The sequence below is a fragment of the Peromyscus maniculatus genome, chromosome 6 (genome assembly GCF_049852395.1).
Source record: "Peromyscus maniculatus bairdii isolate BWxNUB_F1_BW_parent chromosome 6, HU_Pman_BW_mat_3.1, whole genome shotgun sequence".
NCBI classification, from domain to species: Eukaryota; Metazoa; Chordata; class Mammalia; order Rodentia; family Cricetidae; genus Peromyscus; species Peromyscus maniculatus.
In genome coordinates this window covers 76,655,508-76,940,119 of record NC_134857.1, presented here as the reverse complement: position 1 = coordinate 76,940,119, position 284,612 = coordinate 76,655,508, and the positions used below count along the sequence as shown (strand labels likewise).

The window sequence follows — 284,612 nt, the reverse complement described above, 5'->3', positions numbered from 1 at the left end:
TAAATAAACCTTAAAAAAATTATTTAAAAAATAAAGAAGTAGATGAATATGTTAATTGGCTTGATTAATAATTCCAGAATGCATAGATACATCAAAACATGATGTCATACTCTATAAATGTATATAATTATTGTTTGTCAATCAAGGAGTAATATTAATCAATATTTAAAAGAATTAATTTTAAAGAGAGAGAAATACAGGCAGGAACAGTGCCGCAGGTTTTACATAGAAGCAAACTTATGCTCACTCAGAGACTAACCCAAATCCAGACATGGATGATATTCAGTCTTTTGGTGAGCATTTCACATCTATAGAAGGGCCTTCATATCATACACACACACACACACACACACACACACCAGACAAGGTCAACTTTTCATTCCACGCATACTTATCACTCTGTGTATCTCCTAAAGAGATGATGATTTGTGTCTGAATGTTATTTCTTCAGTGACTGTCCACAGGAGGGCAGGGACAATGTTCAGCTCTTTGACCATTGTATTTCAAGCCGGTGCCTCCATAGAAAGGAAGCACTCAATAATATCTGTTGAATAAAAAGAAGGTATGGCATTTGTATACTCATCACTAATAAAATATTTTTAATAGATCTAAAAAGTGTAGCTGGAAAAATTAATCTACTGCCAAAACAAACATCATGGCACTTTCCAAAGCCCAAAGTAAATATTGTTTTAAATAATCCAGACAACTACTTTACAGATAGTCAGAAAAGGATCACGAACATCTCTAATACTCTTTGCTAATGGATCTACATCCCATTTAGGAAGTCAGCAGAATGTTTTCTTCCTGACTCCATGTTGCCAGGTTCACTTAGACAAATGTTGCACCACAAGCTTTGGTTCAAGTTGGAACCAAGACACTCTTCCCTGCTGAACAGCTTTCATGATGCCTAAAGGTGCGAGACAGGCTATCGGGAAAGAAAGTCAGCAGCGATGCCACATTACCACCCCGCCAGGTAAGATGTCCCCACTGGGGCAGTAGTGTCATGACTATTACGGGTGTAACCAGTCACTTTTTTTAAAGATTTATTTATTTATTATGTATACAGCATGTACGACAACAGGCCAGAAGAGGGCACCAGATCCCATTGCAGATGGTTGTGAGCCACCATGTGGGTGCTGGGAATTGAACTCAGGACCTCTGGAAGAGCAGCCAGTGCTCTTAACCTCTGAGCCATCTCTCCAGCCCTCCAGTCACTTTCTGCTCACATTTCAAACCCATTCCGCAGCTGGGAATTCCTGTCTGGTACGTAAGCCTGGCCAACATCCTGTGTCTGGGAAAGTCATAGATAGGTCCTACAAGGGGCAGGGCTCTGTTACTGTTCTTTTGCTAAATGGACATGTGCTCATCGCGTTACCTTCAGGACGTTTATGTTTGTAGCTATAGAGTATTCCTAACGTCATCTCTGGCCAAAGACCTTTCTCTTTATAGTAGGTAGCAATAAATGACTGTAGAATCCTCGGCCCCAGAGGGAACATTTGTATCACATACCCCACTCCACGGTTCGTGGAGCATCACAGAAGTGAAGGAAAGTTGAGTGGAGTGGTCTGGAACCCTGTCTTCCATCATGACATGCGCATTGCACTCATGAACGCACAGGCAACATTGGTCCTGCCAGCGTTCCCCTTTGGAAGGGGGAGGTGCTCATAAGTCTGCACCCCTTCCTGAGGATCTATAAGCAATGGGTGGTCGCTGGAGGAAGGAGACTCATTTTCTTCGCTGGTGTAGCACCTAGTAAGTCTCCCATGCTCCTGTGAATAACCCTCACCCATGCTTCTGTAAGCAAGCCGATTAAACCCATTGGGCCATGGGGGGAGGGGACACAAAATGTAAAGCGGTCTAGTTGGGGAGAAGCAGGGGATTAGTGAGAGTAGGAGGCGGTAAGCAAGAGTAACTGGAACTGAATGTGTTCGAAATGCATTATGTACATGTATGAATAATAACATATCCATTATTATGTATAATTAATTTATACATAATTGTTAACCATGATTGTTTCTCCAGATTAGTTTTCCTCACATTTCTAGAACTAACAGCCTGCTATCCTTATTCCAGTAATTTTATTCTTAATGCTTCTCCCAGAAGACAGACTTTTTCTTTCTTTTCTTATGTTTTTTTTTCTTCTTCAAATTTTCTTGGCAGTGACTCTAAAAATAAATAGTCAGAGATATGCAATGCAAACCCCCGAGATGGGTCTATTCCTGGCCTTACTCTAGATTCACTGCAGCTGTGCCCAAGGCATCCGACGGGGTCAAATGGCATGTCAACCCTACTGTCTATAAGCTGTCCTGTCAGGCAATGCCAACAGCTTCTTTGGTTCACTTCTCTTTTCAATGCGCTTCGCGTGTGGGCATAGAGCCTTTCCTTTGCATCCTGAGTGCAGGACGCAGACTCTGTCTCTTTCATCCCTTTCTACACTGAAAAACAATGTGGCAGTTGGATCTTTCTAGTTGGTATGCAGTAAAAGGTAAACCGCAGGACACTGTTGGAATGGCACCACACAAGCGCCTTACAATAATTTTGCTTTGAACTGTACAGCACCTCTTGTGTATCTATCAGGTATCTTTGGCCAAGGTTTGAGCCCCTGAACCCTGTATCAGCCGGTTGTCCAAACAACAAATACAGGTTCTTTAAGCGTTACAGCTCTGGAGGGAAAGGTATCCCGGCCACCGGGAGCAGGCATACCCCCAGCTCTGTTTCCCGGCACGGGTGTAGCAGTTCTGCTTCTCTCTGGGGAGACCCATTACAGCTCTGCTCTGCTCAGGGAGTTTCCTGTCCTCCTGACAAAGCAGCAAATATTCTTAACCACTGAGCTGTCCTTTCAGCCCCAGCTTAAATGAGATGCTGTGGATTGAGTCCCGAGCCCTGTGCACGAGAGGCACAGTCTTGACCACCAAACTGTCTCTCCAGACCCTAAGCTATATTTTATACACAAAGAAACTAAGGTACGTGGACCCCCTCAGTTCTCCTGGGGTTGTAACAAGAATGGCAAGGTGCAGATGGGACTCAGCCGGCTTAGCCTTTATCTTCACTGCGGTTTTCAAAGTCTCTCTGGGGCTGGAGAGCTGGCTCCGCAGTCGAGAGCACTTGCTACTCTTGCAGAGGACCCAGGTTCGGCTCCCAGCACCCACATGGTGCCTCACAACCATTCCTAACTCCAGTTACAGGGGATCTGACCCCTCTTCTGGCCTCCACAGGCACCAGGCATGCACATGGTACACATATGTACATGCAGGCAAAACACTCATACATAAAGTAAATTGCAAAAAAAAATTACAAATGTTTGGGTGTGGGTGGGTGTGTTCACATCCATGTGAGGTACGTGTGTGCAGGCACGTGTACGACACAGTACTCCCCTGGAAGTCAGATGAAGACAATCTCAAATATCAGTCCTCACTGTCTACATTGCTTGAGACAGGGTCTCTTTTTCTCTGCCTCCTACACCAGGTTAGCTGGCTTACAGACTCCCAAGGATTCCGTTTCCACTTCCCGTCTTGACTAAGGAGCACTGTGCTTACCTATCCAGCTTTACATGGGAGCCGAGGAGCCAAACCCAGGTCTCCACACTTACAGGCAAGCCCTCTACCCACTGGGTTATCTCCCCAGCCCCTACACTCACTGTATGTGGGGAAAGTGGCAGTCGCCATGTAAAAGCCAGTCAGGGAGCCAAATTCTTGACACAGATTATTTTCATCAAGTCCCCATAACAGTCAGCCTCCTCACCTCAAATGACAAAAACAGATTTCAAAGAATGAACTCGCCAAAATCCCCGTAGATAGTCAATGGGCTCTGAGCCTGCTGACGGAGACTTGGAATACAGAAAATACTAAAGCATGTCGGTTAAGCCACCCATGCACTCCAACCACGGTCTTCCACGAGGACTTTCATCATAAGGGCATGGAGATGTAGCTCCTAGACCCAAGACAAAGGTTCCTCAGGATTCTCCACTCTGTGGGATTTTGCAGATAGAGGAAGAGAAGAACAGACTCCTGCCCAGGAACCTGAAGTCTCTGCCCATTCGGCTCTCCTAACAGATAGTGCCCAGGAAGGGGGCTTTGGAGGGCAGGCCCAGCACGGACCGCTCGCAGGAGAGGAGGCCATTGCTTCCCACAGCCGTAGACTCCATCAGCCACGGCTACTGCAATCGGGGCTGTCCCAGCCAGGTCTGCCTCTGATTGCGGGTTTGTGAGCCAAGTCCACACAATCCCAGGTGTAACCCTGAGGATAGATTCTGACCGATGCTAACTAAAACATCCCAGAACGTTTGTCTCCTGCTGCCCAGTCCCAGGGTTTTCTCCCTTGCTTTTCTGTCATATGAACCTACCTACCCCGCCCCCTGAGTTTTCTTCTGCCCTGTCATGATTAACTGTCGTCCCTGGTACCGGCAGGGGCTCAGCAGAGGTGTGCAGGACCAGCAGAAGAGCGGGCACGTCTGCGAGAGGTATCGGACGTGGCGGAGAATCTTAGACTTGGATTTGATGAATTGGGACTTGCGGGGCCAATTCCAGGACCAAGATTCCAGTCATGAGAAGGGCTTTTGAGAGAGGAGGAGGAGGGGAGAAGAGGAAAAAGAAGAGGAGGAGGAAGAACAGCAACCCCTGTGAATCTTCTAACCCCAACAGTACAGTGAGGACATTGGCAGACCAGCCCAAGAATTTTGGCCATCGAACAAAAGGTTACCACCACCACCACTGCCACCTCCCACCACCACTGCCACCCCCCACACACACTACCACCATCACCACCACCACCACCCCACCCTGCCTTGCGCCGCCCCGCCCCGCCCCGCCCCGCCCCCTGCCCATTTTCCTGCCTTGCATCCCCTGTCCCCTCGGCTCCTCCTGTGAGCCCATGCCCATCTTCCTACCTTAAATTCCCTGTCCCCTCAGCCCCTCCCGTGAGTCCATGACCACTTATTCTGATGTGATTGGAGTCACCTACTGCTCTGAGGTTTCAAAGACTTCCTACAACTGTTGGAAGCAAAAGAGGAACAGCATCGCCCCCTAGTGGCCCAGGCTCATCACTGTGCCAGGCTGGCCCTCTGCAGGATCACCCAGGCAGGAGGCAATGGCGTGCTGTTGACGGCGAAATGATTTCCTCAGAATTTCTGGCTGTTAAATGACTTTTTTTTTTTTGTCAGAATGGTGAGGTCCAGATGGCATTGCCTCACTCCCTCTACCTTTTCAGCCAGTTTTACACACAGACAAGCTACAGTTGCTGGTTTTTAAAGATACATTCCTTTTTTTTTAATTTTATGCATGTGAGTGCTTTGCCTGCAAGCATGTAAGTGCACTGGGTACATGCTTGGTACTTGTGGAGGCGGGAAGAGGGCGCTGGGTCCCCTGCAACTGGAGTTACAGATGGCTGTAACTGTGAAGACTGGCAAATGCTCTTCAGGGATGACCTCTCTCCAGCCCGATACAATGCATTTTGAAGACAAATTGCCCCTGGGAGGATTTTGGGGGTTGTTTTTTTAATCCTCATGGTTTAGTAATTCAGTAGACCAGCACTGAAGAGGAAGAGAAAAATCTATCTTCGTTCCCATTTGGGGCCATTCAGCCAAGTTGAAGCAGGCTGATTTTCATTCATTTCAAACCCAAATAAATAAATAAACCTCTTAAATCAAGTCCCATCACATGCAAACCCCTAATGAATAATTAATTTGGCAGAAGAGAAAAAAGAACAGAAAATCACAGCCAGATTGGGGGAGGGGGGTCTGTGCTGACCAGGTAATACTGTTCAAGAGCCAACCCAGGAGAATGGAGCCCCTGTGGTCAAGTCAGGGCCATCCCCACCGAGCCCCCATGTGCTTTCCCTGTGTCTACGCAGGCAAATCACCATCCAGTAATTGTGTCTGGACTCCTGGAGTTTCACCGCCATGTAAGGTCACTGTCCCCAGAGTTCCTCCCCTGCCTCCATTAGGAGAAAGTAAGAAGCAGGTGGACACTCGAGAGTGGGCTGGGCACAGCCGCAGCCCCAACATCTGAGGGCAGGGCCTGAAGTCTAGACCTATCCTGGCCACCACAGAGGCAGGGAGTGAGACAGGCAAAAGCGAGCCAGGAGCCAGCCCGTTTCCATAGATACCGATTTCACTTGCATTTTATGACAGCTGTGCCAGGCTGCCTGGAGAGGCATTGTTTAGATGCCTGGGGACAGGCTCAGAAGAAAAATGCAGGAAGAGTGATTTCTTGCAAAAATCTTATGCTTTCCCTTCCCATCTCAGGCCAAGAGCACTCTTGATCTCTGCTGACCCTCTGGCAGGGGGCATCCCAGAAAGACCTTTGCCTTCACCTAAGCCGCTGTAGAGTCTCGACCTCAGACCCCATGAGGGTCAGTCAAAATGACCCTTAACAAGCAAGCCACTGTCCGGACCACTCGACCCTGAGCCCAGTGTGAGAGTGTCACTGGGGCTTAAGGTGAAGAATCTCACCCTGGCCTCCTGCAGGGACGAAGGGGAACCCTTGGAAAACTTCCCCTGTGCCCCGGTTCAAGCCATGGACTCCCAGAACCTCCACTGTCCTCACTCACTCTCCCATCTTTATCTCCCTAGATGGCCCTTCTCTCTACCGACCATACGCATCCTCGGGTTCCCTCCTCCGCTAGGGCTTCAGAAAACAGATTAAGATGCATCTCCCATGCTCAGCAATCTCATGACTAAGGGCGGAGACAGACGCGTAAATGAGCTATTAAAATCAAGACAACCCTAGGGTCAGAGGAGACTCTGGAGGAACTAGAGTTCAAACGAGGCCCCAGCAGACAAGTCAGAGCTGAGAGCTGGGAAATTCAACGTAGGGGGATGGCACAGGCAGAGGTTTGGGGGCCAGAAGGATGGTGGGAATGCGGGAATTGTGCCTTCAGTGGGATCACAGATGCTGAGAGGTGAGCACGAAGCTGCCAGTGGTAAGTGATGAGCAGGAGTTACAAACAGCTGTAAGACAGCAAGGGCCCTGTGCACCGTGCTACAGGCCCAAGCCTCTGCCTCCTGTAGTCCCTCACTGTAGCCTCCCAACAGTGACTTATTGATAGCAAGCCACAGAGAGGTTTGAGTATAGGAAGGACATGGCCAGACTTGTGTTTCAAAAGACCGTTCTGATTGCTAGACCTCACTTCCAGTCATTCCCGGGAGCAGTCTACTAGCCTGAGACAAGTTCAGACAGTAATAAAGTTTACATCAAAAGAAAAAGAAAAAGAAAAAGACTGACTCTAGGAGATACTCCCCTCCACACACTTGGGAAAGCTCCCCGCCACCCTCACCACGGGCATGGGAGAGCTGGCTCCACCCCTTACCTGAGAGGAGTGGTCCCAGCAGCCTCGATTGACAGACTCAGGTGCCACCCAAGCACACATCCAGGACTTTGGGTTGGCACACCCCAACATCTACCCCATCAATCACCTGCTGGACTGTGTGATGGAACTGATCCTGCTGAATCATAGCCACAGGATCTCCATCACCCAGGGCAACAGCAGGATATCAGAGAGGAATGTAAGCTGGGGTCCAGTAATGATGGTGTATCGAGTCAGGATGAGTATCAACAACTCGTTCCACAATGAACGTTTGCAAGTTAAGCTGTTTGGACAAAAGGGTGTGCTGTGTGATACATCACAGCTCCCTGTGCCACTAAGATGAATGAAGAGGAGATGGAGAGTCGGAGAGATGGACGAGCGAAGTGTTTTTGTTTGCTTTTGTTTGTTTTGTTTGGGTTTTTTTTTTCTTGCTTTTTTAAATTAATATTCTTATTTGTATTTGTATTTTATTTTTATTATTTCTTTTTAAGTTTTCCTTTGGGTGGATGCTACAAGGGTGAAGGGCAGATACTGAAGGACTGGGAAATGAGTGGGATTGAGGTACATGATATAAAATTCCCAAAGAATCAATAAAAAAAATGTTTAAAAAAATTTAAAAACAGGACATATCAGAGCCCTTGCCTGGATGTGTGAGAACCTGGGTTGATCCGTAGGAAAAGGAAACTTCCTTGGAACATCTACAGAACACTTCCCTCCATCCAGAGAGACCGCCCGCCCACCTTGGCTTCATAGCATCATTTATCCTCTGGCTGTGTTGATGGTGCCCTCTAGTGTTAGAACTGCGTCTTGACCTCAAGCTTGCTTCCAAAGAATTATCTAAAAGCTTGTATTAACTTATTTAAGCCCCCAAAACACTCAGTGACGGAGTATCTCAGTATTATTTCCATATGAAAGGCTAGAGTCCCGAGGAATAATACACTTTGCTTGGAGTCTCCTGGGGCTTAGTGACTACATTCAGTGATTCCCGTTATTCCCTCAAAGGTGAAGAAACTAAAGCCCTGATGATTGGCAGACTAACTAAATCTGACTAACTTCATAAGCACTGAAGTTTACCTGCATCCATTTTTCTTTCAAGGAAAATGTTGTCACATTCAAAACATGTATTTGAGTCAAAATGAAATGAATCAGTAAAGAGACAAACTTCTTTTCTTCTCTCTCTCTCTCTCTCTCTCTATATATATATATATATATATATATATATATATATATATATATTTCTCTCTCTAATTCAAGGCAACTGGCCCAGGTTGCAGTTATATTTATTGTCATGAATGTCAGCTAAAGTACAGCTGTAGGCTAGACTGGAGTATAATTATCAGAAGAATAATTGCAACCAAAATATCTGAGGCTGCATGAGCCTGACACCAAAGAGCAGTTAGTTAAACAAGTCAATTCTACAGATTGTGTGGCTGCTTTCTGCAGAAGAAAATGCTTCCTAGGATCAGAGAAAGATGTGGGGATTGTAGCCTGAGACTCACAAGCTGTGTGTCTACAGCGGTCGCATTTGTGGCAGGATTAGTTGTCAAGTTTATTATACGAGGCCCTGAATGCTGCTATAGTGGTCACTAACTCAGTAGCTCGAAACACTGGATATTGTTACCTCACAAATGTTTAGGTTAAGAATCTGAAGTAAAACTCTCACTGAGATTTTAAAAAAACCAAAGCCGCCGCCTCGGCCTTTGCTCCTGTCTGGAGGTTCAGGGGCCTCGCTTTTCCTGCCTCCCCCAGCTTCTGGAGCTGCTCACATCCTCTGATATCATCGCACCTTCACAATCCGCACGGCCACTCGCCTGCTTCTCTCTGTGTTCCCCTGATTCTCCAGATCTCCTCCTGTCTCTGTTTCTCCATCTAAGGACTTCTGGACGTCAGACCAGGCTCATCTATCCTATAAGAATAACGGCCTGGGACTGGGGAGATGGCTCAGTGGATAACATGCCTGCCCCCCAGTGTACCAGAGTTCAGATCCCCAACACCCATAGCAAGCTGGGTGTGCGGGCACATGTGTGTAAGCTGACGCTTGCTGGTCAGCCAGTCTAACCAAGTTCAGCGAGATTGTCTCAAAAGATGAAAGGTAGAGAGGGGTAATAGAATATACCTAATGTAGACTTCTAACCTTGAGCATGCCCACACATGTGCACGCCCATCTGTATTTGCATTCGTGTACAGAGTCACACACACACACACACACACACACACACACACACACACACGAGGAGGGGGGCAGAGAGAGAAGAATATAATCAGGGCTGAACTCAGGCAACAGCTCCATCAGTCAAGTGTTTCCTTTGCAAGCATAAGAACCTGAGTTTGATCCCCAAGCACAGGGTGGTGTCTACTGTAATCCCAGCTCCAGAAGGCAAAGACAGGAGGATCCCAAGACTTGTTGACGTGGCTTAATCAGAAAGCCCCAGGTCAAGTGACAGACCCTGGCTCAATAAACATGGTAACAGCTGCTGAGGAACACCACCCTGTCTGACATCCACATGAATGTGCACACCCGTGGACATTCCCCTCCATGCTCACACCTGTACACACACATAAGTGCACAAAAGAATACTAGCCTCGGGTCAAGGTCAGCTGGGTGGCGGGATACGTACGCACACTCACAGGTTCCGGGGGGTCAGAGTGTGGACCTCTCTGGGGTCCACTCTTCTGCCATCCATGTACACTCGACATAAGAGACCGAGTACATGTAAAGAGGGTCAGCACAAGTCACGTATGGCGGTGCACACTTGGGGGGCGGCGGCAAGGGGGGTTAGACATTCGAGGTCATCCTCAGCTACATAGTAAGTTGAAAACCAACTACAAAAAAAAGAAAAAAAAAGCCAAGGGTAGTGGTGCAGGCCTTTAATTCCAGCACTGGGGCAGTAGAGACAGTTGGATTTCTGAGACCAGCCTGGCCTACGTAGCCAGTTTCAGACCAGTCAGGGATACATAGAGACCCTGTCCAAAAGGAAAAAGACGTTCAACCTAGATGCTTAGCTGAGCAGTGGAAAGCACGGTGTTGCTCCTCCGTGAGAAACTACGGGTTCGATGACCCATCTAGAGAGACTGAGGCAATTTTAAAGTGAAAAGAGGCAGAAAAAAAAAAAATCCTGAAAAGCTCCCTCTTTGTAGAAAGTGTAGGAAATATGCCTTCAAAGAAGAAAACAGCGGTGCCCTCCTCTGGGAAACAAGTGTCACTCAAACATCTGGAGTCCCAGGGACGAATATCACAAGCATCAGGGCGCCCAGGTTCAGTGTTCTGATCTGCAAGCAGGAAAGGCCGATGCAAGAGGTGCTGATGCTGGGATCTGCCGCCAAGTGAGGTGAGAAGGTGAATAAAACATGCAGCCCCGTTGAAAAGGGAGGCTGGGATCTAAAGGGAGGGGCACTCGGGACGACTCTAAAGCGTCCGGTTGTTTTGTTTTGTTTTTTTAAGACCCAGGCTGACCCGTTGGAAAGGAGTTATTCCAACAAGTCTCCTAACTCGACTTCCTGAATTTTAATGACATACGGGGGCCTTTCTAAGCCAGGCACAAAGTCAAGAAACCATAAATTTTTAAAAGATGGATTTGACTTGATAAAAATATAAATTCTCTGCACAGCAAAAAACACACTAAAAGCAAAGTTACAAGATGAGTCATCAGTTGGAAGTTTTAGAACACGTGTAAAGAGGAAAAGTAGCCATGGTCCATAAAAAGGGTGTATAAATCAACAAGGAAAAAAAACAAATACCCCCCAACACACACACACACACACACACACACACACACACACACACACACACACACACACACACACAAAAGCCAAGAGTAAACAATTCCAAGGAAAAGAAATAGAAATAACTAACAAACATTCTGGAATGTTCATTTCTCAAGTAATTAGGAAAAATGCAGTTAGCAGGCTCCTCCCTGCCCGCCTATTGGATCACTGAGATGGACAGTAGCAGTGACAGTCCGAACACAGGCTGACGGTCCCTCCTGAGAGCTGCCCTGTCGTCTGGGAGTCTGTTTGAAGAGCAATTGTTGTTGTACTCAGCCACGTTTCAATTCCATCTCTTCTAGAAAGTGAATTCTGCCTTGAGAAGTTTTCCTCCATTTGCTCAAAATAGATTCACACACACACACAAAAAAAAATGTTATTTCAAAAGTTTGTAACAGAAAAGAAAATGTGGGTGTGCAAAGTGAAATAGACTGCAGTACTTAGAAAATGTTCACAGTGGTGTTGGTTTTTTTAGAAGAATAAGCAAAAAAAGAGGAGGGGGGATAAAAGGAAGAAGAGGATGAAGAGGTGGAGGTGTTGCGGGGGACGCAATCCTAAACAGCCTTCGGAACAGGCTGAATGAATTCCTAAGATGGACCTTATCCTGGAATAGTAGTTGGAGCATTCGCCAAATGAGGTAGATTTGTATGTACTGCAAAGATCACCAGGATGTCAGTGAAAAAAAGGCTAGCGACGCCATCATGTGCCACACACTGGTCCCATTCATATTTACCCGCATATGCACACACACAGAACTCGGGCTGGGGCACACACCACACCACTTTGGGCGGTCACAGTAGTGGTAGCTTTGGCTGGAGAGTCCCTCACTGTTGACTGATTTTGCCTGCATGTTTTCATTCCCCCAAGTGGATAATATTTGTACCTTAGGCTTGTCCATTAGAAACGATGGGTTTTCAGAGTGAAACTGTCTCTAGCTAGCACTTAGAAACTGTCTACAGTAATGTTGTTTTTTCAGAACAACAACATTTCAGTCCTTCAAATGTTAACCGACAATCACCAAGCTGGGAGACCCCAGAGAGCAGGAAAGGTCAGAGGCAGACTGTGTGATTGACGGAGACGACACGGACGGACAGACAGCCCAGAGCAAACACGGGCTTTGGCGTCAAGCAGCTCTGAGTCAGCCCGGGAACTGCCCTTTCTTCCTGTGCCTAGGACCTAGACTTGGCTGAGTCTTGATAAAGTAAAAAGAGAAGTGTGTGCCCTCAGTCTTGATGCACATGCATGTTCCCACTCCTCTCTGAGTAAGCGGTCAGTGTACATGTTAAGCACATGCTAAGTGTAGGGTGTTCTAATCAGCATCTGAGAAACTTCAGGGAAGTTGTCATAAGAACTTCTCCTCGTTTGGAAGAACCAAAAGGAAGAAGGGGCAGAAGAAAGTTTCCAGGGTTTATCTTGACAGCCAAGTGTCTAGACATGCAGGAGGTATGGGAGAAAGCTGGAAACGCAGATCCCTCCAGGAGCCTGGAAGTGGGCTGTGGCCAGCAGAGGATTCAGCATTTTACACGCTTTAGAGTCTTGTGAAGGGCTTCTAACGAGCCTGAAGGTTCCCACCTTGGATTTCTAATTCTGTGGGTCTCGGGCAGATCTAGGGGTCTCTCTCGGGTGACCCTGCAGGTGTAGCGACCACACTATGGCCTCTTTCTTTACCCTCTCTCTGAGACGCTGAGCTGGCATTCTCTCTACATGTCCCCAGGCACTGAGGACTCTGAGACATGCTGTGGTCCCCAGGTGACCAGTTACTGTCGCCTCGGCCACCTTTGCCCCAGGTGGTGACGGCGCCGCTGAGAGAGCCCAAGATTTTGAGTCTGGGATGATTCTGCAATGCTCAGGCCCAGCTCTGGGCTGAGTCCTGCCTATGTTACAATGCTCAGCACAAGGACAGGACGTGTGTCCCCCCTTCTGCCTAAGCAGATCGGGAAAGATAACTTTGTTAGCAACAGGCTGGGGTGAGGGGTCGTGCTCTATAGAATTGGCATGCTCTGCTCTCATGCATGAACTGCTCCGTTCAATAGAGGGCCCCGCCTTGCCCTGACGACTGTCTGGGCTGGAAATCCTCTCCAGAGTGAAAGAGCCCCCCTTCCCCCTCTAGCCCCCCCCCCCCCGTGTCCCTCGGGGGCACAGGAGCCCTTGAATTTCAGCCAAATGGTCTGGTAATGAAGAATCTGGCATCCGAACAAATAAGCCAGTGAGGAAGGACACCGAGGGCAAAGCTCGAAGCCTGGTCCTCTCCAGGCAGCACAACCTAGAAAAAGCAAGCCTTGAGCCCCACATCAAGCAAAGAACCCTTGATCTCCCTCCAGAGGTACCCTGGCCTTCCCCCTAGCAATGGCGATGGTAGCAGTTACCATTTCTCAGTGCTTGCCTGGTACTGGGCTCAGTTTTACACGCTGTTTTAATCACTGTGACTGTAAGGTGAGCTACGTTCCCTTAGGGTTAAGGAGGGGAAAGTCTCTTCTTCAAGATCAGGCGGCTGCTTGGTGCTGAGCTGAGACCACTCACTCCAGATGCTCACATCCACCAGTTTGCTGTTGAGTTTTCTGCAAAATGACAGGCAGGTCCGGGGCTCGGCACACACAGGGTTTTTCTACCTTTCCTGCTGCCCCTCCTCATTGCAGAGCAAACACGTGTGAGTCCCTGTGCACACTCCTGCATGTGCTATGTAGGCATCTCATCCATCTCGGCATTCCTGGCAAAGTGGCTGCTTCACAAAACCTGTGGGAGGAAGGAATGGACCTGTCACAGGCTGGGCCTGGTGTAGTATCTCATTGCTTGATGGTGATGGGCTTTGCAACGTATGCCAGTAAAAAACTGTGCATGGATTAAAAAAAAAATCAGGAAATTTAAAAATTACACTTTTCAACATTTTTGCACTTGCCACGCTGTCTCAGCCGCTCCAAACTCTTTCACCCTGGATTGCCCATGCCCTCACGGACCCAAATCTTGCCTTGTCGATGCCATCTATCTGAGCACCACCCTCCCACATCAACCCTCCCAATCCCACTCAACCTCAAGGGTGGGTCCTCAACAGACACTTGTCTGAGTGTCCAGACCCTGCTCACTAAGACACTAAGAAATATTCAGGGACCTGGTCCAATTTGCACACGGCCCTCTGTGGTGTTTCTCAGGGTTTCCTGCCCCCCTTGCTCACAGCTGAAGCTGACAGCTTGTTCATCTTCCATTCCTAGTCTCCAAAGGGACGGACTGAGGACAGTGGACTTGAGACTCACACAGGTTGCTATCACTCTCCTCACACTGCACCATTAAAATGTTCATGACCACAGGAAACAGAAGGAATAACAGAATGGAGGGGAGGTGGTGAGCACTCAGCTGTTAGGGAGCCTCTCTTACCCTAATTTGTGTTTAATTGAGCCATTGCGCATTGTTATTTCCTGAAAGAATCCAAATACCAACTATTTTTTGCCCCATTATTTCCATGAATAAATTGGTAAAATAAAATATCCCAAATTTTGGTTACAAATAATGGTGCATGCCTGTAATCCCAGCTACTTGAGAGGCTGAGGCAGGAGAACTGCGTATTTGAGGCCAGTCTGGACCACTGAGGTAAGGTGTGTCTCAAAAAACAAACAAACAAATAAAAAGAACCCTGTGGCAGCTCACACTGATCTTGCAGAGGCCTCAAAACGCATTCCCAGCACCCACATCAGGCAGCTCACAACCACCCATAACTACAGCTCCAGGGGCTCCTGCACCCTCTTCGGAACTCCACAGGCACCTGCTCTCACACATATGCACACCTACACACACACACACACACACACACACACACACACACACACACACACACAATTAAAAAGAAAATAAATTGTTTTAAACCTTTCATTGGGAAAACATTGTCAAAACAGCCACTTGTACAGTCAGTCCCGACAATGAAAGGGGTGTGGCTTTCAGAACATGTCCATGCCCTCTACGGTGGCTTCCCTTTATGAAAGTGTCATTCTTCATGGGACTACCGTGATACTTCACCCAAGACCCTCTGGATGAGCAAATCATCACATTGTCATTTACAGAAAGCCTATGACCCTGCATAACCCTTCGCTCACATACAGCTTCTCAGAGGTACTTGTAACTGTAGTGAGGAGGTGAGAAACGATGCCAAATTGACAAATGATCCCCAAGGCCTGCAGAGTCCAAAGCTGACTTCTTTATTCATTAACTTTGCTTTGAGATAATTAGACGTGTGTACACAACACGCACTGACCGCTCTAACCATGCCTCCCTACCATCTTCTCCCGTATCCCTCCTCCCCACAAATCTCTCCCTGGTGTTCATGGCTATTCCTTTCGTTTGGTGACCCACTGAGATGAACCAGGACTGTCTGGATGGCCATAGGTTTGGTGCTATCTGTTGGAGCCTGGCAGGCTCAGGTACACAACAGAGAGAATGGTTCCTCCTCTCTTAGAACCTATCAATAGCCAATAGTTCAGAGGTAAAGGGTGGAGCCTCATGAGCCCCTCCCCTTTCCTTGATTGACAATTGATAGGGACAGTCGTGTGTGCCAGCCCAGTGCTGGTAGTTAGAGATGTTGAGAGTTTAATAATGACAACAGTTATACTGAGTCTTTAAATAAGATAATTTAAGCTGGGCGGTGGTGGCGCACGCCTTTAATCCCAGTACTCGGGAGGCAGAGCCAGGCATATCTCTGTGAGTTCGAGGCCAGCCTGGGCTACCAAGTGAGTTCCAGGAAAGGCACAAAGCTACACAGAGAAACCCTATCTCGAGAAAAAAAAAAAAAAAAAGAAAAGGCAATGTATAGCCCTTAGCCTATCATCTGGTTCTCCATACTTCCAATCCTCTCTTTTCAATGTTCCCTAAGCCTTCAAGGGCGTGGTGTATCTGTCTTGTTTAGGCTGGGCCCACAACTGCTGCTTATTCTCAGCATCTTGGGATGCCATGGGTCTCTGTGTTCATCGATGTTCTTCACAGGAAGAGGCTTCTCTGGCATCAGCTCCATCTATGGGTAGAAGCATAGATATTTAGAAGGCAGTTTGCTCTGTCAATTTAGATAAATATCAGTAACAAGTTCCTCACTGGAGCCAGTAGTCTCCCCAGACCTCAGTTGTTAGCGGGGCTTAAAGTACCAGGAATGGATTATTCCCCCCGACCACCACACTCCAGTTAGGAGGCATTTGGTGTGTCCTCCCCACCCCCCAGCAGTCAAGACACTTTTGTACAGGTGAAGCAGGCCGATTTTGCCCAGCAAGTTAGATTCTGGTTTCACAGGGTACAGAGCTGGACTAGATCAACGGTTCCCTTTCTCCTACAGCATCCGGCTTTAGCACCCACTGTGGTTTGATTGCTAGCCAGCATGGAAGGCATTCTAGCTCAGTGCCTCCACGTTTCTCTCTCCCCTACAACCAATGTGCGTGGTGTCTTCCGCAGAGTGGTTTTAGCCTCTAGTTCTAGTGGGCAGCCGTGAGGAATGACCAAAGCCTGTGTTGCTTCGGGGGCTTCTGGGGCTTTCCTTGACTGACCCGGGGCACGCATCTCACACCTGGAACTGAGAGCTGTATTCAGCACCCCACTGTTCCTAGGAGCAGAGTCATCAGGGGGGCTGCGCACTCAAGGTGTTGAGTCACAAGGCCAAACCCCGAGGGAGGATTAAATGCCCTCCTTGAAAGGAACCAACCACTCTCATGCAGTCCGACTCAAGCAGAAGGCCGTACATGGGTCTCTTCTTACTCTCCCTACATCACTAAGAGTCTCCAAGATGATGGCTTCAAAGGCCTTGGAAAAACCCCTTCACACTTGTCCTCTGCAAGAAGCCGGAGGCGTAGAACGCCGGTCTACAGCTAAGAGAAACGTTCGGAGGCCTCAGAAGCTCCAGCTAACTTTCCCACGTCAGCTCCCCCCAACCCTCCTCCCCCGTGTGCCCAGCACAGCTCTCCCATTCTCTCCCTCCCATTGTTTCCCAAACATCCCTCCCTTCATAAAAGCTGTCTGGCTGGGAGCTTAAAATATTGCTGGACAGTAAAACCTACCCATCAGGACCGATCCAGTCATATCCTGCTCAGTCGTGCGGCACGTTTGGGGCGGGTTAGAGAAGTGGGAGGTGGGCTTTTAGGTGGCAAAGGAAAGACACCAAAGTTGCCATTTCACTGCCGAGCACCAGGAGAGAGAGAGACCGCGCCTGTTTCTCCGTGGGACCCTGCTCATACCGGCAAGTTTTCCTTGGGTGGCCTTAGGCCGTAACCTTCCCTTCGCTTCCTCTTTCCCAGCACGATCAGGGCCGTGCATAGTTTTCTCCAAGACGAAGACAGTTGCCATCGAGTTCTATCATTGGGTGGAGAGGGCTGCACTTCAAGTTCAACCTTGAGAACCCTCCGGGAGTTCCCCTGAGGGTTTGTGGAGGTTTGGAAGGGAGAGATAGTGCCGGGGTGCGGTGGGTGTGAAGAGCGATGTTCAAACTCCAGCTCTTGACTTCTTAAGGTCTTTTCATTTTCAGAGAGAACGAACGCACACCTCCAGGAATCCAGAGGGACATAAACAAGCAGTCCAGTTACCAATGCACTCCCCACCCCCCATTTTTTCACTAACAACTCTGAGATGGGAGGAAAAGCCACAATGGTTGTGTGCTGAGTGGAGGGGAAGCCACCCGCTCAGGGTTCGAAATGTTGAAGCCCTTCATGGAGCACAGGAAGGATACTGGCTAAGGACCCCAAAACTCTTCCTGGGGCGGATTCTGTTGTCTGTGGGTGAGAGCTGCTGCCTGGTGGCCCTACATACAAAGATGGAGGCACACTTACTTCCCACTGGCAGCCGGAGTGGTGTGTGCCCACTGACGTCTGAGAAACTTGTCAGCATGGAGTTTATGTGGTTCTGTGCCTCTTCAGGCCCCCGAGAAGGCCGCTCGGCCCGAGAAGTTCCCTTCGGTAGGGCAGACCAGGGCTCACATCTGAGCTCTACCCTCCCTAGCTGGGCCGCCTTAGGAGACTCATTTAACCTCTCAGCTTGTCTCTCCTGGTCAGAGTGCTGATAATTCTTTATTCTCCGAGTCTCAAACTGTAGATCTGGCCATTTTAGCTCAAGGCAAAATGTTGACTGCCTGTGACAAAATTTCAGCTGTAATGGAGGAAACAAGGAGGGGAATTTCTCACCAAGTTAAAGGTGTTCGATTTAAAGACTTGACTTTTATTCTGAAATTGTGTCCTCTCTAAGTTTTGTGGTCTTAAAGCCCCCCCCCCGCCCCCCGCCTTAATCAAGTGAGGGTGAAATCAGACTACATGACTCAGTGATCTAAAACATTTCTTATTTTTAAAATAAGGAGTTGGCAGCTGAATGCTATTTTCTTGTGCTTAGTGTGTTTGGCAGTCTGAAATCTCAATAGGAAAGTCACTTGCTTAGCTCATAGCCTGTCGTCAGGACTGACAGGGGGCATACCAATGTGCATCACCGTTAGGAAGAGGTGAGGGTTCTGGCATAAATTGTTGTTTCAGTTATCACCCTTACCCACAATTCTAGAGTGGGAAGTCACCAGGAATAATATGGAGGTCCTAGGGTTGAGGTTTGGAAAAAAAAATAATAACATCATTTAATTTCCATCTGTACTGGATTGGTCCACTCCATTTTCACAACAAAACACAATGGAGGAGGGCAGAAGTGAGGGGTTCTTTTGGTTCCGAGTTCTCCCTGCTCCAGCCTGCTGTTGTGTCTTTACTTCCTTAAATGATCCCTGTACGTGCAAGTTAAGACCAGAGCTGGGGGTGTAACTCAGTCATACAGCACTTGCCTGGCATGTTCAGTTCAATCTTTATCCATGGAGGAAAAAAAAAAAAAAACAACAATTCAAACACATAAACATTTAAAGTGTGTGTGTGGGGGGGGGGGGTTGACTAGAGAGATGGCTCTGTGGTTAAGAGCACATGCTGCCCTTCCAGGGGACCCGGCTTTAAATCCAGGACACATTTGGCAGCTCACAGTCATGTGTAGCTCCAATCCCAGGGGATCTGATGACCTCTTCCAGACTCTGCAGGCACCAGGCACACAGCGGGGCATAGACACACATGCAGACAAAACACTGTACACATTAAATAGATAAATATTGTTTTGCTTTTTCAAATAATTTATTTAAATTTAAAAGGAGAAAGGCAGCAAGAGAGTTCAGCAGGTTAAAGGTAAAGGCTCCCGTCGCCAAGCCTGACGACCTAAGTGTGATCCCAGAAAACCCACATGGTAGAAGAGAACTGACTCTCAAAAGTTGTTTTCTCTCTCTCTCTCTCTCTCTCTCTCTCTCTCTCTCTCTCTCTCTCTCTCTCTCTCTCTCTCTCTCTCACACACACACACACACACACACACACACACACACACAAACATATTTTAATAACCCAAACACTTCCCCCAGCTTCTCTAACTCCTCTCTCTGGACAGCAACAGTGACCTGTTTCACTGGCAGGCCAGTAGAAAGATTTTTGTCCTAAGTGACAGTTGCCTGTAATTTGGCACAAAACTCTTGAGTAAACATAAGGAAAATTTTCAAAATTCAAAACAATCCTAATGTAGCAGGATGGGCTACAAAGGACACAGCTTTGCTCAGGCTTTCATTTAGAAATTATTGGCATAGTTGTCAGGAAGGTCTTGGGCCAGGACCGTGTACCATGACGCTGTGAGTTAAGGTACTGGTCTACCCATTTATATCCCGATGTTTCCCAAAACAAATACCTTCTTCCCCAGTTGTGGGAAGGTTTATTTTGCCTTTGTTTTTGGTTCGAGAGAGCTAGTTTGCATGATCTTACTTTTTTCTTTTTTCTTTTTTTTCCCTGGTGTTTGCATTTATTTCCTTGAAAGCTCTCCTTTTTATTCTAAATTTTATAAACTTTATTATTTATTGTGAGTCCTTACTCTCATTTCCGCTATGTAGAAGAAGACTGGAAGTCCCTGAAATTTGGTCATAATTGTCTTTATGGGAGCCGAGAGTTTCAGATCTTAGAACCATCACCCTCAGCCCCATCCTCTGGCATCTATGGAGGACCCACGCTCTGAAGCATGTTGTTCTATGCTGTCATGGGTCACGGAAGAGAAAGCCAAAAGTGATTGAAGAATAGTCTATTCTAAGATCGTAAGATTATGTACACAGTAACAATAAGCTATCAGATTAGACAAAGCTAAAGCTTTGTCTTACAGGAGAAAACAGATTGAACTATTTGATAAGAAACTGACCTCCCTGGGTCTGTCTCGTGTGCAGACTTGATGCTCAGATGGATCACCCAATCGCGATGTTTCTCATTTATTTCTGATGATGGCCAGCAGAAACCCAGAGAAGGGCCCTCTAACAGGAGCTATTTCCTTGATCTAAGGGCAGACATGAGTGAGTTCCACAGCTCCAGAGAGGTTCAGCTTGGAGGGACAACTGACCTAAGTTGATGTGGGAGGTTTTGTTGGTTTTGTTTTTATCGTAGTCCTGAATGAGTAGCCTCCACGTGTACACACCCTCCCCATCAATTCAACCCTCTCCCCGTCAGCCCCTGGTACGCTGGAGACATTACATATCATTGTGTTTAATAGTATTTTTCCCTACAGATCAAACTTCTGTGTTTAAACAACCACCTGTAACTAACCCTGCAGCCCAGTCGTTTTGTGAAACACTGAACACGTCCTAGCGGACTTCCGGTAACACAACTCCTTCCTAAAGCACTCTCTCTGCTCTTGGAATTTAAAGGGGTAATAATAAAAATATACTGCCCTTGATTTGTAAAACTATTAAGAGGGGTTTCTAGCTCTCAACCTCAAGAAAAGAGAGCATAAATTAGGACTATAGAAGTCAGAGAAACGTGTAGCCCATGTAGCAGGCAGTATTTCTTAATGGTTTGAGACTCAAACCTTTGGGATCAGGTACGGAACTGCTAGTGTTTTTTGCTGTCTGATCTAAGACCATCTGCTTAGCCTCTGAAGCCCCTGTGTTTCTCGTTTGTTGAAAGCAAGTTGGTTTAGAAAACCCTCGTGTAAAGTCCCCTGTGCGGGCTGTGTGTGCTGGCATCCGCTACGCAGCAGTAAACGCAACAGGCACACCCACCACCCCAGAGCTTAACGTCTAACAAGATTCAGATAACAGAAACAGAGCAACATCAAAGGTCTGTCCAACTGAAAGTGTCCGACAATTGTTCATTCTCTTCCACTTCTTTTCATGTATGCGATCATTACACATTCCAAAATAGCCCAACATAAAGTGGCTACTTACAATTTCATTCACATAACAATGTTGTTGGGAGCCCAGGAACCCATAGTAGAGGGGATTGTTTTCAGTATTATGATTCATGAATCTTTCATCTCCGTGTGGTCTCGATTTAAATTCATGTAACCATAGCTTTCTACTTCTGGTCCATAGTAAATCACAGTAAATTCGGGGATGTATACAGATACTGGTTCGTGGATCCTTTCAAGCTACTTGTGAGGTGAATGAGAACAGATACTATTAGCAGCACTACTTTATAGATTAGTACTAAACCCACTTCAAGATCCCTTTGTCCCTTAGCCCTAGTCCACACAGACGAGGCACTCCATAGAGACTGTTTATCCCATGACGGTTCCATCGGCTCGGAAAGGAGGGCACTCCGAGAGCTGGGAAAGAGGTCATCCCCGGGGTTACACGGTGGCCACTTAGGTTTTGCCTTCTGCTTCCTAGGTGGTGAGCCATGGGCGACTGGAGTTTCCTGGGAAACATCTTGGAGGAGGTGAATGAACACTCCACCGTCATTGGCCGAGTTTGGCTCACGGTCCTCTTCATCTTCCGAATCCTCATCCTCGGCACGGCAGCTGAGTTTGTGTGGGGCGATGAGCAGTCTGATTTCGTATGCAACACCCAGCAGCCAGGTTGCGAGAACGTCTGCTACGACGAGGCCTTTCCCATCTCCCACATCCGCCTCTGGGTCCTGCAGATCATCTTCGTCTCCACTCCGTCGCTGATGTACGTGGGGCACGCGGTACATCACGTCCGCATGGAGGAGAAGCGGAAGGACCGTGAAGCTGAGGAGCTGTGTCAGCAGTCCCGCAGCAACGGGGGCGAGAGGGTACCAATCGCCCCGGACCAGGCCAGCATCAGGAAGAGCAGCAGCAGTAGCAAGGGCACCAAGAAGTTCCGGCTGGAGGGCACGCTGCTAAGGACCTATGTCTGCCACATCATCTTCAAGACCCTCTTCGAGGTGGGCTTCATCGTGGGCCACTACTTCCTGTACGGCTTCCGCATCCTGCCCCTGTACCGCTGCAGCCGATGGCCCTGCCCCAACGTGGTGGACTGCTTTGTGTCCCGGCCTACGGAGAAGACCATCTTCATCCTGTTCATGCTGTCCGTTGCTTTTGTGTCCCTCTTTCTGAACGTCATGGAGATGAGCCACCTGGGCATGAAGGGAATCCGGTCTGCCTTCAAGAGGCCCGTTGAGCAACCACTCGGGGAGATCCCTGAGAAGTCCCTCCATTCCATTGCGGTTTCCTCCATCCAGAAAGCCAAGGGCTACCAGCTCCTGGAAGAAGAGAAGATCGTATCCCACTACTTCCCTCTGACCGAAGTTGGAATGGTGGAGACCAGCCCACTTTCAGCCAAGCCCTTCAGTCAGTTCGAGGAGAAGATCGGCACGGGACCCCTGGCAGATATGTCACGGGGTTACCAAGAAACCCTGCCTTCTTACGCTCAGGTGGGGGCCCAGGAAGTGGAGGGGGAAGAGCAGCCGGTAGAGGAGGCTGTGGAGCCCGAAGTGGGAGAGAAGAAGCAGGAAGCCGAGAAGATGGCCCCAGAAGGGCAGGAGCCGGTTGCAGTGCCTGATGGGGAGAAAGCGGAGACCCCTGGAGTGGGGAAGGACGGCGGCGAGAAGGAAGAGCTGCAAGCTGAAAAGGTAGCCAAGCCAGGGCTGTCGGCCGAGAAGGTGCCTTCACTCTGTCCGGAGCTGACAACCGATGACAGCAGGCCCCTGAGCAGGCTGAGTAAAGCCAGCAGCAGGGCCAGGTCGGATGATCTCACCATATGAAGTGGTGCAGAAGAAAGACACCCGCCTCCCGCTAATACAGACCGAGATAAAAAAAAAAAAAAAAAAAAAAAGAGAGAGAAAAAAAAAAAAGCCAGCTGGTACCAATACACTTGGAGCCTTCCGTGTCCCGTGGGTCATCCCCGCCCCTAGTTGCTGTTCTAGAACAATGCATGCTGTACGGCTAGGAGACTGCCTTTCCCATTTGTATGGACGACCAAGGTAAACCCACTGTCCTAGTGACGTTTCCAGTTTCCTGTGCCTGCCCTGGTCTTCTGTCCCAACTGCTATGGGGGTGGGGGGGGCTTTGCTCTCCTCCTCACTTCTCTGTGGAAAACCATCAGGTCAGAATCGTGGTTACCTCATAACCTTTTACTAGAATTGCCTCAAGCTCGCTGACCCAGCACTTCCCTAGCAGAAGCCACCGATCCTACATGAGTGATCTCAAACCCAAAAGCCTACGGGATCCAGGCTGGTCATTTAAATAGCTAAAGTGGCCCTGCTCTCATATGCTATGATATAATATATAAAGAGAGGTAGGGCTATGAAGGCTGGACAGCGGGAGCAACATCTGGCTGCTTCCCGACAATAGTTTCCTGGATACTTGGACATCTGTGGGTGTTTGTTTTTTTGTTTTTGTTTTTGTTTTTTTTTTTAAGAGAAACCAGAAATTCAAACTATAATTGAAATTTCAGCAACATAATTTTAAATACAATATGTGGACCAAATGCAATGTATCCAAATTTAACCTGTTGGGGTATCAATCTGCAATATCAGTTTACATTAATGAGCCCAGATTTGCCTCACATTTTTTTTTATGGTCTTGGCCTATTTTTGTGGTTTCCCAACCTCATTTTATCAATTTGAAATGTTTTAAGTCATCAGTCCAGGAGATGCCCAGAGTTCTTGTTGGCCATTCTGATGGGTCACTGTGCTCCAGGTTTAAAGCCACAGAGCCTTTGTGTCTGCAAGAATTCTGCCCTGAGCACAGTAAGAGAAAGAGAGAGCTATCAAACCTCTCCCTGTAAAATGAAAAGGCTTTAGGCTTTCAAGCCCAACTGCAGTTCTCTTCCCTGAAGCAACAAAAATCCTTTTTAAAAATTCTCCTCTTCCGTCATCAGTATTCAGCCTAAAATCTGCATCTCCTTTTACCAGGACTGGGAGCAGAAACAGCTCCAAGCTGGGGGATGTCTGCCCACAGGCCTGTCCTGAGGGAGGCAGTTCACAAGCCTTGTTCAGGTGGAATGGGTACCAAAGGCTATCAGTGGGGATCTGACAGGGGAAGAAAGTACCTTACTCTGTTACCTACGAACTGGATACTCAGTCAGTATCCAGTCCACGCTGCATCACTAGGGACAGAGACTAAAGGGGAATCACATAGGTCTCATGCCCTATAAGCCTTAAACCAACCCACCTCAAACACTGAGTCCAATCAGGGAAAAATGTAAAGTACACATTCATATTTCACACAGGAAACAATTTTACTCAATTGATTTCCAGAACAGATGATAGATAGATAGATAGATAGATAGGTAGATAGATAGATAGATAGATAGATAGATAGATAGATAGATAATAGATAGATAGATAGATAGATAGATAGATAGATAGATAGATAGATAATAGATAGATAGATAATAGATAGATAGATAGATAGATAGATAGATAGATAGATAGATAGATAGATAGATAATGCAGATAAGATCAAGTAATGGTGACCTTAATACCTACCTATCTGATTCTTATAAAAAGAGGCAGAAATTCATCATGGGCTTTGCATCCCACCCAGGACAGCTATGAATGTAGCTCCACACACAACCATAAACTTACTGTCTTAGTTTGGGCTACTGTTGCTGTGATGAAACACCATGACCAAAAAGCAAGTTGGGAAGGAAGGGGTTTATTGGCTTACACTTCCACATTGTCATCCATCACTGAAGAAAGTCAGGACAGGAACTCAAACAGGACAGGAACCTGGAGGCAGGAACTGATACAGATGCCATGGAGGGGTGCTGCTTATTAGATTGCTTCTCATGGCTTGTCCAGCCTACTTTATTATAGAACCCAGGACCACAAGTCCATCATCATCATCTGGGAAAGTCCTTTTTCAACACTCTGGAAAGCACCCTCATTTCAATATATTTATTCTGGATAGCCTCCAAAAACTGTCCCGCCCTATGAAAGTTAACGTTCTTACTGCGTGGTGCCACGTTCTAAGCCAAAGCAGTTTCAAACATAAATTCACAAAAAGGTTTGTTTTCCTTTTTTATATGATTATGCCTAGGAAATCTGCATTTAAAAGAGAAAGATTAACTATATATTTATCTGGAAAACCAAAATAGCAAAAAAACTTTCAGTGGAGTAAATGTATCAGGAATAAACAGTTGAAGAGAAGGAAGAAGCATTTGCCTTCTCAACATGTGACTTTCTGGTTCCCGCTGAAATCTTACCGCTGCCAGGTAATAAAGTCCAGCACAGACCTTGTCATGCACGGTGAGAACAACAGCAAACATCCCAAGCCTGAGAACCCAGAGGAATCTTGACCCTCATAGGCCGCCCTATTGCCTCTACAGTTGTGCTGGGGGGGGGGGGGCTCAACTAGGACCTGATACAAGAGGGGTGTGGCTCAGTGGTCGAGTGCTTGCCTGGCAAGTGTAAGGCCTTGAGTTCAATCCTCAGTGCTTCAACTAAGACCAAATTAAAAAAGAAAAGAAGAAAGGAAGGAAAGAAGGAAGGGGGAAGGAGGGAGGGAGGGAGGGAGGGAGGGAGGGAGGAAGGAAGGAAGGAAGGAAGGAAGGAAGGAAGGAAGGAAGGAAGGAAGGAAGGAAGGCACTGGCAGTTCTGCTTGGAAGCAGCTGCTGAGATGCAGGGGAGGGCTGCTGGCCTCCTTGTCTGGGCTGGACGTCAGTGTACATGAAGTATTCCCTCAGACGAATAGTGCCTCGCGTCACTGCCCACACCTCATCCCTTTTGGCCTTCCCCACCAAAAGGCGTCTATGTTGGAAGAAACAGACACAGGCGCCCGACACCAGGGATTTTCTTCCTCTTTCTGCCAGTTAGTTTCTGCGTCATCACCGTCTGTTGTCCTCTCTATACCTCAGTTTTCCGTCTACAGGCAGACGATGGCACTCGCCGCCTGCCTACCTCCAGGGGTATCCTAAGGACCGAAGAGGGGCTGCCACACCCGGAGACTGCTTTATGGTGCCACTTCCTGAGAGGTTCCTCCAACAGCAGTAAGACAGAGTGGGGAACAGGTGGGTGGCTCCCATCTGCCCCCTCAGTTACGTGGTGAGAGTTCTTCAAGGCAGACAGTCTAGAAGCCAGTTTCCTCAGAAAAGACTTAACAAAAATTTGATTCCATATAGTGACCGTGGACAGATGGGCAATTACTTAAATGATTGGAATAAAGTTCCTCTTCAGCTGCCACAAAGCTCCTGTCAGGTCCCATGCTGAGGCACCTGTGTGTCTGTGTTCTTTGTGGTGCCTCCTGCTCTCTGTTTGGGGGCAAATAATCATGACTAACCCATGAGTATGATGCTTCTGGGTTCTATTAGGTCCAGCTTTACTTCCAAGTCATTAAATAAACCCCTAGAACACATGGTCCTACCAATAAAAGATGCCTTGACTAGCAAGATAACAGAAGCGTGGCTCCTTCCAGGGGAGAAGAGTTAATGACTTGAAAGCAGTCATAACATCACCATCGGGGGAGGCCTGCACCAGGAAGGCTAGAGTCACTCAAAGTTCAGTTAGAGGTTCAGGCTTGTCTGGGTAACCCCTGGCATCTGGGGCTTTGTCAAAAGAACTATCTGGCTTTCATGACTTCAGCCCTTGATGTTCAGGTGATGCATCCAACATAACATTGAACAAATATTCCTGAAGGTCAATATGGCTTGGAAACTCGTAAAAATCACTGACATTTGTGAGGTGTGGTGGCTGTTTCTGTTTAACTCTGGGGATGCCCACTGGTTATTCCTCTGCTCTCTATGACAGTTTTCTCTAGGTCAATAGGGAGTATAAGCCCCTCCTTCACAAGGTTTAATTCTTCTTCTCAAAAACTTACTAATGTGGAAATAAAAAGAAAAGAAAGAAGGCATTGTCCAAACCGTAAGATCATATTGTAAAGTACATCCTGAAGCAATGGTGCTCATCACTCCCGAATAGTGCACAGCTGGTTAAACCAAGAGACTGATAAGAAGTGAGACAATGAGTAAAACAAGGGGATGGTCCCGAAGTCCCACGAATCACGTTGCAGACAAAGAACATCTTGAATCACATGAGAATCCGTTGCTGCAAACGATGCCCAGGGGCTCATCTTACCAGAGCTCGTGTACAGAGAAGGAGGGAGGTGTCGGCCTTTGAGACTGACTCAAGGCAGAAGAAAGAGGCGCATGCATACAGGAACTGCTCAGCTGAAGCCACACAGAAGACAAAGGAGAGGACCAGTGCAGACCGCCGCTCCTCTTCAGTTCCTGAGGGGGCGATGGGCACGTGTGGGCTAAGAATGAGCCCAGGACCCCAACAGCACCTCCCATCCCAACCTCCTCCTGTCTGCCTCTGACTCCAAACTAGCCCTTTAAGATATCATGTGCAAATGATCACCCAGCAAGAGTTAGCACAGTCTAGATAAAAAAGTGTAGGGACAGGTTGGATGGAAAACTCCTCTGAGTATACATATGTTCTGTAAGATGTAGTAGTGTGTGCCTAGAAATTATGATGGAAGAGACAGGGAGCTTTCCCTTTCTTGAAATTATTGTAGTTATAACTAAATATGTCTTTGGGGAGGGGAGGTAATACAGGAAAGGTATCTCTGGATCCAGCAATTAAGTCAGAAGAGAGAAGCCGTCTGAAATACAACTCGGTCTCCACCGCTTTTGACACTGCCTCTCCCAGAACCTGGGAGAGGATGCCACTGGACTCCGGCGGTGGCCACCAGGTGGAAGTGGACAGGCTAGAGTCTCCAGTCTCACCGCCTTCAGGAGATTTCCAGGGCAAAGAACCAATTCTAGAAGAATTCAGAAATTTGCCTGGAGAGAAAAGGAAACAGCTCTGTTGCCTTCTCTGTGTGCTTTCTTGTCCATCTGGGAAACAGGAATAAAGAATGAGCCAAGAGATGCAGTCAGACTTCACTCCACTGGGAAATGGCTCCTGAGTGGCATCATGGGGATGGATGGGGATCCTGTTCTTTCCAACCTTCCCCATTCTTGTGTCAGAACTACTAACTACATGTTAGATTGTTAACAAAACAAATAAAACTAACTTGACTTTTAACCACCTTTGTTTTTTTCTCTTGACCTATAACTATCAAGTAAAAAGAATGCCTCAGTTTCTAATTGTTATTCTTGGAGTTGGGGTCCCGGGAAAGGAAGGGAACGTGATATGCTAGTGAATGATTGTAACTTTCTTAGAGGTAAAGAAGCCCTAGCTTGTGGGTTTTTCTTACTTGATTTGTGTAAATTTACTCACCATTATCAATTTTGAGCCACCAGTATGCTATCACTGGCAGAGTCATGAGATGTCCGTAGCACATTATGAAGTTTCTCTTCCATACAATGTATATGCAACATTACGTAGATACAGATAACCTCAGTGCTACCGTTTGAATGCCCTCAACAGTCGATGTGATAGGAGGCTTGATCCCCAGGGTGATGGTCCCCAAGCAGCTGGTGGAATGTTTAATAGGTGGGACCTAGTAGGAAGTCCTGAGGTCATTGGTGAATGAAGTCATTCTCACATGATCCCATGGAGGTTCCCATCTGACCCCTTCATATAGTTTTAATGTGACCTCCTGATAGTTCTTCAAAAGAGAGGGGTGACAAAAGGAAACACCCTGGACCTCCCAGATATCTCTATTTCCTAGCTTGAGATATGACTGCTCACTCCAGCATACGCTTTTACCATCTGCCATCTGCCGTCTGCCACAGAGCCCTCAGCAGATCTGAGCTGACACAGTCTTATGCCAATGAACCTCTCAGACCGCGAGCTAAACAGCACTGCTTTCCTTTACTCATACCGTGTCCAGTTCCTTGTTGAAGTGGTGTAAAGCTGGCCCGTGTACTAAAAACTAATAGCAAAATAAATAGGAGGCTTTGAGTATACGCTACCTTCATTCCATGTTTAGGTTTATGCCATCTAATTGTTAATAGTGAGTGAACTGAAGAGCTGGCTTACAAAATTCCTGAAAATTCAGCGAACGACTCGCTCGACAGCTTCAGACTGCTCCTAGGTGAAATGAAGGAGAATATGGTTCCGTCAGCGCAGAAGAACTCTCCCAGGCAGCTGAGATTCGCTCAGTACGTGTCCTCTCCTACTCTAGCAGATCTTAGGGAAAAACAAAAGGCGCACCCAGTTAGCCCCTGGAGAGAAGCAAAAGGATAATGTGTGTTCTCGTTCTTGCCCTTGAGAATTTAAAGAAGAAATAAAATGGTTTGTTGAGTATGCAAATGAACTGATAGCCAGGTTAAATTAGTCAAAAGCTTCTGTCTGGGATTTATCATGTCTCTCTCTCTTGTCAAAACTCTTCAGTCATTCCTCGGTCCCTACCATGACTGTAGCTTGTGCCCAGTCAGAGAATAGCTCTCTTTTTACCTATTGATATTCTCTTCTTTTGTGACAGCTCAATTTACCCACAGGAAGCACCCTTCTGCGGTTGGATATAGAGGTGGTAGTCGTCCCCCCCCCCCTTTTTGTATGCGTGTGGGTGTTTTCCCTGCAGGTGTGTCTGTGCACCAATGCACACAGTGCCTGAGGAGGGCAGGGGAGGGCCTCGGATCCCCTGGGATTGTAAGTCACCATGTGGGCGCTAAGAATCGAACCCAGGTCCTCTGGAAGAGCAGCCAGTGATGTTAAGTGTTGAGCCATCTCTCCAGCCCCTCTTTATGGATTCTTAGTTGATTTCCTGGGTGGAGGTCAGCTTTGGGGATCTGCTGGGCCAATCAGACAGTCCCTAAAATGTCACTCGTGTGTGGAATAACAGAGAGTGAAAACTGGTTGGGATTCATTTATGATGGCACAAGCCCCTGAATATCCAGATTTCCAGGAAATACCTAGTTCTTCTTTATTCAGACTATGGTTTTTAACCTTCCTTCAATTTGTTAAGCGCCTCCAGAGTTCTCTCTCTCTCTCTCTCTCTCTCTCTCTCTCTCTCTCTCTCTCTCTCTCTCTCTCTCTCAATTTAACATAGCCCAGTCACTTGCATTGCTTGTCTGCAGCAATCCTGCATGGATGTACCACCTTGTAGCCTCATCCCACCTCCCTGTGCATGCATTTGCCTTAGTCTGATGGAACCAACATCTAGTCTCCAGTACAGATAGTTCTGGCACACAGAAACAAATAAATGCTGTACGTTTCAGATCCGTGTCTCTCTGTTTGTGAACTTCCTCACATTCTAAGAAAAAGTTAATTGCTACTTCGTTGCAGACCTTTGATAGCCAGGAACCATTCTGTTGTCCTTACTTACCAAAGTTTTTATTGGGGTTCGAGAGATGGCTCGATGATAAAGACACTTGCCACCAAGCATAAGGACCTGATTTTGTTCCCCAGGACCTCCGTGGTGGAAGGACAAGTTGTCCTCTGACTTCTACAAACATGCTGTGGTGTGTGTGCATGCTATATGTGTAGAAAGAGACAGAGACAGAGACAGAGAGGGGGGGAGGGAAGGAAAGAGAGAGAGAGAGAGAGAGAGAGAGAGAGAGAGAGAGAGAGAGAGAGAGAGAGAAGACACTAAATACATACATGTAAATTTTTTAAATGTGTTTTAATTTACTAGGTAAGGGATTTTACCCTAGTTATCACTACACTCGAGTACTTGCAACATAGTTACATTTGATGAATACTTAAATGAATAACTGAGACCACCCAGGGCAGGAATGAGATCACTGGCCAGGCTCTCCCCAGCAACAAAGCAGGCTGGCACCAACTAAGGCTGTATCTGAGAAAGTGGTTCCCTAACCGCCCCAGGGTTCCAGGCTTGAAAGCAAACAGGTTTCCTTCCTCATAAACAAAGGAAGAGATTTGCATACAAATTCCTGGATGTCATCAGAGAAACCTTGGTGGCCACATGCTGAAGATGTTATCCTTTTACTTAGCTCCATGGGCTAACCAGGTGCGCATTTTGTTTTGCCCTGAGATCTGCCAGAGAAGAGGAGGCATGCTGAGCATATCTCAGCTGACTGGGAGATTCCTTCTGCTCCTCCTTGAATCATATCCTCCCTCATTTCACCTAGGCAATCCCGGAGCTGTCAAGCAAGTCGTTTGCTGAATTTTTGATAATTACTAAATACACTTAAGCATATGGTGAATTAAATGTAATTGTGAGTATAGTTACAAGCTACAACTTATATATTAATAATTCTTACTAAATTTTTTTTTTTTTTTGGTTTTTCGAGACAAGGTTTTTCTGTGTAGCTTTGTGCCTTTCCTGGATCTCGCTCTGTAGACCAGGCAGGCTGGCCTTGAACTCACAAAGATCCGCCTGCCTCTGCCTCCTGAGTGCTGGGATTAAAGGCATGCGCCACCACCGCCCTCTTACTATACTTTTTAAAGGTGTGAAGTCCTAGATTATATGAACATAAATTTAGGAACTGTGAATGGAGGTAACTCTGGACACCATCTTAGGAAGATGTTATCCTTGGACAACTAGAGATCAGAGGGTCGCCATGCCTACCAATCCTCATTAGTTGAACTTCTAGACATTGCCTGAATAAAAAATTAAATCTTTCTGGATAAATCCACTGAAATGTCAAGATTTATGTTACAGTAGCTATCATGATATGTTTATAGAAACTGATACATTGAGATTAAGTTAGATCTGTAACAAAAATTCAAAACCCATAGTTTGCTGTAGTGAGTAGCAAAGAAACAAAATTCAAGGCTACACAATAGACTCCCAGATAATTCCACACAAATATGCAGTAAAAATATTACTTGTGATGATTTATATATTAGTTATATATTACTGTGTAATAATCATTCCAAAACATAGTGGATTCAAAGAAGAACACATCATCTCTCAGCCTTTCTGTGGATCAAGTCTGGAGCAGCCTGGAGATGTCTTGTGAGGCTACCTAATTTGATTCCTTAGTTTTTTCAGCATAAATGTATTGGTGGGGCGTGCTGTTCTCAAAGACTTGACTGCTATGGTAGGATCCATTCACTCAAGTGGTCACCTAAGAAGCAAGTTGATGCTACCAAATTGGTCCCCTCCACTCAGGCCTCTCCAGGAAGCTGCTTAAGTGTCCTAATGACCTGGTGACTGATTACCCTGGAACAAGTGACCCAAAAGATCATCTTTGGTGACCTAACCTTGAAAGTCATACACCATCTCCTCCACCGTATTCTATTGGTCATTCCCCTCAGACTGCTCCAAATACCAGGGGGAGAATAAACTAGAAATAACAAGATTAAGTTACCAGGAAAGGAGGAAATATCTGCTGACATCATCCTTCTTCATGGTCATATTAAATTTCAAGAAATAACCGGATGTCTATAGGACACTTGAGAATGAAAATAGAACCCAGGAACTCCAGATAGATAAAATTTCACTCAGGAGTCAGTGCAACTAAAAGGTACTCTCTGGCCAGCGAGATGGCTCAGTGGGTAAAGGCATTTGCCACCAAGTTTGATGACCTAAGTTCGATCCCCAGATCCACAGGGTGGAAGGAGACAGCTGACTCCTACAGGATGTCCTCTGACCTCCACAGGCACACTGTGACACTAGCACACACATGTGCACATACAAAATGAATGAACAAAGGAATTTTAAAATAAACAAGGAAACAAGAGACTCTAAACTGTACAAAAACATAAAATAACCACAAAACATCTTCAAAGAAAAAATTATCTCATTATTCACTCAGGTCAAAGATAAGTGTTAAAACAGGCAAAGTATACAGGAAGCAAATGATAATTACTAAATGCATTTAAGTGTATGGTGAATTAAATGTAATTTTTTTGTGAGTATAGCTATAAGCTACAACTTATATGTTAATAATTCTTAATATGCTTTTTTAAAGGTGTGAAGTCCTAGACTGAGGAACTGTGAATGGAGGGGTTAAGAGAGAAGGAGGAACATGAGAACGCAGAAGCACCTGATTCCCTTAACTCACAACAGCTTTGCTTCTGTTAGCAGATGGGAAACACAGGGTTATACGTGTTACTTTAAAGCAATCTCTTTGCCTTCTAAAGTTCTAAAATCAAGAAACACAGTGTCTGCACAACAAATAAACAAAAGACACAAAATAAGGAGACCAGACTCATCAAAACAAAAACAAATGTTAATTCTCATTGATGTAAAATATAATAGCCACAACGACATAGTGTGAATCATTTACGCTGAAAAAACTAAGGCATCGCGTTAGGAAGCCATCAGAAGTACGAACAGAAAGACAGTAGCTCTGAGACTTGACCACGCCCCTCGGTCTTGGGCAGTGTATAGAAGACAAAACTTCAGAAGCAATTGCTGGGGTGGACAGCAGGCTTCTCACCCACAGCTCATCAGCCACCCACTGCTCTGCTGTGGACGTCCACAGCCTCAACACCGCAGCCATAGGAACTAGCTGAAGGAGCTCAGTGTGTGCTCAGGGATTTGGGGACACACATACTTAAAGGTCCCTTGCCTAGAGAAAGTTGAAAGTTTAGATGTTCATGATATGTTTCTAGTTGAAAACTACATGACAAACTATTTAATTGCCTTATTTCAAGCTAATGTGACAAAATACCATAGATTGGGTGGCTTAAACAGCACACACTTATTGGCCACAGTTCTGGGAGGCTGCAAGTCCAGAATCAAGGTCCTAACATTGTCACTTCCTGGTGACAGTCCTCCTGCCTTTCAGTCAGCTGCCTTCTGGCTGTATCTTCACTTGACAGGATGGAAGGGGAGAGGGGTAAGGAAGGGAGAGGAGAGAGGGGAGGGAGAACATACATGTTCCAGTTTGCATACCTCCTAGTGGTGGCATTAATCATGAGAGTGTCATACCTGTGACTTAACCAAATTTAATTACCCCACAAAGGTCTGCTTCCAGATACCATCACATTAGGGCTTCAGCTTGAGAATTGAAGGGAGGCAAACATTCAGTCCACTGCACTCACTGGGGTCCATTTTGTGGGAAATGAAAAGGTGTATGGAATGGTTCTACATCAGGATAACAAATCACCGCTCTCTCAGACTTTGAGACAACACCAGCATTGCACCTCTTTCTGATTGTCTTGCCAAAGTCATGGCGCTAAATCACAAGCCATGATAAAGGTAGGTGCTTATCTAAAATGAGTGAATGCCTGCCGACATCAGGAACAGGAAGTACTAGCAGTAGGGAGAACATTCTGTCCCACCCAGGCACAGAGGACAGGTGACCAAATGTTCAGAACAGTCCCTTATTGTTTCTCTTACTTATCAATTTCAACTTACATACTCAATTTTAAATTTCATCTATGTGTGCTTCTTTTTGTTCACAAATTATATAGATCAAATTAATTAGGCATGATAGTTATAGAAGTAAGTTTTCCCAGTATTCTGCACTAGCCCACAGCTTTGAATGACAATTAAGTGCCATATTGTAGGTAGCTACCCTCTTCCCTGATAGATGGGGCCAGGAACACAAAGTTCTTTGTTTTAAGACACTCTTATGGTAAGGCAGTCTCCACAGTTCCCTGGCACTCTGGAACAGGGATTGGACTGTGTGCTGCTTAGTTTTATGTCAACTTGACACAAGCTAAAGTCATCTGAGAGGAGGGAGCCTCAACTGAGAAAATGCCTCCGTAAGACTGTGCTGTAAGCAAGCCTGTAGAGCATTTTCTTAATTAGTGATTGATAATAGAGGACCCAGCCCATGGTGGGTGGTGCCACCCCTGGGCTGGTAGTCTTGCCCCACCACACACACGGTTTCTTTGTGTAGCCTTGGCTATCCTAGAACTCGCTCTGTAGTCCAGGCTGGCCTCAAACTCACAGAGATCTTCCTGCCTCTGCCTCCCAGTGCTGAGATCAAAGGTTTGTGCCACCACAGCCAGCTGGACTGGTAGGCTTGGGCTATACGAAAGCAGATTGAGGAAGCCAGTAAGCTGTACCACGTGACAGCCTCTGCATTAGCTCTCATCATTGTTTTGGGGGTCATGGTGTTTCATCACAGCAATTGTAACCCTAACTAGAACAGACCGCTTGGTAGAACAGACTGCAGATCAGAGAAAGGTAGATCTCTTTACATGCAGCAACCTGAGGGAGTGCTCTCATTTTTTCATATTGTAGTAATCTGGGCAGGCAGAGTCTAGATACTAGCGTTCCCCACAACACACACACACACACACACACACCCCTGCCAGGTCTTGACTGCAGCCTTGACTACAGCCACTCCTCCCCAGGGTTGTTTGGAGCTGGAGCCAGTTTCCTGGACTAGGAGGCCACAGTGGTTATAAAAACTACCTCGTGTTCTGGTGGGAAAAGAATAAGCCCGATGGCGGAACATGAAACAAGGATCCTTCCTGAAATGAGGATCCAGTGTGTGTGTGTGTGTGTGTGTGTGTGTGTGTGTGTGTGTGTGTGTGTGTGTAGGAGGGGGGGGGATGTGAGTCACTTTGTATTTAAGCCACAGCCACACAGTCTGTTGTGAAGGAGGAAACTACTTTCTAACAATAACCCACCTTCAGACTCCTAAATAATTATTCTTTATTTTGAATTAAAATCTGCCTTCATGTAGCTTCCAGTCCTTTGCCCTACACACACCCCTTGGGGCTGTATCAGTGTTGCCCATTCTTTCTCTTATTCCCGAGCCTTCAATTCCCTCTTCCTGTCCTTTCAAGGCATCGCCTTTGATCATGTTCCAATACTTTGCGCACCCCGCTCCGCGCCCTAGTTGTGGGTCTCACTCACGCCTAGTACTTCACAACCCAAAGCGCTGAACTATTACCGGAGGTCTGGTTAGAGTCCAGTGAGCGCACACTCACTAGGGCGGTGTACTTTTGTGGTCATCATATCAGACATTTACACGGTTAACTATGTCTGATTAAAACCTTACCTGCCTGTCCACCGTCCCTTCACCTGTAGATGTGACACTGTTTTTAAACCAAGTAAAAGCGGCCACATTTACAACACATGGGTTGATTTAAAGCCTAACTCATTACATTAACTTATTTTTATTATTTGCAGTGCTGGGGGATGTAACTCAGTGGCTCGCACAGCTCCCAGCCCAGGAATTGCTAACTCCGTGCTTTTAGCCATGAGCAGCATATCGGATGGCAGTACTACTTAAAACAAGAAGTTACCTAGGCGCCTTCCGCCTACTAAAGAGACCGGCACTTGCTCCCGGCTTTACAGCCTGCGCAGCCGCTGTCAGCGGGCGGGACCGAGCGCCGCCTCAGCCCCGCCCACCCTCACCTGCTGTGCAAACAGGGGAGGCGGCCGCCGATTGGCTGGCTGGGGCGCAGCTTGATGGCGTCAGCACGCGCCCGGCCAGCCCGGATGGCTCGGGGTGCAGGCCGCCTACTGCAGCAGGTGGACTGTCTTCCCTTGCGGCTTCCCTGAGGTGTAGACAGCTGGGCATGGGCCTCCCGAGGCTTCGCCATGAGCTTCCTGATCGACTCCAGCATCATGATCACCTCCCAGGTGAGTCGCCGCCCGCCCGATGGCGCCCGGGAGAACCCGGATTTGCTCAGCCGGGTGCCTAGTCCGGGTGGTTAGGGCTGCCTTGTGGCCCTGTCACTCACCTAGCGGGCATCCTCCCTCCCCCGCCAGACGCTGTGGGTCCGCTCTGGGGAGGGAGCAGCTCGGGGGCCCGTGCCACGGGGTGAGGCGTGGGGGGCAGTGCCCATGGCGCCTCCAGGCTTCCGGGCTGCGCCGCGGAGCGCGGGAGTCCGGAGAAGTGTGGCAAGTGTGGCTCCCGGCGGGCCGCGTGCCCCCTGGAGCTGAGTGCTGGGACCTGTGTGGACTTCGCCGGATCCGGTGCCGACGCGGTCCAAGTCTGACGTTTCCTTTGTGCAGTGATACTTCATCCTTCGTTTGCTTGCTGTTCACTCTTTGCTGATCGCGGTCAGAACCTCGTTTCTTCTCAGTTGGCCACCTCCATTCTTCTGTACAGTCGACATCTACTCGTACACAAAACTGAGCGAGTGTAAACCACTGACCAGTCCTGCTCCGCTGTGCTTCATCTAGTGAGCCTCTTGCCTTCCCTAGCATTCGTGTTTCGAGAGGGTTCCCCCGCCTCGCTCCCCGCCAATGTTTATCACGGTGTTGACGTCATGTACGTTTTTATGTGAATGGCTGTGTACTCACCCCCAAATGCAAGCACTCACTAAATAACGGTTGACTACCAGAAGCTCCTTCCGATTATTGCTCTTAACCCCTCTTTCCAGTAAAAGATTTTCTCTTCATCGCATCCGAACGGCAAGTGAAACAGTTCCCTTCAGGAACCTAAAGTAAGGTACATTCTTGGGTGTAGGCCCTACAGACATTTAGGGTTGTGCTGCTGAGTGCTAATGCTTCCCACTGCGGAGAATTGCCCTTGCCGCTTGAAAACCTCGGTAACAACACTTGAGAAAATATGAAACAAGAAAAAGCTACTCCGTTCCACCACTCTCATACAACAACTATTTTTCCTTTTTCAAAATTAATACCTTTCAAGTACATTTGATTGTATCTGTCGCCAGCATAGTTTTCAAATGTGTAAATACCCCAAATTCTGGACACACGGCCTTGCCTTTCTGCTTAGAACCTCTCTACACCTCTCTGTTGTCCTTGGTAACAACACAGAATGGTTTTTAGCTTTAGTATCGAGGCAAGAAAAATAACAATAGTTAAGTTTTAAGTGTTAGCGTTTTTTTCATGGAAAAATATAAATGTCGAAGGACTGAGGTTGTGACTCAGTGGTATAGCTCTTGACTAGAGTGGCAAACCCAGTCCTTTGCCAGCACCTTAAGAATACAAAAATAAAAGTGTAAGTAGAAAATTGCCATGCACCTTTGCCTGAGAGAGTAACATGAATATAATTCAAAAGCTAACCCAAGAACGTGGCTTTCTAATCTTTTATGCCTTAAATTCATAACCTTTAACTTTTACAGATATATCCACATGAAATATTAAATTTAGCTGACCAAACTGCTGAGATCTCAAACTCAAACAATCCTTTGTATTAAGTGTTCCTTGCCCATATGTATACGTGGCTACTTGATCATCATTGAGGTAGTAATGAAAATAAAAGTGTCACCTCAGGGAGGCTTTACTTGCCCCTTGTCAATAACCAAAGTGGCCTTTTATTCCAGCCACTTTCTTTCATTTCTGTTTTATTTTTCTTCTTCATGAAATCCAAGGTAGTGTCTTTCTCAGTCTGTCGTGTATTCCCTAGCATCTGACCCAGTTGCTGGCAGAGTAGAGGCCTAGGAAGTCTTGGTTTACTAGAAAGCACCTCCCTAGGGAATGTGGTTAACTGGAAAGCAGCACATACACCATGTTTCCCGTTTTGTTTGAACTGAAAGGTTTATTTGAAATAAAATGGGAGGCTTCATATCAAACCTATCACCTCAGGCCGGTGGGACAGCTAAGCGGTGCAGGCCCTCCAGCACAAGCCTGAGGACCCCAGTTAGGTTCCTGCTGCTCACACTGGAAGGAGAGAACCAGCTCCCAAAGTTGTCCTCGCGCTTCTGCATGTGCATGGGGCACGCACTGACATGCTTGTGCATGTGCACACACACACACACACACACACACATAAAATTACATTTTATAAAACTCGTTACCCTGACATTTTGTTCATCGTGCCACAGAATAAGAACAAAGCCCTCAGTGTGTCTTGCACGCCTCCACCTTTAGACGCTGACTTTAGCTCTTTAGCCTTGGCTCTCACTCGCCATGTCCATTTTATACTTATAGGCTTCCTAGGCTGCTTTTAGTTTCTTAACTTGACTGTGCCATTGGGCCTCCAAATTTCCAGAGTCTCCTCTCTTTTTTTTTTTCTCCCTCATCCCTTTCCCTCTTTCTCCGGGACAACTGCTGTTCAGCCTTCAGGTCTCAGCCTGGATATCCAAGTACTTCTCCTCCCAGACCAGGTTAGACTGATGTTTCTGTTCACCTCGCCACGGTACCCTTGACTTCCCCATGGCTGCCATACTGTCTTGTAATTACTTGTTATCCCCTTCGTAGGTGATCAATAAACCCTTTGAGAGCAGCATTTTTGCTTTCTCAGTCACTGTACTATCTCTGGCACCTGGCATATACTAATTGCTAATAAATATTGGCTTGTGAATGGAAGCATACTTGAATAAATATCCAAGAAAGGTGTCTTTCCCAGGTAATTCTTGAGAACGGTTCTGCTAATCATTGTCTTTTTAAAAAAAAAAAAAATCTATCCTACTTTCCAAACTTGAAGTCATTTCATAAAAGTGACTGTCACCTATCTTGTGTTGAGCCATTAATTGAGCTGTTCAGACTTATCAGTTCCAGAGTACTCTTGTAAGTCCCAGGAGTACACTGTAAACCAAGGTCAAGGGTCAACTTTACACAATTCTAAGACTTTTTTTTTTTTTAAATAAGCCATGCAGGTTCCAGTTTATTTGAAAAAAAAAAAATTTGAAGTTGTTTTTTCCCTCTGTATATCTTGCCAGAATTCATAGTTATCCTGGATATAATAAATCCTCCAATTCCTTTCTTTCTTTCTTTCTTTTTTTTTCTTTTTCTTTTTTTTTTTTTTTTTCCAAGACAGGGTTTCTCTGTGTAGCTTTGTGCCTTTCCTGGAGCTCACTTGGTAGCCCAGGTTGGCCTCGAACTCACAGAGATCCACCTGGCTCTGCCTCCCGAGTGCTGGGATTAAAGGTGTGTGCCACCATCGCCCAGCTCTTTCTTTTTTTAAGACAGGGTCTCACTGTGTTGCCCAAACCTAACCTCAAACTTCTGGGCTCAGGGGAGCCTCCAGCTTCGCTCTCTGGGCAGCCACAGTCCAGGCCTGGGCAGCCACACCAGCTGCAACTGCTCATTCATGTGCCTGGAATTTAAGTCTTTTCAGGCTTTGTCAGTGGAGCACATGATAACACATCAAAGCTAGATATCTGTCTCTCTTCCCATTCTATAGCTATCTCATTATAAAACATAATTTTTATTTGGTTTTCTTGTCTGGGGTCCCGTCTTTTTTATCTTGGTTTTTGTTTTTGGTTTGGGTTGGGTTGGGTTTTATTTTTTTTGTTTTTTGTTTTGTTTTGTTTGTTGTTTGTTGTTTGTTTGTTTTGCTTTTCTGGATTGTTTTAGTTGTTGCTGCAGATTTTGTTCCTTAAGTTACCCACCTGACCATACAGACCTCCATCTGACAGTACAGACCTCTCCCATTCCTAGCTGCCCAACTTGACGTAGGTTCATGTCATATGAGCGCCTGATAACTCATTAAAGCACGCTCTCTCTCTGTCTTTCTCTGTGTCTCTCTCTTCCCATTCCCTATCTCATCATAGTTTCTCTTGCCGAAGGTCCCATGTCTGCTTGATCTTGTCATCCTTGACACCTCCTGCTGATGTTACCTTCTAAAATAGTTCTCAAGTCTGTGGCCTCCTCTTCTGTGACCAGTGTTAGTTAACTCAGGGCTCTGTCACCCTCGTTTGAGGTCCTCCAACAACCTCCTATAATGTTTTCCTTCCCGGAGTTGTTTCCTTCAAACAGACCCCTAGAGGCTTCCGTAGTCACTATATGAAACAAAGCCCGCCATGCCGTTTCCTGCCTCAGTGACTCTCATCTTTCCAGAATAGTTAAAGTTCCTCAGGTAGCATGTTGGGCTTTTCCTCCCTATTCGTATTTAATAGACATCTTCTGGCACCACCTAGCTGTGTAGTGCCAGCACCACGTACCTGCTTTGTTCCTGATCTTTGCTGTCTAGAAAGCCCCATCTGCCTGTCCCACCACCCCACCACCTTTGCCTTTTACTTGCCTGATTTTGTTTGTTTGTTTGTTTGTTTGTTTGTTTGTTTTTCCAGACAGGATTCCTCTGTGTAACAGCCCTGGCTATCCTGGAACTCACTTTGTAGGCCAGGCTGGCCTCAAACTCTCAGAGATCCACCTGCCTCTGCCTCCGAGTGCTAGGACTAAAAGTGTACACCACAACTGCCCATCAAGAATGGTTTTTAATGTTTTAATGATTTAATGACCTGGGAACCTCTGTAGAAAAATGCAATACTCCCCAAATTTGCACATAGTAAGGTTTTACCTCAAATTGCAACCTTCTTCGATATCACCTCCAGAAAACCTAATAACCCTATAGAGATCGATTTGGTCCCTCCGTTGTATGTTTTACAGTATCAGGCTCATGTCCCTTCACTGCTCATCCACATTACATCTTTTAGTGTCTTCACCACTGTACTGTAAGCTCTTTGAAGATGATGACTGCCTTACTCATCTTTGAATTTCTAGTGGCTAGCATCACACATGGAAATACTACAGACATTTTTACAGGGAGTATTTACAAAGAACAACCAACCAAACATAGTCCTTATTGTGACAGCTCTTAATTCCTAACATTTCATCAAGTATTACAAAGCTGTGTGATCAGTGCCTTCATAAGGAAAATAGAATAGGATCATACAAAAGTATTTTTTTTTTCTGTAGTTGGGCGGCTAGAGAAGGTCTTCCAGAGGGAGCAGTGTATTCACTAAGACTGTGGGGTTGGGAGCAGAGAGGGTTGGAGAGAGTTCCTGTCAAGGACCACAGAAGTCTTGGTATGAAAGAACATGTGTCTACAGAGCCAGGGGAAGTTGTGTCTAAGTAAAATGTTTGCTTGGCGGAAGGGCACAAGAGGCTGGAATAGTTTATGCTGACCTGCTCGTGAATTTAGACTCCTGCTCCAGTCAATAGGAAGGGCATAAAAGAATGTTATTCATAAAATTCCCAGCCAATACAAGAAGGAAAGAGGAGTTTTTGAGGAAGGGATGTGTGTGTGTGTGTGTGTGTGTGTGTGTGTGTGTGTGTGTGTGTGTGTGTGTGTGTGTGTGTACCTTAGGGATGAAGCTTTCAGATCAGATCCAGCTCAAATCCAAGTTCTGTGTCCAAAGTGCATGGTTCTTCAGTGATGGGGATTTACCTCCAGCCTCTGAGTGGGGTTACCAAGGGCAACAACAGTAGCCTCTATTGTTTGGGAGTCCTTTGGACTTTCCTGACCAACAGCTTGAAAGAGATTTCTTATCCTTGGTGCCAGGTTTCTATTAGATGGTCTATGGCTTTTGTGGAGAACATTGTCAGCCCAAGTGGCAAAACTTCATTTTAATTTATTTTATTTTATGTGCATTGGTGTTTTGCCTGCATGCATGTCTATGTGAAGGTGTTAGGTCCTCTGGAACTGGAGTTACACACAGTTGTGAGCTGCCATGTAGGTGCTGGAAATTGCTATCCTTCTCTCCAGTACCTTTTTACTTTCCTGGTTTCTGTGATTCCTCCAGGTTATATATTCACATCTGAAGATTTGGAGCTAGGAGCCAAAAGATGAGAGAGAACATGTTTTGTTTTTCTTGGTCTGGTTTCCTCACTCAGTATGGTGTTTTCTGGCTCCATCCATTTACCTGCAGTTTTCATGAGTTCACTTTTCTTTACAGCTGGATGGTATTCCACTGTCTGTATGTACCACATTTTCATTATCCACTCGTCAGTTAAAGAACATTTATGTTGTCTCCACTTCCTGGCCAATATGAATAGAGTGGCAATGAACCTGGCTGAGCAAGTGTCTGTGGAGTAAGATTCTGAATCTTTTGGAAGTATGTCACCGAGTGGTGTAGCTGGATCATAAGGTAGATTTATTTTTAGCTTTTTGAGAATTTTCCATATTGACTTCCATAAATATCTGCTCCAATTTGCCATCCCACTGACAGTGAATGAGGGTTCCCCTTTCACTACATCATCCTTCAGCCTTTGTTATTGTTTGTTTTGTGATCTTAGCCTTTCTGATTGGGGAAGATGGAATTTCAAAGTTGCCTTGATTTGCATTGCTAAGAATGATGAACATTTTTTGAGATATTTCTTAGCTGTTTTTGTTTCTTCTTTTGAGAACTCTGTATAGATCTGTTTTTAGAACAGCTTTATTTTGGAGATTTTTTTTTTTAGTATATTTATAGTTTTATATATTCCGGATATTAATCCTCTGTCAGATACCTAGCTGACAGATTCTCTCCACACCGGGACTTCCTCTCTGCCTGGTTGTTTCCTTAGTTGTACAGAAACGTTTTACTTCTCTGAAGTCCCACTGTTCAGTGTCTTCCTCGATCCCTGGGCAGGAGGAGTCCTATTCAGACAGTCCTGTCCTACCCCTGTATCTTACAGGATACACCCTACGTTTTCTTCTAGCAGTTCCCATGTTTCAGGGTTTACACTGAGGTCTTTTACCCATTGTACAAAGTGATAGATATGGGTCTAATTTTATTCTTCTGTATGTGGACATCCAGTTTTCCCAGCACCATTTGGTGAAGATGCTATTGTTTCTTCCGTGTATGTTTTGGTATCTTTTGGTTCGTGGTCCCAGAATCAGGATTTCACAGAGACTTTCGCTGCCTGGGGGACCAGCCTCTAGCAGTACAAGACTCAAAGGGAATCCATGGAGTCGGCAGCTCGTACTATGACTCCTTTATCTGAGGGGATTAGGGAAAAGACACTCACACACTCTCTTGATGGTTTCCTTCAGACCTTTTCTTTATTCTTTTTTTGCATTCTCTATTCTTTATTTTCCTGGTGATTTCCTTCTCTCATTCTTGATATTCTCCTTCTAACTCCTTCTAACTCTCTTAATGTTTTCCTCCTAATTCTCTCATTCTTTATCTTTTCCTTCTAACTCTCATTCCTGATGTTTTCCTTCTAACTCTCATTCTTGATCTTTTCCTTTTAAAAAATTTTAACTCTATCTTTATTCTTTCCCTTACAGCTTATATACCCCAGCAAAATCTTTCAGGCAATATAAAAATTACCATGTGATTACATTCTGTTTTTCAAGTGAATGATTACAATGAATACAAGTAAAAAAAAAAAAAAAGTGTTTTCCATATCCCTTACATGATTAAACATTTTATGTATTACAGATGGAAAAACAAATTATCCTGAGAACCAACCTACATTCATACCCAAGCAATTTGTTGTAGATTAACCGTGTGTAAGCAAGCAAGATATTCTTTTACTGGCGGGCTGCATTTTTGCAGTTACAAAGAAAGGGACCAATCACTTTATTATTTATCTTGAAAGGTAATCTTATAAGGAACCTTAAAGGAATCACAAACCTAAACTTTTATATATGAAAAAGAATCAGTCAGCTCTACTTTAGATCTTTGGGGTGCATACCCACTCAATAGTTTCTTATATCAGGAGATTGAGGGCAGAAATGGGTACAAGGAATTAGTCATCACCTTTGGTCATCAACCAATCCTAGCAAGAAAGGCACGTCAGCCGATGATAACTGGGCTGCTTTGTTCTTGTTCCCTGACTTTAATGAGTTTCCCATTCAACTACATGCCTTTCTAAAACTTTAGATTATCTTCTTGGGTTTTTTAACCTCAAAGCTATTTAACACAAACATCTTAGTCTAACTTTATTTTCAAAGCTTTGTTTCAGCTTTGATGCACTCTGAAACCTGTGTACATAACTCCCAACATTAAGATTAGAAGAATTTAAACTAGCTGGGCTACTGGGACCCAATTGTTATTCTTAATCATTAATCTAAGCCTTAATAGAGGAAACTCATGTGTTCTAGCTGTGTGACACTTCCTTGTTTTATTTTTTTATCATCAAAATTCTATTTGAACTAATGTTATTATTATCAATTAGACAGTACAGTTTAAGAAGAAATCATCTTCATAATAATCCACAGGTAAAAAATGCCCAGTAGAATGGGGTGTTTCCATGAGATAAACACACTACATCACAGGCAGTGGGGATCTCCCCACACCCATTCACATCATGCCAGATACCAGAGAAAGATGGCAGCAGCAAACATGTAAAGGCACAGCAGAAGCAAAAGATATTCTGGAGTCTGTGGTCTTGGGGCCTTGCCTATCTGAGATTCATCCATCAGGGATTCACCTCCTGGTGGGCTGACACCTCACAATTGCCACCTGCTGCTCCTCTGATAAGGCCACTGCCAAGAGACCCTGCCTCAGGCTAGTTATTGTTCTGTCTGGGGCTGCAGCAGCCACCATTGCTGTCAGTATTGGCTTCGCTGGTCCCCTGCTCACTTAAAAACTGGCTCCACAGTGAGCTCTTCTCCTGCTGTGGACTTCCGGGACACTGTGGCAATACTTCAGAGAGACTTCTTAGCGATAGCTAATGAGAAGTCAGTCTGTTGTGAAGCATCTGCCAGAAGTACATTTGTTTCTTTTCTATTTGATAATTTTTTCATACAGAATGTTTTGATCGTATTCTTTCCCCTCCCCCAACTCTTCCCAGAGCTTCCTCACCTCCCTACTCACCCTACAGCATGTTCTCTCAAAACAAGAAAGTCAGTAAGCCCAAAAAACCAGCAAAACCAGGCCTGGAGTCTGTTCTGTGTTGGCCCGCTGTTCCTGAGCATGGGCCCTGCGGTGTGGCTGACATACCATTACCTCCATTGGAGAAAATTCTTTTCTCTTTGCCAGCAGGCATCAGTTGCAAACAGCTTCATGGCTGGGGGTGGGACTCTATGTCCAGTTCCCTCCTCAGCTAGGACTTGGTCTGGTTTGAACCCATGTAGGTCCTGTGTGTGCTGTCACAGTCTGTGTGTGCTGTCACGGTCTGTGTGTGCTGTCACAGTCCTGTGTGTGCTGTCACGGTCCTGTGTGTGCTGTCACACGGTCCTGTGTGTGCTGTCACACGGTCCTGTGTGTGCTGTCACGGTCTGTGTGTGCTGTCACGGTCTGTGTGTACTGTCACGGTCTGTGTGTGCCGTCACACGGTCTGTGTGTGCCGTCACGGTCTGTGTGTGCCGTCACGGTCTGTGTGTGCTGTCACACGGTCTGTGTGTGCTGTCACGGTCTGTGTGTGTGTGCCGTCACGGTCTGTGTGTGTGTGCCGTCACGGTCTGTGTGTGTGTGCCGTCACGGTCTGTGTGTGTGTGCCGTCACGGTCTGTGTGTGTGTGCCGTCACGGTCTGTGTGTGTGTGCCGTCACGGTCTGTGTGTGTGTGCCGTCACGGTCTGTGTGTGTGTGCCGTCACGGTCTGTGTGTGTGTGCCGTCACGGTCTGTGTGTGTGTGCCGTCACGGTCTGTGTGTGTGTGCCGTCACGGTCTGTGTGTGTGTACCGTCACGGTCTGTCTGTGTGTGCCGTCACGGTATGTGTGTGCCGTCACGGTCTGTGTGTGCCGTCACGGTCTGTGTGTGCCGTCACGGTCTGTGTGTGCTGTCACAGTCCTGTGTGTTCATGTACAACATGCAGAGGCACAGTTTGTGATTGGCTGGCAGGACCTGCTGCTGCATTTGCTTCTTTCTCAGTAGCAGTGTTCTTCACCTGTGGCCTTTTGATTGTTTGGTTGTTGTTGTTTGGGTTTTGTTTGATTTTTGGGGTTTTTTTGTTTTGTTTTGTTTTTTTGGAAACAGGGTTTCTCTGTGTAGTTTTGGTTCCTGTCCTGGATCTCTGTAGACCAGGCAGGCCTCAAACTCACAGAGATCCTCCTGGCCCTGTATTATGGGGATTTATTAAGGCAACTCCACATAATTTAAAGGAGGTTTATTTTGGGGTAACTTACAGCCAATAGAGGAGTTGGTTACAGGATCCAGGAGAAGTGAAGTGCCGTCCAGCTGTGTTCTCTGGAGAACTCTGCTTGGTGTACCATCCAGCATCCAGATCACAAAGAACCTAGAGAGCCAGCACATCCGGATCTCGGGTTTTAAGGGCTCCCGTCTCAGCCCTGCCCCAGGGGCAAGTCATAGGTAGGCATGGCAGTCACTGGAAGCATCACTAGAGGTAGTACTTCCAGGTCAAAGCTGGAACGGCTACCCACAACAGCCCGGCCTTTTGGTTTTTATATGTTATTTTAAGAGCTGTGGGCCAGGTGGTGATGGCACACATCTTTAATGCCAGCACTTGAGAGGCAGAAGCAGGCAAATCTCTGTGATTTCAAGGCCAGTCTGATCTACGGAGTGAGTTCCAGAACAGCTAGGGCTGCATAGTGAAACCCTGTCTCGGGGAAAAAAAAACAAACAGAAAAACCAAAACTGTCGTTTTGGTACTGGCCCTCTGTTACTGTTCCTGCTTTGATGGCAGAATGGTAAGACCTGCCCTGGACACTCAGTGCATTTTATAGTTAGAGCTTTTACAGTATTTGTAAGTCTGGGAGGTGTTGGAGTAAGGGGTAGGAAAAGAATGATGGAAACCCATTACTTGGGTGCTGGCATCAGAGGATAATAGATAATAGGTGGACTCTGCGGAAACAGGAGGCTGAGCAGATATCATGGGGTAGGCAAGGTATGGTTGAGTAGGGCTTGGACTGGGCTATTGTCAGCAATTATCATTGCTATATAAAGGTGACTGCCAATTGGCTGGGTTTTCCTGAGCGTGTGGGTAACAGGTAATCAGTCAAGTGGGAATTGGAATTGATCCTATACCAGAAACGCTTCATGATCATTTGGGAGAGCTGTAAGGAGCATAAATGCACCAGGATTCTTTTTCTGGGAAATACATAGCTCTATTTCTGTGAAAGCTTGACATTCTGCTTGGTTAGCATATGGCCCTTGGCACCAGCCTGATGCTGAGTAGAGCCCTTGTTGGTTTGCTTCTCTAGCTTATAAACTGGTTTTATAGCATTATGGAAAAATATATGTATTTCCCTTTTTTGTCTTTTTTTTTTTTTTTTTTTTGAGACAGGGTTTCTCTGTGTAGCTTTGCGCCTTTCCTGGAACTCACTTGGTAGCCCAGGCTGGCCTCGAACTCACAGAGATCCACCTGGCTCTGCCTCCCGAGTGCTGGGATTAAAGGCGTGTGCCACCACCGCCCGGCATTGTCTTAAAACTCATTCTATACAATGAATGATTTAAAAATTCTAGGAGCGAGCCGGGCGTGGTGGCGCACGCCTTTAATCCCAGCACTCGGGAGGCAGAGACAGGCGGATCTCTGTGAGTTCGAGGCCAGCCTGGGCTACCAAGTGAGCTCCAGGAAAGGCACAAAGCTACACAGAGAAACCCTGTCTCGAAAAACCAAAAAAAAAAAAAAAAAAAAATTCTAGAAGCTTCTAAGTGTCTCTTTCCAATGTTATAAATGGATCTCATTTTTAATCTCTAAAAATAACTGTCTAGTTAGCAGACATTTTATCATAAAATAATTTCTATGGGGCATTTGTCAAAAGAAGATGTAACTTGACATTTTGTCTTTTTCTCCCCTAGATACTGTTTTTCGGATTTGGATGGCTTTTCTTCATGCGCCAGTTGTTTAAGGACTATGAGGTGAGAAGAAACCATTTTATGCTTTAGTGTGTTTAGAACAGAAGAAGAAAAATGATTCCATTAAAAAATAAAAATTGCCAAGCAGTGACGGTGCATGCCTTTAATCCCTGCACTCAGGAGGCAGAGGCAGGTGGATCTCTGTGAGTTCAAGACCAGCCTGGTCTACAGAGTGAGTTCTAGGACAGCCAGGGCTATACAGAGAAACCCTGTCTTTAAAACAAAACAAAACAAATAAAAAGATTGCATTCACTTCCTCAGATAGAAAACCTGTGCCAAACAAGCATGTGCAATTATGAAACTACATATTATGATCAGGCTTCGCTAATAGATTGATTTACCTATCACTTACTAACTTACCTATATTGGTGAAATTATTAAGGCCATTCTGTGTAGTTAAAAGGAGATTTATTTAATGGCGTAACTTACAAATGAAGGGATAGGTAGGTTAAGGGTTCTGGCAGTGTTCTCTGGAGAGCTCTGTCGGTCCACCTCTAGCATCTGGGAACCCAGCACCTCCCGATCTCGGGTCTCCAGGGCCCTCCCTTCACCCCGCCTTGTAGGCGTGAAAGTTACCGAAGCCTCAATGGGGGTTGGAACTTTCAGATCAAAACTGGAATGGCTACCCACTACATCTCCCCCTTTTTGTCTAAATAAAAAGGTTCTAACTTAATACAAGACTATATACAAAGGAATGGTTATCAAATATTGTCCAGGAGTAATGAGGGATAATGACCTAGATAAGTTGGAACTACAATCAATGCGAACAATATCAAGCAAGAAACACATACTAAAATCCAGAGACGTCTAGAGCGTAGGTAAATGGTATGTTACAAAGATCATTCCAAAAGGTGTCCTATCCTAAAGAACCTAAATCTAATACTTAATATGTTCTATCTAAGATATATATATATATACTAATTTGTAACTATAACTGCTAGTCTTCAATCAAAGACCTGGGAAGGAATATAATGGTACCTGAGAAATGGTAGATGGATGTAAGCAACTTTCGGGAATCTTGCAAGAGTAGACCGAGACAGCTGGCAGCCTGGACAGTCACCTAATGTTTCTCAGCATTGTTGGTGCATTCAAATTGGCTACAGGCCTAGAGTATCTGACAGACTATTTTCAGAAGCAGGAATTCTGAGAGACCATCTTACCCTGTCTTGGCAGAGTACAGTGGTCACTTTTCCTTGTGTCCCACTTGTCCAGAAAGGACAGCATTGCATTTGTACTGTCAGCCGTCAAGGCAAGGGCAGTTCTTTGCCCAGTAGGCCATTTTGTGCCAAGAAGACAAACTTCCAAATGGAAATGTCTTAGAATCCCAACATTCTCTCGGGATCAAATTGTGCTGCCAGAAGCAATTGTGTCTCACATCAACAGAATTCTAAGTTATTTAGATGCCATATTCTCTAGGTCTGTGAAGTGTTTGAAGATTACCTGTCCATCTGACCTATGTATCTGTAAATCTGGATAACCTAACTAACATAACTATAGAGATGACAAGCATAGGTGACTATAAATCTATAAGTCTTATCTACTGAAATAACCTAAGGACTACGGCTTCATGTAAAAAAGGTAAACAGTCTATAAGCAAATGTATGGTAAAGGAGGATGACTTCAAAATTGTGACAGTGCACAAGATATTTATAACAGAGGTAGGAATATATAGTGCGATATGCAATATGACAATAATCTTAAATATATATCAATATACCGAATACCCTAAACAGAAGTAGAACATAATACAGTATGACAGATATAAATTTACATTTATATCAATATACAAATATTTCAAATAAGAGTAGAAATATATGTACATTATAACAAATATAGTTTCTGTATTTGTATCAATATACAAATTATCTTAAACAGGAATATAAAAATAGTTTACATTTTATAAAAATCCATAACAGTGCAAATTATAGTGTAAATTATTTAAGGCTGCTATTTTACTAAATTTGTTTACTAGTATATACAATAATCTACCATAATATCTTATACCTATCCATTCCATTTCTTCTTTTCCCTTTTTTTTTTTTTTTTGGTTTGGAGAATACTGAGTCTAATATTTTCTTCCACCCCCAACCCTATAACCATCATCCATAACCCTGAGAAATATGAAACCTTAGGGAGAAGGGGAATCATTTTTTTAGAATTATTTCCTGCTGTTTAGGGGGTGATGGTATCTCTGTTGGGTACTGTGCGAAAACTCAGATAGTTAAATCTCAGTTAGACTAACTGGCTACCCACTACATACCTATCAAAGACTTTTGAGACAAGGTCTTGCTGTGTTACTCAGGCTGGCCTGCGACTCCCTATATAGCTCAGGTTGACCGGTAACTCATAACAATCCTCCTGCTTCAACCTCCCAAGTGGTGGAATACAGGCATGTACCACCAGGCCCTATGGGTTTAGGTGATTTAAAAGCAGAAAGAAAAAAGAAAAAGAAAAAAAAAAAAACACTGAAGAACAAGGAAGCCCATTCCTTAGTCATGATAGGACCATAGACACCAAAAGCAGATGTGTATTTTAAGGAGGAAGTTCCCCTTTCTCAGTCTACAATTGCCAGCCTTCAAGTTAATACCCAAATCCCAAAACTACTCTGGTTCTTATTTTAAGCCTTGGATTCAAAAAAGAACTGTATTGTGTGCTGGACATTTTCTAATATAATTTTTACTTCTTAGTTATCTGGACATTTCAGGGGGCATTTTGAAGACATTTGATAGTAAGCCTCCTGAGGAGTTTTGGGAACCATCTGGAAGAGCCCAGGAATTCTAGAGAATCTGTATATTATAAGGCCTCCCAGGAAAGTTCCAGAGCTGATGTAGTGTTGAGGAACTCCTTTTAACACTAAACATGTACACACAGATCTTTTTCTTTTTGTCATTGACATCGAGAATCTAAATGCTGCTTGTGGCCCCGTCATTTCCTCCTCCTGTGCTTTCAATTCCCAACCGGAAGATTCCGGTAGGAGTAGCCATGATTCCCAAGTGCTGCCCACTTTGATCGTTTAACCCGAGTTCCTGCTTCAAACCCTGGAGAATTGAGCACAGGTTTTCAGACTTGTCATGGGAAGATTACCAGTTCGGGATGCAGGTAAGGGAATGACTGGCTTCTGCGTCTGCCTTTCAACAGGTGCGTCAGTATGTCGTGCAGGTGATCTTCTCCGTGACTTTTGCCTTTTCCTGCACCATGTTTGAGCTTATCATCTTTGAAATCTTGGGAGTTCTGAACAGCAGGTGAGTGCCAGTCCTACAGCCTCTCCCCAGAAGTGTGTGGCCTTTATTTACAGTAGACATGTCACCTGGATCTTATGGCAGAGAGGATCTACCATGGCTATAGGCTAGTCCCAGGAGCCGCTGTGATCACTAAAAGCACAGCCACTTAGTAACAGGTTCAGCACAGAAGTCTCCAGGGGAACGGCCCTGACCATCAGCTCTGCAGAACCCACTGCAGAGCGTGAGGCTACAAGGAGCCTCTGTCCTGGGCTTCCCTCCTAGCAGCCTTCTGCTTCTCCGACTCTGACTGGGTGCTAGCTGTGCCTCCCAACTTGACCACTACTTGAAAAGATCAAAATTCCTCAGCTGTTTGAGGACTTCAAGGAAGACTGATCTCTGGTTCTTAGCTACCTTAGTTACTTTTACACATAGTCAGGTGGATTGAACGAAGAATTTTTTGAAAATGTCTTCTTAAAGTAATTCCTGGGCTTGGTGTTAGAGCCCTACTTCCAGACTTGTTCTGTAATAATCCAGACCTTGTCTGGATGAGCTATGGAGAATGGACAGGTAATTTTTATGCTATTTGCTAAATTGCATTATCACAAGATAGATGTTTTTCTACTCTCTGAGTAGAATTTAGCAAACTTTTCTACTACGAAGGACCAGATAGTAAGTATTTCAGACTTTGTAAGCCATGGGGTGTCTACCATAATCCTCAGATCTGCCATTATAAAGCAGAAGCAGCCACAGGCAGTATGTAAACAAACAGTCCAGCCCTGCCCCAATGAAACATCCTGTGAAAATTGCTAGGTGCGGGGTCCTAGTTTGCTGACCCTAGATCTGAGCAGTAGTTGTGAGAACATGCCTGCTGTCTGTAGTACACTGTGCCCCTCAACCTAGAACTCCTCATTAGTCCTGGACAGTTAGAAGCAGTCTTCCTTTGGTGTGCATTTCTCATATTCTTTAGTTTACTGTAGAGTGCAGGAATGAGCGCCCCTAAAGTCTGGTTCTGCTTTGGGTTCATTTTTCAGGCTGGATTTGTTGAGGCTGAAACATTTCTGCACTTTTACCTGTTTCTTTACACCAGCATTTGGCCCAGCTGTGGACAGATATGTGGACCTTGATCACGTGGTCTATCTTGCATTCACTAGATTCAGAATAGCTTTCAAAAGAGAGTTTTGCCTCTGAATATGAGTTTTCCTGTGACTTACCTCTAAATAGAGGGTGTATGGCATCCTATTCAAATGCAGAGTATTGTTTGGATCCTTTTTTTTTTTTTTTTTCCAAAAGAACATCACTTTATTTTCTGCTCAAAAGACCAGCTAAAACATATGACAGGCTTTCCTTATGTGTATAAGTGTTTTACCTCCATGCACGTTAAGTGTACCATGTGTATTCCTGGTACCCAGGTTAGCTAGAAGAGGGCATCAGATCCTCTGGCACTGGAGTTACAGGTGGTTTGCGAGCTACCATGTGGGTGCTGGAAACTGAACCCGTGTCCTCTGCAAGAACAGTAAGCACAGGGCTGGAGAGTAAGCCATACTCAGTGGCTCAGCGGTTAAGAGCACTGGCTGCTCTTCCAGAGGTCCTGAGTTCAATTCCCAGCACCCACATGGTGGCTTACAACTATCCGTAATGAGATCTGATGCCCTCTTCTGGCATGTAGGCAGAACACTGTATACATAATAAATAAATAAATCTTTAAAAAAACAAAACAAAACAAAACAAAAAGAACAGTAAGCACTCTTAATCACTGCGCATCTCTCTGGCCCTGTGGTCCTGTGGTTGACTTTTGATTGGCAGTACAAATAACACTTAAGATTTCAAATCTGCTGCCTCCTAGCATGTTCCAGAAGCCAGCTGAAGTACCATGTAGGTCACCTACAGGATATACAGCTCCTTTGCCTCTCTAGATATTCTAGCTGGGTTGATTCAGAGAGCAAACAAACACACCTACACTAAATGACCTTCCCTGTAGGCTCACTGTCACGTACAGGTTCTTTGTTCCTGATGCCTGCCATTTATAAGGGAAAATGGTAAGGACAGCCCTCCATAACCTATGGAAGTCTCTTTGGGAAGGGTATGACTCAGGACATTGTTAAGTGAAATCCTATGAAATCTGCGGGGACCTTTTGCCTACTTTTATATTTTGTTCCCCTCTTTCCCTTGCGGCACTGGGGATTGAACCTGGGCCTCATCATGCTAGGTGACTCCTCTGCCATGGAACGGTGTTTTCTGCCGGTTGTATACTTAATTAACTGCGCTACGTTTACTACTGAGTTATAAGAGCTCTTCATGCATCTCAGAAAGAAAGTCCTATTTAGATAGGTGATTTGAAATAATTTTCTCCTGTTCTTGGGAAGGCTATTCATTTTCAGTAGTGTCCTACTGAGACCAGGCTAGCCTCAAGCTCACAAAGATTCTCTTGTGTCTGCTTCCCAAGTGCTGGAGTCCAGGTACCCAGCTGTGTAAGAGCCTAATTGGCTGAGTAGATGGGGCGTATTCAGTATGGGCTCCCAGAGCAGGGGCTCTTTGGACTACTAACAGAATGAGGGTAGCGGCCTTCCCTGCAAATGACTCTGATGTTGGTTTCAGCTCCCGTTATTTCCACTGGAAAATGAACCTGTGTGTAATTCTGCTCATCCTGGTTTTCATGGTACCTTTCTACATTGGTTATTTTATCGTGAGTAACATCCAACTGTGTGAGTATTTGCCTTCTCTGTCAGCACATAGATTGGGATGCATGCTGTTGTGAGGGATTACAGACAGCTTCATTCCTGGATCTCTTGTTCACTGGTATCTGGGGACAGCACATAGATTGGGATGCATGCTGTTGTAATGGATTACAGATAGCTTCATTCCTGGATCTCTTGTACACTGGTATCTGGGGACAGCACATAGATTGGGATGCATGCTGTTGTGAGGGATTACAGACAGCTTCATTCCTGGATCTCTTGTACACGGTATTTGGGGACAGCACAGCATCTTAAAGTAGTGTAAAATAAGTTCTGTCTGGAAAGTCGATTGTGTCTCCTGCCAGACTATGAAATTTTCAAAGAATAAATGAAAACAATATTTATAAAAAACTGAGTAAGAGAAGAAATTCTTAACTAAAATATAAAATTCCCTAATTACACACAAAAAAAGATTTTCTAGTGGTGGTAAGAATGCTTTTGCAAAGAATTGTATAGTTCCATCATTTGCATGCTAATTACATAACTCATATTTGTAATAAGCTGTTTAGTAACTGCCCTCCCTAACAGTCTCGTTTCCCATCTTAGTACACAAACAGCGCCTGCTCTTTTCCTGTCTCTTATGGCTGACCTTTATGTACTTCTTCTGGAAGCTGGGAGATCCATTTCCCATACTCAGTCCAAAGCATGGTGAGTAGAGTGGGAATGGGTAGAAGGGTTTGATTTTCTAATTTAAAAAAAAAAAAAAAAAAAAAAAAAAAAAAAAACCTTTTAAACTTTGATTGTGGGAAATAGAGCAAGTTATTTCTCTCAAAAATATTTGACTTGAAAATAAAATTTTTCCTTCTTTCTAAGGGCATCGAATGCTAGTTTGGCTACATAGGAATTGTAGAGCAGACATGACTGCCAGTCAACTTTCTGTTCCTGTAACAAGAGTTAATCAGCTTAAGACGCAGAAAGCTTTGTTTTGGCTCACAGTATTAGAGGTCAATCATTGGTCAGTTGGCCTGTTGCTTTGGGTCTGTTGAGAGCACGTGGCAGAGGAAGCGTCCTTCATGACGCCAGGAGATACAGAAAAGGGAGAGGGGGTGCCTGGGTGTCACTGTTCTCCAAAAGAGCATGCCTTCCTGATAGGCCCTACCTTTTTTATTTGTCTTGACACTTGTGGGTGGGTTTGCACATGCCAGGGTACTCACGTGGAGGTCAGAGGACATCTTTCGAGCGTCAGTTCTCTCCCTCTACCTTATGGCTCCCAGGGATCAACTCAGTGGTTAGGCCTGGCAGCAAGTGCCCAGCCAGCCAGCCGCTCATCACCCCTCCACTGTTCATGTCTCACATGGGCATGCCAGTTTGGTGAAACCTGCAAACATTTGAGCCTTAGTTTCAAGAAAGTCTGGGAATGCAAGAGCTTTGTGCTCTCCGGATGCCGCAGTACAGGAGGGAAAGCTAGAACAGGATTGGAATGGATGCCAGTGAGCCAGTGTGTGCCCAGCACCCGGGAGCTTGGATCTGGGGAAGAAACTTTTTCCTTCATTTGGTCAGAGGAAACATGTGGTCTCTAAAAGCACATGGCCATTTGGTGAGATGGCTTAGTGGGCACAGGCATCTGCTGCCGAGCCTGATGACCTGAGTTCTGTCTCTGGGACTCACATGTCCCTAACCACATGTGTGCTGTGGTACAGGTGCATGCAAACAGATAAGGAAATCAACAAAGTAATGGAAGCATATGTAGCGGAACTAATTATATTTAAAAATAAGTAGCAATATCTGTTGTGACATTTCAAATAATAAGGAAAGGCAAAATTCAGCAGCCTGTCATTAATCATTAAAAACATGCTCATCAGCTGGAGCTCCATCTGAGAGGTTGGAAGCATTCGCTGCTCCTGCAGAGGGCCTGGATTTGGTTCTCAGCAGCCATGTGATGACTCACAACCATCCATAACTCCAGTTCCAGGGGATTCAGTGCTCTTCTGACCTCTGCAGGCACCAGGCCTACACAAGGGTGAAATACACATAATTATTAAATGAATCTAAAGCACACGTTGTGCTAGGCTTGTATAAGCTGCAGATACTGGCCAATGTTTTAAGTAATGTTGGCTTTTGCGGCGCAGCTGGACGCCTCTCTGTGTGGATTGCCTGCCTTGATGTGTTTTCATGTCTTTAGGGATCTTGTCCATAGAACAGCTCATCAGCCGGGTGGGCGTGATCGGGGTGACGCTCATGGCTCTGCTGTCTGGATTTGGTGCTGTCAACTGCCCGTACACATACATGTCCTACTTCCTTAGGTAATGTACACTTTGTTCTTTTCTTTTTCACTGTTACTGGAATATGTGTGTCATGCCACATCTTTAAATTTAATATTCACATATTAGATCTAGGACTGCTTTTGTATTCTCCTCTTCCTCTGTGTCCGTGGGTGTTTATCAGAAGCCTTTCCAACCAGTCACTTTCTTTCCTTATTTCTTTTGAAAAAGCAACTTAGTAAATAGCCCAAATTGGCCTTAAATTAGATTATCCAACTTCAATCCCCTGGACCCTGGGATTCAGGCATGTGCCATCACATCTGGCTCCTTTATTAAGTAACAAATTTGATGCCCTTTCCTGATGCTATTTAAATGCACATTTCCAGTGGACAACAGTGTCAACTTCTCCCAACTTCAGTAAACTGGTTCCTCTTTAACATCAAATAGTAGAAGACATGCCAATTTAAACATATTTTTAAAAAAATTTTTTGTATATGAGTGCTAGTGTGTATGTATGTGCATTGTATGTACACCTGGTGCCCACAAAGAGTCTAGGATGCTGCTCCGGAGCTGGAGTTACAGTTTGAGCCTCCATGTAGGTGATAGGAACCCAGGTCCTCTGTAGTAGTGGCCAGTACTCTTTTTTTTTTTAAATCTCCTCAGGTTTGTTTGTTCATTTTCCAGGTTTTGTTTTGGTGTTGGTGTTATTTTTCAAGACAGGGTTTCTCTGGGTAGCCTTGACTGTTCTGGAACTCACTCTGTAGACCAGGCTGGCCTTGAACTCACAGAGATCCGCCTGCCTGTGCCTTTCAAGTGCTGGGATTAAAGTGTGTGCCACCACTGCCTGGCCAGTACTCTTAACCCCAGGCCATCTCTATAGCCATTAAACGTATTTTAAATGTGTCTGGGTCAAAGCTAAGAAAAACTGTGAGGGCTTGGGGTCCCCTCTACTGCTTAGGACAACAGGAAATTTAGCTGTAAGAAGCGACGGTACAAGCGTTTTAGCCCAGTGGAGCCATTTTAATGTTTTCTGGAAAACGGGCCCTGGAGCTGTTAAGTAACGGTTGGGGTTCGCGTTTCGCCGGATGGTTTGTTTGCGTGGTGCCCACGGGTGCGACCCCAGAGCATCGCTAAGGTCTTGCTCGTTGCAGGAACGTGACTGACACGGATATCCTGGCGCTGGAGCGGCGGCTGCTGCAGACCATGGACATGATCATAAGCAAAAAGAAAAGGTGAGGCGGGCCCACGTGGTCACGGTGAAGAGCTGCAGAGGGTGTGTGTCTTTTTACTCGTTTTCATTTTGGGGTCGTGCACCACCGAAGACGTGACCTCACCTTAGATAAAGAAAATTCTCAAGTTCTGCTTTCTGAATTTCAACATTTCCCTTCGGATCAATTGTTAGAGTAATGTTTGGTATCTGGAGGATTTTTTATTGTTTTCAGTCCTTTATTTAGTGTCACTGTGCAGAGGACGAGGACGGGCACTTTAAGGCTGTTGTCCTACAGTTTTGCAAACCTTCCCTTGCTTGACTTGGATTTTTTTTTTTTTTTGCTTATTTTTCTCCAACTCCTCTAAGTTTTCTAGCCATTGTTGTTTTTGTTTCTGTTACAATGTTTCCCCTGTACCCAGATAGAGAAGGCGGTATGTTTTCTTGTGTACCCCATAGAGAAGGCGGTATGTTTTCCCATGTACCCCGATAGAGAAGAAGGCGGTATGTTTCCCGTGTACCCCATAGAGAAGGCGTATGTTTCCCATGTACCCCATAGAGAAGGAGGTATGTTTCCCATGTACCCCATAGAGAAGGCGGTATGTTTCCCATGTACCCCATAGAGAAGGCGGTATGTTTTCCCATGTACCCCGATAGAGAAGGAGGTATGTTTTCCCGTGTACCCCATAGAGAAGGTGGTATGTTTCCGTGTACCCGATAGAGAAGGCAGTGACAGAGCAGAGGAGTCCACCCACACCAGCCTAGGGAGCCTGGGGGTTCACTGAGATCACTCACAGGAGCAGGAGTGACTCAGGCAGTTACGTCACTGAGAAGCCCGCCCAGTGTGGGTGACACCTCATGAAGTTCTAACACTGGACCCCAGTCCTGCAGCCTCAAGGCACTTCTCTGCCAAAGAGCATCCTACCTTTATGACCCTGTAGGAATTCAAGCCTGGTGACCTGGCTGGAGGAGGAGGATTGCTATTGCTTGGGTTTATAACTAGATTCCTGAGAGACTTAGAACTGAGAGAATAAGGAGACTGAGAGGAGGAGAGAGAGAGGAAAAAAGAGAACAGAAGAACTAGATGGCTAAGAACTGGAGAGGAACGAACTATATGGGAAACTAGATTAAGGGCTAGAAAAGAGTACTAGAGGAACAAGATGGAAGATGAGGAAGAGCCAGATGGAGAAGAACAAGGTGAGGAAGAAGGAGATGGGAGAGGAGCTACAATGGGAAGAATCTAGATGGATGAGATCCTAGATGGGGCAGAACTAAGATGAGAGAATTAAGATAGTACTTCGAGGGCAGCAGATAAATGTAGAGAGAAATCAGGCAAGCAAGAAGCTAGGCATGAGAGCAGAATAGAAGCTGTATAGAGAGAGAACTGACTCAGAAGAATAAAGTATATGGACTGAGGAGTTTTGTGTACATAGATTCATTTCCTATCCTCAAAGATTAATTATCAGCCGGTTGTAGATTCTTCCCGGACCCTGGAAGAGGACTATCAAGGGGCTGGGCCCCCGTAGTCCCCGATACCTAGGTGAGCTAGCTATCTGCCAGTACCCTCTATAGTACTGGGGGAAAGATCCCACAGTCACACATATCTGCCAGAGCAGGTCTCCATCCAAAACTCTCCACTCAGCTGTGAAGAAATGAGACTGTGAGCATTTCAGCAGACAAAATAGACAATGGAAACTAACCCCAAATGGGTCCAGAAGATGAAAATTAAGCCAAGGCTTGCACACAGTTAGCTTGGATTCATTCAAAGGAAGGAAGGAAAGCATGATATTAACTAGTGAAAGAAATAGGGAGTTACTACAAAAATGCAGATTCAAAAAAAGTTCAGTGGAGACAGGTAATTTACCAAATGATTCTGAAACAAATCCATGGACCTTTCCCTCCTCTGAAAAAATCCAAATCTGAGTTTCACAATATACAGAAAAGTGAGTTCAAAACAGACCTTGAACTTAGATGTAAAATATAAAACTACAAAACATTTGGGGGAAAAAATCCCTGAGATCTAGAGCAAGGCAAAAATTCTTTTATCCCCTAAAATACAATCCATTCAACAAAGACAGGACGTTTAAAGAGGGAGGAAAGACAAGTTTCAGGCAGGGAGAAAGTGTTTGAGAAAAGACTTTACAAAAGGAAAGACTTCCAGAGTTCACATTAAAAACAGTGGCACAATCAGAATGTGGGCAAACATCTGGATGGCACAGGGCTCGTGGGAAGACACTCACCCGGGTGGCAGTGACGTGGCAGTAGCTGCTGTGGACATCAGGTAAAGCCACAGTAAGGTTACTGCAGTTAGGATGACTCAAATGAAAACTTGGGGACAGTGGGCTGGAGATCCTGGGATTACATAGAACCAGTATGTAATCCCATATGCCCAGTTCCCATCACCTCCTCAGACAGCTTATAACCATACACCTCCAGCTCCAGCTCCAGGGGATCTGACACCTTCTGGACCACAGATCCACTCACATGCACAGACACACACATACAGATCCACTCACATGCACAGACACACACACATACAGATCCACTCACATGCACAGACACACACACATACAGATCCACTCACATGCACAGACACACACATACAGATCCACTCACATGCACAGACACAAACATACATATCCACTCACATGCACAGACACACACATACAGATCCACTCACATGCACACACACACACATACAGATCCACTCACATGCACAGACACACACACATACATATCCACTCACATGCACAGACACACACATACAGATCCACTCACATGCACAGACACAAACATACATATCCACTCACATGCACAGACACACACATACAGATCCACTCACATGCACACACACACACATACAGATCCACTCACATGCACACACACACACATACAGATCCACTCACATGCACAGACACACACATACAGATCCACTCACATGCACACACACACACATACAGATCCACTCACATGCACACACACACACATACAGATCCACTCACATGCACACACACACACATACAGATCCACTCACATGCACAGACACACACATACAGATCCACTCACATGCACACACACACACATACAGATCCACTCACATGCACACACACACACATACAGATCCACTCACATGCACAGACACACACGTGTTTTTGATGGTGATAACACAACATGCTAGTTGTCAAGGATGTAGTAAACAGGACTTATGTAAGTCACTGGTGCAAACGTACTGTGGTAGAGTAACTAGGATACAGTATAGCTCTCCTATAAAAACTAAATATTCCAGTGTCCAAGTCCAGAAATTGCACCAGGTGTTCATGAGAAGAAATAAAACATCGTGCTCACACAAAGTGAGTACAGCAGTGTTTTTAGCGGTTTCATTCATAGAAGTCCCAAACTAGAGATAACTTTTCACGGATGGATGGTTGAGAACACTGCTTCAGCCATACTGCGGAATGCTACTTAGAAATAAAAATGAACAAACTGCTAATGCACAGCAACCTGAGCAAACATACAGAACCTTTTGCTTAATGGGAAGCAGGCCATTCACCACTTAGGGATAAACACTGATCCTAATCATGCACATTCTGGAAATGACGGAACCAAAGAACTAGAGGACAAACTACCAGAGGTGGAGGGAAGGGTGGGTGAGTTGTGAGCTACCCAAGGGCCAAATGAAGTCCTTTTAGTGATGCAGATAGTGTATTCAGAAGTGTTTGCATGTCAGTGTCCTGTTGCAGGAGAGTGGAAATCTGGGTAGAGTACATGGACTCTATTCTTTTTTTTTAAGATTTATTTATTTATATATACTGTGTTCTATCTGCATGTATACCTGCAGGCCAGAAGAGGGCACCAGATCTCATTACAGATGGTTGTGAGCCACCAGGTGGTTGCTGGGAATCGAACCCAGGATCTCTGGAAGAACAGTCAGTGCTCTTAACCTCTGAGCCATCTCTCCAGCCCAAACTCTCTATTCTTAAAGCCATATACGAGTTACATTATCTCTAAAATTCAGAGTTCTAATGGGCCGCTGAGATGGTTCAGCAAGTAAACCTGGTGATGGGAGTTCCATCCTCATATGCACATGCTTCGAGGACACACGGAGACACACACACACGGACACGGACACACAAATAATACTTTTTTTTAGATAAAGTAATGGCTGAACTAGAAATGGGAACCATCAGACAGTAGGGCACCATGTTTAAAGTAGGGTGGAGGCTTACATCGGCACTGTGTGTGCTAAGATGGGCTGGGACAGATTAGCATGGCCCTGCACAGATAACATGACATTTCGTGAAGTGTTTCATGTCCTTTAAGAGCAGAGTCCACATTTTCAGACTCTTCTCGTTCATGCGTCCGCCAGACCGCAGCCACCTGCTTGTGGTTTTGTATTAAGAATTTTTAAACAGCAGCCAGCCAATAGCAAATAGCTTTCTTCTTGTTCCAAGATGGCCTTAGGAAGAAGAGGCAGGAGGAAAGCGGAAGGTAGAAATGGCCACAGTGCTCTGTGCTTGTTTGGATACATTGTAAAAGTGCATCTCAGAAAGTTTGATACTGTTCATCTTTTTTTCTTAAATACATGTTTATTTTTGTCTGCAACTTATTTGCCAAGAGCAAAACTGGGTTAGAATTGGGTGATTAAAATCAAAAGTGAAAGTGGACTGTCTAAAACTGGGGCACTTGTCTGTGTACAGCCAGCTTAGTAGAAATGGCATCTGCGCTCCCTTTCAACCCCCCCCCCCCCCCCCCCCCCGCCATAATCCCAGGTGTGGAGCCCAAGGAAACTGTGGACCGCATAGCAGAGCGTCTCATCATGTGCTTGTCCCAGGTTCCCATTAGTGACTGACCGAGTCGTGGACCTGAGCCCGTTCTTGGTCCCTTTTCATGCCTTCCCAACATGCCGAGTTACAGGGAATATGTCAGGAAAGGCGGAAGCTCAAGCCTGGGGCCGTTTCGTTCCTCCAGTATCCAGCCAGAGCTCACTGAGGAAGAAACTGTTTCAGCAGCCATTGTTGTGAATGACCTTCTAACTGGTGCTTTAAAAATTCAGCCCACAGAAGTGCCACCTAGTCCTTGGTCCCCTGGTTGACTGTTAGTGATTCCTCTTCACCACCATCCAGAGTGAGGAAGTAAACTGGAGGACTCTCGGCTTTCAAGTGGCAAAGCCAGTGCTCAGATTTATTGCCTAGTCCACACTCTGTGCCCCCGACCAGGCCACGTCACCTCTGGGAGTGTCTTCTCCCTCCTAACTCCTGAACAGTGTTGACACCGCAGTGACTCGGGAAGGTGGAGGGATGAGGCTGAGGCCCACTTCTTCGCTCAGGCTTCTGTTTTCTTTATCTCAGGATGGCCGTGGCTCGGAGAACCATGTTCCAGAGAGGGGAGGTGCAGAACAAGCCGTCGGGACTCTGGGGCGTGCTGAAGAGCGTGACCGCGTCATCTGCAGGAAGTGAAAGTATCCTTTATCCCGTACCCTGGACCAGGGGCAGGAAAAAAGCAGTGCTTGGTTAGTCCCTCTAGGGTGCCCTGACTGCCGGGGTCCAGACTGGCCGCACTGGGCGTAGGAAGTACAGTGGGTACATCATCTTCCTGCACCTGAGCTGGAGGAACCTGTGAGGTCATCCTTTCCACTTAGCAGATGAGAGACTAGGCCCAAAGGTGCAGTCACCCGTGGTTTGTGGCAAATGCAGGAGCAGAGCTGTGGCCTGGGCTTCATAACCTCTTCCACTCCGCCGCTCTTTGTCTCGGTGCTGCGAGACCACGGAGCGTGGCGGCTCCTCCACAGTGGGTGGTTCACGAGTGGCGGCAGGGCCATTTCTAACCCAGTCAGTGCCCACACAGAGCTAAGTAGTGCCGCCTCCTCCTTAAACGCCAGGGTGGCTGCGTTAATAGACTGATCCTGGCCCTGCTGGTTTGGAGGTTCACCAGTTCCCATACGAGGATAACCACATTGTGTGTGACCCCCATGGGCTGTTAGTCACCCTGGGGGCTGACAGGAGGTGACATACTCCTGCTTCCCTCTCACCCGGATAAGGTGGCCGGAGAAGGACACAGACCACTGTGACAGGCCATGCCCACCATTCTGATGGCTGCAGATAAGACAGAGAAAGCCAGGGCACTGTGGCAGGAAAAGGAAAACGAGTCGTTGGGTCTGGAGAGGTGGCTCCCATGGCTGAGCGTGCACTGCACCCGATCGGTGACCCATAGCCACCTGTACCGCTGTTTCTGGGGAGACCTGCGCTCATATGCATACCCCACCACACACACACACACAAAACACTACTAAAAGTAAAAGCAATCTTTTTAAAAAAGAAAAACAAGTAATCCCGAAGCATTTGTTCTGTGTCTCCTATTTCCAGGCAGCGCTAGGTGATAGTCGATGAGTCGAACCTCAAGGCGCTCACTCCCTGCTCAAGGGAGACAGACCTAGGACTCTTCACCCTGACGCTGAGTGCCATAGCCTTGCTGATAGCCACTGTGGAGGGGAAGCACTGAAGTGCACTTGTTGATTTCACAAAGGAAGGAAGATGGGAATTACTGGGGCTGTCTTCATATCTTTATTACTCTAAAACTCATAAAAATAAAGCGTAGGCTGAGAAATCCATCAGCAAGTGTATCAGGTGATGGCAGCTCTCGGAGCGCCTGTGTCTTTCATGGGGGAAGAGCGGCCCTCCTCACTGAGGTATGAAGAGAAAGAGAGAGCAGGCCCATGGGCAGGCAGACGGCACTGTGCATCCACGCCTAGGTGTATGACGTGGAGCAAGTTATTTAACTCTCTGAGCCTCTTTCCTCATCTGAGAAGTGGGTGCAGCTGTCTTGTGGGGCTGGGGGAGAGTGAATGAAGAACTGAAGGAGGCGGTGACTAAATCCTGGAGGCTCGGTGACCACTGTGCTCTGCATTCCCAGCACAGGTTACTCCGCTGGCGTGGAGCGGCGGTATTGTAGGTCTCGGTGCTGTACGCCATTTGAGGCCCCGGAGATTGAATTTGACAGATAAAAAGTAGAAACCAAGCACAGGGAAGCATCTGTCTGAGAAACCAGTTGTCTGCGGGGTGCCCCTTCAGCCCTGTCTGGCCGGAGCACTACCCGGGAGCCTGCTGGCTGAGGTGGGAAATTCAGGATACAGGCGGTCCCAGCATCTGCCCTGTAGCCCGCAAGTCTTCCTTCCCGCCGTCTCTGAAATGTCTGTGATTTCAACCTTGATGCCCACTTCTGCCAGATCTGACTGTCATTCAGCAGGAAGTAGATGCTTTGGAAGAGCTAAGCAGGCAGCTTTTTCTGGAAACAGCTGATCTGTATGCTACTAAGGTACAGAGCAAGGAGACGGCTATGGTTTTCCCACGGCTGGAGAGAGGGTAAGACCTCCTGGCCTGTCAGAGTCCTCTGTGACCAGGCGGTGCTCCTGTGTAAGCTGAGTGGCTTCTGCTTCGGGAATCTCTCCTGTGACTGTAAAATCCCTCCCGGAACCCTCTCTACAAGAGAACTGGAGGGGTAGAAGGAGACGCCAGCACCCGGGAGGCTGGTGCAGCCACTTCCTACTTCTGGCCGGGGATAACGATGGTCACCCCTAGTTCTTCTTACTGCCTCACAGATGAACCCCATCACAAGAGTGATGGGTCCCTACCTCACTTACCTAACCTCCCAAGGCACACCTAAAATGCAGTATGACTGAAATACACAAACCTAAAGCTGCAAACGACCCTCGCCTTTTCTGAGGGCAACTTCCAGGGTGGGTTATAAAGGGTAGAGGGTTGCCAGCATGTGCTTTGGAAACAGGGCTGAGCCAGTCACCACCTGATCCTGAACAAGTTGTTTAACCTCTAAGACTCAGTTTCTCATCTGTAAGATGAAGGTTCTAGAACACACCTCATGGGGTTGTGGAGATTGGACGCTCACGGGAATAGACTGTCTTGTCTCTGGCTGAGAGTCGGCGCTCAGCGCAGGTTGCCTCAGCAGTGAGTGGTAGGCATGGCAATGCTTCTGTTGAAAATGTTGGCCTTTTGCTAAAAACCATGTTTTGTGTTTGGTTTTCTTTAGGAAAGAATTGAATACTCTAAAACTTTCAAGGGGAAGTATTTCAATTTCCTGGGTTACTTCTTCTCTATTTACTGTGTCTGGAAAATTTTCATGGTACGTATGTTACAGGATTTTTTGTTTATTGTTGTTGTTGTTGTAGTAATATTTGCTATGTATTGTTTCTGTTATTGTTGTTTGTTAGTGTTTATTAGTAATAACAAGTTTATGTGTGAGTGCGGGTTCACATGCAGAGGCCAGAGGACAGCTCAGGGGTTAGTTCTCCTTCCGCTTTGCTGGGGCAGAGTCTCCTGTACCAGCTGAGGTCCTCCGGCTAGCTGGCCCACGAGCTTCAGGCAGTTCCGGGTCCACCTGCTGTCTTGGCAGGGGAATGCAAGGCTTACAGGTTCAGGCTGTCGTGTCCAGCTTTGCTGGGGAGGGGGTCTGGGCTCACACTCCTCAGACGTGCGAGTGGCAGACGCTTTCCCCCTGTGCCGTCTCAGCAGCCATGTTTTCAATGGTCAGAGTTCAGTGGCCTTTTCCGGGGGTGGCAGATGTTAGACAGATGGACTTGACTGGTGACCTTGAGTCGCTTGCACATCTGGAGTCAGCAGAGAGCGTCTCTTCTTTCCCTCTCCTTTGGGGGACTTAGAAGGGGGGTTGTGAGTTCTTGTTTTACACTTTTCCATAACGCCTGTGAGCACCCGACTCTCACCTCCGCTCCAACTTTCAACTCAAAATAGAACCCCCCCGCCATTTTTGATAATGTGCACCCTCAAACTTACGTCCAAAATCGGCTCTAGACTGTGCTCCTGTGGGTCACACTTGTTTTCTGCCCTCGCCACTCTGCTTGTCCCTCGGTGATTTGATTTCTCCGTCGTGGATTTATTTCTCTGCTTCTGACCCGGCTGTGGTGTCCGGAGTGTCCTGTGGTTAACCGTAGGGAAAGGGCTGATTTGATGTTCTAGTTGGTGAGTTTCCCGCTGGAGCTGTTTGCACAAAGAACAGCTTGTCGGCTCGTTGGCTAGTTTTGATCAGTGTCGTAGTGGGGGCTTTGGATCAGCGGCTAACAGCTAACTCAGTAGCACTCAGGTGACGTCGTCGTAAAACCTGACTCCTCCCTCCCGTGAGAACAGACGGAGGTGCTGTGTTCCTGTCTGTGCTGAGCTGCAGCCTCTTGGGGCGTGTCTCCTGTTCACCAGCTGCCTTCGGGTGTAACTGACAGGTACTAAGCTGCATGTGTTTTAAACGCAGTTGTGCCACAGCTGCTGTTACTCAGTTCAGACAGAGAAAACCCCTCGTGGCCAGATTTCCGTGCACCCCTTAGATTGCCTCCCTCACACCCCAGTCCTGAGGCGGCGCTCGCTTTCTCTCTGTCCCCGTGCATTAGTTTATGTTTTCAGGATGTGTATGTGAATGTCGTCGGACAGTGTGCATACTTTCTCTGCCTCGCTTGTGTTTGCCTTGTTTTCTGTCTTCAGCGTGGTTGTGGAAGTATGTCCGTGTTACTGTGTGTTCCTTCTGAGTAGGATTCTGGTGTGGCTGGGCCACAGTTTGCAAATCATTCACCAGTCGTGGACATCTGGTTGTTTCCAGTTTGGGGATGTTGCATGTGGTGCCGTGAACACACACGCACAAGTCTGCGTGTAAATGTATGCTCTCTTTTCTCTTGGGCAAACACTTCAGTGTGGGGCACCTGACTGATGTGCCAGACAGACAGACGCATGCTTCACCTTTCAACTTCATTACTAAGGGATTGTGCGCCCAGGAGCCCTGGGAGGTCAGAGGGCAGCTCTGGAGGCTGTTCTCCCTCCCACCTGGTGTGGGTCTGGGGATTGAACACAGGTTGTCGCCTGAGAAGCAAGTGTACCCAGTAGTTGTTGGTGTTTTCACAGTTGTGCAACTATCAACATTGTTATCAAACCATTACCTCAGGGGAGTACTGAGCATTTTATTAAACCCAAAGAAATCCCGACGTCACCAGCAGTTACACGGCATGTCCCGTGCTCCAGGCTCAGGCAAGCACTGTGTCTGGGTTCCCCTCTGCTGCTGTTTGGTGGCCGGAATCACCCAGTTAAGGCTTCGATTTAGCAGGAGGCTTCTAAGGTCCGTCCGTTCTGGACCACCCTCATCCTCTCACTGGCTGAATGGTGCTGGTCCGTAAGGGTGGTACCACGTTCAGTTTATCACTTACTGGATGACGAGCATTTGGCATGTGTCCGCTCTAGAGCCTTATCACTAATGCAGTTGTGAACAGCCACGTGTACGTTTTTCAGTGACCATGCTCTGATTTCTCTCACATGTGCCTAAAAGTGTCACTGTGTCATATGTTAATGGTGTGTCAACCTTCTGCAGACCTGGCAGTTGCCCTTAGCGGTAACACCAGGTTACGTCCTGCCAGCAGCCCGTGAGGAGTCTGGCTTCTCTAAACGCTTCTACTCCTCCTCTGTCCTCTCTCTCACTCGCTCTCTCTCTCCCCCCCTTCCCTCTCCTCTCCTCCCTCCCTCCCTCTCTCCCTCCCTCTCTGTCTCCCTCCCTCTTTCTCTCCCCCCTTTGTGCGTGTGTGTGTGTGTGTGTGTGTGTGTGTGTGTACGTGTGTACATGCATGTACTGACGCACGTGAAGAAGTAAGGACTGTGGTGGTATAATGTTGTGAACATGCCCCTTACGTTCTAAGAGACTGGAACTTGCTCTGGACCTCACAGACATTTAATGATACACCTTGAGGTCCTTAAGACTGCTAACCTACTGATTGTTTGACCAGCTTTTAAGAGGACGACAGTGTGGCAGCTACCCTTACCTGCCTTGGGTTTCCCAGCTTTTACAGACTAAGCTAATGCATGCCTGTGATCTTAGGTTGTGTGTTCTTCCATCCCCCAGACTCGGAGAGCAGTGCATGTGTGTTTGTATGTGGCATGATCATCATTTGCTAAAAGCAACAGAGAGGCGAAAAGCAACCTTCTGAAATGAATATCTGCCATGCATGTTGGAAGCAGCGTACTGATACTGCTAGACAGCATTGGTGTGTTTGTGTCCATCGGGGTCGTTGGAGTAAAGTGCAATCCTTCATACAACTCAGTTAAAGTTTCCGTGGAGTGTCCCTAACTCCTTCCCCATGTGCTGTTCAGTAAATACAGAGCAAAGCCCTTTGTTAGGGACACATTAGAAGCAGACAGGCAGGTACAAATTCAGACTCATACAGCAGATTGCAGGCAGATCGAAAATCACAACCTACAGAGAGATGGAAGGCACGGGCAGTGAAGTGGAGAATTCAAATTCGGACTCTCTCCAGCTTAAAGTACTCCAAGGGGAAGTGCTTTGGCATCTTTCCTTAATGCGACATCATCGACAAATATCGGTGACTCTGAGTTTCTCACTGATGCATTTACCCAATGCGGAGGACAGCTTTTGTAAGTCTGTTCCCCGTACTGGGACAGAGCCTCGTTTCTGGTGATGTGTGTATCCAGGCGTCCTGCGCACTCTCGGGCCACACATCTCTGCTCCCGTCCTGCAGGACTGTTGGGGTTGCAGTTGTCACCACTGTACCCAGCTTTTTATGCGGGTTCTAGGGTCGGAGCTCTGATGGTCAGGCTTGTACAGCCAAGGGCTTTACAGCTGAGCCGTCACGCTGGCGTTTCTTTGTCATAGCCCTCCTGGTGGCTGTGAGGCTCAGTCTCTCTCGGTCTGGACATTGGTAACCTGTAGCTTTCCTCTCTTTTTCTTATTGGATCCATAGAGTTGTGTTGCTCTTTATAAGTCAGCTAAGCCAGAATAGTGAATGTTCAGCATGCCCTGAGTAGAAGGTGTAGTCTCCTCGTCTTGCCTGGTATGTTCATAAATGTTCATCCATGGTGTCATTAAGGTTCTCTATAGTCCTGCCGGTTTCTGGGTTACTGTTTTTGTTTATGTGTGTGAGTAGTTGGCTCGCATGCATGTCTGTGCACCACAAGCATGCCTGGTGCCCATGGAGGCCGGAAGAGGGATGGATCCCTGAACTGGAGCTGTAGGAGCCTGTGAGCTGCCTGATGTGGGTGCTGGAGCAGAACTTAGTCCTCTGCAAGACAGCGAGTGCTCTCCACTGCTAAGCCATCTCTCCAGCTCCCGGCTCCTTATTTATCAATTATTAAGAGAAAAAAGCCTAGTCCTTTAGATTTAGACATTTTTCTTTTTTCTATCAGTATTTGCTTATTGTATTTTTAAGCTCTATTTTTATTACTTTTAGGGGTGTGTGTGTGTGTGTGTGTGTGTGTGTGTGTGTGTGTGTGTGTGTGTAGGTGCCTGTGGTGCCGAGGGACATTGGACTCCTGTGGAGCTGGAGTTACAGGTGATTGTGAGGCACTTGATGTAGGTGCTGGGGACCACACTTGGCTTCTCCACAAGAGCAGCAGGGTCTCTTCACCTCTGAGCTCTCTCCAGCTCCCTGCTTCATCTATTTTGAGGCTTTGTTGTTGTTTATTTTTTGACCCCCACTTACTGGATTTTGTTCTGAGAGAAAGTCTCACAGTGTAGCCTTGGCATATTTAAAGTGAGTTTCTTGTGAACAACGTGGTCAGGTTTTGATTTTTTTAATTCAGTTGACAGTCTGCCACGTCAGTGGTGGGTTTAAAGCAGAGATGAACAGTCTGTGGTCCACAGGAGAACCAGCCGCACTTTGCCTTTGTACAGAAGGTTTCGTTGGCAAATAATAAATAAATAGCCAAGCTATTCCTTTATTGTCGTGGCTGCTGTCCCACTACAGAGGCTGGGTTTGCTGACCTGTGGTTTACTCTACATTTAGTGTTGTTGGTGACGGCCAGGTTCGAAGCTCCCGTGCAGCTGTTGGCGCGGCGTTGGTCAGACCTCTCCTCCCCTCCTGTCTTTTAGGCCGCCACCCCTGGGCTGAGTTGTGTCTTTCATTCCCTGCGCTCTGTCTGGTTAGCTCAGCAGCTTGAGCTGTGTCCTTTGGTCATAGAGCGCTCACCATCACACAGGAAATGACCCTGGCTCTTCTCGGTTCTTACTCTACCTTCCTTTACCAGATGCTAGCTTCCTGACCTCGGAATCACAGCACGCAAACGCTTTATGCGCGTGACCCTTTTTTTTTTTTTTTTTGGTTTTTTCGAGACAGGGTTTCTCTGTGTAGCTTTGCGCCTTTTTCCTGGAGCTCACTTGGTAGCCCAGGCTGGCCTCGAACTCACAAAGATCCGCCTGCCTCTGCCTCCCAAGTGCTGGGATTAAAGGCGTGCGCCACCACGCCCGGCTGCGCGTGACTCTTTACAGAAATAAATATGGGATAGAAACTCGTTTGCCTGTGTGTGAATGGACAAAATAGATTTTCTATTCATGTTTTAGATTGGGGGTAGAATTAAAATGTATTGTAGGAAATGTCAGCTCTAAGATATGTTCATTAATTCATGTGGAATCATTATTTTATTAAAAACTTTAAATTACGTGTGTGTGTGTGTGTGTGTGTGTGTGTGTGTGTGTCCAGGTACATGTGACATGTGGCATGTGTGGTGGTGTGGGGCGTTTACCCACTACCCCCACAGCTTCCCAGAGTTTTCTTGAGTGCGAGCAGCAGGAAATATTAGATAGAAGGATTTATAGTGGAGAATCTTGCGGAGATAAACAGATAGAAAATAAAGGATAGCCTCGAGAGGGCCTGGAACCTATTCCAATGGGCCCGGACTGTCTCTGGTCCAGGGTTTTTATAGAGACGCCAAGGGGTGGAGCAAAAGACCTCCTCCCCCAGCACAGCCAAGTGCAGGCCATCTCAGACACCTGCACTCAGGCCCGTGGTCCTGATCATCCTCTATTCGGACCTGCTGGGTAAAGCCACGAGGAACCCCAGAACGGGCTCCCACATGGTGGTCAGAGGAAAACTTGCAGGGGTCAATTCTTGCCTTCCACCATGTGAATCCCAGGGATCAAATCTGAGTGGTCAGCCTTGAGGGCAGGTGCCTTTGTCCCCAAGCTGTTGGGGGGGTGTCACTCTGAGACAGTGATAAAAGGTGTGCTAACACAAAGCTCCATCTCTGCAGGCGACCATCAATATTGTTCTTGATCGAGTTGGGAAGACTGACCCTGTCACCAGAGGCATTGAGATCACTGTGAATTACCTGGGGATCCAGTTCGATGTAAGAGCCACTCTACATCCTAGTTTGCTTCCTTCAGGTCCAGTCGCCCTAGCTCGACCCTCAGCTTTTAATCCTGAACTTCAGGTCCAGTCGCCCCAGCTCAACCCTCGGCTTTTAACCCTGAACTTCAGGTCCAGTCGCCACAGCTCGACCCTCGGGTTTTAACCCCTGAACTTCAGGTCCATTGTCCTCTGTGTGTTGACAGCTCCCATGGCCCATCTGTAAACATCAGGTTTAGCTTTCTTATTGTAAAGCCATAAGCAGTGACAGGATGCTACCTGCTGCTGCGGGTCCTCCTCAGCCTGTCCTCAGCCAGCCCACAGCATGCCCACAGCCAGCTACCACTGGCCAGTTTCTTTCCACCAAGTATTCAGATCTTCCTCTGTGATACTCAGTGAACTCTTCAAACTCACAATTCACCTTTGATCTCCTGGTAGAAAATTAACAACTAATTAGTGTTCTGAAATAGTTTCACTATAAGAAACGACCTTTGTCGGTCGAGTAAGGTGGACCTTGGACTGAAGTTGAATTGTCATCTATGCACAAAGTTGATTTGTTTTTGTTTTTTTAATCATTTCTCCCTATTTCATAAAACCAGGCATAAACAAGCCTTATCTCAAGTTCAGTGGTTTTCCTAGTGTAACGTGGTTTTCAGATCACGTCATTCAGGCCGATGGACACTCTGGTAGTAACACCGGTGTCACATTCTTTGTCCTTGGTGGAGCCTAGATGAGGGTATGTGTCACCCTTGGTCTCCATCTCAGCGTAGCCTGTCTCCCATCTCCGGGGCAGCTAAGATAAAATGCGCAAGCCAACTGAGCCGCAGGCCCGCAGGAGCAGCGCCGGGCACGCTTTGGTTCTTCTCACTGCATAGCACAGGTGCCTCCAGTCCGCAGTCCTCACTGTGCAAAAGAGGAGGGTGCTGTGGATGATCCTCCCTTCACCCTGTTTCTTAATGAGGGTCTCTCGCTGAACTTGGGACTTGACATTTCAGCCTCACAGACTCTGCCTGGCCCTAGCTCCCAATGCTGTTGATATGGGCACACCTAGCCTTGCCCAGCTTTTACATGAGTGCTTGGAATTTCAGCTCAAGACCTGTGGCTTTTACAGCTTTCTTACCACTGAGCCATCTCCCCAACCATGAAAGTACATATTTTTAATGATAGGTCAACAGTGTATTCTTTCTACAAGTGATGGATCAAGGCATCTTTCTTCAGGTCATGTGGAATTCCAGTGGTCCATGTGCTTTATTGTTGATGCCTCTGTGGTTTTCTCATTTAAATATCACTCGACTTTCTGGGCTTCCTGGGAGTGGTGGCACTCAGGAGGCAGAGGTAGGGAATCTCTGAATTCAAGGCAGCCTGGACTGTAGAGCAAGTTCCAGGCTAGGCAGGACTACACAGTGAAATCCATCTCAAAAACAAATGTTTTCTTTACTGCACTACACTTTTAGAAGTGAGCGCTCTGAGGCTGCTCACTTTTATCTGTTCCTGCCTGATTCATCTCCTTCCTCCATGTTCACACTTCTGAATAAATAACAAGCCTTTTAGATGTTGGTAAAGCCTTGGCATCACGTACCTGAGAACAGAGTCAAGCACAGGTTCCCAAAACTGCTTCACCCTGTCAGGCAGTACTGGAGGAAAGAGCTCCATTGTGTGGTTCAAGTGAACTTCACCAAGAATCCCCGTGTAGTCATACTGTGATGTCGTTGTCCTTTTCTCCTCATCCACAGCATTGAAAACAATCAGGGTGCACTGAGTTCACCTTAGTCCCTCATTCTCATCCTCACAGTGGGGCCATCTCATCAGCTGTGGGTTTCCTCACAGTGGGGCCATCTCATCAGCAATGGGTTTTCTCACAGTAGGACCATGTCATCAGCTGTGGGTTTCCTCACAGTAGGACCATCTCATCAGCTGTGGGTTTCCTCACAGTAGGACCATGTCATCAGCTGTGGGTTTTCTCACAGTAGGACCATCTCATCAGCTGTGGGTTTCCTCACAGTAGGACCATGTCATCAGCTGTGGGTTTTCTCACAGTAGGACCATCTCATCAGCTGTGGGTTTTCTCACAGTAGGACCATGTCATCAGCTGTGGGTTTCCTCACAGTGGGGCCATCTCATCAGCTGTGGGTTTCCTCACAGTGGGGCCATCTCATCAGCTGTGGGTTTTCTCATTAGTGTTTGTTTTTTTTCCCCCTCACTTCTCTGTACTTGCTTTCTTTGACCCTTAAGACTTAAGTCTGCTCATTAAGGGATCCAATGTAGTCTTCCCATAGGTATCTACCACCTATAGGTATTTGTTTCAAAACTGACCAGGAAGAACCTAATGAAATTCCTTCTCCTGGTCACAGAAGTCATCAGCAATCACATTAGCTCTCTGCTCTGCCTGGAAATGTAATGGCCTGTTCTTCCTGTTCTGATGGCAGGTGAAGTTCTGGTCTCAACATATTTCTTTCATTCTGGTTGGAATAATCATTGTCACATCCATCAGAGGACTGCTGATCACTCTTACCAAGGTATGTCGCACTACAGTGTTTAAAAGGCCTTATTTAATTATGTGACTTCTGAATTAGATCCTACACAATAGTGTGAACAACTCAGAGGACATCCAGAAAAATGGAAAGACTGTTAAGCTTCTCTGTAAATTGTGGGTAAGACATCGTCTACCAGCCACAGATCATTCCAAAGGTAATAGAGACAAGGGATCCATTCTGTCCGTTGAGCTGTCATACTGTCTATAGCCAAACTTGGCACGTGGTATTCAGCAGCTACTTAGAAAAACCAAAACGACAGGCCGACGTTCAAGGCTGGAATGATTGTAAGTCACGTGTGAGGGAGATCAGAACACTCAGCAAGACCACGTGGTGGTGAGAAGTGGATCCTCTCTGGTAGAGGAGACAAACACTGAGAAGAGAAATTAGGAGGAAGGGACTCCCGACATCTAGCACAATCTGGGAAGAAAGAGTTCAGGAGCCCCTGACAGCTGCAGGTGTGGCCCAGAATTGCTGTTTAGTGTTGTGTGGTGATGTGGAATCATAGTTCTGGAGTTTAACAGCAGGGTTACTTTGTGTCACACGTAAAACCACCAACCATCTGGGGGCGGGGAGGCTGGTGGTTCTTATATTTTAAATCCCTCTCTGGGGATTTAAATGTCTGAACTTGCTACACTTTTTGTGCCATGAAAGAGATGCTATTAAGGGCTAATCATGTGGTGTGGTGTTCATGACAAGATCTGCCTGTACCCCTGAGTTCCTCTCCTCTCTCCACAGTTCTTCTATGCCATATCCAGCAGTAAGTCCTCCAATGTCATTGTCCTGCTCCTAGCACAGATAATGGTAAGTGTAACGATCTGCCGTTGTGTCTACAGCTGTAAAATGCCAAAAAACGGGGTTCTGTCGGGGAGGGGTTTCGTTGTTTGAGACAAGGTCTTGTAGTCCATGCTGGCCTCAAGTTTTCTATGTAGTGAAGGGTGGCCTTGAACTCCTGAGCTGTTTCTGCTTCCCAAGTGCTGGGATTTCAGGCATGCAGCCCCACACCTAGCTTGGAAATGTTTGCGGGGAGGGGGGCACATGTGTTTGTGTATACACACGAGTCTAGTTGCCCCTGGAGTTGAAGTCACAGGCAGTTGTAAGCCACCCAGTGTCTGCTGGGAACCAAACTTGGGTTATCTGCAAAGGCAGTGCGTGCACAGATAACCACTGAGCCATCCCTCCAGCTCAGAAATATTTGTTTCAGTTGGGCCAGTATGTATGGTGGTTGCTTCCAGGCCTGATGACCTAAGTTCAGTACCCAGACCCACCTGGTAGGAGAAGCAACTCCGGCAAGTTGTCCTCTGATTACATGCACACCCACACACCCATGTGCACAAATAATTTAGGAATTTTCATTCGTGTGTATGGGTGTTTTACCTACATGTGTGTGCCTGGTACCCACAGAGGCCAGAAGAGGATGTTCAGCAACCTGGAACTCGAGGTACAGATGGCTGTGAGCCACCATGGGGGTGCTAGGAATCAAGCCAGGGTCCTCTGAAAAGGCAGCCAGTCTTAACCACTGTACTCTCCAGCCCCAATAAATAATTTTAAAATAATATAACGTTTGCTCTGGCCTGCCCCTGGAAACACTCGGGGTAGCGTCTGGATGAACCGGCTCCCCTTTGCAGGGCATGTACTTCGTCTCTTCTGTGCTGCTGATCCGAATGAGCATGCCCCCCGAGTACCGGACCATCATCACGGAAGTCCTTGGGGAGCTTCAGTTCAACTTCTACCACCGCTGGTTTGACGTCATCTTCCTCGTCAGTGCCCTCTCCAGCATCCTCTTCCTCTACCTGGCTCACAAGCAGGCACCAGAGAAGCATATGGCACCCTGACTTAGACCTCTGCAGACTGAGGAAGGAGACACAGCGGGCCCACCTGGGCCTTCAATTCTGTGAGCAGAGGAGCTGCCGGGGCGGTTTATTCTGCACCCGGCACTGGCCTTCCTCCTCCTGCGGCAGTGCCGGAGTCAGAAGGCGCTCCCACGGAGGCACGGGAGGGAGAGAGCCCGCAGCCTTCTGCAGGGAGCATGCGTGGGCCTGAGGCCGTGCACGCGTGGAGGGTGAGGGTCGGGCATGAGGATACCCTGTGCTCCTCAGGTGGCTTCCCTCCAAAAATTGAGTAAAATCAGAGTTTGTGACACTGTGGCCTTGAGTTCACTTATCAAGCCTGGCGTGGCGTGCTAGGTTATTGTGGTCTAACATCAAATGCATCCCTCTTCACCCAACTTTACCCCATAAAAATAACCAAAAGGTCGTTTGTTCTTTTTGGGAAAGGGATGATAGACAACTGAAACAGATTTTACCAAAAGATTTTAGGTATGCCTTTTTTTAAATTTCCTTTTAAATTAGTGAAGAGTGGATGCCTTACACTAACCCAGTGGTGGAGTTTCAGGCTGTCTTTCCCTCTGCCTCCTCTCGCGTTGTGTGGGGAGACAGTGAGTAGCTGTTAGCTGCAACAGCCCTCTCCTGTCCTAGAATACACGCTCTCTGACCGTAAAAGGAAGGCGATGTTTTTTAATACTCAAATGCAATATAAGAAAATTCTGCAATGTATTGCCTGGAAGTCTCCTTTTCTTACTAAGGTCATAGTGTGTACTTTGTCATGTTGGGCTTCTAGAAATGAAATATGCAAATGAAAAGCATGAACTGTTCATACAGAACACTATTCAAATCCAGATCCCCTTAGCCAACTCCCAAAGCACTTGAATAATGCTCTTAGCTGCAGCATTACTACAGAAGCACACCTCCGACAGGATGTCTGCTTGAAACTTTTATTAGCCACACTCACACATACACAAATGAATCATCTCTGGTGCTCAAGATGCGTACAGAAGAGGTTTCATCAGCAAAAATGGAAAGTTGTACTTGGGCAGATATCACATAGAAAGAACCTGGCCACTCCCTCCAGCTAAATTGAGCAGCCCTTACAAAGGCAGACCGACCGACCGACACGTGGAATGAGTGATTCTAGAGGTCTAATGAGGCCAGCAGGGAGCGCCTTCCTTGGAAAGGCAGCTCCTGGACATGTAAGAGGAATTCAGTAGCCAAAACCAACGTTAGTTCTCATCACATCTCTGTGTCTTCAGAGTTGGAAGAAGAATGTGAGGCTGTGCTGTGAGTCTGTGGAAAAGAAAAATGGGCAGAGTGTGAGCAGCAGGAGAGCCTGGCCTGCGTCAGGGAGGAGAGCCGTGCACTCCTAGAAGACATGGTCTGACATCGCTGCTTGGCTTCCTACTTAACGCAAAATGAAGTTCTCGTCTATATATATATGACTGTATATGTGTATATATGTAATCCGTTTTCTATAAGACCACTAAGCACCATAATTGACATTACTAATCTATCAGTAGAATTAATACAGTGGAAAGGAAAAGTGTAGTGAGACTTTTCATCAGAAACCTGACTCCGGTAAATTTCCTTTTATGAACTTGGCCATCAATTCATTTTTGAATCTCAAGTTCATCTATGAAGAAAAAGTTGACTAGAAAAAATATTGTCCTAACTGTCTCTGTGTGTTTACTCACTGTGAGCCAGGCACTGTTCAAATACTTTTATTCTGAAAACGGTTGTACACATCATCCCTGTTTTATAGGTAGGCAAGCTAAAGCACAGAGCCAGGAAATCCGCTGATAGGCGGCAGAACCAAGCTGGTTCTTCTGATGGTCTCCATCATGATTCTGATAAAATCTTCATTTACTGATTGCCAGCCGCGTGCTAAGAAAATAACCTCATGAGCCACAATCCCAGCACTCAGGAGGCTGAGACAAGAGGGTGGCGAGTTCTAGATCAGCCTGGGCTCCACACTGAGGCCACATTTCTAAGAAGACAATAAATTTGTCCTCATCCTACCTCCTCTCCTCCCAAACCCTGACAGGTTGGTCGCCCTGTGTTCCGACTCCCGAGAAGCAGGTCACCACTTACTCGTTCTCTTGCCGTATGGGGGTCAAGCTCTGACTCTGCTGACATTCCTCCTCTGTCCTCAGAACAGGCGTCCAGGGGGTCAGCCATGGAGGAAAAGATGGGGATTTTCTTAGCTTGGAAGTAGTTGTAGGCCTTCTTTCCACAGACCAGGAGAGTGACGTGCTCCCCGCTGCTCTTGATCCTGTCCACCACTTTCTCGTAGGGTTCCTCCTGCACGCTCTCCCCGTTCACTTCAATGATGACGTCCTCGTCCTCCAGCCCAGCCTTGTCCGCAGGGCCACCCTCCTGTACCTGTGAGCACAAGTTCTGAGTGTCAGAGTTCCAAACATGGGTGAGAGTGTGCCCGGCAGCTTCCCTCCTGAAAACATAACCACACCTTTCTCCTTGAGGGGCCACACCCCCTCTACCCCACACACTGGCCAAGCACCATACTGAACATCTTTGGGCTGGAGGCATCTGGCCCCCATCTTGTGATCCCAACTTGAGAGCGGCAGAGGTCTCACTGGCTGTCCCTACAGGGTACAGGCACTGTGACATGCACAAAAGCGGACGGTAGCATTTCTGGAGGTGGGGCATGTGACTGACTAGTCCTCCAACTCCCGGCTGCTGGGAGCAGTTCCCATACAGACCTCTTTGACATAGGAGCCTGGCTGACCCCGAATGGCATTCAGGTGGAAACCATAGCTGTCGTCGACTTTAATCAGTCTACAGAGCTTGGGTTTATGGTCCCCCGCATCCTCCACAGTGTCTGGACTTGTGGCCTCCAGAGGAGCAGCCACAGGAGCTGCAGCTTCCCCGACAGAACCATTGGGCAGTTCTTGACTTTGGCAGTAGAGAAGTGGAGAAAAACGAGCCTGTTGAAAACAAAGGGGAAAAAATACATGTATGAGCAGTTACACTTCATTAAACATGATGACTTAATACACAGGGTGCCATACATGTCTGATTGTAGACTCTGAAGTTTCTCTGCCACAGCCAGAGAAGGCAGAAATATGTATCCACACACATACAAGTGCATAAGATAGAATAGCATAGAGTTCTGTACCAAACCCCAAAGCTAGCTAACGAAATACTAGCTTAGCTCCACAAAAGCAGGCAGATCACTGAACATGGCCTACACTCCTCCGTGGGGAACACTTCTAAGGGGCTAAGCCAAGTCCTGCTGTCCCCTGCCTTTCAGTACAATTGTCTTCAAGCACATTATATAAACTAAAAGACAGCTGGGCAGTGGTAGAGCACACCTTTAATCCCAGCACTCGGGAGGCAGAGGCAGGTGGATCTCTGTGAGTTCCAGGCCAGCCTGGTCTACAGTTCTAGTTCCAGGACAGCCAGGGCTACACAGAGAAACCCTGTCTTAAAAAACCAAGAGACAAACCATTTTTGTGACTAACAGAAGACTCAAAGACATCAGAAAAGACCGACTCCACACACTAAAAACGGGAGAGGTGACCACATGCAGCAGCAACGGTGAATTCCGTCCCTCAGCTGCTCGGCATCTCTAGGGCTGGCATCAGTAATGCCAACTTACTTGGCTGTTTACTGGAATTATCTTAGCTCTTCTCTCAAGCCACGCTTCCTCCCGTCTGTAAATACTCGGGTGCCTCTCACTTGCATGGCCACGAAGAAAGCAATAGCCATGGTCTCGAATAGAGAGAACAGGAAACGAACTGTTTTCTTTATTCTGATGCCTTTGTGTAGTTATCCTAGGAACACCTCTAACTCTGAGGCAGCCCCACTGGCCTGAAGCTCACCCAGGGGTTTAGCCTGGCCTGCCAAGCACGCCCCAGGGGACTGTCTTTGCCTCCCCAGCACTGACAGTTTTGTGTCACCAGGCTTGGCATTTGAGTACAGGTCCTGGGGGTCAAACTCAAGTCCTCACTCTTTCAAGGTAAGCACTTCATCAATTGAGCTAAATCCCCATCCCCGATTTTTTTAAAAATTTGTATTTTAATAGAGTTCACTTAGCTGGCTGAGGATTTTGCCCGAGCTGGGGGCTAGATTTGGGTGTGCTCTGGACCTGCTCAGCAGTTAAATTGAGGTCAGCAGGTGTCCAGACATTTGTTAGAAGGCGGAGGCCATCAAGCAATGAGGAACACTGTCCACCTCGTCACTGTGGATGCTCAGCAAGTGTGAAATGTGGGGTTCGTCTGCCTTCCTGCCTGCCTGGCAGCTCAGCCCCATGCAGCCCCAGAGATGTGTTTACAAATGCTCCACTGCAGAGGCTAGAAGATGTGGGAACTCACCGGTGACTCATCACTCACCCAAGTCCCCCTGAGCTCTCCCCTGAGCTCTCCCAGCACGCAGAGCAGCTCTGCCTGCCTGGGGACGAACCCCTGGCTTCAGAGTGCCCAGCATGGAAGAAGAAACAGGACGGCTTTTATCCCTCTCTGGAGCACTCGGGAATCTAGCCCCGTCAGGAATCGTTAAAGGTGTTTGACTTACTACTGTATCTCAGATCCGTCCCACCCCCATGCCAGCCCGTGAAGCCCACCTTGCAGAGTGGGCAGACTCCCCTCAAGTTAACCGAAACTGGGAAGATTTCGCTGACATCATTCTATCACAGATTTTGTTCCTCAGGAGTTACAACAAAACCCTCAGAGTGCAGCATCAATGTACAACATCAAACAGGCCTTGCGGAAGTCAAGTTGTCCCCATTTCTAACAGCTACAGAAATAGCTCCCTGGAGCTTCAGTATGGGAACAGCCTTTCAAATTATTTTCTTGAAAAAAGGTGAGCAAGCATGCACTCAGCTGGGCAGTAATGAGGATTCACTGCCTGCCAACCTTTTACATTCTCAAGGCTGCTCCTCTCCTCGGAAGCCTGTCCTGCTTCAGGGTGGCACCCAGTGTTGTCCCATCCCCTCCGTCACCACCTTTTTGGTTGCAGGACTTTGTCAGAATAGGTTCTCAGAACTGGACACAATATGAATTCAGTGGTCATACATGGGAGACATCCACATGTTCAATGGTCATACACGGGAGACATCCACATGTTCAATGACCATACACGGGAAACATCCACATGTTCAATGGTCATACACGGGAGACATCCACATGTTCAATGGTCATTCATGGGAGACATCCATATGTTCAATGGTCATTCATGGGAGACATCCACATGTTCAATGGTCATTCATGGGAGACATCCACATGTTCAATGGTCATACACGGGAGACATCCACATGTTCAATGGTCATTCATGGGAGACATCCACATGTTCAATGGTCATACATGGGAGACATCCACATGTTCATTGACCATACATGGGAGACATCCACATGTTCAATGGTCATTCATGGGAGACATCCACATGTTCAATGGTCATACACGGGAGACATCCACATGTTCATTGACCATACATGGGAGACATCCACATGTTCAATGGTCATTCATGGGAGACATCCACATGTTCAATGGTCATACACGGGAGACATCCACATGTTCAATGGTCATACACGGGAGACATCCACATGTTCAATGGTCATACACGGGAGACATCCACATGTTCATTGACCATACATGGGAGACATCCACATGTTCAATGGTCATTCATGGGAGACATCCACATGTGCTAAATGTTAACTAAATTAGTCCTTTCCCTGCCCCTCATGCTACCTTACAACCAAAAAAGCTGGAGCTCAGGACCGCTTACCCATGATTCCATTACTAGTGCTTCCATGGCTGGTCTGACCGACTACCTCTAGAAGTCAATTAATGTAACCTTAAATTGTTTTGTTTTGTTTGGGGGGGCAGCTTTTTGGAGTACCAAATATGTTCTCGACATTTCATATTCAGTTTACTTTCAAGTTAGACTAGTACTTAAAAGCATCTCTAGTTCGTCTTGTTCATTTTTATTCCTCCTAATCTGATTAGGAGGGTGTGTGACAGCTATCAACCCAGCCCCTGGCTAGATATTTTGAATGTTAATCACATCCTCCTGTCAATTACTCACCATTCCTTTAAATCCTCTGAAAATACATTAAACATGTCTCCATCCCAATGTAATAAATCAGGATGGGAACAAGTAGTGTGTGTGTGTGTGTGTGTGTGTGTGTGTGTGTGTGTGTGTGTGTGTGTGTACACACCATTAGAGACTTCTGTCCAGGTTGACATTATCCCAATACCAGAGATTCTCTAGGTATGATTATTCAACTAGCTAACAAATCCATTCTTTTTCTCCATCCGATTAATTATTTAATCTTGTTTACAAAGGTATCTTGAAAAATCTAATCAAGATTTAGGAGAACATGTGTGGTCTGATGAATTGAATCGGAGAACTTGAGTTCAAATACTCTGCTAAGTCATTCAGTGTCCAAGTTTAGTTTCCAAGCTATAAGAAGAGGCCAGTGTTACCACCCATACTCTTCCTCCCTCTGCCATGCCCCAAGGTGCTTCCATTACTGCGTAACACACAGAAGACCATTACCTATCCCTGTGGCCAACATTCAGCAAGGCAGATGGCCCCCAGACATCTGCTAAACTGGACTGGACCCCAGCTCTCGTGATAAAGCATTATCAAATGTTGGGAGCAGAGTTGCTCAGTGGTTAGGACCACATGCCCCTCTTGCAAAGGACCCGTTTGGTTCCCAGCACTCACATCAAACAGTTTACTGTTGCCTGTAACTCCAGCTCCAGGGGACCCAGCACCCTCCTCTGGACCCTGTGAGTACCTGCTCTTGTGTACACATGCCCACACACAACCACACACATACACGGTTTAAAAGTAATAGCATCTTTTCTAAAAAGCCTTAACACACGCGAACAGCTATTACAACAAGAAGAGGGAGTGTGGCTCTTGGTGATGTTTCCACTGTGTTCACTGAGGACAACGTGAAGGAGAATTCCAGGACTGTGGCCAGGTGGGAATGCTGCAGGTCCAGCAGTTCCTCTAGGGCGAACTGTAGCCTAACGAGGGATTCCTTCTCATTTCGGACATTCTGATAAACAAGTTGGAATATATTAGCAAAATCTGTTCTTCATCAACCAAAGGGCTACATGCTGTCGCACAGCATCTGAGGCCCTGAACTCACTGTAACCTGCCTGTTTCCACAAGTGTATTTTTTAGGCCTTGATTTATACCTTTCTTTCTTCTGTTACTATAAAAACCCCATTGAACTGCCTCCACGTTGGAACATGGTGGGACCTAGGATAACCTAAATCTGTGTTCTCAGACCATGGTCCCTCAAATTTAACTCCAAATAAATTCTTCTTCCTTCTGAGGTGAGAGCTGTGATTCTGCATCATCGACAGCAATAAACTAATCAACTTTTCCAGATCTTTACTCAAGACTGAGGAAGCCTGCTGACCAGCAACAGTGTCACATCCGCTCTCGGGGCTGGAGAAATGGCTCAGAGGTTAAGAGCGCTCACCTCTTGCAGAGGACCCAAGTTCGGTTCCCAGTACTCACAACAGGCGGCTCACAACCTCCCGTAACTCCAGCCCCAGGAGATCTGATGCCCGCTTCTGACCCCGGCATGTACACGCACATACATAATGCAGACTCGCACGTACATACATGCCGACTCGCACATAAAAATGAATCTAAAACCAAATAAATCCATCTACGCCTGTGCCAGCTCTGAGAAGTCCGGGCCGCCTCTGTCCAGTTTGAGATTCCTATTCTTCATAGCTTATCCCAGATCAGCAAGAGTCATTCTTCAGCTGATTTACAAATTCAAAGTTTTTAGTCCAGGAATTTCTAACTCATTTAACACTCTCCTGTCACTACCAGTTTGAGCCACAGCCTGGCCTTAATGGTTGTTATGCCCCTTCCAGGCTGAAGGACAAAGGACTCAGCTCCTAGTCAGAGGGCGTGAGTGAAGGAGCCCCGCCCTAGTGCATGAATATGTGCGTGAATATACATCCTTATATGGAATACATGCATTCCAGAAATTACTTACCAGTCCATAGATGCTGTCCGCCTCTTTGTCCACCACCAGCAGTGTGGTCTGCTCTCCGCCCTCCTTGATCATTTCCACTACACTGTCGTGATCGAGGCCTTCCACGGACACGCCATTGACAGCGACCACCAAGTCGTTGTTCTTCAAGCCAGCTGCCTCGGCTGGACTTCCAGGTTCTATGTCCTTGGTGATCTGACCTACCCTCCCCACACAAAGCAAAGTCACCAGGAAAGCCCCCGAGCAAATACGAGCTGGGGTCTCTGCTGGATCCCTGGGCCTGAAGAAATCGGTATCAAGGCATGCTGAATCCTACTCCCCCAGTCTCTCTGCACCCCAGGGCCCCTACAGATCTACTCTCTAGCCTGTTCCTGGAGCAAACCCAGCCTCAAACCATGAGAGGGTCTTAAAAGACTGGGAACCTGGTGTTTACTAAAAGCGTCTGATGGTTACTTTCGACAAAGTGGCGGGCTAAGAAGTTCCTAGGAAGTCCGTGGGCATCCTTGCAGCCACAAATCGTACCCAGCAGGTAAGCCACAGAAGGGAAAGGGGCCAGCACCAGGGAAGTGGAAGCCGGAGGGCCCCAAGTTCAAGGTCAGTCTGTACACGGGGAGACCCTGAGGCAAGAGGCAGGAAGGGGTGCAGAGCACAAAGCCTCCCAGCCTTCGAAGCCAGGCTGGCACTGCCCTATTTGGGGGTCCCCACCTGTGCCCCAACAAGCAAAGTTCAGCCACTAGTCCTCCATAAGCTGATCCAAACTAATAGCAGGAAGGCGAGAATTACTCAAGATAGCCACCTTGGTAAGGGCAAAGGGATCTAGTGACCCCTTCAAGTCTATCTTCAGGGTTTTGAAGTGAGGTTAAGGCTCCACGCACCACCAGCCCATCCTGCCCTCTTCCGAAAGGAGGTCTGATAAGTTGTGAGTCCCTTCTGGATGCCTGCCCCCTTTCCCCACCAAATATTTAGGCTTTCTCTTTTCCCAGCATGAGATTCCTGAGGAAATTTCCAGAGGCTTGCAATGTGCTCAACCTTGTGTTCAAGGCCATTACGTTGGCAACATAAAGTCAGGAAAAGTTGGGGTATTCACATCACAGAAATCAGCAAATGCTCCAAATTCAGATTTCTTTCAGAGAGCCGAGTTAGTCCCGCCGCCTGTCTATCCAGACCCTAAATTCTGCCTGACCACTCCGTTGTGGAAACTGAGACTCCAGCATCAGGCCGCCCAGGGCAATGTGAGCCGCTCTGCCTCCTACTCCCCCAGAGTTCCCTGGCGGGGCTGGAGCTTGGTGAGCCTGCACCATGGATGAGGGACTCGAGGTCTGCAGGCTGGTGCCTCACCTTTCTGTCCAGAGCCTGCCCTCAGGTAGAACCCGTAGCCATTGCTTCCCTTCCTGATCTCCACCACCCGGGGCTGGTGGGGCAGCAGTTTCAGACTGGCCGTTTCCCTCTTGAACTGTGTCTTCTGTTCATCATGGCGCTTGGCAGTCTCCTTGTCCACAAGGAGGAACACGATACGGCTCCCCGCCTTCTTCACCTGCAGCAAGACACACAGATGAGGGCCGGGGGCCTCCACAGAGGACCCTGGGAGGAAGGCTGCCATGCGGCGCAGGCGCAGAAGGCTCGGGTCCGGGGCCTGAGCATGAGCTCTTGCATGCTTCCCCCGGCCTGACTGGTATTTATCCAGCTACTTTGAGGGAAAACAGCCAACCACACAGATGTTAACTGAACTCAAGTGGGAGCCCAAATTCTTAAAGAGCAGAAAGATGTGCGGATGAGAAGGGCCGAATGGGATTTTAGAAAAGAGAGTAAGGGTCAACTTTGGGAGACCATTCTACAGGACAAGAGGTCGGTCGGTGTCCAAGGCTCCATCTGACCCCAACAAGAGAGCCTTTTTACGGTGTCAGCATGCTGGGGGGCCTTCCAACATCCGGCAGGAATGGTTTGTTACCCATGGCCGTCCGGAGTGTGGAAATACTAAATGGACTTGAGGCGTTACCTATAAACTTAATGCTGTATTCTGTTTTGAGTAGTGATGAAATCCATCCCTTGCCGCCCACACCTCCATCCAGAAGGTATCTAGCGTCCTCATCCTTGTGCCCGACACCTGTCAGTCACTGAACGCAGCAGCCACCCGCAGACGGCAAGCAGTAATAAGCCCCGTCTGTGCGCTCTCCTCCTCCCACACACGCCTACAGTAGTTTAATTTACAAGTCGGACACAGTGACTAACAAATAATCAATTACAACAGTGTATTGTAGGAACAGTTGTTTAAACTTATGAACTATCTGTTTCTTCTGGAAGTTTCCATTGCTTTCAGATGGGGTTGACTACAAGTAAACGTGGAAATGGAAACTGAAAGGGGGAGGGGCCGGAGCCCTGTTAGCCCCGCCCATGCCACCAGTGACTGTGCGCTCTCGATACAAACACCTAGAAGATGCTCTCCCGTCACACGCTCATCCAGGCAGGCAGGCGCTGCCACCCACCTCCATCACTTCCGACGGAGTGGACGGGAGGAGAGGGGAGAAAAGCGCCCTTTGAGGATTACCTTCGCCACCACTTCCTCGTGATTGGCGTTCTCTACGTTTTCTCCGTTCACTTCAACCAAGAGATCGTCGGCCAGGACCCCAGCCCTCATGGCCACTCCCTGAGGTGTGATGTCAGTCAGGTACACGCCCTTTTTGCCTGGAAGAAGAGTGGAGAGAGATCCGGAGACCTTCAGAGCTGACTCAGATTGCCCTCTGCCTCGGCTCTCAACTCAGCTACAGCTCCTAGCACGAAGCTGGGCCCTGCTGTTACTCAGCACGGGTCTGTTGGTCTGAAGAGAAAGTCTCAGTCTGACTGAAGGAAAGGCGAGAGTCTCTGTGACAAGCCGGTGAGATGGCTCAGAGGATAAGGCCACCTGATGTCATGTCTGATGACCTGGGTTCAATTCCCAGGTCCACATAGTGGAAGAACAGAACTGTAAGTTGTCCCCTGACCCCACACATTCAGCATGGCACGCATGAACACACACACACACACACACACACACACACACACACACACACGCATGAGCACATGCACACATACACACATCAATGGAAATTTAAAAATAAATGTCTGGCGTTGGCCTCTTGAACCAGTAGTACTGATCCATACCCACGCAGCATCCATCTCTGCAGCTGTACAATTAGAAGTCAATGCTTCTGTTCCTTCCCCTAACATCACATACCACTGGCGTCCACAGACCTCTGCTGCAGCCCAGCAAGGCCGGAGAGAGGAGGAAGAGGAGAAGGAGCACATGTGTGTGGTGTGGTTTAGGTGTGCTAGTAATTCTTTCTAGACGCTAACATTTCCATCTATTCTGAGGGCAGCTTTATACGGCCATCTACAGTACTTGTAAGGAGGAGGAGGACCACCACCAGCTCCTTGAACACTAACAGTTCTCCTGTTGCCTGTTAGAACACAAGGATGGCGCCTTTAAGGTCTCCCTGTGGCTCTCTGGAACAGAGTTAAAAGAACCCGTGATGGGACTTGCCAGCTCTTGACTGGCATCCTCCATGCTCCTGGCCACACATGGCTGTGTTGAACTCAATTCCGTGATGGGAAACTCCTCACCACCCCTAGGAGGTGATAAAAAGCCAGACCTCTCCTTTGTTCTGGGCTCAGAGAAAGCTCGGAGAGCTGACCTCTGAAGAGGCTCCTCTAGCCTCCCCAGTCGTCCTTTTCATGTGGTTAGCTTGTTCATTCACTCTTTCATCCATTTTCTCTCTCTCCTGGCTTCCAAGGGAAGCCTGCCCTTCCCTTTAAGATCCCACCATGTTTGACTCTCCATACATCGCATTGTCTAATGCACCCCACACACACACACACAACCCCATCATGGCCTCGAGACCCTCTCTCATTCTAATAAACCTTATTCCTGGCGGGACTATGTGTCAGCTTCCTCTCCAAGCCAACTGCTGCTTGGCTTCTTATACATTCACCATTATCTTGCAGTTTGTCATTAATAAAACATTCTCTCCATAAAGCTAACAAACCACTCACTGCATGCATCAGCACAAGAGCCCAGTGAGGAGATGGTGAATTTGGACTTTTTAATGTTAATTTGTGTGTGTGGACATACGCACACGCACACTTACATGCACACACACATGATAACATGCATATGGAGGTCAGAGTTGGTTCTCTCCCCCTACCTACCAAGTGGGGCTCTGGGGATTGAACCCAGGTCATCAGGCTTGGCAGCCAGCACCTCTACCCAGTGAGCCAGCTCACCAGCCCTTGTCTTTTGTTTAACACTATTTTACCATTAATAGATTTCTAAAAATACCAAGGTTCTTTGGCCCTCAACACCACTGTGTTTAATAATACAGATGTTTAATAATACTATCTCTCATGGTTTTAATTTCTATCTCTTGCGTAGAAACCTCTGAAAACCATGTTAAATTGTCAAATAGCCTTCTCCTTTGTCTTCCACCAAACACAGCCCACCATCAGTCCTCTCCAGGACCAGAGAGAATGTGGACAGGGGCAACACTAGTGTTCGGTGATGAGCTAGCACTCACCTCATGGCCCTTTCTCGTACTAAAGCTGATTTCTGAAAAGATGTGTCAGCATCTTTCCTGATCCTACCAACCTCCTCTTCTCTGTTTAATAATTAGAGATGGAGCCAACAAGCTGGCCGGTTTCCTAGGAGAAACACTAAAGAATTCCAGTGGACAGTGCAGCATGGTGCATTCCTCTGAAACCACAGAAACAGGGCCTCTAAGACTTTCCAAGGGTCGGGGATTCTCAAGTATGTCCTTCGTGGCATAGGTCAGGGACACATCTTAGGACAAGTGAGACTAGGCTTCAACTTAGAGTATTATAATGTCATAGGAGGGCAGGGTTTATACAGCTACTCCGGGGTTGTAACGTGGTAACAGATGCTAAAAATTTGAATTTTTGGCTTCTCTTGGTCATGAAAAGAGATGTCAGTCTCACTCAACATAGCTATCATGAAGAACCTCCTCCCCTCCATCTTGGGAGCTAGAAAAGAACAATGAAACCAGGCGGTGGCGGTGCACGCCTTTAATCCCAGCACTCAGGAGGCAGAGGCAGGTGGATCTCTGTGAGTTCGAGACCAACCTGGTCTACAGAGTGAGTTCCAGGACAGCCAGGGCTACACAGAGAAACCCTGTCTTGAAAAATCAAGGGAATACAAAACAATGAAGAGGCATCAGCCCTTGAACCCCTGACCTCAAAGGGCCAGCCTGACACATACTAGGGAAAGAGAGCCTGGGACCCTACTCCACTCAGCCCTTGCTGATGTCCAAAGTCCGGATCTCTCTTTGGACAACTGCAGAGAAAGATTTGGATTGGAGAGGAAGGAAGAGAGAGTGGCATTGCTGTGGGCATTCCTAACGACTGCAGAGAATGTCATTAACAACCTCGGCCCTCCGGAGGCCATTGCTCACCCCGCCCCCAGCTCACCTTGGATGGTTTTCAGAGAGAAGCCGAAGCTGCTGCCCTCCTTCACCAGGTAGCAGAGCCGTGGCTGGGCGCACGTCTCCACTGCCCCATTCATCACAGGACCTGGTTTCTTATCATTCAAAGCTGGCTCCCTCTGGCTCAGATCCAATTCTTTCAAGTCCACCTTTTTTTTTATAGCCTTCTCGTAGGAGTCTCCATCCAGAACCAGCAGAGTCACTGAATTCCCGCTCTTTCTGACCAGATCCACCACCTTTAAAGAAAGGAGAAACGTTAAAAGGCTACCGTGTCCTGATAACCACCTCCCCCCCCCCACCAGCTGCAGGAGGAAGGTGTTCGTCACATGTTCCTACAGGTCTACCAGCTGACCTGACACCCATACCCTAAGCAGAGGGGTACCAGACACCTTCACCCCAATACTCCTAATACACAGGGGAGGATTAGACTGGGACCCTGGCCCTGTGGGGATCCAGGAAGCACTTACAAGGACTGGTCTTTCCCAAAAATGAATGCTCAAGACCAGTGGCTCTCGGCCTATGGGTCGTGACTCCTTGGGGATTGAATGACCCAACCCTTTCACAGAAGTCATGTATCAGATGCCCTGCACATCAGATATTTACAATTCATAACAGTAGCAAAATTACAGTTATGAAGTAGGAACGAAAATAATGTTATGGTCAGGGGTTCCTACAACATGAGGAACTGCATTAAAGGGCCGAAGCGTTAGGGAGGTTGAGAGAGCACAAGAGGGCTTCTCAGGTCTGGGGAGGCGGGGGGTGCATGGTGTAGAGAAAGGAGAATGATACCGAAGGGGTCAAGGCCCACCTCTCCCATATATCCACTGCATGAGTGTTAACAAGCTAAGTCACCCACACACGGCTGCCTCGTCTGTGCAGTCACACATGCCTCACAGGCTTGTGCTGCGAGCTCTAGCTTATTCAGATAAAATTGTCTAGCACACAGCAAATGGGCAATGCATGTTTGACCTGACACTGTTACAGTAGAACATTTTTTTAATTGATTGATTGATTGGTTCTATAATAGGGCACATGCCATGGCACATGCATGTGAACACTTAGGGAAATCAGTTCTCTCCTTCCACCATGTAAGTCCCAGGAATTGAACCCAGGTCATGAGGCTTGGCAGCAAGCACCTTTACCCACTGAGCCACATAGTACTTTTTACAATTCTCAGTTCATTATAGGCAATTAGACCGGCCAAACATAAAATATGAGAGATCCTTGTCAATGGCAGCCACAAGAGAACCAAGCTCCACAGACCCCCCCCTCCCAAAATCATAGTGGGCAGAGATGTGGAGGCTGAAGAGGTGCTAGAACCCCAAGTGTCTATTCACCTGTGTGTGCTCTTCCTTGTCAACAAAGACACTGTTGATCCTGAGAACTCTGTCCCCATCCAGGAGCCCTGCTTTCTCTGCGGGGCTCCCCTTCTCAATCACCCGGACCAGGTGGCCATCAGTGTCCTTCTCAATGCGCAGGAAGAAGCCATAGTTCTGGCCCTCTTGTTTGGACAATTTACACTCTCTGGGGCTGAAGGTGGAGGCCATTTCTGTGAGGAAAAACAAATGGATAAATCCTCAGGCAAGGAAATCTAGTTGGAGCATGCAAGCCTGGGAGCCTCCACACATAGCCTCTGTCTCTGCTTGCCCATTCTGCTGTGTATCAACGCTGGGGCACCAGGGAGCCTTTGCACAGACCATGCTCACGATCTCCAAATCTATTCCCCAAGAATGGCCTGTTTACCTGAGTTTCAGACCCATGTATTCAACTGCATACATAACACACGTGCCCTAACTTCAGTAGCTACAACAAACTCATCTCTGTCCCCTGCCCTAAAGAGGTTAAGTCTAAAAACACATGATCCACAGAGTTTAAGAGACCAAATCTACCTTCTTTAATTACCACACAAAATAAAAGGTTTCATTTGTGTGTGTGTGTGTGTGCTGGGGTTTTGTTGCTGTTGTGTGCATGTGTGCGTGCACATGTGTGTAGAAATCAGAGGTCATGTCAGGTGTCTTTCTCAATGCCTCTCCACCTTATTGAGACAGATTCTCTCAATGGACCTGGAGCTCACAGATCTGACTGGAGTAGCTGGCAAGCAGATCCAGCTGTCCTCCATCTCTGCCTCTTCAGCATCAGGACTGCAGACACACACCCCTACGCCCATCCTCTTACAGGGTCTCTGGGGATCCAAACCCCTGTCCCCGAGCTTGCAGAGTGAGCACTTTGAGGAACGGGTCTGTCTTCCCAGCCCCCGGAAGTTTCCTAAGACATTCTCACACGAGTGCTCTGCCCATGTCCACCTCCAGGAAGCACGCTTGCACTCAAATAGCTATGAGCCTTTCAGGTTCTAGATGTTGAGGATAAACCTGTGATGAATAAGAGAAGCTACACGCTACCTGTCTAACCTGGGAAAGTATTTTTTCATAATTATATTTTTAAAACAAAATGTGGTGTATGCCATACTGTGGAAGAACGGAGAGGTACAGGCTGACACACAGAAGGGTCTTTGGGAAGAGGGAATGGGCTGAGGAGAAATAAGACTTCTCCTTGGAGAAATGACTTTCAAGGAGTCAGGTGAGTCAGGACAGGGCAAGGCAGGCTTCAAACAACTGAGAGAAAGAGAGGGGGGGGGGGGAGGGAGGGAGGGAGGGAGGGAGGGAGGAAGGGAGGGAGGGAAGAAGGAAGGAAGGAAGGAAGGAAGGAAGGAAGGAAGGAAGGAAGGAAGGAAGGAAGGAAGGAAGGAAGGAAGGAAGAAAAGCTGAAACAAAGCCAGGCCTCAGAGCTGGCTGTCGTGTCAATAATTCAGTAGAAAAGATGGGCGCACCCCTGACTTGTACCAGCAACCTAAGAAAATGCAGTGGGGCCCACCACAAAAATATATGAGAGAGGGCTTGGGAAGTAGGGTTCAGCAGCACAGAACAGCAGGGTACATGGGAGACATGATCAAAACACGTGACATATACATAGGGAACAGAAACAATAAATGAGGGAGGGAAATGGCTGTAGGCGATACACAAGCTTCTAGTCAGAGCAAAGTAAGATGGCTCGTGGGTTAAGACTCTCCTTACCAAGGCCGCTTCTGTCCCCACCCAGCCTGCCCTCCGGCCACTACAGGAAGGGGGCTGGGAACCAGAGGAGAAAAGGAGTGTGTGAGCAACAGTTGGGGCCTTACTGCTGAGGGAGACTGCTAGGGGCTCCCAGCTCTGCACTGTGCCTTCCTGGGAGAGTGGGGGCCGCCCAGTCAAGGGAAGCAAAGGGCTGAGATGGCTGCAGCCAGCTCCTTCTCTGCGTTCTCCTCATCACTGCCCCCCTGCTTGTGAGCATGTCCCTTTGCTCCAGAAGGACAGGAAGATGTGGCTATAAAAAACAGAGGAGCAGAATGAAGAACAGGCAACAATATGCTGCAGGCTTCCTAGAAGCCTTGCTGTGGCGATTCAAGATGCCGCTGGTGCCCAGTGAGGGGCAGCACAAACAGGCAGGCAGATCTCCACTACCTGTGGCTCGGCCACCCCAAGGGTTCGCTCTCACTCTCTCTCTCTGCAAAGATGAGTGTGAAAATATGTGGTTAAAAAACAAAACACCTCAGCCGGGCGGTGGTGGCGCACGCCTTTAATCCCAGCACTCGGGAGGCAGAGCCAGGCGGATCTCTGTGAGTTCGAGGCCAGCCTGGGCTACCAAGTGAGTCCCAGGAAAGGCGCAAAGCTACACAGAGAAACCCTGTCTCGAAAAACCAAAAAAAAAAAAAAAAAAAAAAAAACACAAAACACCTCAAGCAACGGGCCCCATCAGACACCAAGAGGAGAGAAAAGCGAAGCCTTGCACGCCAGTGGCCATCACCTACACCTTGGGAGAGCGCAGCAGCTCTCCCACATCAAAAGGCTCAACCCGGAAGGGGCCCCATGGGGAGGAAGGGGCCAAGTGCAGGCATCACCAGCCAGCTCTCCTCACTTGCAGGCACCGCTTCCAGTCTGTTCTGACGTGGACTTTGGGAACTGCTCTTTCTGCCCAGCCTGCACACATCACGTCAGTTTCCCACTGCATCCAAGCTCCTCTCTAGACCCTCATCAGTTCTCAGCTCCCCGGGGCTGAAAGGCCTTGAAGCAATCCCTTGAAGGGATTGGTCAAAGCCTCTTTGATCCTTCAGGGGACCTTGGGCAACCTCATCCACATGCTTGCAATTCAGAACGCGCCTTTACAGCCAGAATAAAGGCTGCTGGATTCTGTGCGTTCATCAAAAGAAGAGGCTGTGTTTGTGGTCAACAGATGGATGTTTATTCTTAAGGCACCCACCTTAAAACTCAGCTGTCTCACGCCCTAGGGTAGCCACCACAGGATCCCACCCCCCACCCCCACCCCCGTCTCTTCCTCTGCAGGCCAAAGATGAAAAGTGAAATCCTCCCCTAGAGGAGGCTGCACTGGGGGATGTGTTCCCATCTCACTGGAGACCCAAAAGCCCAACATGCCAAAAAGACACGAGTTCACTTTCTTGGCAACAATCTCAGGCTGTGTCTTGTTTGGGTAGCCGCTCAAAGTTTCTAAAGAGCCAGACTGAGAACAGTGAGACCTGCACCCGAGGCTTTGAAGAGTCTCGGGTACATGAGGTCACCATTTCTTCCCACGGCTGTGCTTGAAGACAGGGTTGAGCCAGTCCCCAGCAGCAGCAATTCGGAAACGTCATCATCCCTACAAGGAGAAGTCGGTGCTGCCAGCTCTGTCCGTTTCCTGCCACTACCGGACTAACGCTCCATCCATCAGCAGGTGTCCCCCACATACATTAGATAGCGAACACCATCATCCCAACTAAGTCACCCAGAACTCCAAATGCCTGCTCTTACATGGGACCCCCTGGGGCACACAATTCTTTCTGCGACAGTATTGTAGAATGCCAGTTCACTCTGGCGTCTAAGGGGCCCTGCTCCATTCCATCTCCATTCCCGATTCCGTCTAGTCCACATCCTGGTTTTATGTGGCTCCTGCATCGGTCAGGGTCTGTCATTTTAGCACATCTGAGTCACTGCGGCATGAGATGTCTGGACTCTGAGCTCTGGCCTAACTAGGAGAACACTGTGCTTAAGGATCTGTTTCCTGCTTCTTCAACACCACCCCCCTAGCCCATCTACTTCTTGATGAGGAAATCTGAGGGCCAGGCCTTGATGGTGGGTGTGCAGGTAATTTGTGAAGACGTGGAGATTTCTAAAATATCCTCAAGTGGCTTCATTCCCAATTATCAAAATACCAGAGATGAAAGGAAGCCGTGACCCCTGAATTCTCTGAGCTGACATGGAAAAGTCAATTCTTGGCAGCAAAGTTACGTGTGTGGGAAAACAATAAAGGCTCTGGCCAGGCAGACAGGGAAGGACCAGGGCCCTGGCCAGGCAGACAGGGAAGGACCAGGGCCCTGGACAGGCAGACAGGGAAGGACCAGGGCCCTGGACAGGCAGACAGGGAAGGACCAGGGCCCTGGCCAGGCAGACAGGGAAGGACCAGGGCCCTGGACAGGCAGACAGGGAAGGACCAGGGCCCTGGACAGGCAGACAGGGAAGGACCAGGGCCCTGGACAGGCAGACAGGGAAGGACCAGGGCCCTGGACAGGCAGACAGGGAAGGACCAGGGCCCTGGACAGGCAGACAGGGATGGACCAGGGCCCTGGACAGGCAGACAGGGAAGGACCAGGGCCCTGGACAGGCAGACAGGGAAGGACCAGGGCCCTGGCCAGGCAGACAGGGAAGGACCAGGGCCCTGGACAGGCAGACAGGGAAGGACCAGGGCCCTGGCCAGGCAGACAGGGAAGGACCAGGGCCCTGGACAGGCAGACAGGGAAGGACCAGGGCCCTGGACAGGCAGACAGGGAAGGACCAGGGCCCTGGACAGGCAGACAGGGAAGGACCAGGGCCCTGGACAGGCAGACAGGGATGGACCAGGGCCCTGGACAGGCAGACAGGGAAGGACCAGGGCCCTGGACAGGCAGACAGGGATGGACCAGAGCCCTGGACAGGCAGACAGCAAAGGCTTAGAAGTGTTTGTCCATCACTCTTGATAACATTACTCTTTAGACTCCATTTGCTTCCCAAACAATTGGATTCTTCCTGTCCAGAAAGAATGATATACCTAGGTCCAGAAGAAAAGCTCAGAGCACTTTGCAAGTTAGGAAGATGGGGAAATGAACAGAGAGACATTAGGAGGCTCCTGTCAGGGGTCAGAGTAGAAAGGATTCAAACTGCTAGGCTTTTCCCACAGAAAAGAAATAGCTCACAGGCCCCGAAGACAGCTCCTAAGCCCAAGGCAGACCAGGGCTTCTCGGCTCCCACCCTCCCCACAGAGCCTTAGGTTAGTACTCTTCACTAGTCTCTACACAGCAAGCCGGAAGCCAGAGCTGGAAGCTGTGCCTAAAGAGGTCAAGACCACTGCGGCCCAAATAGCCAGCAGGGTCCAGCTCAGTTGCAAAGGCTAAAAGCTGGGTCTTGCTTTGGCCTCGGTGTGTGTGTCTAGGGGTGGAAGCCGTGGGGCTTTCCCCTGGAGGCTGTTTGGAGGAAGGGAAGACACTGTTTCCATTGCTCCTGCTCTGAGTGGGGCTTGTGGCAAGGCCTGCCTGTCCTATCAGACTGTCCCAGGCAAAACCCCATCTGAAGCCTCCGTTCCACGATAATGTTTCACGTAGGTGGAAATGTCCCAAGAAATGTCACAGGCATGAGTGCTCATGAGCCAAGCCAGACAGAAGCGGAGGAAGAGGTGTTTAAAGCCACTTAAATGTCAAGACCACAGACTGTGCTCTAGACAGAGGCATGACCATGGGATTCCCCGAAACATCTCATGCTCAAAAACACCAGAGCCAGGCATGGAGGCGCACACCCTTAATCCCAGCACTTCAGAGGCAGGTGGATCTGTGAGTTCAAGGCCAGCCTGGTCTACACAGCAAGAGCCAAGTCACATAAGGGCTCAGAGATGGGTGCTGGCTCTTGCCTTATAAGCATGAGGACCTGAGTTTGATCTCTGGTGTGATGGTTTGCATAAGCATGGACCCCAAAGACTCACGTATTTGCATGCTTGGTCCATAAGGAGTGGCGCTATTAGGAGGTGTGGCCTTGTTGGAGTGGGTGTGGCTTTACTGGAGGAAGTGTGTCCCTAGGGGGTGGGCTTTGAGGTTCACTCTTCCTGCTGCCTGCCAATCCAGATGTAGAACTCTCAGCTCCTTCTCCAGCACCACATCTGCCTGTGTGCCACCACGCTCCCCGCCATGATGATAATGGACTAAACCTCTGAACTGAAAGTCAGCCCCAATGAAATGTTTTCCTTTATAAGAATTGCTGTGGTCATGGTGCCTCTTCACAGCAATAGAAATCCTAAGACACCCAGGAACTGTTGGTATGGTAGCATATACTTGTAACTCCAGAGCTGGGAAGCCTGCTCCAGGCTAGTGAGAGGCACTCATCTCAAAAAAAAAAAAAAAAAAAATCACTGAGGGTTGACCCCATCTTTATACATACACACCTGTACATGTACACCTGTACACACCTGTACATGTGCACAAGCACATGCACTTAAATACCAAAAAATCTGGTTTTGTTTGTTTAATTCCTGTGAGCTTTCTACCCCCCGAGTGCTGGGATTAAAGGCATGCACCACCACTTACGGTCTTATTTTGGTTTTGTTTAGTTTGTTGTTTTGTGGTACTCAGGTTCAAACCCAAGGCCCATGCTCTACCAATGCATTTGCCCCAAGCAAATCCTTCTTCAAAGGAAGCAAAATAAATAGCAAGCCCTGGGTCAAAAGTCACAGCATCCTCTTCTCATCCCTGGGAGTTGTCCAGCCCTGCCCAAACCATGCCAGCTGGCTTCATCTGTGCGATAGACAGGCCAATCAAAACTGTATAAACCCGACAGCCATCATGTGTCACTAACAGCAATAAATCACACCTGTGAAATCTCAGTGCTGGGCTGGAGAGATGCCTCAGTGCTGAAGAACACTGGCTACTCTCCCAGAAGACCAGGGTTCAATTTCCAGCACCTACATGGCCGCTCACAACATCTGTAACTCCAGGTCCAGGGGATCTGTTGCCCTCTTCTGGCCTCCAAGGATATCAGGCACACTTGTGGTGCACATACATACATCCATGCAGGGGATACACACAGTTAAAATAAATAATTCAGTGACAGGTGAGGGATATCATCCCAATGCTCATGGTCGCCCACAAATTAGACCTCAATCCCAGAATCACCTGTACAGAGTCATAAAATATATACTTAGTCCCTGCCTCACAGCTTTTGGGCCCAGATTTTTAGGCATATGTAAAAAAAAAAAAACCACTAGACTTTGACATCACCCCACATCACTTGACTTCTTTCCCTTCAGGGACAGTTCTCCTGGGTCACAGAAGGATGTCATGGTTGGATGAACTATTAACAGTCACCCAGAGCTCACCTTTACTCCCTTAAGCAGCCCTGGTGGCAGTCTGGCTAGGAGAGGCCCCTGATGACCAACACCCTGAGGTCTGCCTAGTGTCGGACGTGGCGCCTGGACCAGGAATTCATGGCGATCTGAAGTCCATGCCTGCTTGTCCTCCTCTCCGCTCGACAGCGCCGAGCAGTTCTGAGCCAGGCAGCCATAGACTCAAACAGCTGAAAACTGCTTTTAACTTGGGGATTTTGAGAGAACTCTGATGCTTCCTGAAAGGAAGCTAGCCAGGCTTCCTAGTGAACACCTTTAATCCCAGCACTCAGGAGGCGGGGGCAGCCAGAGCGCGGAGTTGAAGGCCACCTGGTCCGTACAGGGCATTTCACACCATCCAGGGCTACATATTAACATCTGGGGGGCAAGGGTTGGGGGGCGGGCAGCTAATGCCACCCCTCCTCCCTCACCCAGCTGCACTCAAGTCTGAGAAACCCAGCCAGCCCTGACGAAAACTGACCCTCCTTCAGCTTCTTGCCACATCCCAGTCTCTTCCTTTGCCCCACATAACGCTCCTTCAATCAGCATGCTCAGGCAGGGTAGGTCTGTTTCGAACCACGAACATAACTCCTTCAGTTTTCCATTACAAGCCCACACCCCATTCATGTGTTTGCACCGAGTCTACCCTACACTAATGCATAAAGCTGCCCAGTGCTCCAGGGATTCGAAGTCAGGTTAGAGGGGAGGTCTGATAGAAAGCTAATTCCCACAGGCTGGAGAGATGACTCAGTAGTCAAGAGGGCTCACTGGCTACACTATCACAGGATCTGGGGTTCAATTCCCAGCACCCACATGATGGTAACTCCAGTTCCAGGGAATCTGACACCCTCTCCTGGTAGCCAACGGGCACCAGACATGCATGTAATACACAAACATATATGCAGGCAAAACACCCATACACAAAATAAAATACAAATTAAAAAAAAATTCACCACTACAAGCAGAATATAAATGCGTAAGAGCTGTGCCTTGGGACAAATGAAGGAATACTTCGTGAATTAATGAGGCTTTGACTCTGACAACAGATGGGCAGGATTTCGACAGCGGTAGGTAGGGGGAGGCTGTTTGGGACAGAGAATGGTATGGCTATAGGCCATGGGAAAGTCCTTGGGCGTGCTCAAGGAAGAGCTAAAAATCAAACCAAAGGGAGCCTGCCGGGAAGAACTTCGCGTCCAGCCCATGGTATCTGGCCGTGGTCTGGCGGCATGGGGAGTGGACTGGAGCAGACACCCTGGAGGCAGGCCAGCCAAGAGGCTGGTGCGGCGATCCGCACAGGTGATAAGGGCCTGCCGTGACCTGGAAACCCTGACCATAGAACGAAGGGCCGGGTGGAGGACCCACACAGCGCACTAAGCAATAGGTTGCATTCATCAACCCTGTCCCTTCAGATTTCTCCATGCTGAGATGGCGTCAGCCACAGCAGGTGTGGCAACACAGGCGTCCAGATGTGCAGGCTGCCAGGACCGGCTGGCGAGGAGGAGCTGCTGGAATGCAGCACACGGCATCTGGGCTGCACACTTCTCCTCTGGCCCCTGCTCGCTCCTACACTGGCCCTCTCCAGCCGTCCGCTTAGCCTGTCTGCTCCTCCATGAGGGTTGGTTTTTATAATTCGCCTTGAATTTCTTACCCTCCCCAGTGTACTCTACGAATCAGCTCTGATATCGGCTCCCACCTTGCAGCTGGCGGCTCCCTTTCTAGCATGGACTGAATGATGGCCCTGCCTGGGGCCATAATCTCCGATGGGACCACCTTTGGAGCTAGGGACTTTATAAAGTGGCAGTTCAAGTTAAATGAGGCCTGGAGGAGACCAAATCTAGCAGGACTGATGTCCCTTTCAAAAGAGGGCGAGAACCCGGGGATGTCCTTATGCTCTGAAAACAAGACCATGCCAAGACACAAGGAGAAGGCTGCCGTCAGGAACGCCGAGGACAGGGGCCTGAGAGGGCCCAACCTTAATGACACCTTTATCTTGTTCTTCTGGCCTCTAGACCTTCAAGAAAATGACACTCCGTAGAATTTGACCAGCCTGTAGAAGTCTATGGCAGCTGCCCTACCACCTTCTGCCTCCTCATGAGGTAGGACTCCAGTATGGCACAGCTTTCAACAGGCATGGCGACACACGCTTTTAATCCTCACATTTGGGGGGCTCATCAGGAAGGGCATGAGTATGTGGCCACAAACCTAGGGCTTAGTGCTCGGTGTGGGTCCTCCACCCGGCCCTTCATTCTATCATCGCAGTTTCCAGGCCAAGGCAGGCCCTTATCACTGCAACAGCCTCTTTGCTGGCTGCCCCCAGAGTGTCTGCTCTAGTCCACTCCCCGCGGCACCGGACCACAGACTGGGCTACATCGTGAGACCTTGTGTCATAGAAATACAGTGGTACAATTGAAGAATGGGGTGGCAACGTCAGCGTGTGGCGACTTTAATGCAGGAGGCACAGCAGAAGCTCCCTGGTAGCTCTGGGGACTTGAACCGGAGTCCTGCTCCAGGGCAGCCTGCATGGATGTGCCAAGCGAAGCCTGTGGGGAGAGTGTGACAGGAAGAGAGAGAAGCCTCAGGGAACGCCTAGCAAAAGGAAAAGAAAGCCCCGGCCACCGCCATCCAGAGAGGAATTCCAAGATAAAACATGTACACTGCTAAACGATGTCAAGAGAGGAACAAGAAAGAACAGGGAAGGCTGAGAAGACAGAGGCCCGGGGAAGCAAGAGGATACTGAACCACAGATGTGTCTCAGAGTGGAAAACAGCAGCTGGGAAAGAGCTGACACACGCTTCCTTTTTTGTTGATGGTGTTGTTTGAGACAAGGTCTCATGCAGCCTTGGCTAGCCTGGAACTCCCTACGTAGACCAGGCTGGCCTTGAATTCAAAGACCTGCTTGCCCTGCCTCCCAAGCACTGGGATTAAAGTCGCATCCCACCGTGCCCAGCCAGTTGCTCCCCTTTTTAACCTTCACAAAACTGCCAGCACGTGGAATATATGGAGAACACAGGAAGTGAGTGAGTTTTGATGGATAGAATACTCGACCAGTGGATCATGGAGAAATGAGGTGGCGGGCAGGGAATGGAATAACAGAATCCATTTCAATCTCTCCTGAATAGTAGCTGGAGATGTAGAAAATTAGGAACTTTAACAATGTGAAGCCAAAGTGTCACACCAAAATATACAGCGGGGTCGAACAGATAAGCCAGTGACAGCAGCTCAAGAAGACTATCGCTGGACAGCTGGGAACGCCCACAGGCGGGGGAACGCCCACAGGCGATGACACAGGAAGACATCACCAGCTAAGCCTACCCATCTCTCAGAGGAATCTGCAAGTCTAGATTTGTGTGAAATGCTCCCATATTTTAAAGAATTTGCACCCATTTCAAACTTTTAAGAACGAACATGCTGGGTGGTGGTGGCGGCGCCCATCTTTAATCCCAGCACTCAGAAGGCAGAGGCAGAAGGATCTCTGAGTTCGAGGCCAGCCTGGTCTACAGAGCAAGTTCCAGGACGGGTTCCAAAGCTACGCAGAGAAACCCTGACTCAAAACACTAGAGAGAAAAAGAAATAACATGTAAACCCAAACAAAACTGAGCCCATGGGTTGGCAGTTTGTGCAACCATGTCTGGAATATTACAAGTGATATTAATTCACTAGAGGGAATCAGGAAACTGAAAAAAAATCTGTAGGAAAACGGTTTAAATAATCGTGTATCTTTATAGAAAATGTAGTTCGGTCAGCATGACTTATCAGCAATTTCACCATAATGTACGGCAGGAGCAGGGAGGGCTGAGGACTGCAGGTCGGTCGGTGCTGTAGCGTGACCTTGGCATGCTGAGGTTCTTGGCCATGACCATCAGTGTAAAGAAAAAATGACAGAATAAAAGTAACTTTTACCCTAGCTGGGGTCTGACATTTAGAAACAGAAGGCTGGTTGGTGAGGATTTCTAGATTGATGATCAGCCCAGAGCAGGGTGGTAGACTACAGAACCAACGTCGACTAGAAGGAATGAGAAAGACCCAGAAAAGTCAGGACGGGAAGACAGGGTGTTTGCAGGAAGAAGGGCGACCTAAGGCAGGTATTCAAGACGTGAATTAAGGAGACGACGTCCAGGGCAAGTGACCGAATCCTCGCTAAGGTTTATGGAAACTGAAAAGCCAACCCCACTGTGCCCAAAAGCACTGAGACAATGAAAGCCAGGAAATGGATTCCCCTCGCCCAAGTCCCAGTACCATCAAGGAATCAACCTGCTGTTGGACATTTAAAGCGAGTCAACTCTCTCTTTTTGTTGATGGTTAGTGGGAGGAAAGGATTGAATGCATTTTCCATTCAACAAGGAACCTTTTCTGAGACACGACCTCACTGTGTAGTCTAGGCTGACCTTGGGCTTCGGGATTCACCTGTATGTACCTGCTTCACAGCGGCGGGGCTTAAAGATATGTACCACAACATGCAGCTTCAACAGGGAACTCTTAGTTTGTACCTGTTTTAGGAACCTAAGTAACAAGCCAGAAATGCCCAAACACAGACACCAAACTTGGGGTAGGAGAGGTGAAGAAGTCATGAAGGTTCCTTATAACGGAGTCTGAGAGTTACACTCTATAATGGGAGCCTATAGCCACAGCCATGTGGAGCTAATAATGTGTGGTTTTCTAACCACCTCCCCACAGCATTCTACTCTGGGTAAAATAACCAGAGTTAAACCGAGATCTATATAGCTCTGAACCCCAGAAAACCCCTTGCTGACGGTGAGGATGTAGGTAAGAATGGTGGTACCCTGGATGGAGACAGCGACACTCCAGACGGATGTTGAGATCTCCAGAACACAGAGTCTGGAGCATGGATGCTCACTCCACACGAGCCATTGGCCCTGACCTCTGGTGGGAGACCCGACACAGTGGCGTTCTTCTACAGCACCAGAGAAGTGCTCCGATTCTCTTTTTGCTGTGGGGGAAGAGTGGGGACTGGAGGAGATGCAGGCACCCTGGGTATCAGGCAAGGCCAGGTGTCATCCATCCACTCTCCCCCGATAGTCTCTGCAAAGCTAACCTTAGCCACTGGGAAGAGCGGATGCCTCTGTTCCCAGTGAGCCACTCAGAGAATGCGGACCCTCGCCCTGACCCCAGAGAATCCTGTCAGTCTGTGTATTCAGAGGCTCTAGCAGGGCCTCAAGGCTGAACTGAAGTTCTCAGCATGGTCCCAGCCAGAACACATGAACTCCAGGTGGAAGCCAGCAAGCAGGGACCTGAAGAACAGGTAAAGATGGAGAAGCTGGAGTGAGCACAAACACTACTTTATACATTGATATCCAGCCCTCGTATGGACCATGGTCACCAGGGGATACTTAGGGAATGGGTCCACTCAACTGGAAAGCATCATCGAATTTCTAAAAAATTTGGTAAAGGAAATAGGATAAACAGGGACTTTGCCTAGAGGTGGGAAATGGGGGCTATGGTCAGCAATGGCCTCAGCAATGACAGCCCAAGGGTTGTCTTCTTTGCCTGTGTGATGGTCTGGGTATAGTCAACTTTTACATAAGCATGGTCATCTACTACCATTAGTCATAAGGACCTAGGCTCACCGGCATCTTATCTAATAGTAATTAGAAATCAATCGTGTGTTCAGAATTACAGAGATAGCAGAGTCTCTCCCTGTCGGCTCCTATATAAACAGCTGCTCCAGGAAGCAGTTTTACTGAAAGATAACAGTTCACAGGTCAGCTAGTGAATAATGTTTAACCCAGTCCCTGAGCCTGTGGAAGGGTCCTCCATTATATAACCCAGGACAGAACCATGAGTGGACAAACTGTCTGCTCCACCAAGGCAGAAGTGGGGGGGGGGAGCGAAGCAGGGTCTATCTAAACCTGATTCACCTTCACTGCCCTCCATGCTTGTTATAAAACCTGAACACTTAAGCAAGAGGAGAGTCAACACTCCCAGAAGTTTAACCCAGTGCATCAGCCCACATGTACCTGAGAAGGTTACTCCTCCTGCATCCACACTCACCTGTGTGACCCAAAAGAACAGAATTTACTAGACCTCTGTGAGAAAAAAAAAAAAAACATTTATATATATATATATATATATATATATATATATATATATATATATATATATATATTTGGTGGAGAATGTGGAGGGTAAGTCCAAAATTGCAGACAGGCTGTGCATTCCCTCCTGTGGTCAACCCTGGCAAAGAGCTTCCCACCCAGACAACCACATCCCTCTCTATCAGAGCCCAGCACAGGCTGCTTCTGCTAAGGGCATTACAGAAATCACGCTGTGCAGCCGGAGAGACAGCTCAGCAGTTAACAGCACTGGCTGCTCTTGCAGAGGACCCAAGTTCGGTCCCAGATGCCCACGTGATGGCTCACAACCATCTGTAATTCAACTAATGTCTTCCTCTGAGCCCCGTGGGCACTGGGCACATACGCAGTGCATGTACATACATCCAGGCAAAGCACGCATACACACAACATAAACAGACTTTAAAACAGAAAGAAAGAAGCCACACTGTAGCTCAGCTGATACTGACAATCTCTGGCAAACCACACAAAGGCACTTTGATTTCATCCTTCAAAGATAATTTACCTAGAGCGCATCTTATCATTTTGATGCAGGTGGCTGAGCTTAGGCCACTAGGGCCTTTGAAAAGCAACATCTGTGGGAACTCAACCAGCCAAGTGTATTTATGTGACTAATACCAAAACAGAAGGAAAAGCAAGGCCCCAAAATACAGATTTGCTAACTGTACCGCCCACTGTGACAGTCTTAGCTGGGGATAGATTTAAAATGCAGGGGACTCATGGAGGCATTCCACTGAGAATTATCTAGACAATAGTGATGACAGGCCCAGTGAGTAATTTTTATTTCTCTTTCATGATAAAGAATAAAATTTCTTCTACCAAAGGTCATTTGATCCGCTGGTACCTCGAATCCTCCCTACCGCAGGCTCCATAAATGATATTTTGTGCTATAATTACAGCAGGACTCCGGTCTGGGAGTTCAATGCCCTCCACATTTTGATTGCTTACCTAAGAGCTTCAGGGGCTGGGGGGAGAGAGATGGAGTCAAAATTGTGTGAGAACCTTGAGAGAAGACACCCTCACACTGTTGATGGAACCAGTGCCCCAAACAGCTAAAGCCTCCTGGGGGTCAGCCCCCAAAACCAGCACGGCACTTGTTCTTTACTTTTGTTTTGTTTTGTTTTGTCTTTGCAGAGGATCTCACATAGCCCAGGCTTCAGACTTCCACTTCAGATTCTCTTGCTTCTACCTGAGTAACGATCGCAGGTGTGCACCATCACACCTGGTTTGCATGTGCTAGGGGGTCAGACCCGGGGGCTTGTGCACGCTGGGTTAGCACACTCCCCAGTCCCTAAACTTGCATTTCTACCCACTTACGTTTTCCATACGCCTGGTCTAATGGCGGAGTCCTCCTGCCTCTAAATCAACTTTCCGACCAGCCAGCGTTTACCAGTCAGTCTCCAAAACATAACCAAAAAAACAAAAGCCTAGATTCCTGCTCAGGCATCAAGCCCGTGCCGCTCTTTCAGAGGACTCAGGTGCTATTTACCTCATTACCTCTGTTGCTCCTGAGGAAATACAAAGCTGGTCTCTGCATGACCACCCACACCCAGCCTGCCCTTTGTTCGTGCCACATGCTCTGCCTGGGTTGCCTTCCCTGGTGCTGACGACTCATTCATTGGAGGTGCCAAGTAAACATTTTTTCCACGTGAATGAATTTAAGACCTTGCCAGGTCCAAGTCAGCATTCAAATCCTGCGTGACTAGCACACTCTGTAGGTTATCACTCCTCTGAAAGCATCCTTTTTATGTTCACCAAGGTACATTTTAGTACCTACAATGAGGCAGGTGTCAGGCTCAATCCAGATTAGGCAAGGCACTGTCCTGTCTCCGGAGAACACAGAATCCAGCGGAGAGACTTACAAAACACACCTACTAGCACCTACCCAGCTCTTATTAAAGTAAACATGTACTGTCGAGGCTACCTGCCGTTTATGGGTACTGAATGAACTCTAGTGAGTCATTTTAAGTGGGGGTGGGGGGGAGACTCCAGATGGCTGAGTGGGTTTCACCTAGTTAGATATGCAGAGCCTAGTCTCAAATGTGAGGTCTGGGTTCCTGCTGCTTCCCAGCCTCAAGGGGTACACTGTGCTGTGGGATCTTGTAGGTAGAGTGGGAGGAACAAGCCGTCCCCAGGCAGAGGAGAACACACCTCTTCATGGAGAGTGAACGATACAGAATCACCTCAGTGCACACAAGGATGAAAGAAAGAAAATGGGTCGGCTTAGGCAGTGAAGCACCTTGGACTCGGGCCCAAAGATTACAGGTGACATGTCAGTTGTTTGCATCAGTGTCCCCATCAAGATGGGCTGCCTATGGAGTAGGCGGAGCTCCTTGGGGTATTTTCACACCCCGTAAGTGTTCTGTAGAGCTGGTGGGAATCCCATGATTCCTGTTCGGGTTGGGAGGAGGTCGTTTTTGGTTTTTTAACTTTTTGTGTTTCCTTGGTCCCACCCAGCTTCATAAATAGTTATGTTTCTGGCCAGGTTCAGGTGGTGGCTGTTTCAAACCTAGAGCAAAGCTCACAGCAGCCATCGGGTAGCCAGGACGCCATCCTTCCTACGACAAACCTCGGTCACCGCCGGGAGTCCTGTGTTCTCAGAGTCATACACAAGGGAACTAAAGACCATCGTGATGTGGCACGTGAGATGCATGAGCATTTAACTTTCCCAGCACTGGGTCCCAGAGGCTCTGACAGTAATACACACATGGCACCTGGAGCACAGACTTCCAAGTCCCAATGCCTGTGGCTCTTCACCCCAACCCCAACCCCAGACAAGGGTTTCTCTGTGCAGCCCTGACTGTCCCGGAACTCACTCTGTAGACCAGGCTGGCCCCGAACTCAGAGATCTGCCTGTCTCTGTGCTGTGATTAAATCCCCCATGCTGTGATTAAAGGTGTGCGCCACCAGCAGCGGGCCATGCTCTTAACCGCTTGTCTGGGACGCCAACCAGGCAGGAAGATTAAGGAGAGCTGGTGGGTCTCTCCTGAAGAGCCAAGGAAAGGAGTTGCCGAGAGCTGGCGAGAAGCCTGCCTGTCTCCGTCTCACTGCTGTCCCCATCTTCCACACCAAACTACGGAGTCAGCTAACCAAGATGTGAGCGGAGAAGCCCGTTTCCACGTTCAGACAGCCTGACAAGGGACCCAGGTTCCTCAGCCTCCTCTCCCAAGGAGTAGTGACCCAAACAACCCATGTCCCAGCTCCCTTCCCTCCCCTTCGGTCCCCCCAAACATGTAAGCATCTGTTCTGAGCCAGGAACGGTCTTAAGATCTGGAACCACAGCGGGCAGCAAAGGCAAGAGCTCTGCTCTCTGGAAGCTTAACCTCTGACTAAGTCAACAACGATTTCTGACGACAGAGCCTACGGAGTCATATAAGATGGAGGGAGGCTTTATTTAGGAAGTCCCTTTTGGAAGGTAACGTTTGAATGCACCCTCAAATCACAGGAACCCACCTTCACAGCACAGATCCCCCTTATACAGGAAAGGGCCTTCGTGAACATCAAGTGCCGACTCTTTTTAGTTGTAGGTGAGACAATAAAGGTTCAATTACACAGGAAGACGCATAGACCAGGTCTCCAGTTGCATCCGGCTACTCCACAGCACAGCTGGATGCACTCATCTGAAGTACTTTCAATTCCCTCAAACACGTTGTTACTTTCAGAACAACCCTTGGGCAAGGGATGTCTGACTTTCCTCCAACAAATAACAAAATCGAGGTGAGGAACGTATCTACTGACTTGTCATAAATGATCTAAGACCTCAGGTATTGTTTTCCCAGACCTGTGCCCTCTCCCTCAGGGGAGCAGCCGCTGCCCACCGAGTGGTCTAGGAACACACAACAGCATCAACAAGTTGATACAGCAGAGACCATACAAGAGTCAAAGACGAGAACAATTGCTCAGCCATAACCCACAAGTCAAAGTCCCCCGCCCTGAGTTGTTTGGACATGAAAGAATATATATGACTCTGAGTAGACGACTGTGGCCTGAGGCAGTCAGGGCCCTGTGACTGATGGATACAGGGTGGTGGCTTTCTACAAAGCCACCCTGAGCGTCTCCGTAACTATAAACAACCCAGATCAGCAGTCTTCAGAGCTAGCCGGCCCTTAGGTAAAGGTCCTGATACTTAGGAAATGAGATCCTCCCAAACATCCCCCCCAACAGAGAGGCATCTGTGGGAACTTCAGAGTAACACAGACATGACATGGAGATTGAGAGAGACCCCAAAGGGAGACTGGAGGACCTGGATTTCCACTCAGCCCTCCCAGGAACCCCTGGCGTTCCTCCTGGCTAAGCTCTTGCCAGGAGGCAGAGGGGCGGCGCTTGTTTTGTCTAGCTGGTCGGGAGCTGGGTTCGGCTTTATGCCTAAGGGCTGGCTGGCACTGGAAGTCTTCCCTTCCACCCAAAATGCTGGGGTAGCAACGTCTCTGGAGAAACATCCTGGCGGCCTGTGAGGTTTGTGGCCTCTCTGTTGGTTGTGCCTCAGATCTCCACACAACACCCTCCCCCCAACGTCCACCACGCCATCTCATACAATCCAAAGGCCGTGAGCAACTCACCAACGCCTTCATGAAGTAGAGCCCAAGTGGCCCTCACATCCCCAGCAGGAAGAACTACTGAACCCAGGAGACAGTCCACATCCCCCTTAACCTGCCCTCCCTGCCACCACCAAAGGCCCCCACCCCTGCCCACAGCCACTAGCAAAAGGGAAAGGGAAAGAGTGTCTCCCGGCCAGGTGGCAGGTTACAGAAGCCATTTCTTACCTATGGGAGAAGGAGCCACCCGGCCACTAGGAATTCTCTCTGCTGTTAACACTACTAGTCTTGGAACTTGCTGGACTTTGGACAAAGATTGATTTAAAAGCTGATGTATTTAACAGGGACGTGTGGTCTGAGTTCAAGTGACCTCTGTCCTGCTCCCTGCCAGCTGGAAACCCTCAAGATCCCTCAGCCAAAAGCAGCCCTGCCCCCACGCCAGCCGAACAATGTGGGGAGTAGGAAGGTGCCTGTGCTCCGGTCAGGACAGCAAAAAGCGGGGAGAGTAGAGGTGGGAAAGGCACCTGGGGAGGAGGTGCCTCTGCCTTTCCAGTTCTATCCAATGTACAGGGGGCTGGGTCACACCCAACCGATCCCCAATCCCACTAGGAACCCCACTGCCCCTAGTCCAGGGTCAGAGTCAGGGCTCCTCACCAGCCACCTTCCACACTGAGGCCATCCTGGGAGCAGGGCCCTGCAACTCCTACCCAGAAAGCCACCAGCAGGCCAATAAAGCCCCCGTGTACCTGTCCTGCCTCCCACCGCCCTGAGGGCTCGCGCTTGTCTGCTCGCACAGGTCAGCAGCAAGGCCCAGCGTCCCTGTTTCTTTATTCTTTACTGCTCCCCCGCCCCTCTCCCAGAGGCTGTCTGTTCTCCAACTACTGATACCTGTCTTCCTCTTCACACACTCTGCAGGCTCTCAGGAAGGCAGCCGAGCCGTCTTCACAAGTTCCCCTGTGGGCTGGTGCGGCTGAAAAGGCCGCCAGCCTCCGCCAGGGCAGCAGCTGACCTCTATCAACCACACCCACACAAACCATCCTCACCTGGATTCTCAGCCCACACTCCTAATCCAGGGCAGGAGACTGCTCCCAGCAGGGAGGCCAGCCCCAGGCTGTGGACTGGGTGGCCCCATCCCTCCTCCACTTTAGGAAGACTAGCTGTTTGTCTTCCCTGGGTCTCAGCTTGGCCCTCAACCCACGTGAGACCTAAGCCAGGGGATAAGAGTTTGGACTGACCAACGTCAGAGTCTCTTCATCGTATCCAACTGCCTTCCATCTTCGGGCTATGTTCTCTTGACCTCAAACATAACTTTCAAAGCATTAGGGTGGACTAGGGCGCTGTATATTTAGGCTCAGAACACCTGAGTTCAAATTCTGACTTCCAATCTCCAGATGTTTGAGCTGGACTAATTATCTTTCTTACACTGTTGTGGGTGGAACACAGGACCTCCCCACACACGATATCAAGTTTTAATATCATACCTACAAGTGAGTCTGACATGATTAATGCAAGAGCAATATAAGTCCTTCACTGATTATATAGATCTAGTAGATTTATCTCTCCTGGGCTCCCTTCAGCCCTCATCACGTGACATGATATTCATCTTGTAGATAAGAAAGCTTAGATTCATCTGTTTACTAATCCTACCCAGGATCATCTGACCAGGAGGACCTGGACTCCGCCCCTGTCTGCTTAGAGGAAGCCTTTGCAGCTGCAATAAAGCCTCCTGTGGTTAGGAGAAGCCTCCTGCCGCCTTCTCACCCCGGCCTTCCCCAGCTGTGTTTGAGAAGGGGCAGATAAACCGATAAGCTGCAAGCTCTTCTAGAAGGTTTCTCCATTGTTAGGGAGACAAAGTTGGGATTTCCTGGTTCACTTCCAACTTCAATATTCGGGGAACCTAAATCTGTTGGGGGTTTTGTTTGTTGTTTGTTTTTCAAGACAGGGTTTCTCTGTGTAGCCCTGGCTGTCCTGGAACTCACTCTGTAGACTAGGCTGGCCTTGAACTCACAGAGATCCCCCTGTCTCTGCCTCCTGAGTTCTGGGACTAAAGGCGTGCACCATCACAACCCGGCTAAATCTCCTGGGTTTTCACACACACACACACACACACACACACACACACACACACACATTCACACACCCCACACACTGCCCTGGAGGATGTGCAGTGTAAGCTCTGGTTTGTCTACAGAGTCCTGCAGGTCAGAAGCTGTGAGCACAGGCTGTAGCATAGGGCGTGGGGTGGTTTTGCTTCTCAAAACCCGAGCCATGGAACCAAAGGCCAACTTACTGTGCTCGGCTAATTCTCTTATCCCTGAGCCACAGCCCAGCCCTGGCTTTGGCATCAAGAAGATGCGACATTGAATCCTAAATATGTGGTTACTGGTTTCTTTTCTTTGGTTGGTTTGTTCTCTGGAGCTGGAGACTTTATCTTTGGTCAGGCCGCACCTGTCTGCCCCACTGAGAGATAAAGAAACAAGCTACAATCTGTGTTAATTGCTTACCTTGGTGTTTCCATTAAGGAAAGAATTCATGTCAGGTCCACCTCAGCCGAGATGCCTCCACTCTCCACCCCTCACCCAAGACTAGGGATTTTGCCAGAGAAATTTCTTTTTCTTCCCAGAATCTGGGCTGAGAGAGCCACTTTCTTGTAGCCTTCCTGATCTCTCTATCCCTGCTCCATTTTGTCCACAAACTCGCAATATTTCAACACACTCAAGTATTGTGTTATTTGATTCCTTTCTCCCTCCTACCAGAATATCAATTCCTCGAGGACAGAGACTTATTTGTATGGGTGTTTTGTCTGTGTGTGTGTCTGTACGCCATGCATATCAGGTGCCCAGGGAATCTAGAAGAGGACCCCAAGTCCCCTGGAACTGTCTGGAATTATAGACAGTTGTGAGCCGCCATGGGGGTGCTGGGAATTGAACCCGGATCCTCTGGAAGAGCAGCCAATGCTCTTAATCACTGAGCCATCTCTCCAGCTCCTAAGATTTATATTCTTCTCTCTTTGTCTCAAATGCCTGGAATATAATGTAACAGGGCCCCAGACCTCAGCACAACCGACTCCGTGATGGAAGTGCCATTCAGGCTGTAGAACTCAGCAGGTAGACAGCACCACCTGCCAAATCTAAAACAAAGGCCTAATCCATCAAAGTCCATAGTTCTGGGAAAGTCTCTGAATGTTCTAACCTTGCTTTGTAGCTTCTGTAGTTCCGCTTCTGGCTAACTGTTCTTGTTAACTGAAGTATGCCACGAGGTTTTTGTGCAGCTCACCCTGAGAAAGGCTCAGTGCTACCCTGGGATCCCAGACACTCAGTGGAGTCGCCCACCGGCTAATAAAGACATTCTATTGGCTTAGACCCCTGTCCGAGCAGTCTTCTCTGGTGGATACCCACAACAAGACCACCATATACTAAGATTTCAAGTAAATACGAATGGAACACTAAATTAATCTTGCCAATAAAATTGGTTTATCCCCCTCACATGGCACTGTAGACTTGAGACTTCAGCTCTCTGCAGAGTCTCAGGTTCTAGGTTCATTGCCCAGTATCACTTTGGTTTCTTATCTTTCTCATCATTTCTGGAATCCACAGAGTTTCCTTTAACGAAGTGCAACTATCAATTTGGAAAAAAATATTTTATTTCTTTTGTCCAGTACTTTCTATGGACTTAGAGGGGAGGTTGTTAAGACTATTCTAGAACTAAAAATTATCCTATCACTTTAGACTTACTTTTCTTCTTCTTACTGTTCTTCTAGAGGACCCAGCACCCACATGGCAGCTCACAACTGTCTATGACTCTAGTTCCAGGGGATCTGACACCCCTGGCAAAACACCAATGCACACAAAATAAAATTTGTTTTAAAAAAAGATCCAGCTTTTCATCTGCAAAATATGTATAATATTGATAACCTCAGAAGACTGACCAGAGGCTTAAGAAGACTTTTTTTTTTTTTGTTTTGTTTTTCGAGACAGGGTTTCTCTGTGTAGCTTTGCGCCTTTCCTGGAACTCACTTGGTAGCCCAGGCTGGCCTCAAACTCACAGAGATCCGCCTGGCTCTGCCTCCCGAGTGCTGGGATTAAAGGCGTGTGCCACCACCGCCCAGCTTAAGAAGACTTTTATAAGATTTTAAATTTTAAGATTTTCCTTTTGCACACAGTGCAGTGCCCACAGAGAGCAGAAGAGGGCAGAGTTACAGGTGGTTGTAAGACACCCACCCCACCAATCCCCCTCACCCTGTCTCCATTTGGGTACAAGGAACCAAACTCCAGTCTCCTGCAAGAGCAGGACACATTCTTCACAACTGAGCCATCTCTCCAGCTTCCAAGAAGACTTTTATAGCCATCCAGATGTGGTAAATGTTCAGGGCATAATGCTACCTCATGTTGCAAAAATCCGTCCTCTTACTTCTGAGTGCACAGTTTCAACATTCGTGAAAATGGGTGGCTAGAGCCGGGCAGTGGTGGTGCACACCTTTAATCCCAGCACTCGGGAGGCAGAGCCAGGCGGATCTCTGTGAGTTCGAGGCCAGCCTGGTCTCCAAAGTGAGTTCCAGGAAAGGCGCAAAGCTACACAGAGAAACTCTGTCTCGAAAAACCAAAAAGAAAAAAAAAAAAAAAAAAAAAAAAAAAAAAAAAAAAAAAAAAAAAAGAAAAGAAAAGAAAAGAAAATGGGTGGCTAGACGTACAAGGTGGTGACTCAGGACTTCCGGGGTGTTTGGGGCACTATGAATGACACTCTGCCTGCTGGTAGCTCAGTATCCTGTGCAACTGGTCGGAAACACAAAGTTAAAAACACCTCCCTCTAGTTCCTAACAGTTCCCTCGCCGAGTCACATGCAGAGATTGGTAGTAGCTGTGCAGGGCATCAGGGTAGGCAAGTGAAGCTCTCAAGGCTGGAGCATCTGTCCTGCGGCCAGATCCCCCAACTCTGCTCCAGTCCCCAGAAGCAGGGACTGATACTCTGGTATACTTAGAAAGCTACAAAATATCGTTCAGCTAGAAGTGCATGAATAACATGGACTTTAATTTTCTCCAGATCTCTCAGATAGATTATAGATAGATAGATGATAGATAGATAGATAGATAGATAGATAGATAGATAGATAGATAGATAGATAGATGTTGGCATTTCCAGTGAAATTTCCCTCATTTGTTGGTAGAAGCTAGATAACTAGTCTTAGAGATAAAAATAAGCCTAAGGAAGGGAGCCATTGAGATGGCTCAGGGGTAAAGGCAGTTGCTATTCAAGCCTGATGACCAGAGTTCAATCCCTGAAACCCAAAAAAAGGTGGAAAGAGAGAAACAACTCCACCAGTGTCCTGTGTGTGTGTGTGTGTGTGTGTGTGTGTGTGTGTGTGTGTGTGTGTTCACTCGAGTGCATGTGCACACACACACAGACATAACATTGTTTTTTTAAATGTCAATACTAAGGAAGGAGTTTCTGTGTCTGGATACCAAAACCATGCAGGCAAATGAATAAATTAGAGCGGCATAAACTAGAAAGCCCCCAAACAGATCTAAACATACACAAATAGTTGATTCATGACAAAAAAAATAAAGACAAAAAAGCTAGGTATTTTTCATACAGAAACGTGTACGTTTTATTTCTTTCAATCAAATATGTGTGAGATTCAGCTTGCTATGTGTACTTCACTTTCATTTTAATATTAATATTTAATACTATTATAACATCCCATTTAGACAGTATCTGGTGGGCAGAGTGTTGCAGGCTGCCTTACCTGTGGTTAGGACGCTCATCTGATTTCTGGGATGCAGCTGAGATTCAGGTTCCTCGGCTGTGTGATGGTTTCCTGGGGCTGAGGACTGTCTTTTTCCTTCTTTTTTCTGAATATGTATTTGACCATGAGGTTAGGAGAGAAGTTTAGGCTTTTGTTTGTTTGGTTTTTGTTTTTTGAGACAGGGTCTCTCTATGTAGTCCTGGCCATCCTGGAACTCACACTATAGACCAGGCTGATCTCCATCTCATAGAGATCAACCTTTCTCTGCCTCCCTAGTGCTGGAATTAAAGGCGTGCGCCATCATGCCTACTAGCAATACTTTTTTTTTTTTCAGGTTTATTTTGTTAATTTTAATTTGTATGTTTGTGTGTGTAGGTTTGTGTATGTGGGTGAAGGTGCTTGAAGAGACCAGAAGAAGGTATTGGATCCCCTGGAGCTGGGATAAGGGGTCATGAGCCCCCTGATATGGGTGCTGGGGAATTGAACTCAGGTTCTCTGAAAGAGGACTACATGTTCTTTGAGGGCTTTTTTTTTGGGGGGGGGGTTGGTTTTTAGTTTGGGTTTTCCAAGATAGGGTTTCTCTGTGTAGCCCTGGATGTTCTGGAACTCCCCTTCTGCAGACCAGGCTAGCCTGAAACTCAGAAAACCATCTGGCTCTGCCTCCGGAGCGCTGGGATTAAAGGCGTGTGCCACACACCCAGTTAATAGTACATTAACCTCTGAGACACCTCTTCAGCCCCAGGCAGCAAGTTTCAAACATCGTAGAGTCCACTGGAGTAACAGAAGATGCTTTCCAGGCTTCCTGTGGCCGAGCTGGGGCTTCATCAGGACAGGACATCTCTATGCTTTGTTCTAAAGTGGAAAGGACCTGTGTTGGCAACTCTGTAACAAATGCATGGCAAATGGGAGTGCTTAATGAGGTCCTTTGACTTCCTGACCTCACTTTTTAAAATTGCTTTTTAAAATAACATAGAACAGCGTGTAGTGACATTTGAGTGTACAGGTCGGTGACATTATGTACTTCCTCACTGTTGGTCAGCCATCATCACCACTCATTTCCATGGAGCTGTTATTTTCCCAAGCTGAAGCGCTGGGCCTCTGAACCAGCTCTCCATTTCTCTCCCCCACCCCTTGCCGCCTGTCTTTGTCTCTCACTGTGGCTGCTCTAGGTTCCTCTTACAGCAGAATAGGGTCACCCTGACCTTTCTAAATGTGATGTTCTCAGGGTTCATCCTAATAATCGTCAGGATTCCTTCCTGAACTGTAGCCCACCCCACCATATGCATACACCGAGTTCCTCCCCCAGCCAGCCAGCAGTGAGCAGTTTGCTTTTGGGCATCTAAGCCCTGCTCCCCATTCTTGTAAACCTTTGATTGCATTCACTCACCTTTACTTCATTGTGTGTTATGTATGAGCACATGCAGAAGACTATGGTGATATTTTAATTGTACTGAAATGTGATTTTATTTGTATGTTAATAAATAAAGTTGCCTTGGGGTCAGAGATAATAGCAAACCATAGCAGAAACTGGGCGGCGGTGGTGCACGCCTTTAATCCCAGCTCTTGGGAGGCAGAGCTAGGCAGATCTCTGTGTGTTCAAGGATACAGCCAGCATGAAGACACACGCCTTTCATCTCAATACCAACCTTAGAAGACCTGGAGGTCTGTACAGATGGGCAGTGACGAGAAGGTCATGTAGTTGGGTTTAGAACCAATGAGAAGGAAGAATAGAAAGTCATTAAAAAGCACAAACACACAGGAAGTAGGTCTCTTGCGGAGAGGTAGGACAGCAGCGGCAGTGAAGGGTAAGGTTTTTAATCTCAGCTCTTAGCTATTGCTCTGACCTCTTGGCTTTCATCTCTGAATCGGCTCTGTGTTTAAAAGACAGTTACATCTACATTTGGCGCCCAACATGGGGCAAGTGCTGTGGGATGGTCTGTATGTCAAATGTGTTGCTCTGATTGGTCAATAAATAAAACATTGATTGGCCAGTGGCCAGGCAGGAAGTATAGGCGGGACTAACAGAGAGGAGAATTGAGAGAACAGGAAGGCGGAGGGAGTCACTGCCAGCTGCCACCATGACAAGCAATATGTGAAGATGCGGGTAAGTCACGAGCCACATGGCAAGGTATAGATTTATAGAAATGGATTAATTTAAGATGTAAGAAAGACTACTTGAATAAGGACTTGAGATAAACCCTGAACTTTGGCTTTATACACAGACTGGATAATAATGAAGGATATAGTTACCTTTCCTAGAATTTGACAATTAACCTAAATTTTTCTTTCAAGATAAAGATAACTTCGCCCATACCCAGCAGGAAGCAATTTTAAGAATACGACGCCCACATTCCCAAAGAGGTGGTGTGGGGCGGGTGGTTTTTTTTGGTCTTTTTAATGGGTTTTGGGTCTGGGATAATTTTCATTATTTAGGGGGGTAGGTTACAAGTTGTTGTCAAGGGTTAGGAAAAAGGCTAAGCAAAGGAGATTAGATTTAAGGTTCTTGTTTAAAAAAAAAAGAAAAGAAAAGAAAAGAAAAAGACAATTACTAGTTTTAAATACTTTACATTATTACCAACTATTAGGATATAAAGAAATGAAAGTTAGTAGTTAGACATTACAATAGAAATTACAGTCATATTAGATATGTTTTAAAAATTGAGCAGATATATTTTAGACAGGTCATCTTCAAACCCTTCAGAGATCTACCGAATATGGCATTTAAAATGTTTTAATAGCCGGGCGGTGGTGGCGCACGCCTTTAATCCCAGCACTCGGGAGGCAGAGGCAGGTGGATCTCTGTGAGTTCGAGGCCAGCCTGGACTACCAAGTGAGTTCCAGGAAAGGCGCAAAGCTACACAGAGAAACCCTGTCTCGAAAAACCAAAAAAAAAAAAAAAAAAAAAAAAAAATGTTTTAATAACTTAGAAATTTTTCTTTTTTGAGACATGTCGTCTCCTGGCAGTACCAATCTACTTCAGAGAAAATATGGGCATTGAAGAAACTGCATATGGAGTTAACTTTCATTGTGGCAAAAGTTAGCCACTGGACAACAAAGTATCCTTGAATCAACAGGACAAAATGGACAGACAGAACACGAAACAAAGGACTACCGATTCCTGCCAAAACAAGTGTGGTTATGACTTTATCAAAAGGCATCTTCTGAGGCCAGGTCAATATGGCACCATCCCTGAAGTGGCCTTCACAATCCAGAAAAGGTACAGTGTCCTTTTCTTCGAAGACAGCTGAACAGGCAGTGGGCCGATGGCTTCTGTTGTGCAATGGAACAGCAACTGAAAGCTCAAGCCTCTCAATAGTAGACTGGCATTTAATAGAGGGATGTGGAGAAGAAGGGGATGCTGAGATGAAGCCATATATACACAGCCAAGAAGAATGGACAGCTGAATTCAAAAACTGTCAACAATTTCCAGAATTTAAAATCCTGAATCATGACATGACACTAGTGGAATTCAGGTGTTTCTGGTACATGGACTGCTCTCACCCAATGTGAGGTTGAACTGTTGACCTTGTGTACAACCTACTTCACAAATGAGTCTGTTCAGATACGATAAGCCTATAGGCTGAAGATGATGCCCCAACACTGCGGAGAAACCTCAGGTGACTGTCCAGGCAGCTGGCTGTTTCTGTCGACTCACAAAATTTTTGGAAGTCGCTTTTGTGCACTTCCTGTTTTTATTTTTGTTAGCTAATATTATTTCCTTCTTGGGTCTCTGAGGGAATTGAAGATTAGTTAGTTATAGTTGAAGATTAATTAGGATAAAAAGTGAGTTAGATACATTTTGGACTTACTAAAGTAGGATAGATAAGGGAATTATTTTCTCTGATTTGTCAAATACAAATGGACTAGACATCGTTTAGGTATTTGTTACTTGTATATATTGTATATAGTTATTGTACTTTTGTGTATAGTTTTTCTTTTGTTAGTTATAATCTTTTGCCTTTTTTCTTTTTATTAAAATAGAAAAGGGGAAATATGGTGATATTTTATTTGTACTGAAATGTGATTTTAATTTTATGTTAATAAATAAAGTTGCCCTGGGGTCAGAGCTATTAGAGCCATAGCAAGAGCGTGGTGGTTAGAAGAGCTAGGTAGATTTCTGTGTGTTCAGGGATACAGCCAGTATTGGAGACATACGCCTTTAAGACCTGGAGGGCGGTACTTACAGGCAGTGACAAGGCAGTCATGTGGTTGGGTTTACAACCAATGAGAAGGCAGAACAGAAAGACTATTTAAAGACAGACAAACAGGAAGAAGCTCTCTCTCGGGGAAGCTAGGAGCACTGCAGGAGGTAAGATTTTATCTCTGAGCTCTGACCTCTCGGCTTTCTTTTACATTGGCTCTGTGTTTCTTATTTTAATAAGACGATTGGTTACATCTACACTAGATAGCTAGAAGCCTGAGCCATTAGGCCAAACAGTTTAATTTAAGCGTCTGTGTGTTTATTTTATAAGTGGGCTGTCGAACTGCCGGGGCTTGGCAGGACCTGGAGAGAAAACTCTCAGGTACAGAAGACAACTTTTGGGAGGTGATTCTCTTCTTCCATCATGTGGGACCAATGGACCCAGTTCAGGTGGTCAGTCTTGATGATAAGGGCCTTTCCCTGAGCTGGCCCTGATTTCCATTTTTCTTTTTTGGGTATATGTTCAGAAGTGGCAATGCTGGATCATATGTTTAATTTTTTTAAGGAACCTGTGGTTGGATGTAATTGGCCTCCATAAGCTCATTAGGAGTGGTACCAGTAGAAGGTGTGGCCTTATTGGAGGAAGTGTGTCACCGTGGAGGTGGGCTTTGAGGTCTCCTATATGTTCAAGCCACGCCCAGTGTCTCAGACCACTTCCTGTTGCCTGTGGGTCAAGATGTATTAACTCTCAGCTCCTTCTCCAGCACTGTGTCTGTCTGCACGCCACCATGTCGCATGGTGATGATAAAGGACTAAACCTCTGAAAATGCAAACCACCCCAATTAAATGTTTTTCCTTTTTAAGAGTGGCCGTGATCATGGTGTCTCTTCACAGCCATAGAAGCCCTCACTAAGACAGAACCATCAGACTGTTTTCTTCTTTACTTACTTGTTGTATGTGCACACGTGCATGTGTGTGGAGGCCAGAGGACAGCTTACGGGCGTCAGCTTCTTCCTTCTGTTCTGTGGGTCCTGGTACAGAGCTCAAACACCTTCACCCACTGAGCCATCCCATCAAGCCCATGCCGTTTTCCGTAATGGCCCATACCATTGTGCTTTCTCACCAGCAGCACACAAAGGCCCCAGGTTCTCCACAGCCTCATGAACACTTCACCTGACTCGTTGACTTGTTTGTTATTATAACAACCATCATCCTAATGGGGGAGAACGGCTCATTTGCATCTCCCTAATGATGGGCCCCGGTGAGCATTATTTCTTCATACACTTACTAACCTTTACACACCTTCCGTACAGAAACAGCTCTTCAAGGCCCTCCCCCACTTTTAAAAAGCTGTTCTTTCCACTGATGTTGAGATGCCTCAGCTTTCTGACTATGAAACAAAGACCCAGAGAGACGGAGTGACTTAACCAAGGACACCCCAAGAAGGCCTGCACCTTTGCATCTACGGCCAATGTTCTTTTCTCTCTACAGGTCCGCTAGCCACAGGGGACCTGAGGGACCCCAATCGTTACTTCTACCTTTACTCACATTGCTCTACCTTTTTAGTAGCTCATTAACTCACTCCAACCCTGGCATCTTAGACCCTGCTGTCCTCTGTCCCTGTCCTGAGTCAACTTTATGACTGTCTCCTCCAACACCTCTGGAAACCGTCCACGCGGGCTGCATACCTTTAGAGGAATTTATGAGGCCCGGGTCCAGATGTAGAACGGAGATAAATGTTTTACAGCTGTGTGGATAGATAGGTGGCGTGTGGGACAAGGCCCCCCCATCTTTGCAGCGGTATGCATTGAGGCCCCACGTGGTTGCTGATCAGAATTTTCTAGTTTTTAGATGAGGCAGGTTTCAGGCCAGAGGAGGCCTGAGAACCCCTGAAGAGCTATGAGTCGGTAAAACTCGTAAGTCAGCTATGAAAGATTTTTTTTCTTTGCTTTTTATAAAAGTGGGTGTTTTGCCAGCAAGTATGTCTGTGCACTCTAGATGTCTGGCCCAGAGGCCAGAAGATGGTGTTGAACCCCGTGGGACTGGAATATAAACAGTTTGAGCCACCCTGTGGGTGCTGGCAATCCAACTCTGGTCTTCTAGAAGAGCAGCCAGTGCTCTTAATTGCTGAACTATCTCTCCGGCCCCATGCAGAATATTTTTATAGCCATTCCCTCCCCCTTTCCCCAGCTGAGAGGTCAGAATACAGTCTGCTTCTACCAAAGGTAAGCTGGAACCAAGCTACAGTATAGCGCTGTTCTAGGCTTTTGAACATACCAATGTCACACTTCGGGGATGTCGGGTTTCGGGGTCTCTGCTGGCTTTTCTGAGGGACACAGAGACAGTGAGTGGCCTGGATTCCGTCTTACAGAGCCAGCTTCTCATGAGCTCCTACAGCGGTGGTTCTCAACTTTCCCACTGCAGGACCCTTTAATACAATTCCTCGTGTTGTGGCGACCCCCCCCCCAACCATAAAATTATTTTTGTTGCTACTTCATAACTGTAACTTTGCTACTGTTATGGACTGTAATGTAAATATCTGATATGTGACCTCTGTGAAAGGGTCATTTGACTCCAAGGGGGGTCACGACCCACAGGTTGAGAACCACTGCCCCAAAGGGGGCGCAGGCTAGGTGGGGACAAGAGACCAACAAGAAAAGTGCTGCGATTCGAGACTGGGATCACCCCACCCAGAGGCAAAGGGTCTGTGAGCAAGAACAGGAACCAGTGGCCCACCTCTGGCATGACTTCAAAGAAGCCTTCCCTCAAAGTATGGCCTCCATGAGGGCTCCCAGCACCCCTGGCATTACAGAGAGCAAGCTAACTGTGCCTGTTCTCTTTGGTGCGCTTAGAATCCAAACCTGCCAGAGTAAGAGTGTGACACCCCACACCTGTAATCTCAGCCGCTCAGGAGGTGAAGGCAAGATTTCCAGCTCAGGGCCTGTCTGGATCACATAGAAGGTTTAAGACCAGCCTGGGCGATGTGGGGAGACCTTGTTTCTAATCAGCCTGTCAGTCAATCAAAGCTCTGGGGGTATCATTCAGCAGCAGAGCACCTGCCTAGCATGCATGAGGTTCTCTCTCCAGCACCATAGACCGAAATACAGTAGATTGAAAAAATAGTTCTACAATCAGACCACAACCCATAGAACCATAGAGGCTATATATATAGCATGGAGGTCCCTAGGACGACTGTGGCTTATAATAAATTTCAGTTTTACTCAATTATTGAAAAAAATAGCCAAATGAATGGAAACACATGAACTATGAACCAAAGGCTGAGGGGCCCCCAGCTGGATCAGGCCCTCTGAATAGGTGAGACAGTTGATTGGCTTGATCAGTTTGGGAGGCTACTAGGCAGTGGGACCAAGTCCTGTGCTCATTGCATGAGTTGGCTGTTTGAAACCTGGAACTTATGCAGGGACACTTGGCTCAGTCTGGGAGGAGGGGACTGGACCTGCCTGGACTGAGTCTACCAGGTTGATCGCAGTCCTTGGGGGAGGACTTGTCCTGGAGGAGGTGGGAATGGGGGCTGGGCTGGGGGTAAGGGGAGGGGGTGGGAGGGGGGAGAATAGGGGAACCCATGGCTGATATGTAGAACTGAATGGTATTGTAAAATAAAATATATATAAAAATAAATAAATAAATAAATAAATAAATAAATAAATAAATAAATAAATAAATAAATAAATAAATAAATAAATAAATAAATAGATGGGGAAAAAAATAGTTCTACTATCCTAGGAAAAAACTAGCTCGGTCCTCAGCTCTGAAGAAAAAAAAAAAAGGACTTGAGGCCCAAATTCTTGGTGAATTTGGAGAGCAGAACCAAGGCTGAAACATTCTCAAGACCTGCCCTGTCAGCCTGCTACGCAAATCCCTGTCGCTACCATCCTTGTCCCTAGGGTAACACAGTCCTGGCCCCTCCTTGTCTTTCATTACCAAGGACTCTGGGCCACAGGCCAACAGAGACAGGGGGAGGGGTGGGGACGACATTCCTGCTCTGCTTTGATGCAAGTGCCCTCTGGCCCTGAGGACTGGTTTCCTTCCAGAAAGCTCCTGGCTGTGCCGGGGTAGCAGGTCACCCTTTTCTATGGAAAAAGTCACGTTTCCTGACAGCCCCCCTGGAGCCAGGAGACTCCTCTGTTCCCCTCTGCCCCGTCAGTCCATGCGCTTCCTCATTCACTGCTCATCTCCATCAAAGCAGCACAGAGTGGTGGGAGCCCTGCCTTGCCCAGTCCAACACCACGCACGCGCACACACACACACACACACACACACACACACACACACACGCACGCACGCACACACACACACACGCACGCACTCACGCAAGCACGCAAGCACACACGCACGCACGCGCACACACACACGCACGCATGCACACACGCACGCACACGCACGCACGCGCGCGCGCACACACACACACACACACACACACGCACGCATGCACACACGCACGCACACGCACGCACGCGCGCGCGCACACACACACACACACACACACACACACACGCATGCACGCACGCAAGCACACATGCGCGCGCGCGCGCGCGCGCGCGCGCACACACACTGAGCCCTTCATGGAGTCAGCCAAGGGACCCTGGAGGGGAAGTAAGGCAAAAGAGCAGCATTTACTCCTCACGAGCAGGCTCTAGCATCTTCGCTGTCCACAAGAGTGAGGTGGTCCAGTGAAGTGTGGAGACTGCCTTTGGGATCCTTGGGAGCCGTGGCAAAAGAAGACAGGAGGCAGGCGTGAGCTCCTGCAGTTGCGAGGGAGCATGGCAGCCCGGAGTCCGTCCACAGGAGAGTTACAAGGGGAAGGAGACATTAAAACCGCGCTGCCGCCGCCGCCGCCGCCGCCCCGCCGCCGCCGGGCTGCGCCTGCGGCTCACGGGCAGAACTCGGCCCTGTGCACAAGGCTAGAGGTTCAGTGCCCAGCGCTGGAGGAAACAAAGCCGCAAGAAGTCATCCAAAGAACTAGGGATCTTTAACCTCCAAAGGAGAAACGTTAGGGAGAATAAGTTCTCACTTGGTTTGTTTTGGGTTTGTTTCACTGTATAGCCCAGGCTGGCCTCAAACTCAAGATCCTCTTGAATCCACTTGGATAGTCTCAGTGCTAAAATTACAGGCATGTGCCTAGGTTGAGAATAATTAACTTTCTTCAGAGACTTGACAGGCTCTAAAGTCAACAGTGAAATGAAGTAATCATAACAGGCAACACCCACTGGAGACTTACCCTGTTGAGGACCCATGCTTTGCCTCAGTGATCTAAATATCAACTATTATCCCAAGTCTAAAGGTGAGGGAAATTCAGAAAACTTGGATGACCTGCCCCAAATCATACAGTAAAGAGGTAGAAGGGGGACATAAACCCAGACATGGTGACTTCATCACCAAGCACAGACATGATCCATGAGCCCTTGGCAGAATTGGGAGCCATGTCCAGAAGTTCAAGGGAGATACAAAGGTAACCTGAGGAAGAGTTTTTCAATAATAACTGAGGAATTCAACAAAGACCATCGGGTAAACTACAGAGACACTTGCTCATCCAATTTCAGTGTTTCTCTATTCATAATGCCCAGAAATGGGAAACATCCTGATTGCCCACCAACTGATGAATGGATAATGAAAACATAGTACATTTACACAGGGGAGTATTATTCAGTTGTTAGAAAAAATGAAATTTGCAGGTAAGTAGATGGAGCTGCAGAAATTATCCTGAGTGAGGTAAGCCAGACCCCAAAGGGGAAATAATGTAAATTTTCTCTAGATATGTGTGCTACAATTGGAATAACCAGAGGTTAGTTACCTGGTAATGGCCTGGAGGAGAGGAGAGGCTCTCTCGAGGAAGGGGAATAGAATAAAGCATTGTGGAGAGACAGAGGAAAACTGGAATGGGAGGACTGAATAGGGGGAATGGGACAGAGAAGTAAAGGAAGGAATACGAGGAGGCACAATGAACAGAAGGCCATTTGAAAACTCACTACTGTAGAAGCATCCTAAATATATGCACATATGACAGGGATCTCATCGGAGTCACCAAATAAGAGGGGAGAGGCTGCTCCCACTAAACATCTTGCCATCAAATAAAACCTCCGGGACTAGGAAAACAGTACATGTTGTTGAGTCATTGGCCAAAGGGGCCTTTAATCACAGCACTAGAGAAGGTGAGGCAGGCAGATCCCTGAGTTCAAGGCCAGCCAAGGCTACATAGTGAGACCTTATCTCAAAAAAGGAGGAGGAGGAAGAGGGAGGAGGAGAGGGAGGAAGGGAGAGATGGGGGGGGGACCATTTGCAAGCAATATCACAATAGTGGTGTTACCAAACTTAGGCTCACAGCCTGCACCCTCAAGAAATCAGTTACAACAGCCAAACTGATAGTAAAATTCAGAAAATGGAGTTTTATTCAGTGTATGCACATTGAGAAGAGGGACAAAGATCCAGTGACCCCTTAAAGTCCATCTTTGGGGGCCTGAAGTTTTAGTTTAAACAGAGGGCCCAGAGGCTGGAGAGATGGCTCCAGGGTTAAACACAGTTGCTCTTCTTCTAGAATACCTGAGTTGGTTCCCAGCACCCACCTGGCATCTCACAGCTGACTTTAACTCCAGTTCCAGGGGATCTGCTGCTTTCTTCTGACCTGCAGTGGGTACCAGGCAGGCACACATGTGGTCTACAGGCAAAGAAGCACACACACACACACCCTCATACACATAAAAATAAAAATAAATAAATCCTTTAAAAATAATATAAATAGAGGGCCAAAGATATGCATCTCCAAGCAGTCCCATCAAACTGTGGTTCTGCCCACCATTGATGCATCCCTGTCTGGGCTTCGGTCGTGTCCCATAAGGTGGTCTGACAAGTTATCAGAAGCCTGTGGAATCTTCTGGGGGATCGATCTCTCCCTCAGGCGGGGCTCCTTCTTTTGGCTCCATTGCTCCCGTAGCCTGATAGTCTCCTTGAGAGCCGGTGTCTCTTTCGAGCCTCTTCACGTCTGACAGACCCATCACAGCCGCAGCAGCTGGGGACACAGGAAAACAGCTGCTTGTGCACCCAGAGGATAGATGCTGCACTGGCTGTAGAAAAGGTCTCACGTGTGCTAAGGGGTACAGTGAGGCAGATCGTCCTTTTGGTTAAGAAGTTCATTAGATGAGTTCTTAATGCTGTAGACATATAAGCCGTCAGGCAGAGACCAGCATCGTCTGGGGTGTGAGGAGAATTCAGTCCTCCCTGTTCTCATGAAGGGACAGACAGCATGCTAGGGACACTGATGGACATTCAGGCTTGTGAGCAGAGTGAGGACCTTTCTCTATAGGTCTCAAAGGGGTTCTTTAGCATGCGTCTGAGGTCAGGCTACAAGAGAAGGGTATTCCAGAGAAGGAAGGTGTAACTCCTGGGATGTGGGGGAAGCATGGAGGGGGGCATTCTAGTGGAAGTGTATCCATTATACAGGTGTGTGTGTGTGTGTGTGTGTGTGTGTGTGTGTGTGTGTGTGTGAGCATGCTGTCAGGAGGTGTGTTACTGACTCATAGACAGGCTCTTCTGTAGGGTAACTGTCTCTCTATAGCAGCAGGGACCCCAGAATCCACGTGAGAATAAAGGGCTGTAATCTGAGCCACAGGTCTGGGACTCTGTTTAAGGATCTCAGTCAGCTCTCAGTGAGCTGCTCCTCAGTGGCTGTGAGATTCCAGGTGAGTGCCAACTGATTAGCTATTAGTATAAATCTAAGGCCAGGCCAACTACGCTCTTCCGTTGCTGTTATTATTGTTGTTTTGAGGCCGGGTCTCTAGCCCAGACTGGCCTTGAACTTCTGATCCTCCTCCAGTGCTGGGGTTTCGGATCTGTCCCACCTAATTTATGCCATGTCTGGATCAAACCCGGGGCTTTGGGCATGGTAGACAAGCTCTCAACAGCGATATGAAGTTCCCAGAAAGCAGCCATCCCTACCTTAAAACTGAAACCTACGCAAGGCTGACTGAAGGAATTTCAGTGATTATGTAGTTTGGGATGTTACAGGTCAAGAGCCAATCGACAGCGAATCTGGGACTATCTTTGGCTATCAAACAGCCATTCTTTGCCCAGCTTCCTGACAGACTGACATCTTAAAACCTTTTGGAATGAATTAACAATCCATGAGGCTAGGAATGCTGCTGTGGGCTAGCTCCTAAGGACCCCAGCAGGCTTCTCTCCGCCTCCCTGCTGTTCCCCCCAACTTGATAAGTGCCCTGATCATGATTTTCTGTGTCTAAAAAAACTTCATGAAACAGTTCCCACACCAGAACACGGAACTTGGGGTGGGTGACCCAAGTCTATATCCCCAGGCCATGGTCACTCCTATTTGGTTCCAGAAGACACTCTTATCCCCTTTGTGGTGAGAGCTGTGTTCCCGCATCAACACTGAGCTCCAATTCCAGACCCTCACCTCTGGTAACAAGCCTGCCTGGTAATTTGGACATGCTCACATTTGAGAACCACTAACACAGACACTTCTGTACATCATTACAGACTGGGATTAGCAGACAACTGTGGCTCTTCCTGTCTTTTGATTGTCATTTACTTATTTTAAGATAGGGTCTAGGAGCCCAGGCTGGCCTTGAACTCAAAAGGTCTTCCTGCTTCTGCCTCCCAAATGCTGTGATCACAAACCTGTGACATCGCCCCCAGGTAGTCCTTCCAATTCAGAAGCTCCATAATTCTATAGAAAATAAAAATATGATTTATCATCCACCCAGTTTGTTTCTTTTCTTTTCTTTTTAACGCAGGCAGAACACTTACTGTTCTCTCCACAACAATTTTTGCGACATTGGCAAAATCATATAACTGGATTCAAATACTTTGCCCACTATCACAGGGACAGAGGATAAGAATATTGGGACACCAGAAACCAGGCTACTTCAGCAGTTCACGTCCATGGCATCATCAACTGTGGTGAGAAACACGGAGAAGAGGTAAGAGAGTCTCCTTCCTAACGTGGATTCTCATTAGCCAAGCCCCTGGAATCTACACGCCACACCAAGAAAGGCCCACACTGATGGACGGATACATTTCTGTCTCATCTGAGGATGGCTTCAGTGAGGCAAATGGTGGGACCGCAAACACTAGAGCCCTTTACAGCGTGGGACTACAGACTGTCACAACCATGGCAATAACAACAGTGAGAGAGCTCTACATCAGCCCCGAGAGCATTTTCCCAATGCCACTCCTTCTGACGCTGACTCAAGCTCTGGATAGCCTGGCACCGGTTGGCAATCCTGGCAGTTGGCAATCACAGCAGATGTTTCTGAACCACAGGGCTTCCTGCTGCGCTGGGTTCAGAGTGGAACAGGTCTGCCGCCTCTCAACGACTCCAGATCAAAAGGTACTCACAGGAAAAGACGCAGAGCCTTTATCCCCGAGAGCATGCTCTGTCTTCACATCTTCTGGTCATTTCTATTACCAGTGTCATCCTCATCAGTTAGCAAGTGAAAAATCTTCATTGCCTAAGGTAAAGGGACCTATTTCAAAGGGGTGATTTTTCTCAGCTCTCTTAGAACCTTAGTGTATTCTAATAAGAGCCGAGTGGGGAGAGGAAAAACTATAGGGGTGGAGGAAAGAAAGGCAGGAAGACCCCCTAGCTGCTAAAAACCCATTCTGTGGTTTTTCAAAGATCAAATATGAGAGTGAGGAGAGTATGAGCTATGGCGGAAGTGGGGAGACAGTTTTTTAGCAAGAGAAGAAGAAAAAAAAAAGCCAGTATAGGAATCAAGAGCAATCAACGTGAGCCCCCAGCTTGAGAGCGAGGAAGAACTTCTGTCCTGAGGTAAAAAGGCCTGTTGGGGACCTGGGCTCTGGGAGGAGAGAGGGAATGTTTGACAGACTTGCTCACAGGAGGGCACGGAGTAGCTTGCTTCTCAGAGGGAAATAAGTGTTTTCTGCCCTCCGAAGCCTGAGAAAGAGACAGGCTACTTATGGCGGTGGGCTGGCATGCTCACCCTTCTTAGGGCTTCAAGTCCTTGGCTGGTTCAGACCAGGGTAAAGAGCCACACCACATTCATGGGAGGGAAGTCTCCGTGAGTGCTTTCGAGTTAAGCTTAGCTCACACACGCTGTGCTGAATCCTCCAGGCTGCTCTCTTCGGTTCTGTGTTCATGTGAAGGCAGTGGACGAAGGATGCACATTTTTATAAATATGAAGGCGATGAAGAGTTACCGCAAGAAAGTTACCAAAGGCTGTCAAGCCTTTGCTAAAGCCCTTGGGTCTGGACTGAGTTGTGAGCTGCCTCTGTGAGGCATCTCTGAGGGACATTCATGTCCTCTGTGGTGTGCCCTGGAGGTGACACAAACAGGGAGGCCTCTAGCCGTGGTGTGGTTTGGGCAGAGTAAACCTCTAAATCCCTGGGTTTTAAAAAATGTCATAATTTGCCCCAAGTTCAGTTCCAGCTACATCCTTCAAGTATGAAGAACCCTCTGCCTGTGAATCAGAGCTGGTTGCTAACCTAGGGTGTGTGACCCTCCACAAGGTCAGATCACAAATGGGATTTGTGAGTCTGGGGAGAAAACACATCTTGATTTTGTCAGTCTCTACTAGGGAGTTGGTATTTGCTTCCATTAAAAATGCAGGCAAGGAGCCAGGTGTGGTGGCGCACGCCTTTAATCCCAGCACTCGGGAGGCAGAGGCAGGTGGATCTCTGTGAGTTCGAGGCCAGCCTGGTCTACAGAGTGAGTTCCAGGACAGCCAGAGTTACACAGAGAAACCCTGTCTCAAAACAAAACAAAATAAAACAAACAAACAAAATGCAGGCAAGGAACCAGTATAGAATCTGCTGCTAGCAGAAAGCACGATGTCCTCGAGTCTTTGGGCAGCTGTTACATTTCACGGAACTAGACGAGGGCTGGAGTTTCTGCTCAGTGGCCGAGTGTGCCTGCTCCTTCGGAGGACCCGGCTCACTCACGTGGAGGGCCGCGACCCTCTATAACTCCAGTTCCAGGGGATCCAATGCCCTCTTCTGGCCTCCACAGGCACCAGGCACACAAATGGTTCCCAGGCATGCATGTCGGCCAAACAACTATACACATAAGATAAAACATTTACAATTTAAAAAAAGAAATTATGATAGTTATCAGATGGACATGAGGTCTGAAGAAGGACATGTTTCTCTATTATTATGCATTCCTAGAACTGTTCTAACAACTGTCTTCATAGAATTTGTTTCCTTAGTTATCCTATACATTTTGTTTTATTAATTCTAGGCTGTTTTTTTATTTTATATGTTATGAATGTTTTGACTACACACATGCCACACATATGCACCACATGTGAGCCTGGTGCCCACAGAGGCCAGAGGAGGGTGTTGGGTGCCCTCAGACTGGAGTTACAGACAGTGGTGCCACTCTGTGGGTGCTGGAACCCAGCCCTGTCTTCTGCAAGAATAGTGTGCTATTTCTCCAACCCATCTTATTAATTTTTTACAAGAGCATTTTATGTGCGTCTGTGTTTTTGCCATGGGTATCGGGGTCACCTGAAACTGGAGTTAGAGACAGGAGTGAGCTGCCTTGTGGGTACTGGGAATTGAAGTCGGGTCCTCTACAAGATCAGTCATCGCTCCAGCCCCACAAAGAGCATTTTAACTAATTTATTCCTTCACACATAACTGAACGTAATTTACTATTGTAAAATAAATTAGAAGGTAGAAAAAGTACATTGTAACTGTATATAAAACTGTACAGGTGCCGGGTAGTGGTGGCGCACGCCTTTAATCCCAGCACCCGGGAGGCAGAGCCAGGCGGATCTCTTTGAGTTCCAGGCCAGTCTGGTCTACAGAACGAGGTCCAGGATAGGTTCCAAAGCTACACAGAGAAACTCTGTCTCAAAACAAAACAAAACAAAACAAAACAAAACAAAACAAAACAAAACAAAACAAAACAAAACAAAACAAAACAAAACAAAACAACAAACTGTATAGGTTTGGAGATATATTCTACAGGGTTGTGAGCTCTCTAGTGTTTCTACATATTCTCAGAAAAAGAAACAAAATACCCAAGATTAAAGGAAAAATAGATGAACCATGTAGATTTGACTCCACTGTGTGTGTGTGTGTGTGTGTGTGTGTGTGTGTGTGTGTGTGTGTGTGTGTAAACATCATTGGAGAGTCCTGGCTGCATCCCTGTGAGCTCTAGCCTCACGTGCTTCGACGGGTCTTCAAAAGCCTCCTTGGTTTCCTTTAAACTACAATTTTTTACTGTATTTATTTAGTCTGTGTAGGTGCATGTATGTCTATATGCATGCTGTGCTGCATGTGGAGGTCAGAGTACAACTTGCAAGAGTCTGTTACCTCCTTCTACCGTGTCTCGGCCAAACTCAAGTCCTTAGGCAAGCGCCTTTACCAGCTGAGCGATCTCACCCCGCATAGCATAGTTGCCTTTGAGCCGAGGTTAGGAAGCTGTGTTCCAGCTCAATGAACTGGGTTAAAAGCGCGGACAGAGAACACCAAGCAACTGCACCATGGCTTCCCCAGAACTCTGGTTTCTCATAACTTAGAGATGAGGGCGGTTACTTCTGTCCTCCACCTCTTACCAAGGGTTTCTGAGAGTCCAGAAGTCCCTGCGGTCAGAGCAGTTCAAAGACTCCAAGGCGAGGACACTAACCCCGTCTGCACCCTCCAGAGCTCACCGCCATCCAGGAGGGAGGCAGGACCTGCGGTGGGGACGTAATGGACCCAGAAAGTTCTGCCCTCCCGTACCCCACCTCTCTTGGTGTACGAGGGCCATTTACAGCTTCGAGTAGTCCAAGTCACTGGGCCCACAGGACCCAATCTTGCACTCTCCTCCTCTTCTCCATTCCTAGTTAAGGTTGTCCCCACCTCCGACCTCGCCCGCACCATGGCGACGGTCACACCCGGGGCTGGGAAGCAGCGCCCTCTAGCGGCGAGAGCTCTAGCCAGCGCTGCCTGCCCACATCAGGTGCTCCAGGCATCCAGGTCACTTCTGCCAAGGGAGTCCTTACTCCAGTGTCCCCATCCCCACCCTCCCCGCTGGCCCCCAGCCCGGCTGAGGAGCCCAAACACACTTACACACTCCGGTCCAGCTAGAACTCATCACCGCGAAGCCACTCGGGTGGACTGACCCGCTAGGCTTCTTGCAGCAGGCCAGCTTGCCTGTCTTCTGGAGTTGGGAGCGGTCCCTACTCCGCCCCTCCCATCCCACTGCACCCCCTGAGGACAGTTCTGGAGGAGAGGCAGGACCTTCTGGCATCTCACAGCCAGCAAGTGCACAGCATGGTTACAAGCCAAATCTCCCAGCTGGTTCTCCACCTCCCTCCCACCGCATCCTTTGGGTACCAGCACCTAAAGTCAGCAAAACGGCCGAGACCTAACTCCACTGCGCCGTCCGGCAACCTTCCCAGAGACCCAGGCCTGGATTTCTCCTTGTCTAAACTTTTGCAAGCTGCGCCCCTAATGTTCTTGTCACAGCCCTTTATACTTCACTGAGAGTGGAGAGAGAGGTCTGTAAGGGGAGGCACCAGAGAGACTGACTCGTGATTCTAGACATGGAGAAGTCCAAGTGTATGGCACTAGCATCTGCTGAGGGTCTGCTTGCTACATTATAGCATGGTGGAGAGCCTCCGTTTTAAAAATAATTACACTGTGCATCCTAATGATGACGGTACATTGAGGTCCATCACTAGATGATTTCCTGACTGTACAACCCCAGAGTCTGCATACCTTGGCCATATGGTACAACCTTGTGCTCTTGGGCCACACACCTGCACAGCATGTTACTATACTGAATACTGTAGGCAACTGTGATTCACTTACTGTAATTCAACAGTAAGTATTGATATAACGAGACACAGCGTACAGTAAAAACAGAGTCCCACAGTTTTACACTCAACACCTGGACAGAGCACTTTCCATGGCTGGACTCTCTTCAGCTGATGAGTGAGTGGTGAGTGATGGAAGGCCCGGGGCATGACTGAGCACGGCTGTACACAGCATGACCACTGTAGTCAGCCACTCTCAATAGACCATGTCCCATGGGCTGGGTTGGATCCCCAGGACCTCAGAAATAAACTTGTTTCAATGGGACAGTGGCCTTAGATCACTCTAACATTTTTAAAATTTTATAATTTAATTTTACATATCAGCCACGGATTCCCTTGTCCTCCCCCCTCCTGCCCACCTCCCTTGCCTTCCCCCCAGCCCACCCCCTAATCCCATCTCCTCCAGGGCAAGGACTCCCATGGAGATTCAGCTCAACCTGTTAGATTCAGTCCAGGCAGGTCCAGTCCCTTCCTCCCAGGCTGAGCCAAGTGTCCCTGCATAAGCCCCAGGTTCCAAACAGCCAACTCATGCACTAAGGACAGGTCCCAGTCCCACTGCCTGGATGCCTCCCAAACAGATCAAGCTAATCAACTGTCTCACTTATCCAGAGGGCCTGATCCAGTTGGGGGCTCCTCAGCTGTTGGTTCATAGTTCATGTGTTTCCATTCGTTTGGCTATTTGTCCCTGTGCTTTTTCCAACCTTGGTCTCAACAATTCTCACTCATACAAACCCTCCTCTTTTTTGCCAATTGGGCTCTTGGAGCTCCACCTGGGGCCTGGCCATGGATCTCTGCATCCGGTTCCCTCAGTCATTGGATGAGATTTCTAGCACGACAGTTAGGGTGTTTGGCCATCTGATCACTAGAGTAGGTCAGTCCGGGCTTTCTCTCACCCATTGCCGTAGTCTATTGTGGAGGTATCTTTGTGGATTTCTATGGACCTCTCTAGCACTTTGCTTCTTCCTATTCTCATGTGGTCTTCACTTATCATGGTCTCTTATTCCTTGTTCTCCCTCTCTGTTCTTGATCCAGCTGGGATCTCCCACTCCCCTAAGCTCTCTTTCTCTTGACCCTCACCCTTCATTACCCCCACTCACGTCCATGTTGTTCATGTAGATCTCATCCATTTCTCTGTCATTGGGTGATCCCTGTGTCTTTCTTGGGGTCCTGATTTCTAGGTAGCCTCCCTGGAGTTGTGAGTAGCAGTCTAGTCATCACTGTTCCACATCTAGTATCCACCTATGAGTGAGTACATACCATGTTTGTCTTTCTGAGTCTGGGTTACCTCACTCAGGATAATTTTTTTCTAGATCCATCCATTTGCCTGCAAACCTCATGAGGTCACTTTTTCTCACTCTAACATTTTTACTTTACAGCCTTCTTAATTTTTAAATTTAGCCTAAAAATAAACACCCCAGTTTGGTTGGCCCATGCCTGTAATCACAGGTGGGTAGGATGAGGCAAAAGGCTTGCATTTGAGGCCAGCCTGGAAAAAAAAAACCTACAAAGACATTGTACACATTGTCCAGCTGTATGAGAATTGTGTGTACATATATACATATAGTCTTACTCTGTAAGCTTTTCCTATTTTCTAACATTTCTGTTAAAAATGAACACATTCAATAAAAAATAACACATTAACCTAGGTCTGCAGAGGTCAAGGTCAAGGTATTACTAACATCTCCACATACTGTCCCACTGGAAGGCCTTCAAGACCATGACCCCTGAGGCACCATCACCTTTTTCTGGCATCCCTCATGAAGGACCTGCCCAAAGCTCCTTGTGTGGCACTCTTCAGAAATACGTACATGGTGGCTTGTTTGGCTTCTCTGCTGATGACAGGTGATACACTATCAGAGACCTCAGTGTGAGGTCCCTGTTCTCAAAGCTTGCTGAGGTCTGCAAAGCCTGTGAATCCTTAACTGTGGGTTTTCTTGGAGTTCTTCTGTTCTTTCCTTTTCCTCCACCCTCTTTTCCTGGGTTCTCTTTTCTCTTGCCCCTCTAGTCACTCATCTCTGTCCCCATTTCATTATAATCTCTTAAGGACCACTGGTGTACCCACAACCTGTGCCAGATGGAAATGTTGGTGGACAGCACACGCCTGTTTAAAAATGTCTTATGTGAATCAAACTTACCAAATCAGCTTCCTGTTGATTTTTTTCTTTTCCATTTGAGTTCTTTTTAAAATGTGGATATAATTTTGCTTAACCAGGATTAGATTATTTAAGTATATAAAGGTAAAATAATAAAAATATTACAAGAAAATAATCTCAACCCAAGGGAAACTTTATTAAGACAATATTGGAAACCCAAACAATTTTAATTAAAAGTTTATTGTAAACAATTTGCAAATAAGAAAAAAAATCACACATCAAAATTAGCCAGACTCAGAGTCTATGCATTTAGTAAACATCACGGAGACAGGCATTCCGAAGCTGTGGCTCTTCATCCATTTACACTTTCACTATGCAAAATACTGTTTGTACTTATCCATCTCCAAAACATCCACGATATTCTGAAACTAGTTGAAACTAGAACAAAATTAGTTTTCTATCTTTCATGACACAAGTGCCCTGTACCTGAACTCAGTCCTTCTTCATTCCCTTATATTTACCTTTCTTGTTCTCCTTTTTATACATATTTATCCACAGGTACATTGTTTACATATATGTGTATGGATGTATATAACAGGGGCTATTTGCCAGATGAGCCCAGGACAAATAGGCAACATCTCTCAGCCCCCCCCCCCAATTCCTCTCTCCAGTTAGACCTCACTTGATCTTTTTATATCACTTCCAAACCCCCTGTACCTTGAAGCTCTCTTCATCTCCATCACACTTTGAGCCTAAAACAGGGAGACAGTCTTAGAGGTCTGGAAGGCTTCATCTAATGTGTCTCTGTGCTTTCAGGAGTGTGGGACCACGGACTGGCAAAGCCAACATTTACGTGGAATTTCTGGGGTTGCTGACAACATGCAAATCCTGATGTCACCTGCCAGAAGCTGTTGTGCCCTGGCCATCCTGCTGGCAACTGTGGACTTCCAATGTGGTGGTAAGGATAGGTTCCGGGGCAGGGCAGCCATTAGAATTGGGGGCTCAGGGGAAGGATGTTCTCTGTGCATGTTTTCTTGTAGGAAAAAGTCTCAACACAAGTGTTGATTTCTCTGTGAAGATTCCTTGATTCTTTCAGGCACACACAGGAACCTGTAAGCTCCCTCAATTATAGTAAGTGCAGAATTTGGTAGTAATTTTTTTATTTTGTGGAGATAGATTAGACAGGTAGGTAGGTAGATAGGTAGGTAGGTAGGTAGGTAGATAGATAGATAGATAGATAGATAGATAGATAGATAGACAGACAGACAGACAGACAGACAGACAGACAGACAGATAGATAGACAGGGAGGGAGGGAGGGAGGGAGGGAGGGAGGGAGGGAGGGAGGGAGGGAGGGAGGGAGGGAGATAGGTAGGTAGGGAGGGAGGGAGGTAGGTAGACAGATAGGGTAGGCAGGTAGGTAGGTAGACAGACAGGGTAGGCAGGTAGGTAGGTAGACAGACAGGGTAGGCAGGTAGGTAGGTAGACAGATAGGGTAGGTAGGTAGGTAGGTAGACAGATAGGGTAGGTAGGTAGGTAGGTAGGCAGGTAGGTAGGTAGATTTAAATACACTTAGTGTATCAGGGAAGCAGCACTTCCCTGTCTGCTTTACCCACCCCGATGGTCTGTGGTGCCAGGAAAAGCTGCATCCTGTGAAAGAAGAGATCTGTGCCCACCTGGTGCCTTCAGACCATGGGGCCTTTAAACTTTAAAACAGTGGAAGGGAAGACCGACTTCCTTAGAAACCTTTAAGAATATGTAGCCATACACTTTGACATGCGCCCGTCAAGGTGTAAGGAGAGCAAGTGCTTGGAGACACCCCGCTAAGGCCACAGTGCTCCCTCACAACCACCTGGTTTTGACCCTGCGGCACAGGGGTGCGAGCTTTCATAGGCGTTGACTTGGAGCATCCTCATTCATGTCTGATCCTTCCTCTAAAATCTACGCCGAGTCTGACATGCCAGGGAAACAGAACATCTGACTTATGAACAAAACAATGTACAATGTAATCAGGATATGAGATTTCTGATAACATAAGACCGTCTGTTCAAATCTGTCTTTGGAAACCGCACAACCCTTACAAACACTAGAGTGCAAAGGCATGTAGATCCTTTTTTAAAGCAGCTGCAGGGCTGGAGAGACGGCTCAGCAGTTAAGAGCACTTGCTGCTCTTGCAGAGGACCCGGTTCAATTCCCAGCAACCTCATCATGATTCACAACCATCCATAACTCCAGTTCCAGGGGTCCACCACCCTCTTCTATCCTCCTTAGACACCAGGTATGTACATGGTACACATAGATGCACGCAGGCAAAACACTCATACACATAAAATGAACAAGTATTTTTTTAAAAATTTAATGCAGCTTAATTTTCTAAGATCATATTAAAAAAAAAAAACCTGTGCTGGGAAGACCACTTAATTGGTAAGGTGCTGGCCAAACAGACACAAAAATGCCAGGGATGATGACATGTCCTGTAATCCCAGCACTGGGGAGGTAGAGACAGGAGGATCCTTTGGGCTTGTTGACCGGGCAATCTAGACAGAGACTCTGTCTCAAAGTGTTCTTGAAGATGCCACTGAGGCTGTCCTTTGGCCTACACACACACACACACACACACACACACACACACACACACTCATGCATGAAAGCAGTCTTTTCCCTTTGAGGTCTTCGTCCTTTGAAGGGAGATGGCTACGAGGGCAGAGCAACAGCTGATGCTTCATCCACGGGCAGGCTCCACACGGCCCTGCAGCAGCGCCACCACTGTGCCGAAACCCCGGACCGCACCGTGACAGGAGGCAACGGGCGTGGGGCACACTAGCTCCATCTGGCAGTTCCTACACTGGCCGTGACTAGTCCGTTTCCCCAGGGGATCCGTGGCTCCAGCAGCACGCACGCAGTGGCTTCTGCTCAGACGCTGAACACAGCACACTAACACGTAGCCACCCCTGGAGGGACCCTCTGCACACATGGATGGCCCCTGACCTTTGGTGTCAGCGAACCAGGCGAGGCCCCCTGGTATTCCACCCCCACAAAGATGCCCTGAGAGAACTGCCTGGTGGCCGGCAGGCTCCTGTCTTCCCCTGAGAAGCCAATCTTCACGCCTTCTTCCTTTCCACTCTCAACCATCTCCTCTACTCTTCCCTTTCTGCAGACTGCTGCTCAGCCTTGCTCCTCTGGACAAGGTAGAAACCCATGTCTGGGTCTGTTACATCCCCCCAACCTTGCTTTTCGGGGGCTTGTTTGTCCTTGAGGGGTTTCTTCAGGGCTTGCCTCGCCACAGCTACACTGGTAGAATCATACCATGAGAGTAGAGTTTTTGAGGCTTTATTGCTTCTGAGCTTTGGCTTAAAAATATGCCTGAGACCCTCTCCTGGCACACTGTCTTAGCTTTCCTGGAGCTTCATCTTATGCCCACACCATTTCATTTCTCTCCTTACTTCCTGCAGATTTCAACTAAGGCCTTCCCAGGCATTTGACTTTATGATGTACAACTGATTTCCCTCCCCAAAGTAGAAAAACATTTCAGAACAACTGTTTGCATTCATACAAGAATGGGTTTTTGCCCTGCCATCACGTTCTCCCCATTGGTATAGGGCCTCTCCGGCCCCGACTCATCCACTCTTCTCCAGACCCAGGAACATCACTGTCACTGCCTCCGCCACTACCAAGTGGGGTTTGCACATCTTGCCTCTAGCCATGGCTGCCCTGTTACTGCCTGGACTCTGGAGTGCAGTATTTTGCTAATCTTTTAAAAATTTTACTTTATCTATTATTATTATCATTATCGTTATTATTACTTGATTTTTCTTTTTTTTTTTTTTTTGTTTTTCGAGACAGGGTTTCTCTGTGTAGCTTTGCGCCTTTCCTGGAACTCACTTGGTAGCCCAGGCTGGCCTCGAACTCACGGAGATCCGCCTGGCTCTGCCTCCCGAGTGCTGGGATTAAAGGCGTGCGCCACCACCGCCCGGCAGTATTACTTGATTTTTCAAGACAGGATTTCTCTGTGTTGCCCTGGCTCTGTAGACCAAGCTGGCCTCGAACTCAGAGATCCTCTGCCCCTCTGCCGGGACTAAGGGCGAACACCACCACCAGCTGGCTTGTGTTCTGCTGATCTTCTCCTTGGGCCACACACTTGAGAGCAGAGCTCTGATGGTTTGAACGAGATGTCCTGAGTAAGTCTTGGCACTGGAATACTCGGTCCCCGTTAGTGGCTATTTGGGAAAGATTAGGCCGTGTGGCCCTGTTGGAGAAGATGTGTCCCGGGGTGGGCTTGAGGTTCCAAAGCCTCTTTCCTTCTGTGTGCTCTCTCTCCTGCTGTGATCTGAGATGTGAGCTCTCAGCTGTTCCTGACACCAGGCCTTCACTCTGCCCTGACAAATGCAACCGTTTCTTTTATAAACTTATAACGGTGCTTTGTCACAGCAATAGAACAGTCACTAAGACAGCCCCCACCCCACCAGCATCATGGAGTATAAGTTTCACGTGTATGTATCTGGTCTCTAAGTCTCACCTCCCAGGAGGACTAGAGGAGGCAGGCAATGTGCTTGCTGTCACAGGGACAACTAGAAGTTGTGTGTGCCATCTGCCATTGTCAATGTCAGACTGTACTGACAGGGACCAGCTAGGTGTGACTTAAGCAACTCTCCCTGGCTTCTCAAGGTAACTTCTGCATTTCTGTTCCAGGGTGCATCCATGTCACCAGCTCAGCATCCCAGAGAGGAGGGCAACTGGACTTCACCTGTACTCTGTGGCACAAGAAGGGTGAAGCTGAGGGACTAATGCTCTTCTGGTGCAAAGACAGGTCTTGGGACTGCTCCCCCGAGACCAGCTTAGAACAGCTACGGGTTAAAAGGGATCCTGGGACAGATGGCATCACTGAACGGTCATCTCAGTTGGTGTTCACCATAGAACAAGCCACACCATCCGACAGTGGGACCTACCAGTGCTGTGCCAGAAGCCAGAGGCCAGAAATCCACATCCATGGTCATTTTTTCTCTGTTCTAGTCACAGGTGAGTCCCTAATAACCAAATGCCATCAGAGGAGCAGTGAGCAGGGCTGACAGTGGGAGTTTCCAGTAGCAATGTGAAGTCCTAGATAGCAATACCCTTGAGCATCGTTCCTTCCTATCACCCAGTCCTCTCCCAGCACCCCACCAGCGGATACATCTTATGTTGAACCTTCCTTCAAAGTGTATTTACAAAGGTAATCTCACCTCTGTCTTTACTATCCAGCATCTTTCTAGAAGGGTCTTGCATTCTCATTAGAAGACTGAGTCATGAGGAGGTGAAGAGATTAGTCAATGCACTCAGTGACGGCGCTAGTCAATACCGGTCTATAACCCAGGCCTTCGGATGCCTACTCTGGAGTTCTCCCGGAGAAGAGGCTGTATTTCTCAAATACATAGAGATGGTTTTAAAATAAAATGGGTGATTGCCCTAAGAAGCATTCAGCTCTAAGAAATGTATCTATTCAAGCTACTGGATTAAAACAGAAAAATAAAGCAAAAAGTGTGGATAGCCCCCATGAGCTCAGTTTCCTAGAATCAGAAGTCAGAAAGTTGAGAGGACCCAAAACAGTCATTCTGGGTCTTAAGCTCACCAAGGGAGCAAGGCTTCTGATCTCTGCCCATGTTCTTCATGGTGTGCTCACCTCCTCTGCTCCCTTACCACCCCAGTAAACCTAAATGTGATGACTCTAGCCAAGCTTTATGAAGAGCCCATCTGAGACGGAGCCTTCAGAATTCTGTGAAAAATGTTATCTTCTACCTGAAATTCTATACCCGTCCAAACTACCAATCTATGTGAGAAGCGAGACACTGTTGGACATAAAAAGCTTTAGAAAGCTTGCTGTCTGTATGAACTTTTCTCCATGCTGGACCTTGAACCCAGGACCTAGAACATGCTAAGTCAGTACTTTGCCACTGAACCACATGCCAGCCTCACACAATTGGTTTAAAGAATCCATCAGCCCAGCATGGCACATACCTGTAACCTCAGCATTCAGGGAACCGAGACTGATCATCAGTTTGGGCCCTGGGCTACACAGCTAGACCATGTCAGCAGACAAACACTATCTTAGCTCTCCACCCGTGTAAATAAATATCTGAGAGGCAGGCCTTTTAGTGAACGTTCCTACTCTCTTCTATGGTTACTAATCATTCCACTGTTCCACTTCACTCCAGTCTGAGCTATGTTTTCTTCTTTTCTTGCTTGCTGCTGCTACCTGCCTACACGGCCTGTCACTCGGCCCTTCTAAATATTCTTCCTTCCACTGAAATCCTCTCCACTGGCTTCTGAGTGTTCTGACTGGGTTCTCATTTACTTTGCCTCTATTTCCTCCTCCCATCAATCAAACCTAAGTCCTCACCTAGTCTCCCTTTTCTACCCTCCCCACTCTGATTTAAACCTGCATTCTGCAAGTGACCCACCAATCACCTGCTCCAGCTCCACCTCCTCCCCAACGTTCTGACCAAACACCCCACTGACAGCTGGGCCACTTCCTGGCAGTGCTCCCATCTCCTCAAACTTGTCTTCCTGAGACGAGCACCCGGCCATGACTCTCAGTCAAAAGTCGGGTTCCTCGTTTTCTTCACTCATCTAGTAAGTTACTACAAGTTTTCCCTACATTTATTATTTTCTTTTCAAATGTTTTCCAAATCTTTCTCACAGCATAGTTAAAACATTCCTCTCAACTTTAACAAGCGAGGTCCTTGAGATTGCCAACATTTTCTTACACACTTGCTACAGGATCAATAAATGGGCCACCACCAACTAATATTGTCCCAGTCCACTCTAGATTGCCAGCAGATTTGTCTAGAAGGCTAGCTTGTATGTTCTGTGCCATCACTCAAAGAGTTAATGGCTTCTCAATGTCTACAAAGTCTAAATCATGTCAGCTTAGTATGAGGCTCGAGCCCATCAGCCCTCAACCTGTGGGTCACAACCCCTTTGGGAGTCACATATCAGAAATTTAATTACAATTCGTAACAGTAGCAAATTTACAGTTATGAAGTAGCAACAAAATACTTTTATGTTTGGAGGTCACCACAACATGGGGAACTGTATTAAAGTCACAGCATTAGGAAGGCTGAGAACCACTGCCCTGGGCAATTTCATTGTCTTTATTTGGCCACTCGGCTCCAGTTAAACTGCAGGAGCGGCTATTCCCCTGCCCCTCTTCATTCATTTAATGAGCACTCACTGTGCATCCTGAGCACAGTGCCAAGCGCTGGACAACAGAACGGGGTGCAACAGCCCTTGCTCCTTATACCCAGTTTCCTAACGCACCCCACGTGTTTCTACTTGAGATGACAGGGAAGGCTATTCGAGCATTCAGCACATATGATTGTCACCTGGGGAAACAGGTTCCTTTGGGAAGATAAGAGCAGATAGGCAACAGGTGGCACTAATCAACAATGCCCACGGTGTAGTGAGTGCTGAGCACGTACCAGGCCTTGTGCTGGCATTGACCTCCGCAGACTTTCAGGGGGTGGCATTGTTGTCCTCAGACAACTCATCCTCAGTGCTCACCCAGAGGCAACGACAGAAGCTACAGTTCTATTCCAGCACTCAAGACTGTAATTTTATCACTTGATCCGTTACAGAAGACGGTTTATAATGAATGAAATCTAGGGAAACCCAAGTCCAAGGTAAGCTGTTTCACCTTTCTGTCAAAACTCGAGAGCTCCTCCGAGGTCTATGTGCATTCTGTATCTGCTGAAGGCTAGATTCTATATTCCTCTACTAAGCTGAAGCCTATCATCACAGCCCACAGACACCAACACTCTATTCAGGAAGTGAACTGTGCCGCCAGGCACTCCTTGAGATCATGTGAGCAATGTCACAAGAGGAAGCTGACTTCTGACATCCTCTCCTGATCCATGATTCTCTTTCGAACCTGGAACAGGGAACCACACCGAGATATGGCAGAGACAGAAGCAGCACCCTGGCTTCAGCCATGCTGACAGCGCTCTCAGTTCAGGCTTTCCGCAAGCAAAGACCTGGGGGGTGATGGGCACCAGCCTGGTGGCCCTTCAAGGTATGTCCAGAGGAGACTGCAGCGCTCCAAACTGTGAGTCTGTATCCTTGCAAGGTTAATTATTTCCTAGGAGGGAAAGTCCAGAAAGGAAGCTCAGAAGAAGGAACAGATGCTCTCCAAGCCCTGGCTATCTACAGAAAAGTACAAACCAGTATGTGGGCGAAAGTGGTCTGAAGGTACTCAAGTCTCCTAATTCTGCATCTCCATGGAGACAGACGAATGGGACGGTCCTCTGGGTAAGAGGCCAGTCCTCTTAGGAAAGGCTGTAGGAGATGAACACAGCACTCCAGGTCAGGCGACAGGTCTCTATTACACAAAGCTGAACAAGGCAGGAGACAGGGTTGGGCTGAGGTGGAGTTTGGACACAGCTGCTCCACAAAGCTGAGGACCATACTGAGTATTGAAAGACTGGGACATTTAACAGTTTGTCACTAGGCTTTTGCATAACAAATAACAGATGCAGGTCTCTGTCCTTGGCGGTCAAAGGCCAGCTTCCGTGTGTGTGTGTGTGTGTGTGTGTGTGTGTGTGTGTGTGTGTGTGTGTGTGTGTGTGTGTGTGTATGGAGCAGTCCGACTGTTTACACACACTGAATACAAGTTTCCCTCGTGGGTTAAACTAGATTCTTGTTAATAAATGTTATTTCTTCAGCACAGTACAAACTCCAAGGGCAAACTGAGTCCAGCCGTGAACTCCCAACACTACCTCTGACTCCAGATTCGTCCTAGAGCAGCAAGTCTCAGCTCCTACTTCTCTTTTCCAGTCAAGAACAAAACTTTAAATTCAATTAGCTTCTCCTGTGCTCAAGGCACACAAAAGAAAAACAAAGCCAACAACAACAAAGCTGAGTCATATACTCCCTATGCTAGGAAGCTGTAGGAGAGAGACTGAGACATGGTCTCCCATGCAGCCCAGACTGGCCTCCAGCTCACAGTCCTGCCCGGGCATCTGACCACGGGATTACAGGTGTGAACAGCCATGCCTAGCCTTTCCTTCACCTTCCTCCAACCCAAGGCTTAGTAGAATTATGGCAGAGGCAGTGTTCGGCAGACAGATGCACACATTTTCGTCGGCCTTCAAAATATCAGAGACTGTGGGGGCCATCCCACCCCTACTCTTCCCCAGGGAACTCTTGAGCAGGAGCAGCAGGAAATGTTAGACGGATAGAGGGGAGAGAAACAGACAGAAAAGACAGGATAGCCTCGAGAGGGCCTGGATCCTAATCCATCAGACCCTGACGGTCTCTGCCAAAGGGTGGGCTAACGACCTCCCCCCAGCACAGCCAAGTGCAGACCGTCCCAGACATCTGGTCCTCAGGCCCGGGGTCCAATCATCCTCTCTATGCAGACCTGCTGGGTAAAGCCACGAGGAAAACTACATGGGCTCCAACAGGAGACCAAGTTATAATGCCTTCTTTCATGTGAGGTTAAAGATGGAGTTCCTGGATCCCTGTGCCTCCCTCTGCGCCTCCCACACAACATGGATATTATGTTCATACATTTTCCCCTTCCCTCTCTAGTCATGAGAGCCTATCAAACATACATCTCAGGACAGGTGAGACTTCTCAACTCAGATACTCTGTTTCACGCTGGCCTAAGCTGTGAGGTAATAATACAAACCATTCATTTTCTTTCTACAGCTCTATACACCTTGTGATAAAGAATAAAACCTCAAAAAGAAGGTGCAGCAAGATCAATCTGACTACACACAGAGAAGAATGGTACAAGGAACAGATGCTAAGTAATCCAAGAATCTGGAGGGCCAGCAAGATGGCTCAACCACGAACAGGAGCTTGCCTGCTTCAAGCTTGCAAGCTTCAGCTCAAACCTCTGCACACACATGGTGGAAAGAAAGAATTGACTCCCACAAGCTGTCCTCTGACCGCCATGGGAGTGCTGTGCCCCAACCCCAATAAATTAAATCATTCCAAGGATCTGGTAGACATCTGGCTTCCTTCTGGGTCTCCCTTCCTTACTGTCGGCACGAGCCTGCCTTCTCCCACCTCAGTGCCAATAAAGAAAGCACACTAGCCACATCTGCAGAATGTTTTCTTTAAACACCAGGTCTGTTTTATACCACAAAATAATGTTTCATCTCCCCTGCAACACAGTAAAATCAGCAAGTTTCAATTTTATGTGTGTGTATGATGTGAGTGTGCGTGTGTGCGTGTGTGTGTGTGTGTGTGTGTGTGTGTGTGTGTGTGTGTGTGTGTGTGTGTAGGTCAGAGGACAACTCTTGGGAGTTGCTTCTCTCCTCCTACCGTGAGGTCTGGAGATCAAATTTAGGAAGCGAGGCTTGTGCAAGTGCTTTTAGCTGCTGATCTATCTCACCAGCCCCCAATAAGCAAGCTAAAAACGAACGTCAGGCCTGGAGACATGGCTTAGTGGTTAAGTTCAATCACAAAGACTGGAGTTTGGCTCTCAGGATCCATGTAACAAGCCAAGAGTTCCCACAAACACCTGTAAGCTCAGCTTCAAGGGGCCAGAGACAGGAGGATTTCTGGGACTTGCTGCACACACACACACACACACACACACACACACACACACACACACACACACAATCTTTAAAAAGGAAAATACCATCTTAAAAAAGAACTATTCATTTAACACTGCAAAGGAAAAACAGACAAAACAAGCAAACCGGGGAGGAAAGGGAGCAAGAGAACCAGGTCCAGTGACTGACTTGGAAGGAAAACAAAAAAGCAAGGCAGACGCTGGTGCTCGTGGACCCCACACACTGCAAAGGGGTGAGGAACTCACACGGCCCAGGGACACTGCAGACTGCAACTGTCTACCTTCAACAAGGACCTACAGCCTCTTTGGTCACTCGTCTTTTTCAAAGATGCTCAATGCAGTTATGTGCAGGCTTTTCTTGTTCCTAAACTCACAGACCCTCTTTGGCTTTGGACAGATAACCCCCTGTCACAAGCAGAACAAGGGGCAGGCTTTTTCCAACAGCAGGGATGACATGAACGAAAAGATAGAAAGAGACAATCGGTGGAGCTAAGTGGCAAGCCACCAAACAGACCTCTCGCCTGTCATCTTTTTGACACCCACCTACCCAATGTGGAAACTAAGATTAATGGAGACCAAGACCCAAGGCTGACATGTTACAGTAATGTCTTTAATAGGGTGGTCTTGAATTTCAAACTAAAGATTTCTGACTCTGTGTCCTCTAGAGATAAAAACACTAGGCTTGAAGTGTAAAACCTGGATCCAAATTCTGGCACTGCAATTGATAGCTGCATGTCTTTGAGCAAGTGAAGCTTATTTTCATTTTATGTGTTTGAACATTTTGCCTACATATGTGCACAAGAATGCCTGCTGCTCAGAGAAGCCAGGGAGGGCATCAGACCCTGTCCTACAGTTAGACAGGTGTGTAAACGGGCTATCACCTACCGTGTTTTCCTGAGGATCAAATAAGACTAGATCTGGGTTCTAGATTTGGAACCCAGAGACATCTGAATCCTGACTCCAAAGTCTCCAAAACTCTCTCCCTACATGACATTCTCCATAAGCTTTTCTACCTGTTTGTGGCTTTAACGGCATTGTACGGTCACATTAAAATGACTCTCCAGAGGATCTTCTGTGACCACTCAGCTTTTCAGTGACTTCAGCATCACAGCCAACAACAGGGATGGTTCCATACACCATGCTGTACCAACCAGAGTGCACACAGATTTACACACCAGACACGTGGTCTCTGCTCATTTATCAAGACATTCACAAGCCTTGAACTAAGCAGAATAAATGAGCAACCAGAAAGCAAATGTCTAAAGAATCTGTTTATTCTGCTTATTTCAAGATTCAGTTAAGCAGAAATTGGAAATATTGTCTTGGTTTTAAAGTGTGTTCACATGATCGAATTCAATTTTAAATAAGCCCATGGACTTCCATGTATGAACCCCAAAATCTGTATGAATAATTCATAACCTGTGAAGCCACTGAGCTATCACAAAGAACTTACAAAGCCATTTTCTTCTGTACAAATAAACATCTTACATATATATGTATATATATCAAATTACATGTATATACGTATATACATATATGTACATGTATATATATATAGGTAACTGGACATAACTAATAAAATATACACACATATATATGTAACTGGATATAACAAAAACAAATTGATTTAAAATCAGAAATCACTGCAGCCTTTGGCCATATTCATTCATCAAAATTTGCTAGAAATATAGCTAGCTCTCTTCTCGTTGGGAGGATTTCTAATAAATTTTAGGTCTTAAAAACTATACTAGGTTAAAAAGCTGGGCCGGGCGGTGGTGGCGCACGCCTTTAATCCCAGCACTCGGGAGGCAGAGCCAGGCGGATCTCTGTGAGTTCGAGGCCAGCCTGGGCTACCAAGTAAGCTCCAGGAAAGGCACAAAGCTACACAGAGAAACCCTGTCTCGAAAAACAAAAAAAATAAAAAAATAATAAAAATAAAAAAATAAAAAGCTGGGCAGTAGTGGCGCATGCCTTTAATTTGAGCACTCAGGAGGCAGAGGCAGATGGATCTCTGTGAGTTCGAGGCCAGCCTGGTCCACAGAGCGAGTTCCAGGACAGCCAGAGCTACACAGAGAAACCCTGTGTCAAAAAACCCAAACCAAACAAAAATAAAAATGAAAAAACGGCTGTGCTTCTGATTAGAAAAAATGACCACAACAAGCCACACCCACGATCCATAGGCCTAAGGGTCTTAGTGAGAAGGAAAAGCTACAACAGACACTTCGTTTATGTGGACACCATCTAACTTGTCACACAAAAAAATTTATATGTTAAAAACAAACCAACCAACCTCAAACTCGAATGTCTGCAGCTCCTCTTGTCTAGGTATCTTCTAGCTCAGCCGAGCCGCACTTGGACCTGGAACATGCCCTAGTCATGCACACTGTATTCTGATTTCCATTACAAACCCTGGGCAGCCTTGCAGTACCCGGTCTGTGTGCCCAGACAAGGGCATTAGTGCCATCCAGAATTTCCTCCCACAGGAATGACACCATTCCATTCAATCTTTACCCAGCTCCATACACAGAACTTTGGAGATTCATTCTGGGAAATCCAAAAGTAGTCTCACCCAACTTTCAAATCTCCATTAATCTCACAAACAGCACTGTATTCATCAGGGTTCTCTAGAGGAACAGAACTGGTTGAATAAATATTTACACATATGTACATATTCATATAAATAATAGATAATAATTCATATGTATTCATATAATACATTGTATGTACATATATGTGATTATTAGAGTAGCTGACAGGCTGGGGTCCTACTAGTCCAATAATAGCTGTCCAATGGAAAAGCCAAGAATCCAGTAGTTGCTCAGTCTACCTGGCTGGGTGTCTCAGCTGGTCTTCATTATACGCTGGGATCCAGAAGAAGCAGGCACTAATGCCAGTGAAGGAATGAACTTGCCATCAAGAGCAAGGACAAGCAGGCAAAGAGCAAACGACTTCTTCCCTTGCTACCAGGTGTAGCCCAGATTAAAGGTGGATCTTCCCACCTCAAAAGATCCAGATTAAAGGTGGGTCTTCCCACAGCAAGTGATTTAATTAAGAATAATCCCTCACTGGTGTGCCCTTCATTTTCAGATTTTAGTTAATTCCAGATGTAGTCAAGTTGACAACCAAGAATAGCCATCACAAGCATGTTTATCTTATTGGAGAATATTATTTTAAGGTGTGTTACTTTTGCTTATGCTCTGGAACATTTGTTTAATGATGCAAAGATGTGTTTGATTAAATAAAATTCACCTGTCAAGTTTCAGGAGGTCTTGCCTGACCAAACCTGATCCATATTTACCCTGAAGGCCTTCACAGCCTTTCATCTCCTGTGGGAAGAAAACTCCAAAGCATTTTTTTATTTCCTTTTGACAAGTATATTATTTTACTTTTTTTTGTTTGTTTTTGTTTTTCGAGACAGGGTTTCTCTGTGTAGCTTTGCGCCTTTCCTGGAACTCACTTGGTAGCCCAGGCTGGCCTCGAACTCACAGAGATATGCCTGCCTCTGCCTCCCAAGTGCTGGGATTTATTTTTTTGACTTTTTAAAAGTTAAGTTTTTCCTAAAGTATATAAACTGATTTACTTCAACAGTCCCTCTTCCAATTCCAGGTCTCTTTGCAGCTGTCCTTTGCTTTTCAACAATCAAAAAATTCAAAATCAATACAATAACACACAGGATCAGGACTCCCTGTGTAGTTCCCATCTTACGTGGCTTTTTTCCTTTTGTATTACTTTTACTCTCTCTTTAAAGACTTTATTTTTAAACTATTCATTTCTTTCTATGACTATACCCTTTTTCCTATCTTAAGCCTATGCACATTGTTAAGCACACTGTAACCTGTTCAGAGATTTTTCTGTCTAGACCTCTTTTGTCTTCAGCCATCTTTGAATGAGCAAACAGACTGCTAACCTACACCTAGATCCTCTGTACACAGCTCTCAGTTGGTTCTACCTGCTTCTTGGGTTTTAAAAGCCAAGCGTGAAACTCTCAGGCTGTCAGAGGTTTGTCTGACCAGGAACTGCATTCAACCTCCCCAGAACTCTAGAATGTTGATGCTTGCACTGTGGCAGGCATTTGTACTTAGTTTTTGTTCCTACTTAATGTACTGTCTGCTCAAGGGCTTGCCAGCAGGCTGAAACTCTTTAAGAAGCCATGTCTTCTTTGTCGTCATTGTCTTCGTCTTCTTCTCCTCCTCCTTCTTTTTTAAAGCTTTCTCAGGCACTATGGGAATTTGAGCACCACACTGGTATGCCAAAATGTTGTTGCTTATTTTTTACTCTTTTGGGGAGCCCACCACCCAGCTCCCAAATAAATGACATGAAAGCTTATTCTTATTTATAAATGCCTGGCCTTAGCTTGGCTTGTTTCTAGCCAGCTTTTCTTAACTTGGATTAACCTGTCTGGTTTTTACCTCTGGGCTTCCCCTCATTCTCTTCCTTCTGTAAATCTTACTCTTACTCTGAGGCTTGCTATGTTGCTGGGTGGTTGGCCCCTGGAGTCTTCCTCCTTCTCTGGCTCCTTCTCTTTCTTTTCTCTCCTATTTATTCTCTGTGCCTGCCAGCTCCACCTATCTCTCCCTCCTGATTTTAACCCTGAATTTGGTTATTTCTTACCATCTACTACCCTTGGTTGTGATTACTTCTTTTTGTTCTAGAGCTTTTAAGATGCTAGTATGAGATCTCTCCAATTTTTTAACGTAGGCACTTAGTGCTACGAACTTTCCTCTTAGCAGCACTTTCATTGAGTCTCATTAAGCTTGGGTATGCTGCATATTTGTTTTCACTAAATTCTAGAAAGTCTTTAATTTCTTTATTTCTGTCTTGACCCATTTTTTCATTCAGAAGAGAGTTGTTCTGTTTCCATGAGTTTGTAGTTGTTACACAAAGAAACCCTGTCTTGAAACCCCCCCCCCAAATTGAAATGTCATCTTAGTGGATTTTTCCTTTTCTATCTCTTTTGATTAATTTTGGTTTAAAGTCTATTTTAGATATTAAATTGGCTACACCAGCTCATTTCTTGGGTCCATTTGTGTATAATATCTTTTCCCAAACCTTTACCCTGAGCTAATGTCTATCCCTGATGTTGTGTTATGTTTCTTGGATACAGCAGACGGATGAATCCTGTTTTTGAATCCTTTCTGATAGTCTGTATCTGTTTGTTTTTGTTTTGCAAGACGGGGTTTCTCTGTGTAACCCTTACCACCATCAGGCCAGTCTGTGTCTTTTTATAGGGTAATTGAGTCCTTTGATATTGAGGGACATCAATGACCAGTGATTGTTGATTCCTGTTCTTTTATTGTTGTTATTGTTGTTGCTGGTGCTGGTGGTGGTGGTGGTGGGTGGGTGGATGGGTGAGTGTGCTTTCCTTAAAAATATGGAATGCTTCACAAATGTGTGTGTCATCTTTGCACAGGGACTAGAGCATATGAGGTCTTAACCCCTAAGCCATCTCTCCAGCCTAGGAATTATTTTTTCTAAAAATTAAATTAAACCATTACTGTAAGGAAAGGGCCAAAAAGTTACAAATAGCGAGAGAGGCGTGTTATCCTAGAGTCTTACAGCTTCTCAACGTTTCAAAGAACTGGAAATGGGAACTCTGGGGAAAATTAACTTTAAATACCATGTCATTCCTTGTCATTCCGTGCAGCTCCTCAGCCCTGACACTTTAAAGGCTCGGGAAATAGGCTACGTGTCCATTTCTCTGCACTCCACAATGCCCTCTAATTCCATCTGGCCAAACTAACTATGGTGGTTTGAGTGAGAATGGCCCCTATGGCTCATGTATTTGAATTCTTGGTCCTCAGTTGGTGGAAATTTTAGGAGGGATTTAGAAATATGGCCTTGTTGAAGGCGAGTGTCACTGGAGGTGGGCTTTGGCGTTTCAAAAGCCCAGGCATTCCCAGTTAGCTCTCTCTGCCTCCTGCTTTTGGATAAAAACAGAAGCTCTCAGCTACTGCCCCAGGGTCACATCTGCTGCTTGCTGCCATGATCCCCATCATGATGGACTCTCTGAAACCATGTGCCCCAAATTAAATGCTTTCTTTTATAAGTTGCCTTGGTCATGGTGTTTTGTCAAGGCAATAGAAAAGGCACTAAAACAACAGATCTGACTCAGCTGTCTGAAAAATATGAAGGGCAGTTAGTCCCTGCAAGGGTAGCAAGACTCTAGACCATAGTCTCCCATCTTTCAAGTCTATCACGCTCTGAATGTACAAGTAACTGTTTCAAATCAGCAGATAAGAATATCTGTATCTATACAAATACAGAGAAATATGTATTTCTATCAATATAGAGCAGGCAAAAATCAGAATAAGAAAAATCTGCTGAGCTCTGCATAGAATTCAAAGGGTAAGGCATTTAATATTAATGTAAAGGTCTCATGATGCTTCATTTTGAACTGTCAGCTTTTCACAACCAAGAATCACCTGAGAAAAGACTCTCAGTGAGGGATTACCTAGATTAGGTTGGCATGTGGACATTCCTGTAAGGAATTTTTTTTTAATTTCTTGATTGAGGTGGGAAGACCATTCTGAACAGGAATGGCACATTTCATGGACTGGCCACTGGACTGTACGAGTGAAATGGGGGTTGAGGGAACTGGACAAGCAGGCATGCATGCTTGTATTCTCTCTCTGCTCAACTAAGGATGTGACTTCAAGCCCCTGCCTTGACTTCCCCACAATGACTGCAAGCTGGAATACAAACCAAACAAACCATTCCTCCCTTAAGCTGCTTTTTGTGGGATGTTTATCACAGCAGCAGAAATGAAACTAAGACACTACTAGCCCTCTTAAGTGGGCACATATCTAAACTGTTCCACATTTAAGGGTAAAGCTTTATGAAAATGAACTTTTAATCCCAGCTCACATTCTGGTGTTAGTTCAAAGAATATAAAATGTTTCTTCTTGGGGGTAAGGGGAGGGGGTGGGAGGGGGGAGAATAGGGGAACCCGTGGCTGATATGTAGAACTGAATGGTATTGTAAAATAAAATAAATAAAATTTATTTAAAAAAAAATGTTCCTTCTCTTCTCTCCTAGAATGGAGGCACGTCTTACTTCAGGTTAAACTATGTCCGGATACTATATGCCATCCCACTGTAGTCTCTAAGCCAATGTAGACATTTACTTACCAGGAATTAACTTTTGCTCACAGGGCATGAAAATTGCTCCACGCATCATTTCTATGTCCCCTCCTTGTGATGGTCAAGTCTAAGTGGCAATCTACTAGGTTGCAGGAGGCCCACATATTCAGTCAAACATTACTCTCAGTGTTTCTGTGAAGGTGTTTTTGAATAAAATTAACATTTGACTCAGTTGGCTGAAAAACAACGTATTATTCCGAAGCCCAAACAATTGAGGACCTGAATTAAATAAAAAGGCTATTCTCTCTCAAGTTAGGGATGCTTTAACTCCTTCTATCCAAATGTCTAAGCTGGGAGATCTGTCTTCCCTGCCTGTGGCGTGGAACTCATCAGCTTCCTCAGGCCGGGGCTGGCTTTTCTGGTGTGCAGGCCTTCAGACTTGACTAGAGCTGCACTCACTGCTCTCCTGGATTTCACACTAAAGATGCTGGGACTGCACAAGCCAATTTGTGATTTAGCGTAATCTATTTCTCTATCATCCGATCAGTTCTATGTGTCAGAAGTATCCTAATTCCTTAGATAAACTAGCCCAGAAGTCTGAGGTACCTCCTATAATAGGAACACTAAAAACTGAGTGGACAAGTCTGGGAGACAGCAAAATGCCTTCTGTCCTCTCTCAAGAGACCACGAAAAATAAAAGTAATGTTGTCTGTGTGCTATACCATGAACTGGAGCATTTGTTGGCATATTGTGTAAATTAATTTCTAGTTCTAGCTTCCCAGGTGTAACAAACTGTGTTTGTGTTTGTGCTTCACAGGAAACACAAACTGCCTGTCTTGGCATTTCTGGACACAGTGAGCAGATGAACACTTCGGAGCTACCATCATCTTTCTGAGACAAGTGTTTATTGGAAAACTGGAATGTGTTCCAGCTTCAATACAGCTTCCTCCAGGTTAATGACCAAATATTCATAACAGAATTCTTATTTCCTCTTATTCTCCTCCCAATCCAAAGTCATTGTGTATTTTCAGGCTACATTTATGGCCTAACCACAATAAATAAATAACTCCACCCCCACCCCCGCCCCATCCCCGAAGAAACGTCCACTATGAAGGCAGGGTATGAGAGGATATAAGAAAATATTTTTCATTTCCTCTAAGCTATTTAAATTATGTATGTGTGTATGCATGTGCACACGTGAAGCACACATTTTGGAAATACTAGGGATTGAACCTAGGTCATTATATATACCAAGCAAATGTTATATGCTAATCAATATCCCTAGCCTCTTTTCATATTTTTATTTGAGATAGAATCTCACTAAGTGGTCTAAGCAGGCTTTGAACTCACTATGTAGCCCAGGCAAATCTTTCAACTGTGACTCTCCTGCTTCAGCCTTCCAAACAGCTGGGATTACAGGGCCCAGGCCACCAGAGCTGGCTTTTGAATCACACTCCGACTGCAAACTTAGGGGCCGCCTATTAGTTCAGCGGCCACTCCCTCATTATTTTCTTCTCCCTCCCCAACTTCTTCATCCTCTAACCAAATACAAGACATCTTTAATCCACACACTCACTCCCAGAATGTAAGTCATCACAAATTGGGGAAAGACTCCTAGCCAAGAAAGAGACACACCAAACTGTAGTGCCCTTGTTCTTATTGTCATGACCTCTGAAATGCTGATGTTATACTCAACTGCAGTCATTTGCAAACCTTCAGTGCCCATTGCGGGACACCAACAGCCGATAGATGTCCCCGGTATGTCCTTCTGAGACACTCAAGTCCAACAGCATTCTCAACAATCTCCATTTATTCCACTTTAAACATGTACAGAGTATGTGTATGGGCACTGTTAGAACTTAAAGCAAGGTCTACCTTTCCCAGACTAAGTTGTTTTGGGCATGATTACATTGATCCGATTGATAGATCAGAACTATAGCTAGAACTGAACAAAACAGGAAAAGCTTCCCACATGAAAAATGGGCTTTACAAACTTAAACAAGACAACATAAAGTTTCAATTCCTAAATAACAATGAATTACCAAAAAAGTGAACTGGTATAGAAGCACTTAATCAAATAATCCTATTTTTATGAGGGAAATTATTGTAAGGTCCCTAGTATGAAAGACAGTAAACAATGAGTTGAGGGTCATTAAAAACATCTCAGTAGTAAAAATTTCCAACATCTCTCTTCTGTATCTATATGCTGCCCAACTTAATGCCAAAAAGGAACCAAAATCAGATTTCTTCCAACCCAAGACTAAAAGACATGCCATGTTGGTTTTTAGGGAAACTGCATTTCCTGAATTAAACTAAGAAAATCAAAGTGTAGATGACAGGCCACTTTTCCTTCCCACTGTAATTTTCCTTGAGTTGCTCTCTGAAGATCAAGACAAACAGTATACAGTCTCAGACTCCTGATTTCTTCTTACCTTGCTAATATGGCCAAGAGTAGGTACTCTTGTACAATTAAGACAAAAAGACATTAGACAACAAGACCTTAGGGCTCTGGCTCCTCTGTATTTGCTGCAAAATCCCCACTGATGGGCTAGAGATTGGAAGAGGAGGTAGAGATGTCCGTTTCAGACAACATGACAGCAGAACCCGAGCTGGACTTGAAGAACTGATTCTACTCAGGCAGGAGCAAACTGACATAATTAGAAAAGTATCACTCTGAATTCAGGAACAAGAGGCATTTGGTTGTAGATACAATTCCACCTGTAGGTCCTAACTTTAAATTTAGAGAAATACACTCATTGCATTAATATTATGGGTTGGGGTTTCTTACATGATTCCTAAATCCATCTATTATTTTGTTTGTTTGTTTGTTTGTGTAGTTTTGAAACAACTTACAGCTATGATAAGAAGACTAACACAGGCAGCCCTGGTTCAGGTGTGGTCTTTAGTCTCAGAAAGTCCATCGGTCATGGAGCTGGCTGTCATTGCTAAATCTGTTGCTTGCAGAGGCCTCGGAGCTCTGGGTTTGCCGAGTAGAGTCCTCACCATTTAAGCTCTTCCTACATACTGGGCATGTGTCATGCTGAAACAAAATGATATCAGTCCATGTTAACAGCACGGCCCGAGAAGCTGGGACTACCAAATACTCAAGAAACCCCCGAATCAAGCTGGGGAGATGGCTCAGTCAGTAAAATATTTACAAACAAATACAGAAGCCATGTAATGGGTTCCATGTAACCCACATAAAATGCCAGTGATAGATGTTTGTAAGCCCATTGCTGGGGAGGCAGAAATACAGACCCCTGGGGTCTGTGGCCAGCCAGCCCAGCCTGAGGTGTTGAGTTCCAGGCCAACCAACCTGAGACACCATCTCAAGAATCAAAATGAACACTTCTTTTTTTTTTTTTTTTTTTTTTTGGTTTTTCGAGACGGGGTTTCTCTGTGTAGCTTTGCGCCTTTCCTGGGACTCACTTGGTAGCCCAGGCTGGCCTCGAACTCACAGAGATCCGCCTGGCTCTGCCTCCCGAGTGCTGGGATTAAAGGCGTGCGCCACCACCGCCCGGCTTAAAATGAACACTTCTTAAGGAACGACATCTAAAGTTGACCTCTGGCCTTCCCATGCACACACAGCCTGTGAACCCACATGCCACTTCAGCCCCAATTATGATTGAAGGGACCCTGCCTAGCATTCACAAGGCCCTAGGTTCAACTCCTAGTACCACCAAAACAATAAAATAAATAATGAGTTGACAATGAGAAAGATACCATACCAGGATATCTCCCGGATAGAATTTTAAGCAGAATGGACAGAATTCTAAGCCAAGAAGTTAATAAACTAACACATAATAGCAAACAAAACTAATTGCTAACAGTGCTCTGAATTATAACAGAAAGGGAACTATCAATCATTTCCCCATGGACTCTAGATGAGGCTAAGCAAACTTTCCTTACAGGGGCAGAGAGGGGCTGGAGAGATGCTCAGTGGTTAAAAGCAAGCACTGCTGCTGTAGAGTTCTGAGTTCAGTTCCCAGCACCCCTGTGTTGCAACTGTCTGTAACCCAAGCTCCAGGGAGTCTAATACCTTCTTCTAGCCTTTGAGGGCATCTGTACTCATGTGTACATACCCATTCCCACCACACACACATACACATACATGATTATAAATTTTAAATTAAATCTTTAAGGGGACAGAGAATAAAGTGCTCAAGGCTTTGCAGGCTCTATCAGTTCCGGTACAACTCTTCAACCCCGCCCAGCTAGTCCAGGAACAGCCAGTCTGTTAAATGTGTTTCAGAAACACTTGATTTACAAGACCTGCTGGCATGCCACTGAGGCCTGTGTGCTACAGTATGCTCCCCTCTGGTCAGAAGCACTGCAGGGGATAATAAATGAACACAACAACGTAGACAACACTAGGAGCCAGCCAGGGAGGCTAACGTCTGGTTTGTTTGGCTCTCTGAACCGCAATTCCTCCTTTGCTCTGAGCCAGCTCACCCCAGCCGGCAGGTAACTTGGCCGCCGCTGCTGGTCACAGAGCAGAGGCAGCTGCACTCACCAGTTCTAACCAGGGCACGATGCAGCTGCTGTGGAAGAAGTGGTTGCAGGGTAGCTGCCGGACCTTCTCTTCAACCGTGTAGTCCTCTTTGCACACCGGACACTCTAAACCCGTGTCTGTTGGAGGAAGAGGGAGGGGCCTTTTAAAGTAACAAGCAAAAGGAAGGAAGGAAGGAAACGACCAGGCATGTGGTGCAGGCCTATAACCCCAGCACGGGAGAGGAAGAAGCGCTGAAGGTCAAGGCTAATCGGGGCTACAAAGTCTACCTCAAAAACAAACAAATAAAAAAGAACAAGGCCAAACAAGCTGTCTCCAACAACCAAGAAATGTGTCAATAAAAGGTGTTTCCCCCCCCACACACACACACCAAGGGGGGAATTATGTCTGAGTGGTAGGAGATAGGAAGTATGACCTCTACTCAAAATGGAAACAGAAATGGCAGTGGACACAGAAACGAAAGAGGCTAACTCCAACAGACCTAGCGGGAATCATACAGTAGGCCCAATCTTGAGTGTAACAAGTGAGAATTATCAGAGCTGACCCAGTGAGATGGCTTAGAGAATAAAGGAGCTTGACACCAAGCCTGATGACCTGAGTTCAATCCCTGGGACCTGCATGGTGGAAAAAGAAAATCAACCCCCACAAGTTATCCTTTTACCTAAACACATGCATTGTGGTACATGTGCACACATAACAAAACAAACATAATTTTTAAATTGAAAAAATAAGCAGATGCCAGGCAGTGGTGGTGCACTCCTTTAATCCCAGCACTCAGGAGGTAGAGGCAGCTGATCTCTGAGTTTGAAGTCAGCCTGATCTACAAAGCAGTTTCAGGATAGCCAGGGCTACACAGAGAAACCCTGCCTGCCCCCCCCCCCCCCCCCCCCCCGCGTCCCAAAAAAGAGATCAGAAACTTGAAACTTATCTATAAAATAAAAAAGGGAAAACATCCTCCCAAACGTGTGCCAGCCTCCGCCAGCCAGTCTTTGCCTAGAAAACTGTGACATGACTAAGGGACTGGTCTCAGCAACCTTAGCAGTGTCTAGTCAGTGTCTGGACCACCTTCACCTGCTCTCTTCCTTACTCTGCTCTCCTCGGTGTGGTTACCCCGGTCCTCTGAGGTTGGGGATTAAGGCTCTCCCCGGAGGTGGCGCCACAGAACTACAGGAGACAAGTGCACTCAGACGCCAACCAACCAGCAGAAGACTGTGGCTTCAGAGGAAATGGCTATTAGTCTTGCAGGTTCTAAGTGGCAAATTCTGAACTGCAGAAATATGGTCAACAGTATACAATAGAATACTGCTGAGCTATGCCCCAGGCTCTAATGGTGATCAAGGCATGTGGGTAAGACAGCCCCTTAAAAGATTCCTTCCTTCCTTTCAGTTCCACACCTCACCCTAATTTCACCTTCACTTCTCATGTGACGTCTACTACAACAGCCTTCTAGGCAGCACCCCAACTTTAACCCTTTAGCAATCCAAACTTCACCTCCAGCTAACTTCATCTAATATCAGCTTCAGGGTAAGCCCCAATTCATCTCTGCGTGGACTCTCAGCTAGCACCTCAAAATCAGTAAGTTCAGAATGAAAACCATCACAGTATCTCCTTACGCAGACCAGGGCCAATGCATGGTCCCCGTTACCCGACGGTGGCAGTGTCACCTTTAGAGTGCTCTGGAATCTTCTAATGCCTCTAATAATCCTTTTGCCTCCTTCACATTACTATGTAGTCAGTAATACAACTAATGTTTTTTTCAAAATTGAACTTTTCTTTCTTTTTTCTGAGGCTCTTACTATGTAGCCCTAGCTAGCCTAGAACTCACCATGTAGACCAGGTTGGCCTTGAACTCAGAGATCTGCCTGTCTCTGCCTCACTAGTGCTGGGATTCAAGGTGTGTGCCTCCATGTCCTAATTCAAAATTATACTTCTAGACATACCTTTTCCTGTCTGTCAGCACTGGCACCATCACTAGAACGCCATCTGAACTAGAGCAAGAGCCTCCCTATTTTCTGTGCCCACTCTCTTCCTTCCACGTTCTCTGACACATTACTTCCAGAGACCCTTCCTAAAGATCTGACACCCTCCCTCCCCCATCTGAGGACCCCTTTCAGAAGGTCAAGTGACTGAAGAACACCTCACAGTCATCATGTTTGAGTCAGCTATAAACCACTTTTTGTTTTGTTTTGTTTTTCTCTCATATGTTACATCCTGACCTCAGTTTCCCCTCCCTCCACTCCTCCCAGTATCCCCACACCTCCCCTCTCCTCCAGATCCACTCCCTCTCTGATAAACGGCTCTTATTAGATCTGGAGTGGACTCTGATGTGAGAAGCAGAGGGAGGGACTTGTTGCAGAAAAACCTTCAAACTGCAAGAGAAGTTTCAAGATGTTTTAGCTAGTAGAAAAGTTTTCAAACAAACTGCACCTCACATGTGAAACAAATCTCCAGCCTCATATTTGTCCTCTTCTTCTCCTTATGATATCATGGGCCCAACACTATTTTCAACATCTTTTTGAATCATTTAGTGAGTTTTGTTTCCAATAGTAAGGTCTTGTACTGATTATAATCAAGTTTTATACAAACGACTGCATCTCTTCATTTCCAATGGGATCTAGAAAGTAGGCATGCTAACTAGGTTCTCCACAGCTGGTAGCCAGACAGGAATGTTAGGAAACCGTAGCTTTAGAATAGAAATGCGCTGAACATTAGATCAGATGCTATAAGATGTCATAACAAATATGAAAATAACTTACCAACTTGTTCCTGAGTTACTGTCACTGTGGGGAGAGAGGTGATCTTTTCCTTATCAGCTGGAGGGGGACCTGTGTTTTCTAGCTGTCCTAGAAGCTACAAAAAGAAAACGCAGCCATGTTCATTATCTCCGATTCTGGAGGGGAGCCACTCCAGCTGGGAACAAACAGTGCAGGCATTAAGAATGTTCACTGCTCTTAACTTCTGCAGGACTCCAAGAGGCCAGGTCCCCTTCCAGGTGCTGGAACTCACAGCTGCTTCACAAGGTCAGAGTGACACCAGTGTAAGCCATGACTATAAGACAGACTCTTAACTGAAAGGCTCACCTTTGGGCACAAAACAAATTTAAGATACCGAGAGTTGTGATGTCCTGAATAAAATTACAGCTAATAAAAAGTAACAGCTAACTGGTTCAACTTTCATCCGGTCAGAAGGTGGGAGTATGAAAAGCAGCAAAAAGCCAAGAAATGGGTGTATTACTGTATATGAGAAGACTCCGAAATAAACAACATGCTTTCTCTTCTCAGCAGTCCACAGGGAGGTGAAAAGCAGTCAAGTTAAGTGAACACAAGCAGTGGAAGCGACTGCACACGGCATGGAAGGTCTGCTCTCTGCTTCCTTCCTCTACTTTGCTCCGTCTAGCAGAAGTCCCTGCTTCAACGTGCGAAACCCTAGGTTTTGGTGAGAAGCATCTGCTCCTCAGAGGACTAAACAAGAGGACAAAATTACTGCTTTGTTACAGGAGAAGTCTTTACTTCCTCTAGAGGTAAAATCATCTTCTAGAAATCCCCTGATGCCTAGTAGGAACATGGAAACTAGGCTAAACCCACAGCCCCTCCATCCATTTAGTAAAAACAGAAACCCAAAAGCTCAAAATATCAGTGAAAGCAGAGTGATTGCCATTTCAGAAAGTAGCAGAAGGATGCAGGAAGCCTGTGGACCCATGGGACACACTGACAGACACCCTCTCAAAAGGCTCCTCACCTGGGTTACAATGGCATCAAGCCCTGTCTGACCCCAGGCATAGTCCCCAGGGTTGGAGTGCAGCATCCCGCTCCTATACGTGAGATGAGACAGACAGGATTAGGTGGGGTGACCAGGCTCGGCCTTATACCACAGGGGAAACTAGCAATGCGACTCTGCTCTCTCAGAGCTGAAAGTCACTAGTCCTCTAGAATCGAGAGGCAAAGAAATTCTCTGTATTTGAAAGATCAGCCAGATTATCTAGAGATATGCTTCCATTCTCAACAAATTTGACCTAACTGGAACAAAATGTGATGCTACCTAAAATGCCACATAATACCCCAGAGCAAAAAGAGCTCAGTGCCTGTGGGTTAAGAAAAGCTTGTGTTTTGGCTGACCCAAATCTACAGCAGACTCCCCTCACTCAAAGAGGCCGCACATGCCCTGCACAGTAAGGACTTCCTGGTGGAGAAGCAGCCACACAGTTCCTGTGGATTATGACCAGCACTTACAAAGGGGCTTGGCCAGACTTCTTCCTTGGTGCCGTTGATGCAGTACCCTGGATGAAGGCACAGGCTCTAGCTAGACCACATTTAAAGTAAGCGGAGGCTGTCAAATGGGATAAATGTGGAAGGGACTGAGATCCCTCTGAACAGAACCCTTCCTTCTACAGCAGCATTAGAAGTCACACATGACTAGAGCAAAGACGGCTCTTGGAAGACACTCTGTCATCCCTGCCATGCCTAAGTGTCACTCTGACACTCAACTACGAGTGTCACTCTGAGAAAAGAAAGTAGAATGTTCTATTTTCAACTTCAGAAATTCTTAAAGCACAAAATCTTCCTGTTTGGTCCACACGGAAAACTCACAAAGCAGATACCAAACCTGGCAGGGAGGGACCAGGTCATTCCCCACCTCAACATTATCCTCAGACCAAGGCAGAAAAGGAACAGGTATATCCCGCCAATATCTTAAGGCACCAGGACCGCTGTCCTGAGCACCCACAAGGAAGAATCAGTTCTGCTTGGGTTTGGGTTCGGCAACAATGGCAGTCCAACCTCCCAGGCACATCCACATACTCACCTGTGCAGCGTTCCCTGCCTCTACGCTACAGAAATGATAGCATTTACAATGGTACTACACAAGCAGAATAATACAGACAAAGAATGGTCACTCACCAAGAAAAGGGATGTGGGGATCCAGGAATTGCAGAATTCGCAAAGAATCCTGCAAAGATCTGCTGTATTATTCTGTTAAAGGAGGGGAAAAATGAGATGAAACAACACACAGAAATATTCTACAACCATGGCTGACTAATCAATAACCAATACCTTAAGCCACAATTGTTTTCAACTGATCATTATACAAAAGATAGCAGCAGAAATTAGTCCACTGCCTGTAGTCCATTATTGCTCTTTGTGGGTTCTTCCATCTTAAAGATGAATACTATTTTTTTGTCAATGAGGTTAGAAAAAACCTGATGTTATGATGTAGTTCTTAAAACATTTCCTTGGGTCTATGATACTAATGTGAGAAAGGGTTCGAAGGATGATGACCCAGGGGCATTCTGGACCCATCATTCCTTTTTAACAAGGGCATTAAGCTAATCAACATAACTTTGACAGTAGCTAATATTAGACCAAAGGACAAATACGTCTACAAACTATTCAATATTTCTCTCCCTTCAAACTTAGTTGAACTTAGTGATCCATATCTTATAGACAAGATATGGCAGAAGTGACTGTGTGGCTTGTAAGATTAGCATACAAAAAGTTATCATCATGATTTTTTCCCTTCTACTTCTGTCTATATGGGATCACTGAGTAAATACCCTAAAAGAGCCAGCTGCCAAGTCATGGGGACAGTCAAAGCACTCTATGGAAAGAGCCATGGTGAGGAAACTAAGGCTTCCTTCTAATGAGGAGGAGACATTCTGGAAGCACATCTTCCATACCCAGCTCAGTATTCAGATGACTATGCCCACAATGTCACACTATATTTATTTTTAATTTGTTTATTTTTATGTATATGGGTATTTTGCCTGCTTGGGGTCTGGGCATGCAGTGTCCATAGAAAGCAGAAGAAGGTGTCAGATCCCCTGGAACTGGAGTTACATCAGAGCCAAGCCACCATGTGGGTGCTGGAAATTGAACCAGGATCCACCAGAAGAGTAGCCAGTACTCTTAACTGTTGACCAGGTCTCCAGCCCTGCACTGACTCTTAGTTTTGAAAGGTGTTTAGTAGTAGTTCCTCCTGTGTTCCTGGTTTTAGTGAGAGGGGATCAGTTTCTTTTTAAAGCAGGTTTGCTTTTGGTTCCCAAGAGGGTTAATCTTGATTGCCGCCACCTCAGGCTCCTGCCCAGGGTTCCCACCGTGCGGCTGTACCCTCCCTCCCTCCTGCTGCTTCTGTCAGGTGTTCTGTCCCGGAAGTGCACAGAACCACTAACACGGCTCCTAATGTATGGCCTGTTCTTTTTAAAAAGAAGTTTCGTTTTCAGGGTATAGTGCTCATCCCTACAATCCAGTAACAGGGAGGCTGAGGCAGGAAGATTGAAAGGTTTTGAGGCCAGTCTGGGCTACAGAGGATACTTCAGGCAAGACACGGCAACATTCTGCCTTAAAAAAGAAACAAACAAACAAAAACATTATGTTATGGCAGGAATAGTGATCTCTTTCTTTTTGGAACTTAAGTCTTAACAGGATGAAAGATGTTAATAACCTTGTGATTTAGTCCCAACACCACACCCTGGGTAAACTGTTAAGCAATGAGTTCTTGAGGCTGGGCAGCCAATGGGGCGTGTCCCTCCCCATCCCCACTCTGCTGTCCTGCCAGCAGCCAGGCCTTCCATCCACGGAGGGCAGAGGCAGCAGCTACAAGCAGAACGTCGTCACAAGGTAAAACCTAGAGTTCTCCTGGGATAGTTAGAAGGAAGAGTGTGTGTGTGTGTTGGGAGATATATACTAGATTCCTTACAGTAGACTTACGGAGTCTCAACAGTGAAAAATGGGTTCCACACCAATTCCCTATTTCAAGAACCCTCAGAAAGTAATCTGATATTTTCTAATCTTATTTCAAGATATGGTCTCTACTTGGTAAGAAAAGTAAGTGGAAAAAAAAAAAAACTACTACTGACTATATAGTTTGGACATCTAAAAACATGCAGGTTCAATTCACAATACAACATCTAAATGAAATTAAAAACAGGTGGGTCTATTTAAAGAAATCACAATAGTGATTATACAAAGGAAAGAATTCATCAAGAAATAATTTAAATGACCAAAATGTACAAAACATTTTGAGAAACCCAAAATCTTAACTTACAACACCTACAATGAGAATAAATAAAATAAAAATCCTCAGAAGATTGATACACATTGAAAAATGTTGGGGGGGGGGAGAGCAAGGGAATCTGTGGCTATTATGTGGAACTGAATAGTATTGTAAAATAAATAATAATAATAAAAAAAAGAAAAACGTTGACTGTACAGGACAACTCATCTAACACATGCTTTTTCTTATTGCTTAGTTTGCTTTTGTTTTACCTTTTAGCTAAAGGCTCATGTAGTCTAGGCTGGCCTCAAGCTCATTACACAGCTTAGGCTAGCCTTGAACTCCAGATTCTCTTGCCTTCACCTCGCAAGAGCTGGGGTTACAAGTCTGTGCCATCACATGCTGCTCAGACATACCATTTATTCCACTGTCACTGATAAGCAGACACTGTGGCTGGCTAATCACAAATACATCCTCAACACCATTCTCCTTGCTACCTCTCAGGAGAGGACAGAAAGCTGAATCTATACTTAGCTAGCTTTCTTTACATCTGTGTGCAGGAAGAATGGGACACAGGGAACATTCTTAGCACAGAGTGTGAAGGCAGTAGAAAAAAATTCCCTTTCCTTTAACAAAATTTAATATAAAGCAGGCTTGGTGGCACACTCCTATAGTCCCAGAAACTGGGAGCCTAAGGCAGGAGGACTGGAGTTCAAAGCCAGCCTGGGCTGCTGGGGAGATGTAAATAGCTTGTGGAAACTGGTTCTAAGTGGGGATGACAGACATTTCACATTAAGCCCACTGTTGTCATCTACTTAAATCCTGGCCTTTGCTTCTGTAGTGATATAAATGACAATGGCCCCCAATTGATGGAACGGTTTGGGAAGCAACAGGAGGTGTGACCTTGTTGGAGATGTGTCACTGAGGGCAGGCAGCCTTTGAGGTTTCCAAAGCCCACGGTATTCCCAGTGTACCCTCTCTCTGCCTCCTATTTGCAGATCAAGCTATTGAGCTCAGCTGCTCCAGTCAACCTGTCTACTGACTGCTGCCATGCTGTCCTGCCAGGACGGACACTTAGCCCTCTGAAACCAGAAGCCCAATTACAATCTTCTTTTAGAAGTTGCCTTGTCATAGTGTTTTACCACAACATAGAAAAGTAACTAAGACAGATCCCAATGTTATGTAATATACTTGATATACCTCTTGGTATCTTTCAAACATTTTCTTTTTACTTTTTCTTTCTTTTCATCTCTCTATCTCCCTCCCTCCCTCCCTCCCTCCCTATCTATCTATCTTGGAGGCATAGTCTCACTGTGCAATCCTGGAACTCACTCTGTAGACCGAAAGGGCCAAAAAGTCATAGAAATCTGTCTGTCCCTGCCTCCCTAGCACTGGGAACAAAAGATTGCCACCACATTCTTTTTTGAGACATGGTCTCGATATTTAACCCAGGTTGGTCTTGAACTCATGATCCTCCTCAGACTCCCAAATGCTTTTATAAGCATGAACTACCAAACCCAGTTTCTTCTAAAATGCTGATAAATCCCCTGTGTTAATCTGACACACTTATAAAAATGCTACAGAAGTGTATTAGATTCATCACTCTTTATTTTATCATCAATCTGATAATACTTAAATATGACATTGAATTTAGTTTCATTTTCATCCTGTCTATATTTCTGTCTTGTCCACGAAAGTAAGGTTGAGAACCTCATAAGATTAGATTATGCCAGTATGTCGTCCCCTGAAACAACCCTTAAGAACTCAAAACAACTCACCCTTCAATAGCTGGCGACCTGTCAGGACGAGTACTTCCTCGAGATCTGTATCTTCTCGTCACTGGCAACCTTGGAGGCCGACTTGGTCCCCAAAAGTCAGTGTGAGTTTGGTGACCTCTCTCATTGGCTCTATTATCTTGGTCCAGTGGATTGCTAGTTAGAAATGGTCTAAAATCTTGTAAAAACATTGTGTGATCCAGACGGTCCCAGAGCTAGCAACAACAAATTTTTTAAAAAAAAGCACACATCAGAAAAAGGAAAGAAAGGAGTTACTTTTAACACTTCGAAATTCCAACAGCTCCAAAATAGTGAAATATATTTCCCTAATTCTATAAAGAGCACTTGCCTAGAATGAGGAAGGCTCTTAGCTTAATCCCTAGCATTGGTTGATTGTAAATAAATAAATAATCAGATAAATAAATAACTTAAAACTTAATTAATTTTCCTCATATGTAAGAAAGCAAACAAATGCCTAGCTCCTTTCCTTAACAGTTACCTGAGATCCATATCCACATGCCTCTGACCATCTCCCCTTCAGAAATATAATATGAGCTAAAGGTCCATCCCATGTATAACTAACAATTCAGATCAATATTATACCTTTGTGTTTTGTCACAAGTGGAGTCTATATTCCCAACAAAACAAACACACTTCTCAATTGTAAAGAGCACACTGTTACCAGGAAGTAAAGATGTCTGTCTATAAACACTTCTCTTGACTTGGCACTTGCATCAGAGAGAGGCTGTGTCAATTCTGGGACAAAGCAGTGTGGCTGTGTCTGAGAAGAGCCTATGTTGTATACATTTTCATCATTAATATGGGCAGGAGAAAGGCTGGGTTTGGGAAGAAAATCACTAAGCAAAGGGGAAAAGGAAAAGTAAATCAACATGTTTTAAAGCTTTTTTTAAAACTGTGTGTCTGTGAGTGTGGGTTTGCATGCATGAATGCAGGGTTCAAAGAGGTCAGAAGAGGGCACGGGATCCCCTGTAGCTAAGGTTACAGGCCGTTGGAAGCCACAGAACATGGGTGCTGGGAATCCAACAGAGTCCTCTTCAAGTCCTAACCACTGAGCCATCTCTCCAGTTCAAAACAAGTTTTCTCAAAAAAGAGACTCTACTGCTTCAAAAGAATTTTATTTTCAAGTAGGAAAATATAGATACCAATCCCCCAAAACACCCCTACCCCAGGAAAGAAAAAGAAATTACTATGGTTAGAAGCTGAAAAGTCGCCGGGCAGTGGTGACGCACGCCTTTAATCCCAGCACTCGGAGGCAGAGCCAGGTGGATCTCTGTGAGTTCCAGGTCAGCCTGGGCTACGAGATCCAGGACAGGCACCAAATCTACACAGAGAAACTCTGTCTCGAAAAACAACAACAACAACAACAAGCTGAAAAGTCTCCCACAGCCCTCTTGGGGGCTACAGGCGGTGGCTGCAGAACCAGCTGTCTCTCTGCTTCCCAGTTTGTGATGAAGTGAACAGTCTCTGCCACGTGCTCTGCCTACTACCATGAGCCGAGTTGTCCCACTATGCTTTCCCTGTCACAATGAACTACAACATGGAAATCGTGAACCAGAATAAACCACGCTCCCCTTAAACTGTCTCTGCTGGGAAGTGTAGTCACACAGACAACTAATACGATACAAAGTAACTAATGCAGAAACTCTAGTATGATAGCTGCAGGCAAGTATTATAGAAGATAAAGGCTTACACTGCCCCAGGAAGCTGCCATAGCATTCTCTTCAGCAGCACTGTCATGGACATTTTATGGATTGAGAGTACCATCATAATATGCTCAATACATGTAAAATAACATGAAAGAGGTTAAAACAGACATCCTAAGTCCATAAAGCATCTCTTAGTTTACAGTTCTAAAGCTACTGCAATTCTCTATGCATCCTTCTCACTACCTCCAAAAGTAACTGCTATCCAAATATTTTGTTACAATTCATTGGCTTTTTTTATTTTTTATTTTAAATGTCTGTTAGCATACATTAATTATACATGTAGATAATGTATTTTTATCACACACACTCCCTGTGTGTTTGATTGTAATTGGCCCCCATAATCTCATAGGGAGTGGTACTATTAAAAGGTGTGGCTTTGTTGGAGTGGGTGTGGCCTTGGTGGAGAGAAGTGTGTCACTGTGGGGGTGGGCTTTGAGGTTTCTTATGCTCAGGACACCACCCAGTGTCTCAGTCGACTTCCTGTTGCCTCAAAGATGTGGGACTCTGGGCTACTCCAGCACCGTGTCTGCCTGCATGCTGCCGCCATGCCCCCACCATGATGATAATGGACTGAACCTCTGAAACTGTAAGCGAGCCCCTCAATCAAATGTTTCCTTTAAGAGTCGCTGTGGCCATGGTGTCCTTTCACAGCAATAGGAATCCTCACTGAGGCGCTGCCCATTCAATTCTTTGGTCCTTCTTCACTCCTGCTGTCCCTTACGATTCCCAGACAACTCCCTCCTACTTCAATGCCTCTTCTGCTTTGTTTTGTTTGGTTTTGTCACTGTTTTCTTCTGTGTGGATGTTTTTGGTGACCCAATGAGTTTCAGCATGGTTGCTCACAAGGGCATAAAGTCAGGCTATTTGCAGATTTACAGGAGGATGGGCAACTTGCCAGTAGCTACATCACTGAAGAAAATGCTTCTCCCTCTCCTTTTATGTGGGTTTCTTTTTTTTCTTTTTCTTTTTTCTTCTGAGAAAGGGTTTCTCTGTGTAGTTTTGGAGCCTGTCCTGGATCTCACTCTGTAGACCAGGCTGGCCTTGAACTCACAGAGATCCGCTTGCCTCTGCCTCCCAAGTGCTGGGATTAAAGGCGTGCGCCACCACCGCCCGGCTTAGGTGGGTTTCTTATGATCCCAACTATAGTCCTCACCAAGTACTTTACCACAGAGCCATCTCCTAGCCCGGTTAACTACACTCTTTAGATTTCTGTTAATTGCTATCACAACTAATAAAGTAGACAATTCAAAGCACCTTCACAGAACATTAGCTGAGGAACTTGGCTACTTGATTAGAAATGCACTTTGGACAAACTAAGAGTAACAGTGTATTGCTAGCCTACTTCATCCCCAGGTGACAGCATGCCCGAAGTGTAGAACACAGAATAAACTTTATTCCACACCAACACCGAGGATAAGAATAGCTTCGGGTCACCTGCCGCAGAGCAGGCTTACACAAGCATAAGGGAGAGCTCATTAACAGAACTGGGTCTCCAGGACACACTTACATAAGCAGGCTCCAACAGGGAACAACTAGAGGGCTCTAGTAAAACGTTCAAAAGGATCACAGTCTGACAAACTTGGTCTTAGAAAACAACGAAATAAGTTACTCTGAGGAGAAGTAAAAAGACAAAGCTTCCAGTGTCATTACAAACAAGACAGAGAGCTGGGGAGGCCGAGCTCACGCGCCCACAATGACAGCTGAGGACTGGATGGCGGCACTCACGTAACAAGCTGGACACCCAGCAAACACTTGTCTCCAGCAGTGAAGGGGGAGACAGGAGGATGACTAGGGTATGCTGGCTTCTGGCCTGGCCAAGAAAACTGTACCTCAAAGGAAGAAGCAGAGAGTGATAGAGGATGACACCTAAGGTCCTCTTTGGGCTTCCACACATGCACACACACACACAGAGATACACGAATTAAATACATCTCTTCAAATATAAGTAAAAATGAACAACAGGATAGATGGCATCTTCCATTTGGCAGGACTTTCTCTAAGCCAACTATAATCACATCCACATACTTAAAATATTAAGGTCTGTTCCTCAGAGTTAAACAGTTAATTATATGGCACAAGAATCTCCCTGTTGGTTATTAAAACCAAGATAACTATAAATATATCACAAAAATGTACAAATATATTAATAGCAGCACTACTCCTAAGAGCTCCAGTGGCCACCAGCTAACAGAGAGACACACAATACTGGATAGTCACAAGGAGCTAGGGCTCAGCTAGCAGACTGCGTGTCTGCATATTGAAGCCAGGAGATTCCTAGCACCAAAGGGAAAAAGTGAGTGTCTACACAATGCATTGTGCAGCCACAGCAGGAAAGAAGCAGTGATGCATGGTAAAGCATGATGAGACTTGGAAACGTGCTAAGTGGAAAAGAGTCCGTCAGAAAAGCTGACTGTTAGGTTTCCGTCTATCGCCACTGTCCTACGGAGACAGAAAATGGATCGGTGGTTGACTGGTGTGGGAGAACTGTAGGAAGGAAGAAGTATAAATTAAGTGGTTGAAAGATTGGAGGCTAATGAAAAAGTTCTGGGGACTAAAGGATTAGTTCAATCAGTAAAGTGCTTTGCAAACACAGGACCTAAGTTCAATCCCTAGGAACCCACATTAAAAAAAAATCCAGCTGTGGAATTATGCTAGCACTGGGGAAGCAAAAATAGGTAGATCCCTGAGGCCTGGTGGCCAGCCAGCCTAGCCCATTTGGTGAATTCCAAGCCAGTAGGAGACTCTGTCTCAAAAGAAATGTGGGCAGTGCCAGAAAAACAACACATATACCTCTCTCTCTGTCTCTCTCTCTGTCTCTCTCTCTGTTTCTCTCCCTCCCTCCCTCCCTCCCTCCCTCCCTCCCTCCCTCCCTCCCTCCCTCCCCCCTCTTTTGTATGTGTGTGTGTGAGAGAGAGAGAGAGAGTGCACATGAGAAAGAGAGAGAGAGAGAAAGAGAGAGAGAGAGGGAGGGAGGGAGGGTGTGTGTGTGTGTGTGTGTGTGTGTGTGTGTGTGTGTGTGTGTGTGTGTGTGTGATATGTGAGAGCTCTGGAATTAGTGGTAATGGTTATACAATGGTGTGAACATACGAAAACTGGTGAATTTCATACTTTAAAAGAATGAATTATATTGTATGTGAATTCCTCTCAATTTGAAAATACCATTAGACATAAACACATAGGTCCAGATACAACACTAATAACTTCATAAGGTACTCTCATCAACAGATACACCATCTAAACAAATTCAACAAAGAAATTCCAGAGTTAAACAGATCAAATGCACTCATCAAATCTCTACAGAATATTCTATCCAACAGTTGCAAAATACACATTCTTCTCTGTAGCCATGAAATTTTCTCCAAAGCAGACCACATTTTAGACTATAAAATAATCCTTAACAAATACAGAAGAAATTAAATAATTTCTTATATTTTATCAGATCGTAATGGAATAAAAGGAGAAATCAATGGCAAGAGAAACTACACATTCTATAGAAACGAGAGAGATTAATAAGCACTCTTGATTGATCAATGGCTCACTGAAAAAAATCATGTGGGAATGTAAAAAGTTCCTACAAGCAAATGAAAACACAATGTCCTAGAAGCTACGATAAAGTGTGAAGCAGTTCTAGGAGAGAATCCTAGGGGTGTGGGTGCTTACATTCAGAACTCAAATAAACGACGTGATGAGGCACCTCAAGGTCTCAGAAAAAAGACGAAGATAAATTGAAAGTCAGTAGATAGGAAGTCCTAATGAAGATCTGGGCAGGAAATAACAGAAACTAAGAAAAATACAAAGACTCCATGGAGCAGAGTTCTTTGAGAGATAAGTAAGATTGACAGACCCCTAGCCAAACGCACCAAGAAAGAATACTCAAAAAAATAATATTAGAGACAAAATGGGAATATTACAGCAAATGCCAATGAAATCTTGGGGTTCACTGTAGAAATATTTGAAAACTTACATTCTAGTAAATTGCAAAATCTAGATGAGATTAATACATTTCTAGATATCTATAGATGAAAATTAACCAAGAGGCTATGTAAACTCAGGTGTGTCAAGGCCAGGGTCTCACTATGTAGCTCTGGTTGTCCTGGAACTCACTGTGTAGACTAGGCTGGCCTGAAATTCAGAGATCCACCTGCCTCTGCCTCCTGAGTGCTGGGATAAAAGGCATGTGCCACTACATACAGCTATAATTGATACCTTTTATAATTTCAACCCTCAATTGTCCATTGCTAGTATATTAAATAAAATTGACTTAAAATTTTTATAATGCATTATTATTGGGATGTGTTCATACGTGTGTGTGTGTGTATGTGTGTGTGTGTGTGTGTGTCCCACCGAGTTCAGGTGGCAGTCAAAGGTCAAAGGACAACTTTTGGGAGTTGGTTCTCTCCTTCTTCATGAGACCCAGGGACTCAGAGCATCAAGCTTTCATGAGAAGCATTTTACCTACTGAGGCATCGAATCAGTCCAAACTTATTTTCCTATCGATCCCTCAACCTTGTTAAACTCACTCACAGGTATTGCTTTCTTGTAAATCCCATCACATTGTATACACAAAAGAACACTTCAAAGCTGGATGTGGTAGTGCACAATTGTAATTCTAGCACATGGAGGGGAGGCACAAGGATCAGAAGTTCAAAGCCAGCCCTCAGCTGTTCAAGGCCAGTGTGGGCTACCTGAGACTGTCTTCCAAATTCCTACTAGGATAGCCCATTAACCCCACTTATAGGCTTACAGCACTCAACCACTTTCCTAGACCAAAGTGACGAAGTCATCCACATTTCTCAAAAAAACAGCATGGTCAGGTCTGTTACAGCATTATGACACTTCCTAGTACCAATCTGTATCTTAATTACATCATGACCAAGGCAACTTATAAAAGAAAGCATTTAATTTGGGGGTTCTGGTTCCAAAGGATTAGTCTTTGACCATCATGACAGGCAGGCATCACATTAGAGCAGCAGCTGAGAGCTTACATCTGATCCACACGCACAAGGCAGAGACAGAGCTAACTGGGAATAGTGTGAGCTTTTAAATCTCAGAGTCCACCCCCCAGTGACACACCTCCAAAAAGCCACACCCTCTCCAACAAGGCCACACCTTCTCCCAAACAGTTCCACCAACTGCAGATCACGATTTCAAATATATGAGCTTATAGAAGTCACTCTTTTTCAAACAATTACAGGATCCCAGCTTTATCAAATAAATTATGTGATACTATATCATTATAATGGCCATAGAAGCATGAGATGACATCGCAAGGTAAATTAAATGGCAATAGAGTAGTTGCTCTGTGATGGCTAATGTTGACTGTCAACTTGACAGGATCTAAAGGTATCTAGGAGATGAGCCTCTGGGCATCTCTATGAGCATTATACAGATTAGGTTAATCAAGGAAAGCGGCACCACTTCATGGGCTGGGGCCCTAGACAGAATGAAAAATGAAACTAAACTGAGCAGCACCACCTCCATGAATGTGTGTATCATATGACCAGTTGTCACAAACAGAAAAGATAAATGGAAACAAGGTATGCTGTAATCCTAGCATTTCAGAGAAGAATCATGAGTTCAAGGTCTTGTACATGGCAAGTTCCAAACCAGCCTGAACTATACAAGACACTCGGCCATGCCCATCCCCCTAAAATGAACATAAAAATTAAAATGTTTGTAATATCAAATAATAAAAGAAAAGGGACCCTCAAAAACTATCTGAAGATTAGCTACCATCATTGCAGACTTTTTAATTTTTGTTTATATTTTTTTACTAGACAGGATTTTTCTGTTTAGTCCTGGTTATCCTAGATCTCAACTCTGTAGCCCAGGCTGGCCTCCAATTCAGAGACCCTTCTGGTACTGCCTCCCAAGTGCTGGGATTAAAGATGTGCATCACCACCACAACCTAACTAGTTTTATTTTTTTAATAAAGATTTATTTTTAATTACCTATGTAGCATAAATTGTTAGAAGGTCATGTTAATAAAAACAAACCTGGAGCTAGGTACTGGGGTCAACCCTGGAAGATCAGAGAAGCAGAACAAGCCACAGCCACCTCACCTTGCTAATTCCTCAGCTGATCCTGTTTCCTCAGACTGGATGCCTCTCAGCTGAACTCTGCTGCTCAAAAGCCTAAAAGCTTAACCAGCTCTAAGTTCCTGGTCCTCATGCCTTATATACCTTTCTGCTTTCTGCCATCACTTCCTGGGATTAAAGGCTCACTTCATGGGATTAAAGGTGTGAGTCACATGCCTGGCTGTTTCCAGTGTGGCTTTGAACTCACAGAGATCCTCATGGATCTCTGTCTCCAGAAGGCTAGGATTAAAGGCATGTGTGCCACCATTTTCTGGCCTCTATGTCTGTCTAGTGGCTGTTCTGTTCTCTGACTCCAGATAAGTTTATTAGGGTGCACAATATTTTGGGGAACACAATATCACCACATACATATGTGTATAGGCTAAGGATGGGTATGTACACATAAGTGTATCTGCACATGGAGGCCAGAAGGCTCAGATCCCACTGGGGCTGGAGTTACAGATGGTCCTGAGTCACCCAGTATGGGTGCTGGAAATGAAACTCAGGTCCTCTAGGAAAGAAGCAAGTGTCTAATCATTTAAAACTGTCTCAGATCAAAACAAACGGATAGCAACAATTTTGTTCAGTTCAATCTAATGACATAATATGTATATTGGTTTTTTGAGACAGGGTTTCTCTGTGTAGCCCTGGCTGTCCTGGATCGTGCTCTGTAGACCAGGCTGGCCTCAAACTCACAGAAATCCACCTGCCTCTACTTCCCAAGTGCTGGGATTAAAGGCGTGCATCATCGACTGGCCTTTATTTCTTGATCAACTCAGTGCTTTATGCAGGGAGAAGGTAAGATGCCTACCATAGGTCCCAAGCACACCTAGAGCATGACTGGTATAGTGGAAGGTGCTGATGAAAGTCTCACATATTACTGATCTTCTCTCAAATACCTGATATTATTCCATGCCCTGCTGACTACAAATATAAACTATCAAACCCAGAAGTTAAAAGAGAAGAATCTGACTTTTCATTTCCACTTTTGAGCTCTCCACTCATTCCTTATTCCTCTTCACTACACAGGAAAGATGACCTGGTTGGTGTGTAGCAAGTATCTAATTGCTACCAATTATATTTCTCCAGTGGATGGAGTTATTGTATTAGGAAGCTGCATAAATGGAGGGGGAAAAAATGACAGTGGTTCTGAGCATGTGGGCCTACTCTACAGCCTAACTCTCAGATGGATCATCACGGATAAACTTAGGATATCCATCTGATCACAATTCAACTGTTCAATTCAGTTCAAGACAAATTAATTTTTAATTGAGAATTAATTTTAAGTGTATGGTATTTTGCCTGTATCTATGTCTGTGCACCACATGGGTGCACTGCCCAAGGAATCCAGAAGAGGACACCAAATCCCCTTGGAACTGGAGCTTCAGACCATTGTCAGGCACCCTATAGGTACTGGGAATTGAACCCTGGTTTTCTGGAAGAGCACTTAGCCACCTCTCCAGCCCCGCAAAATTATTTCCACCTGTCTGGTGGCTATGTTTTATCTCTCAGTATGGTCTAGACTCAGGAGGGCAAGAGAAAAGTGTAATTCCATGATCAACCATGGCATATAACCAGACATATCCAACACAAGGCAATGGTTTAATAAACATTGTGAGCACAAAAAGAAGATGAAGTCATAAAATATAGATAATATATGATAATAATATATGATAAAAATATATGATTAGGAAGACAAGACAGATATCACAAGCCTAATTAAATTGTGAAAAAAGCAAAACTACTAAGCTCAGTAGGCAGTGGTGGCACACACCTTTAATCCCAGCACTCGGGAGACAGAGGCAGGAGGATCTCAGTGTGTTTGAGGTCAGCCTGATCTACAGAGTGAGTTCCAGGACAGCGAGGGCTGTACAGAGGAGTAAACTCAATGATTACAACTGGAAAGTTATGAGGCATGCATAGGAGAAATGGAAAGTATTATGCCAAAGAAAAATTTAAGCAAGAATAAAATAATGAGACTATAAGAGATACTTAATTTTTAGAAAACTTTCTTAGGCTGGGTATAGTAGCTCACACCTTTAACTCCAGCACTAAGGAAGCAGAGACAGAAGCAGGAAGATCTCTATGAGTTCAAAGCCAACCTGGTCTATTTACATAGTTCCAAGCCAGCAAGGGCTACACAGTAACTAACCTACTAATGTTAGTTGTATCTACTTAATGTTGTTGTATCTTTCAGTGCTTATGTCTCAGGACAAAATATGAAAAGAAATATATCAAGAAGGAATCCATAAATAATGCAAATGGAGATATTATTTTTGGTTTTTGTTGGTTTGGTTTGGTTTTTCTCAGAGATTTGCCTGCCTTTTTAAAGGCAAGTGCTGAGATTAAAGGTGTGGACCTTTACCAGCACCACCACCACCAACCAGCACCACTACCACCACCTCCACCACCACTACCGCCGCCAACACCACCACCAGCTCCACCATAACCACCACCACCCTGGCAAACAGAGATATTCTTAATTCTTTACACCTTTGTTCACTGCCACTGTATGCGTCCATGTAACAGAACAATTTTCCTTACATAAACTGCTCAGGGCGCCCTATCCTCTTGTGCACACTGCAAGCTCGTTTATCTTACTGTCAGCCCATCTCGGCAGCAGCCACAATCAACTGACTCTGTCTGTGAGTCTGACAGTCTCTCCCTTCTCCCTCTCCCTCCCCTTTCTCTTCCCTCTCTCTCAGAAAGAGAGACAGTGTGTGTGTGTGTGTGTGTGTGTGTGTGTGTGTGTGTGTGTGTGTGTGTGACCTGTCCTGATCAGTGACCTCACTGTCACCAGGTATTAGTCAGAGACTTTCAAGTCATCAGTGGGTCTTGGGGGGGGGGGTACAACAAGACTGTTCTGCTCAGTTATCTGGTTATCATCAGCAACCTCAGAATAGCAATGTCCTGTCACTCTCCAAACTTGTGCAACATCTTAGAGTCACCAGCCCTCACATGTCACTCAGGGCACTGTTGTGTAACTGGTAAGCCTCTCCCGCCTTCTTCCCACCCAGCTACCCTCCCCATTCCAGCCTCAACTGAAGGGAAAATAAACCTAATATTAAGTATTTGAGAAATTTTCTTGGACTAAGCTTTTTCTAATATATCTATTTAGGGAGGCTAGAGACATGGTTCAGCAGTTAAGAGCACTGGCTTCTCTTCCAGAGGACCCAGGATCATTTCCCAGCACCCACATAGCCGCTCACAACTGTCTGTAACTCCAGTTCCAAGGAATCTGATACCCTCAAACAGACATACATGCAGACAAAACACCAATGCACATGAAACAAAAATAAATTTTTAAAAAAGAAAAAAAAAAATATATATATATATATATATATATACATACACACATTTAGAAATACAGCTAATTGTAAAAAATAATTTCTTAATTGTCCGAGCAACTTACTAAAGAAAAACACAGCGAAATCAAGCATAAGCCTTTGGCAAAATAACCAATTAGAACATTGAAAGTAAGTGTTGTTGCTCTAGATAACTTTATTTCTAAAAATTTTTATCTCCAGGGACATGGGCATAAAAACACATAGCTAAGAACCCTATTTTGAGACCGATTTTTTTCATCTAATCCTTCTCCATGAAGTACACTAACAGCCCTGACCTATGGCTCTAATCTAACAGCCCTGACCTATGACAGACACTGGGGTCTACATACCTAGCATGTGTTGATTTACTTAGTCCTTACAACATCCCTATGAGGTACATGTTTCCATCTCCCCCATATTCTCCCAAGGACACAGACAGGCACAGAAAGACTGTAAGGACTTGGGCCAGAGTCACACAGTCAGTAGGTTGCACACCCAGGATCTGGACTCAAGTAACGCGGTTCTAGAGTCTGTGTTCTTAGTCACATGCACATGATCCTTCCTGGAGACCAAAAGATCGTCCTTTGGCTGTGCTTTCTACATACGCCCCTGCAGGAGGCTCGGTACACTCTCTGCATCGTGTCTTCTCACCCACTTCATGTCTTTAAACTTGCTCTCAAGCTACACTGTAATGCTGTGCAGGCAGGGCAACCAGACATTTGTTCCCTGCCCCTACTTCTAACAGAAGTGCTACATACAAACACAGTTCTCACCTAATTCTTCAAAATCCCTGGGGATTTCTATAATATTATAAAGACATTTTTCCAACTATAAAATGCAAAAGATCACTTTAAAAAGAAGGAAATTAACCCCAGCACTCAGCACACAGAGGCAGGTGGATCTCTGGAAATTAGAGGCCAGCCTGGTCTACACAGTGAGTTCCAGGACAACCAGGGTTACATAGTGAGACATTGTCTTGAGAAGGGGGGGGGCAGATAAAATTAAATATTAAGGCATAGTGACAAAAGAATTCTACAGAGGGAAGACTGGGCATGATTGCTACAAATTTGCATGTCACTGCTAACTAAGGAACATGAACTCATAACCATCACTTCTGCAAAATTAACACCTGGAGGGTGGCCCCCACCTGGGTGTCAGATATAGCAAAACTGAAGTTAGAATGTTGACCGCATGTATTATTTTTCCTTCTTACTCAATGCATCTCCTCCTCATGAATCATACATACAAAACTGACAGCTCCATCTATTTCCATTTCCTAAATGAGAACAAACACTTAAAATCAAGTGAAGTTTCTTCTACATATGCACAATCAAATTGACTGTGTTTCCAAGAATAGTACACTCTGGGAAATGCTGAAATCAAGAAGGCTGCCAGCCTCATGCAGGGTATACTTTAAATGATTCTCAATCTATCAACAAGAAAATACCAATGAGCAGTCAGTTACATGACCTGTTTGGAGTCACACTCACAGCAACTTGTCTTAAAGCAGTTAAGAGTCTACTAAAAAACTCAGAACTAGATGTTAGGAATTACCATAGGCCATAAACAAAAGGAAACATCCTTAACACAGTTCTTGACTATAACATCATCAAAAGGAGATGAAGACACATACAAGTCTTAAAATAATTCTCAAAATGAAAAGGTTCAGTGATTTATGGTCTTATTAACTATTGCTCTTCAAAAACACTACCAATAAATCTTCAATTTGCACACAGATCAAAATATTTGGCTAGGTCTCCTGGCACTTCAGTTATACTTGGAAAGACTATAATTCTGAAACAAAAAGAATATGTAAATAAAAACAAAAAAATCAGGGCTGGAGAGATGGCTCAGTGGTTAAGAGCACTGGCTGCTCTTCCAGAGGTCCTGAATTCAATTCCCAGCAACCACATGGTGGCTCACAACCATCTATAATGAGATATGAGATCTGGTGCCCTCTTTTGGCATGCACACATACATGAATAATAGATAGATAGATAGATAGATAGATAGATAGATAGATAGATAGATAGATAGATAATTTTTTTTTAATCCCATAATTCTCATTATGGGATTTAACGTTAAAAACTGTTTGGTTATTTATCAGCTTCCATGCCTAGCAAGCTGCATGTCAACAGAGAGGTACACAAGAAAAAGAAAAAAGTAGAAGTGTTTGCTATCAATGAACTGGGTTTTCCATAGTCTCTAAATGACTAAAAGCATGGAGTGAACACCACTGAACTACATCCTTAAAAACAGTTTAAGAGCTAAGTATAATGGCACATGTCTATAGTCCCAGCTTCTCCAAAGGCGGATCAGTTCAACTCATGAGTTCAAGACAAGCCTAGGCAATATAGTGAAACCTTATGAAACCCTTTCTCAAAAAAAAAAAAAAAAAAAAAAAGGTGCAAATAGTTACACAGCCCAAAGAAAAAGAAAGAGATCAATGAAAAACATGTTAAAAAAAAAAGTATTTTGAATTAAAAATAAATGATATTCAAAGATATAAACTAATACCCTAGGGCTCTATTTTCAAATAATAGTTCAGAATTTTGTTTTTCTAACTGGGCATGATGCCATATGACTATAAATCCTAGTACCTGGGATGCTGAGGAAGGAGGATTATGGGTTCAAGGCCAGCCAATGCAACAAAGTGAGTATGAGGCCTGCCTGGACCATATAGTGAAACCTGTCTCAGAGAGAGAGAGAGAGACAGAGACAGAGAAAGAGAGAAAGGAAAAGAGGGAGGGAGGGACAGAGGGAGAGAGGGACGGAGGGATTGATTCAACATATGGATTTCACATTATATAAAGAAATAGAAGTTAACTAATTAACTAAAGGTTCCATCTTAGAATCTGAAAGACCATACTACTATGTTAACAAAAGGTAAATTCTGAAAACTAGTATTGCATAGTGTTGGTTAACAATTGACCCCAGCACATGCTTCTTATTCATATACACAAAGCAGCAGCAGAAAAAGAAAACACGAGCAAGTTTGAAGGAGGACAGCTTACAGGCTATGACTTTCTCCTCAGAAGAAACATGCTAAGCCCCTAGCTACCGAGGACCCAGATCTTTCCTACACTCAGTTTATCTGACACGGTGCTGCACTAGCTGACGATCTGTCATCACTAATGCCCACTCGCTTCCTAAGCCAGCTCTAGAGTCAAAGGAAAACTTACCTCTGCAAAATGTGTTGATGTGCTATTGTCTATCCGGCTGCCGCCACCACCTAAAAAACTAAAGAGAAAAGGCAATGGTGGTGATTCTATTCCCAGCAATGAGCTCCCTTCCCAGAAGCTAAATATAGAACAGCAAAATGAGAACAAAGCTCAATAAGGAAAAGCAACTCATTCCTACAGGACACCTGCCAAAGACATTGTGTCTGTAAGAATATCTTAACAAATAAAACAGTAACAGGCGAAAGAAAATTGTCATAAACAACAAAACCCAGTGGTTTTCAAATGAATTAAAAGTTACATCAAATGGATGTAAGTCTGGGAAATTTAGGGTAAAAGGCCATCCAGAGAAAGACACACAGCCAGTAACACAATTCAAAGTTAGCCTAGCAAGGAAAAAAAAGTAAACATGTATCCTCAAAAAGTCTAAGAAAACAAATGTTTCACTATGTAACTATTCAACCAGATAGATGATCAAGACAACTGAGGTTAGTATCTTCTGGAATTATTAAATATGTAATCTAAAGGGCCTGGTAGATTAGTAGATTAGAAGAGTTCAATACCAATTTCTTCTTTGAGCCGGGTGGTGGTGGCGCACACCTTTAATCCCAGCACTCAGGAGGCAGAGGCAGGTGGATCTCTGTGAGTTTGAGGCCAGCCTGGGCTACAGAGTGAGTTCCAAGACAGCCAGTTCTTCTTTGAATAGGTTATCCTATTCTCAGATTACCCTACCCACCCTTCAAGGCTACATCCTCTATTAATTGCCTCTGAACTCACCAACCAAATATGACTCCTCCACATCCCTCTGACTCTGGTTCTACATTCTGTTATATTATAAATAGCTAGGATTTGGCTCAACCATTTCAACCCTTTCCTCTTTTCATAAATATAAACTGAAAGGTCAAAAACTGTATTTCATTATTAATATCATCATATAAATATATCCATTTATATTTGTCAGATGCCATATAGTAAAGGCACTCCTCACCTTTGAAAACCTTGTGATGGCATACCCTATACCTATAACTCCAAAATCCAAGTTGTTGAACTAATAGCATATGTCTAAGTGATAAAATACCTCTTCCCAAGGACCCAAAAGAATGGGAAGAAATTAAATCCCAGTGCCCCTATGAAATCTGCAGAGAAGAAACTGGCTGACACTTGAGAAAGGAGGGTGGACTGGGTCACAGAAACGGCTAGAGAGCTCTTCGAGCAACAAATACAAGCATGCCTCCTAATCATAAACCTCTGACCTACTACTAACTACTTTAATTTTCAGAATTCCAATACCAGGCCAGGTATTGTGCTGAGCTCACTGGGAAGACAAGCATACCCTAGTTAGTCTAAACCAAAAGCAATTATTATCCTTTTTGTACTCATTCTCAAGCCTTACTCTGATGAGAAGCCAGTTGATAACCGTGTTTGTGTCAGAAGTTGAAAATGCTTTGAAAAAAAATCACTGCAATTGTGCAACAAGACACTTGTAATATCTGTACTAAATAATAAAGCCCACACTAGTCTCAAACTCATGATCCTGCCTGCTTCAGCCTGCCAAGTGCTGGGATTACAAGAGTGTGCCACCATGCCTGGCTTCTTTCCTGCCGTAATTTACTGCCTGATTTCAGAAATTCAATTGTTATCTATTAGAATTCTGCTTTCCTGAGACTCCTGCAACATTTCCTTTCTTTAAAATTCTTCTGCACCTTAAGAGCAAAAGAACTAAGCATAGAGAAGGGATACTAAAAACAACAATATTTTAATAAGTTTTACAAAACTTAAGAAAGTTTACAAGCTGTCCTCTATGTGTGGAGGCAGATGGGGCTCATGTTTTATGTTTACATGCAAAGACTGCCTTGTAGTGATTTTGTTTTTGGTACTGGGGCCTCAAACGAGAGAGGCAAACACTCCTGCCACTCAGCTCTATCATCTTTTTACTTTTTCTTTAGAGACCAGGTCAAAGTTGCTCAGGCTGGTCTGTGAACTCTATAGCCCAGGCAAGCGTTATGATCCTCTGATCCTCCTGCCTCAGCCTCCTGGGTAACTAGAATTTCTAGTTTACAGCATCAGGCTCAGCTCCAGTAAATTTTTACCATCTACTACTAATCACTGTAATTGCTAAGTACTAAAGCCAGAAAATACCTACAAATTTTATAGAAGAGAATAATAATTCATTGCCTGAAAGACTCTGAGTCTACGAATAAGATTTCTTCCCTCATTAAAAACATTGACTTCATTCAAAACCCAAAATACTGACATTTGAATAGTCACCACCAATAGCATCTATACAGGACAATCTTTGATTGATATAGGCACAAATACAAGAATTGAGTGAAAATAGAATCCACGGAATTCATCATTCCCTGCTAGAAAAGTATTCAGCCTGCAGCTAGTCATTATACTCAGGTATAACTGTACTTTGTATAAAAGTTCTCTCTGTCTAAAGAAATCAGAATTACTATTTTAAAACTTAGGAGAACACCCATAAGTTACTCCCCTACAACCAGTATACTCTTTATTCAACACATGCAGAGCATAAGTGTCTTAAATACATATTTGGTGCAATTATAACAACACAAATAAGAAAAAATCCAAAGTTAACATGCCATCCACACACTGCTAATTTTGCTGTCATGCTAATCTTACAGGCATAATGCTGGCATTGTTATTTAAAACCAAAACTGTTACATCAACATTCAAGTATTTGTACCAAACTAGATCCCATGCCACACAATGCCCCAAAAGCTCCAACTCATTTACATATATATATACTCATCAACCATTAGTGCAGTAAAACTAACAGTACATACTTTTAAATGTGCCGTTTTTTTTCTGGTTGTGGAAGAGACCTTCAACTTTATGTTCTGCCAACAGCAATGTAAAGGAATTATGAACTGGCATAAATCTCCAAAGTCACTCCAAAATTAAAAGACTTCAGATTACAAATTCTTTTTAAGTAGTTGGTATTTTGTTAATTGGTCAAATGCTAGAATTAAGTTATTACATGGTTTATTCATAGAAATCATGAAATATAGTATCACTTAAAGAAAATATCCCCTTTTTATCAATATTATACCTTTACCAAAGCCAAGAGAACAAACCCAAATATTAATATTACAGCAGCAAGACGGCAAAGTTTGACAACACTGCTCTTCATCTGAACAGGGACCTATGGCTCCTCAAGGCCGAGAAACAACTCAATTTCCCCGCCTGGAATAGACTGCCTCGTTAGAGTCCTTATCAGAAGTCACTCCACAGCCCACCACATATGTGTAACAGCAATTTAACTTCAGGCAACAAAGTAGTCATTAAAAATCAATGGCTAGTTCAAGAGGACTCCCAAAGAAATGAAGGAAAACTTAGTGGATTTGTCTTGATATGGGTACAGAGGTTTCCTAGGTGTGACACAATCAGGAGCCGTGGGTGAAATCAAATCATCACAGGGCTCTCCAGACTGTCTTCCTGTTCCCACTCCTGCCCTCTGTCCTCGTGTGCACATGTACACGCACACTCACACTCACACAGTCTCTATTCCAGCAGAGGATAAGTTACAAAACAGATTCCTTCCAATCCACTCAGTCAACACTAAGAGCAAACAGCTTTGACACTAGAATGTTTGGTTTACTCATAAGATTATACAATACCTGGAATCATCTGTCACTTCTTCAATAAAGCCTGATTCACATCTGGGACATATATATTCCTATAAAAGAAAAGAATGAGTAAATAAAAGTCTCTCATTTCATCAGGAACCCAAGCATGCCGCTTTGGAATATCATCAAGTACAAAGGCTGAAGATGGGGCAGGCAAGATGGCTCAGCAGAGGAGCTTTGCTGCCAAGCCTGAGGATCTGTCCAGTCCACAGGTCCCACACAGCAGGAAGAACAGACCTCCTGCAAACTACCCTCCTCCTACCTCCATACTTGCGCCAGTCCATGCACACACACAATAAATAAACAAACAAAAATGTAATAAAAACTTTCAACATTTTTAGATGTATTTACTTATTTTATGTCTATGGGTGTTTGGCTTGCATGTGTGTTTGTATACCAAGCACATGTCTGGTGCCTGTGGCGGTCAGAAGAGGACAGTAGATCCCCTGGTACTGAAGTTAGTGATGATCCATGTGGCTGCTAGAAACCGAACCCAGGCCCTGCAAGAGCAATGTGTACTATTAACAGCTGAGCTGTCATCTGTCCGGTCCCACAGAAAACAAATAACAGGGTCTGGAGAGATGGCTCAGTGGTTAAGAGCACTGGCTGCTTTTCCAGAGGTCCTGAGTTCAATTCCCAGCAACCACATGACAGCTTACAACTGTCTGTAGCTCCCATTCCAGGGAATCTGGCACCCTCACACACGACATACATGCACATAAAATTTAAAAAAAATACATAAATCTTTAATGCCAGGCGGTGGTGGCGCACGCTTTTAATCCCAGCACTCAGCAGGCAGAGGCAGGCGGATCTCTGTGAGTTGGAGGCCAGCCTGGACTACAGAGCGAGATGTTTCTCAAAAACAAACAAACAAACAAACAAAAATACATTTAAAGCTGGCTTTGAAATGTATGTATTTACTAATTTCCAGGCTGTTTCCTAATAAACGCTGGAAATAAAGGATTTCCTAAGATAGTTACAAGATGGCTTCACAACTACCTAAGTGGTTCTCAATGAGAGAATAGGGAGAGTGTTAAAGATTTGTTTCTTTCGTTGTTCTGTCTTCATTTTTTATTTGTGATGGTTTGGGTTTATTTCTTAATGTCTTTGGCTTGTTGTTTAAGAGGGAAATGGCAAAAACTGGATGGTTATGACAACTTGACACAAGCTAGAGTCATCAGAGTAGGCTCAACTGAGAAAATGCCTTTATGGGACTGGGCTGTGGGCAAGCCTATGGAGGCATTTTCTTAGTGATTGACAGGGAAGGTCCAGCTATCATGGGTGGGGCCACCCCTGGGCTGGTGGTCCTGGGTTCTATAAGAAAGCAGGCTGAGCAAGCATGAGGAGCAAGCCAGTAAGTAGCACTCCTCCATGGCCTCTGCATCAGCTCCTGATGCCAGGTTCCTGCCCTGTTTGAGATCCGGTCCTGACTTCCTTTGATGATGAACAGCCATGTGGAAGCATTAGCACAATAAATCCTTTCTTCCCCAAGTTGATTGGTCTGATGTTTCATCACAGCAATAGTAACCCTAACTAAGACAGTTAATTATTTCTTTAACTAGGAAAAATTAATCATCTAGTTTTCTTTTCAAAGCCAATAAAAACCAGCAGCTCCAATGCTTGTATCAAGGTAGTAAAAAAATACTAGTATTAGCTAGGCAGTGGTAGTGCACACCTTTATTCCCAGCACTTGGGAGGCAGAGACAATTGGATCTCTGTGAGTCTGAGGCCAGCCTGGTCTAAAAGTGAATTCCGGAACAGCCAGAGCTGTTACATAGAGAAACTCTGCCTTGGAAAACAAAAACCAAACAAAACAACAAAATACTAGTATCGATGACTATAGAAAATACTATTTTGTGTACATCTAAGAGATAAACTGAGTCACAGCATAAATCAATTTATAGCCTAGGAAATTAAATGAGGCTTTAACATTTCTAATCTTTTGGTTTGTGTGTTTGTTTTTTGAGACAGAGTCTTACTATGCAGCCCTGGCTGGCCTGGAACTCCCCAAGAAGACCAGGCTGGCCTCAAACTCACAGAGCTCCTCATTTTTCAGTCTTTCAAGAGCTAAGATTAAAAACATGAGCCACAACTCTCAGATTTTCTAATATATATTCTGATTAGCAATGGTTCCAAGTAAAATGTAATATTCTCGGTCGGGCAGTAGTGGCCCACGCCTTTAATCCCAGCACTTGGGAAGCAGAGGCAGGTGGATCTCTGTGAGTTCGAGGCCAGCCTGATCTACAAAGCGAGTTCAGGGAAAGGCACAAAACTACACAAAGAAACCCTGTCTCGAAAAACAAACAAACAAACAAAAAAAGTAATATTCTCAGCTCCTTTCTGGAATAAGAATTCAAATAACTAAGGCCAGTGAGATGGCTCTGCAGGTAAAGGTGCTCGCCATGTCTTCGTTTTCTATTGCTGTGACAAAACACCATGGCCAAGGCAACTTACAAAAGGAAGTGTTCAACTGTGCTGATGGTTTCGTGGGGTAGAGTCCAGGATGGCGGAGCAAAGGCATGGCACCAGGACCAGCTGAGAGCCCATCTTGACCCACAAACAGGAGGCACAGAAAACTAACTCAGAACTTCTGTCTTTTGAAACGCCAAAGCCTGCCAGTGGAGACCTGCTTCCTCCGCAAGCCTCAAGGCCCAGTCCTCCCGGACAGCACCAGCTGGAGACCAAGCGTGCAAACCTGCGAGTCTGTGGGAGCCATTCTCCTCCAAACCACACCACCACACAAGCTAGGCCACCCTCCACGCCATTCCAGAAACCCACGCCAAAGAAGGGAGAGCCGATTCCAGAGGAGCTCGGACCGCCACACATATGCCCCCAACACAATAATAATAAACATGTTTCTTAAAGGAATTTAAATAACCGCAACAGCACCACTAATTAGTTTCTGTATCCTTCAATAATAAATCTCTCTTTAATATCACAGTTTGGGGGAAGAAAGAATACATCTCCAAGACTGCTTTATCACAGTTTTCTAAGTGTGCTTCGTCTATTCAAATATACCCGAAAAAGACATGTTCAACTAGTTTCTGGTTCCATCCACTTTCTGAACACTAAAGTTAGTCAATCTGCTGTTGATAAAGCTGTAACTATCTCAAACAAAAGTGGAATAGTAACATTTGGAACAGTAACATTTGGAATATCCAAATGTTTTTTTAAAAGTTCCTGAGCAATTCCTCACATCAATATTAATTTGATGAAGAGCCAATCAAATCAAGAAACAGTAATATTGTAAAATAAATGCCTTAACAAATAAACACTGGACAAAGAAACAAATTCTTGATTTTGCCTAGAAGACCGAGGGAATGTATTTCTAAAACAGCGTTCTAAGAATATTAATCAGTTCAGTGAAGAAGGAAATTATGTATGTAGGACTGTGGTGTTAGATAATAGCACTTGGGAGTCAGGCATGATGGTGTACACCTTTAATCCCAACACCAGGGAGGCAGGCAGAAGCAGGTGGGTCTCTGTGAGTTTGAAGCCACCCTGGTCTATACAGCAAGTTCCAGCTGGAGCTACATAGTGATATTTTGTCAAAAAAAAAAAAAGTAATGAAAGAAAGAAAACAGCAGGTTTGGAGGTTAGAGAGGAATAGAATGAGGTAGATATTCAGGATGGGTCACACAGGGACTAGACTAGGGAAAACTTCCAAGTACCGTGAACTATCCTGTGGATCAGGAGCTCTCAAGACTTTCCCTCCATTATTCACACTGAGGATGACACACTTTCATAACAGGTATACTATGAAATTCGTAAAAGTAAAATTAATTGAAGGTCATATAAATCCTGAATCTCTTCTGCTCTTTTAAACTACACCCTCCCAGGGACAGTGATTCCCCTCCTTTCTCCCACATAAAAAACAAATTTATATGACTATAAATTGGGTTAATTTTAGACAAGTCAGGTGTGGTAGAGTACACCTTTAATCCCAGCACTTCAGAGGCAGAGGCAGGCAGATCTCTGAGTTTGAGGTCAGCCTGGTGTACAGAGTGAGTTCCAGGACAACCAGGGCTACACAGAGAAAACCTGTCTCAAAAGAGAGAGAGAGAGAGAGGGAGGGAGGGAGGGAGGGAGGGAGGGAGGGAGGGAGGGAGGGAGGGAGGGAGGGAGGAAGGGAAATCAGTCTTAAAAAGAATTCAACCCAATGCCTGCAGACTCACTCTCCAATTATGGGATAGCTTTTCAAGGCCTGATTGTTTGTTTCAGGCTGGGGTACAATGTGACCAGTCCAATAATGGCGTTCCAGATCTAGACACACTATGGTAGGGTTTTCCAGATCTAGTTGTTCCCGTTGAAAGATTTATACATGTGTTCACCATGCATCTCTGGTAATAGTTCGAGTGGAGGCCTGGGTATTCTGTGGCTAAGAAGCCTTTGTGTGTCATACTGGTATTCTTTGGCCAACTGCTATTCTATCATCTCTTCTATTTCATTCTCTGTTTGTAGCTAAGGTTCAAAATAATACCAAGTTCTTGCATCTGCTGGTACTTCTGTCTCTGACACCTATCACAGTACACACAGCCAAGTTTGAGAGGTCACAGTGCTGGTCTGTTTCTTAACTTGGACTTGACTACCTTGCTTACCTTTTGTACTTTTTTTTAAAAGATCTGTTTATTTTTATTTTATGTACATAGGTGTTTTGCCTGAATGTCTATCTGTCTATGTGAGGGTGTCAGATCCCCTGGAACTGGAGTTACTGCAGATATAACAGTGTTATTAAATAAGAAACACAGAGCCAAATGCCGAGTTAAAAGCCCAAGAGGTCAGAGCAGTAGCTAAGAGCTGAGACTTAAAACTACCTTCTTTCCCTTCCTACTGCTGCTGTCCTTCCCCTCAGAAAGAGGCCTATTTCTGTGTGTCTGTCTTTTTATTGACTTTCTGTTCTGCCTTCTTATTGGTTGTAAACCCAACCACATGACCTCCTCGTCACTGCCTGTCTATACAGACCTCCAGGTCTTTTATGGTTGGTATTGAGATTAAAGGTGTGTGTCTCCATGCTGGCTGTATCCTTGAACACACAGAATCTGCCTGTCATGTGATCGGGATTAACGGTGTGCGCCACCACTGCCTGGCGCCTGGCTTCTGCTATGGCTTGCTATTAGCTCTGACCCCCAGGCAACTTTATTTATTAACATACAAATAAAATCACATTTCAGTACAAATAAAATATCACTATATTTCCCCCTTTCTGTTTTAACAAAAAGAAAAAAGTAAAAAAGTTGTAAGAAAAACTATATCCAAAAGTACAATAACTATATACCACATATACAAGCAATAAATACCTAAACAATGTCTAGTCCATTTGCATTTGACAAATTCGGAGAAAATAATTCCATTATCTATCCTATTTTGGTAAGTCAAAAATGTATCTGATTCACTTTCTATCCTAACTTATATTACTAACAGAACTATCTTATAACGTCTTTCAAATTTATACACTTACTCTTTAGTGAGTTTCTTTCCTAAAATTCTTAATAAGGAAAACTATAACTATCTAAACTTCAACCATAACTATATAATCTTCAACTCCCTCAGAGACCCAAGAAGGAAATATTACCTAACAAAAATAAAAACAGGAAGTGCACGCAAGCAGCTTCCAAAAAAAAATTTGTGAGTTGACAGAAACAGCCAGCTGCCTGGACAGTCACCTGAGGTTTCTCCACAGTGTTGGGGCATCATCTTCAGCCTATAGACTTAGCGTATCTGACAGACTCATTGGTGAAGTAGGATGTACACAAGGTTAACAGTTCGACCTCTCATTGGGTGAGAGCAGTCCATGTACCAGAAACACCTGAATTCCACTAGTGTCATGTCATGATTCAGGATTTTAAATTCTGGAAATTGTTGATGTTTTTTTAAATTCAGCTGTCCATTCTTCTTGACTGTGTGTGTGTGTGTGTGTGTGTGTGTGTGTGTGTGTGTGTGTGTGGCTTCATCTCAGTATCTGGTTCTTCTCCAAGTTACAGATAGTTGTGAGCTGCCATGTAGATGCTTGGGATTGAACCTGGGTCCTCTGGAAGAGCAGCCAGTGCTCTTAAACACTGAGCCATCTCTCCACCCCAACTGTACTCTTCTTTATAGAGCCATCCTGAATAGCAAGTCCATGAAGGGAGAAAGGAAGAGAAAAAATACCTCTGCATGAGACACCTCAGCAGGTGACATTTACAAGGATGAGTATTTTCTTCCAGTCCATCAACCACAGGCATTGGTGAAGAGCCTCTATAATGCTTGGGAATAAGGGTGGCTTTGAGTGAACATGCCAGATCCACTTTCATGTTATAGAAAAGATGGGGGAAAGAATCAAAGAGCGGAGGAGGAGGAGGAGGAGGAGGAGGAGGAGGAGGAGGAGGAGGAGGAGGAGGAGGAGAAGCCAGGTGGTGGCACATGCCTTTAATCCCAGTACTTGGGAGGCAGAGCCAGGCGGATATCTGTGAGTTCAAGGCCAGCCTGTGCTACAGAGCGAGATCCAGGAAAGGCGCAAAGCTACACAGAGAAACCCTGTCTCAGAAGAAAAAAAGAAAAAAAGATTGTGGTGGTTTGAATGAGAATGGCCCCACAGGCTCATACATTTGAATACTTAGTCCCTAGTTGGTGGACTGTTTAGGAAGGATTAGGAGGTGTGGCCTTATTGGAGAAGGTGTGCCTCTGGGGGTGGACTGCAAGGTTTCAAAAGAACATGCCATGGTCAGTATCTCAGTGTGTGTGTGTGTGTCTGTCTGTCTGTCTGTCTGTCTGTCTGTCTGTCTATAACGAGGATCAGATGTTAAGCTCTCAGCTACTGCTCCAACACTATGCATGCCTGCTTGCCTGCCACTGCCTCACCCACTCCACCATGCTCATGGACTCACCCTCTGATACTGTAAGCAAGTGCCCAATTAAATACTTCCTTTTATAAGCTGCCTTCATCATGGTGTTTCATCACAGCAATAGAACAGTAACTAAAGTTTTAAGACCTAACTATCTAGGTGAAGGTCTTGGAAACACATGAGATCACATGTAAAATGACAAAAAAAAAAAAAACCCACTGAGTCCCTTCCTTGGTAATAGGAAGCAACCAACCCAATCCAGCCTATCAACCCAATCCAAAGTGATTTTTTTCTTAATTTTTTCAATGATAGAAATCTTGTCATTCCTTTATGACATGTATTACAATTTACAGTTGTACTTGTTTCATAGTTTGTTAATGTCTTTCTCCACTCAACAAGCTGTTCCCTAATGGCAGGGTTCTTACCAGTTTTGTTTATCACTAAAATACCCAAAGCAAGCAAGTGTTCAACACACATTTGCTGAGGAAATGTTTGAGAAATTACAAGCCACACACCTTACAAGTACAAAAAGACAAAATACCTGAATCTTATATGGTCAGAAAAGAGGCAGAGTAGACGTATATGACAGTTAAAGCCTAACATTTCAAAGCTAACACTATTAGGGAGAATTACAAGTTCTAGGATATGGCTAAAGGAATAGTGAGCTGAGCTGGAAAGGGGTGAAGATCTTAAAGGGTCATCTGCCTGCATTAACACTAAACTTCCAAAATAATGTTCAGAGTAATTGGCCAAAGGGGTCCCCTAGAACCTCCCCATATCACAGCTATTCTCAAGGCTATTGGTTGCTCTCCATGGCATGATAGAGGCCTATTGAAGAACGATGAAGACCCTGTTGCTGAAGACAATACTTATGTTGTCAACACAGAGAAGAAGGACTAGTGCTTAACTAGAAGCTTCACCCATACTGAGCAGCATTCATGGTGCTGGAAGGTACTTTGTACAATACCAGAGGAGAAAGGTAATCATCAGTATCACCCAGCTATACATATAAACCCTGAGGTCTACAACAGTGACCTGCCTGCAAGATACGCTCCTACAGCAGTGGCACAAATGTCACGGAGTAACCAACCACGTTTGTTTTTTGTTTTGTTTTTTTATTTCAGGCCCATTTCAGAAGATAGAACCCATACATGACACTGCTAAAGTGGCCAAGAACCCGAGACTAGATAGGTCACAGGCCTAGGAGAAAACCTAATACTATTATTCTGCTAAGGGAACACAGCAATAAAATGATTCTTAATGACATACTGCTATACCCACAGATCAGTACCTCACTCAACCCTCATCAGAGAAGCTTCTTGCAGTACATAGGAATTAACACAAAGAACCACAATTGAACAATGTGCAGAGAATGGGAGACTTTATAACACTGAGTCCTAAATGAGATATCTGCATCAAACCCCATGTTCCACCCCCAAGCCGCACCTCAAGGCTCAAGGATCTGCACAGAAGAGGAAGTGATAAGATTTTAAGTGCCAGAGTTGACAGATGACTCTAAGCAATCAGTGTCTTCCAGACAGAGCAGAACTGATGCACATATAAACTCACAGAGACTGTGGCAGCATGCACAACACAGATCCAAGCCCGATGAGTCCCAGCACTGAGAGGAGGAAAGGGACCCAAGGTCCTACCCCTAACCAAGAAACTCTCTACAGTTGATACCTGCTGGTAAAGGGAAAATCAACTTTCTCCAATGGATTGTCACTGGGTATATCAACCACACTCTAGGACAGGTCCCATGCCCAGGAATAGAGTGCTAACACAAAACAAACTCCTTGGTTTTTTTTTGGTTGGTTGGTTTTTGGTGTTTTTTTGTGGACTTTTTTGTTTTGTTTTCAGTATTTTTTTTTTCTTATTGGTCTTTTGCTTGTTTGTTTTTAGTTTTTGCAGGGTATTTTTTGTTTTGATTTGATTTGGAAACAGAGAGAGACACAGGAGTGGGGAGAAGGACACAAAGTTGGGTGGGTAGGGAGGTTGGTAAATCTAGTTGTTGGGGGAGGGGAAAACATGATCAAAATATATTATTTGAAAAGTGTTTTATATAAAAAATAAATATAATATTGCTCAGAGTTGTGGCAGATTGAAGATCACTTCAAATCATTTCATATTTCACAACATGGTTGGGGAAGAAGACTGATGTAAATATCAAGAACTGAGTGAAAATACATGTTTACCACCTTCTTTTCATGATCCTAGACAAGGTTCACACAAAAAACCAGGCTCCTTCACATGAGCAAAATACTCTATATGTACAAACCAAATGTAAAAGTGCCATATAGTTTTTCTGTCACTTGGAAGTAACTGATAATCCTTCATTTGCAAGTACTCACTTTCTAGCACCGTGAAAGCGTATTTGTTTAAAGGCATATGAAGACAAGCAGAGAGGTAGGTATGCTGGAAGGCTGGGAAGACAGCTCCGTTGGTAAGATGGCTGCCGGGCATGCACCAGGACCTGAGATTAGATCTTCAGAACTCACATAAAAAGCCAAGCGTGGCACCACCTGCAACAGCCACCCTGAGGAAGCAAAGACAGTAGATCCCTGGAATTTACTGGCTGGCAGCCTAGCCAAATCATAAGCTTCAGGTTCAGTCAAACATGCTGTCTTAGAAAATTAAAAGTGGAGAGCAATAGCACAAAACACCAAATGTCAACCTTGGGCCTACACACACACACACACACACACACACACACACACACACATGAACAAACCCATACTAAGAAGTATATACACCACACACACATTTTTGAAGTAAGTATGGTAGCACATGTCTGTAATCCTAGCATTCAGAAGGCAGAGACAAAAGGATTGAATATTTTGGCCTACAAAGTAAGAGCCTGTCTCAAATAATTAAAAAAATAATAACAAAAAATTAAAAAGCAAATATACTACTAGGATAATCCAGGATAAGTATATATTGCATCCTCAAAATCAGGTGTCTTGGCCCCCAGGTTCCTCTTCTCTGGCAATGCCAAGAAGATCACAGCTTGTGTCATCCACTAACTTCCTCTTCTATGCTTTTATTGCAAACCTCCAATTCCCACACCCCATCCAGTCGTGACCATCCTGATCTTCTCACATACAGAGCTGTGAACTGTAAGGATAGAGTATATGCTGGGAAGGAGTGGACGGCAGAGCGAAGATAACTGCCTGGCAGTGGAAATCTTCCCTGTGCTTGCTCACACATTCACACACAACTCTTCTATCCAATCTTTCCACTGCACCCCACCCCCAATGTTTCCACTGTAAGTGGCCCAACATGGTCATCTTTTTGTCCTTTTTCCCTCCCCTGCTCCAAGTACAGGGATCAGAGTTATATACAGACTAGAGAAGCACTAACTCCCTGAGCTACATCTTCAGCCTGGTTATAAAATCTCATCAAAAAAAAAAAAAACCATTCCAGGAGTTATTTCTATCATTGAATCTATAAAAGAAAAGCTTATCAAAACTAACTTATCAACTGAGAAAATGAAGAACCAAGAACCCAGTTGTTTCCACCAAACTGAAGGTGATTCTGAAAGTGCACTGTCCATAGCCCTAAAAGAAATATGTAAATAAGTCAAATCAATTAAGATACCTACAGAACATTCCATCCAATGGATACAAAATGCATGGTATTCTTAGTAGCCCATGAAAACTTAATAGAATAGATCACAGTTTAAGACACAAAGCAACTTTTAACAAATACAAAAGAAAATAAGTATTTTGAACAGGCTCTTGCGCTATAGCCTGGTCTGTCTTCAAACATATGATGTTACCCAGGTTTGGCTTGAACTCAGAGCAATCTTCCTGCTTTCATCTCTAACTGATGAGATCTGAGTGTAAGCCACCATGCCCTTCTTGAAATAATTTATCATGTCATAGTGGAATAAAGCTAGAAATCAATATAAGAGAAACCATAGGAACTAAACAAATATCCAAGACTTAACAAGACACTTTTGAAAAACCAGCAAGTCACTGAAGAAAGTACTTCAGAAATTCTAAAATTTCCAGAGTAAAATAAAAATGAAAGCACAACTTCTCAGACACCATGATGACACAGTAAAACCAGTTCTAAGGGAAAGTTCACAGTTAGGGGTGGTGATATTTAAAAAAATCAGAAAAACCTCAAATAAATAACAATATAATTCAAGGTCTTTAAGAAAAGAAAAGAACAAGTCAAATTCAGAATTAGTGGCTGTAAAGAAAAAAAGACGAGCAGGGAAGAAATTAATGAAATGGAAAGCAAAGGAACAATATATAGAATTAAGTTAAGAGTTGGGTGTTTGGGGAAAAACCAAGATGGACAAACCCTTAGTCAAGCTAACTGAAAGAGAATACCTCAATTAACAAATTAAAATGAGAATTACAAGAAATTTGATCCAATGAAATCCAAAGGATAATAACAAATTAATACTTTAAAAACACAAGTTTAGAGGCTGGAGAGATGGCTCAGAGGTTAAGAGCACTGATTGCTCTTCCAGAGGTCCTGAGTTCAATTCCCAGCAACCACATGGTGGCTCACAACCATCCGTAATGAGATCTGGTGCCCTCTTCTGGCCTGCAGTCATATATGCTGTATACATAAATAAATCTTTAAAAAAAATTTTTTTAAAAAAATTCTTTAAAAAAAAAAACCAAAAACACAAGTTTAGAAAAAAACTGGAAATCTAGATAAACTGGATAAGTTCTTAGGTATTCATGACCTCCCAAAATGAGATGAGTTAAGATATTACACCAATTTGTATTAAGAAACAAAACTGACATACATGGTAACAGAGTCTCCCGACCTGACAATTCACACCAAACCCTGCCCTTTTCCTTATTTGTTTTATGGAGGAAGAGCTTGGCTTGGCTTATGGTTTCAGAGGGTGATAGTCCATCATGATGGGGAGGTACAGCAAGACAGCAAAAATAGAAAACAAATGTCATCCTTACACAGGCTACGCTAATCTCTGTATCATTAAATTGTATATATGTGCTGTTAAAGTAAGCACAAATCCTACCAAACTTTTCTTTTTCTTAGATTTATCTTATTTATTAAGTGCATATGTTTAAATGCATGTGAGTGCAGTACCCAGAGTACCAGAAGAAGGTGTCAGATCTCTTGGAATTGGAATTACAGGAGGTGACCTGCCAGACATGGGTGCTAGGACTCCAATTCCAGACCTCCTCAAGAGCAGTATGTGCTCTGAACCACTGAGTCGTCTCTCTAGTTCCTCTACTAAACTTTTAAAGAAGAGCTAAGGCCAATGCTTGCAAAACTTTTCCATAAAACAGGACAGTAAGAATCACTACCAAACCTATTCTATGAAGCTAATACTACTTTGATACTAAAACCAGACAAAAACACAGCAGAAGCCAGGCAGTGGTGGTGGTGCATGCCTTTAACCCCAGCATTTAGGAGGCAGAGGCAGGCAGATCTCTCTGAGTTTGAGACCAGCCTGATACTCAAAGTGAGGCCATGGTAGCCAGGCTATACAGAAAAACCCTGTCTCAAAAAAAAAAAAGAAAAAAGAAAAAAAAAAAAAGAAAAAAGAAAGAAAAAGAAAAAAGAAAAAGAAAAGGAGGGGAGAACCACAACAAAAAAAGTAAACTATAGACCAATTTCCTTAATGAACATAGATGTTGTAGAATAGAATATTTGTTTAACTATGTAAAGATTTGTTGCATTTGTTTGTGATGCAGAATAACTATGTAAAGATGTGTTGCATTTGTTTATGCTGTTTAAATATTTAAAGGTGTGTTGCTTTTGTTTATGCTACATTTGTTTAACTATATAAAGACATGCTGCTGTTTCACCTTGCCTGCCTGAGGCCCCTGATTAGTCTAATAAAAAGCTAGGCAGAGGAGGGATAGGCAGGGCTAGCAGATAGAGAAGAGAGACTGAGGGAGAAAGACAGGCAGCCGCCAGGCAGCCAGACAAGAAGGAAACAGGAAAGTAAGACATACAGAATGACAGAAAGGTAAAAAGCCCCGAGGAGGCAAAACGTAGATGAAGAGAAGCAGGTTAAAATAAGTTTTAAGATATAAGAGCTAGTGGGACAAGCCTAAACTAAGGCCAAGCATTCATAATTAATAATAAGCCTCCATGTCATGATTTGGAAGCTGGCAGTCCAAGAAAGTACGCTACACATAGATACAAAATTTCTCAAAAAAATTTCTTGCAAACTCAACTAAAGAACCCCTTAAGAAGATCATGCACCTTGACTTAGTTGATTTCCTCCCAGAAATGCAAGGTTGGTTCAACATATACAAGTCAATAAGGGTAATATAGCACATAAATAGACTTAAGGATAGAAATCCCATGACCATCTCAATTAGATGCAGATAAGATCTTTAACAAAGTTCAACATTCCTTCACAATAAAATTGCTGATGGAATGAGGGACAGAAAGAACCTATCTCAACATAATAAAGACTATACTTAACAAGCCCATAGCCAACATTATACCAGTAAATGACTGATGGCAGCTGAAGCATTTCCTCTGAAATCAGAATAGACAAGACCATCCCCTCTTAGCTGTTGTTGTTGTTTGTTGAGACAGGGTTTCTCTGTGTAACAGCCCTTGCTGACCTGGAATTCACTTTTTATACCAGGAACACTCTCTTCGTTCTTATTCAAAATAGTGTTCAAGTCTTAACTAGAGCAATAAGGCAAGTGAAAGAAGTAAATGGGTTCAAAAAGAAAAAGAAACACTCAAATTATTCCTATTTGCAAGAGGACATGATCTAGCAGGACAAAAAGACCCTAAGAATCCACCAGAAAATTCTCAGACCTGATACTTTTGGCAAATATTGAGATATAAAACTTACAAAAATGGTGTTTCTATATTCCATTTGAACTTGCCAAGAATTAGATTACTTTTTTTTTAATTTTATTTATTTTATTTTACAATACCATTCAATTCTACATATCAGCCATGGGTTCCCCTATTCTCCCCCCTCCCCTTACCCCCAGCCCACTGCCCCATTCCCACCTCCTCCAGGGCAAATCCTCCCCCAAGATTACTTTTTAAAAAGTGCTACTCATGACATTCTCAAAAAAATAACTAAGGAAGGGGAGCTGAAGAGATGGCTCAGCTGTTAAGATCACTTGATAATCTTATAGATGAGGACCCAGGTTCAGTTTCTAGCACCCACATGGTGGCTCACAATCAGCCCAGTCTGTAATTCCAATTCCAGAGAATCCAGTGCCCCCTTCAATCCAAGCTCCACCCCCCTGCATCAAGGCTGTGCAGGGTGTCTGTCAAACCTTAGGCACTGGGCTCCTGAAAAGCCCGCTCATGCACCAGGAAAGACTCCTGATCCCCCTGCCTGCAAGGGGGGCGGGGGCACACAGTTCAAGCTAAACAACTGTCTCTTGTATCCAGAGGGCCTAGTCCAGTCCCATGGGGGCTCCATAGCAATTGGTCCATAGTTCATGGATTTCCACTAGTTTGGCTAGCCATCTCTGTACGTTTTCCCATCATGATCTCAATGTTTCTTACTCATAGAATCCCTCCTCTCTCTCATTGATTGGACTCTTGGCACCCAGCCATGGATCTCTGTATCTGCTTCCATCAGTAACTGGATTGAAGGCTCTACGATGGCAGGTATTCACTAATCTGGTTACCAGAGTAGGCCAGTTCAGGCACCCTCTCGACTATTGCCAGTAGTCTAAAGTGGGGTCATCCTTGTGGATTCCTGGGAACCTCCCTAGCAGGCTGTTTCTCCCTATTCCCATAATGTCTTCATGGTAACCCAGACTCACTCACTCACTCTCTCTCTCTCTCTCTCTCTCTCTCTCTCTCTCTCTCTCTCTCTCTCTCTCTCACACACACACACACACACACACACACACACACACACACACACACACAAGTAAAATAATATATATCTTTTAATTAAAAAAAAAAAAAAAAAGAGCGGGCTGGAGAGATGGCTCAGAGGTTAAGAGCACTGGCTGTTCTTCCAGAGGTCCTGAGTTCAATTCCCAGCAACCATATGGTGGCTCACAACCATCTGTAATGAGATCTGGCTCCCTCTTCTGGCCTGAAGGGATACATGCAAGCAGAATACTGTAAACTTAATAAATAAATCTTTAAAAAAAAAAAAAAAAAAGAGCATCAGCTGAATTCCAAGGCAAAAAGCTCCTGAGTTCTGTGGAGACAGGAAAGACCCGTCTCAACAACATGACACCGTCCTCCAGACTTTGTTTCTCCCAACCCTCCCTCAGGAAAAAATAATAAACTTATCTTTCTCATTCACGGGTCCAACCACTCACTTAGAATAAAGAAAAGATTGCATGGTATCTCATGCCTGTAATCCCAGCACTGGGGAGACTAACCTGGACTACAGTGAGACCCTATCTCAAAAAAATAAAAATAAAAAGCCAAATTCCAGGTAAGCACTTTGAAAATAGTTCTCTGAATTGAAGACATCTTAAAAGAAACTGTTCTTTTAGCCACTAAGAAAAAGCAGACAATGTGCCCGGCGGGGATCTGGCACAGTAACAGAGTCCTTGCCTGCTGTCCGTGGAGAGATCACTACTGTCAGAGCTGTCGCTCTAGAAATAGTAACATTCACAACCCTCATTTTATTTCTTCATTCCAGGCCATGACTGAACATTGGCACCAGGGACTCCAAACGAGACAGTGTAATCAACCACCCTCCTTAACTCATTGTGTAGAAAGACAGAAAAGCAGGTCACAGGACAAAGTGTGACTGGATGCAAGCAGTCAAATGGAAAATAAGCCAAACTTGCCTTAAAAAAAATTTAAAGCTAAATGGTAAGAAGGAATCAAGGAGAAAAGTAAACAAAAAGCTAGGCAGGGTGGGACACATCTCTAACTCCACCTGAGAGGATAAAGGGGCAGGCCTGAGGATGAAAAGATGATTCATTAGTAAAGCAGAAGACCTAGTTCAGATCCTTAGCACTCACACTAAAAAAAAAAAAAAAAAAAAGGGGGGGGGGGACACGACACACACAACTGTGTGTCTGTAATCCCAATGCTGGGGAGACAGAGACAAGAGGATTCCTGGAGCTGCACACACACACACACACACACACACACACACACACCTAGAAACATTTAACCTCATACAATATGACAGAGGCAGGACTGAACTTTTTAAATTTATTATTACTTTTTTTATTTATTATTATTAACGTGTGTGTGCACATGTGCCATGCTGTCCATGTGAAGGTCAGAGGATAACTCTGTGGAGTCATTCCCTCCATCCACCTTACACGGGTTCTAGAAACAAACTTGGGCTATTGGGTGGGCACAGCAAGTGCTTTCTTTACCCACGGAGCCACCTTGACACCACCAAGACTTAATTACAGTACTTTTGCTTACCCCAACTTAAAGCAGCAACTCAGTAACAGAGAAAACGGTAAATAATCCACAAAATTACATATTTCAAGTTTTTTTAACTCCTTATTGTCCTGCCTCTACTAAGTACTATGGCTACTGGTGAGTCTCAATGTTCAGTACAATATATGAATCATTTGATGTTGTGGAATGTTAGTTTAAGATATGTTACACATGTTTATGCTGTGGAGTATTTGTTTATCGATGCAAAGATGTGTTGTGTTCTTTTATGTTGTATTTGTTTAACTCTGTGAAGCTGTGTTACTGTGCCTGTCTAAAATACCTGATGGTCTAATAAAGAGCTGAACAGCCAACAGGTAGGCAGGAGAGGGATTGGTGGGGCTGCCAGGCAGAAAGAATAAATAGGAGGGGAAATCTAGGATCAAGAGAAGGGGGAGAGTGAGAAAGGAAAAGAGAAGGAGGAGGACGCCAGCTGCCAGCCACACAGCCACACAGCCAGCCACGGGGTAAGAAGGAAAGAAGGACATACAGAATAAAAAAAGGTAAAAAGCCAAGAGGCAAAATGTAGTTAAAGAGAAACGGGATAATTTAAGTTAGAAAAGCTGGCTAGAAACAAGCCAAGCTAAGGCCGGGCATTCATAAGTAAGAATAAGTCTCCATGTATTTATTTGGGAGCTGGGTGCCGGGCCCCCAAAGTGTTTAAAAAAAAAAAAAAAACAACTACACATTGATATGCACCATAATAGTTCAAAGACAAAATTTAGCCTGTTTAGCCAAAAAGAAACTTCTTCCAAAACTGACAACATTCACTCAGCAAAATATATTCCAAACCCTTGTTTACCAAACACTGCTCAAAAAGAAAGTAACTTGGAATTAAAAATCACTGAAACCATCTATTAAGAATATGCGCTATCACTGAGAGAGGGGGCAGTGAAATCTGGTAAAATCAAAGTATATAAGGAGCACACTGGGGGTGGGAAGGCTCACCTATGGAGAAGGGTAGGGACGGGGACATGAGGGAGCGGAGGAAGGATTACCTAAACTGAAAAGGCTGTATGGAAACCTCTGGTCTTGCAACCCAAATGCAAACTATAATTAGAGGGACAGTAGAACCAGTTACTTGAAGGAACAGGGGAATACTCCAGGTTAAAAGTTTAAATGGAGATGGGGTAGGAGATGAGAGAAAGCAGGGAACAGGGTATGGGTTAGCCAAAATTAAGGACATAAAAAGAGGCCTTATGGAAACCCAGTAGTCTATAAGCTAATTTTTAAAATAGAATATGGGGATACAGATACAGCTCAGTGATTAAGATCAATTGCTGATACTTCAAAGGACCCAGGTTCAGTTCCTAGCACCACATGATGGCTCACGACTGCCTATAATTCCAGTTCCTGGGGTAGGATGCTCTCTTCTAGCCTCCGCAGGCACCAAGCACGTGGGGTAAACTTAAACACATGTAGGCACAACACTCACACACATACAATGTTTAAAAATAACAAATCGCAGGGCTGGAGAGATGGCTCAGAGGTTAAGCACACTGACTGCTCTTCCAGAGGTCCTGAGTTCAATTCCCAGCAACCACATGGTGGCTCACAACCATCTGTAATGAGATCTGGTGCCCTCTTCTGGCCTGCAGTCACACATGCTGTATACATAATAAATAAATAAATCTTTAAAAAAAAAATAACAAATACAAATCGTGTGTGTGTGTGTGTGTGTGTGTGTGTGTGTGTGTGTGTGTGTGTGAAAGGGCATTTGATAAGAGGTACCCTGCATGGGTGGGTAATACTGCTCATAGAAGAGATAGACTATTTAATTAAAATCTCAATGCCTGGTATTATATACCTCCCAACAAGTTATTGATCAGGATGGCACAGAGACATCCAAAACAACATAGACCATCGCCATTGCTGCTAGTTGACCATCATAGCAAAATGGTAAGACTCCACTGCTGAAGATACCACCCATTTTGATTGCACCAAATTAATAAATCAATCTCAAACTAAGCAGGAAACACTCCTTGCTGGTTAGTTTTCATAGTGCTGGAAGGTGCTATGTGGGCTTCTAAGGGAGAAAAGATTCAATGGTCTTACCTATTGCCGAAGCCCGCATGCTACAATACCATCCCTCCAAGCAAGTTGTACCCACTGACATAATAGTAGCGTGATGACTATAGGGGTAACCAACTGTCTTCTGATTGGATAGGAATCCTGCTCTAGGGATTTTATGTCTAGTACTGTAAACTTGGGTGAGGAGGTCACAGGCTATAGGTGTTGTTTCTACCCACAGATTTGTGCTGTTCTCAACTTTGGTCAGAAAAGCTGCTTTTTGCAGTGGTTAATGCAGAGACTCCAACTTTAACAAAATGCTGAGAATAAGTAACTATGAATAAGTACTCAGTCACAGATGGGTCATCTCTGTCAGCCGTTCCCATTCAAAGCTCAGAGAATAAGGAGGAAGAGTGAGCAGAAAAAAAGTAAGAGAGCATGGAAAGAAGAGCTGAGAAAAGCTGTCTTCTACATATAACATCAACACATAGCCATGGGAGTGGTGGCACACGCCTTTGATCCCAGTACTAGGGAGGCAGAGGCAGGTGGATCTCAGGCCAGGCCAGCCTGGTCTACAGAGCAAGTTCCAGACAGACAGACAGGGCTACACAGAGAAGCCTTGCCTTTAAAACACACACACACACACACACACACACACACACACACACACACACACACACAACATACATGCATCAATTCAAAGCTGTGACTGCCTGCACAAAACTTGCACAAGATCAAGCCAGTCAAAGTTCTAGCATGGGGGCTTGAACAATGTCTCAGTGGTTAAGAGCACTTACTTCTCTTCCAGAGAACCTGGGTTGGGTTCCCAACATCTACATGGTGGCTCACAACCCTCTATAACTCTGGTTCCAGAGGATCTGATATTCTCTTCTGACCTCCACACAGGCATGCAGATATGCATGCAGACAAAATACACACATTTAAACATTTTAAACAAATAAATCTTTTAAAATCCCAGCATGGACTGGGGAAGAGCTGCTGAGATCCCACCCTGAGATGGAAGCCACTGGCAGTTGTTTGGAGATGCAGCCGCTGGTAGGTTGGCAGTACCCCCGAGGATGACCTACACTCATGAGCATATGGTCAGCACTAACTGCAGTCTGGGGACTACTACCACTAAAAATAAAAGACGACATGGAGTCAAGAGGAAAGTCAGTTAAAGAGTTCCTGAAGGAAGTAGGAAGGAAGTAGTGGTGGGTGGATAAGATCAAAATACATTATATATGGGAGGTGGAGAGATGACTCATCAGTTAAAAGCACTGGCTGTTCTTCCAGAGGTCCTGAGTTCAATTAATCCCCAGCACCCACATGGCAGCTAACAACCATCTGTAACTCCAATTCTAGGGGATCTGATGCCTTCTTTTGGCCTCCCTGGGCACCAGGAACACAGATGATGCATATACATAGGTGTAGGCAAGATACCCATATACATACAATAAAGATAAACACCTCTCAAAACACATCGTATACATGTATGAAAGTTTCAAAGAATAAATTTAACTCTTTAAAGGTGTGGGAACACAGGCCTTTAATCCCAACACTCAGGAAACAGAGGCAGACAGATCTTTGTGAGTTCAAGGCCAGCCTGGTCTACATAGCAAGTTCAGGACAGCAAGAACTACTTAAATAAGACCCTGTCTCAAAACAAACAATAACAACAACAAAAAGAATATGTTTTATAAAACCACACTGCGGCAGTTAGGGAAGTAAAAGCACATAAAATGAACCTTTCAAATATCCTAATTTTAGGTACTTTACCTCAAAATAAGAATTAAACCATGCTTCTGAATAGCCTATGCTGTCAAAAGTAAGGAATCTGAAACTACTCAAAGTAGGACAGATTATCATTTCAATATGTACATGGATATCAAAACACCAGGGTAGTAAACACCTATAATTCCAGCTCTAAGCAGTATAATTCCCTCCAGTTTGAGACCAGCCTGCCCTACATCAAGGAGCTGGAGAGAGAGCTCAGCAGTTAAGAGCACTAGCTGCTCTTCCAGAAACCCTGGCTTCAATTCCCAGCACCACATGGTGGCTCACAACCACCTGTAATTCCAGTCCCAAGGGATCTGATGCCTTCTTCTGGCCTCCATGGGTATTGCATGCACATGGTGCACAAATATACATGTAGAGGATAGACCTTTCCCGCCTGCCGGTACCTGAATAACCAGTCAGAGGCTTAAAATTAATTACAAACTGTTTGGTCTATGGCTCAGACTTCTTGCTAGCTAGCTCTTTCATCTTAAATTAAACATATCTATCAATCTATGTTTTGCCATGTGGCCATGGTGTTACTGGTCTGCTGACATGTTGCTCCTTGGGCAATGGACTGACATCTCCTCTGACTCCACCCTCTTCCCCTTGTCTTTCTGCTTGGATTCCCCTCCTGGCTGTATTCTGCCTTGCCATAAGCCACAGCAGATTCTTTATTAACCAATGGTAGCAACACACATTCACAGCATACAGAAAGACCATCCCACAGCACTTTCCCTTTTCTGTCTAATCAAAAAGGAAGGTTTTCTTACTCTGAGATACTACCTTACACCTGTCAGAATGGCTATGATCAAAAACACTAATGACAGTCTATGTTGAAGAGGATGCAGAGCAAAGGGAACACTCCTCCACTGTTGGTGGGAATGCAAGCTTGTACAACCACTGTGGAAATCAGTATGGCAGTTTCTAAGAAAATTGGGAATTGATCTACCTCAAGACCCAGCCATACCACTCTTGGGCATATACCCAAGGAATGCTCTGTCATACCACAAGGATACATGCTCAACTATGTTCATAGCAGCACAATTCCTAATAGCCAGAACATGGAAACAACCTAAATGACAGTCAACTGAAGACTGGATTAAGAAAATGTGGTACATATACAAAATGGAGTACTACTCAGCAAAGAAAAACAATGACAGCATGAAATTTGCAGGCAAATGGATGGAACTAGAAAATATCATCCTGAGTGAGGTAACCCAAACCCAGAAGGACAAACATGGTATGTACTCACTCATAAGTGGATACTAGATATAAAGCAAAGAACAATCAGACTGCAACCCACAGAACCAGGGAGGTTATATAACAGGAGGGCCCCTAGGATGACTGTGGATTATAAGTTTTGGTTTTACTCAATTACTGGGCAAGCCTCAATGAAACATTTCACTATTAGGATAAGAATTTATACTGTATCAAGCTGATAATAGAAAAAGAAAGAAAGAAAGAAAGAAAGAAAGAAAGAAAGAGAGAGAGAGAGAGAGAGAGAGAGAGAGAGAGAGAGAGAGAGAAAGAAAGAAAGAAAGAAAGAAAAAAGGAAGGTTTTCCTACTGGCTATGGGTGGGATAGGACCTCTGTTGGTCTTTTCTGTATCGAATACACAGATTGCAAGCCCAGTGCCACTTTGAGATCTTTGGCAGCAATTAACCATGCAGCTCACACACAATTGAGCCAGTATGATAATGAGTATTCAGAGATGGGTAATGCCTGGGGGCGCTCACCAACCTAAGACAGAGCACCTGTGTGGCCTGGGCAGGCATCTCCATGACAGGTAAGGTGACCTGCTGACGTACCACACAACCCAAGTCAGAAGCTCATTTTTTAATAAAAGGGGGACCTGTAGGTCCCTGGCCCCCATTTTGGGTAACTGTTGCCTTGCTTGCGGACCTTGACCTTGATATCCTCCCAATGCTAATTCCCTGCCAGGTTCCACCCTCCTGAATGCTTAAGGGAAGTTCCTTGTCTGTGTATCCTGAATAATGGGCGTTAACAGCTTAGATGCAAGATTGTAAAACATCAGTAGCAAACTTCTGCCCTCCGGGGTCCTCCCATGTGCTGTAAGCCTGTAATTAAGACCTCCTACCCCCTTCAAGAAATAACATTTGACATTTAAAATTAAATATATATATAATTGAATGAATACTGTGAATGTAATCTATGAATACCACAAATGTGATTAATATCATGAGTGTGATTTAAAAAATAAATAAATAAATAAATAAATAAATAAAGGAAGGTTTTCAATTTAACATTCAAATTACATATAACAAAACAGTTATCAAGCAAGAATTACAGTTATAATATCTAATCTATTTGTATTTGGCAAAATTAAAGAAAATACTCTATCATCTATCCTATTTTTGTGAGTCTAAAGTTTCATATTTAATTTAGCTCTTATCATGATTAAGGAAAACTATAATTATAACTATCTAGTCTTCAACTCCATCAAAGACCCCAGAAGGATATAATATTACCTGAGTAAACAGGAAGTGCATTGTAAGCAACTTCCAAACATCTAGAAATGACAGAGATATCTAGCTGCCTGGACAGTCATCCAGAGTTCTTTTGTAACACTGGGGCATCCATCTTCAGCCAACAGGCCTAGAGTCTCTGGCAGACTTTTCAATGAAGCAGGAAATGTGAAGGACTCTTCCACCTATTGGCTAAGTTCATCAGTCACTTTTCTCTGTGTCCTGCAGAATGTCTGGCAGTTTCTTCTGTGAAGCAGGAACCTGAAGGACCATCTCGCCTTTCTTGGCAAAGTTCAGTGGTCATTTTCCTATGGGTCCTGCATTCCAGTTTATATAACATACTGTCAAGCAATCTAGGGAAGTAGTTTCTTGCCCAAATAGTCAGATTTTCCAAGAAGAAGATAAACTCCATATGGAATTTCTTCGATGCCCATCTTCCTCTTTGAAGTAAATTGGTGCTGCCAGGAGCAAATGTGTCTCACTGTCCAGAAAGTCTAAGTTTTTAAAACATTTTAAATGCCATATTCTATAGGTCTTTGAAGTGTTTGAAGATTATCTACCTAATTGAAATATATCTATGTTTACCTAGAAAACTAATGTGACTATAAATTTGATCATCATAGATAACTATTAATATTTATCAATTATATATTATAACTTTAAATGAGTTGCATAAACATAATACCTTAAACAAAGATAGAAATATATATATGTATATATATATATACAGTATAACAAAATTAACTTTAAATTTGTATCAATAAACCAAAATCCATACTAATGTAAAATAGTTAATATTAATAGTTTTTTGGATTAAAGTAGGTTCAATAAGCTATACTTTTACCCTATCATTTCTATATCCCCTTTTCTTTTTAGAATAAGATCCCTGAATATAATCTCCTTTGTTCAGCTTTTTTCTGACCATTATCCATAACAACTTGCATTATCCATTATCTGGCCCTAAACAAATGACAAATGTCCACAATTTATCTTTTCGAATGTAGACATAGTTCTCTAGACTACTTCCTACTGATAGGTGGCGCTGGTAATCTTATGGGGATGCAAAGGAAATTCGGGATTATGGTCAAGTCCTGACTAGAGTATTCTGTGAAGCTGGATCATCTCAGCCAGCAGCCTTGAAGCCTTTCTGGATTCAGAGGAAACTGCAAGAGAGGTGCTCTGAAATGCTGGGCCATCTGGGCCATCTGTTCCCATAGGAGATTTTTCAGGGGGTCTTGTTTGATCAAACCATAATAACCTGGCAGCAATCCATAGGTTCTCGCCTTCTGTGAAACAAAAGGAAAACTAAGGCCTTGACAGGTTCAATAATGCATAATGCGTTAAAGGATAAAAGAAAACTTTTATTTTTGGTTTAAAATTTCTCTAAGTAACCTAGGCTGGTCTTGACCTTGCCAGGGCTGAGATTACATGATCAGTCACTGTGTCAGTGGTTAGTGCTTTATTTTCCCGCCTAAGGTTTTCAGTGCCCGAAGGTCATGCTGCCACTGGGACCATGCAGATCATGGTGGCCTGTGCTGACACCCAAGGCCATATTGATGCCTGAGCCGAGCTGTGGCTAGGGGCCATTTCTGGGTCCATGGCCCTGACGCAGCCAGAGTCTGTGTTGAAGTCCGTGGCTCCCATTGTCATGGGGGGCCATATGACCCAGCGTCTAAACTGCCACATGGGGCCAGGTTGGAGCCTTGAACCACGCTGCTGCTAGGCCTACCGGGATCTGAGAGGCCTACACTACTGCCTAGGGCCATGGTGACATCTGGCCTCAAACTGATGATCACGACTGGATCTGCGGTCCTCTAGCAGCTGGAGTCTGTGTGGATGTCCGTTGCCCATGTTACCACAGGGACCCATGCAAACCATGTGTTGAACCATGTGTTGAAGTACTGAGGGCCCTGCTGAGCTGACCCCAGCTCTCACTGGCCGGGAGTGACACCCCAATCTCTCCACTACCCCTGCCTCTCAGGGACAATGGACAATGATGGCCCTGCCCCAACAGGAGAGCTGTTCCCACACACACACTTGGGAAAGCTCCCCCCAACCCTCACCACGGGCATGGGAGAGCTGGCTCCACCCCTTACCTGAGAGGAATGGTCCCAGCAGCCTCGACTGACAGACTCAGGTGCCACCCAAGCACACATCCAGGACTTTGGGTTGGCACACCCCAACATCTACCCCATCAATCACCTGCTGGACTGTGTGATGGAACTGATCCTGCTGAACCATAGCCACAGGATCTCCATCACCCAGGGCAACAGCAGGATATCAGAGAGGAATGTAAGCTGGAGTCCAGTAATGATGGTGTATCGAGTCAGAATGAGTATCAACAACTCATTCCACAATGAACGTTTGCAAGTTAAGCTGTTTGGACAAAAGGGTGTACTGTGTGATACATCGCAGCTCCCTGTGACACTAAGATGAATGAAGAGGAGATGGAGAGTCAGAGAGATGGACGAGCGAAGTGTTTTTCTTTCTTTTTTTTTTTTTGTTTATTTTTATTCTCTTAGCTTTCTTGGGGGGGGGAAACACTACAAAAGTGAGGGGTGGATATGGAGGGACTAGGAGTTGAGTGGGATTTAGGGTGCATGATGTGAAATTCCCAAAGAACGAATAAAAAATAAAAAATAAATCATAAATAATAATAAATAAATAGAAAAGAGTTGCAGATTTACACCAAGTGTGATAGGGGTATGGGTTGTTTTGTCTGTTTTTGTTTTTGAGGACACACACATCTACACAGTCATTGCTTTTATTTATGAAGTTTAGAACTATGAAGTTAACTTGAATTTGGTAATAATAATATAGGCACTACTAAACTAACAGCAGTAACAGTAGTCTCTGCATTTATTCAGTGACTTTATTAGAGCCTGCTGTATTCCAGGTTTATTCTGATACATGAGCTCACAAACATTCACAACTCCAGTTCCAGAGGATCTGATTTCCTCTTCTGACCTCTGAGAGCACCAAACACACACATGGTGCACATATATATACATCATGCTCATACATATAAAATAAATAAATCTAAAATAAAAAACAAAGAGCACAACACACACACACACACACACACACACACACACACACACACACACACACACACACGGAGGGGGGATGTAGGCATACCAGGCCAGCCAGGTATATAGCAAGACCCTGTCTCAAAAACCAAAGATAACTCTATACATCACAGAAAGTGACATTGAGCAGCACTGTATCTGTCTACCAGAAAGAACACTGTATCTGCCTACTAGGTTTTTGTGTAGTGGGTAGCCATTCCAGCTTTGGTCTGGAAGTCCTAATCCTTATTAAGGCTTTCGTAACTATCATGCCTACAAGGCGGGGCCAAGAGAGGGCAGGGCATATGGATATCAAAGCCTCAATAGGGGTTGGAACTTCCAGACCAAAGCTGGAATGGCTACCCACTACATCTTTGTTTTGTTTTGATGATTTAGTTTGTTGTAACAGGATCTCCTTAAGTAGCCCAGGCTGACCTCAAATTCTTAATCCTCTAACCTACACATCTGAATTACTCAGAGTTCTCCCGTCACAGCTTCCAAATACAAGGGCATTAGTGCTGGGATTAATAGACATGTGCCACTACATTTAGTTTTAATATGCTTTCAAGAAAAACAAAACTAGCTTGAAAAGTATTTCTGATTTAAAATCAGGCGAGCTGACAAGCTTCAGGCTAATACATATGTAGTTAGGGACCACTAAGTAACTTGAACTATTGAGCTGGTGAGATGGCTCATGGAACTTGCCACCAAGCCACATGATCCGAGTTCTTCCCCTGGGGTCCACACATAATGACAGAAGAGAACCAACTCCTCCTGCAAGTTATCTTCAGACCTCCATAATTGTGCCATGACATGTATTTGTGTGCACACAAATAGTAAGTAAATGTAATTTTTAAAACTGAGCTACTAACAAATGAAGAAAAAAATAATTCTTTCAGCTTCTAACTTAAACATATATTTGAAACTCTAAAAATAATCTAAAGTATTTCTGCTTTGATAAAGGTTCCCCTCCTCCTCCCCCTCCTCCTTTCTCTCTCTCTCTCTCTCTCTCTCTCTCTCTCTCTCTCTCTCTCCCCCTTTTAAAGCTCTCTTTCTCTCTAGTGTTCACGTACTACTGCCTTTCAATCAAGATTCCACAGCTCCATTCCTAAGACCCACTTCTCTCTGGGTGCTTGGCAGGTCACAACATTACTAAGTGCTCTCAAAGTCTGTTATAATTGTCCCCAGTGTTAATACGTTCCGTAAGTTTATATTATAAGCACTCTTTCTTAATTTTGATTTCCTGCAGATAAGCAAGAACACTAGAGACAGGACACTCTCCCTCATAATGAGTCGTTCTTCCGCTCTCTCTTACTGCCCAAACTGCCTTAAGCAAAGCACTGTCAGTCAAACAGTACTTCAACTGATGATTGGTCAAAACCCGGGCATTGATGACTGTGATTGGTGCTGAAGGAAAGGTGAGATCTGCCCAACAAACAGCTGTGACTGGTAAAAACATTCCTAGACTAGACACAAGCTCACTCAGTGAGTCCACTAAGCAACATCCCATGCTGCCTTCCTCTGGTGTTCCAGTGGTGGATCTGAAACTAGCTCTGGGGCAAGGAAGCTCAGCTGGAAATGGAGAGCAGCAGAGACCAGCAGCACGTGGACAAAGCAATCCTTGGGTACACTAAGGGCTGCACAGTGCTTGGCAGCTGCACCAACACAATAATGGCACCAAGCCTGAAGTGCAGCTTGTACCTGCGTGCTGTTTGTACTCCTGGGTTGACCTCGACCAGGTTAACCTCTGAGCTCCAAGCAGCTTCTGATCCTCAATGCGGTTCCTATACCTCCTGCTTGTAATAGGACCAGCATCTGGTTTCTGAGCACAGAGTCTGGCTTCCCAGTGTAAAGCACCCACAACCATTTGATAGCTGAAGAAACAGCAAAGAAGTGCCCACCGCCTGTGGAGACCTCAGAACCACCCACTGGCTGCACCACAGACCTGCATCCACACTGTGCTGCCCGTGGGATTCTGCCTGGAATTCCACTCTCCTACGGATCCTGCCCTAGTACGAGGGTATACTCGCACCTAGGCAATCTCGGCTGCACACAGTACCAGGTTCCTAGACAGCCTCCATATGTATCCAGGGCTCCCTTCCTGTATCTTGCCTACTTAACGCTGTTTCAACAGAAGGTACCTCAAGTCCTTCTGGCAACAGCCACTGACAAGTGAACAATTTAAAAGCAGTCAAGGTAGAAGGAAGGGACATGGAAGACCACAGGAGAGCAGGAAGCAAGGAATGGCTGTTAAGGAACCAGAGAGAAAAACCAGCAGAAAAGTTGTCCAGAGACGGGAAAGTGTTCGGGACCAAGGGTCTCAGATACTAACCTGTGTTCTGTCCAACTGACTTGCACTAAGAGCCAAGGATTGCAATACCCAAGCTAGCATGGGGACCTGTAATACTGGAGGTGCCGCTTGCCAATGCTTCTGTCTAAGGACTACCACAACTTGCTGCTATCTATTAGACACTTAGGGAATACAAAAGCTGCTGGAGCTGCTTGCCTCTCACCATTACTATCCAGATAAAGGAAAGACCCCTCAGCAGGTGACTACAGCTTCTAATACATATCCTTTTTTTTTATTTATTTATTTTTATTTGCATTGGTGTTTTGCCTCCATGTATGTTTATGTGAGGGTGTCAGGTCTTGGAGTTACAGACAGTTGTGAGCTGCCATGTGTGCTGGGAATTAAACCCAGGTCCTCTGGAAGAGCAGTCAATGCTCTTAACCACTAAACCATCTCTCCAGCCCCCTAATATGTATCCTTAAATTCACTTTGTATCACAGGAAGGATAAGTGTTAAAAGAAGACTGATAACTTCAATTCACCCATTCAATGAAGAGTTTAAAGAAACTAACAGCTCAAGAATGTGATGATCGTCTGTGCATATGAAACATCTCAAGAATGTGCAAGACAGACAAAAGAAAAAAATACCAAGGTGAGTTACAGGAAAAAGTTAGGATTGTTGTATTTTTCCTTTTGTTTTCGGACTGAAATCCCAACTGTTTTACTAAATTACATACACTGTTACTAAATTTCCAACCAAGAAAAAAATTGGATACTTTTAGGTTACAGCATGTAACCTTAGGTGAGTAATCTAATGCCTCTTGTCTCACTCCCCACAGAGAGAAAGTGAGCCTAACAGATCTGCTCTGATGAAATGGCCGCCACCAGCTAGCCAACTCTAGTCCCTGTACTAAAGAGTCCTTTCCCATGAGAGCTTTGGCTCAAATTATACTCTCAATTATCTTACTGAAAATTCTCATCAAGATCCCAAAGTTAGAAATAAAAACTGCCCTGGAACAAAACCTTAAGTACCACTAGCACGCAGAGAAAATGCCCATGGAGTCATCCCTTTGTTCATTATCAGGGTTTCTCACACCCTCAGGTACATGACATTTGGGCCTACAGCAGGTCTAGCAGCAGCTCTGTCTGCTACTTACCAGATGACAGCTGTAAAATCAAAAATGTCTACAGAAATTGCTAAATGTTCCCTGAAGAGCAAAATGGCCCCAATCAAACTCCACTCTGATATGTCTCTTTCATTTCTTAGAACTAAGCTGTGGAAAGATGAAATGCACACTTATTATTAAATCCCTTCTAATTTGACAACACAGAAGAAGAAGCAACCCAGCTCTCCTCACAAGCCGGCTGCCTGAATCTGAACAAAAGCAAAGGTCATTTTACTTTTACTGAAAAGCCAACTAAACAATAGAAACACAAAGTGTTAACATCCTGTCAGCATTTACGCTCCCAAAGGAACTTATCTGCAATAAGGTTAAGGGGTTTTTTCCCTCCCTCATACTGAGAAAGTCCTGGAAAATTCCCCAATATACACATATGTGCTAGTCTGAATTTGGAGGCTATAACTAACCTCCCAGCCTTACAAGTACAAATTTGCTAAGGCACAGCAGTCCATACCTGTAATCCTAACGCTGAGGCAAGAAGACTGCCGAGGGTTCAAGGCCACCTAAGCTACATACTGAGAGAATGAGTTCCAGACCAACCTGCACTACAGAGTGAGACACTGTCTAAAGTAAGCAGAATATGTCTTGCACATCTGTAATTCCAGCACCCAGCACTTGAGAGGTGGAGGCACTAGGATCTGAAGGTCAAGGTTATCCTGAGTTACATAGTGAGTTTGAAGCCACATAAGCCTGATCAGAATTCAATCCCTGAGACCCACAGGAGATTGAGAGAACTAGCTCCCAAAGTTGTCCTCCAGCCTTCACACAGGTGCCATGATGTGCATGCCCATATACATACATCTCATACATACTACACACATACACACACACACACACACACACACACACACACACGTACGTTGTTTTTTGATCTTATGTGAAACACATTCGCTGACACTTTATGTTCAAACACAGCACTGCATTTTATATCACTAGAACCTTTTTTTTTTTTTTCTGAACAGGATCACATGTGTCCCAGGCTGGCCTTGAATTCATATATACTTACACAGAAGAGAATGACCTTGAATTCCTGATCCTCCTGCTCTACCTCCCAAGTGCTGGGATCATAGGCATGCAGCACTACAGCCAACTAAAGTTACTAAGGATTGAATACAAGGCCTTCCACATGCTGGGCAGGAGCTCTGCTGTTGAGCCATATCCCCAGCCCATTATAGCTCCTTAGAGACCTCAAAAGAGCATGGCCTGGTAGTGGTGGGAGTACATCTCTAATCCAAGAAGGAGAGAAGAAAATCTAAGCCACCCTTCACTACAATTTGGAAGCAGCCTAGCTACATGAGACCCTCTTTCAAAACAAAACAAAAACAAAATATGGGCCAGCAAGATTGCTCAAAGTATAAAAAGGCACTTGCCACCAAGCCTGACAAGCTGAGCTGGAGCCCCAGGACCTGCATCTAATAGAAGGAGAGAAGCAACTCCCACAAGTTTTCCTCTGATCGCCACACATGCATCACTGCATAAGCACACTGATACACAGAGAGAGAGAGAGACTAAATAAATTTAAAACAATTTTTTAAACAAAATAGAAAAAAGCTCTCAAAACACTGTTATCCCTCATTCAGTAAAATTTAAGTAATTGATAGATACTAATGTTGACATTACAGATATTAAGTCACAGATAACAGAGTAAGGTGATTTAATGATTAGCATCTTTGAAACTTACCTCAAATCACTAATTTTTCCTCCAGTTGAGTACTATAAATTCTTAAAGAAATCTACCATTTAGCTACCTTTATTATGAGATGCTCAAAATGTTTTCCTATATTGGAGCCATTACAAGTCAACACAATGATTAATACCTGCCCTGCTTAAGTAGTTGGTAAAGATTCAAATGAGATAACATTACTTACTAAAAAGGACATTTATTAGATCAAAGATAACCGAGAACTAGGAAGTGAGAAATCCACCAGTCCCTTTCGGCTGAGCCAGGGGTAAGCAATATCCCAGCAGTCTTCAACTAGACTTGTCTGTCATCTGGATTTGGGAAATGCCCTGATTTCCATGAAACATTAAGAACCACACTAGTCCATCAATATCCAATGCAGGCTACTCTACTACATAAATATCACTACCAGATTCAACCTGGTAAGACCTCTATTGAAAAGAGAATGGGGGAGGGCGGTAGTATGTGGGGAGAGATCACACCTTTACGTTCCTTGAAATAGCCCTCTGTGGAATTCTGTTCAGTCATTCTTTCTTTCTTTCTTTTTTTTTTTTTAATTTATTTTATGTGCATTCGTGTAAAGGTGTCGGATCCCCTGGAACTGGAGCCCCAGACAGCTGTGAGCTGCCATGTGGTTGCTGGGAACCAAAGCCAGGTCCTCGGGAAGAGCAGCCAGTGCTCTCAACTGCTGAGCATCTCTCCAGCCCCAGTCATCCTTTCAATGTAGCATAATTACTCCCATGAGTTTTGGCTCTAATAGAATAGGCAGATGAAGTAAAAGCTTCTAGAAATTTCCTTCAAGTATTTCTTCTTTCATCTGATGACCAAAAAATACATAATGCCATTCTACTCTATCATCTATAAACCTGAATTCTTCAGACAATGTAATCAGAATCTCGTATTTTGAAATTCTGAAGCTGGCCATAGTGGCACACACCTTTAATCTCAGCCTTAGGGAGGCAGAGGCAGCCAGATCTCTGTGAATTTGAGGCCAGCCTGGTCTACAGAGTGAGATCCAGGACAGCCAGGGCTACATAGTGAGACACTGTCTCAAGAAAAAACACACACACACACACACACACACACACACACACACACACACACACATACACACAAGAAAATAAGTAAATTAAAAAAAATAAGAAAGAAAGAAAGAAAGAAAGGAAGGAAGGAAGGAAGGAAGGAAGGAAGGAAGGAAGGAAGGAAGGAAGGAAGGAAGGAAGGCCTATGCTGGAGGAGCCCTGCTATCCCAGCATTCCAAAGGCTAAGGCAAGAGGATCTCTGTGAGTTTAAGGCCAGCCTGATCTACATATTAAGCTCCAAGACAGCCAGGGCTACATAGAAAGACCCTGTCTTAAAACAAAAATACTGCCTCCCCAAATCCCAAGTATGGTACTCACTACTTTTTACTAGAATTATCTTCATCATAAATATGAAAAGTTTTCTATACTCACTACTTTTTACTAGAATTATCTTCATCATAAATATGAAAAGTCTTCTAGTAAGAGCAATTCCTGAGTGATTCACTTGGAGATTTTTCTCTGAGGCATAAAGCGGTAATATGAATATATTTTGGATTTTAAATTCCCTTCAATACTTTCTCCTCATTTCTTGGTACCTTCTTTCTAAATGAACTTTTGTCCTCTTCTCAGGGATGATACAAACTAAAGACACCCAGCTAGGAGAAAGAGAGAGAGATCAGGAGAAGCGGTGAGAAGTGTTTCTTCACCAAATAAAAGTACTTCAGCCGCCATGTCATTTAACTACACAGCATCAGACATGCTTCACCCTCAGTCCGAAGTTAGCAGCCCTAAAGTTACCTAGGTCCATGTACCCTCACAGGAAAATGATAAACAAAACCTAAGGGCAGTTTCAGGGATACACTTTGGATAAGCTATTGCAGTTGCCTTTGGGTACTTAAAAATCTATCAAGAAGCTGGGTGGTGGCGCACGCCTTTAATCCCAGCACTCGGGAGGCAGAGCCAGGCGGATCTCTGTGAGTTCGAGGCCAGCCTGGGCTACAGAGTGAGATCCAGGACAGGGTCCAAAGCTACACAGAGAAACCCTGTCTAGAAAAACCAAAAATATAGAAAAATTAAAAAATTTAAAAAATCTATCAAGAAGTAGGCTCAGCTGGTGGAATGCCTGGCTGCCATGAATGAGGCCCTGAGCACCACACAAACAAGGTGTAATGGCATATGCTTTATCTAACACCTGAAACCAGCACTGGGGAGATGGGGGCAGGAGGATCAGAAATTCAAGGTCATAGAAAATTTGAAGCTAGCTTACGCTATGTGAGAATCTCTCTCTCTCTCTCTCTCTCTCTCTCTCTCTCTCTCTCTCTCTCTCTCTCTCCAACACATGAGAAGGAAAGGAATGAAGGAAGGTGGAAGAGAGGGCTGGAAGAAAACAGGCAGGAAGGCAGGCAGGCAAATATCAAGAAGTACTCCCTCCCCGACTGGGAAGGGAACCTTACAACCTGTCAACTGTAGAGCACTTGCTTAGCACATCTGAGACCCTGAACATCGCATGGCCCCACCCCTGCAAAAGCAGGGGCAAGGCTATCATAAACTGGTGCTCAGTAAGCACAGCCCTATTAAGTGACGGCTCGGGACATCCAGCTGTTACAACAGTCAGTATCCTCTACGGTTGTGAATTCAGTTAAGACGATGAAAAACTTTATCCACGATAAACTGAGTCTGCTTATCCTCAAAGGACAGTCCGATTTCCCACATCATTCATCCAGTTCAAGGAATTATGAATGCCTATTTATGTGGGTCCTCATAATGACAGACTCTCAAATTTACATTAGGATTTATCTATTCAAAACCTTCCATGCAGTCCTATAAAGATATAATTATATGAAGATCATGTTATCAGTGCTTGAGTTGGTTTATCAATAGCAGAGACAAATTTGTATTGAACAGTACACTTAACTGACCAGTTTCTTCTGATAAACATTTCCAAGACAACTGCCTGAGATTACAGATTTAAAAATGCCCATGAAACAAAATGAAAGCCACTAGTTCCCACATAAATCAAAACTAAGTCTAGCCAGATATGGTGGTGGCACACCCTTTAATCCCAGCACCGGGAGAGGCAGAGGCGAGAGGATCTCTGAGTTGAAGGCCAGCCTGAGCTACACATTGAGTTTTAGGCCATCCAAGATGATGCAGTGAAACTCTCTCTCGAAAAACAACAACCAGGCATGGTGGCACATACCTTTAACCCCAGCACTTGGGAGGCAGAGGCAAGATTTCTCTGTGAGTTGGAGACCAGCCTACTCTACAGAGCAAGTTCCAGGACAGCCAGAACTAAATAGAGAGACCCTGTTCAGAAAAAAATAAAATTAAATTAAAAAAACTAAGTTTGACTTCACTGTAGCTTTTCCCAAAAATACATAACAATGCTGATTAACTACTGTATACCACAGTGACTACAATAACATGGAATTTAAAAATTGCTAGAACAGCAGACTCTAGTAAGTGTCCAAACCACAAATCAAAAGTATGCAAGGTGGGTCAGCTCAGCGGGTAAAGGCACTTGCTGCCGAATCTACCTGAGTTTGACCCCACAGGATCCATGTGGTAGAAGGAGAGAACTGACTTACGAAAGTTGTCCTCTGACCTACACATTGGCACCATGGTACCCATTTGTGAGCGCACACGCGCGCACACACACACACACACACAAGTAAATAATAAAAACTGAAAAGTGTGAGATAGGGTATGTCAAAGTCAATTAATAGTTTGATTTAGCCATTCCACTATGTATTCATGTCAAACATCATGTTGTACCCCATAACAACAAATTTGTCAGCTAAAGACAACGAAGATTTACTTAGCAGTCTCCTTTCTTCCTTGACCCATACTTTCATTTCTTACCTCCCAGTCTTGCTTATCTCAAGCTGAATTATACCTGTCCTTCAAAAGACATTCAAGTCCACCCCCTCTGTCATAGTTCTCCAATGACACCAACGCAGCCATATCTTCCTCTCTAAAACCAAAACCACATATTCACTGTCCTCACTTGGCTGCCATGCACCACATAACCTTTCTGTGAATCACTGACTTCATAGAGACATTACAGAGCAGTTCCATTAAGAAACATGTTGCGCCGGGCGGTGGTGGCGCACGCCTTTAATCCCAGCACTCGGGAGGCAGAGCCAGGAAGGAGGATCTCTGTGAGTTCGAGGCCAGCCTGGTCTCCAAAGTGAGTTCCAGGAAAGGCGCAAAGCTACACAGAGAAACCATGTCTCGAAAAAAAAAAAAAAGAAAAGAAACATGTTGCTAGCCAGGCAGTGGTGGTGCACGCCTATAATCCCACTCAGGAGGTAGAGGCAGGCAGATTTCTGAGTTCGAGGCCATCCTGGTCTACAGACCGAGTTCCAAGACAGCCAGGGCTACACAGAGAAATCCTGTCTCAAAAAAAGAAATCGTGTTGCTGGGGTGGGGGTGAAAGGGTGTTTGCTGCTTGTAATCCAATAACAGGAGGCTCAGGCAGGAAGTTCTTGACTCAAAACTAGCCAGCGCTATCTACATCAGAGGAAGTAAACAAGTAAATACTTGAAGACAGTTCAGTGCAGACACTGCTTGCCTAGTGTGTATAAAGGCCTGCTTCAGTCCTCAAGATCACAACGCACTTTAGTTTACCTACGTAGACTGCAAAGGTTGCACAAGCATGAAAACCACTTAACTCTTCTCAGAACTTGTTCCATCCCTAAGCAATGCGTGGTGACTGCTCACTTTTCCTTGTTTGCCTTGTCTTCCTTGAGAACAAGAAACACACACACACACACACACATACACACACACACATGCTTCCACCTCACCTCAGGGTGTCCGTCCTGTCTCTACACAGAACCACACATGCTTCCACCTCACCTCAGGGCATCTGTCCTGTCTCTACACAGAACCAAACATGCTTCCACCTCACCTCAGGGAGTCTGTCCTGTCTCTACACAGACAGAACCACACATGCTTCCACCTCACCTCAGGGCGTCCGTCCTGTCTACACAGACAGAAAGAACCACACATGCTTTCTCCTCACTTCAGGGCGTCCGTCCTGTCTACACAGACAGCATTTTGTTAAACACTGATAAGCTTCAATTTACAAGTCAGGCCTGACAAGCAATAAATCAGTAAAAAGACAAACAAAGATCATCCATGCATCTAACTAAGGCTTAGGAAAAATACCTAAAAAGCTTTCAAATCATTCCTTTGAAATAAAGACTTGAGGTAATCAAAAGAAAAAGACATTTAGAGTATGTCTTCTCACTCTGAAAGGCAACTCAGTGAATGCACACTTACACATCCAAAGGCTAAAGCCGTAATGTTTTAACAAGGCATCAATCACTTTCAGTAACATGTCACCAGTGTCACACACAGTGGCTGGATTCCATACTCCTTCTCTGTAGTGAGAGTTCTAATCTGCCGGAAAAAGTAAGACATACATTCTTTCCCAAACTGAAACATGGCAGACAGCACATCGGCATACAGTGAAGACAGTCAGTGAAACCAGTCGGCATGAGATGGAGCTAATTTATGAAGCTGGAGGCGGAACAAACAGAAAAGGAAACATCTTAGCTGCCTCAACAGCACAACTTTTAAGTGAAGTCCTTATTCACTGGACTCCATTTGTGCTTCTAAAAAATAAGATAGAAACACAAACCTAGTAGGCCTACTCCTAAGAGTGCATTCAAAGCCAGGGGCAGTGATGCACACCACTAATCCCAGCCCTCGGGAGGCAGAGGCAGGCGGATCCCAGTGAGTTCGAGGCCAGCCTGGTCTGAATAGAGTTCCAGGATAGCCAGAGCTACATGGTAAGACCCTGATGCAAAAAGCATCAAACAAACAGAAAGAGTGTATTCAAGATACCATAAATATAAAATAAACTGTAACACAGCCACCCGCTTTAAGAAGGAACCTCGACACCCCCACCCCAGAAAAAGAACTATAATTGGACAAAGACAATTAGTCAAATGTATGACTAACATTCACCTGGCCAGTCTCTTCACAGTAACTACAATCCAACCCAAAGGAGCTTCTGGTTTGGGGTTGCTCGCACTGGCTAGCATGCTGCAGAAGCGTTTTCCTCTCTTTCTATTGGCTGACAGCCTGGCAGAAGCGAGTGAGAACCAATTTTATAGCAGAGGGAAGCAGTCCCCAACATTGTGTCCTGTATTTTTTTTTTCTTCTGAACAGAAAGAATGAAGGGGTGGGCTTGGAAAGCGGAGCTAAAGACACTGGCAGCGTGACATCTAAAATAAACTAAGCTGAAACAGTACGTCTTGCTTTCTTCCTAAAGCCATTTCCTTCAATAGCAACAGGGAGCGCAGCCGGTCTGCAAGTCATTAGTCCACTGCTATTTTCACTTTCACAAGTACCCGGGAACCACGGAAGAACAACATCTCCCTCTTCCCTGTTACCTTCCAAACCTCCTCTCTCCGTACTTCCAACACCACCTCCTAGGGAGTCCTCCCGGGCAATCCGCTATTTTGTCTCACCGAGGATGCGGAAGGGGGAGGATCCGGTTGAGAAGTGGTGGGGGGAAAAAAGAGAGAGGAGAGGAAGGTGAGCCGCAACCACGAAAAGAGTACGCGGGGGATAGGTCATCGCGGAAAGGAGACGAGGAAGAGTCCTGCGAGCATACTGAGCGGAGACTCGGCGGAGAATTCACCAAGGAAGACACACACACACAAAAAGATGGGGGTGGTGTTCAAGAGCGGAAGCGAAATGAGAGGCAGGTCGGACGCGCCGCGGAAATGCGGGCTGGGCAGGAGCGACCGACCCGGGCCCTGGCGCCGAGCATCTGCGGCCAGTGCCAGGGGACAGCGGGCAGCAGGCGGCGAGGACACCGGTGTCAGGGGGATCGGGGGCTGTGCAGGCAGCTGACGACCCCGCTCCCAGCCTTGGCGGCCGGTCGGGACGCACGGGGCTCTTACCGGTAGTTTGGGGCTGACCTCGCCCTTACAGAAGTGGCAGAAGAAACGGTGCGCGGCGACAGCGGAGCCCGCGTCCGCCCCGGCCGCCGAGGCCTCCGCCATGTTTCGCCGCCGCGGATGTCCGTCCGAAAGGGCGGCCGGCGGTCCCTCCCCAGGCCGCTACCTCCCGGGTCTGCGGTCGCCGCCGCCGCCGTCGCCGCCTCCTCGGTGCGGCCGGCCGCTCCTGGACCCGCAGGGGTCACGTGAGCCCGCCCGGCCCCGAGAGGCCCGCCCGCCAGCGGCCGCGCGACCCGAGGCCCGCCTCCCGGCTCCAAAGGCGGAGGAGGGGCCGCCCGCCGCCACCTCAGACAGCCCCTGGCCGGTCCTCCAGCCTGCCACCGAGAGGAAAGAAAGAGCGCCCCCCCTCCCCCCCGGGAACCACCGACACTACCGGCTAGAGCGGCCCGTCGTCTGACCCTTTTCCGCGTCCGCCTGGATGGCGCTCGCCTTTCGAGGAGGGGTGGTGGGCCGCCCCTGGGCTTAGGCTGCCGGTCTCCGGAGGATACCGTTGGGAGCTTCTAAATTAGCACTGACCCTGAGGTTAGTGGGGGAAAAAAAAAAAAAACACGCCACCGGAATGTGGAGGCCCTGAGTCAGGGCCGAGAAACGAAGTCCGGAACAGGAACTTGCATGAAGGGAAAGGAGCCAAGGCGCCTTGGAAATGCTTTTCAAGGATGGCAACTGACCTAGGGATGTTTCTCCAAAGACGGGTGGATAAATGAAATAGTCTCCCCTGCGACAACTTGGCAAGAGGGACAAAGACTTAGAGGTACTAAAGCGCTGGAGAAATAGATGAATAATGGCAGGTACAGCTTGTGATAGGGAGGTAATTTGTACATCAACCACATGCATTTCTGCTTGTTTCCCATGTGTCAAGGTGTAGAAATTTAATAGGGTTCTCAAGGGAACAGAACTCCTCTTCCTAATTGAAACATCCTGTTGAGAAGCTCTTCTGTACTTCCTGGCTTCCAAATTGTGGTTTCTGGCTTGGGAATGATACTTTGTACTCCCACAGAGCCGTGAACCTTAGTTATTTGTATCTATGACAGATTGCAAGTCATTTGCATTCCCTCGTTTTTTTTTTTTTTTTTTTTTTTAGAGGTCTCACACTCTGGACCAAGTTTGCTTCGTATTTATTATGTAGCCCAGGTGGGCTTTGAATTTATGACAGTCCTCCTTGCTTTAGTGGTGGGATTACAAATGTGAGTCACCACACCCAGATAAATCCAGTCTTTACAGAATATTGAAACCACATGTAATGCCGTAAAAATAAATAAGATATCATGGGAAATGGCACTTTTTTTGAGACAGGGTCTCATGTAGCCAGGCCAGCCTTGAACTCAATATGTAACCTTGAACCCCTGACCTACCTCCACCTCTCAAATGCTAGAACTACAGGCATGCACCACCATACCTGGATTTAGAAAATATATTTGATGTCTAGTTTTCCAGTCTTTTGTTTTGATGAGTGGGTGTATCACCCACCAGAGTCTCTCCGTCTAACACAGCCTGGCTTTGAACCAACACTTTGTACCCCAGGTTGGCCTGGAACTATTGATTCTTTTTGGTTTTTCGAGACAGGGTTTCTCTGTGTAGCTTTGGAGCCTATTCTGGAACTCACTCTGTAGACCAGGCTGGCCTCGAACTCAAAGAGATCCGCCTGCCTCTTCCTCCCGAGTGCTGGGATTAAAGGCGAGCGCCACCACCGCCTGGCTATTGATTCTTTTGATTCCTGAGTGCTAGAATTACAGGCAGTGTACACCATCATACCCAGCCACTGCAATTACTTCTGTTACAACACAGTACAAACAATTTTATGCTAGTTATATTGTGCAAAGTCATTTTAAATATTTGCATAATGTATGCTCATATTTGGTTATACAATAATATATTGATAGATGCTGGGCTGTTTTAGTATGTCTGTGCCAGTATTATGAAGAAAACTAATGGCATGGGTTTTTTTGTTTGTTTGTTTGTTTGCTTTTTAAATTTCCTTGGAACAGAGGATCCCAAATTAAAATATTAAAGCAAATATATGCAAGATTTTAAGATTTTTATGTGTATTGTCAAGTTGCCCTCCAGAAGAAGAAAAAATGTGAATTATATTGTTCTTTTCCAGTTCTGAGGCTCTCGGGCACAATGACTCAAGCAGAAATTAAACTGTGCTCTTTATTGCTGCAAGAGCATTTTGGTGAAATTGTAGAAAAAATTGGTGTCCACCTAATCAGAACCGGCAGCCAGCCTCTTAGAGTGATTGCCCATGACACAGGAACATCACTGGACCAGGTATGTTAGATGATACCAGTTTGCTCTCTTGAACTTCTTCATTTCCTTCAGCCACTTTTCAGCAGTGATACTCCTTCCCCTAGAAAATAGAAATAAAGAAAGCCTGCCCTGTGATCAGAATCACTGTGGGGTGGGGTGGGGTGTTGTACTTAGGCCCCAGAATACTGCTTCTCAGAGTGTTCCTAGCTCGTCTTGATTGTGTAAGTGATCTTTGTCATTCCCATACCACACTCATTTATTCACAGGAAGCCTCCTAATCTAGTACTGCCTTTAAGGAATAAAAATGATAGGAGAGGGGCTGGAGAGATGGCTCAGCAGTTAAGAGCACTGGCTGTTCTTCCAAAGGTCCTGAGTTCAATTCCCAGCAACCACATGGTGGCGTACAACCATCTGTAATGAGATCTGGTGCCCTCTTCTGGCCTGCATGCATACATGCAGGCAGAACACTGTATACATAAATAAATAAATCAATCTTAAAAAAATGATAGGAGAAACAGGTCAATTGTGGTGTGAAAGATGTCCGTCACGATCCTGGCTCAGTTGGTAGAGTGAATACATAGAATATATAGCATGTAGGATCTCCTGGTTTGCGCTCCACTACTTCATAAACCGGGGTGTGGTTGATTTATGTTTATGATCCCAGCACTTGAGAGGAGGAAGCTCAGAAATACAAGGTCAACCTCAGCTACATAACACTATAAGGCTACCTTGGGCTCCATGAGACCCTGATCCAAAACAGAAAACTAGAAGATAGAGATCAAGGATAATATGAACATCATAGCAAGGAATTCTCTTGATTTCTTCCATTGACATGTGATTCTCATTAACTACACTAACACAAAGAGGAAGTAAGATTCCATATGCAGTCAAGTCAAATTCAGTCCCTGTCCCGTCATGGCAGGAACTGGCCCAGGTGGCTGCCACAACAGATTCTGCTGCTCATGGGCTCTGGGTCCCCTGTCCTGGGACCTGGGGATAAGTTTGGCTGCAGACATTGTACTGTAGACACAGGAGTCCTTGGGGCAGACAAGAGGCAGGTCCTGTTCAGATGGGCCTGAACAGGACCTGCCTCTTGTTTCAAAGCAAATCTAATTGCTTTTTAAAAAGATTCAGGCCGGGCGGTGGTGGCCCACGCCTTTAATCCCAGCACTTGGGAGGTAGAGGCAGAGCCAGGAGGATCTCTGTGAGTTGAGGCCAGCCTGGGCTACCAAGTGAGTTCCAGGAAAGGTGCAAAGCTACACAGAGAAACCCTGTCTCGAAAAATAAAAAAAAATAAAAAAGATTCAGAAGACTCTTGGCTAGTTTTCTGACGGTTACTAAGCTGTCAGGGGTGGGCTGCGGTATTCAGCAGTAATGAGCTAAATAGCTCCAGGTCTTTCTTCTCCTTCTTTCGGGTCCTGTCTAGGTGAAGAAGGCCCTTTGTGTCCTCATCCACCATAACCTGGTGATCTACCGTGTGCATAAACGCAGTGTGGTGGAGTATGAAGCCCAGTGCAGCCGCGTACTGCGGATGCTGAGGTACCCCCGGTACATCTACACAACCAAAACGCTCTACAGTGACAGTGGAGAGCTGATTGTGGAGGAGCTCCTGTTGAACGGCAAGATGACAATGTCAGCTGTCGTGAAGAAAGTCGCGGACCGACTCACGGAGACCATGGAGGGTCAGTACTGGACCTACAGCTCTTAGCAAAGCGTAGACTGTCTGGTTCTTGGGCCACCTCACCTGCTGCTTTCCCCTGTCGTACAGATGGCAAGACCATGGACTATGCCGAGGTCTCAACTGCGTTTGTGCGACTGGCAGATACCCACTTTGTGCAGCGCTGTCCCCTGGTTCCTGCCACTGACAGTTCTGACCCTGGGCCACCACCACCTGCCCCGACCCTTGTCATTAATGAAAAGGACATGTACCTAGTTCCTAAACTGAGCTTGATAGGTAAGGAATTTTCATCCTGAAACTGTGATTTGCCCTAATTGTGGATTCTTCTTCACTGATTGTTATGTGAAGGAACTTCTGATTGTTTACCAGTTACTTGCTGTGTGCCTGCCAGTCACTGTAGTATGTAATAATAGAATACCATGATCCCTTCCCAGAAGACATCATCACACAGATATGTTATACACTATGACAAGGACTACGGAGAAGCTAGGTATGGAGGAATGGATTTATGCAGTGGGTGAAGGCTTACGTTTTTCTGAGAAAGGGGAATTTGATCTGGATCTTAATGAAGAAGTAGGACCTACCCAGTGAGGTGATAGAAGCTGGGTATTTTGAAGACTGGTGTGTAGTAAGAAAAAGAAATGGAACATCAGAGAAAGTGAAAGGTCAGTGTAGAAGCTAGGCGAGCAAGGTCCAGAGAAGCTTGAGAGAAGGCTAGAGAGTGGAGGGACTGGGTTAACAAGGCATTGTAGAGTCTGTTCTTTAACCTAAGTGCAAAGGGAGACGCGACATGACCTGACTTACACTGTAAATTGTCTAATAAAGGCTGAAAGGGTAGGGCAAGGGTAAATAGAGACAGACTAGTGAGAGGTAGATATAGAAGCCGTAAGAAGACCAGTATCAAGAGTGCCTTCTGTGTGTCTGGTTTGCACCCATGGGAGCATGATGGTGCTCACTGAGAGGAAGTGGAGGAGGAGAATTTTCTTTTTTTGGGCGGGGGTGGGGGGTGAGATTTTCCTTTTTTTTTTTTTTTTTTTTTTGAATAATTTATTTTTTATCTTATGCACATGAATGTCTGTGTGAGGGTGTCAGATCCCCTGGAACAGAAGTTACAGACAATTGTGAGCTGCCATATGGGTACTGGGAGTTGAACCCAGGTCCTCTGGAAGAACAGCCAGTGCTCTTAACCACTGAGCCATCTCTCCAGTCCCAGATTTCTTGTTTTTTGTTTTTTGTTTTTTCAAGAGAGGTTCTCACTATGTAGCTCTGGCTATCCTGGAATTCGCTCTGTAGACCAGGCTGGTCTGGAACTCAGAGATTCACCTGCCTCTGCCTCCCCAGTGCTGGGATTACCCAACTTCAAGACTCTGGATTTGTTTAAACATACTGAGTTTTAGATGATCCCCTCATTGACTTCTTTTTATAGCTCCTCAGCCTCCTACACAGCTCTAACTTGAGGCAGCTACAAATATCTCGGGATAAAGAGGCACCGGCCTGGTTTCCTGTCACCATATGATACATAGTCTAACTGTTCAATGTTTTATTCGGCAGGAAAAGGCAAGAGGAGGAGATCATCTGATGAGGATGCTGCTGGAGAGCCCAAGGCCAAGAAACCAAAATACACAGATCACAAAGAGGTAATGGGCTTCCTGATTAGCAGTCAGAGCAGCCCAGAGACAGCCCTCAGATAATGAGTTCCAACAGAACCTAAATGTTCTGGCTAAGAAGGAGTGGATTATGAACGTCAGTAATGTTGGTCAGGAATAGACCCGTAGAAACGAATGCTATTACTGTCTCTGCCCGCTTCTCCCCGCCCCCTTTTTACTAAGAACAGGGAGAGCTCCTGAGAGTGGGAGGGACTTTGTGGAAGGAATGTTCCATTCCCTGCTGAGGCTTAACTTATTTCACTGAATAATGGTGCTAACTTAGGCAAAAGAGGAAGCAGGGCTGGATGTGGTGTTGCATCCCTTTAGCCCCAACACTCAGGATGCAGAGGCAGGAGAATCTCTCTGAGTCCAAGGTCAGCCTGATCTACGTAGTGAGTTCCAGGCCAGCCAAGGCTACATGGGAGACCTTGTCTCAAAAAAAAAAAAAAAAAGCCGGGCGGTGGTGGCGCACGCCTTTAATCCCAACACTGGCTAGCAGAGACAGAAGGAAATCTGTGAGTTCAAGGTCAGCCTGGTCTACAGAGCAAGCCCCCAGACAGCCAAGAAACCCTGTCTTAGAGACAGACTTTGGCCAGGGGTGTAGCCCAGTTGGTAGATAGCTTGCCTGGCATACATGAGGCCCTGGGTTTGGTTCTCCAGTACCAAATAAAGCCAGAAGTGGTGGTAACCAGTGTGATAACCCATGCCTTTAATTGCAGCACCTGGAAGGCAGGGACTAGCAGATCCTCAGCCATCCCTGCCTTATTCCTTTGAAGCATGTTCTCTCCCTGAACCTGGAGATTGTGGGGTTGGGGTTTTTTGTTTGTCTGTTTTTCTTGGGCTTCAAGCCCCAACAATCCTTTTCCCTTACAGTGCTGATATCAGGCATCTAGGAGTTCATGTCTAGCTTGTTATGTGGGTGCTGGGATTCAAACTCGGGTCCTTATGGTTGTACAACAAATGCTTTTATCTACTGGGCCATCTCTCTAGCCCCCAGGACTATCGTCTCCTGTCAGCGCTTCTCCAGTACTCTTCTCAGTTTCTCCCTTCTTGCATCCTTACCGTGTAGTGGCCAGAATTACTTTTTAGCTAGATGTAGTGGTAAATGCCTGTAATCCTAACACTTGGGAGGTAGAGACAGGAAGATTCAGAGTTCATGGTCACCCTCAATTATGTGGTAAGTTTGATGCTAACCTCAGCTACATGTGACCCTGTCTAAAAAAAGAAAGCCAAGCTAAGGACTATTAAAATCTGCAAATGTGATCTACAAATGTTAATCTTCAGGCTATGAATATGGCCCAACCCAAAATCACAGTAGGGTCCCTGGGGCTCACCAGCCATCCTGCCTCAAAAAGTAAACACAAGTAGATGTCTATGGTCTAGAAAAAAGTCTTAACAGTTAAGAGCAGCTCTTACTCTTCCAGAGGACCAGAGCTTGATTCCTAGCACCATGTCTGTAATTCCAGCTCCCAGAGATCAGCACCTTCTGCTACCTCAGCCCCCCAACACACACACACATACCCACACGGCAGACACACACACACAACACATACACACACACACACACACACACACACACACACACACACACACACAGCAGACACACATACATAACATAAACTAAACAAAGAAATCTTGAGGGACTAGAGAGAGAGTTCAGCAGTTAAGGGCACTTGCTCTTGTAGAGGACCCAGGTTTGGTTCCCAGCACCCACACAGCAGCTTAAAACTATCTGTAACTCAGTCCCAGGGGATCTAATATTGTCTTCGGGATTTCACAGGCACCAGGCATGCATTTGGTACAGATACATACATGTAGACAACCACACATAAATAAAACCTTTTTTTTTTTTAAGTAAGACAGTTTGCCAGGCATGGTGGCACACTCCTTTAATCCCAGCACTCAGGAGACAGAGGCGGACAGATCTCTGTGAGTTCGAGGCCAGCCTGGTCTACATAGTAAGTTTCAGGACAGCCAGGGCTATGTAGAGAGACTGTCTCAAATTAAAAAGTAGGCATTTAGCTGAGCGTGGTATCACAAAGCTCTAGCCCCTGTACTTAGGAGGTAAGTTGAGAAAATGTCCAATTACGCCCCATACTTCAAAAAAGTCAAAGATCAGGACTGGGAAGTATGTCCCGAGCTTAGCCACAAGGAGGTCCTTGAGGACAGTGGTGGGACTGGGACGCCCGGAACTGAAATCTCATGTAGACGTGGAGATGGTGGAGATGGCAAAGCCAGAGGGGAGCATGGCGAGGATGGCCAGCTGTGGCCCAGGGGAGGGAGGGAGGAAGCCGGCCTCGGGTTGGAGGGGTTCTTTAGAGACTTGGCAGGGTAAAAGCTGTGAGAAGAAAGCAGTACTGGGAGGCCGCACGTTCAGAGGCCAGGAACAAATGGGATCTGGATCCCGAGACCCAGGGAGAGGACACCGTCTGGAGGAGCATCGTGGCCATTGCCCGTAGGGAAAAGGACGAGCATTTTCTGGGAGAGGGAAGAAGAAAGGGAGGTGGGAAGATGTTTGCACAAAGTTGAGTGAGTTCTGGCTTCTGTGTCCCCAATGAAACAAGGAGGAAGTCACCTGCAGAGAGTCAGGGAGGTGTTCCATGAGAGATTTGAGGGAACGGAGGAGGCTAACAGGGAGGAGGAGGAGGAAGAGGAAGGTGAGTTCAGAGAACTTGAAGTTAGGATTTGTCAGGGCACACTGACCCACTCTTGAACTCTCCTTCTCCAAGCCATTTAATTGCCACAGTGGATCAGAAGCAGTGGGACTTTCAGGTCTCCTCGGAAACTGCACCGTACCCAGTGTCCTCCCTGATCTTTCTCCCTCAGCCCATCCCAGATGACGGGATTTACTGGCAGGTCAACCTAGACAGGTTCCACCAGCACTTCCGGGACCAAGCAATTGTGAGCGCCGTTGCAAACCGAATGGACCAGGTAATGTCTGCGTGGGTCCGCCAGTGTTCAGCAGAGAGTAAGGCCGCTCATTCAGCTGGCTGTCAGATGTGGCCACCGGCTCCGAGGCGGCAACAGTGAGTTCTGAATTCTAGTTTATTTTTCAGACAAGCAGCGAGATTGTGCGGACAATGCTCCGGATGAGTGAGATCACTACTCCCTCGAGTGCCCCGTTTACCCAGCCACTGTCCTCCAACGAGGTATGCTTCAGTTTTCCCTTTTTTGGTTTTTGTTTTGCTGTGATTGGGGTTTGGTTTTGGCCTTTCTATGTAGCCCTGGCTGTCCTTGAAATCACAGATATCCACCTGCCTCTGCTCCCCAGTGCTGAGCTCAGCGGTCTGAATCACTACCCCGAGTTAGCCTCCTGATTTTGTGCTAGCTTTCTGATCCATGTAGGTATCACAGTTATTGGGCATGGCTTGTGGGGTTATGTGGGTGCCTGTGCCCTGGGGGAAAGGAGTGTCTGTTGTTTGGAGTGGGGCAAGGATTTCCTGGAAATGGTAAGCACCGAAGTGTTTGGCCACTTAGGATCCAACTTTTTAAAATGTTAAACCATGGGGGCCGGAGAGATGGCTCAGTGGTTGAGAGCACTGGCTGCTCTTCCAGAGGACCCAGGATGAATTCTCAGCACACACAAGGCCGCTCACAACTGTCTAATTCAGAGGGATCTTACTCCCTCTTCTGGCGTCCTTGGGCACTGCACACACATGGTATACTTATATTCATGCAGGCAAAAGGTATATACACATAAAGAAATTTTTAAATAAAACCAGGCATGGTGGCACACGCCTTTAATCCCAGCACTAAGGAAGCAGAGGCAGGTAGATATCTGAGTTCAAAGCCAACCTGGTCTACAAAGCAAGTTCTAGGACAGCCAGGGCTACACAGAGAAACCCTGTCTAAAAAATAAATAAATAAATAAATAAATAAATCTCCAAAAAAAATTGTTAAGCCATTATTATAGTGAAATATCTGTCAATAAAACAATTATTTCTAATTGTTTTAAGACTCTAGCAGCCAGGTGTGCTGGCACATGCCTGACACCTACCTAGTCAGAAGGCTGCTGAGGATTGCTTGAGCTCAGGAATTCAAAGCTAGGCTGGAGAGCAGCAGGGGAGGCTGTCTTACAACACACACACACACACACACACACACACACACACACACACACACACACACACGGATTCTGATGAGAGCCTTGGCATTTGAAACACTACATTTCTATTACTTTTATAATTATACTTACTTAAATGTTGTTACTATACTTTATATTGTTTCTAAGTTTTTTGTAGTGGTTGATTTGTTTAAGACAGAGTCTCTGCTGACCTGGCACTTGCTCTGTAGACCAGGCTGGCCTCTGTCTCCCCAGTGCTATGATTAAAGGCCCTACCTTTCTGAGTTCTTGACCCTTGTAAATTTCATGAGTTTCTTGAGCCTAAGTTTTAGCGTCCAGAGTCAGAGCCTCCCTCCAGAACGGAAGGTCTAACCTTGGAACTGTGCTGCACAGCAGCCCAGTCTTCCTGCCCAGCCTCTGGGATAGCTGGTGTTAGGCCCACACCACCGTATCTGGTTGTCGTTGAATTTCTTATCACTGGATTGTTGTTATCACTGGGTTGTTTCTTGTTTTACTGTTTATGTCAGGTCTGAATGTGTAGCACCGGCTGTTTAGAACTCACTCTGTAGCCCAGGCTGGCCCCAGACTCAGAGATCCGCCTGCCTCTGCCTCCCGAGTTCTGGATTAAAGGCCTGTGTCCCTCTTGGCCTTTGTTTTACTCTTATAAACAATGATATATGAATATTTTTAGGCATTTTTATGTTTTTGAAACTTGAAATTAGGACCTCTGGTTTCAGTCATGTTAACAGTTCTGCATTCCCAGGCCCCAGTTCCAACATCCCCTTCTGTTCCACAGATCTTCAGGTCCCTGCCTGTTGGCTATAACATCTCTAAGCAAGTCCTCGATCAGTACCTCACGCTGCTGGCAGACGACCCGGTAAGTCTGCCCACCCTTGGTCTGTTTATAATCTATCTCTGCCACTGAGTCCCAATATTCTCCTGTAGCCTTCTTGTCTACTTTGCCATCCCAGACACAGTCCCCGTCATCCAGCCGGAGCTACCTGCTTCGGACTCTTGGCCAGATTTGCTCCATGGGAAACGCATTACTGGACTTTCCATTCAGTTAACGCCACTCACTCTCTCTCTAACAGCTAGAGTTTATTGGAAAGTCTGGCGACAGCGGAGGAGGGATGTTTGTCATCAGTATCCTTCCGAGTTGTCTGTTCTGTCAGGACCCCCGAGTTAGGAAGCAGAAGGGTGACCTCGGAAAGATTGTCTTGTTTTGTTGTTGAAACAGTCTCAAGTAGCCCAGGCTGGTCTTGAACTCACTGTGTAGCCTAGATGTTAGCACCGAACCCCAATCCTCCTGCCTCCGCCTCCCAAGTGCTGGGATTAGAGGCTTGTACCTCTACCACAGTAAAGGATGTTGTCAACGCCTAATTGAAATAACTGTCCATCAGTTTTCCTGTGACTTCTCAGTGAGTTACATTAATGAAAAGAAAGAGAGCCTGGGGCTGTCGTTGCTCCGTAGCATCTCATTCAACGCTGTGATCACTGGCCCTGCGGCAGAGAAAGGGAAGGTGGTGGAGCTGAGGCGGAGAGCTGGGGAAGGGGAGGAGTTGGGGAAAGCGAGATGCTGGTAAGTGCTTACAGTCGGAGCAGTTTGGAGGCTGAGGCAGAAAGTCGAATGTTCAAAGTCAGTCTGGGCTACATAGCAAGACCCTGTCTCAAAAAAAGAAAAAAAGAGGGGCTGGAGAGATGGCTCAGTGGTTAAGAGCACTGACTGCTCTTCCAGGGGATCCAGGTTCTATTCCCAGCACCCACATAGCAGCTCACAACTGTCTGTAACTCCAAGATCTGACACACTCACACATACAGGCAAAACACCAATGCATATAAAATAAAAATAAAAAATAAGTTTACTTAAGCAAAACCCTTACAAATGTTAATATGCTTATATATCACTTATACACGAAATGTGAAAAGCAAATTATTATTTAATTTTTAGTTATAAATTAGGAATTTAGTCATGAAACTAAGGTCATAATGATGAGGCCAAAACGTTACTGACTGCCCTTAATCCTCTACATCAAGACCTCCATAAGGCATTAGCATCCCTAGCCACTGCAACTCTGGAGTCTGTCATCCAGGAGAGGTAAGAGGGGTCACTGATTGGGGTTTGGTTCAGACACTTCCTATCCACACCCCACTGAATAGGTAATTTGGTTTTTATGGCATACCCTGCCACACTTGGTCTCATCTTTCTAGGAGTACTATTCTTCCCTATAGAGCTAAATCCTAGCTAGGCAAATGAACCAGCCACCATACGCTCTGTAATAAAAGAACTGTGGCACTCAAAGGAGTCGCCATTTGGTGACAAGTTATGATTAACAGTGCCGTCACCAACTTCTGGGCTGTGGAAGAACTCTGATTGCTGTTCCTCTCTGCTCCTGCCCCCACATATGGGATAGTTTGTCCACACTCTGGGACTAGGAGCTAAAGTATACCTCGTGCTGCTTTGTCCCTTCCCAGATTCGGGTCTCGCTGTGCCAGAATATTCCGTCTGGTATTGCAGAAGAAACATCTGGAGCAGAAGCAGGTGGAGGACTTTGCCATGATTCCCGCAAAGGAGGCAAAGGATATGCTGTACAAGATGCTCTCAGAGAACTTCATGTCACTCCAGGTAGCCACAGCTTTAGAAGTGCCGAACAGCAAGCTGGCTGCAACAGGAGAACATCCTGGGGAAGTTACTCTGGGTCCTCAGAGATACTGCAGCCACTTCTGAAACAGGAAAGAAAGACTGACACAGACAGCAAACCATGAGGATCATAGAGAGTTTAACCGGCCTAGTAAGAGAGACAGACAACACACCAAGAAATCAGCTCACAGCTAGAACTTTCCTGCCCTTTCCAGCCCCCAGCCCGTAATTCCTGACCTGAGAGCCTTACATCCTTAATAGAGTAACTCATTCAGCATACCTTAGGTTCTTGTAAAACTATGTTGGGGACCCTTTGAGGAAGCTAGTTGGATGGATTTTGGGATCAGTTCACCAAGCAAGTCAGCTACCATGGTTTTCATATCTGTAAAATGGTGGTGGGTTGTGGGAGTCTGGGAGACCAGCTCCGACCAGCTCCACCTTTCAACGGGTTTTTGGGTGGAGGAGAGAGGAATGAGGAAGTATTAGGTAGAAAGATAAACCTAGACGATGAGGAGAAGGACAGATGCAGGATAGGAGGGCTTGAGTCGATACCCAGCAGCCCCGAGCTTTACTCAAAAGGGGTTTCTATAATATGCTGAGGGGAGAGGCAAAAGACCTCCTCCTTGCTAGATCAAAGCACATCACACAGCCAAGCGTAGACCCTTCCAAATACCTGGTAACCACGCCTGTGGTCAAATCATCTCTTTATGCAGCCCTGCTGGGTAAAGCAAACTCAGATTCTCTGACCTTGAGTAATTTGGACATCCACATTGGATGATGATATAAAAGCAGTGTGGTTTGGACCAACTGTGGTAGTGTGTACCTATAATCTGGTACTCAATAAAGCTGGAGGATTAAAAATTTGAGGCCAGCATAGGCTACACAGTATCACATTGTCTCAATTATTAATAAATTAGGTCTATTATGAAAATCAAATGCAATCCACCTGGCATATGTAGAGTTTTCTCAGTAAATATTAATTGCCTGCCCTTTCATTCAGAATGCTGTAGAAAAAATGGAAAGCCAGGCAGCCTGCTTCGTGTGGCTGATTATGTTATAAACATAATCACTTCTGATTGTCTAGGAAAGAAAGAGGTATCAGTAAACATGAGGGCTGACAGTGCCAGATGGATGGGTGTTTACTTCGCCATTTCCAAAGAACAGTTTCTCTTTATTTCTGTGGACAAACAGGAAATTCCTAAGACGCCAGACCACGCCCCGTCCAGGACCTTCTATCTGTACACTGTGAACGTGCTGTCGGCGGCCAGGATGTTGCTGCACAGGTGCTACAAGGTAACCGTGCCGGCTCCTCCCCAGCTCTCACAGCAGTGCCTTCCCTCCCTTGCCCCCTCCACGTGCTTAAACAGAACCGCTCACATTTCTAGTCTGTCTTCTCTTTCCTCAGAGCATAGCCAACTTGATAGAGAGGCGGCAGTTTGAAACGAAAGAGAACAAGTGAGTGCCTTCTCCGGTGAACTGTTGACATTTCTCTCTCCCTCTCTGTCAGAGAGCTTGTTTTTTGTACTGTGTTTTCCACTGAACCGAGAACTAAAACATTTCGAGAATACATGGTGTCCGTTCTCCTGGTACCTGTGGGCCCAACACTTCCTCATTGACATTTTTCAAAGTCCAAAGCCTGAGGGAAAACTTGCTGTCAAAATGGTAACAGTAGTCCAGGACACACTATAGTTGCACTGAGTCCTAGGTTGGGGTTGGCATAACCATGCCTTAGTTTACACTTGTTGACTATACCCCCAATTAAATAATTTTGCAAATTTATGAGGCATGTGCTTGACCCCGGAGTTTAAGTGCAACTGAGGGGCAATAAATGTTTCGGGAACAAAGTTATATTTGTGGTTAAGTTATGGACAGTGTCTTTAAATGAAACATGGAAAAGAAGGAACTGGGTCTCTGGGCTAGGAGACAAGAGGATCTCAGAGTTAAGAAACATACCTTAAAGCTGGTCTCTCTGCTAGGCGGCTGCTAGAAAAGTCTCAGAGGGTAGAGGCCATCATTGCGTCCATGCAGGCCACGGGTGCAGAGGAGGTGCAGCTGCAGGAGATCGAGGAGATGATCACAGCCCCTGAACGGCAGCAGCTGGAGACGCTGAAACGCAACGTTAACAAGTGAGTGGTGGGAATTCAGACTGTACTGGCGATGCCTCTCAAACCATCGGCCTCACAGCCTGCTCTCCAATTTAATGAGCAAACCCAAGTGCAGCAGCATCTTTCCTAGCCTAATTAAAAGACTTGAACCTACCAGGTGTGGTAGAGCATGTCTTTAATTCCAGCACTCAGGCGGCATGGATCTCTATGAGTTTGAGGCCAGCCTGGTCTACATAGTGAATTCCAGGACAGCCAGGACTATAGAGAGAGACCTTGTCTCCAAAAAAAGTATTGAGCCTGTCTGTTTTTGTAGGTCAGCAGTTCTGAGGCCGTCTTGCTTCTTTTCTGTACTCTGTCATTCACCAAGTACTGAGAATTTTACTTCAGCCTCAAGTCTGGCATTTCATCTTGGTCCTTCATCTCCTCTTGCTGAGAGCTTTGCAATAACTTCATCCTGCAAACCACGTGTCACAGTGCTGTGTGTGTGTGTGTGTGTGTGTGTGTGTGTGTGTGTGTGTGTGTGTGTGTGTGTGTGTGTGTGTGTGTGTTCTGGGACTCCAGCCTCAGGTTCTCACACTTGGATGGCAGGCAATTTGCCCTCTGGCCCATCTCCCCAACCCTCAGGTTATTTATTGTCTTTACAGTGATTGATAGCATCACTCTTGTAGTTGAAATGATTTATTGGCTTCCTTGCTGGTGTGTGAGGTAGTTCATCCTTTGGCTTGGAAGGAGTTTTACACTTTGACTACAGGTCTCATATAGTCATCCTGGCCTTGACCTGATTCTGTCACTTCCACCATCTCCACCTCCAAAGTGCTGGAATTACAAGTGTATACACCACACTGGCTGAGATGAGTTATTGATTTATTTTTTACAGTATGAAATCCAAATTCATTGCTGTGCCATGAGGCCTTTCATAGTTTTATAGCGGTGTATTCCATCTTCATTTCCTTTTACTTTAACAGGGGTTGTGTAAATTTATTACTTCTGGTGATTTTTTATGGATACCTAGAGACTTTCTGTGTCATTTGTGAATAGTTTTATTTCTCTCTTTTCAATCTGGATTCGGTTTTTTGTTTTTCTTTTTTTTTTTTTTTTACTGGCCTAATTGCCTTGATAGCACCTCCAGTAGAAGGTTGTAAAGGACATCTTGGCTTTGTTCCTGATCTAAGGGAGGAAAGCTGAATTTTTCACCATTAAGTGTGGGGTTAACTGTGGCTTTGTTTTCCTTGTTGGTTTTATCAGATGGGGGAAGGTCCTTACTCTTCCTGATTAACACAACTCTTCGCCTTCCTTCCGGTTTTAAAGCACACGACCTTAACTCTGCTCTTCCGTAGAAGTGCTGTTCTTCCATGTTTGCCAGTGAAGCTTTAAGTTCTCCAGGGACAGAAGCTGTCGGTGTAGCCCAGCAGCTCCACAGTGCCTGACAAGGGAGAAATGTGAATGCAAGAAGCCTCTCCTGGTTCTCTCTCTCCACACACTCGAATAAACAACAAGCCAATCTGCCTGGCCACACCCGGCCCAGCCTCTAATCTTGAGTATGCTGATGAGCATTAACCCCAGGCAAATGCTTTCACTTTTTCACTCAGGTTGGATGCCAGTGAGATCCAGGTCGATGAAACCATCTTCTTGCTGGAGTCGTACATCGAGAGCACCATGAAGAGACTGTGAGCCTGAAGAAGCAGTGCTGGAATCAAACTCAGGGCTTTCACGTGTCAGTCAGCTGCTGTACCATTGCGGGCCATCCCCAGCCAGAAACCAGCATCCTTCTCAAAAGATCTAGGAGACGGAAAAAAGAGAAGAAGGTGGTGCTCAGATGAATTCTTTGCAATGAGAGAAGTTGCATATTCTTTTTACGTTTTTCAAGACAGTTTGTCTGTGTAGCCCTGGCTGTCCTGGATCTCACTCTGTAGCCCAGGCTGACCTCGAACTCATGGCGATCCACCTGCCTCTGCCTCCCAGTGCTGGGACTGAAGATGTGTGCCACACCACCCCGCTAAGTTTCAGATCCCGTCCGAGCCTCTGCTCCTGTCTTCCCTACTGCTCGCGATAACCATGACTCTGGCATATCTTGTAAGATTTGTTAATAGACTCGCGCCCATATTCTCTCATCAGATCGTCACAGAGGGAAGAACCCAAAATAAATAAGATTAATCATAAATGGTATGTATCAGTTCTTATCAGGAAATCCTCGAGGGGCCAGCAAGACGACGGACTGGGTGAAATCCTTGCTGCTCAAGTATGAGGACCCGAGTTCAGAAGCCCAGTACCTACGGGAAATGGAGGTGTGATGCCTGTAACCCTAACCCTGGAGATGGGCACATCTCCAAAGTTCACTGGCCAGCCAGTCTAGACAAACTGATGAGTGGGTTCAGTGAGAGACCCTGTCTCAGCAAATAAGGTGGAGGACCAGCAAGATGATGGCTCAGTGCATAAGGGAGCTTGCCACCAAGTCTGATGGCCTAGTCCAGAACCCATTCGGTGGAAGAGAACAAACTCCCACAAATTGACCTCTAACCTCTACTTGGGCACAATGGCGCACATAGATACACATCCACACAAGTATAAAAATAATGAGATGGGAAGGCATCCAACTGTCAGCTTCTGATCTGGACACACATGCATGTACCCGTACAACACATACAACACCACACATATAAAAAGAAGTCCGCCGGGTGGTGGTGGTGGTGCACGCCTTTAGTCCCAGCACTCGGGAGGCAGAGGCAGGCAGATCTCTTGAGTTCAAGGCCAGCCTGGGCTACAGAGTGAGTTCCAGGAAAGGCGCAAAGCTATACAGGGAAACCCTGTCTCAAACAACCATAAAAAAGAAAAAGTCCAAAGCTGTTCTGAAGGCCCACACCTGTGACCCCACCAGTACGGAGGCTAGGATGGGATCACTTCATGTTCAAGGTCAGCCTGGCCCTTTGATGAGTTTCAGGCTAGTGTGGGCAATAGAGTGAGAACCTGTCCTAAGAAAACAAAACAAAAATTAAGCCCGCCAAGCCCATGTTGAAACATCCCTGAATGTGACTTTTCTATTACGATAAAATGTCAGGACCAAGGAACTTACAGAGGAAGGCTCTTACCTGAGTTCCAGAGGATCAGAGTCCAAGACGGCAGAAGGAGGGCATGGTGGCTGGGGCAGGAAGCCGCCCCAGTGGGTGGCCGGAAAGAAAAGGGCCCCAAAGGGAGTGGCACTGTTAGGTGTGGCCTTGTTGGAGGAAGTGTGTCCCTGTGGAGGTGGGCTTTGAGGTCTCATATATGCTCAAGTCACGCCCAATGTCTCAGACCACTTCCTGTTGTCTGCAGGATCAAGATAGCAACTCCTTTTCCAGCGCCATATCTGCCTGTACACCCCCATTCCCCCCAACATCATAATAGACTAAACCTCTGAACTGGAAGCTGCCACCTCAATTCAATGTTTCCTTTATAAGAGTTGCCGTGGTCATGGTGTCTCCTCACAGCAATAGAAACCCTCACTAAGACACCCAGTGACATCCTCCAACAAGGCCACACTTCCTAAACCTCCCAAACAGTGCCATCAGTCAGGGACCAAGTGTTGAGATGCCCAAGGGAAGCATCTCAAACCATGTGGGACACATTCAAACCATCACAGTCCCTCAAATTTCTTCCTAATAGTTAATTCCATTTGCAAAAGTCTACACCTCTCTCACTGAGCTCTAACGTTAAACACATGCACACAGTGTGCAGAAGGTCAGAGACTGCTGTGGGAAGCGGGGAAAACTTGTATTTGTTTGGGGCTTTTTTGTTGGTTTTGGTTTTGGTTTGGTTTGGTTTTGAGACTGGGTCTTATTATATAGCTAGGCAGGCCTGGAACTCACTGTGTAGACCAATCTACACTGAAACTTTGAGCAAGCCAGCTTCTGCTTCCCAAATACTAGGATGAAAACATGGGTGCACACGCAGCAAGAAGACCTGTGTCCAGGACTGACAGGGAAAGTGGCCCGAGCTGTTATATTGAATATGTAAACAAAGTCTAGGCTTCAAGCACATCTGAAATTATATATGTAGAACACTTGAATATAATGTCTGGGACATGATAAACACACACAAAATTATTCCTTTCCTCCTGTCTGTGGTCCCCCCAGATGGTGTCAGCATCTTGGATACAGTTTGACCCAGCAGCTTTAATTCACTTCATGCAGTTAAGTGTTGCTTACAAGGCCTTTCCTTTCTTCTTAAGGATGTTATAATTCTTTCGAATGTCAATATATTGCCAGTTTCTACATTAAACACAATGTAGCAAAATAAATGGGGCCCTCCCTAATGGGGAAGTAAAGTTTCTTCTGCCAACCTTGACAACCTGAATTTTTTTTAAATCAAAAATAGATTGTTTTTAGCCAAGCAGTAGTGGTGCATGCCTTTTATCCCACCACTCTGGAGAGAGAGATGTGGATCTCTGAGTTCAAGGCTAGCCTGGTCTGTAGGGTGAGTTCCAGGACAGCCAGAGCTACACCCTGCTTAAAAAAAAAAAATAGTCCCAGATCCTCCCTACGTCCCCACCAACCCAAATCCACACTCTTTCTCTCTCATTAGAAAACAGGCATCTAAAAGTAATGAAAATAAGATAAAATAAAAACAAACCAGAATAGGACAAGACAAACAACAAAAACTCAGAACAAAAGCAACACAGGTGCTAAGACACACAGCACACACACACACACACACACACACACACACACACACACACACACACACACAGAAAACCCATAGAAACAGAATCAGACACTGTAATGCATAAGCAAGAAATCTGTAAGGGAAAAAAATCAGACAAAGCATGAGACAAAGAACCTCCAGAGATACCATTGAGTTTGATTGTGTTGGCCATCGACTGCTGGGCCTGCCCCTAGGTGTGGTTTGTCTACCCAGTGAGAGTCCAATGCAAGCAGTTATCGTTTGTAATGGCTTCTTGGTTAAGGATGGGGTATGTGTCCACTTCCCCTCACAGTCCTGGGACCCCATCTGGGTTAGACCTGTACAGCTCATATACCTGAAGTCATGATCTCTGTGTGTTCGTGTGTGTGTGTGTGTGTGTGTGTGTGTGTGTGTGTGTGTGTGTGTACCATTCCTGTTGTGCCTGGAAGGCCTTGTTTCCTTGGTGTCTTCCTCCCCACCCCCCTCCTCCACAGAGTTCTCTGAGCCATAAGGAGGGTGTTTGATGAAGACATCCCATTTAGGACCAAATGTTCCAAGATCTCTCACTCTGCAGAATGTCCAGTTGTGGGTCTCTGTATCTGTTCTCATCTGCTGGGAGGAAGCTTCTCTGAGGATGGCTGAGCAAGACACGAACCTATGAGTACAGCAGAATGAGTTAGCAGACATTTTATTGCTGCCTTCCTTTAGCAGACAGTAGTATCTGGCTTTCCCTTAGGTCCACGGCCTGTCTCAGGTTCTTGGCCATCCCAGGAAGGGCATGGGTTCCATCTCATGGAGTAGGCCTTGACTCCAATCAGACAGTGACAACCTGAAGTTTTCCCCTGGACTCACATGATGGGAGGAGAGAACCGACTTCTCTGACCTCCACAAGCCTGCCATGACAAGTGCATGCCCACCCTACCCCAAAATTGACATAAACCGTGATTTTTTTTTTTTAAAGATAAAAGATTGGCTCTACCTTCAAGCTACTCACCATCACTTATTAAGCATGATACGCACAGAAGGCCTGGGTTTGATCTTCAGAACTGCACAAACTGGGCTGGACATGGAGGCCTGGTAGTCAGAAGGCCAACATCTGTTTTGGCTACACAAGTTTGAGGCTAGCTTGGGTTACATGAGACCCTGCTTTACATTTTTTTAAAATTGTTAGGCGTCTGATATGGAGCCGTAATTAATTTAAGGCGCTTACTTGCTGAGAGGTGGACGGGGCCTTAGGTGAACTTCAGCCTAGGGTTGGCGGGGAATTACAAGCCTCTCCAGAAATCATTCAGCCTGGGCATTGTTGTCCCAAACGGAGAAGTCAGAAAGAACCCAAGAGGAAATGAGAACATGTAGCGGGTTTCTTTGTGTTTTATGAGCATTACACTCAGGGATTGCCCCCAAAAGTTGTGTCTAAATTTCCCAGCCTGTCTGGAAAATCTGGCTTGCACAGGCGGACCGGAAGTCGCACGCCTCCTGGCGCTGGGTCACCAGGGGGCGCCAGGCAAGCGGCGACCGGAGCAGCGCGATGGCTGCGGCCCGGTTACTGCTGCGCCTGGCCGGGCGCCTGGAGTCGGCGAACTTCCTGCAGAGTGTGTGTGGCCTCCTGGGCGCCGAGCAAGGACCGGGGCCGTGGCAAGCGCACTGCAGCTTGGAGCGAGGACGGCTCGTCCTCTCCAGCCATTCGTTCCCCGGCGCCTCGGAGAGGCTTCCCATCCAGGTCGGGACAAGGGGACCAGCAGGGAAAGGGAGGACAGCGAGAGGGTGCGGGCGGGTGGCGACAGGCCAGCTCCCACCGCGGCACCCCTAATTTCTGAAAGTCCCACCCTGCTTCAAAGCCTTAGCCCGGCCAACCCCCTCTTGCCAGAGACCCCCTTTCTGCCCTTTTGCGGCTCTGGACCAGCAGCCTGGAGGCTCCAGGACCGAGCTGACCACGACTAGAGGTGTGGATGTGGCTGTGGCTGTCATTCTTCAGTCCAGTGACCAGACTGTCTTGTTGACCCGAAGGACATGCACCCTCCCCATTTCCCCCAACATCTGGGTCCCTCCAGGTGAGCGCCTAAGAACAGACTATGGAAGACAATGCCCTTTTCCCTCCACGTTGCTATTGGGTAGTCCCGTACAGTGGTGGCCCAAGGTCAGCGTCCACAGCTACAAATTTCCCCTGCCCAGTGGAGGATGGGGTCCCTGGTGAAGGCAATCACCGTTCACTCTTGGATCACTTCTTCTTGTAGGTGGCCACATGGAACTTGATGAGGAGGTACCAGTCTGCCGGCCCAACCAGGAGACCCAGGAGTGGGGTCACCTTGGGTGTGGGCTGAGGGACAAGGGGCATGGGGTTAAGCTTGGGACACGCTGACCTGCTGCTTCCTTTGACCCCCAGATACTGGAGTGTGGGCTTCGAGAACTGCAGGAAGAGTGTGGGTTACAGCTGCCCCAGGACCAGTTCTCTTGTGTCCTTCTGGGGTTGTGGGAGGTGAGACGGAACCCTCAACGACCCCCAAGGCCCACTGAACAATCCTTATCTGCCTTGGCCACTGGGGAAAAGAAATGTGGGTGGAATGGAGTCCCCAAACCATGGCCCTCCCCTATGTCCCTCTCACCTGTTAGGCTACCTACCACCCACTCCTCGGGCTGTGGGCCAGCATTTTGTCTCCCTAAAGCTCTGTTGACAAAGTCTCAAAAATAGGAAGTTTCTCCATATGCCGTGTTGGTTTGGCTTTGTTCTGTTTCAGTCTGCCTACCCTCCTAGGCTGAGCTGGGGTTTCCCCAAATACCATCACCTCGTTCTCTACATGCTCGTGATCTCCCAGGAGTCGCAGCAGCAGCTCCAGGTAGGCTTGGCGGTAGGGGACAGAGCATGCCACCTGGCTCTGTGACGAAGAGGACGGGGAATAAACTAAGCTACAGGCTGCCTCCTGTGGCCTCTTCCCCTAAGTGATGCATCAACATGCCTATCCCCAGGCCCGGATCCAAATAAATCCAAATGAGGTGAGTGCCTTTATGTGGCTGGGACCAGATGTAGCAACGGCTGTGGCTGCCACAGAGGATGGCACAGAGACACCCAGACGTCTCCCCCAGGACCTACCACCCTCTCTCCCGTAAGAGTTTGACTTGAGCAATCGGCACACAACAACATACATGCATATGCATACGTGGGGGGATTGCATGTTGTGGAAGAGATTTAGGGAGCAAGTCGCCCTACTGATAACGAAAAGACCACCTGAGATCAGACTCCAAATGTTAAGAGTCCGTGCTCCAGCTAGCTAGCACTGAAGACCGTGGTTTGAGCCCTACTCTCCCACAGGAGAGTCACTTAGCCTCCTTGAGTGTGTTTCCTTTCTGTTGAGTGAGGTTAGCACCCGCTTGCCTGACCTAAGAGTCGGGAGGATTAAATGGCCCAACATACTGAAGTTCACTGTAAGCGACAAGGCACAACCCAGACAGAAACTGTCGTAATCCAGTGCAACCGAACTGAGGGACGACGGAGGAGCCCAACCTCTGCTCCTGCCCGTGTCCACACTCCTGCGGACAACCCCAACCGCAGCGGAGGACAAAGAACGGGTCAGCGCGGGGACCAAGTTTGCTCTCCGGCTCTGGCTGCAACATCTGGGGAGGTGAAGGTAAGGGATGGCCTGAGGGCACCACAGCACTGGGTTGGGATGGCTAGTGTCCTTAAGGACACCATATGCTTGCTGGGAATGCCCCTACTCCCTCCACGTAAAAGTGAAGTTTACAGGGAGCCCGGACCAGCAAAGGAAGGATGGGAGTCTGTGAGATGGTGGATGTAAAGGCTTCTGCTGCAAACACCTGAGACCTGAGTTCAACGCCTGCAATCTCCTTCAATGTGGCAGGAGAGGTCCTACCCCATGAAGCCGGCCTCTGACGTCCACATGCACAGCCAAGGCACACATGCACATACATGCACACACATACACAGCAATAAAAAATTTTAAAAGTGAAACGATGGAACATGGACCCTCTGCCCCACAAACCAGGGGTCTGGAAAGTGAGGTTCAAAATCCCTTCTCCAGGACGCTCACAGAACATTCACAACCTTTATTGTAGGTGAGAACTCTGCTACAACTCTGAGGATAAAAAGTAACATCACGACAAAGGGCCTTGGCCCTAAAGGGGCCTGAGGAGTGGGAGGAGAACGCAGAGCCCCAACGTCCCACAAAAGGTGCAGAATGATCTAGGCCTGGCCACAGGTCACTAGAAGCGTAGGCCCTTGGTTGTTTAGCATAAGAAACTTAAATATAGCCGGGCGGTGGTGGCGCACGCCTTTAATCCCAGCACTCGGGAGGCAGAGCCAGGCGGATCTCTGTGAGTTCGAGGCCAGCCTGGGCTACCAAGTGAGTTCCAGGAAAGGCGCAAAGCTACACAGAGAAACCCTGTCTCGAAAAACCAAAAAAAAAAAAAAAAAAAAAAAAAAGAAACTTAAATATATAAATAGAGAGACCCAGGCAGTAGGCAGGCCACGTCCTGCTCCCGAGCCCCTGGGAATCAGGACTAAGACCTTGTTTCCTCCTCAAGTCATACTGGGAAGGAAAAGGCAGGGGAAGTCATCTTTGGATAATTTGGGGTTTTCTTAGTTATGTACAAAAAAGAAATCCGCAACCCAAAATAGAGTTCTCTGTCCATCTCTGAAGCTTTGTGTCTCAGATCTGCCACCTGACTGTGTGGCCAGAGAGAACGGAATGGACGTGAAAAGGACAGACGTTTGGGTTTGGGAAGGGAAGGCATCTGGAGGGCCAGGAACATGCCTTTTCCCCAAGAGGCTGCAGATCTGGTAAAGGCTGAGGAACCCCTCTTCCCTCAGCCCGTAACCCTCCATCTGCCTCCCACCGCCTAGGTCACCATACCCCAAGGAATGTGCCACCATCGAAGAACACTTCCAAAGACAGACCCCAACACCCTTTAAAACAGGTTAAATGTTAACCCTTTGAGTACCAGCCTCGTTAGGCAGAGATAAGGCCAAAAGCAGGTATCCATGAAGGCCTGGTCTGGCCTCTGGCCAAAGACCCCTGAGGGATCAGGGTACCCAGGGGTTGGGAACCCAACAGCACATCTGCTCAGTGCTGGGGGCCAATGAGAGTTTCATGATCCAAGTAACTCAGTCCAAGGAGATGACATCTGACCGACAGCCAGTCAAAGAGGGGCCTGAAGGCAGGGGTCCTCCGTGCCCTTCCCTCAAGGAACTCCCAGGGGCCACAATACTGCTGACACGGCCAGGAGGGGGCGCTGGAGTGGAGCTGCGGTGAGCGCTTCCCAGTGTGGGGGCCAGCGGGCCCAGGAAATGGGAGGGGGTTCCCCGGTACTGGAAGAAGTGGCCGAGGGTGTCCTGTTCATCGAGTGACGTGATGACAGAAGGACCATAGTGCTGGGGATGAAGGACACAGCTTCAGGCTTTATCTTGACTCGCCACCTCCCAACACCCATCTTGAGACTGCTCTGTGGGGTACCAACCCTGTGGATCTCAAGGCATTCTTGACAAGAGAAGCAGGGGACCTCTCCATCTCTGCCCTCCTTCCCCAGACCCTTCCCCTATGCCCTGCCTTGAGACACGCCTGCCAGATACCCAGTCCTTGGCCTCGTGGGTGTCTGAAATGTGTAGAACATCCACAGGGGAAGGCTCTAAGTACATGTGGGGGCGGGTGGACAGAAGGAGACTACATGAAAGGAGCTAGGAAGACACAGGTGTGAACACGAAGTTCACAGGGAGATAAGCTGCTACATTCCCCTCTCACAGAAAAGCATTTGGAATCCCTAGGGAAATTGGACAGGGAAAGACAGTGCCATCGGGGTCTAAAAAGGACTCTTCCGAGATCTTAGATCTCGCTAGGAACGACCACTTACCTGACTCTCAGTCTGAAGGAAAGAAAATAAATCTAAACCTGTAGGAAAAGAAAAATCAAAATCAACCCCCTGCTGACCCCTTCACCACAAGAAAATAATCCCCCTGTCCCTGGGGCTCTGTAGAGGAACAGGTCTAGAGAGGGTATGCCAGGGCAGGACCCCCACCCACCCACTTAGGATCAGTGTCATACCTTGGATGTCGGCCCCCAGTGGAAAGGCAGGTGGGTACTCATGTAGTGGGAGACTGGACAGGAAATCGCTGCCCAGTGTGCCCATGGCAGGGCTCCGCAGCACCGAAGATGGCTGGTGGCCAGAAGTCAGGACTCTGCGTGGAGAGAAGGAGCTGGAGAAAAGGCCAAGCACAGCGGCCCTGGGTCCCGTTCCGCCCACCCTTCCCTGCCCCAAAGCCTGCCTGTGATCAGAAAGCAGGTCTGCCATCCGCCCCTCCTGCTACAGATGCAGCCTTTTCTCACACCTACCCTTTGCCTCCAGGAAGGGCTGGAATGGCGGCCGCCGTGACAGGACAGTGCTTCTTGGGTGGGGGCAGATCTTCCTCATCTGATGAGCTTTCGATTGTCAAGTCAATAACTTCAACCTTCTTCTTATTCTCCGATGGATTTCCCTCTTGGACTGAGCTATACTGGAGGCCTGTGGTTGGTTAAGAAGACTGTCTCAGAAAAAGGACCATCCGTGATTTAGCTCAATTGGGGAGCAGGGGGTCACTCACCATCCAGCCCATACCCTGGCGGGGGGCAAACCTCAGATGCCTCCTTCTTAGGTTTCATTGGACACCAGGAGCCATCCTCCATGAACTGGATCTCATCACAATCCGAGCAGGAGTTAAGAATTTCCATGAATAAACTAGGAGAGGACATGGGGATTCATGGGGCTGGGCGCTGGCTGAGACACGCTTCCTGTGCCTCAGTCTCCTCATCTCTATTATGCACCCTACTGGACCTCTCTGGGTTGTTGCTGGCACAGAAATAAAGCACAGGCTGGGACTGTAGCTCAATAACAGAGCACTTGCTTAGCATGGGTCCTAAGTTGTTTTTTTTTTTTTTTTTTTTTTTTAGAGACAGGGTTTCTCTGGGTAACCCTGGCTGTCCTAGAACTCACTCTGTAGATCAGGCTGGCCTCAAACTCAGAGATCCGCCTGCCACTGCCTCCAGAATGAATGCTGGGATTAAAGGTGTGTGCCACCAGACCCAGCAAACTTCACAAATTTTAGGTGCAGGCTTAAACCTTCTCAAAAGACACCGTGAGAGCCCTAACGGAAGCTGTGGAAGGGAACTAAGTCTACTTAGGACCAAAAAAAGTATTCCCTTGTGGGGGTGGTGGAAGTCTAGCTATGTAAGTATATCCAGGACCTCAAAAAACAAACCTTATTGTGCCAATCTAATAAATGCCATGTGGAATAGTAAAAGTGAAAAGGAATGTGACTGCCACGTGCTGTGGGAAGTTCCCACGGTTGTCATCGGCAATCTACTGGAACAATTCAATGTATGGCTCTGCCACTCACGAATGTGACCTTCGGCTCTGTCCCCCTCCTCACCTGTAACCATGACACATATGTTGTGGGGCTATTATCAGGACTCAGTGAGACAATGCATGCAAAACGCTGAGCACGATGTCATCTATTCTAAGTCCTGAGCGTCACACACTGTGGATGACTAAGGAGATGCAGAGAGAGCTGAGACCCAGGAGAAGTAAGCCCTGAAGTGGGGAAGGCATCTAAGTGACTGTCCTAGGACAGAGGGAAGCGGCAAAGCCCTACCCGTCAATAACGAGAGATTCATAGGGAGCCTTCTTATCACACACTGGACACGTCCACGTTGGCTTCTTCTCATTCATCTGTAGATAGAGGGCGGCGTCGAAGCTCTGCAGGTGAGCGCAGGTAAGGGCGCGGCACGGGACGGTCAGGCGCATCTTCCCGAGCTGATGAGAGAGAGCTCACCTAGAAAACTTTGCTCTAGTACCCTCGGGAACCGTCTTCAGACTTTAACCCCACCTCCCTCCCACGTCCGCTCGCCCCGTGTACCCACCGGGCACATGAGTGACACCCGGAGACTTGTAGTAGCCACCTCACTGTCAGGATCAGCGGTCAGCTTCTCCTTGACTGAAACAAGAGTGATGTGAGAGCGTGGGGTCAGCAAGGCTGGAGGCAGCCTGGAGGCAGCTGAGAGGAGTCTCGGGGGGCCCATGGCAAGTCACAGGAGTGGATCTGGATTGAGAAGGCTGGGTATGGAAAAGAGATTTCTCCATCCCTGAAGATGTTTAAACACCGCAGGGTGAAACGTGGGCCACGTTAGAGACATCTCGATGGAAGCGAAGCATCGTGTGAGGGTTAGACTGAATGAAGCTCAGGGCTTCTCAGGACAGAGAACTCAGAACTCAGTGGGGGTGGAATTAGAGACGGAGGAGGAGCACAGGGGTTGGGGTGGGCTGGAGACCATGTAACAGAGTTGGTGATAAAGCCTGGGGAGCAGCAGGAAGCCCTGAGCCCAAGGTGGAAGGAGGAAAACGCTACTCACTCAGTGCCCGGGAATGGTCCGGATTCCGGATCCCCTTTGCTCTGAGTTTTTGGAGAAGGGTCCCTGCAGTCAACTGCCTCACCAGGTACACAGACAAGGAGTAATTCTACTTGGGGAAGGGGGAGGGAGAGTTAGCTTCTGCTTCCTCCCTCCCCCTTCCCCCATACTGTGTCTCGCAAAGACCAGAGGCGTGGCCCTAAGCAGAGAGGCCCATAAAGAGCAGGATGAATCCCCAACCCCAAACTAGACGACTCCCCTGCAGCCTCTACAGGCCTCCGGCCATGCTCACCCGTCCAAACTCAGATGACCAATTAACCACGATGGTGTTGGGGACGGTGGCTGAGAGCCGAGCCAGGGATGTGATGTTGATTGGGCGGCTGGGCCTCTTGGGCTCAGCTCCGTTCTTGGTGGGGGGGAGGTAACCCTGAGGAAGGGAGGGACTCGTTAGTGGAGTCAGAGCACTGGGAAAGGGTTCCACTCTAACAACAGCAATCCCGTCTCAGGTTACTCTCTGGAGGGAGGCCAGCAAAGGAGTAGGGATCCACAGGCCGTGTGAGAGGTTCACTTCTGGGGGGAGTGGGGGGCTTATTTCTTAACCCAGGAACCAGTCACTGAGTCCCGGGGAACAACAGAGACACGAGAATCTTCCTCTCATCTGACATCATAACCTCTTAGAAGTCTTTTCTAAACCTTTGTATTAAACTGGTGTCCCTCCTCTGGGTTCTGACGAAAATTATTCAGTCCTATTTTATTTGACTCATTTTTTTTTTTTTACTAATTTTTTGAGAATTTCATACCATGTGTTTTGATCCTATTCACTCCCATCCTCAATTCTTCCCAGAACCACCCCACTTTTCTACTCACCCAACTTTGACCCCCCCCACACAAACACACAAATTTATCAAGCACAGTTTGTGCGCCCTGCCACAGAAGCATGGCCGACCTGCCAGTCAGCCCTGTTTTAATACTCTCTAGATTATACTGATTCTGCTAATAACTGAGCAACTACTACATGGCAGGCACTGTGCTCAGCATTATCTTTTCATAAGAGGTTTTTAAACTTTGTACTTATTTGTTGCCAAAAGGGAAGAATCTCCACCTACCGGCAGGGGGCAGAGTTTCCCATTAACCTTGACAAAGAGGTTAGGGGGGAAATAGTCCTCCTGGGGGCAGCTAGTCTCACAGAGACAGAACCTGGTGAGGAAGGACAGGGCGAGTGAATGGTAAGTGGCACTTTTCTGAGGTGAGTCCCGCACTGAAGCAGGGAACGCTAGGGAAAAAAAAAACAGTCAAGAGGTATCTGTAGCCCCCAGCATCCCGAAGAGTCCCAGGGCCAGAGTGGACTGGGCAGGGCAGGAAGAGGGTATGTTCTAGCCCTGGTTAGCACCCACCCTTGTCAAGAAGCAACTCACCTCAGCTGCACTTGTATGGTGTAATCGCACTTGGCTCCTGGTAGAACCTCCCTGCAACAAGAAAGAGAAATGTCAGTTCAGAGGGCAGAGATGGACAGAGCCAAAAAGATGTCCAGGGCACAGATGGAAGACGGGGGTGGGAGGGGAGGGGAGGGGGGGTGAGAGACAAGGCAGGGCGGGAGAGGCACCTGGATGTGAGGATCTGCTGCACCTGCTGAGGGGTGAGTGCGAAGGTAAAGTGCGCTTCCTCAAACCTCTGGCTGGAGGTGGACGCTGAGGACACAAAGACAGAGTCATTCCCAGGCCCATGCCTCGGAAGTCACGCTCCCACCCCAGACTGCTGGCCCTACCAGACGAAAATCTAACAGAAAAAAAAAAAGTCCAGCCTGAACCCGAGTCCAGAAAGAGATTCCGAGGGACCCCAGTCAGCCATACCGAGGGTGGTGGGCCGGATGAGCTCCCCATAGACTTCATAGAAAGGCAGTGGCTTCATGGTGACATCGGGGTGCACAGGCTGGGGCAGAGGCGGGTGCATGTCCACCTCACGCTTAGGGCCCAGCAAGGTGCCAGGGGTGAGGAGGGAGGGCGGCATGGGGGCCAGGGGGCCTGGGGAGCCCACAGGAGAGGTGCCAGGCGGCAAGGAGAGCAGAGACAGGTCGGAGGGGCCCAGGGTCTTCCGGGGAAAGCGCCTGCGGTAAAGTTCTTTGATCTTCATCTGGACGCTGGGGGCACAGCTGGACTTGAGGAGGTGCAGGGCCTTGGCCAGGAGTTCGTGCTTCCGTCCACTCTTGTTCCGGCCGGCGAAGCCAAGGAGCACCTGGAGCTCAGACACCCGGAAACTCATCACCATGTGCTGGGGAGAGGGGCACAGAAAGGATCCCACATCACAAAGGCCCGTCCGCCCGTCCGTCCTGTGGATACGACGTGGAAGCTGAGCTCCTGGAGGACAGGGCCCCTCCCCTCCACCCCCAGTGTGGAAAAGCACTCTAAAATGAGTGCACTACCTGATGAGTAGCTGACCTGACCAGCTGAACCCACAGGGACCACCTAGCCCCATCCCTACCCCTAATCCAGACATTCCCTTAAGCCGATTATAGTCTCTCCAGGGCTCAGACGCCCAGGGTGTCCCTGCCTCCTGGGAAAAGGACTGGACACCAGGAGAAAGAGAAGGATTCAGGCCAGGCAGCCCCGTGAGGAAGACAGAGGCCAGGTGGCTAGAGGATTGTACCCCACGGCCCACCCCTCCCAACCACCACAATCCACCTCTATTTCCCCCGAATCTCTGAACTGAAGCTTTGATGGTCAGGGATTTTAGGTCAGAGTTCAACCCTCCATCATCATCCACACTCACAAGTACACATACACTTTTGTTTGTTTTCGAGTCAGGGTTTCTCGGTGTAGTTTCGGTGCCTGTCCTGGATCTCGTGCTGTAGACCAGGCTGGCCTCGAACTCACGGAGATCCACCTGCCTCTGCCTCCCGAGTGCTGGGATTAAAGACGTGCACCGCCGCCCACCGCCACCACCACCAGCTCACACATACGCTTTTTACATTATTTACATACACACACTCCTTTAATCCTGTTTTACTAGAAGGAAGCTACCAAAATTTGTAGGGGAGAAGGATGAATCCATAAGTCTAGGTAATTAGCCTGACTTACTCCATCGGTCAGGAACTAATATCTTTTCTCTCCCACAGGGGTGGAAACCAAAGCAAAGTTCTCACAGAGACCCCAGGAGAATGAGACTGGTATCCATGGACCAGGGCACAGAAGCAAGCTTTTTTGTTTGTTTGTTTGTTTTGGTTTTTTTCAAGACAGGCTTTCTCCGTGTAGCCCTGGCTGTCCTGGAACTCACTCTGTAGACCAGACTGGCTTCGAACTCACAGAGACCCGCCTGCCTCTGCCTCCCGAGTACATGTGCCAGCACCGCCCAGCTCAAAAATAAGCTCCCAAGGGGTGATGACCCAGGGGCTAGAACTCAAGCCTGTCCAGGACCAGGATGGAGAAAAGCCAGAAGACGGGGGCGATGAAGGTCTGAGGTTCCGAGGGACGCCCTGAGAAGTGGTTTCCTGAAGACTGGGGGGGAGGGAGGGGCAAGATCTCCCTCCTTGTAGGGCTCCCTTCTGTGAATGTCTAGAAGACCCAGTCACGAGGCAGGCAGCTCATGAGCTCCCCAAGTTCTTTTCCTCTTGGACTCCTTTCCAGGAATGTGATGAAAACCTTTCCCCCTCTACCTTCCCGCTCTCAGCTCCGCCTACTTGTTTTTATTTCTCCATGGGCTTTTCTAACTTATTTCTCCGATCCTCGGGGCTCACGCTCCTCCACCTCTCCACCAACCGCGCCTCCTTGAGCCAGCTCAGCCCGCAGGATGCTCCTGCCCCATCCTAACCTTAAGGTTCACCCCCATAGAGCCCCGCCCCCGACGCCTTGGCCGCCCACTGGTCCTTCCCCAGGCTCGGATGCCAAGCGCAGCCCCAGAGCCTCCCTCCCAGGCTGCACGTCCCCGGGAGCCTGCAGCCTGCAGCCTGCAGCCAGCCTCGGGTCCCGGGACGCCATCCCTGCGTCTCCCTCCGCCCCACTGACGGCCGCACCCCTCGGCCCGATGGACTCGCCCCTCCGCCCCTGGCGCGGCTCGCTCTCTCTCTCGCCGTCGCGCGCGCGCGCGCCTGACACTCCCCTGCAACCACCTAGGCTACGAAGAGCGGCTCCGGCCCACGTCCCCGCCCCCCTGTGCCTCGGCCCCCCGCGGCGACATTTTTTTTCTCTCTCTCCCCCCCCCCCACCTCCACCCTCCGCCCCACCCCTGCATCTGCCCCGCGGCCCCGCCCCCGGGGTGCCGCCGCCGCCGCCGCCGCAGCAGCAGCCCCTGCTGCCCGCGGCCGCTGCCCGCGCATCCCTGCGGCCCGGCCCTGACACGTCGCCCGCGGCCACCCGGGCCCCGCGGCGCCCAGCCGGGTCGCCTCCCCGCCGCGGCGCGCGGGCGATCGGGTCCCGCCGGGGCCGGGGGAGGGGGGCCCCGGTACCTTTAACTCGCCCAGCTCCGCCATCTTGAGACATCGCAGGCGCCCCAGCCCGAGCCGGAGCTCAGGCCCAGGGACCGGCGCAAACTCTCCGCCCCAGCGCCGGCCGCAAAGGCCGCCTGCTCCGCCCCGTCCGGCCCCCTACACCTCCCCTTCCCGGCCCCGCCCGCCGGGCTTCGGACGGCCGCCGGCCTCGCCCCTTCTTCCGCGGCCCCGCCGCGCCCGGCGAGTGTCCCCGCCGGTGGACGGGCGGGCAGGACGGGCGGGCGGGCGACGCGGTGGCCCCGCGGGGAGTGTGCGGCACGGGGATCGCGGGGCCCTGCGGGTAACGGAGAGGAGGCGGGCCCGAAGGGATGGGCTTTTCGGGGGCCAAGGATCCTTGAGAGATGGGGGGGCGGGGGAAGTATCCGGAACTGCCGGAGCTCCGAGGAAGGGGGAGGGGCGGCGAAGTTGGAGCCCGTGTCCCGTCCCCCCCACCCCACCCGGTCTCCCCCCTCCCTCCGCACCCCGGGAGCTGCAAGTTTAGCCAGCGAAGTCCCAGAGTTCTGCCGACTCCCGGAGCGACGCGCCTGGCCCTTTCTTAGGGAAGTTGGGGACTTGGGAACGGTTGGAGACGGCTGTCCTCGATCCTTCTCCTCCCCCGGACACACAGCAGCCACAAGCGTAGCAGCTCCGGCTTAGCGCCGCACGACTCAAGGCTGGACGGCAGCAAAGTTGGGCGCGGAAAGCAAGACTTACCTGCAGAGTTGCGGAGGGGTGGGCCCCAGGGCGGACCGGGCTCGCGGGGCTCCCCGCAGGCTGCACAGCCCGAGTTGGGTCCCAGCCGCTGGACGCTGCAGCCTCAGCTCCGCCCGGGCCGGAGCTCCGCCCGGGCTAGCGTTGCTGCTGAGGCCGCCCCCTCCAGGATAAGCCCGCCAGGACCGGGGAGAGGGGAGAGGAGGCGGAGCCCAGGAGCCGGCGGGAGATGTTTAACTCCTGGGAGCGCTTGGGAGAGAAGAGGTTCTCGGCGTTCGACGGCGCAGTAACTCTGATCCCTTGCAGGAGTGCAAGGCCTGGGCTGGGCGGGGAGGCAAGACTGTGTGCCCCGGGAATCTGGCTGTTGAAAGAGGTTCTAGGACGAGATCTCCATCTGCCTAGCGGGAAGCCTGGGCTGCAAATGGAAAATAGACAATCCAAACCCCGCAGATGGCCCTCTATCACCCGACCTTCAAATATGCTTACAGCAACTAGGGATCCCACAGTTTTGGTGTCGTTCACACGAACACAGGAGAGGTACAGACGCGGAGGAGACACTTCTGCCCCTCTTTGAAGTGCCTACTCCCTCCTCCAAAGCTTTGCCCCGCCCCCCGTGGGTCCTGTCTCAACCAAGCTGGCCACTCACTCGCAGACGAGTAATTCATTTATTTATGAAGGTAGCTACTTTGAGGCAGTGTGCCTTATACTAGTTTTTGCAAAGCCACATTGTGTAGTTGTTTGGGGCCTAAGGGATAATGTCATTTGTCCAGTAAGTCGTTGACAAGGAGGGTAAATATTAAAGTGCTAATGAGGGATTGTTAGGTGTTGAGGACTTAAAACCTTTCGAAAGCTCAGTCTACCTCAGAGGCAGGTTGTTACGCAAACAGTGAGCATACAGAAAATAAACGGCTTTAATAAATACTAGGAATAATCCCATTTAGCCTAAGCCTTCGCTGTGATCCTTCCCATGAGCACCAACCCAAGCTGCAAGCCATACGGTGCTAACAATATTCCTAGGTGCCTGATGCACGCATTTGACCGATTCCTGGGTTTTGTTCCTAGGGAAATGACCACTCTCTCCTAACACTGGGCATGGGAGAGGAGTGTCCTTGCTGCCTGAAATGATGGCCCCTCAAGCTGAATCCAGACGAAGTATGTAGCCCTAAGTCCCATCTGCTGCCTCTGGCCTCTGAGTCTTACTCAGGCCCTGATGCTTTTTGTCCCTTCTGGGGGTGAACCCGGCACCTTGTACAGGCTGGGCAAGGGCTGTGCCACTGAGCTACTGGCCCGGCCACCGGAGCTCACGGCCACCGGAACTCATCTATGACCCCTGTTCTTTTGTTTTCTCTTAGACTTGATATCCCTTTTTGTTCAGGACTTTTTTGGTGACCCCAGGCCTCAGGTAAATAGGAATAGAAAAGTAAGTACATAAATCAAGCATTCACTGACAATAAACCATAGAGAAATTTCCTTTTTTTTTTTTTTTTTTTTTTTTTTTTCCTTTTTCTAAGACAGGGTTTCGGTGTTGTCGTGGCCATCCTGGGACTCACTCTGTAGACCAGGCTGGCCTCGAACTTGCAGAGATCCACCTGCCTCTGCCTCCTGAGTGATGGGATTAAAGGTGTGTGCCACCACTGTCTAGCCATAAAGAAATTTCTGATTCTTTGGTATACATATAACTTTACCATTTATTAAAGAGGAAAGCAGCTGTGTGTGGTGGAACACACCTTTAATAAAGTGCTGTTTGTTTATGTCTGTTTTATTAAAACCCAAGTTAGAAACTCAAAGAGCATTGTTTTAAAAACCAAACTTTCTAACAATACAATCCAAACATATACTAATTTGAAACATTCTAAGGAGTGATGATAGGAAAATGTTTAAAATATTTATTTTCCATAATTAAGCCATTAATTTTTTTATAAGAACAGAACATTTTGTATGGATAGTAAAAAAAAAATTGCCAATACTTGAAATTTATGTATGTCAATTATTCCTCAACAAAGCTATAAAAGTGTACAGAAAGTAAGCCTCATCCTTTGTTTGTTTGTTTGTTTGTTTTTCAAGACAGGGTTTTTGGTGCTTGTCCTAGAATTCCCTCTGTAGCCCAGGCTGGCCTCGAACTCACAGAGATCCACCTGCCTCTGCCTCCTGAGTGCTGGGATTAAAGGGGTGCGCGACCACCGCCCAGCATAAGCCTCATCTTAATTGTTAGTGATACAACGAAAGAAGATCTCCTAAAAGTGTTCATTTGAAAGTTGGACATGTTTCCCTACTGTAATCCCATCACGCTGATGGCAGGCAAATCAACTCAAGTTTGAGACCAGTTTGGTCTGCATGGTGAGTTCCACTCCAGCCAAGACTATACGACAAGACTCAGTCTCAAAACAAAATTAAAATAAAAATCAGCCGGGTATGGTAGCACACGCCTTTAATCCCAGCTCTTGGGAGCCAGAGGCAGGGGATTGCTGAGAGTTCTAGGACAGCCAGGGCTACATAGTGAGACCCTGTCTCAATAATAATAATAATAATAATAATAATAATAATAATAATAATAATAATTTGAGCACTTGGGAGATAAAGGCATGAAGATCAAGAGTTGAAGGCCAAGCCAGGTTTGGTGGAGGACCTTCAAATACCAGTTTCCCAAAGGCAGAGGCAGGCAGATCTCTGTGAGCTCAACACCAGCCATAGTCAGTTCTCAGGAAGCAAAGGCAGGGGGATCTCTGAGCTCGAGGCCAGCCTGGTCTACAGAGCGAGTTCCAGGACAGCAAGGACTACACAGAGAAACCCTGTCTCGGGGTGGGGGGTGGGGGAAGTTCAAGACTAGTCTGAACTACATGAAGCCCTGTCTGAAAACAGGGAGGGGTGGGGGATGGGTAGTAAGCTGGCCCAGTTGGTAAAGGTGCCAGCTGACCGGAACCCACTCTGCACATGGTAAAAGATGAGGACTAGCCTTCAAAACCATCCTCTAACCGCCACACATGCCAGGGCGTGCAAGATGAATACAAATGTAATAAATGTTTAAGTGAAAATAATAAAAGGTGCATTAAGACTGGGGTTAGAAGTTTAGCCTAGTGGAAGAGCATGTGCCTGGAACCCTGGGTTCAGTCCAGTGTGAATTTGAGGTTGCACATTCCAGTGTCATACCAGGGTTAACAGAGAACCGGGGCACATGGATTTCATCCTCTTTGCAAGCTCTGTTGATAAGAACCCAGGCTGAGGATGCAGCTTGGTGGTAGTGTGCCTGCCTCAAATGCCGAGGGCCTGGCTATACTCCCCAGGCCGCTTTTGTTGTTGTTATTTGTTTTGTTTTAATCTGTGCTGCTCTTAATATTCTATCCCAGCGGCTGGCACATAGTAGACTCCTTAAATATGTGTTTAATGAATTACTGTTGCCCATTAGGACCTTTCAAAGACTTAGTGTTGGGCGCTAGATAGATGGCTCAGTGAATAATGGCACTTCCTGTTCTTGCAGGGGACCAGAGTTCAGTCCCCAGCACCCACAACCAGCTGGAACTTCAGCTCTAGGACCCAACACCCTCTTCTTACCTCCCTGAGCACCTGCCTGCACAGGGGTGGACAAACACATGCACATAAGATCAAAAACACAGTATGGATGGCACCATCAGCCACCAAGCTTCACCCACTCTCACCTGCATATACACATCCTACCATCTAAAACCTGGAAAACGAGGGGAGGGGAATCGACAGGTCCCTACCAAAGTCCGCTTAGACGGTCCAGGAGGAAGAGAGGGAGCAGCATGGTTAGAGCAGCTTCCGGCTGGGGATCATGAAAGCGAGGAAAAGTCACTATTTGCATTTGAAGTGACAGTTCAAGGGACTGTATGGAGGAGATGTGAGAAAGGCAGGAGCCAGGGAAGGTTCTCCTCCATTATATCCGGACCCCTCCCAGCTGCCATCCTGGGATCAGCTCCCTCCAGAGAGCCAAAGGCCTGGTTTTCATAACCTAAGCTGTTTCCTGACACACTTGAACTTAACCAAGTGAACTCTCCCTCTCTAGACCTTCCTCTCTGCAGTTTCTTGGTTTTCCCAAACCTCCAAATATAAGGACTGTGCCGGTGCTTGATCATCTCTGGTAACTGAGCGGACGGGGCAAAGATGCTGTTCCTCTCGGGAATGAGTGGCTCCTTCCTGTGCCCTCCCTGGCAACTCCCCGATTCTCTGGGAGTCTTCTCTCCGTTTTCTCACCCTTGACACAGTCCCCTTCACGTCCACATGAATCTCAGAGCCGGCCTGTGCCTTCTCTCTCATCTGACCCACGTTATCTCAGCTGCGTTTCCGCCCCAGCTGAGCTCTGGACCAGTTCCCTCAGCCCATGTGTAGCCCCAATTTCCCACAGCAGTGTCTCTTTGCCAGACTCCACGGCTGCCAACCCCCTGCAGTCTGACCCAGCTTCACCCAGCAGGGGGTGGGCTGAGGGAGAACAGGGGGGATCTGCTTCTAGGCCACCGGGCCAAGGCTCCAGATTTTGGAGGAACTCGTTGTCATGTAGTAGCCAGGCTAGTGGGGGCGGTCAGGTGACTGAGAGATCAAATCTTTCTGTCCTAGAACAGAAACCCAATGTCCCTTCCTTCTTTCAAGAATCAGATTTTTCTCACTGTGGACCTAAGGGTCACTTACATATTGAAAACTGCTTTAGAATATATGTGTATCTTTTTTTTATACAGATTTTTTTCTTTATCCCTATGTGCACCTAAAACAGAATGGTGATTACACAGGACCATGTGGGTCAAATATAGGAAAGATTTTAACAGGTAGAATTTTTTACTTTTTTACATTTATTCTGTGTGTGTGTGTGTGTGTGTGTGTGTGTACACATGTGTGTATTCCATCATAGACCCGGCAACAAGTGTGCTTCCTGCCTGAGATATTTGCAGGCTCCAGTTTTTTTTTTTTTAATTATGTATGTGAGAGAGAAGGTGAGTATCCTCAGAGGCTAGGGGTGTTCAATCCCTTTGGAGTTGGAATTATAGGCAGCTGTGAGCTGCCCAGCATGGCTGGAAGTCAGACTGGGTTCTCTGTTAGAGCAGTACTAATTCTTGTTTTATTTTGTTTTGTTTGTTTATTTGTTTGTTTTTTAAGTCAGGGTCTCTCACTGTGGAATAGGCTGGCCTCAGACGCACAGAGATCCACCTGCCCCTGCCTCCTGGGTGTACCACCACCACCACCACAGGCTGAGTATTCATTCTTTTTTTTTTTTTTTAATTTTTTTTAAATTTATTTATTTATTATGTATATAGCATGTATGACCAGAAGAGGGCACCAGACCTTATTACAGATGGTTGTGAGCCACCATGTGGTTGTTGGGAATTGAACTCAGGACCTCTGGAAGAGCAGTCAGTGCTCTTAACCTCTAAGCCATTTCTCCAGCCCCTTAGTATTCATTCTTAACTGTTGAGGCATCTCTCCAGGCCCAAATAAAATATTTTAGAATGAGCATCATAAAGAAAAACCCCTAAATTGGGAAGATGGCTCAGCAGTTAAGATCACTTGTTGCAGCCGGGGGTGTGGCCTAGGCCTTGAATCCCAGCATTTGGAGGCAGAGGTAGGTGGATCTCTGTGAGTTCCATAACAGAACTACATTGTGAGATCCTGCTGAGAGAGAAAGAGAGAGAGAGAGAGAGAGAGAGAGAGAGAGAGAGAGAGAGGTTGTTGCTCTTGCAGAGGACCCAGACTCAATTCCCTGCATCCACATGGCAGCAGCTTCTGTGACAGGCTTACTGGCAGGCAACACCCAGACCCAGGAGAAGCTATAAGCTGACCCCACCCAGGGAGGGCCTGCATCTAAGGGGAGGTACCTGACATCCCAAACATTCCATTAGATGAGGTGGCCAGATGTCCCCGAGTCTAGCACACACCTATTTTTGTTTTGCAGATACCTAGACGAATGTCAACCAATCAGAATTCTGAACCCTGGAAATCCCCTCACCCCAACCACGATGATAAAAGCCCTCCTTGCCTGGGCTCAGGGCTCTCTGCTCTCACCACTTTGTGGGACAGAGAGACCAAGCTCAGAGCTTGAAAATAAAGGCTCTTGCTTTTACATATGGGATTCTGTCTCCGTGGTGGTCTTTTGGGGGTCCCCACGATCTGGGCATAACAGAAAATACTATTTCAGATATGTATATATCAAATGTAAAATGCATTTACTATGGGTCAAAATCAAAGTTTAGAAATGAGGAAGTAGCAGCAGACTAGGCTATCAAAAAATGAAATGGAGGCACAGGATTTTAATCCCAACACTCACACTCGAGAGGCAGAGGCCAGCCTGGTCTACAGAGCAAGATCCAGGACAGCCAGAGCTACAGAGAAACCCTGTCTAAAAAAAAAAATCAGGTGTTAGGGAGTGGGAGGAGCCAACAGGTAGCTGTGAGGATCCCCAGTGCAGTAAATCTACCGTGACGGCCTTGCTGGGTGCACACCATTGCAAATCCGTCTACCCACCACCAGGAGCCGGCCTAATGGACACTCTGAACTCCTGTGACAGTGGTGTATCCACATAGGTTAGTCAGCTACAAATTTACCATTCTAGGGAGGGACTTTCCTAACAGGAGGAGAAAAAGATGTAGTGTTTGTTTGTTTGTTTTTGGACAGAGTGGCAGCTGTAGCCCAGGCTGGCTTTGGACTCACTTGTGTAGTCAAGGCTGTCTCTGAACTTCTGCACTGCCCATCCCTACCTCCCAAGCACTGAGTTTAAGGTGTGCACCAACCACACCCAGCGAATTTTTTTAAGTTGTTTGATCAAGATTTGTTTCCCACCCCACCCTCTTTTTTTTTTTTTTTTTTTTTTTTTTTTATAAAAACCACAGTGACACCCAGGACCATCCGTCTTTCTGCTTTATTCTCCATGGAGCTGGTTTACATCCATAATTCTGTTCTGTGCTGATTCCAGTATCCAGGTTTTCAGGTCTGGGGTCCGTGTGTCCAGTGAAGCCCGACCCACACCACCCCTAGTGGGCAATGGCACCCGCCCACCCGTCCTGCCCACCACCGCTTGATAGAGCCTCTGTGAAGCAGGCAGTGCCCTTACTCCTGCAAGAAGAAATTCAAGGAGGAAATGCAAGCGACTCATACCCTCACTCTCCTCCTGCCCACACCGACATGCTAAAGGGGATGCTGGTCTCTCCGGATGGGAAGAGGCTGCCCACGGAGGGGTGGGTGGAGACTGGGAGATAGTTGGCTTTTGAATAGAGTGTGGGAGTGAAAGAGAAAGCCTGGGCTGTGTCGAGTCCCGCCCTAGGAAATACTTGCACCTGTCCACCACCCATCATCCTCCACTGGCATCTCCTTACCCCAGACTTTGGGAAGACATTCTAGCCATCCTTTCTGTCTGTTCCACCCAGTCATCCCCGGTACTCTCCTGCCACCTGCTCAGAGTCCTGACTCCCGCTAAGGACTCTCAATTGTCTCCTCAATTGACTTCGCTGCAAATGCTCTGTGCCCCACAGGACTCCCCAGAGTATGCCACCCCAATCCCTTCCACAACATCCTTTCCCCCAAGTCCTTTTTCCCCAGCCCCAGCCTCATCACCCTCCACCCACAACTCACAAAAAGGAAAGGCTGTTATCTCTGAGGGTGCTCAGAGTCTGCCTCACTCCTGCATGCTGAGGATCCGAAGCAGGATATTGTACACATCTTGTTCCATGTAGCCCTGGAGGTGGCAGGAAAGACGTAAAAGATGACAAAGAGCAGGTGAGGGAGCATTTCGTAGTATAGTGGAATACCAGTCGGTACCTCTTCTGATTACATCACCCTCAGCAAATTCTGCTTGTCTGGTGTGCTGGTTTTGGTTCACAGCACTCGGGACAGAGCAGGACTTCCTGTCTACAAGGCAGGTGCTCTGTCAATGAGCTACAGCCCCTGCCCTCACTTGTAACTTTAAATATTTAACTTTCCCATGGCCATTTTCCCATCTTCACAAGGAAGAGAATGGCATCTACAGCTCAGGATTGCTGTACGGGCCGCACTATGACTAGGAAGCAAGCACCTGGTAGAGAATTGTAATTCCACTCCCTGTAGCCATCATCCCTAAGAAAAGAGCAAGCCTCACTTACTCTTCCATGACTGGGGCAGAGCCACCTCATGGGGACGGGAAAAGCCCTGCAGTGGATTAGGGAATGGAAAGGAGAAGCAGACACTTCTCTGCCACATTCGCACATAGCCTCTCTCGATCTACTGAATGAGATCCAGAGACCTGCCACTAGGTCCAGCGGCCTGTCTAGGAACGAGGAGGGACAACCTCCACTCTGCACCCCTGCTTCCTCCCAGACTCCGTCAAGCTCACCCGAGCAGCATTCAGCAGATGGTTCCTGTAGGTGGAGATGGTCTCCTCGTGGCTCTTCTGGGAATCCTGAGAGGGAGCACCCATGGGAAGTCACATGCCTACCCTTCTCACACTCACCGTGCGTGAGGAAAGGATAAAGTGAAGCTTCACCAGGCTGACTTCATTGGCGCATCACTGGTCTAGCCTGGACCACTGCCTGGCTAGGCTTCTGAAACTCCCCCACTTCCACTACCCACCCTCTTCTCCATCACCATCCTTTTCCCTGCAGGCCGACACATACCTGCAGCTGGAGGGCGAGGTGGGTATTCTCCCCCCGGACCTCCAGGACTTCTTCAGAAAGCTGCTCCAGCTTCTTTAACAATTCCTTGATCTAAAGCCAAAAGGAAAGAAAGGGATCCAAGTCGTTTTCCCCAGATGACCCAGGAAAGGACTATTATCCACATTTTAGGGGTAGGAGCCTGAGTTTCATACGTTTTCAAAACTATGTTGTTGTTTGTTTCTGACTCCTTTCGGGGGGAGGGGGCCCGCCACCCAGCTCCCAAATAAATCACACATGGAGGCTTATTCTTACTTATGAATGCCCAGCCTTAGCTTGCCTTTTTCCCTTAACTTTAAATTATGTTACGGGCCACAGAAATATGAATCAGGAATTCAGCTGACTATAGCAAAAGCTAATACCTGGAAGAAGCAGGGCTCTTCCAGAGGAAAAAGCCAGGCCTCAAGGAGTCTTGGTGATATTAGCTTTTAAATAGAAACTAGCCGGTTCCTGCAATGATTTTCTTGTGCGCTATGGTAGCTTTCCCAATTAATTCTTCTTCTAAGAACTTCTTACAGTGTATTTTATCTGAGTTACCTCTCAAACATCCAAAGACAAATGGCAGACAGAAATAGCATTCCAGACCACCTGCTGGTCTCCTGAATTAAGGTAAATATCCACACAGAGACACTGCCTAGGCCAGGCGGACATTAGGTACATAGCTTTGCTTCTCGTACAAATTAAGCTCAGGCCCCCCCTTTCTCTCACAGCTTAAGCGGCACCTCTAGACTTCCCATCGAGTAACTTACTTAGAAAATAAGGGCTTTTTTCATTCCAGGTGCATCAAGCTATGAGGCAGCTTTCCTAGCTCCCAGCAGACTTTCCCCGCCCAACCAGAAAGCGGCAGGGCCAGAGTTGTGGCTGATTGTAGGTGTGGAGATGGGTCACGGGAAGAGGAGAGGAGGGAACGAGGACGGAGACAGGAATGAAGATGAAGATGAGAACGAGTGGAAAGAACTCAGAACTGTGAGAGGACGGGGAGAAGGAACAGAGAGGAACTAAGTATGAGAACGGAACTGAAGCTGTGTAGATAGAATTTTGTCTCAGAAGAATAAACAGGATGGACTAAAGAGCTCCGTGTACTTGGATTCATTCCCTCAGATTATGTCTCACCGTTGGTAGTGTCTCTTCTGGAAACCTTGGGAAAAGACTATTAGAGGCTGGACCCTAATAGTCTTTGTTAAAATTAGCCCAGTCTACCTTTTGCCTCTGGGCTTTTCCCATTCTTATACTTCCGTAAATCTTACTCTTACTCTGTGCCTTGCTGTGTAGATGGGTGGCTGGCCCTTGGAGTCCTCCCCTTCTCTGGTTCCTTCTAGATCTCCCTTTCCAGATTTCTCCCTCTATTCTCTCTGCCTGCCAGCCCCGCCTATCCTTTCTCCTGCCTTGCTATTGGCCAGTTCTTTATTAGACCATCAGGTGTTTTAGACAGGCACAGTAACACAGCTTCACAGAGTTAGACAAATGCAACATAAGCAAAAGTAACACGCCTTAAAATATTCTACTACACCATGTAGCTACACCAGTATGGTGGTGCACACCTTCTACCCCAGCAGCTGGGAGACAGAGGCAGGCAGAGCTCTGTGAGTTGAAGGCCACCTTGTCTACACAGTGAGTTCCAGGACAGCCAGAGCTATGCAGTGAGACTGTCTAAAAACAAAACAAAACACAAAATCATACAGCTAACAAATAATGGTTTAAACCAATATCTCTTTGGCTCTATAGTTCATGACCTTTTGTTAGTTTTTGTTTGTTTGGGTTTTTGTTTTGTTTTAGACAGGGTCTCACTGTGTAGGCCTGGATGGCCTGGGCCTTACTACATAGACCAGGCTGGCCTTAAACTCACAAAAATCCTCTGCCTCTGCCTCTGCCTCGAGAGTACTGACATTAAAGGTGTACTACACCACAACCAACTATAGCAACTTTTTACTGAGTACTTAACATGTACCCAAAATTAATTATCCTGAGTGTTTTATTTTTTATGAGTATGAGGGGTTTGTGTGTGTGTGTGTGTGTGTGGAGAGAGAGAGAGAGAGAGAGAGGGAGGTTCTGTTTTTTTGAGACTAGATTTCTCTGGGTAGCCCTGGCTGTTCTGGAACTCGATCTGTAGACCAGGCTGGCCTTGAACTCACAGAGATCCCCCTGCCTCTGCCTGCCGAGTGCTGGGATTCCAGGCTCCAGCCAGCACACCTGGCGTGCATGAGTGTGTTGCCTGCACGTATATACCACTGCTTGTGTAGCTGGTGTCTGTGCAGACCAGAAGAGGACTTCAGATCCTCTACAACTGGAGTCAGAAGTAGTTTCGAGTCACCAGGTGGGTGCCGGGAACTGAACTAGGGTCCTTTGCAAGGGCAGCAAGTGTCTTTAACTGCTGAGTGGTTTCTCTGGGCCCGATGAAGCAGTTCATTTTCTTTGTTTTTCTCTTTCTTTTTTTTCCAGTGGTGCTGGGGGCTGAGCCCAGGGCCTTACTCATGCTAGGCAAATGCTCTGACACTAAGCCATATCCTCAAAAAAACTGTCCCCGGGGACAGTTTCTCTGTGCAGTCCTGGCTGTCCTAAAACTTGATCTATAGACCAGGCTGGCCTCGAACTCACAGAGATTTGCCTGCCTCTGCCTCTCATGTGCTGGGATTAAAGACATGTGCCACCATGCCTGGCTTCTGTGTCTGCAAACTTCTATTCTAAGTATTTATAATAATTTATTTAAACAGGGTTTCCTAAAAATCAAACTGGTCTCAAATATAAGGAATAACCTTGACCACCTGATTCTCCTACATCAACTTCTTTTAAACCTTTTTTTTTATAATTTAATTTAATTTTACATATCAGCCACAGATTCCCTTATTCTCCCCCTTCTCTCCCCCCCCCCTCTTTTAAACCTTTTATTTACTTAATTTTTATGTGTATGGGTGTTTTGTCTGCATGTATGTCTATGTACCATATGCATGCCTGGTGCCCTCAGAAACCCTGGAATTGAAGTTACAGATGGGTGGGTGCTGGGAATTAAACCTGAGTCCTCTGGAAGAGTAACCGGTGCTCTTTACCACTGAGCCATCTCTCCAGCCCTTTGAATTTTAAAAAGGATTTTTTTTTTTTAGTTATTTATGTGTGTGTCTATATATGGGTGGGTGCCAGTAAGTGCGATGCCCGAAGAATCCAGAAGAAGTCCTTGGATCTCCTGAGGCTGTAGTTAGAGGCGATCGTGAGGGGACCGAGGGTTCTGGGAACCCACCTCAGATCCTCCGCAAGGGCAATAAAAGTTCTTAACCGCTGAACCAGTTCTCCAGCTCTATGCCTGCACCTCAGTGTGAGGTGTTGGGGATCCGACCTAGACCTCACACATACGAAGCAAGCATTCTACCAAGTAAACTACATTCCCACACACCAAAATAAATTTAACATCTAATAAAATCTTTACAACCACCACATTAGTAGTTTGATTTTTATTTTTTGTGTACGAGTGTTTTGCCTGCATGCATGTCTGTACACTATGTGTATGCTTGGTGTCTGTGGAGGCCAGAGAAGGGCACTGAATCCCCCTGGACTGGAATTACAGACAGCTGTGAGCTAGCACATGGGTTCTGGGACCCCAAGTCCGCTGGAAGAGGACCCATTGTTCTTCACCATTGAGCCATCTCTCCAGCCCAATAAATTAACCTTATGGAAGAGGAAACTGGATTTTGAAGAGGCTACGTTGCCAGGTGTGAGACCCAAGCCTTTAACATCAGTACTCCATCGGAAACAGGCTGACCCCGGTGAGTTAAAGGCCAGCCTGGTCTACTTCTCCGAGCCAGCCAACATTACATAATGAGACCCTGTCCCAAAATAAAACAAAACAAAAAGTTGTCCAAAATCAGTCAGCTATTAAGTTTTATGTGTTGTTTTGTTATCAATTCTGGGAACGGAACCTAAGGCTGGGCAAGCATTCTGCCACTGAGCTATATCCTCAACCCAAGTTGTCACCCCCAGTGTGTGTGTGTGTGTGTGTGTGTGTGTGTGTGTGTGTGTGTGTGTGTGTGTCTAATGTTACAGGCCTGGGCCACCACATTTGGCTCCCAGTGAAAATCTTGAAACTGAAATTCAAATTCAGACAATCTCCCTCCAGAGACCATAATTATCATAACTACTTAACCACTATACCAAATTTTATTTAACCAAATTAAATTATTTTATTTATTGACATTTTGCCATTTATTGGCAAAATGCCTCCTTTAACTCCCTTCCATGACGGTGCCTATTTGGGACAGCATTTCTTCCGTCCATGCATTGGACACGAGGTAAATGTTGTTTATATTCTTCCATGGTTCTAAACTCGAACTTCTTTCTGTACAAGTTCTAACAAGAAATCCAAATTCATTAATTTAGGGGGTAGTTCTACAACTACTAAATCCATTTCTAAATTGATGGTTTAGAATGAATAAAATATGTCTCATTCCCCAATAGCACCAGGAACATAGTGGCTTTTAAAACTCTGTTGTGGCTTGGTTTCGCTTGGGGTCTTGAGACAGGGTCGCATGAGCCCAGGGTGGCTTGGAACCAGCTCTGTAGCTGAAGACGACCCTGAACCTCTCTCCTGAGTGCCTGCCAGCACAGTTCTTCCAACTGTTGAGTTGTTGTTGATTTGTTTGTTTTGCTTCGGTGTCTTTTTGGCCAATAGAGATCGTTTGCGGGACCCATTCTGAGTGGAGCAGGAGGAAAGAGCACCTACAGTTAACCCATCAGACTCTGAGTCAGCACAGAACCTCGGGAAAACCACAGAACACATTACACCACCGGGCTGGACTAATGCAGGATTAAGATAAAATGTTAATTGGCCGTGGTGTTCCCTGGTGTATCCCTGGGGGCATACATAGCTTCTGAACACTGAGTACTAAATTTTAGTACCTACACCCTCTTCTCTCTTGTACTATGTTGCTTATTTTTATCTCTTTCTTCTATCTGTATGCCACCTGAGCTCCAATCTCAACCCCAAACTTCTCTCGCCTTAGGCGAGCAAAGAGCGGTCCTTGCAAGCGCCAGGCACTCTGTTCAGTATTCATCTGACCTTCGGTTTGCAACCCCGCAAACACGGCGCCACTCCCCGCCAGGCTCGCAAGGCTACCTCGCAGCTCAGCTCACCTTGGCCTCCTTGTCCCGGCAAGCCCCGATGAGGTGGTCTGTCTTCTCTTTCAGCAGCTCGGCGGTTTTCTCGAACTGCTCCGAGCGCCCGCGCATCTCGCCCGCCTGGCGCTCCTGCTCGGCTGCCCGAGCCGCTAGGTCCTCGCTGCGGCGACGCTCCTCCGCCGCGGCGTCCCGCAGCCGATTCATTTCCCGGCAGGCTGTATTGTACTTCTCCAGCACAACTTTGAGCTCCTGGCCCCAAGCCTGCGCCTGGGCCACCAGCGAGCCTCGCGTTTTCTCGTGCTGCCGCAGGCTGGCTGCTTCCCGGGCCCTCAGCTCGGCCACTTCCTCGGTGGCTTGGTAAAGCAGCTGCTTCAGCTTGCAGATCTCCTGGCTCTTCCCGCTCATCGTGGCTTGCACTGCCCGCAGCTCTTCCTCCAGCTTCCCCAGATCTTGCTCCAGGGCGGCCACTTGGGGGGACGCGGTAGCCTTCAGGGAGGCCTCTAGCTCCCCACAGGGGGACAAGGATCCTCTCAGCTGCTGGTTTTCCTCCTCCAACCGAGCCAGCGCCCGCTGGGTCTCTAGGTGCCTATCCACCAGGATGCTGATACAGGTCTGCAGCTCCTCCAGGGGTTCTGCAGCTGTACTCCGTGCACTCCCCTTGCCCACGAGGTCTGGGGGCAGACAGTTCCACAGTCCTTGGAGGCCGCTGCTCTGGGAAGCCAGTCGCTTGCGCAGCTTCTCGGTAGCCTCCTTCTCCATGGCCAGTTCCTCTGTCAACAACCCGACGCTCCTCCGCAACTGCTGTAGCTGGACCTGCGCCTCGGGCTTGGGCACAAATTCCCGCTGTAGTCTCTGGGTCAAGGACTGCAGCTCTCCTTGCAAGCGTTGCCTCTCCCGCCCCAGCTCTCCCAGTTCCTCCAGCAAGTTGCTGTTGCTCAGTCTCAGCGCTGACACCTCTTTCTCCAGGTGCCCCTTCGCCTGTCCTCCTCCTCCTGGGGCCTGTTCTCCTCCAGGGGCCCCGAGGGGTTCTCCTCTGGCTCCAGGAGCCCTCTTTTCTTCGTGCTCTTTAGTGCATCCTGGGACCGCTTTGGGGGCTCCCTCTCTGGCCCCCTGGGCAAAGACCTCGGGTTTGACCTGCAGTCCGGCTTTAGCTCGATCCAACCTCACCAGCACCCTCTCCAGCCTGGCTTCCATCTTCTCCCAGGCAGCGGCTGCAGCCTCAGCCCTGGGAGTCCCCAGGGCTCCCTCCAGAACTGGTCTTGATAAAGCCCCTCGGGCAGCATCCTTTTCTCGCCACACCGCAGCCAGCTCTTCCCTTAGCTGAAGGAGGAGTTGGTTCACGGCTGCTATGCCCACCGGTTCTCCCACTGGGCCCGCCTGTTCAATCCCTGGAGCCGGGGACCTCTCCTTCTGGGCAGCACACACCTGGTCGGTGTCCTCGAGGCCAAGGTTCTGTCCCCCACTGGTGTTCAGTCGCTGTCCTGTGGCTTTCTCGACGGCCTCAGACCTTGGGCTCTGGGGCGGCCCCTGTTCTGGTTGGGACTTTCTGTGGACTTCATACTGGATCTCTGCTGGGGCTAACTCTTCCGCTCCCCTGGGAGCTACTGTTGGATTTACTGTGGCTGCCGCTTTCTGCTGCCTCTTTAGTTCTTGGATTCGCTCAGCCAGCAGATTCAGGGGACAACCCTGCTCCATACCATCTCCTCCAGGCCGGAGCCCTGGACCCTGTCTTCCGGCAGCCCCGGGTTCTTGCAATAGGAGATGCCCCAGCTCTTGTACCTGCTCCCGAATCTGGTTCTCCAGGCCTAGGAAGGCTGCCGCTTGAGCCTTACACTCTTCCGTCTTCCGCACCAGCTCCTGCTCCAACTGACTCACTTTCCTCTGCTCCTCTTCATACTTCCGCTTCCATTCTGAGCCCCGCTCTTCCTCCTCCTCTTCCTCGGGCTCTGGTCTCCATGAGCTCTTAGGTGGAGATCCCACCTGAGGCTCAGGTGGAGAAGCCTGTGGGGGGGAAACAAACACAAAAACCAGTGGTGTGAGGCTGTGCAACTAGTCTAGCCCCTGCTAGAGCCTTGCTTCTGTGGATGTCCTGATGCCCACATGGACTACTGGAACAGCTTGGGAGTAGGTCAGAAACAAAAAGGGAGACACTTAGGGTCCTACCTGAGACGCATGATCTGGGTGTTGAACCAGTCCGTGACCTATGAGAGAAGACACGGAACAAATGAGAACTCAGCTCTCATCCAGTTTCCAGATTTGCTAGAGAAAAGTGGCCGCTCGTCATGATAATCCTCACACATGTCTTCCTGGCGACACTCTTGTCCCACGAATCCCTAACTGTCCAGCAACTTTGGTTTCCTATCCCAGAGGTGGAGTGTTCTTTTATTTTGTACACATATTTCTTTTATTGATCATTGTGCTGGTACCATGAAGACACTGGGACATCAATCAATGGTGGGCAAAAATAGAAATCACATGGATGACAATAATAGCAACAGCCACTTAATCTCAGCACTCGGGAGGCAGAGGCAGGCAGATCTCTGAGTTTGAGGCCAGCCTGGTCTACATAGTGAGTTCTAGGACAGCCAGGGATACACATTTTTCTGAGAAATGCTGTTTCAGAAAGAAAAAAGCAATACTTTTTTTAAAATAATAAACAAATAAATCACAATGGCAATAGCCAGAGTTGCAGTCAATGAGCAAAGGCTATGCCGGGGAATCTTGTGATGGAGCACCACTAAATTAGTCAACCCTGGACTAAGGTGGTAGGCCATTTTTCAGACAGACTGCCCCCATGGGCTGTGGGATACTGAGAAGCTTCTCCAATTCTTTGGCTATTCGAGAGGATCTTGAAGGAACAGAAGGACTTTTACCGCCTCTCCGCCGCCGGTTCAGGGCCTGCTGTAGCAGCCTCCACAGCTCCTTGTCTTGTGTACGCAATGCGTAATGCAGAGCATTGTGCCCCAGGCTGTCCACTGCTCCAGCGTCTGCTCCGTGGCTCAGCAGCAGCTCAGCCACCTCCGCGCTGCCTTTCTCACAGGCCAGGATCAGGGCTGATCTGTGGGTGCAGACAGATCTGGAACACCAGCTTTCCCTCATAGTTTCAGAAATCCCATACAGGGTAAGCCCTCACTCAGTGGCGTCAGAACAGCACACCAACACCAGCCGCGACAAAGCATTAGGCCAGAGCGCGGCTTTTCCAATGTCAGTCAAGCAGCATCAGAGAGTGGGACCCCTGCTGGGGGGTATGGGGGGGTGGTGGGGATGGGGGGGTTCCATTTTTGTCTGCTTTATAGGATGCTAAAGTTCTACACAAGAGCACACACACACACACACACACACACACACACACACACACACCAGCAGCAGCAGCATATATGCTCATGATCCTCCTGCCTCAACCTTCTGCGCACTGGACTACAAGTCTACACCACCACTCTGCTTCTGCATAAACTGGGAAGAAAAGGATTCTACTGTTTAGGAAATAACTTGAAGGCTAGTAAATTAAAGCTGTGATCCCAGAGGCCGCCTTTCTACTTCTGGTATCACCTGTGCCAGCATGACTAGCCAATCAGCGCATGGCGCAAAGCCTTTTGGAGCCATTCGTGGAAAGGAAGGAGGCCCCCAAGAACAGAGACGAGTGCATGCCCTGTGCCCACTGGCTCCTTTCCTGATTGGTAAGGAACTGGAGATTGGGATGGAAGACAGAGACGCCGGCTCACTTGTCATCCTTGTCTGTGACGTTAACTCGGGCACCTCTCTGCAGCAGCTGCGAGCAGATAGCCGCATGACCGCCCAACGATGCAATCATCAGGGGCGTGCGTCCATCCTGCAGAGATGTGGGAAAGAGAGAGGCCGTGAGGAGCCAGGGAGAACTAAGGACTTAGTGATTCCACCTCATACCAACGCCCCCCTCTCCCGACCCCTGCTGAAACAAGCTCGGGCGGGTCCCGGGGCTAAACAGTCTTGTGCAAAGAGTCCCAGATGATGAGGAGAAGAGGAGAAGTGGAGGCGGGACCACAGAGTCTGGCCTCCCGCTTGGTGTGAGCCGCTCACTGCCCACTGGCCAGTCCCATACTCACGTTGTCCAGCACATCCAGGAAGGCTTCGTGGTCACACAGCAGGAGGACACTCGAGGCACAGCCAGAGGAGGCTGGAAGGATTGAAACATGGTTCATTAAGGAGAGACTTGAAGAGTACCTACTTGGACCATAACGCAGCAGCTCCCATCAGGGCAGTGGCTGCCTGTCTCCCAGCCTTCTTCCCAGCGGCCCCCAGGCACAGGCACGCACCTGCCCAGTGTAAGGGACTGCGGTTTTCTGCATCCACAGCATCTTCATTAGCGCCATGCTGTAAACAGCCACAAAGAGAGGCAGCAGTGGAGCGTGGTGTTAGCATCCTCACCCCAGACCCCAGAGCGAGTTGCCAGTTTCCATGGTAATGTGAAAAGGAACGAGAGGGCCATCCAGGGTGGTGAGGGGAAGCCAACTGCCATGCAAGCTCAGTCTACTCCCTGCAGATCATGGGCGGCCTTGAAATTCAGACCTACTTCCTAACTAAGGCCAAAGGAAAAAGCAGGTGATCTGTAAATAAGCACATGAAGGGAAATGACAGCTGGACTGACTGGGGTTTGGGGACCACTGTATGAAATTTGGAAAAGATGTCGAGTAATAAAAGCAGAACAGTCAAGCCGGGCGGCGGTGGCGCACACCTTTAATCCCGGCACCCGGGAGGCAGAGCCAGGTGGATCTCTGTGAGTTCGAGGCCAGCCTGGTCTACAGAGTGAGTTCCAGGACAGACTCCAAGTCTACAAGAGAAACCCTGTCTTGAAAAACAAACAAAAATGTAGACCAGTCGGTGTGTGCTCAGTGGCCTACTGAAGACTCAGATCATCCACGTGTCTCATGTGCCCGTGTATATTTTTCATTGTGCTACCTGGTTAATGCCCCCCCCCACCACATTTTAACTTATTTATTTATTTTACTTGGGGAAAGGGTGCGGACATGCCTGCGGAGGTCAGAGGACAACTCGCAGGAGTCAGTTCTCTCCTTCCACCCTGTGGGTTCTGGGGCTCAGACTCGGGTCATCAGACTTGGCAGACATTGTTTATCTGGACACCCCTGCTTTTCTCCTCCCTGCCCAGACACATAGCAGCTAAGTCTCTGCAGCAGCGGCTCTGCCATTGGCAGAGCTCAAGAGTCCTTGGGGACCCCGCTTTCTGACCCGCCCCCAAAGACAGCCTGAAGCATGGTACGTGTAGACGGCACACAAATGTTTGTGACTATATTGATGAATGGCCATCAAGCCCGTGTTACTGGGAATGAGACAGCGGACTACTGTTAGTTACTGCAGGACAGAGCTGGGGCACGCTGCATCTGTCTCTTGCCTGCACAGGGGTCTCAGAGGACTGTGCTTACCTGCAGCAAGACCTTAACACACTGGGGCTGGCAGGAGATGGTGGCCAAGTGCAGGGCGGTGCTTCCTGGAAAGAGAGAGAAAGAGAGAGAGAGGGTGGGAGGGTGGGTGGGTGGCCCCATGAATGCCTGTGACTCATTGGGAGGGAAGGCAGGAGACGCACAGATAATCAGAGGGAGATTAGAGGGAGAAAGAAGCTCTAGGCCACATCGGGCCAGAAATTCCTGTTCCCCAAGCAGCTGGGACCTTCGGGGGAGGCGAGAGTTAGGGGGAGGTGTGCCTAGCTTACGGGGTGGGGAACCCCGGGAGAGACGCCGGCCAAACTCACGGAGCACAGAAGCAAAGGCCCACGGCTGCCGGAACCTCCATCAGAGCCCAGCCCTGGCCCCTCTGCCGCAGTCCCGCGGCATAATGGGCAGGCTGGGGGCGTGGCTGACTCACCATCCTCATTCCTGCTGTTGATGTCAGCCCCGTTTGCGAGCAGTATTGTCAGACACTCGGTCAGGCCTTTGGAGGCCGCCAGATGAAACCTGCCAGCGTCAACGCCAAGACAGAAGAGGATGAAAGACCGGGGGACAAAACCGGGAGGCGCTCATTTTTTTAAAAATCATGTTTAATATTCTAAATTATTCTGATCAATTGGGTTTTTTTTTGTTTGGTTGTTTGTTGTTTGTTTTGAGATAGAGTCTCACTCTATAGGCCTGGCTGGCCTTGAATGTTTGATCCTCCTGACTTGACCTCCCAAGTTCTGGGATTATAATTAGGTACCAGAACAGCTAACAAGGGGGGCTTTAATAAGCCCAGCTTCCTCTGCTCCCTGGCCCAAAGCAGAGCGGGAAGCTCTCCCAGTCTGTCTGGATAGGGGGAAGCGTGCCCCCAGGACCTACGGTCACGAAGTCAGGGGGTGCTATTGGAAAAGCTAGCAGAGCTACAAATCCCAGGGGGTGCCAGATTGTTGCAGGGATGTTGGGGTGGGGGGGAACATGACCACCTGCCTCTCCCTGCACAGAACCCTCAGAGAGCCGGAAGTGACACAGAGGAACCGCAACTGAGCCTGCAGAAGGCTGGCCGGGGTACAGCCTTCCTCCCAATCACCCCCTCTCGCCCCAGGACTCCCCGGACTTACTCCTTCCTTCCTAATTTCCCCGGCACACACCCTCCTACTTTTGCGATGAGGAAATTTTGTTCAGCAATTAGTTCTCTGTTGGTTTAATGAGCTTTCCATCTCTTCAAGCCACTGTGGCTTGTGGGGCAGTTGGCCCCCGGGGACAGCGTGCGCCTCCCTCATGTGTTCTGTGCTTGGCACCCGGCAAAGGCTTGCCCATCTCCCCGCCCGTTCAAACAATGAAAAGGCTCGGAAGTTACAGGCCTGCCCTGATCGCTCTGAGGTTTGAAGTGTTCCAAAAGAACCACATGCCAGGTGGGGTCGAGAAGACTTACTTACGGGGACTGGCCATTCGAGTCGAGCTTGGTGGGCCGGGCTGACTTCCTAGAGGCCAAGGCAGCCACGCGTCCCACATCCCCCCGCTGCACGGCCTCCAGCAGCTTCTGATCACGGCGGTTCCATTTCTCCACCTGGTCAGGAGTTACAGATTGTATGAATATTGGCGCTGGCAACGGGATGGGGAAAGAAAAGCGGGATTAGATGCCCTGCAAGAGGAAGGAGCCTCCTGGAGGCTTTCCCTGCTCATGGTCTCTAGGCCCGGAGCAGCAGATCTTAAGTGGGCCAGTAAAATCCTAACCACTCTATATGTCACCAAGAGTTATCGACAGCAACTGCCCATCACGAAGCTAAAGGTGCCCAGGGGATCACTGAATTAAAAATTATGAAGCTTGGTGGGTTGGCTCATGCTTATTATAGAATACACCCCAGGAGGTAGAGGCAGGAGGATCAGAAGTTCAAGCCCAGGTTCAACCGTGTGTGTGTGTGTGTGTGTGTGTGTGTGTGTGTGTGTGTGTGTGTATACACGAACACCAGTAATCTCAACACTTGGGAGACTGAGATAAGAGAATCTCAAGTTTGAGGCCAACCAAGACTCTCTCAATAAACGACGTCAAAAATATTATTACTTTTATTATTTTGAAATTCTTTTGTCTTGTGCAGGTGGTGATGGTGGCGCAGGCCTTTAATCCCAGCACTCGGGAGGCAGAGGCAGGCAGATCTCTGTGAGTTCAAGGCCAGCCTGGGCTACAGAGTGAGTTCCAGGAAAGCCAGAGCTGTTACACAGAGGAACCCTGTCTAAAAAAAAAACAAAAATTGTTTTGTTTTATTGAAACAGAGTCAAGCTAGCCCAAGCTAGCTCAGAGTCTCTATGTAGCCAGATTAGCCTAAAACTCAAGACCCTCTTGCTTCAACCTCTTTTTTTTTTTTTTTTAATGCCGAATGCTGTTTATTGAAGGAGGGAGGAGGTCTTAAATACAGGCTTACAGCACAATGGGAGAACCCCGGAGGGCAGAAGTTCACCACCGATGTTTTACAGTCTTGCATCTATTGCTTCAGCCTCTTGAATGCTGGAATGTCAGGAGTTCTCTGCCACACATAGCTTCAGAGTGATTAATAATAGCAAATGTCTAGCATTTTGAGACTCCATTTATTTATTTTTGAGACAGGGTCTATGTAGCTTTGGCTAGCCTAGAACTCACTATGTAGCCCAGGCTGGCCTTGAACTCACAGAGATCCACCTGCTCTGTTTCCTGATGCTAGGATTGAACCACCATACCCGGTAAGACTCTTTGTAATCGTCACCATGACTACTGTTGTTAGATGCTCAGCCTGAGGGCAGTCCTAGCAAAAACCCTTCCTTGGTGCTCCCTGGGTCTTTCTAGAACAATCTGAACCAAGCTGACCTCTCCTGATTGGTTCACAACACCTCTCTATACCACCCCCTACCCCATTCTGCTTTTTTGTCTTTAGTGGTTTGCAAAGCACACCAAGGATCCTAGCTTCAGGTCACAGCCAACTAAACACCTCTAGCTATTGACATTGGGCCCCAAATTGGGGGTGCAGTGGGTGGGAGGCAGTGGTGGAGATTCTGCTTTCCTGTACCATGCTGGTTATGCCTCTCTATTAGTCTCTTAACCCTTGACTGCAAACAACCAGCAAAGGCAAGCCAGATTCTAGCCATGCTTAGGGGAGGCAGCAAGAAGAGGCAGAAAGAGATTCCCCCCTTTTCCTCCCCGGGCAGGGAGCAGCTGTCCCAGACAGCAGCCACGCCTCAGCATACATTGCCTCAGCATACATTGTTCCATGCTTCCAGCTCAGGTTTTGAGGGTGGAGGAGTAATTAAAATAATTGAAGCATTACCGGGCATAAAGGAGAGAGCTGTATGAAAACACCTACTGCTGCAAGCACAGGGAAGCCCGCTTTGGTCCAAAGAGGGGAGACACGAAGCAGGAAGGAGGAACTCGAAGACCATTGGTATGGAGGAAAAGTCCTCCAGATGGGCATTTTGTCATCGGGACTGAGTCTGGTTCAGCTACGTTCTCAGCTATGTGACCTAGAGGAAGCCATTAAACACTCCAACCTGGCTCCTTGCACATAAAACACAGGCAATAATAACCACCCCACCACAATGCATTAAACAAGCTAGTGTAGACAGAACCACATAAATGTACGGCATCTTCACAACAAAACAGGAAGTAGTGAGAAGTCGGGGGTGGCCCATTGCGTTTTATGAGGTATAATCTCAACAAGAAAGAGGTTATAGGGAAGGGTGAAAAAAAAAATTGAGTCTGTGGAAGCCCAGTAATTCATTTTCAAGTACTGTTTATATAGTCGGGACAAATTGTTAATCATCAACACAGGAAAGATTTAAAGGTCCAAGCCATAAAACTGCCCAGGATAGATGGATTCTGAGGTAACACTCCTGTAAAACACTCGTTAACTTCTCCTAGTCCCTCCAATTAGCCTCAAATAGCCCTGAAAAATAGTTAGGAATGATTAGCTTGTGTCTTTCTAGAAAAAGAGGTGGAAGCACACACATGTTAACCATCTGTCCAGGATCACATAAAAGAGTAACAGCGTTGGCTTTAGAAATCGCTCGGGCCTCTGGCATCCAGATCTAACTCCCACATCAGACCACACTGTTACAGAGCGGTGGGAAAAGGATTAGTTATTTCCAGGTGAAGTTTGAGAATGCCTCCAGGGCAGAACTACTTGATCTCGGACATCACTCCCTGCATGGGAGAGTCTCCAAACAGGTTTCTTCTCAAAAGGCAAAGCAAGCAAAATCCCTCCTCCACATCCTGACAGGTCCTGACACGCAAGAGCACGCTTTTCAGTGCCCCTTGGGAACCAGGTCATCTGACAGAAAACAGCTGGAACCATGGCCCCACCATGCGCCACTGCCACCAGCTGACCTTAGCCTCGAGTTCTCCATTCGGAAATTCAACTCTCTTTCCTCCTCCTACAGCATTCTTGTTCTCCTTACTCAGCCTTGACGAGGCTCACACTCCTCCTCCTGCCTCTGGAGTGCTGGGATCTCAAGTGTGGGTCACCATGCCCAGCTTGTCTCTGTGGGTGTCAGGCAGGGACACACGTCCTTGAACCTCCCTTTCCTAGTGATGTGAGAGCAGACAGCTTTGTGTCTGTCACGCAGCGGACACACAATAAATGGCAATTCCAGTCATCGTCCCTCCTGGATTTGCTTGGGAACACTTTGGATGTCTCGGAGCTTATAATTCTCCAGCTGAGCAAGTGGAAGGCTCTTGCTCATACCAGTCGACGAGTTAGCCAAGCTAGGTAGGTGGTAAAGTGCGTTTTAGCAATGTGGTTATTTCTTTCCAGCTAGGTCCTTCCAACTCTGCCTGGTTTACCTCCTATAGTCAGTCTCATTATACCAAGATGAGTTTAGAACAGGTAGACAGTCTTCATGATGAAACCACTGGAAACCAAAGGGGAAGAGGAGGACTTCCAAAGTCCAGGACTCAGTCCGTGGCTCACCTCAACATTTTAGGAGACACTGGATTACCATCACAGCCTCAGGGGGTAATCACCCAATTAACCAGTAGACTCCTTATCAAAGACAGGCTTTGTTATTTCTACAACCAAGATTAGGGAACCCGTGTAGAAGTAATTTTATGTTCTCCTATCTTGAACTCCCAGACTTCCTATCTAGATTGGAAGATACCAACACGTAGGGCAGGAGCCAGTGGCTTCTGCTGAAGATTAGGTGGACGGAAACGGAAAGGTGCCTTAGGGATGAGGGCCCGATACACATTTGAAATGCAATAGAAATCCTTTATGCTGAGCTGATGCCATAGGTTGAACGCTATTTACCAGCCCATCTCTTGGTCTATGTCCTGCCCAGGCAGAGTAAACTCAGGTTTACGCCACCCTTGAAGACATCATCGACTTTGAATCAAATAACCCGAGACTAGAAGAGCTGGTTTTGGTTGTCTTCCTTGACAGTAGGTGATGTATATTAGATTTTGTTGATTTACATTTTTTTTTTTAGATAGGTCTCATGTATCCCAGACTGTCCCCAAACTCCATCTGTAACAGAGGATGCCCTTGAAGTTCTGATCCTTCTGCCTGAGTGCTGGGATACAGGAATGTGCCACCGTGCCCGGTTTACAATGGAGCTGAGGACTGACCAGGGCTCCGTGCATCCTAGGCAAGCACTCTCTCAGCCGAGCTACATCTCCAGCCTGACGCAGATTAACAGTTAAAGGGTCACAGATCACTCAGTCCTTGTCTCCAAGGAAGGGTCCTCATGCAAGGACGTGAATGGGGTTAAAGAGAGATGATCTGCTGGCATAATTGGGACGCCAGGCTTCTGAATGTCCTGGAAATCTGTCACCTGTCTGCAAATAGGTTTAGTGTGGTGAGTGGAGAACATTATCTGGGGGCTTATTATGGGGGAGCTTCTTGGGGAAATAACTTATAGCTGAGGCCAACCTATTTTAAAGTCTTTGGCAAGCTTGATCTGAGGGGGAAATGTTTTCATCCTAAGTATGTAGCTCTGAGTGCGCCCTTACGTCCCACACTCTTAATATACTACAATCTTGTGACACTAATAGTTTATTTAAATGAGTAGACCTTCCTCATGGTCAAACATGTGAAGAACTGGGGTCATAAAGGACGGGGGGGGGGTTCTAGATCCCAAGATGTAGCCCACTGCTCATTCCAGTGTCTAGGAAAGGAGGCACTGCCCAAGGCTGAGAGAGCCAGAAAGAGCCTACGGCCATATCACCTTGAACTTGCTCAATTTCAGAAGCTAAGCAGGCTCGGGCCTGGGTAGGAGAATCAAAAAAGAATGAAATAGTCCCCTTCCTAAGGAGACAGCAGACTCCATAAATCTGAAAGGGAAGAATCCTGGGGTCTTTCCATATTTAGGGGAAAGTAGACATGGATTAAAAAAAATCACTGGAAGTTAAGACAGAAGCCAGGTAGCTGCAGTTTCTGTTGCCTGTAATAGTACATGCCTTTTGACTTGGTTGGTCAGTGTGTGGAAACTCTGTGTGGAAGCAAATGTAAATGGGACAGAGACAGGCCTCAACAGTTCCTGCTCTTGCTTCACAGCTTTCTGCCAGGTTTCTGTGGCCTGCCCATGCACAGGGAGATAACTGAACGTTTCTCACATTTGCTCATGAGTGACAAGTCAGCTAAGCAATATTAGTACCAAGTCACCCACACCCCCATCTCCACAAAAGACATCATCCCTTCACAGGGGTCACTCCAGAGAAGCTCCTTAGAGAAGGGAGGCTGTACCCTCCCCGAACCACTGTCTTCTGAAATCCTTGCTTTGCTGTCTAGTTGGGGGCATGGAGAAGAGAGGAACCTCTGCCAGCAACTCTCTGTCTTCTTACCCCTCACCATCAAATTTCCCTAACTGAATCAAAGACAAGGAACACAAATCCTGAGCCAGACAAAGGAGTAGTTAGAGAAAAAGAGCCAGGCAGGGAGACGTGACCGGTCCCAAGAACCAGACACTGAGGACCAGACACTGCAGTGAACTGGCCAGGATTGATTCTGCAGGCAACTCACCCAGGCTCTTGGGGATCAGCCAGGTGGCTGCATGTCCTCCGACAGTGCCTGCCCACTTAGCTTAGATTTGCAAGATTAAGCCACAGTGAGCAGGCAGGAGGACCAGGCAAAAGGTAGCGGGAGTGATACTGAGGGGAAAGGTGGCCGGAAATCAGAGAAAACAGAGGCTCCATGTTGGATGGCCAATTGGCAAGAGGTTTGAAGTGGTGCTTGGAAGAATGGGAGAGGAAGTGCCGTGGAGTGGGACAGGGGGCAGGAGTGGAAGAGGCTGTGGAGAAGGCGCTGGGCTGAGAGTACATTGCGGGCAGAAAGCAAACAGTGAAAATGGAGCCGTATGGGAGAGAAAGTTGTGGGGAGAAGGCAGGGATGGAAAATGAAGCTATAGGGCAGGAATTAGGGGTGGAAGTAAGAACGGAAGCAAAGGCGAGGCGTGGGGGTAGGGCAGATGTCTGAGGTGGGTTGGAACTGGGAGCCAGAGCTGAAGTAGAGAGCAGGGTCATGGAAAGCATACCAGAAACTGGAAGTCATAAATGTTGGGAGAACACGGAGCCAAGGGGCTAAAGGCCTTGGGAAGGAAAAGGTTAGGGAGGCTGAGGGACAGGTTTTGGGAGACAGGTTTCGAACATAAGTTCAGTTAGCAGGGCCGGCGGACGCATTGCCGGCGCAGGAGCGCACGAAAGACGGGTGCAGACTCACTGCGATCGTCCATGGAGATGGGACTCAGACTTCTGTCAACACAGGACTTGGATCCCAGCCCCAAGCCCTTCTCCCACTCATTCGGCACCTACCGCCACTTGTGAGCTGGAGCAGGAGAAGATGCGCTTCATGGCCGGGGCTAGGGCCACGGGGGGACGGGGACGCGCAGAGAGCCGGGCCACAGGTTCTCAAACCCACTCGGCGGCTGCGGCTGTAGGAGAGACAGCTGTCAAAAAAGCAGAGTGGGTCCCGCCCTAGGCCCCGCCCCAGATCCCACCCTGCCCAATCAGAGACGTGAACCCAAAGGCTGGGCTTAAAACCCCGCCCCTGGCCCTGCCCAGCCCCGCCCCTGCAGAGGCAAAAAGCCCGCAGTCTTCCGCGGCCGCGGGGCTGGGCCCCAAGCCCCGCCCTCCGGTCCGAACCCGCCCCCCGCACCTACCGACTCAGGCCGAGAAGGATGCTCGCAGCCTCCGCAGAGGCGCCTCCCAGGCCCCTACCTTCCCAGCCTTTCTGCGTGGAGCTCCGCCCCAGATTCCGCCCCCACCCCGCCCTTCCGGCGCCCAGCCCGCCCCAGGACCTCCACGAGCTTCGATGTCGCCAACCGTCCCTTCACCTGGGATGAGGCCTTCTTCGGCCGTGACCTGTGCTTCATCCTCCCCTCCCCGACCAAAACCCAAGTCCGGAAGATTTTTAAAGAAGACTTTGGAAGCCGGAGGCGCTTGTCACGCTAAGCAGCAGACTTCAGCACCTATGTGTGATGTGCGGCCCACTGCGACCGGAGGAACAAAATCTGAGACAGGATCAGGCTGAGGGCTTAACGCAGCTCTTAGAAAGGAGCAGGGGGACATTTATTTATTTATTTATTTATTTATTTATTTATTTATTTATTTATTTATTTATTTATTTATTTATTTATTTATACTGTATGTTTGCCCATCCAAACAAGCAAAAAAAAACTCCCTTGCACATTACTGTCCTTTGGATTCAGTTCTTAGTCATTCTTGTTGGACCGGTGTTGGTTGCAGCCAACCCGGCTGGCCTTCCCACCTCTCCCTTCTCCTCCCTGTAACCCCAGCAAACCCACCCAAATACGCATGAAATTCTATGGAATAAAGCCCCAAGTTTTACATTAATTCATTTATTGGGGGGGGGGCGTGAGTGTGTACTACAGGCACACTTCTGGAGAGGTCAGACAACCTGCTCTCTCGGGCCACCGTGTGGGTCCAGGAATTGACTCAGGCAGGGGGCTTGGCAGCAGGCGGTCCCTCTAAGATGTTCCAAGCCCGAAGTTCTGAACATGGTTTACAAGGCTCTTCTGAAACAGAAGCCTGAAGTGGGCTTGGTGGCGCAAGCCTTTAATTGCAGCACTCGGGAGGCAGAGGCAGGTGGATCTCTGTGAGTTTGAGGCCAGCCTGGGCTACAGAGTGAGTGCCAGGACAGCCAGAGGCAGGTGGATCTCTGTGAGTTCGAGGCCAGCCTGGTCTACAGAGTGAGTGCCAGGACAGCCAGGGCGACACAGAGAAGCCGTGTCTTGAAAAACAAAACAAACTGTTGTAGCAGACCGTAGATAAATCTCTTTGCAGCTGGTGTATTCTCATTGTTGTTTTTAATTGTTGCCATGTATTTCCCCTTAAAACCCTGACAACCTGACCATCAGGGTGTGCATCTTGGTGTGTGACTTACCAGCAGTTCTTTTTTTTTTTTTAATTTATTTCTTTTTATTTGCATTGGTGTTTTGCCTTCATATATATCTGTATGAGAGTGTCAGATCTCGGAGTTACAGACAGTTGTGAGCTGCCATGTGGGTGCTGGGAATTGAACCTGGGTCCTCTGGAAGAGCAGTCAGTGCTCTTAACCACGGAGCCACCTCTCCAGCCCCTTCCTGGCAGTGCTTACTGGCACCTACACAACCACCACCTTCCTGTTGTGTGTTTGCATCTTTGTTTTTCCTACTAGGTTCTCTGATGGCAGCAGTTGTGGGTTTTATTAGTCCCCTCGCTTGGCACACATTAGGTCTTTAATGTGTTAAGTGAATGAGGGAATGAATGAATGAATGAATGAGGGAATGAATGAATGAATGAACGAATGAGCAAAGAAGCAACAAGACAGGAGCAGTCTAGTGCAGACGAAGAGACCATGGTTTCTACAGTTGCTTCTACACTGGTTTTGCTTCCGTGGGCTGGGCTGCCGCTAGAGAAAGCCCTGCTCCAGAGCTGGGGGCGGAGAGAAGGCAGGTATGTGTGTCCTCGCTGGGAGGACACAAATGATACATTTGATGTTAGCCAAAGGGCCAAGAAACGACAACACAAAGGAAAAATGAGAGTTCTCTTTCAAAAAGTTATTATGTGTCCTGATTTCTGTGAACATACACAGCCGGGGACATCACAGGCCAACTCGCAGGTTTGCTCCTCCATCCTAGGTAACCTGGGGACGATGCCGGGGATCGAACTCAGGTGGTCAGGCATGGTGACCAGCTCCGTTACCTGCTGAGCCCTCTGCCAGCCCCAAAGCGGTCTTTGAATCCTTGAATAAAGAAGGACTGGAGGGATGCTCTGCAGTCAAGAGTACTTCCTGCTCTTCCTTCCGGATGACGGTAATATTAGTCAGGTTCCCAGAGTCACAGAGCTTATGGAATGAATCTCTTCCGGCCTCTCCCCCCCACCCCACCCCCTGCCTCTCTCAAGGTTCATTCATATATTTGAAGAGTCTTCTTCAAGGGCACGAGGCACAGGATAAGAGCTGGTGAAGGGAGCCAACAGCACGAAGAGAGATCAAATCAGGGCGGGAACCACTTGAACTTCAGGATGCCTCCTACTTGGGCCTCACAGCACACGGAATGGTAGATTACTTTATAACAGAATGTATTTTGTAATATGGCTACCATTTATTAAGCATTTGCTACATGTCCACTTTTCCCGGACTGTCTCATCTGGTTCTCAGAACCTCTAGTTTAAACCTGAGAAAGCTAACACCGAAGTTAAATCTGTCCCAGGTCATATGTGTTTGAAAAAGGGTAGCCTGTACACCCAAATCTGCCTTCATCCCTAACCCTGTCCACAAAATCTCTTGTTATCTGAACCTCCAGGAAATTCTGACTTGTTCAAGAAGATATGGCACAAATCAAAGACCCGAGCCTGGAGGTGCTGCTGGCCTCTGCTCTCGGGAGGCAGAGGCAGAAGGATCTCTGAGTTCAAGGCCATCCTGGTCTATAGAGTGAGTTCCAGGCTAGCCAGGGCTACACAGAGAAACCCTGTCTCAGAAAGAGAGGGAGAGAGAGAGAGAGAGAGAGAGAGAGAGAGAGAGAGAGAGAGAGAGAGAGAGAGAGATCCGGATTTGATCTAGCCTATGCGTTTCCCAGACTTTTTATGGTACCACGGGTAGGTGAGAATCGCAGGACCCTGGAGCAGATCTCCTGTGGAAGAGCCACAGAAACATTCACAATACTTCCGTTTCTGAGCAGCCTATATCCTAGGAAATTCAAACACAGCCAGAAGTCATTTGATACTGGAATTTATTTGTTCTGACCATCTGATCCCCGTGGTAGAAACGACAGTGCCCAGGACGGAGGCTCTGCAGGAAAACCAGAGACACCAAAATAAACACTGCAGACAGGCCTGGGAAGGGCCTGGGAAGACAGGTTCTGTGGCAGCCGCCCAGTCAGATCTCCTCTCTTCTCTGTCTTAGAGGCTATATATCAGAGCTGTTCCAAGACTTAGTTACAATAAAAAACGTTTACCAGTGACTATGAGAATTCCAGGCCGGGCGGTGGTGGCGCACGCCTTTAATCCCAGCACTTGGGAGGCAGAGCCAGGCGGATCTCTGTGAGTTCGAGGCCAGCCTGGGCTACCAAGTGAGTTCCAGGAAAGGCGCAAAACTACACAGAGAAACCCTGTCTCAAAAAAAAAAAAAAAAAAAAAAGAGAATTCCAGGCGCCCATGAACCAAAACATAGGACAAGAGGGAGGGAATTCAGAGTTAACTTGAGATTTCCAGTAGACATCAAGTGAGGGCTGAAAAACTCACCCCAACGGAGAAACCTATAGCACAGGAGCCCCGGAAACATCTTCCTGGGAGATATTACAGCCGATGCAGGACAGGTAAGGGCTCACTCCCCGGAGTTCCCACGCCAACTACTTAG

The 284,612-nt window shown here is 46.6% G+C and overlaps 9 protein-coding genes, 1 long non-coding RNA gene and 1 other non-coding gene across 24 annotated transcripts; 7 read left to right on the top strand and 4 right to left on the bottom strand.

The window, feature by feature from the left end:
• The first annotated feature begins 19,804 nt into the window (after positions 1-19,804).
• On the top strand, positions 19,805-23,100 carry Gja8 (gap junction protein alpha 8). Its single transcript, XM_076573774.1, has one exon. It carries the CDS (start codon positions 21,735-21,737, stop codon positions 23,058-23,060), a length of 1,326 nt encoding a protein of 441 aa, XP_076429889.1. The 5' UTR covers positions 19,805-21,734; the 3' UTR covers positions 23,061-23,100.
• A 13,280-nt stretch (positions 23,101-36,380) lies between these two features.
• On the top strand, positions 36,381-76,561 carry Gpr89a (G protein-coupled receptor 89A). Of its 4 annotated transcripts, none has more exons than XM_006982597.4 (14): positions 36,381-36,648; positions 48,332-48,391; positions 51,527-51,630; positions 54,205-54,311; positions 54,891-54,992; positions 56,467-56,587; positions 57,697-57,777; positions 63,101-63,210; positions 64,975-65,063; positions 65,793-65,885; positions 71,789-71,884; positions 74,310-74,399; positions 75,153-75,218; positions 76,043-76,561. In XM_006982597.4, the coding sequence occupies exons 1-14, from the start codon at positions 36,607-36,609 to the stop codon at positions 76,247-76,249; spliced, it is 1,368 nt and encodes a 455-aa protein (XP_006982659.1). In that variant the 5' UTR covers positions 36,381-36,606; the 3' UTR covers positions 76,250-76,561. The 4 variants fall into 4 exon arrangements, with proteins under 4 accessions (XP_006982659.1, XP_042135495.1, XP_042135496.1 ...); XM_042279561.2 differs by lacking the exon at positions 76,043-76,561 and adding an exon at positions 75,819-75,996 and having other exon boundaries at positions 36,426-36,648; XM_076574622.1 differs by having other exon boundaries at positions 36,503-36,648; positions 54,205-54,292.
• Positions 76,562-77,173: 612 nt separating this feature from the next.
• Pdzk1 (PDZ domain containing 1) lies at positions 77,174-109,137 on the bottom strand. Of its 2 annotated transcripts, none has more exons than XM_076574620.1 (9): positions 108,981-109,137; positions 91,039-91,250; positions 89,688-89,937; positions 86,779-86,915; positions 85,572-85,767; positions 84,237-84,433; positions 78,967-79,191; positions 78,338-78,628; positions 77,174-77,536 (listed from the first exon to the last, which is right to left on the bottom strand). In XM_076574620.1, the coding sequence occupies exons 2-9, from the start codon at positions 91,246-91,248 to the stop codon at positions 77,483-77,485; spliced, it is 1,560 nt and encodes a 519-aa protein (XP_076430735.1). In that variant the 5' UTR covers positions 91,249-91,250; positions 108,981-109,137; the 3' UTR covers positions 77,174-77,482. The 2 variants fall into 2 exon arrangements, with proteins under 2 accessions (XP_076430735.1, XP_076430736.1); XM_076574621.1 differs by lacking the exon at positions 108,981-109,137 and adding an exon at positions 104,138-104,161.
• A 19,215-nt stretch (positions 109,138-128,352) lies between these two features.
• On the top strand, positions 128,353-144,500 carry Cd160 (CD160 molecule). Of its 2 annotated transcripts, XM_076574619.1 has the most exons (5): positions 128,353-128,437; positions 135,344-135,485; positions 139,215-139,541; positions 142,438-142,569; positions 144,207-144,500. In XM_076574619.1, exons 2-5 carry the CDS (start codon positions 135,407-135,409, stop codon positions 144,221-144,223), a joined length of 555 nt encoding a protein of 184 aa, XP_076430734.1. In that variant the 5' UTR covers positions 128,353-128,437; positions 135,344-135,406; the 3' UTR covers positions 144,224-144,500. The 2 variants fall into 2 exon arrangements, with proteins under 2 accessions (XP_076430734.1, XP_076430733.1); XM_076574618.1 differs by having other exon boundaries at positions 142,438-144,500.
• Positions 144,501-153,954: 9,454 nt separating this feature from the next.
• Positions 153,955-221,243, bottom strand: Rnf115 (ring finger protein 115). The gene is made up of 9 exons (XM_006982596.4): positions 221,006-221,243; positions 183,385-183,443; positions 179,747-179,804; positions 165,438-165,649; positions 161,568-161,639; positions 160,411-160,483; positions 159,429-159,522; positions 156,676-156,791; positions 153,955-155,202 (listed from the first exon to the last, which is right to left on the bottom strand). Exons 1-9 carry the CDS (start codon positions 221,105-221,107, stop codon positions 155,071-155,073), a joined length of 918 nt encoding a protein of 305 aa, XP_006982658.1. The 5' UTR covers positions 221,108-221,243; the 3' UTR covers positions 153,955-155,070.
• A 59-nt stretch (positions 221,244-221,302) lies between these two features.
• Polr3c (RNA polymerase III subunit C) lies at positions 221,303-237,600 on the top strand. Of its 2 annotated transcripts, none has more exons than XM_042279558.2 (15): positions 221,303-221,813; positions 223,164-223,330; positions 224,736-224,991; positions 225,078-225,263; positions 226,539-226,624; positions 229,460-229,564; positions 229,690-229,782; positions 231,493-231,573; positions 231,788-231,839; positions 232,731-232,791; positions 233,169-233,319; positions 234,526-234,627; positions 234,740-234,789; positions 235,311-235,460; positions 237,029-237,600. In XM_042279558.2, the coding sequence occupies exons 2-15, from the start codon at positions 223,184-223,186 to the stop codon at positions 237,108-237,110; spliced, it is 1,602 nt and encodes a 533-aa protein (XP_042135492.1). In that variant the 5' UTR covers positions 221,303-221,813; positions 223,164-223,183; the 3' UTR covers positions 237,111-237,600. The 2 variants fall into 2 exon arrangements, with proteins under 2 accessions (XP_042135492.1, XP_006982657.1); XM_006982595.4 differs by having other exon boundaries at positions 221,317-221,584.
• LOC121830625 (small nucleolar RNA SNORA5) lies at positions 224,192-224,327 on the top strand. Its single transcript, XR_006073839.1, has one exon. It is a non-coding gene; the product is annotated as a small nucleolar RNA SNORA5 (small nucleolar RNA).
• Positions 237,601-241,583: 3,983 nt separating the features above from the next.
• Nudt17 (nudix hydrolase 17) lies at positions 241,584-244,059 on the top strand. Of its 4 annotated transcripts, none has more exons than XM_076574616.1 (8): positions 241,584-241,815; positions 241,963-242,146; positions 242,330-242,355; positions 242,479-242,571; positions 242,831-242,929; positions 243,060-243,086; positions 243,560-243,718; positions 243,835-244,059. In XM_076574616.1, the coding sequence occupies exons 1-8, from the start codon at positions 241,624-241,626 to the stop codon at positions 243,907-243,909; spliced, it is 855 nt and encodes a 284-aa protein (XP_076430731.1). In that variant the 5' UTR covers positions 241,584-241,623; the 3' UTR covers positions 243,910-244,059. The 4 variants fall into 4 exon arrangements, with proteins under 4 accessions (XP_076430731.1, XP_076430732.1, XP_042135489.1 ...); XM_076574617.1 differs by having other exon boundaries at positions 243,828-244,059; XM_042279555.2 differs by having other exon boundaries at positions 243,060-243,196.
• Positions 244,060-244,139: 80 nt separating this feature from the next.
• Positions 244,140-253,782, bottom strand: Pias3 (protein inhibitor of activated STAT 3). 3 transcript variants are annotated; one of them, XM_006982592.4, is made up of 14 exons: positions 253,656-253,782; positions 250,333-250,750; positions 250,086-250,170; positions 249,898-249,948; positions 249,589-249,679; positions 248,775-248,909; positions 248,486-248,591; positions 247,997-248,070; positions 247,729-247,889; positions 246,682-246,815; positions 246,434-246,602; positions 246,146-246,279; positions 245,955-245,992; positions 244,140-245,478 (listed from the first exon to the last, which is right to left on the bottom strand). In XM_006982592.4, exons 2-14 carry the CDS (start codon positions 250,745-250,747, stop codon positions 245,212-245,214), a joined length of 1,860 nt encoding a protein of 619 aa, XP_006982654.1. In that variant the 5' UTR covers positions 250,748-250,750; positions 253,656-253,782; the 3' UTR covers positions 244,140-245,211. The 3 variants fall into 3 exon arrangements, with proteins under 3 accessions (XP_006982654.1, XP_076430729.1, XP_076430730.1); XM_076574614.1 differs by lacking the exon at positions 253,656-253,782 and adding an exon at positions 252,921-253,057; XM_076574615.1 differs by lacking the exon at positions 253,656-253,782 and adding an exon at positions 251,261-251,365.
• Positions 253,783-253,909: 127 nt separating this feature from the next.
• On the top strand, positions 253,910-259,723 carry LOC143273917 (uncharacterized). Its single transcript, XR_013052229.1, has 2 exons — positions 253,910-255,989; positions 259,549-259,723. It is a non-coding gene; the product is annotated as an uncharacterized LOC143273917 (long non-coding RNA).
• A 769-nt stretch (positions 259,724-260,492) lies between these two features.
• On the bottom strand, positions 260,493-281,074 carry Ankrd35 (ankyrin repeat domain 35). Of its 3 annotated transcripts, none has more exons than XM_042279553.2 (15): positions 280,915-281,074; positions 280,568-280,686; positions 274,236-274,366; positions 273,233-273,321; positions 272,794-272,858; positions 271,669-271,726; positions 271,459-271,529; positions 271,099-271,205; positions 270,250-270,434; positions 269,540-269,577; positions 267,392-269,377; positions 262,238-262,327; positions 261,958-262,023; positions 261,222-261,324; positions 260,493-260,705 (listed from the first exon to the last, which is right to left on the bottom strand). In XM_042279553.2, exons 2-14 carry the CDS (start codon positions 280,604-280,606, stop codon positions 261,265-261,267), a joined length of 2,985 nt encoding a protein of 994 aa, XP_042135487.1. In that variant the 5' UTR covers positions 280,607-280,686; positions 280,915-281,074; the 3' UTR covers positions 260,493-260,705; positions 261,222-261,264. The 3 variants fall into 3 exon arrangements, with proteins under 3 accessions (XP_042135487.1, XP_042135488.1, XP_076430728.1); XM_042279554.2 differs by having other exon boundaries at positions 274,232-274,366; positions 280,915-281,026; XM_076574613.1 differs by lacking the exons at positions 273,233-273,321; positions 274,236-274,366; positions 280,568-280,686; positions 280,915-281,074 and adding an exon at positions 273,120-273,201.
• Between the last annotated feature and the right edge of the window lie 3,538 nt (positions 281,075-284,612).

What these genes read in the sequence shown, in the direction of transcription:
- Rnf115 (XM_006982596.4), bottom strand. Translation starts at nt 221,107, where the DNA reads ATGGCGGAGGCCTCGGCGGCCGGGGCGGACGCGGGCTCCGCTGTCGCC. An exon ending in AGTAACTCAGGAACAAGTTG is followed by an intron (nt 156,792 to 159,428) that starts GTAAGTTATTTT and finishes TTCCTCCAACAG; the next exon opens with ACACGGGTTTAGAGTGTCCG. An exon ending in TCGTGCCCTGGTTAGAACTG is followed by an intron (nt 155,203 to 156,675) that starts GTGAGTGCAGCT and finishes ATTTTGTTTCAG; the next exon opens with CATGACACATGCCCAGTATG.
- Gja8 (XM_076573774.1), top strand. Translation starts at nt 21,735, where the DNA reads ATGGGCGACTGGAGTTTCCTGGGAAACATCTTGGAGGAGGTGAATGAA.
- Pdzk1 (XM_076574620.1), bottom strand. Translation starts at nt 91,248, where the DNA reads ATGGCCTCCACCTTCAGCCCCAGAGAGTGTAAATTGTCCAAACAAGAG. An exon ending in CTCTCTGAAAACCATCCAAG is followed by an intron (nt 86,916 to 89,687) that starts GTGAGCTGGGGG and finishes CTCTTCTTCCAG; the next exon opens with GCAAAAAGGGCGTGTACCTG. An exon ending in ACGAGGAAGTGGTGGCGAAG is followed by an intron (nt 85,768 to 86,778) that starts GTAATCCTCAAA and finishes GTCTTGCTGCAG; the next exon opens with GTGAAGAAGGCGGGGAGCCG.
- Gpr89a (XM_006982597.4), top strand. Translation starts at nt 36,607, where the DNA reads ATGAGCTTCCTGATCGACTCCAGCATCATGATCACCTCCCAG. An exon ending in TACATGTCCTACTTCCTTAG is followed by an intron (nt 56,588 to 57,696) that starts GTAATGTACACT and finishes TGCTCGTTGCAG; the next exon opens with GAACGTGACTGACACGGATA. An exon ending in GTCATCTGCAGGAAGTGAAA is followed by an intron (nt 63,211 to 64,974) that starts GTATCCTTTATC and finishes CACTTCTGCCAG; the next exon opens with ATCTGACTGTCATTCAGCAG.
- Pias3 (XM_076574614.1), bottom strand. Translation starts at nt 252,944, where the DNA reads ATGGCGGAGCTGGGCGAGTTAAAG. An exon ending in CATCCGGCCCACCACCCTCG is followed by an intron (nt 250,171 to 250,332) that starts GTATGGCTGACT and finishes TTGTGTCCTCAG; the next exon opens with CGTCCACCTCCAGCCAGAGG. An exon ending in GGAAACTCTGCCCCCTGCCG is followed by an intron (nt 248,910 to 249,588) that starts GTAGGTGGAGAT and finishes TCCCTTCCTCAG; the next exon opens with GGTTACCTCCCCCCCACCAA.
- Polr3c (XM_042279558.2), top strand. Translation starts at nt 223,184, where the DNA reads ATGACTCAAGCAGAAATTAAACTGTGCTCTTTATTGCTGCAAGAGCAT. An exon ending in ACTCACGGAGACCATGGAGG is followed by an intron (nt 224,992 to 225,077) that starts GTCAGTACTGGA and finishes CCTGTCGTACAG; the next exon opens with ATGGCAAGACCATGGACTAT. An exon ending in GAGTCTGTCATCCAGGAGAG is followed by an intron (nt 232,792 to 233,168) that starts GTAAGAGGGGTC and finishes GTCCCTTCCCAG; the next exon opens with ATTCGGGTCTCGCTGTGCCA.
- Ankrd35 (XM_042279553.2), bottom strand. Translation starts at nt 280,606, where the DNA reads ATGAAGCGCATCTTCTCCTGCTCCAGCTCACAAGTGGCG. An exon ending in GTCACAGACAAGGATGACAA is followed by an intron (nt 270,435 to 271,098) that starts GTGAGCCGGCGT and finishes CTGCACCCACAG; the next exon opens with ATCAGCCCTGATCCTGGCCT. An exon ending in GAACCGGCGGCGGAGAGGCG is followed by an intron (nt 269,578 to 270,249) that starts GTAAAAGTCCTT and finishes CTTCTCTCATAG; the next exon opens with GTCACGGACTGGTTCAACAC.
- Nudt17 (XM_042279555.2), top strand. Translation starts at nt 241,624, where the DNA reads ATGGCTGCGGCCCGGTTACTGCTGCGCCTGGCCGGGCGCCTGGAGTCG. An exon ending in CAACATCTGGGTCCCTCCAG is followed by an intron (nt 242,147 to 242,329) that starts GTGAGCGCCTAA and finishes TTCTTCTTGTAG; the next exon opens with GTGGCCACATGGAACTTGAT. An exon ending in ACATGGAACTTGATGAGGAG is followed by an intron (nt 242,356 to 242,478) that starts GTACCAGTCTGC and finishes TTTGACCCCCAG; the next exon opens with ATACTGGAGTGTGGGCTTCG.
- Cd160 (XM_076574618.1), top strand. Translation starts at nt 135,407, where the DNA reads ATGCAAATCCTGATGTCACCTGCCAGAAGCTGTTGTGCCCTGGCCATC. An exon ending in TGTGGACTTCCAATGTGGTG is followed by an intron (nt 135,486 to 139,214) that starts GTAAGGATAGGT and finishes TTTCTGTTCCAG; the next exon opens with GGTGCATCCATGTCACCAGC. An exon ending in TTTCTCTGTTCTAGTCACAG is followed by an intron (nt 139,542 to 142,437) that starts GTGAGTCCCTAA and finishes AACCTGGAACAG; the next exon opens with GGAACCACACCGAGATATGG.